Consider the following 253,190-nt stretch of genomic DNA (forward strand, 5'->3'; position numbering starts at 1 on the left):
AAAAAAAACACGTCATCATCATGACGTGTACCGTCACGCCTCTTTTGGAGCCGCGGCGCCGGCTTTCTGTGTGAATTACACTCTTTCACACTCTTTTTTGGATGTACTTTAAAAAAACAGTTTTCTAATGTAACATTAACTTGATATTGGTGTTAAAAAATGTTTTAATATGTAATCAATGTCTTATTATTAATTAGGATGGTATGCTATCAATCTGAAAGGTAAAACCATCGAATTTTACTCAATGGCCTTCGTGCCCTGTCATGTGGCCTTGGTGCCCCTAAAATGACGAAATTCCAACCCTGTCCGACACCCTATTGGTTCGTACGCGATCCATCGCCCCTGCACATGACACAAATCACGTCACACTCGAGCAAGGAGATAGCAGACGTGTACGAAGATGTCCGTGGCAGAGACTCAAGAGAACTCGAGCAAAATGTCACAGATGTTAATGCTCAGTAGTACACATATATGGTTCTTTAATGTATTTGCATTGTAGTAAAAAGAGTTCATTTACAATGGGCATATATGAGACTGAAACAGGTAGCCTAGTGCATCCCAAATTTTTTAACAGTAACATTTTAATATAACTGTGGCAGTGGGGTGTGGTTGAGGCGCCGGCTGCTGGAGGAGAGGGAGGAGTGGCTCAGCAGGTGCTCAGACAGCTGGACAGAATCAGGTAATCAATCACCAATATAAGCACGCTTGTAACCTGGTTCTGGTCTCTTGCAGTAGGCTGGGTCCTGGGAGAGGACCGAGCACCAGAGACGACAGGAGACGGCAGGCAGTCATTCCCCTCGGCCGCGTTACCCTCAGCCGCGACGGCTGTTCCTTTGTTTTATCTGTTTTTGTGTCTGCCGGCTGGTAAATAAAACTGTCACCATCTTCATCCCACGCTGTTGCCTCCTTCCTGCCCTTCCTGTGAGCACCGAGGCTCACAATAACATTATAGTCATTATGGCCTTTACAAAAATGTTATTTTGGGGAGGTGGGGTAGTGCACTATAGGCCCCTGTGGCGCGGCCTAAGCTTTTGTCCTTAATGGCATTTTTTTCCTTTACATTACTTTTACTTTTATACTTTAAGTAGTTTTGAAACCAGTACTTTTACACTTTTACTTGAGTAAAAAGCTGGAGTTGATACTTCAACTTCTACAGAAGTATTTTTAAACCCTAGTATCTATACTTCTACCTGAGTAATGAATGTGAATACTTTTGACACCTCTGCTAATCAGATGTTGAACCTAAATGTGGATCCCTCTGGCCTCACCTCTGTAAGGCTGGGGGGAACTGCAGAACTGAGTTGGTTCATCACAATAAACAACCCCTTTCACATAACACATAGTCATTTGATCCCTTTTAGTATAAAAATATTGATTGGTCAAACGTTCTACATTTGTGCCTGTGTGCAATCACTTGTGGCTGTCAGATGGGTACTGTACAAACACTAATTAGCTTTTAGCTAAATGTGACCTCACCTCAAACCCAGAGAGCATCACATGAGCTCCTCTGACTCTCTAGTGAGCATGATTTTATAACATTGTAGTGATGTCATAACAAAAAAAAAGTGATTGTAGACATGATTTTACTACTTTATTACGGACTGACATTTTATTGATGGACATTTGCACAAAAGGAACTTAACACAATATAAATCAAGCTATGCCATATATGCTACCTCTACATTGCAAGCATGTTGCAAAGAATTTGGAGCAGCCTTATGTGCTTTAATGCAACATGAAGAGTGGTGTGAGAGCAATTTTTTTTTTAATAAGTAACACTGGTCAGGTAGTATTGATTTAACTAAGCCCTCCAAGGTTTTGGATGTTCAAAATATGCATGTATGCCGCTACAAGACAGTAGGGGGCAGCAGAGGATAGCGTAGAGCAGCAAAGCGCTTGCCGTTGCGGGCCTGCCTTGATAACGTAGTTGTTGTAATCTTGTCAATCTGGCGAGACCGACCAGATGAACGGCAGCAAGATTCCTCTGCTTTATTATTTCTCCTGTTTTACAGGTAAGTAATGGGTACAAAATGCCTAAATAAGCATAGTGAGGTGTTATCACCTGTGGTTTTAAGCTGTGTTCAAGCTGTACTATATCATTTTTGTATTGACTTGTGTTACTCTGGCGCTGGGAAAAGCTTGTTGTGAGTAGAGAAGATAGCGGACACTATTTTCCTTTAGCAGAGACTACTGCTCCCTGGTCAATGTGGAGCTCCAGTTTACATGTTTACAGCTCCTGTGCACTTTGTTAGTTTTGTATTGCAAGCATTTTATGGGTATTCTGTTATAAAAATGTGTGCCATGTTGATCTGAGGTCAACGCCGAACCGCATTAGCGAGGCACCAATTTTAAAAGAACCTTTTTACCTTTTAACTGTGTGGGATCTTTTAACTGTGTGCTATCCTAAGAGTGGGAAGGGTCCTCCTGGACATTTCGGCACCAGAGCTGAAGCTAAATTATAACTCTCTGTGTGCTGACACTGTGGTCCGGGGTGACAGATCTCCTACACAGGCTGCAGGTATGATGGCGGTGTGCGAGTCCTGCCTCCCCACCCTCTCAAAACTGAGGGAGAGTGTCTCTGGCCTGCAGGCTGACCTCAAGGAGAGGGACAAGGTCCTTACGGATTTTTCCACCGTCGCCACGACCCAGGCGAAGCTTATCGCCCATCTAAAGGCATCCAGCGCTGGTGACCGGAGCCTGACGGCCACGAACAACACCACCCTGCCGTGGACCAGCTCTATCACCATCGGAACTACGGCACCAGTACCCACTGAGTCCTACTGGCACCGCCAGGGAGCCAAGCCCAAGACATCGGCACTCTCCACCTCCTGCCTTCGCCCCGCGGAGTCGCAGTGCTCCATCAGGGAGGATGGAGGATGGAGTAGTGGCTCCGGTTCCAGTGAGCTCAACTCCACTCAAGCCGAGGGAACCCTGGTCGGTGGTGAACAGGGGCCCTGGGGCTCGTCCATCTCCCCCTCCGCCGACTCCGGATCTACCACTGGATAACAGGTTTAACATTTTAAGCCTGCAGGATTTCCCTCCCGTGGGCGCTTGGTCCAGCTCGCCTCTGGGACATGTCCATCCAGCTGGTCATGGCTCTCACCAGTCCAGGAGCCCGAAGCAGTCTGACCCATCACCTCGGTCAGGTGAAACTGCAGCCGGACACCACCAACCTCAGGCTTGTTCTCGCCGCCGCCGCACCTCCGGGCACACCTCCGCGCACACCTCCACGCACACCTCCAGGCAGCCAGTGGAGCAGCACACCCCTTCCGTACTGGTTGTCGGGACCTCTATGGTCAGGCACGTGGCTGTACACGGCGGCCGGACCTTCTGCCACCCTGGAGCCCGCATCTCAGAGGTTGCATCCTCCGCCCTGCAGCTGAACGCGCAGCACCTCTCGGCCTCCACGCTGGTCCTGGACGCCGGCATCAACGACTTTCAAAATTAGCGGTCGGAGGTCCTCAAACAGGACTTCTCCTCCATGATTGACTGCCTGCTGGACACGGGGAAACGGCTAATCATCTCCTGTCCGCTTCCCCCACCGCGTTATGGTGACGTCACCAGCACCTTCGCCAGCTGCACATGTGGCTGAAGGGGTACTGCCTGATTAAAAAGTATCCCATTTGTGGACAATTTTATGGCTTTTTTAAACAGACCCCACCTTTTTAAACAGGACGGCCTGCAACCGAACCGGGAGGGATCGAGGCTTTTATCAATCAACATTGACCTGACTGTCCGGTCCTGCACCACAACCACCTCCTGACTCACTACACCTACACACAGACCCTCTGCACCTCACTCACGCTCACCTTCACCGCCCCTACCTACACCATCTAACTTCTGAAGTGGCTGCAAATTTAATCCAGATTTTACAGAGCCGAAATTTTACTAGCACCCTGTGATTTAATCACTGACAACTTTAACAATAAAATAAAGTCAACACTGGACTCAGTGGCTCCACTTTTAATTAAAACAATCAAAAAAAGACCTACACCCCCGTGGAGAACTGAGGAAATTAAAAAACTCAAAAGGGAATGCAGGAGTTGATGCAAGGTTTTCTCTCAAGTAAAGCCCACAACCTGCCTTTTAGATCCAATTCCCACACCGTTTTCTAAAACACTCTATGGATTCTTTGAGGAACAACTGTTATACATCAAATCATATCAAATCAAATTTTATTTGTATAGCCCAAATTCACAAATCACAGTTTGCCTCAGAGGGCTTTACAATCTGTACAGAGACGACACCCTCTGTCCTTCGACCCTCGATTCGAGTGAGGAAAAACTTGCCCGCCAAAAAAAAAGCCCTTTTAACAGGGAAAAAAAAAAATGCGGAAGAAACCTCAGGAAGAGCCACAGAGGAGGGATCCCTCTCCCAGGACGGACAGACGTGCAATAGATGTCGCATGTACAGAGCAGATGAACGAGATCACAATGTATACAATTATAATGGATGGTTGACAGGAATGAAAGTACATAAAGAGGTATTACAGCAATAATAATTAAATGCACATAATGGAAATGTGATTACAAGTAATAACAGTAGTAGTGGTTAACGGTAAGGATAGTATGTAGTAATGCATTACAATAATAGTAGTGGAACGTATGTAACAGAGATATGACTAATATTACTGACTGACGGAGTCGACTACCAACACTATGTACTACGGTAAGCGTGTTGCGTCATTGCGTCATTTCCTGTTGTTGTGTTACTGACTGATAGCTGTGCTGCTCCGGCTCGTCCGAGCAGATTATTGTTGTATTCCTTTCTGCAGCGACCGAGATCCCGCTTGTGATCGGGCACTTGCTGGTCCACTAAGGCATTCAACAATACTCTGTGTTTATAGCTTGGTCGCCGGGCTTGCTGCTGTTTGTAGCTCTCCTAGCTCTGCTGGTTAATCTATCGTGTCCTAGCTTAGCCACTATCAGCTAGCGATGGCTTCTCTCTCTCCCTCTCGCTCTCCTCTTTTCTCTTGCTCGGTGTGCCAGATGTTTAGTTACACCTCTGCCTCCCTTAGTGATACTGGTACATGTATTAAGTGTAGTTTATTTGTAGCGTTGGAGGCGAGGCTCAGTGAGTTGGAGGCTCGGCTCCGCAGCATGGAAACTCCGACTGTAACTGCTGCAGTTAGCCACTTAGCTAGTGCGGACCGAGCAACCGTAGCTTCAGCTAGCCGTCCCTCGGCAACTCCCGAGCAGCCGGGACAGCAGGGCGGCTGGGTGACTGAACGAAGGAAGCATAATACCAAGCCAAAGCCCACGTTACACCACCTGCCACTTCACATTTCAAACAAATTTTCCCCACTCAGCGACACACCCGCTGAGAAACAAACTCTGGTTATTGGCAGCTCCATAGTACGAAACGTGAAGTTAGCGGCACCAGCGACCATAGTGAAATGCATCCCAGGGGCCAGAGCGGGCGACATCGAATCAAATTTGAAACTGCTGGCTAAAGCTAAACGTAAATATAGTAAGATCATAATACATGTCGTCGGTAATGACTCCCGGCTACGCCAGTCGGAAGTCACTAAGATTAATGTTGAGTCGGTGTGTAACTATGCCAAAACAATGTCGGACTCCGTAGTTTTCTCTGGGCCCCTGCCAAACCTAACCAGTGATGACATGTTCAGCCGCATGTCATCATTCAACCGCTGGCTGTCAAGGTGGTGTCCAGCAAACGATGTGGGCTTTGTTGATAATTGGCAGACTTTCTGGGGAAAACCTGGTCTCATTAGGAGAGACGGCATCCATCCCACTTTGGACGGAGCGGCTCTCATCTCTAGAAATTTAACCCATTTCATTAGCCAACAACCAGCCTGACAACCCAGAGTTGAGACCAGGAGGCAGAGCTGCAGTCTTACACGCTTCTCTGAGCTTCCATTAGATCAGTTGCACACCCAAAACTTCATTGAGACTGTGTCTGCCCCCCGACCACCTAAATTAATTAAATTAATCAAATCGAAAGTCCACAGAAGAGGAGTTGTGCATGAAAATCTAATAAAAATTAACAGCAACTCTGCAATCTCAAAACAAGACAAGAGAATTAAATGTGGACTCCTTAATATCAGATCCCTGTCATCGAAAGCTGTACTAGTAAATGACTTAATTTCAGACTGTAATATTGATTTATTCTGTCTTACTGAAACTTGGCTGCATCCTGAAGAATATGTCAGCCTGAATGAATCCACTCCACCCAGTCACATTAATACTCACATTCCTCGAGGCTCCGGCCGAGGAGGTGGTGTTGCAGCTATTTATGACTTAAGTCTGTCAATCATTCCTAAACCTAAATTAAATTATAACTCATTTGAAAGCCTTGTTCTGAGTCTTTCACATCCAACGTGGAAAACTTTACAGCCAGTTCTATTTGTTGTAGTGTATCGAGCACCTGGTCCTTACTCAGAATTTTTATCTGAATTCTCTGAGTTTTTATCAAGTCTAGTCCTCAAATCAGATAAAGTAATTATTGTAGGTGATTTTAATATTCATGTGGATGTCATTAATGATAGCCTTAGTACTGCATTTATCTCATTATTAGACTCTATTGGCTTCTCTCAGTGTGTACATAAACCAACTCACTGTTTTGACCACACCCTTGATCTTGTTCTAGCTTATGGTATCGAGATTGAAAATCTAACAGTTTCTCCACAGAATCCTCTTTTATCAGACCATCACTTAATAACTTTTGAAGTTCTATTACTGGACTACACACCATTAGGCAAAAACTCCTTCACTAGATGTCTATCTGATAGTGCTGTAGCTAAATTTAAGGAAATTATACCGCTGGCACTAAATTCAATGCCATGTCTTAATATAATAGAGGACTCCTCCGCTAACCTCAGTTCCTCACAAATCGATCATCTTGTTGATAGCACTGCAGGCTCATTGCGAACAACACTGGACTCTATTGCCCCCCTGAAAAGGAAACCTATAAAACACAGGAGGTTAGCACCCTGGTATAACTCGGATACCCGCAAATTGAAGCAAACATCACGGAAATTTGAAAGGAAATGGCGTTCCACCAACTTGGAAGAATCCCGCTTAGCCTGGAAAGATGGCCTTAAAATATATAGGAAGGCCCTCCGCAATGCCAGAGCAAGCCATTACTCGTCATTAATAGAGGAAAATAAAAACACCAGGTTTCTTTTCAGCACTGTAGCCAGGCTGACAGAAAGTCACAGCTCTACTGAACCATGTATTCCTACAACGCTCAGTAGTAATGACTTCATGAGCTTCTTTAATGATAAAATTTTAACTATTAGAGACAAAATCCATCATCGCTTGCCCTCAACTGGCACTATTGTATCTTTAAACACAGGAACCTCAGAAACAGTTGTAAATTCTGACTTATATTTAGACTGCTTCTCTCCCATCGACCTCCACCAACTAACTTCGATGGTTTCTTCATCTAGACCAACAACTTGTCTCCTAGACCCCATCCCAACTAGGTTGCTGAAAGAAACTTTACCTTTAATTAGCACATCTCTACTAGAAATGATCAACCTGTCTCTATTAACAGGATACGTACCACAGTCCTTTAAACTAGCTGTAATTAGACCGCTTCTTAAAAAGCCTAATCTTGATTCAGAAGCTTTAGCCAACTATAGACCTATATCCAACCTCCCTTTCCTCTCCAAGATCCTTGAGAAAGCAGTCGCCAACCAGCTATGTGACTTTCTTCATAAAAATAGTTTATATGAGGATTTTCAATCAGGTTTTAGAGCACATCATAGCACAGAGACGGCACTGGTGAAAGCTACAAATGACCTCCTAATCGCTTCTGACAAAGGACTTGTCTCTGTCCTGGTCTTACTAGATCTTAGTGCTGCATTTGATACCACTGATCATCACATTCTACTACAGAGACTGGAACACTTAATTGGCATTAAAGGACCTGCATTAAACTGGTTTAAGTCCTATTTATCGGATCGATTTCAGTTTGTACATGTTAATGATGAGTCATCCCTGTATACCAAGGTTAGTCATGGTGTTCCTCAAGGCACCGTGCTTGGACCCATACTATTCACCTTATATATGCTCCCTCTAGGAAATATAATTTGGAAACACTCCATAAACTTTCATTGTTACGCAGATGATACCCAGTTATACCTATCAATAAAGCCAGATGGAACTAATCAGCTTACTAAACTCCATGCATGTCTCAAGGACATTAAGACCTGGATGACCTGCAATTTTCTGCGGTTAAATTCAGATAAAACCGAAGTTATAGTACTTGGTCCTAAACACCTTAGAGATGCATTATCTAATGATATAGCTAGTTTGGATGGCATTAACTTGGCCTCCAGCACCACCGTCAGGAATCTGGGAGTTATCTTTGATCAAGATATGTCCTTCAACTCCCACATAAAACAAATTTCAAGGTCTGCATTTTTTCATCTATGTAACATTGCAAAAATCAGGCCCATCCTGTCTCAAAAAGACGCAAAAAAGCTAGTCCATGCATTTGTTACTCCCAGGCTGCACTATTGTAATTCTCTACTATCAGGCTGCCCTAACAAGTCTCTAAAGAGTCTCCAGCTGGTCCAGAATGCTGCAGCACGTGTACTGACAGGAACTAAGAAAAGAGATCATATTACTCCTGTATTGGCCTCTCTGCACTGGCTCCCTGTAAAATCAAGAATAGAGTTTAAAATCCTTCTCCTCACTTACAAAGCTGTTAATGGTCAGGCGCCATCATATCTCCAGGAGCTCATACTACCCTATCACCCAACTAGAGCATTACGCTCCCAGAACGCAGGATTACTTGTAGTTCCTAAAGTCTCCAAAAGCAGAATGGGAGCCAGAGCCTTCAGTTATCAAGCCCCTCTTCTGTGGAACCATCTTCCTGTTTTGGTCCGGGAGGCGGACACCCTCTCTACGTTTAAGAGTAGACTTAAGACCTTCCTTTTCAATAGAGCTTATAGTTAGGGCTGGCCCAGGCCTGTCTTGGACCAGCTCTTAGTTATGCTGCTATAGGCCCAGTCCGGGGGACAAATGACACACTGAGCTTGTCTCTCCTCCTCTCCTCTCCATCTGTATACATTATGCCTGTATACATGCCCCATCTCTGCATGTCACTGACTTCACTTCTTCCTCGGAGTCCTTGTGCTTTCTAGTCCTACAGGCTCCCATGGATCCTGGCCGCGCCCGGGTCGTGGATCGTGGATGCGCCTACTGCCATGGCCCTGCCTGATCATGGATGCGCCTACTGCCATGGCCCTGCCTGATCGTGGATGCGCCTACTGCCATGGCCCTGCCTGACACCCACCACTACTGTTGCTAATGTTAGTCATATCTCTGTTACATACGTTCCACTACTATTATTGTAATGCATTACTACATACTATCCTTACCGTTAACCACTACTACTGTTATCACTAGTAATCACATTTCCATTATGTACATTTCATTATTATTGCTGTAATACCTCTTTATGTACTTTCATTCCTGTCAACCATCCATTATAATTGTATACATTGTGATCTCGTTGATCTGCTCTGTACATGCAACATCTATTGCACGTCTGTCCGTCCTGGGAGAGGGATCCCTCCTCTGTGGCTCTTCCTGAGGTTTCTTCTGCATTTTTTTTCCCTGTTAAAAGGGCTTTTTTTGGGGCAAGTTTTTCCTCACTCGAATCGAGGGTCGAAGGACAGAGGGTGTCGTCTCTGTACAGATTGTAAAGCCCTCTGAGGCAAACTGTGATTTGTGAATTTGGGCTATACAAATAAAATTTGATTTGATTTGAACTGGCACAGGGGGCGGCCCACCAAGCCAGGATATGACCACAGCGGAGGAGCTGGCTCCCCTTTTAAATAAAGGGAGGCCAGTGATGGAGGGGATCCAGGGAGGGACAGTCACCAACTCTGACCCAGCCACAGAAACTGTCCGCTTCATACAAGGTACATATTGCAGTACTACTGCACATGGAACACAATCAAACAAATAAATTACACTGTCTGACTTTGGATTTCCTTGCAGTGTCTTGGAACACGCTTACACTGTTGGAGCCACCAGAAGATGATCTGGTTAGTACATTGTATTGAAATCACAGGCTTGGTATGTCCTGTGAAATCTTAATTCAAGTTCTCTCAATACATGTATGTATATGGACGGGGGAAGGCACATCTGCAGCTGCAGAATGCACTTCTGCAGATGAGGAGACTGTCACTGGACTCCAGAAGGCTTGAGGTATGTCAATTTTATGGAAATATCCTGCTTATTTAGTCCATAAAGGATATGAAGTCAGTGATGTGGTGCTAATAGAAAATATATGTGTAACAGGACCCAGATGCTGCAATCTCCTAAGCAGCCTGGTAACATTGTGAGTATTGGCTAAAATAAGTCTACATTATGCACAAATCCTGCTGTGCTAATTGACATTTCCTTTACAGACTTCACAAACTGTCAGAAGACTATACGCAAAGCAACTGGAGAGACAGATAGAGCTGGCGGACATTAAAATTAAAAAATTAAAAAATTGAGATTAAATTCCGGACACTCAGGAAACTGGACCTGGAAATCCAGAAACTAGAAAGAGAAGTGAGTATTTCAGTGCACACAGTAACTATAACTGCAATACAGTGTTTTAATCTTTGTTGCTTTTGCTCTCTCTATTCCAGGATCCCAGCAACCAAGACAAATGAGGACTGCCAAATTAAAAAAAAATTCAACTGGAAAACATTGTGGTGTCCTTCCTTTTTCATGAATGTGAAGTTGCTCTTATCAAGAAGGCCAGCTCCATCCTGGGATGCCCTCTTGATCCAGTGCAGGTGGTGGGAGACAGCAGGATTATGGACAAGCTGTCATTGCTGCTGGTGAAGGAGTCCCACCCCCTGCAGGACACCATCACCGCACTGGTCAGCTCCTTCAGCGACAGACTGATACACCCAAAGTGTGTGAAGGAGAGGTATCACAGGTCCTTCCTTCCTGCTGCTGTCAGACTCTACAACCAGCACTGCTCCCAGTAGACCTTACTGTGCACTGTGCAATACAAAACTCTGCACATATCCACATACTTTCTGGTTTGCACTAATTGGACAATTTTTAATACCCATATTTATTATTTATCGTTTGTAAATAAAAATACCAAACTGTTTATACTTACACTGTCCATATTATAAATACTATGTCACATTGTAAATACCAAGTTCATATTGTAGATACTATGTATATACGAGTTAAATTCTATTTCTTATCTCTTATTATATTGTTTATTTTTTACTTTCTATTATTGTTTAAGTGTGATACTGTCCTTTGGCTGCTGTGACTAAGAAATTTCCCCATTTGCGGGACAAATAAAGGAATTCTGATTCTGATTCTGATTCTGAAGTAGAATTTAAAAGATAACCACCAATGCTAAACAAAATGCACACACGGCAAACAGTAACATTTGACAAGCAGTCTTCATTAGCATAGCAATATAACACTTGGCCTGAGTAATAATACTACCACTTGAATCAATATAAAAAGACTGTTGCAATTACAAACAGCCAACAGATTTAAATGAAATGAAAATATGTACTATTTTAATGCAGGATAATTCAAATGATGCAACATACTTAGAAAGACCATGGACATGCTGTAAAACACATTAATTCCTCACAGGATTGACGGTGGAAATACAGGTGAATAAGTAAGGGATAATGTATAGTTTGGAGGTTGTTATGGAGAAATAAACCCCGACAGGTTGTATGGAACCATGTAATAACTAGAATTATTACACAGCTCTATTGAATGCTGCTCTCTGATTGGTCCATCGCTGCGTTCTACGGTCTGTTATTTCTGTATAATGACCGTCGTCAAGTATAACAGACCGTTGCTAGGGACGGCGCTCTGATCCGCCCTGGCAACATATTAGCCTTTTAAAAATTGATTATTTACGTAATATTAGTTTCAATATATTTGGTGAAAATGAAACCTTGGAGTCATGGTTATTGTCTGACGAAATGATGGAGAAGAAGGCTGGAGAAAAAACAGAAAACTCAGAGGCACGGAAAGGAAAGGATTTTATGAGACACAAGATCCTGAATCACAAGGAAATAGATGACATAGAAGAGCAAAGGCATGAAATTAACACAAAACGGAGCACATCATGGGCCTTGACACTATTTAAGGACTGGCTAATTGAGAAGAAGATGACAACAGATTTGGATAAGTACGGGGCAGAAAACCTCAACCAGGTGCTGCGGTCATTTTATCCGTCAGTCCAAAACTCCAACGGAGAAACGTACTCCGTTGCCAGCTACATGGCAATCAGGGCTGGTATATGTCGACACTTCTCAAAGTTTGACATAATGAACAGCGCTACCTTCAAATCCAGTAATGGGGTATTTAAATCAGTTATTAAAAAACTCCGTAAAAACGGGAAGGACAGCAGTCACCATCATCCCCCGATCTCAGCGACAGATATGGAGCTTCTCAGGTCCTCAGCAGTGCTGTCTCCGCATACAGCTGTCGGGCTGGTCCAAAAAGTGTGGTTTGATGTCCAGTTGCATTTGGCAAGGCGAGGGAGAGAGGGCAATCGAGACTTGAAAAGAGACTCTTTTGTTTTGAGGCAGGATGATAAGGGCCATGAATATATTTCTCTCGCCCATAACGCTGAGACAAAAAACCATAAAGATCCAAATGATCCATGTAAAGAAAATTACAGAGGTTTCATCTTCGCTGAGCCTGACAACCCAAACTGCCCCGTTGCCAGTTTTAAAAAATATCTGTCTCTTTGCCCTCCTGACGCAAAAGCGTTTTATCTTCAGCCGACCAGCAGCTACTGAACAGGCAAGCAGTGTGGTTTTCCCGGGAACCGATGGGGCACAATTTCCTAGGCCAAATGATGAGCAAACTAAGCAAGACAGCTGGACTTTCAATGTGTTACACCAACCACAGCATAAGAAGTACCGCTGTCCAGCTCCTCTCTCACGCCGGCCTTGAAAGTCGTCAGATCATGTCTGTGACTGGACACAGGTGTGAGAGCAGCCTCAAGAGCTTCTGGACGCCGTCCACCACGGACCGGGAGAAATGGAGCAATATCCTGTCTTCCAATAAAAGCAATAGTAGGTTTAGCACATCACTCTGGTAAAGCGCTGGCATACGACTCGCTGTCAAATGACTTTTTTTTTTTTTTTGTTACAGGTATGTCAGCCTCGGAGCCACAGCCAAATGAGAGCTGCACGTTTAACATCCCAAGAGATGTCCCATTCACACTATCTAACTTTACCATCAACGGCAACGTCCAGTTCAATATAAATAATAAATAAAAACTTTACCGACCAATCCTTGTCGCTGATGAATCATGGGTGATTATTTATTACACGGCTCTATTGAATGCTGCTCTCAGGCCCAGAAAGTGAAAGTTAAAACTTCCATACAACCTGTCAGGGTTTATTTCTCCATAACAACCTCCGAACTATACATTATCCCTTACTTAATCTTAGCCTGGCTGTTAGCCTGGTCTGGAGCAGGCTAGCTGCAGAGAATAAATCACCATAGTAACTTGGCAGAGTTAAGTTTGACCTGCTTTCATGCAACCGACTTGAGGCTAAATTTAGCCAGGATAACCAACATATCCCGGCTTAATCCCTTATCTTGGTTTTGTGCAATACCCCTCTGGAAACAGCCAGCTTGGCTCTGTCCAAAGTTAAAAATAAACTTACCAGCATGTCCAAAGCTTATCAATTAACACATTAGATCCATTTCAGTTAAGCCATACACCATCAGAAATGTAAAAGCAATTATTGTCAATTTTTGGTTGTGTGGTATGGTTCTCCTGATCTCATGGGGAGTGTTTGTTGATAAGTTGCTCTTCTCTGTTGTCTTGACTAGGTTTATAAAGCCAACAGTGTCCATATAATCAGCAGCAAGGTAGAAATATAGGATGTTATTCGACTACAAAGGGCTCCATTTTTGCAAGTGCATTGTGTCCAGATGTGTGAACCTCTGTCCTGTATGTCTTTATGTGAATTTACATATCTGTACCTCCCATTGTCCCTCATCTTTCCTGCTGCTTCCTCCTCCTCCCTATCCTCCCTCCATCTCTCCCTGAGCTCCTGTCTTCGTCTAGACAGAGACAAGGAGAGGTCGTCCACCACAGGTGAGGATGAGGATGAGGAGGAGTCAGTGCAGTCCAGCCAGTCTGCAGCAGAGGATCGTGGGTATCCGTCCTGCAGTAAGGAGCCTGGAAACATGAACTTCCAGTAGGAGTCACCTTTGAAGAGATAGATGGAGCCTGGAGAAGAGGGAGAGAAGTTTTCACAACCAACAACTGCATGGGTTTTTTTTTTTTTAACGTTTTGCAGCTCTCCATAACAGATGTTAATGTATTCTGTTTAACAGTGACAAACAGCTTCAAAGTGCTTGTACATCCCACTTCCACCCTTTCTTAAATCTCCTGATTAATCTTCTATGCAACTATGTCATACATTTTGCCATGCGGTCTGGTACGTGCATTTACAAAAAGAAAGCACAAATTGCAACCATACACTACAATTTCTTTGTCATTCATATGTTCAATCCAGTAGTTGTTTCTGATTGGTCAGTTCTTAAACTCGATAATAATACTGTAAATTATCATTGCCATATTCATTTAAAACCTTGGTTATGCTTAAGGTCATTTACAGTTTTTGTGAAACTAGATTTAAGCAAAACTAAATTTAAACCTGCAATAACTGATTTTTTGGCCACTTGTGGAACAGAAACAAGTTGTGAACACAAACACTGACATAGCATCACCAAACTTGTTAGTAAGAAGTTGCATATTCTCCGACACGTTCTCACTCTAAACTCGTCAAATACAGCTTAGTCAGTGGCCTCGAGCTTCAAACTATGATGCTCTACCTACCCCTCTAGTGTCAGTTTTGCACGTAAAGGGCTCTGCGGTAAAGTTAGCAATAATACATAATACGCAATGTTCAATTAGACTTTCAAAATGAAGTTTGCATACAAACAGTTCGAGTTTGAATACACCTTCTGGTGCTACTTGGACACGTCATCAGTGAAGGACCCGGGATCATAGGGTGTTTCAGGTCTTTAATCTTCATACACCCTCGCCCGGGCGACCCAGCCAGGGGTGATCAGTCCCCGGCTTGTGTCCAAGTGGCGTGTTGCTCCACGGATCCCCCCTACGGATCCACAGCCACCTCGAGGCCCTCTCTGCGGCCTCAAGGATGTTCTTGATGGCTCTCTTCGATTGCAGTCCTTTCACTCCCAGGAGTTTGAGGGTTTGCGGAAGTGAGTAGCCAGCGAAGCCTCGGCACCCGACCTCGACTGGCTGGCAGTGGGTTTTCCAACCGTTGTACCGGCACTCTGCGCTGAGCTCTGCATACTTGGCCCTCTTCCGCTCGTTGGCCTCTTCAGTCCGGTCTTCCCAGGGGACAGTCAGTTCCAGGATGACCACTTGCTTGTTGGACTCTGATGTTAGTACCATGTCTGGGCGGAGAGCAGTGGTTGTGATGTTCTCTGGGAACTTGAGCTGTCTTCCGAGGTCGACTTGAAGCTGCCAATCACGAGCGGTAGAGAGGAGCCCCCCTGTAGAGCTAGGCTGGTGATGTTGTGCCTTTTGCCCCGCTCTAATGAAGGTGATTGACTGTTTGGGGGCTGCCTGGGTCTTGCTGTGCTGGATTGCTGTGCAGATGGAGTCCGCCAAAGCTCTTAGCACTTGGTCATGGCACCAGCGGTACCGCCCCTCCTCTAGCGCTTTCGAGCAACTGCTTAAAATGTGCTCCAGGGTGCCCCTCTTGTGACACAGCTTGCATTCGGGAGTGTCTATTAGGCCCCAGGTGTGCAGGTTGGCCGGGCTTGGGAGGACGTCATAAACTGATTGGACGAAAAACTTGATGCGAGATGGTTCTGCTTTCCAGAGCTCTGCCCAGGTGATATTGCGGGGATCTGCATGCTCCCACCTGGTCCATGCTCCTTGTTTGGACATGCTGACCATCTTGCTGTAGCGTTCTTCCTCCACCTCTGCTCGTATCTCGTCCTGGATCAGTTGGCGCTTTTCCTTTCCACAGGCTAGATTGTAACGTGGCTTGGGGAAGCAACCGAGACCTGCTCGTCCCATTGCCACAGAGCCCACCAGCGTTTTATGCCTCAGTCGCGCTTCGGCTTTGGTGACGGCCTCTTGCAGCTGCCACTTCCTCCCAGTCTTCACAAGGATTCCTGCTGACGTGACTTTGGCGCCTGTGGAGTCCCTGTACATCAACACCTCTCTGGAGCGGGTGACTTTAAACTCCTCTGTTAAGCCACTAAACATATTGTCATTAATTAATGTTGTCAAGCAGTCGCAGTTTGGTTTGGTTTAGGCTCCAAAACTACTTGATTAGGTTTAGCAAAAGATCACACTTTGGGTTAAAATAACTTAATTCAGTCTCGTAACTCATGTAACATAATTGTAAGTTAAGTCATTTATGTACATTAACTTACTTACGTAACATCATTTTAAAACAAATTTGTCTTTACTTTTGGTCACAAACAGGACGCAAACTCTTGTCTACGGTGGGAAAATTCTGTGTATGACCTATCCAACCACCTGACTCAGACTTTTCTAGCTCTTTATTCTACTGCACTGGAGGGGCATTTCAATAAGTGACAGGCAACTACAGTGTCAACCCTAGAAGCGTAAGGCCACTAATCAGGCTACTTTATTTGATGTATTGGGAGTGAAAACGGGCTAGCATTTACACTTCTAGAAATTACAGAACAAAATTATCATTCATTTGGAGTTTGGAGTGTGTGTGTGTGTGTGTGTGTGTGTGTGTGTGTGTGCGTGTATGTGTGTGACCTAATGAATTTAAAGCTATGGTCTACGATCTGAGTAAGATTTGAAAAAAGCACCCCCCCCAACAGCTCCTTAATCCCTCCCCTCCAAGCTCGTATCGCTCTCCCCTCGGGGCCTCCCGCGACACTCCCCCTCCCGCAACAAGCAACATGAGCAACAAGGGTTAGGGGTTAGGGTTAGGGTTAGGGTTACCCTTATGACAGATAAGACCACACAAATACACACATCGTAACACGTATATGATAATCCATCATATTGATTTAGCAAAGGCTTCATTGAAAACAAATGGACAAGACCGGGAGGAGGGTTAGCAAAACAGTTGAGTAGTGACCGGGCAAGAGGTTGTTATGGAGAAAAAAATCCGGACAGGATGAATAATACATTTTATTTCATAGGTGCCTTTCTGTCACTCAAGGACACCTTACAGTAAATAAGAGACAATGCACAGTACACAATAGAATAAAATAAGTTAAAAATAAAAATAAAATAAATAAATAAAAAAGAAAGCCACAAAAGTACACAAGAGTAAAAACAGTTAAAATGGACCGGAAATTCAGTTAAAGGGAAAAGGCAATCTTAAACAGGTGTGTTTTGAGTCGGGACTTGAAATGTGATAGTGTACTGATGTTCCTTATTTCAGGTGGCAGAGAGTTCCAGAGCCAGGGGAGCAGAGCGGCTGACTCTTAAAGGATAACTACCGTTTTTTATAACCTGGACCTTATTTCTAGCATAAAATACGATGCTTTATTAACCCAGATAACTTTGGTGTCATTTGGCGTCATTCAGATGAAATTAGATCCAGTGGAGCGCCGCGTATATCCATATAATGCGAGTGATCCGGGGTGAGTAGATGATCATATTTCATGCTAGAAATAAGGTCCAGGTTGTAAAAAATGCTAGTTATCCTTTAACCTGTGGGGAGGGGGAAACGGAGCAGTTATCAATGATGAAGGGGAAACTGTCGGTTTTGGAAAGTGTTGATTGTGTGCCAATGAGAAGAATCTCAGTTTTGTCAGAGTTGAGTTTTAGTAGATTTGAAGTGAACCAGAATTTTATTTCAGTTAAGCAGTCGGTAAGGGAGAAGGGAGGTTTGAAGTGGGCTTGCTGGCGAGGTAGAGCTGGGTGTCATCTGCGTAGCAGTGAAAAGTGATGTTATGTTTGCGTAAGATATTGCCAAGGGGAAGGAGATAAATGATAAAGAGGAGGGGCCCCAGGACAGAGCCCTGAGGCACACCTGAGGTGACAGGGGAAGGTTGGGATGTGAAGGTTTTTAGCTGGATGAACTGAGTGCGACAGGAGAGATATGATTTGAACCAGTTTAGAGGAGTATGAGTGATGCCGAGGGAGGATAGTCTCTTGAGGAGGTCGGTGTGACAGATGGTGTCAAAGGCTGCACTGAGGTCGGGGCGGATGAGAATGGAGAGTAAACCAGAATCAGCTGCCATGACGAGGTCGTTGGTTATTTTTATGGGTGCAGTTTCTGTGCTATGGAGAGGGCGGAAACCAGACTGGAACTGTTCGTACAGGTTGTTGTTGGATAAATGAGAATGGAGTTGAATTGCTATTGTTTTTTCAGGAATCTTGGAAATGAAGGGGAGATTAGAGATTGAACGTAGGTTATTGAAGTTTGTGGGATCTGCACCGGGTTTTTTCAAAATTGGGGTAATTGCAGCAGTCTTGAATGGTGTAGGCACAGTTCCAGTGGAGAGAGGGGAGTATCCAGGAGGATGGCAGAGATGAGAGGGACCAGGGAAGGGAGGCAGGCTTTGACCAGAACTGTGGGGAAAGGGCTCAGCTGACAGGTGGATTGCTTGGACTCGCGGATAAGATCTGACATTTCTGAGGTGGTGGGGAGCTGGAAGGAGGAGAAAGAGTGGGTAGGAGGAGGAAGTTCGGATACAACTTTGAGGGTGGTTTGTGAGCTGAGATGTTGGTGGATCATCTGGATTTTGTGACTGAGGAATGACATGATGGAGTTACAGAAAGCAGTTGAACAGAGGTGAGATGGTAGAGACTCAGGGGCTTGGGGCTTCTTGTACAGTGAGAACAGTGACTTGGTGTTACCTTTGTTGGAACAGATTATGCCAATGTAATAATTGGATTTGGTTTGGGTAATGCAGTTCTTGTAATGTAACATATGATTTTTGTAAATGTCTGTGAATATGAAGTCCAGTTTTCCTGTATAGCCACTCGAGTTGTCGTCCTTTGGCTTTCATGAGTCGAAGTTTGGGGGTAATCCAGGTAGCGGAAAGGGAGAAGGAGACAGATCTGTTTTTTAGCGGAGCAAGGGAGTTGAGTATGTGTTGGAGTCCAGTGTTATAGTGTGAAACCAGCTGTTCGAGGGTAACTGAGTTGTGAGTGGCCATGAGGGAGTCGATGCTGGAGGAGAGGGAATCTAAGTTAATGTCCTTAATATTGCGAAAAGAAATGAGACGGGGGAGCTTGGTTGTGGAGAGAGGGAGTTTTACATTAAATGAGAGGAGGAAATGGTCGGTTATGGGGAGTTCAACTGCAGTAAGATCAGAAGGGGAAACACCAGAGCAGCAGATTAAGTCCAGAATGTGACCCTTGGAGTGAGTGGGGGTATCGGTGTGCTGTTGAAATCCAAAACTGTCGAGGCAGGATGTAAAGTCTTTGGTAAGTGGGTTGTTGTTATTGTCTATGTGAATGTTAAAATCTCCCAGTACTATGTTGTTTGGTGAAAGCATGCTAGCGGTCATCAGGGGACATATCACGGAGGAGGTAAAGTCCGCTAAATTTGTTGCCATCCAAGCGGATGAGACCACCAACGTGTCAACACAGACGCAGCTGGTGCTTGTGTTGATATACATCGACTCAAACCATGCAGTGCAGGAGCCTTTCTTTGAGTTTCTGCCTGTTATGGATGCAACATCTGAGTCGATTGCTAGCGTGCTTCTGGACAGACTGAACAGAAGTCTGTTCATGGCTGCCTTCTGCAGCTGTTTTAAGAGATAGACTGATGATCCCAGGCCACACAACACAAACTGCCTCCAACGGGCATCTCTGTGAATTTGTTTACATCACGTGACATCGGTAATGACGTCGAGTCTTTGTCTTCATCATGGATCAAAGTAAAAGACCAAAGAATGCTGTTAGAGTAATGAGAGTGACAAAACATAAAACACAACTACAAAGATACAAAGGTTCCTGCCCTCACCATCACTGTCTGTAGTGATGCCACTGACTCCCTTGTTCAGCAGCTGAGTCCAGGTGTCTTCTAGTTTCTGTTCCTCAGCACCTCCGATGTCCCTCCATACGGGGCCCTCCTCTGGGTCCCAGACCAGGCCCAACCTCCCTGTTGCTGCCTCTTGCTCTTCCTCGTCATCTGCTCTGGCTAAGTTTACCCCCATCCTGAGGGCAGACAGGGGCTAGGGATAACCTTCTTGCAGGGACAGATCCCTGAATAGCCAGAACTGGGAACCTGCAGCAAGACACGACACGAGCTGATCTGTTTGCTGATTCCCTCCACTTTTGGTGAATGGCCAATGATATAACTGTGGAAGATGTGTTGAGTTGATGCAGATGGTTTGACATAAGTTAAACCTTTTTGTCTGTTTGGAGTCCATAAACTGTATGTCGTCTCTAACAAATCAAGTGAATGAATGATTAATAGATTCATTCACACTTTAAATGAGCGAGTTCCAGATGTATGGGATATGATCTAAAATAAGGTAACAGTCATACTATGTTTTACATTATTGGATATACCACTAATAAAGATGATTGCATGATCTGAATGTCTCTCCACCACAGCGTGAAGACGAGGTAGGTCAGGTGGCAGACCCCTCCACAACCTCCGGATAGAAGCCCCGCGACCTGATACCAAGCCGCCACTATTGACTCGCCACATCATCAGACCTGGAGGGATGAGAAACATGAGAGGAACATAAGAGGAAGATGGAAGTGATAATGCTATAAGTAGTTATTAATGTATATTTTCTAAGTTTACATTCTTAACAAGTCAGTTTCTGGTGTATTCAGACCTTTGAAGAAGAAAGTCTCTCCTCGGATCCGTGCTACGGCATCAAAACTTGTGTTACAGCGATCTATGGAAGGGCTGCAGGAAGAAAACACACAGGGAGACTTAGTTTGAAGAGCTTCACGCCTTCATTTGGTGGGGTTAATATCACAGATTACCTTTAACACCGAAGGACAACTACTACTACTACTACTACTACTACTAGGATAATTAAGACTATCTCATGCAGTGCTTTGTTAACTCACAAATTCATCAACAACATTTTTTCTCATAACAAAGATGAGACATCAACTACGGAAGCGTATTGCATTCACTTGAGTAATTTATTTTTTGGTCTGTTTTTCTGAGTAATTTTTTTTTGGTCTGTTTTTCTGAGTAATTTTTTTTTGGTTTGTTTCTTTTTTCTGTTTTTCTGACTAATTATTTTTCCTGTTTTTCAGAGTAATTTATTTTCTGTTTTTCATGGTAATTTTTTTCTGTTTTTTGTGGTAATTTTTTTCTGTTTTTCGGAGTAATTTTTTTCCCTGAATTATCGCGATACTTCGAACTCCCGCGAGAACCTCCAAACTGCCATATCTGTCCAACTGATCTGGAGTAATGTACTATGTACATTACTATGTACTATGTATATGTCTATACATTTCTAGCAGATCTGAATGGGCTTTCCTTCTGAACAACCGCAAAAGTCCTCATTCAGGGGGGGCGACCCCAATTCCGACGGACCGCCATTCCGACCAGGTTATGGTTAAGGTTAGGGTTTCAGGTTCGGAATGGCGATCTTTTTTCAAAAAAGGGCCGGCATTCCGAAACATGAAAGTGAACGTTCGGAATGGCGACTTGTCACCATCCTCAGGTGCCTGTATAAAGTTGACAAACTAATGGTAATACCATCTATATGATTTAAAGACAGGACTATCTCCCAGTGTCTAAAACCCAGACCAAAGTAAAACTTGATTCAATTAAACAAGTCGGTCATGTTTGTCTCCATTATCGAGCTTTCAATAAAGGAATGAATGCGTCTATTGTTTCAAATGCTCTCTAAACTCAGAAAAAAATTACTCTGAAAAACAGAAAAAAAATTACTCCGAAAAACAGACCAAAAAAAAAATTACTCTTAAAAACAGACCAAAAAAAAATTACTCAGAAAAACAGAATTACTCCGAAAAACAAACCAAAAAAAAAAATTACTCAAGTGAATGCAATACGCTTCCGTAATCAACAACATGAAACAGACTTAAATTCGTAATTTTTTTGAGGTAACATTTCAATAAGCCAAATAGTGTTAATGTTTTATAATGTTGTCACATTTTTACTTTAGCCAAATAAGTTACAAAAGGCAATGATGTAACCTTATGTATTAGTAGCATGATTATATCAAATTTGATGCCTCTTCACTCTGATCTCTCTGTCTATTGCTAATTATCTTGTGTGGCCTGCCCTCTTCCAGGTCACCAAGGAGGTTGTGTGGCTCAGGCACCACTTGGTGATGCCTCGGCCTGCTCAGTCGTCTCCTGGATCCACACAATTTACATATATTATAATTTGTATCAGATAATCTGTCAATGCAACTTGTAAACTGTGGTTTTGTTGTTCTTTTCTGTACACGTGACATCTATTGCATGTCCTGGGAGAGGGATCCCTCCTATGTGGCTCTTCCTGAGGTTTCTTCCATCTTCTTTTACCCCTGTTAAAAGTTGTTTTTTTTTCCATCAACAAGGAAAGTTTTTCTTCACTCGAAACGAGGGTCTAAGGACAGAGGATGTCATTCGCTGTACAGATTGTTAAGCCCATTGAGGCAATGTGATTGTGATTGTGGGGTATATAAATAAAAAATTATTTGATTAGATTATGTTGAGAGGAGACAGTCTGTTGTTGATGTCCACTGTCTTTACTATAGATGTCTGCTGTTAAGAGGCTGAAGGCTGAAAAATGAAGCCAATGGAGAAGTATCAAAAACCACAGTTCCAAATGTGAGTCAATCCCCATAAGAGCCCATATTTAAATGCCCTTTACGTCTTGTACAAAAGATGGTTTTGGTCTCCATAGCTAATTTCCCCCTTCATGACAACTGTATAGGTTATAAATAATTATGGGAGTGGCCGCTTTGAGTGACGGCTAGCTACAAGGTATCTGCTTAGCTTCAACTCAGCTTATTCCAGTCACTGATTTTGACCTCTGATCCGTGTTTGTAGTGTTAATGCCTTTTGGAGAATTTTTAATGCAAATATCAGACATATAATATTGGAGACTGTGTGGTTAATTAGACTAACAGACTGGACTGGAGGGACTAATGCTGGTGTTTTGCATTAACAAACACCCTGGTGAGCTCTGGAGGGGACAGCCATTGGCAGAGCCCAGAGCTTCTGCAGCAATAAACATCTGGAGTCAAGGACAGCATAGAGTTTGTTTTTTAAACTTTTTGAGATCAAAAAGTGGATTTATCTTCACTCTTGCTTCTCAATCTGTCTGCAGAAATGAGCCACAGAGGTACTGAAATCCACTGTAATGAATTGTAATTATTTCTTACTTGACAGCTGAATGGAGGGGAATATACTTTACTTTGTGAACATACAGAGAAGAAATGGGGAAGAAAGACACTGCAGGATAACAGTGAGAAAACAGAGACAATGGTGAGTGCTGCCTTTCGTCACAAAGCTCACATTAAACTGAACACACCCTCAGTGCCAGTTGTTGCTCGCTATCTTGCAACTAGTAAGGTATTCTGTCTGTTTAGAGCAAAAAAACCCACAGTCAAAATTCATTTTTCTTTATGTGTGGGCATTAACGCTTGATAGCAATAGCTAGCTTGATAGCTTGCAGCTAGGTGAGCTACATCTCCAACCACGCTCTGACTCTTTTCTCATTTCCAATTAGCAGAGTAAGGCGGAGTCAGGGAGAGAACAGCACAGCCTTCGAGAAGATAGAGGCCAATTTGACGAAGAGAATACAGTACCATGGTGGTTTTCTTGCCAGGTTTGGCACCCAGCAACCCAGGGCTGAGTCAGCAATGGTTGCTTACTGAGCTAACAACAACTAACTTCATTTAGCAGCAGTTGGGGCTTACTTTAGCAACAAAGCTGCCGGTATGTCAAATAGTAAACTACATAAATCACCTTGTTACTGTAACTGGCCTCGGTCATCATTCTCAGAGGTCGTGCATGGCCCAGGACCGGAGGTGTTCATTGAGAAGCTGCTGGTTATCACTTTTGACAGCAGTTCCAGAGCTGCTCATGGCAAGTAGAGGAAGTAGTGGGAAAACCAGCAAAGTTGTTTTCTCCATAAAACATGACCTAGTTTCACCTAAATCCTGAATAAAGTTATAAAGTTGTTTTTGTACAGTTATTTGGGATTTTTCGGTCACGAGCAATATGCTCCTCTGGCAACATTCTTCTTTTTATACATCCATGACAGCATCATAAAATAAAGAAAGTAATTAATATACGCCCCTGAGTGCAGGATGATTCATCAACATTTTTAATGAGTTTCCAGGAAGGAACTCTAAAATGCAATTGAAAACACCAACAAAATGGCTTGTGGACTTGAAAATTGATTCAAATTAAAATGAAGTATCTGCTTATGTAACATATCTTGTGAGTCATACCCATGACTATGATGGTGGCTGTTGTATTGTGAGAGTTCAGGTGTAATGTTCCTTTTATAATGACGTAACCTCCTGTAGAGCATTCTGGGAGATAGATAAATAAACATCGGAGTGAGCTGAAAGTGTCCGAGTCCGTCCGAGTGTGTCTGAGACTAATTATTAATCTAGAGTGACATAACATGGTGTCAGAAGTGCCCCACAGCGAGTAACACTAATAAACAAGACGAGCTACTCGACTGGAGAACTCACGGAGCGTCCATTCTCCAGCTAACTGTCAGCCGGTAAGAGGCTAGGCTAACAAGCTAATTACCATTGGCGCCAGTTAGAGCCTTTCTCGCTCAGCAAAATGGAGCAGTTCCAGGTAATCCCGCCACCAAAGTTTGATTTTACAAAGCCGGAAGAGTGGCCGAAGTGGATTCGCCGCTTTGAGAGGTACAGAATCGTCTCAGGGCTAGAACTGAAGGCAGATGAAAATCAAGTTAATACGCTGATTTACACGATGGGCGACGAGGCAGAGGATGTTCTGACTGCGCTGAATCTGTCGGAAGAGGAGGCGGGTGATTACGAGACGCTGAGAGACAGGCTGGATTCACATTTCGTAGTGAGAAGAAACGTGATTTTTGAACGAGCAAAGTTCAACCAAAGACAACAAGAGGTCGGAGAAACCGCAGACTGTTTCATCACAGCCTTGCATAGCTTAGCGGAGCGGAATAACAGCCAGTATCTGGTTGTAATAGATTACTTCTCAAGATACGTCGAAGTCGCCAAGCTGAGAATCACCACAGCAGCCGCAGTAATTGAACAGTTCAAATCAATATTTGCACGGCACGGCATACCAGCTGAAGTCAGGACGGATAATGGGCCTCAGTTTTCAGCGGCTGCGTTTCACCAGTTTGCCTCCGAGTGGGGTTTTGTTCATACTACCTCCAGCCCCAGATATCCTCAGAGCAATGGCGAAGCAGAACGAGCGGTGAGAACAGTGAAGAGCCTCTTGCAAAAGAGTAAAGACCCTTATCTGGCTCTCATGGCATATCGTGCTACGCCGCTAGGCAACGGACATAGCCCCTCAGAGCTAGTGATGGGAAGAAAACTCCGTACCACCGTGCCTGTCCTCCCCTCTTGCCTCAACCCAGGATGGACAGATGTCACACAACTGAGAGAGAGAGAACAAGAGGAGAGGGAGAAACAGTGGAGGAGGTTTAACACCAGACACGGAGCTCGTGACCAGGCCATACTGAACCCGGGAGACCGTATCTGGGTAAGAGACATAAAGGAGAAAGGGACAGTGACAGCGAGAGCAGGGACACCACGGTCTTACTTAATCGAGACCCCCAGAGGGACCCTCCGCCGCAACCGTGGTCATCTTATTACTTTACCAGAAGCTGGGGCCGAACCTGTGGACTCACCAAGCCCTGTCCCACCAGAGGACAGTGCACCAGCTCCTGTTCCAGCTCCACAAGCTTCTACACCTCCAAGAAGGCGGTATCCCACCAGAGAGAGACACCTCCCGAGTTACCTTAAAGACTTTGAACTGAAATAGATAGAAGGTGCTTGGGTGTCTGAGTGAACAGCACGGGGCAGAATAAATCCCCTCACTCAGCGGAAGGAATAGGTAGTCCACCCCACCTTCCTAGTTAGAGAAAAAAAAAAGAGAAAAGTTCAACTGAATATATGTTAAATGTTGAGTTAAATGTTTTGACAGAGCACAGACAGAGAAAGTGTTGTTTCTGTTTTATTTACTGTCTTTATTATTGTTATTGTTACAGGCTAAAATAATTTCTGAATAATTTCAAAGATTGAATGAACAAGATGTGATTTAACTAATGGTTACACAGATATGATTAATCCACAGAGTTCAACTGTGATGACGTTAATAATAACATTGGTAATGTACTTAGAAAGGGGGATGTATTGTGAGAGTTCAGGTGTAATGTTCCTTTTATAATGACGTAACCTCCTGTAGAGCATTCTGGGAGATAGATAAATAAACATCGGAGTGAGCTGAAAGTGTCCGAGTCCGTCCGAGTGTGTCTGAGACTAATTATTAATCTAGAGTGACATAACAGCTGTGGCCTCTGTGGTGTAACTGAGGCTCTGGGGCAGGCTGAGGAGCATCAGTGGCCAGCAGCTGGTTCCTTTTACCTAAATCAAAAAACAAATCAATTAAAACCCTAATGACAAACCAATAAGCAGCTAGATCCACTTGACATTAATAATAAAGCATTAATTATGCAGGCAGAAAAGATAAAGTACAAGTGTTTGAGGTAGTGGCTGTCCACTCAGTTCATAAAAATATGCATCCAAAGATCATCAAGCTCATAAGAGAGTGTGTAGACAATAATTCAAACACTTGTGGTTTATCTTTACTGACTACAGTTGTGATCATCATAAGCACATCCTCAATGAAGGATATCGATATCTTCATTCTTGGTATCTGGCTGTTTGTCACTGCAAAGAGACAAACTCTGAGCTAATTCTGCAGGCAACAAGACTGCTGAAAAGAAGGTATTTGATCATAAACCAGGGTATTGGACAACTTAAAAATGCAACCTCATATAGTGCTAGATAAAATGGATACCATTAAGGATCACTCAAGGTCCATCTAATAGTTACCAAGATTTTTTTGTCTGGACCAAAGTTGTGGCCCAACCGCATAATTACCCCTTGCACATCTCATTATTGCTGAAGTTATCACCTATGAATAAATTCATCAGCACTGGAGAAAAAAAGTGCAGGTTTTTGATTAAGAGAAGTAGACTTTGAAATGATTGCTGCCCACAGCCATGACCATCCAACCTGACCAGCCAGACTGCCCCAGGGACAAAGAGGAGGGATCCAGGATAAGTGTCATGCTAAAGGCTCATTTATGCTTGGATACACATACAGTTATGGGCAGAGCCTTCTGTGTTCATTTTGTCTGTATTTCTGCATGTTTTCTGAAAGCTTACAGATACAGATTAACGGAGTAGTACCTCCGGTAGTTGTGGGGGTGCAGTGTAGCACTGTAGCTAATAGTTCAAATGAGACATGACCACAGGCCTAGAGGAAAAAGTTTAATAATGGCAGAACTTTTTGAGGAGCGGTTATGTGAGTTGGTGAGAAGATTTAAACCTTCTTTATGATGTTACTTCACCTGGGCTCAGAGACAAACAGCTACTACCGAACAGCTGGGAGATGACTGGACAGGAATTAAGTGTGAGTTGAATGGGTGGCGAAGGAAAAGTGGATGTCCCTGTGAGACTGATTTGACTCTGAACGGCGCCCTCTGGTGGTTGTATTGCTTAACATCCATGCTAACATGAAGGATGCATGAAGTATGTGGGCAGTGTTAGTTAAATCCTTTGAAACAGATACATCTATTTTTGTGCGTAAAGGGAGTATAAATGAGCCTTAAGCCTGCTTGGATTTAAGGCTGGATCTGCACTTCATGTTTATGTATATGATTAACTGTATATCTGTTCTGTGCTTGTATAACATGAAGGAGTTACAAACTTTCAATCCTGTGTTGTATAATAAATTATCTTGAATCCTGAACTGTGAAACAGCAGCCTTAAAGCCAAGTGGGAGGATGTATTAAAAGCAAAAAAGCAGCTGCTTGATCCTCATGCTGATGCATTTTACCAGAAGTTTGTATTTCAATGCAGACAGCTGTCTGTCTCAGGAACTTTTCATGGGCTGGAGGAAGCATGCATGACATTATGGACAGGCAAAATGGATTAAGAATGGCTATTTTTAAATAACAATGCAGTCACACAATTCATCACAGAGAATTTCCTGATTTTGACCTTTTGATTCTTTACAATGCAAGGCTTTCACATGAACATCTGAGCATAATGTGTCAGATAATGACAACAAATGACACTTCTGTATTTCCTCTATAACACACCAGAGGTCATGCAACTGGTTCACAGTTGTTCTCATTCATTCATAAAAGCTTAAAGGATAACTACCGTTTTTTACAACCTGGACCTTATTTCTAGCAAAATATATGATCATTTACTCACCCAGATAACTTTGGTGTCATTTGGAGTCTTTCGGACGAAATTAGATCCAGTGTAGCGCCGGTATATCCATATAATGCGAGTGACGGGGCACCGAAACACAGCCTCTATATAACGCATTATCTTCCACGAAACTAGTTCATTTCACCAATATTTTGTCATGATACGCTAGTACTATTCCCCTCTGAGTCCGGGCTTGTCTGTTATCAACATCCGGGGTCAAACTAGCAGTAGCAGCTACAGGTAAACAAGCCGGCTGTCGCGGGTGCGAGCGCAGCTCAGAGATGGCATCTTCCAGGTCAGAGGTAGTAGGTCAACCTACAGACCCCGGATGTTGACAACAGACGAGCCCGGACTCAGAGGGGAATAGCACTAGCGTATCGTAACAAAATATTGGTGAAATGAACTAGCTTCGTGGCAGATAATGCAGAAAATAAAAAAATAAATAAAACACACAGTAACGACAGTAATGACAATACTGTTATTTTTAACATGAAGACAAACAATCACTAGTAGGTCCAGCATGCTAGTAGCAGAACAACATAGCAACTTTGCCTTATGGCAAACTGATCAGCGGGGGTTCCCAACACGTCATACACATGGACCATGGAGTGACTCCCACACCGCCGCAAAAAACTGTGGCGTTTCACCGCACCACCATCTGCTTGCTATGCGCGTGTAGCATATGCTACAGTTACAAAAAAGAGTCACTAGATGGCAGGTACCCTCTTTGACTTCTCTTCTTTTGTTTACAGTTAGTTTCCAATTGACTGGTGAACAAGTTATTGTTACATTTATATTGTTAATAAATTATTTAAATTTGACAATAAGACCTTAATCTTGGGAAATAAGAATTTAAAAAATTAAATGAGATATCATGGCATAAAACCAATGATCCTAGACTAGACTAGTCTAAAAATGGCATTGCCATTTGTACTAAAAGAAAAAAAACAACAAAAAAGATTGAGAATTGAAGCGAATCGTGACCTTAAAATCGAAAATCAAATCGAATTGAGGATTTGGAGAACTGTGACATCCCTATTCATAAGTGTCTAGAAACTGTATTTCAAATCGCTATTCTATTTGATGTTCTGACAATAAAATACCAGTCAAAAAGTTTGGACACACCTTCTCATTCAATGGTTCTTGAATTTTTTCTTACAAAAAGCACCATTAAAGGAAATTAAAATAGTCCTTATTAGGAAAATCATAATAATAATAATTACCCAAAAAGTGTGTTTTTCAACTTCAAAGCTATATTAACCAAGATCTGTGGCACAAAATTTTGTTATGCAGGACCAAATAACTTGATTGAACTATGTTAATACTACACAGAACCTAAAGCAAGCAACAACTTTTTAAATGAATGCATGTTGCCAAGTTTCCTTAGTATCTCCCTGTATCTGATGTTCAGGACAAATTTTAACCCGATCCAGTGAAAAATTAGTGATTAGTGAGGCTGAGAACATGCATACAAAGAATCACAAGAATGCTGAAAGGGCCAAACTTCAAAAATTTGTTTTGTTGATTTTTATTATTGTTTTTATATAATTGCTTTTATATGATTTATAATTTACAGCTTAGGTATAGCCAGACAAGAGTATAAATTCTGCAAAACGCTGGGTTATATTGAATGACTAAATGACTTTTTTTATCTTTTATGTTTAAGATGGGAAAGATTGTTAATGTTCCATAGAGGAAGCAGAGGCTGGGGACTCGGGCGTTGATCCATGCATCACCCAAGCTGAAGTCACTGAGGTAGTTCGGAAGCTGCCCAGTGGCAAAGCACCGGGGGTGGATGAGATCCACCCTGACTACCTCAAGTCTCTGGATGTTGTGGGGCTGTCTTGGCTGACACATCTCTGTAACATTGCATGACAGTCGGGGACAGTGCCTCTGGACTGGCAGACCGGGGTGGTGGTCCCTCTATTCAAAAAGGGGGACCAAAGGGTGTGTTCCAACTATCGGGGGATCACACTCCTCAGCCTCCCTGGTAAAGTCTATTCCAGGGTACTGGAGAGGAGAATTCGGCCGATAGTCGAACCTCGGATTCAGGAAGAACAATGCGGCTTTCGTCCTGGCCATGGAACACTTGACCAGCTCTATACCCTCCGCAGGGTGCTCGAGGGTTCATGGGAGTTTGCCCAACCAGTCCACATGTGTTTTGTGGACTTGGAGGAGGCATTCGACCGTGTCCCTCGTGGCATTCTGTGGGAGGTGCTTCCGGAGTACGGGGTCGGGGGCCCTCTGCTAAGGGCTGTACGACCGGAGCAGTCTGGTTCGCATTGCCGGCAGTAAGTCTGGCCTGTTTCCAGTGGATGTTGGACTCCGGCAGGGCTGCCCTTTGTCACTGGTTCTGTTCATTATTTTTATGGACAGAATTTCTAGGCGCAGTCATGGGCTGGAGGGATCTGGTTCGGGAGCCACAGGATTTCATCCCTGCTTTTTGCGGACGATGTTGTCTTGTTGGCTCCTTCTAGCCAGGACCTCCAGCATGTCCTGGGGCGGTTTGCAGCCGAGTGTGAAGCAGCTGGGATGAGAATCAGCACCTCCAAGTCCGAGGCCATGGTTCTCGACCGGAAAAAGGTGGCTTGCCCCCTCCGGGTTGGGGGAGAGTTCCTGCCTCAAGTGGAGGAGTTCAAGTATCTTGGGGTCTTGTTCACGAGTGAAGGAAGGATGGAGCGTGAGATTGACAGGCGGATCGGTGCGGCGGCCGCAGTAATGCGGTCATTGTATCGGTCTGTTGTGGTGAAGAGAGAGCTGAGCCATAAGGCGAAGCTCTCGATTTACCGGTCAATCTACGTTCCTACCCTCACCTATGGTCACGAACTTTGTGTCGTGACCGAAAGAATAAGATCCCGGATACAAGCGGCCGAAATGAGTTTCCTTCGCAGAAATGAGTTTCCTTCACCCTATCTCTCCCTTAGAGATAGGGTGAGGAGCTCTGCCACACGGGAGGAGCCCGAGGAAGACCCAGGACATGTTGGAGTGACTATGTCACCCGGCTGGCTTGGGAACGCCTTGGGATCCTCCAGGAGGAGCTGGAGGAAGCGGGGAGAGGGAAGTCTGGGCGTCCCTGCTCAGGCAGCTGCCCCCGCGACCCGGCCCCGGTTAAGCGGTAGAGAATGGATGGATGGATGAAGATTGTTAATGTTGATTTTTCTTTAAGTTGAATGTTAATGTTCAACTTTATTATTTACCCATATGACACAATCTCTGGTTTGAAAGCAGATGAACAAATAAATATGGCATTAATTCCGAAAGGGTACAATGGTGCTAGAGGAATTGTTAAGGACTAACCCTAACCCTCAGTGTCCACAAAGCAGGGTTTGGAGAAGGGAGGAGGGAATCGGGTCAAGGGAACAGGCAGTGGCATGTTTAGACGTAACTAGTGTGTGAACATCTTCAGAGGAGAGAGGGCTGAAGCAGGTAAGGCCATGAGAGGTGAGGGTTTGGGGAGATGCTTTCTGGATGGGCATAGGAGTAAATGAGGAGCTGATGTATTTTACTTTTTTTGGTAAAGTAAGTTGCAAAGTCATCAGCAGTGAGGGAGGAAGGAGGGGGAGGAGTAAGAGGGGTTAGGAGGGAGGAGAACATGGAGAATAATTTCCCGGAGTTGGAGGCAGAGGAGTTGATCTTTAACAGCAACTAGGTTGTTAGCTCTGAGGTTGTTGTTGTTTCCCGTAGTGATGGGGACTTTGAAAATGGTAACAAGCAGAAAGCAGAAGGAGAAGAGAATGCTTCCTGAAATAGTCAGCCAATAGCAGCCTCAAACCTACACTCTACATCTGGTGAGTCAGACTATTTGAAGATAAACTGTGCAGAAGTTTTCTTAACATGTTTCCACCTGGCTGTCTGAAGGTCCACTTCTCCTCTGCATCCAGATGAATCCCTCCGGCCCGGTCAGGGTCTGATGGGAAAAACGCATGGCCAACTGCACCACCTGCTCCATCAAAGGGATAGTCATCACCGTGGTAACCATGAAGGAAATCTACCTGTAGGTCAACTGCCTCTGGACTGCCCACCTAAAGACAAGGAATAATAGAAAAGAGGGGTTTGATGGTGATCTTCAGGGCACACAAAGTGTGTACAGCTATAGGTACTTGTGCTCAGATACTGACCTGAGTTTTTTACCAGCCCTCTCCCTTATGTCGTAAATGCAACATCAGGTAATTGTACCCACCTCATGGAACTCCAGTGGTGTTGGCTCTGCCCACAATTTTAAAGCATAGAAGATCAGGATGTGGATCGTTTCCCGGGACAGATGGGGAGAGGACAGGTATGAACGCAATCTAAAAATGTAACAGAATGTGTTTTTGTGTGTAAGAGAGAGACAAAGGGAATGATCATACCAAGTTAGAGATAACTTGAAGCACATAACTCTATTCACTATTTCAATTAAAAAATTGAAAATAAATAAATATGTTTGTTCCAGTTAACCAGATTAAAATCATTACAAAAAATTTATTTTATCAAACCTCCAGTTGATGTTCCTGCGTGTCCACATGGTTATTGTCCTTCTCCTTCTCTTCATGTTTCCCCCGTTCCCCCTCGCTAGCCAGTGATTTGGATGGTTCATCTTGATCAGGTAGGGAGCAGCGTGGACTGTTCATCAACGCCATTGTCTCCTCATCTGAACACACCAAAGCACAGAAGACCAGAGATGACTCAAGGAGTCACATATAGAATGGAAGATACAAGAAAGAGTAGCCTAAATTGTTGGGTCTCACAGAAAAGCATACAGCTTTTCACAGCTGCCATCTATAATCCTCACCAAAGACTCCAGTGTCTTTGAGGCCTGCAAACCTCTGCATTACCCTTACAGCTTTAGTGACAGCTGTCCAGGCCTGGAGCTGACCCATGGAGAGGTCTGAGGGTGGGAGGTAGCCATACTTCATCAACCAATCCTATGAACACAGAAGAGTAGATTGTCAATTTGAACTGGGTCTCGAAAAGCATTAGTTTCAGGATCATTGTATTAGACTGCACTAGTGTTAGCTATTTAGGTGTGCCCAATAAACTAGCTAGGAACTGTGTGTATATTCATACAGTAGGTTACAGTTTGACCACTAGTCAAACAAAGTTCTTCTATTTTTAATATAATACTTATTTTTTTTCTTAAAAATTATAATATCATCTTAACAGTATGAGTGAAAAGTTGAATGTTTGAAAAAAGCAATACAAAGTGCTGTATCGTAGGCAACTGGACTTGTTTCAGTTTCACCTCTCATCCAAGAGGCTTCTTCAGTTCTATCTAACTGGAGGGGAGTTGCAGGCTTTTAAACTCTGTGAGGGTGTGTCCTTACAGATGGTTTAGGGTTCTGATGACCCCCAGCTTGTGCTTCAGTGGGTGGTGAGAGTCGAACAGCAAGTATTGATCTGTGTGTATAGGTTTTCTGTACACCTCAATGTTGAGGCTTCTGTTTTCTTCAGTGTGACTGCACAGTCCATGAAGGACGGACTGTCCCCTCTGACATCTTCCCGTGTAAACTTGATATTATTGTCCACAGCATTTAGATGTTCAGTGAGGGCTTCCGCTTCCCTTGCTCCAGTTGCCTACAATACAGCACTTAGAATTACCATGACCTGGATGACTGAGAACCTTCATCAACCTGTTTTAGGCACAGCTGTTTCACTGAAAACAATACAACAATCACTCTTATCTCCAGGCACAACTTATATTTAACTGTGATGTTGTTCTTGTCTTTTTCGCCCAAAAATCTAAATTATGGGAATATTTCAACAGAGTTAATGCTGTCATCTCTGCCATCTTGCTACATTGAATTAGCTAGCAACGCATGTGCACTCACGCAGCTGTAGGTTTACCTTCAGCTGGCCATCAGCGTCTCTGCTAAGCAGCAGGAGACAAACAGAAACAGTGCAAATGCTTCAGGGATTTAATTTTATTTTTGTGACGACAAAATGAAAGGAAAAGACAGCAATTTTTCCAGTAACAGATTACTTTTATGAAAAACTAACAAAATAACGGATTACTTGAATGGCAGAACTAACCTGTAACATTACCTATTGCAACAAAAAAGTAATCTAAGTACTGAGTACTTTGTAACAAGTTACCCCCAACACTGGTAATCAAATGTATTTTATTTTTTGTCCTTGTGTGTCCACACTTCCCTGGGTTAACTGGTAGTCTGATGTACAACCAGAGAGAGGGAGGGAGCTCAGTGGCTTACTATGAATTTACTGTTTAATCAGACTACAAAATAGACAAGAGTTGGCTATCTAGCATGGTATTTCCTAACTGTATGTTCAGTGGCTAACTGGGCTTTGCTTGTGATTTTCTCAGAGTTGTTTAAAAAAAAACTCTGAACACTGAAAAAAAAACACTGAAAAAAGACAGACATGATGGAAAACTCGGAAGATTGTTATTGAAAAACACATCAAACTCCCCCAAAAATATCAAAATAGAATTAAATAATTTTTAATGTCTATGTTTTATTTTTCAATGCAATTATTTTCAGTGCCATATTTGTTTCAGTTCCAAAAAACTTGTTCATCTACAAATCTTTCAATGCAAATGTGTCCTTTGTTAGTTCTGGTATTGTTTTGATGACAAATTTCATTTTCATTCGATGCTAAAATTCACTGTCACTGTTCTTGCTCCATATAGGTCACTCTAACTGATGTATTTGAAAATGTGCATTCCTTGGCCCTCATAAATACTCATGCTGTTTATTTTACCACTAGTTCGGTACTCTCATCTTCAGTGGGTGACATTGATGAAGAGGAAGGTGTGGGGGTGACATCAGCAGTGCAGGGTGTTTGCATCCATCCATTGCTCAGGCACAGAAGAAGATTCCACATCTCCATCTTGGCTGCATGTTTGAAATATTCACAAAGGAAAAATCTTCAATGCCACTCGTAAATCCACTGGGGTCAGAGATGGTGCTTTCATCCATACAGAGAAAAATCCAACAACACTGACAGTTAAATATGTGGAAGCACATTGCAATTGCAGCTGCAATTGCTGAAAAAATACAGCAATGAAAATGACTAAGTTAAAGTGTAACTCTCGCCAAAATGCAACCTAGGCTTTTTTTGTGAATGTACCCGAGTCAAACCTTCGTGTAAAAGCATAATTACGACGAAATAGCCACTTTTAAGATTTACCATAGTTTCATTTTTGGGTCAAAATCATTTTCAATTGCGTGCTAGGGGCAGCTGTATGGTAGCATCAAAATCGCTTTTTTTAAAACACTAAGAAGACTCGACACAACATGAAACTTTGCTCGTAGTATCACCAGGGTCTCTACACATGAACACGAGCATTGAGAACATTGTTTGTGTACACAGAGTTTACTAAAAAGAAGGTTTTTGAACAAGTCACGCTAGCAGTCGCTTGCTCCGCTCGTCGCCGTCCTGCCAGTCGAGATGCGTCGATCCCCAAGTGCGGCGTAACATGGAGCTTTCTCCTCCATGTTATGCCGCACTCGGGGATCAACGCATCTCACAATTGAAAATAATTTTGACCCGAAAACGAAACTACAGTAAATCTTAAAAGTGGCTTTTTCGTCGTAATTATACTTTTACATGACGGTTTGACTCAGGTACATTCACAAAAAAAGCCTAGGTTGCATTTTGGCGAGAGTTACACTTTAAAGTTTGAAAATGTAGCATAAACTGAGGCTTATATTTTTAGTACAAGAACATGTTAAAATGGCATTATTTAACAATATGTTTTGCATTCCCTCACAATATTTTGCGCATTGCCTCACAATACCGCGCATTCCCTTGCAATATGTTTTACGTTAGTTTGCAATACCTTAACATTTTCCTCACAATTCTTTTTCCTTTCCCAAGCCTAGAATATAAGTTCTCCTTTTTATTATCCTCATGTTTCATGTCTTGTTTTTCCTGTTTTACTTCCTGTCACTCCTATATTGTCTCTCTCAGTTTCCCACTTCCTGCCCTCCTGTGATTCCTGCCTGTGTGATTACCAGCCCCATCTTAATGTGTAAAGTATTTATTGCAAGTCTGAAGTCGGAATTTCCGAGCCGGTATTCCTGACTAAAAGCGTCCCAGTTCATCTGCTCGGAAAATCATGGCCGCTCAGTGCAAACGGGTGTGTTACTGCAAAAGTCTGCAAACTTTGCAGGCAGCTACAGCAGCTGATTTAACATTTAAGGACACTTAACACTTAAAAAGACAGAAGGAGGCGGCTGCTAATGCATACTCTCAAAGACTCCTGCTGAGCACAGATCCACTGAATGAAAGTGAAAATGACAACTAAAAAGTAGTATTTACAGGTCGTTTTTTTCCGAGTTCTACGTGCAATGGAACGCATCACTATTGTCTGTGTTCCATTCCCTCTGTGACAGTTGTCTTGTTCCCCCATGACAGCATTCCAGCCCTTGACTTTGTGTGAGTTGTTTTTGTGAGTTTAGTGATATGATGATAGCCTCCCTTTCGACCAAGCCTCTGCTTATGCCACTGCCTGATCTGATTGACTTCCTGTGTACGGACCCTTGTATAATAAATGGACAGTGATTTTTCTCTTCTATGTTTGTGTCTGCACCTGTGGTTCAGTCTTGACATTTTTTTTTTGTGTCATCTTAGAGATTTTCCTCACCAGAAAATCAACAGATTTATGCCTATTCCTTTTTCTGATAAGTAGCCATGAAAATAATGACTGATCTATGTCAAGTGAAGGTGGAAGTATTGTTAGATTGTTATGGCACCACAGCACTTCATAGGGGGGTTTATGATTGAATGTTGAAAATGGCTAACTTTGACAAAAGCAGTGGTTTGTAGCCTGTCTTTTGCGCAACTGCTGGTGCCTTTTATATATGTATATATATATATATATATATGGTACTTTTGTATTAGTATGTCATCTGTCTGGTACCATGTAAAACTGTCGTCTGTATATACTGTATACTGTGTATTTACTTTTAACGTGACATTTAAAAAACAAAGGGACTTTGTGAGCAGTTATTTTACCCTAAGGCAGAATTGTCCTGTCATCATAGATGGGCTACAGAACAGGGGGCAATTGTAACAATTTTTGGTTTTGATGTCATAACTCAGAAACAATTTGAACTAGTTGGTCACAGCACTCTGGTGCTGTGCCACCCTTTAGAAGACTGTTAAATTAACCACTTTGTATCTGCCCAGTAAAGTGTTGTCAACTCTTTGGTCATCCACAGTGTGCTCTCACACCCGATATATTCATCCAGAACCTACAAAAGGAACAGGAAAACTGCTACGTACTACGGTAAGCGTGTTGCGTCATTTCCTGTTGTTGTGTTACTGATAGTGATAGCGTACCTGTGCTGCTCCGGCTCGTCCGAGCAGATTGTTGTTATTTTCCTTACTGCAGCGGCCGAATTCCCGCTTACAATTAAGCACGTACTAGTCCACTAAAGCATTCAACAGTACTCTGTGTTTATAGCTTAGTCGCTAAACTTACTGCTGTTTGTAGCTCTCTTAGCTCTGCTAGCTAATCTATCGTATCCTAGCTTAGCCGCTATCAGCTAGCGATGGCTTCTCTCTCTCCCTTTCGCTCTCCTCTTTTCTCTTGCTCGGTGTGCCAGATGTTTAGTTACACCTCTGCCTCCCTCAGTGATACTGGTACATGTACTAAGTGTAGTTTATTTGTAGTGTTGGAGGCAGGCTCAGTGAGTTGGAGGCTCGGCTCCGCAGCATGGAAACTCCGACTGTAACTGCTGCAGTTAGCCAGGCCCCCTTAGCTAGACCGAGCAACCGTAGCTTCAGTTAGCATAGCTTCAGTTAGCCGTCCCTCGGCAACTCCCGTGCAGCCGGGAGAGCAGGGCGGCTGGGTGACTAGTCGAAAGAAGCATAGTACCAAGGCAAAGCCCACGGTACACCATCTGCCGCTTCACGTTTCTAACAGATTTTCTCCACTCAGCGACACACCCGCTGAGAAACCAACTCTGGTTATTGGCAGCTCCATCGTACGAAACGTGAAGTTAGCGGCACCAGCGACCATAGTGAAATGCATCCCAGGGGCCAGAGCGGGCGACATCGAATCAAATTTGAAACTGCTGGCTAAAGCTAAACGTAAATATAGTAAGATCATAATACATGTCGGCGGTAATGACTCCCGGCTACGCCAGTCGGAAGTCACTAAGATTAATGTTGAGTCAGTGTGTACCTATGCCAAAACAATGTCGGACTCCGTAGTTTTCTCTGGGCCCCTGCCAAACCTAACCAGTGATGACATGTTTAGCCGCATGTCATCATTCAACCACTGGCTGTCGAGGTGGTGTCCAGCAAACGATGTGGGCTTTGTTGATAATTGGCGGACTTTCTGGGGAAAACCTGGTCTGATTAGGAGAGACGGATCGGCTCTCATCTCTAGAAATCTGACCCATTTTATTAGCCAACCACCAGCCTGACAACCCAGAGTTGAGACCAGGAGGCAGAGCTGCAGTCTTACACGCTTCTCTGAGCTTCCATTAGATCAGTTGCACACCCAAAACTTTATTGAGACTGTGTCTGCCCCCCGACCACCTAAATTAATCAAATCAAAAGTCAGCAGAAGAGGAGTTGTGCATGAAAATCTAATAAAAATTAACAGCAACTCTGCAATTTCAAAACAAGACAAGAGAATTAAATGTGGACTCCTAAATATCAGATCCCTGTCATCGAAAGCTGTACTAGTAAATGACTTAATTTCAGATTGTAATATTGATTTATTCTGTTTTACTGAAACCTGGCTGCATCCTGAAGAATATGTCAGCCTGAATGAATCCACTCCCCCTAGTCATATTAATACTCACATTCCTCGAGGCTCCGGCCGAGGAGGTGGTGTTGCAGCTATTTATGACTTAAGTCTGTCAATCAATCCTAAACCTAAATTAAATTATAACTCATTTGAAAGCCTTGTTCTTAGTCTTTCACATCCAACATGGATAACTTTACAGCCAGTTCTATTTGTTGTAGTGTATCGAGCACCTGGTCCTTACTCAGAATTTTTATCTGAATTCTCTGAGTTTTTATCAAGTCTAGTCCTCAAATCAGATAAAGTAATTATTGTAGGTGATTTTAATATTCATGTGGATGTCGTTAATGATAGCCTTAGTACTGCATTTATCTCATTATTAGACTCTATTGGCTTCTCTAGGTGTGTACATAAACCGACTCACTGTTTTGACCACACCCTTGACCTTGTTCTAGCTTATGGTATCGAGATTGAAAATCTAACAGTTTCTCCACAGAATCCTCTTTTATCAGACCATCACTTAATAACTTTTGAAGTTCTATTACTGGACTACACACCATTAGGCAAAAACTCCTTCACTAGATGTCTATCTGATAGTGCTGTAGCTAAATTTAAGGAAATTATACCGCTGGCACTTAATTCAATGCCATTCCAATTTTGGAAGAATCTCGCTTAGCCTGGAAAGATAGCCTTAAGATATATAGGAAGGCCCTCCGCAATGCCAGAGCAAGCTATTACTCGTCATTAATAGAGGAAAATAAAAACAACACCAGGTTTCTTTTCAGCACTGTAGCCAGGCTGACAGAAAGTCACAGCTCTACTGAACCATGTATTCCTACAACGCTCAGTAGTAATGACTTCATGACCTTCTTTAATGATAAAATTTTAACTATAAGAGACAAAATCAGTCATCGCTTGCCCTCAACTGGCACTATTGTATCATTCAACACAGGAACCTCAGAAACAGTTGCAAATTCTGACTTATATTTAGACTGCTTCTCTCCCATTGACCTCCACCAACTAACTTCGATGATTTCTTCATCTAGACCAACAACTTGTCTTATGCTGTCCTCACTACAGTGTAGGAACTGCAGCTATACAACTAGCTAAACTCTTCCATGCAAATGATGACTTGAGTCTTGAGTGAGCTTTAGTTGCTGTTTACTGTCTCTCTTCGACATCAATTTACACGGACAGAGTGAAAACTGTAACAAGATAAAATACAAAAATCACCATTTTACTCGCAACATGTGCTTTTCTTCAATGTAAATAGACCTAAATGAAATATTTTTTAAAACAAACACATCAGATGTCTTTTCATGTAAATAATATCTTTTAACATTAATTTATGCGTTCAATTATGAAATGATTTAGTCACGACATTGCCTCCGTGGTGTTTACAGTATAGATTACACAGGATGGACATATAAACACAGGTGTGCAGATTCAGCTGGCTCCCTCAAACCGCTAACAGGAAATAAACTATGAACCTCTAACTTCCAAAGCAAGATTAACCCATTTCAAAATAAAAGGTCTTTCAAAATAAAAGCACAATTAAGCGTATGCCTTAAAGGCAACACACTCCCCGCCTGGCCTCTGTGAGGTCATTAACCAACCACCCCATGAACTAAGTGGGTCTCTGAACATCAGTCTTTAGCAAGAAGCAAGACCACTTCTGAGACTGGTCTGAAAAAAGTCTTTGAATGCCCTTGATTTGTGATCTTCAATTCCACCTTTCTCACTCTTCCATCTCCTCCAGGGAAGGTCTTTGTGATCACAGCCATGGGCCAGTTGTTGCGGGCAGCTTGACTGTCTTTGAGAAGCACAATGTCTCCTTCTTTCAGGTTTTGGTGTGATTTGGTCCATTTCCTCCGGTGCTGCAAAGTTGGCAAGTACTCTCGACTCCAACGGGTCCAGAACTTGTTAGCAAAAGCCTGTACTTGTCTCCATTGCTTGGTGAGGAGGTCTTTGTCTGTAAAGTCTCCTGGTGGAGGTGGGACTCCAACTTTCTGGTTTAAAAGCATTGCTGGTGACAGAATGAATGGATCCTCAGGGTCATTTGAAACTGGGATTAATGGCCGTGCGTTAATAATAGCTGTTACTTCTGCCATTAGCGTGCACAAAACTTCATGGGTTAAGCGGGTGTGCTGTTCACGAAGCATTGAGTCTAGAATTCTTCTGGCCACTCCAATCAGACGTTCCCAAGAACCACCCATGTGCGAGGCATGTGGCGGGTTGAATTCCCAGGAGCACCCTTGTTGGTTTAGGTACCTCTGGACAGTGGTGTCTGGTTGGTTTTTGCTCATTCCAAGCTCCTTACATGCTCCTATGAAGTTTGTGCCGCAATCAGACATTAGCTGTTTGGCAGGTCCTCTTATGGCAAAGAAACGCCTCAAGGCATTGATGCAGCTTGAAGTGTCCATTGAATCAATGACCTCGATGTGCACAGCTCTGGAGCTCATGCAGCAGAACATTATAGCCCACCGCTTGCTCTCAGCTTGTCCTCCTCTTGTACGTCTAGTGGTGATGGACCAGGGTCCAAAGACGTCCAACCCCACGTATGTGAAAGGAGGGCAGGTTTGGAGGCGCTCTGGTGGCAAATCTGCCATGTGTTGTTCTTGCATTTTGCCCCTAAGTTTACGGCAAGTTACACATTTGTGTAAGACTGAGTTGATGAGCCTTTTCCCTCCCAAGAGCCATAGTCCCGCTGCTCTGATCGCTCCCTCTGTCAGGTGACGGCCTTGGTGTTTGACCTGAGAATGATGATGTCTGATGAGCAACAAGGAAACATGATCATCCTTTGGGAGGATTATTGGGTTCTTCTCTCCAGTCTCCAGATTAGCATTTTTCAGTCGGCCTCCAAGACAGATGATATTGTTCTGCAAAGTTGGACTGAGGCGACGAAGACAGCTGCTTAGAGGGACTGGCTTGTTTGTCCTCAAAGCTTCAAATTCCTTTGGGAATGCTCTCTTCTGAACAGCTGTGATGATGACTTCCTTCGCTTGAGCTAACTCTTCTGGAGTGCCAGGCAGATCACACTTATGCCATCCTTTACATGTGTCCATGCTGTTGGAGAGATTGTAGGACCTTGCAATGTGAATTAGGAGTGCTATAGCTCGAACCAGAGAATTGAAGCTGGAGAACCTTTGAAAGCGTTCTGTGTTGAGGCCTTTCTCTTGAAGTTTTGTAGCATAGCTCCTTACTAATGGGCGGACATCCACGTCCAGCTCTGGTTTGACTAGGTCAAAAGAATGAACTGGTTCTGGTCTGTTGGGAGAGTTGAGCAGGAAGTAGGGTCCTGCAAACCAGGTTGTCTGTGCCAGGCGTGAGGCAGGAACAGACCTCGATGCATGGTCAGCAGGATTATCCTCCGTGCACACATAGTGCCATTGTTCAGGCCTTGTGGTTTGGCGAATGCGCTGAACTCTATTATGAACATAAACATAGAAGCGTCCGGATTCGTTATGGATATAGCCCAGAACCACTTTGCTGTCAGTGTAGAACTTTGTGGCATCTATCTTCATGTCCAATTCGTCATGAATTAGGTCTGCCATTTCCACAGCTAGGACTGCTGCACAAAGTTCAAGCCTAGGAATAGTTGGTTCAGACTGAGGTGCAAGTCTGGACTTCCCCATGACGAATCCAACGTGAACTTCTCCATCTTCTTGTACAGCCTTCAGGTACGCCACAGCACCGATGGCTTTTGTAGACGCATCCGCGAACACACAGAGCTCTACATGCACTGCCTTAGCTAGAGAAGCTGCTGTGTATGTACGTGGTACATGAAGGTGTCTCAAGTCCTGAAGTGAGTCTTGCCAGGCCTCCCACTTACTGAGCTTATCTTCAGGTAGTGGTGTGTCCCAGTCAGACAGCTCAGCTGTGAGTTCCCGGAGGAGGGCCCTTCCTTGGATTGTGACTGGGGCCAGAAAACCCAAGGGTTCAAAAACACTGTTCACTGTGGAGAGGACACCACGACGAGTAAATGGCTTGATGTCATTTGCCATGGAGAAGGTGAACGTGTCACTTGTTATCTCCCACAGGAGACCCAGGCTGCGTTGAATAGGTGCAGCCCCTCCACTGAAGTCCACATCCTTCACAACTGCCACACAGTCTTCAGGTGGGAAAGCTTCCAAGACTTCTTGGCTATTAGAAGCGAACTTGTGAAGCCTGAGGTTCGATTCAGCAAGTGAAGCCTGTGTTCTCCGTAACAAGTCAATGGCTTCAGCATTAGTTGGCACAGAACGAAGACCATCGTCCACATAGAAGTGGCGCTCCACAAAGTTGACTGTGTCAGTTCCATGTTCTTGTGTACCCTCTCTGATAGCTCTTCTGAGTCCATAGATAGCTACAGCAGGGGAAGGGCTGTTGCCAAAAACATGAACCTTCATCCTGTAGTCTATGATTTCTTTTGTTACATCATTGTCCTTGTACCACAGGAATCTCAGGTAGTTCCGGTGGTCCTGTCGCACCAAGAAGCAGTGAAACATCTGCTGTATATCTGCCAGGATAGCAACCTTTTCCTTCCGGAACCGCATCAGAACTCCAAGAAGTGTATTATTGAGGTCGGGGCCAGTGAGTAGCACATCATTGAGAGAAACCCCAAGGTGTTTGGCACTTGAGTCGAACACCACTCGGATTTGGCCTGGTTTTTGTGGGTGGAACACCCCAAAGGTTGGCAGGTACCAGCATTCTTCACTCTCTCCTAATGACGGTGCTACCTCTGCATGATCGTTCTCAAATATTTTTCCCATGAAGGCCACATATTGCTGTTGCATCTCTGGTCTCTTATTTAGGCTAAGTTGGAGTGATGCAAAGCGTTTGACCGCTTGTTCCCGGTTGTTAGGCAAGTGCTGTCTTGGTTGCCTAAATGGGAGTGGGGCAACCCAACTATTAGACTCGTCTCTGTAGACTTCTTTGTCCATGAGTTCCAAAAAGATGTTGTCTTCAATTGAAGATGCCAGCTTGTTGTCTCGATCAGTGTGATTGAAAACAGTTTGTCCCAACAAGTCTTCTGCAGCTTTACTGGTCTCTAAGATCCCACCTCTTGTCCCTGTGCCATGGTTAATCTTTTCTTTGATGTACAAGAAGCTTGTGCAGGGTTGGAGGAGTGAGGGTCGGCCATTGTCAAGCGCAGTTGTTTTAAAGGTGTTGACCGTTGGCTTGTGTGTGCTCCCTAAGCAGACTTCTCCAACTAGCACCCATCCTAGGTCCAGGCGTTGTGCAAAAGGGGCATTGTGAGGCCCGTTGACTTGTTCCCTAACTTTGTGCACTCTTATTATATCTCTGCCAAGCAACAGGAGGATCTCAGCAGTAGGGTCCACCTCTGGAATGTGCTCAGCTACCTTGAGAAGATGAGGATGATGTCGAGCTGCATTTGGAGTTGGGATTTCGGACCGATTGTCAAGTATATCGTTGCACTCAATGAGCGGTGGGAGAGGGATTGTGGCCCTTCCATCGAGTGACTCTACCACAAGGTCTTCAGCTCTGCGCCCAGATGTTTCCACATTCCCAGAACACGTCTTCAGATAGTAGGGGTATGGTTTGCACTCTATGTTGAATAGCTCGAACAGACTGGACCTCGCTAGCGACCGATTGCTTTGGTCATCCAGGATGACGTAGGCCTTGATAGCTTTGTCTGTTTGACCTTTGGGATATACTTTCGCAAGGCAAATCTTGGAGCATGACCGGCCAACCTGTCCTGTCCCACAAACCTCGGTGCAGTTTGAGTTAACAACCGCTTTGATGCTGTTACTTTCTACTCCCTCCCCGCCGTTGTGTGGTGAAGTTGAGGAAGCCTTAACTTGAGGTGCAGGGCCAGGATGCATGGCAGAGTCATGATAGGTGCTATCACACTCCATACACTTAACTGCATTTGGACAGTCCTTAGCAAAGTGAGTAGTTGAACCACAACACTTAAAGCAGATTCCTCTTTCTTTGAGAAAGGTCTTTCTTTCCTCCTGATTCTTGGCTCTAAAGACTTTGCACCGTTTGAGAGGATGTGGCTTGCCATGTATTGGACAGCTTTTGTTTGGGTCACTGACACTGCACTTGAGCCTGTTGAGGCGACGTCCGTCTTGTGGACTGAAATGGGGTTCTTTGTGCCTTTAAAGAAGGCTTTTTCAAGCTTTGCAGGTGAGCCGCTAGCACTTGGAATAGCAAAGCTAGGGTCATTTCTCTTTCGTGCCTCATAGCATATGAACCTGCTGAAGAATTCAAATGGTGGAAATTGTCCTCCATTTTCTTCCTTGTGTTTCGAACCAGCTGAAATCCATTTTTCCTGAAGTCCATAGGGCAGTTTTGCAACTATGGGTTCAATGCCACGTGCAGTGTCCAGGTAGGAGAGAGCTGGGAGGTAGCCGTCCTCCTTGGCACACTGTACTTCCATTAGCAAGTCGGCTAGTTCCCGTAGCTTTGTGTGTTCCTTTCCTGAAACTCTTGGGAAATTGTCAAGCCGGTCAAAAAGAGACTTTTCGATTATTTCAGGTGCTGCATAACATTCCTGGAGGCGTTCCCAGGCCTTTTTGAGTGCTATGACTGGGTTTGTTATGTGCACTGACCGTATACGTTTGACGTGGTTGCTGGATTCTCTACCAAGCCATTTTGTCATTAAGTCCAACTCCTCAGTAGCTGTGAGGCTTAGCCCTTGTGTGACATTGGTGTATGATGACTGCCAAGCACGATAGTGTTCAGGCTTATCATCAAACTGATATAAACTTGAATTTATAAGGTCGCGCCGAGCCAAGTACTGCGCCAGTTGTTCAGTTGTGGGTGCACTTTGGGAAGCCGTTGGCATATACTGGGGGTAGAAGGGCTGTGCAGACTTGTTCAAGTTGGAGTGACGCATTTTTGAATCTCTCTCCTGGTCAGATTCTCCATACGGAGCCTGATTTTCCACTTTGATTGCTGCCGGGACGTAGACGTAGTCAAAATTGTCACTGGCTAATACAGGGTGGCTAGTGTTATTAGCATATGATGTTTCATATGGAAAAACAGGGGTCTGACATCCTGGATTAAAAGGATTGCGAGGGCTAAATAATGTCTCGTTTACTGGGGGTTGATTTGTTGACAGGTGTGCTTTAATGGCCACTTGAGCTGGGAAGTCAGTTGAAGGATGGCCTTTATGCGAGTGTGGGTCAAAGTGAGAAGTAATGTAATCACTCGTCTGCTCCATTTTATCTTCCTCTGATGGGCCTGCTTCATCCAATAGCAAACCATTTTCCATAGCATCTGCTGCTTCCCACACAGCTGCTTCAGCTTCTGCCGCTGCTGCCTCTCCACGTATAGCAAACACTTCTAGCTCAGCATCCCTCTTTGCTTTTTCCAGGTGGTATACGGCATCTCTATCAGCCTTTACTTTTTGGTATTCAGCTTCTCTGTCAGCTTTCTCTTTCTGTTGCTCGGCCTCCTTAGCCGCTCTCTCTATTTTAGCTTTAGCTTCCCGCTCAGCGAATGCAAGGCGCGCTTTAGCCGCCTCCACTTTAGCACGTGCACGTATTAATGAGCCAGTTGATGATGCGGATGACCTTGAACTTCTTCTACTAGCCACTGAAATCTTGTCACTTTGTTTTGCTTCCATCTTACCAGGATGTACAACACCAGCTTTTCACTGTCTTTTCACTGTGCTGTCCTCACTACAGTGTAGGAACTGCAGCTATACAACTAGCTAAACTCTTCCATGCAAATGATGACTTGAGTCTTGAGTGAGCTTTAGTTGCTGTTTACTGACTCTCTTCGACATCAATTTACACGGACAGAGTGAAAACTGTAACAAGATAAAATACAAAAATCACCATTTTACTCGCAACATGTGCTTTTCTTCAATGTAAATAGACCTAAATGAAATATTTTTTAAAACAAACACATCAGATGTCTTTTCATGTAAATAATATCTTTTGACATTAATTTATGCGTTCAATTATGAAATGATTTACTCACGACATTGCCTCCGTGGTGTTTACAGTATAGATTACACAGGATGGACATATAAACACAGGTGTGCAGATTCAGCTGGCTCCCTCAAACCGCTAACAGGAAATAAACTATGAACCTCTAACTTCCAAAGCAAGATTAACCCATTTCAAAATAAAAGGTCTTTCAAAATAAAAGCACAATTAAACGTATGCCTTAAAGGCAACACATGTCTCCTAGACCCCATCCCAACTAGGTTGCTGAAAGAAACTTTACCTTTAATTAGCTCATCTCTACTAGAAATGATCAACCTGTCTCTATTAACAGGATACGTACCACAGTCCTTTAAACTAGTTGTAATTAGACCGCTTCTTAAAAAGCCTAATCTTGATCCAGAAGCTTTAGCCAACTAAAGACCTATATCCAACCTCCCTTTCCTCTCCAAGATCCTTGAGAAAGCAGTCGCCAACCAGCTATGTGACTTTCTTCATAACAATAGTTTATATGAGGATTTTCAATCAGGTTTTAGAGCACATCATAGCACAGAGACGGCACTGGTGAAAGTTACAAATGACCTCCTAATCGCTTCTGACAAAGGACTTGTCTCTGTCCTGGTCTTGCTAGATCTTAGTGACGCATTTGATACCATTGATCATCACATTCTACTACAAAGACTGGAACACTTAATTGGCATTAAAGGACCCGCATTAAACTGGTTTAAGTCCTATTTATTGGATCGATTTCAGTTTGTACGTGTTAATGATGAGTCATCCCTGTATACCAAGGTTAGTCATGGTGTTCCTCAAGGCTCCGTGCTTAGACCCATACTATTCACCTTATATATGCTCCCTCTAGGAAATATAATTCGGAAACACTCCATAAACTTTCATTGTTACGCAGATGATACCCAGTTATACTTATCAATAAAGCCAGATGAAACTAATCAGCTAACTAAACTCCATGCATGTCTCAAGGACATTAAGACCTGGATGAGCTGCAATTTTCTGCTGTTAAATTCAGATAAAACCGGAGTTATAGTACTTGGTCCTAAACACCTTAGAGCTGCATTATCTAATGATATAGCTAGTTTGGATGGCATTAACTTGGCCTCCAGCACCACCGTCAGGAATCTGGGAGTTACCTTTGATCAAGATATGTCCTTCAACTCCCACATAAAACAAATTTCAAGGTCTGCATGTTTTCATCTACGTAACCATTGGAAAAATCAGGCCCATCCTGTCCCAAAAAGACGCAGAAAAGCTAGTCCATGCATTTGTTACTTCCAGGCTGGACTATTGTAATTCTCTATTATCAGGCTGCCCTAACAAGTCTCTAAAGAGTCTCCAGCTGGTCCAGAATGCTGCAGCACGTGTACTGACAGGAACTAAGAAAAGAGATCATATTACTCCTGTATTGGCCTCTCTGCACTGGCTCCCTGTAAAATCAAGAATAGAGTTTAAAATCCTTCTCCTCACCTACAAAGCTGTTAATGGTCAGGCACCATCATATCTCCAGGAGCTCATACTACCCTATTACCCAACTAGAGCATTACGCTCCCAGAACGCAGGATTACTTGTAGTTCCTAAAGTCTCCAAAAGCAGAATGGGAGCCAGAGCCTTCAGTTATCAAGCTCCTCTTCTGTGGAACCATCTTCCTGTTTTGGTCCGGGAGGCGGACACCCTCTCTACCTTTAAGAGTAGACTTAAGACCTTCCTTTTCAATAGAGCTTATAGTTAGGGCTGGCCCAGGCCTGTCTTGGACCAGCTCTTAGTTATGCTGCTATAGGCCCAGTCCGGGGGACAAATGACACACTGAGCTCCTCTCTCCTCCTCTCCTCTCCATCTGTATACATTATGCCTGTATACATGCCCCATCTCTGCATGTCACTGACTTCACTTCTTCCCCGGAGTCCTTGTGCTTTCTAGTCCTACAGGCTCTCATGGATCCTGGCCGCACCCGGGTCGTGGATCGTGGATGCGCCTACTGCCATGGCCCTGCCTGACACCCACCACTACTGTTGCTAATATTAGTCATATCTCAGTTACATACGTTTCACTACTATTATTGTAATGCATTACTACATACTATCCTTACCGTTAACCACTACTACTGTTATTACTAGTAGTCATATTTCCATTATGTGCATTTCATTATTATTGCTGTAATACCTCTTTATGTACTTTCATTCCTGTCAACCATCTATTATAATTGTATACATTGTGATCTCGTTGATCTGCTCTGTACATGCGACATCTATTGCACGTCTGTCCGTCCTGGGAGAGGGATCCCTCCTCTGTGGCTCTTCCTGAGGTTTCTTCTGCATTTTTTTCCCCTGTTAAAAGGGCTTTTTTGGGGGCAAGTTTTTCCTCACTCAAATCGAGGGTCGAAGGACAGAGGGTGTCGTCTCTGTACAGATTGTAAAGCCCTCTGAGGCAAACTGGGATTTGTGAATTTGGGCTATACAAATAAAATTTTATTTGATTTGATTTGATTTGAAATCACAGTAAACCACTAATCCACACTTTTCCACATATACAACCCCTTTCTTACAAATGCCTTCACCTTGCTCTGGCTTTCTATGCCTTAAATTATTCCTGGTCAGATGACTGAATTCTCCCATTGTAGAATCAGTAAACACACGGTGACACCCAGTGTCACAACAGAATCAATGAGTTAAAGCAGTAAGTGAATGAAGTTGATGGGAAACATCTATATTGTATTCCCACTGGGGACACAATGTTGTGGATGCAATCAGAAGATGGAGGGAAATTACCATAAAATAAAGAGGGGAGAGCACCACTGACTGCTGTACAGGACACTGGTGGATGTGAGTGTGTTTGTACGTGTCAGTCAGGAGATGCTTAATTTAATTAAGTTAGAGGGTATACCATTTCATTTTCATCAAGGATGAAAGGGTGGGATGAATGGAGGAGAACAGTGTTTAAGTAATGAGATTAAAGCAGCAGAGAGAATAGAGGGCAAAAGCCAAAGGGGGTTTGACTGTTAAAAACCAACAAACATTCCCCCTTAAACAAAGGTAATATTAACCTAATTTTAGGATGACATTTTTTATTTTTATTTTGTGAAAAACACAGATTTTTGTCATATACATCAATTAAGCCCAGGTTGTCTGGTTGGCCATGAGTTCGAACAAACTTTTTGGGAGCTTCCTCTGGATTTTCCTTTCTAAATGTCAGTGAAACAAAAAACCAAAAACAACTAATCTCAAATGGAGGTAATTTTGTTTATTTATTGTTTATCAGGATTTTTGAAAGTTAGTTAATGATCAGAATAAAGAATGAATGACAAATTGTAAACTCATCCATTTATCTTAAAAACTGACATTTTGTTTGTATTACTTAAAATATGTTAATGCTAAAGTTAACCAACTTAAAGCTGCATTAATAGCTTTTTTTGTGCACTTGGGTGCAGAAGAACAACCAGTTAACACACCATTAATGTATATGACACACCACTGGCATACCTTTGAGGAGAGGTTGATATGGCTAACATAGCATTTATATAACCAGAAGATGCAGAGCAACATTTATTTGCAGTTGTTTTTTACCACTTGACTAATGTAAATCCAATATTAACTTTTATTTAGCTTTGTTTTTGGTCTCCACCAACTTGAAAAAAGAAAAAGAAACAAAAAATCTGTTGAGCTGCTCAAGTTAACCGAAAAGTTTCCTATTAACACGATGAAGAAAAATATATAATATTGAACGTGTCAGTGGTCATCAGTGGTATCACTGGTTCAGTGACAATGTCTTTCATTGATTTCCACCAAAGCAGGCAATCTTGTGACTACAGCATTATTCAACTTTTTATGGTTAAATTTAGGTGCCGTCCTTTGGTTAAGTTTAGGGAAAGATCATGTTCAGTTTTACTACAGAAAAAGTCAGCAGTTGGTTGAGTTCTTTATTAACATTTAAATCAAATCATGATCTTTCCCCAAATCTAAACCAAAGTGCATTTGTTGCCTAAACCTAACCACAGACAGATATCTGGACAGGAACCCTGGACTATGGTGTCGCAGTCTTGCAACATGTACTATATATCCTCCTGTCCCATCCCTCCATCCTAGCTTCTGACCCCAGCATGGTAAATTTTATTCTCTCAAAGACCTTTACAGGCAGATTGCTGAATTTTGAGGTTTCGGGCAAGAAAAATAATTCAGAATTTCCCCAGCATGGTGAAATCTTGTTAGCTTGGCTAAATCGAAATAAATGTGAGCTTCATGAAGGTAACATTTACAAACATTTAATTTAACATTTACTGAATTCTAAAATGCTACCTTCCTTCTCCCCCAGAGACTAAATAGCTACATAGAAGCCAAGTCACTCTATCACTGCTTGCAGCTGTACAGTAACTCTAGTTATACTGGTCCAACATCTAACACTTACAAAATAATCGTGAAATGAAATGTCAAACCCCTCAACTCCAAATCTAGTCAAGCAGATGAACTGCATTAAAAAAGATGAGTTAGTTACACATTCAGTTCAAACAGAACAGAAAGATGAAGTGTTTTCATGCTTACCTTCTTCCTCCTCCTTTGCATCCGTCCCCTCTCTCACTTTATCTCTCACTATAGGAACAGATGGGTCCTTTCTCTTCTCTTGCGTCCCTCAAAATTCAGCTCCTAACCCCCACCCACTGCCACACTGCCATTACAAATTGAGGCTTGCATGTTTGCAGAAAGAGCGTCTTTGTGTCACTTTAGAAAATTTTGATTCCTGCATCAGTGTGTTCACTCACTGTCTGTCTCTTTTCATCTATCAGCTGCACATCTCGACCCATATTTAACATATATGAGGATAAATGCTTTTATTTCATATAATTCCTCTCTTCTTAAATTAAAACAAGAAGTCCTCAGCATGATACTCTCTGAATCTGGAATACTGCGTTTGACCTGCAGAGGATTAGTGAGTGTTACACATCAAAGATGGGTTTAGATTTTGTGAGTGCATCGTATTTGCATGTGTGCAATATCTGCATGTTCATGTGTATCTCTCAGGATGGCATTAGCATTTTACACACAATCCTCTCTTAATGCTGTTAAAAGGGCTTTTTTGGGGGCAAGTTTTTCCTCACTCAAATCGAGGGTCGAAGGACAGAGGGTGTCGTCTCTGTACAGATTGTAAAGCCCTCTGAGGCAAACTGGGATTTGTGAATTTGGGCTATACAAATAAAATTTTATTTGATTTGATTTGATTTGAAATCACAGTAAACCACTAATCCACACTTTTCCACATATACAACCCCTTTCTTACAAATGCCTTCACCTTGCTCTGGCTTTCTATGCCTTAAATTATTCCTGGTCAGATGACTGAATTCTCCCATTGTAGAATCAGTAAACACACGGTGACACCCAGTGTCACAACAGAATCAATGAGTTAAAGCAGTAAGTGAATGAAGTTGATGGGAAACATCTATATTGTATTCCCACTGGGGACACAATGTTGTGGATGCAATCAGAAGATGGAGGGAAATTACCATAAAATAAAGAGGGGAGAGCACCACTGACTGCTGTACAGGACACTGGTGGATGTGAGTGTGTTTGTACGTGTCAGTCAGGAGATGCTTAATTTAATTAAGTTAGAGGGTATACCATTTCATTTTCATCAAGGATGAAAGGGTGGGATGAATGGAGGAGAACAGTGTTTAAGTAATGAGATTAAAGCAGCAGAGAGAATAGAGGGCAAAAGCCAAAGGGGGTTTGACTGTTAAAAACCAACAAACATTCCCCCTTAAACAAAGGTAATATTAACCTAATTTTAGGATGACATTTTTTATTTTTATTTTGTGAAAAACACAGATTTTTGTCATATACATCAATTAAGCCCAGGTTGTCTGGTTGGCCATGAGTTCGAACAAACTTTTTGGGAGCTTCCTCTGGATTTTCCTTTCTAAATGTCAGTGAAACAAAAAACCAAAAACAACTAATCTCAAATGGAGGTAATTTTGTTTATTTATTGTTTATCAGGATTTTTGAAAGTTAGTTAATGATCAGAATAAAGAATGAATGACAAATTGTAAACTCATCCATTTATCTTAAAAACTGACATTTTGTTTGTATTACTTAAAATATGTTAATGCTAAAGTTAACCAACTTAAAGCTGCATTAATAGCTTTTTTTGTGCACTTGGGTGCAGAAGAACAACCAGTTAACACACCATTAATGTATATGACACACCACTGGCATACCTTTGAGGAGAGGTTGATATGGCTAACATAGCATTTATATAACCAGAAGATGCAGAGCAACATTTATTTGCAGTTGTTTTTTACCACTTGACTAATGTAAATCCAATATTAACTTTTATTTAGCTTTGTTTTTGGTCTCCACCAACTTGAAAAAAGAAAAAGAAACAAAAAATCTGTTGAGCTGCTCAAGTTAACCGAAAAGTTTCCTATTAACACGATGAAGAAAAATATATAATATTGAACGTGTCAGTGGTCATCAGTGGTATCACTGGTTCAGTGACAATGTCTTTCATTGATTTCCACCAAAGCAGGCAATCTTGTGACTACAGCATTATTCAACTTTTTATGGTTAAATTTAGGTGCCGTCCTTTGGTTAAGTTTAGGGAAAGATCATGTTCAGTTTTACTACAGAAAAAGTCAGCAGTTGGTTGAGTTCTTTATTAACATTTAAATCAAATCATGATCTTTCCCCAAATCTAAACCAAAGTGCATTTGTTGCCTAAACCTAACCACAGACAGATATCTGGACAGGAACCCTGGACTATGGTGTCGCAGTCTTGCAACATGTACTATATATCCTCCTGTCCCATCCCTCCATCCTAGCTTCTGACCCCAGCATGGTAAATTTTATTCTCTCAAAGACCTTTACAGGCAGATTGCTGAATTTTGAGGTTTCGGGCAAGAAAAATAATTCAGAATTTCCCCAGCATGGTGAAATCTTGTTAGCTTGGCTAAATCGAAATAAATGTGAGCTTCATGAAGGTAACATTTACAAACATTTAATTTAACATTTACTGAATTCTAAAATGCTACCTTCCTTCTCCCCCAGAGACTAAATAGCTACATAGAAGCCAAGTCACTCTATCACTGCTTGCAGCTGTACAGTAACTCTAGTTATACTGGTCCAACATCTAACACTTACAAAATAATCGTGAAATGAAATGTCAAACCCCTCAACTCCAAATCTAGTCAAGCAGATGAACTGCATTAAAAAAGATGAGTTAGTTACACATTCAGTTCAAACAGAACAGAAAGATGAAGTGTTTTCATGCTTACCTTCTTCCTCCTCCTTTGCATCCGTCCCCTCTCTCACTTTATCTCTCACTATAGGAACAGATGGGTCCTTTCTCTTCTCTTGCGTCCCTCAAAATTCAGCTCCTAACCCCCACCCACTGCCACACTGCCATTACAAATTGAGGCTTGCATGTTTGCAGAAAGAGCGTCTTTGTGTCACTTTAGAAAATTTTGATTCCTGCATCAGTGTGTTCACTCACTGTCTGTCTCTTTTCATCTATCAGCTGCACATCTCGACCCATATTTAACATATATGAGGATAAATGCTTTTATTTCATATAATTCCTCTCTTCTTAAATTAAAACAAGAAGTCCTCAGCATGATACTCTCTGAATCTGGAATACTGCGTTTGACCTGCAGAGGATTAGTGAGTGTTACACATCAAAGATGGGTTTAGATTTTGTGAGTGCATCGTATTTGCATGTGTGCAATATCTGCATGTTCATGTGTATCTCTCAGGATGGCATTAGCATTTTACACACAATCCTCTTAATGCAAGGATTAAAACTGAGAGTAAAATGAAGACGAACAGATTTGTGTTTCTTCTTTCTTTGTGTTTAAGCCATTGGACCAACTGTTTGAGGGTCAACACAGCCAGCATTTTGACCTCTTTCTTTAAGTGGATCTAATATCACTCTACTAAAATCCCTTGATAAAGTTAAAAAGCTAAATCAAAAAGTGGAACAGTGGAATTAATATGTTAGAAGGCTTGACAAGAGCATGAGATAGGTATATGTTGCACTAGCTCCTATTTTCCATATTGCTATAGACTAATTCATGGCAATATTAATATTCTTTTTTCTCTTGAATCCAGTTCCTATTAGTGGCTGAAACGTCCCAGTGGGATCATTATGTTCCATCTAATCAGCTCTTTGTCTGCTGAGGGACAATGGCTGTAAACAAGTGTAGGGCTGATGTGATGTTTTTGCAGGAAACTTGATTTCCTCTGATCTGATATAGTAGCAGAGGCAGATTGAGTCACTGACTGATGCTCTTCAAGAAGCCTTCTTTGAGCTGTTCACATTTCCAGCAACTGTTTTTCCTCATTGTAGATTGAGTTAATTCATTTGAGTGGAAGCACTGTGACCAATGGGTTTGTTCACAGAAGTGGTTATAAGCAGGAGCAAGTACAGTAGATGGTGTAACTGTGTGTTTCTAACAGATTGTTGTTGTGACACACACACACACACACACACACACACACACACACACACACACAGACATTTCCTGTAATTTTCTAAGCTGTCCTTTCAAATAAAAGCCAAAAATATAGTTTAAATATAATAATATAGTTAAATATAAAGAAAGAGTTAAAGAAAAAACACTTCAGTAAGACAAAGCCTGCAAGTCAACGTGTATTTTACCAATGTAGGTTTTCAAACTTTTAACGGAAATCTGCTTTACAAATGTTTTATGAGGAAGAAATAGTATTTAAGGTGTTTGTTAGACCTCAAAGACACACACAGTATGTTTTAGTCACATATATACTTAACTTTTGTTTGTTTACAAGAAACTCTTTAGGGTAGCATAGCAGCAGCAAGTGATGCTGCGGGAACTTTGCAGTACTGCGGTAAATGGAGATTAAATGTTTCCTCTGTCACTGTGACAACAGACTACTTCCTCGTGAATGCAGCTGCTGGGACAGGTCAAAGATCACTTGGGGTGATGAGTGCTGGGTTGGTGGCTTTGTTGGGGATCTTGGTAAATATATGAATGGCGCTGTGTGTTTGGGATTGTGCAGGGCTCATCTTGCTTTTTTCCATAGCAACAAAAATGCTCTTTTTGAACTGTATGATGTCTCTGTTAATTTCTACTCTGAAGTCCTGCATCTATGGGATCCTTCTGTGCATGTCTGCATTATCATTTGGCTGATAAATGGTTTAAAGGGCAAATATCCACTCAGATATTTTGAGGTTGGAGTTGCCAGTTGACCACATTTTGTTCCAGTACTAGATAATACTAGATTTTCAAGTATGCCAAGTATGTAGATTCATCCTTACTCCTGTTTATCAACCCGACTGCAGCAGCAATCCATGGAGAGGACCGCCTTTGTCAGATGTTTATAATGTTGACTGCTGATTGGTATCTGGGCAACAACACATTTTGAGCTATGATTTAACTGTGATATGTTGTTCCTGGTTGTGGGGGTTAAGGAAGGTGTCAGATGGGAATGACATCTGTTAGGTGACATTAGAGTAATTAGTCAGTTCTATGTGTGTTTTGGAGGGCAGTTGGAGGACAAGATAATAGAGTTTAACTGGTATGCCAAATGGTCAGGAGCCGGTTCAACTATATAGTTCCCCAAAAGGACAGAGGGACAGTCAGGTCATTTTTAGGGCACAAGTCCCAAAGAAGGACATCAGCAGAGTAGGTTATCTATAGAGGAGGTGACATTCCATAGGAGACTGGTCAACACCTCTTTTGCCTATTGGATAGAGAAACCCTAAAATCTACCAAAGTGACCAATTAGAAGAAGAGGTAGATGTGGGCGTAAGTACTTTAAAAAGGCCCGCGCAGAGAGAGAAGGTTAGGTGAGTACTTGTAGATTTCCTAGATCAGAGAGGATTTCTGGTAGAGCAGAGGGCAAAGCTTTAGGGAGAACTTTGCCAATATTGGGAACACCGGGTGTGGCCACACTGGTTCGGACGCAGGCTTGAAAGCTGTTTCAATAAAGATTGCTCTTTCCATTCTCACCCAGCCTCGCCTCTGCAGATTCATTTATCATCAAACTACACGCCGACATCTTTTGAGGAAGAAAGCCCAGAAACAACAGGAGCTTGAGGGGAAATGTACGTGAACGTAACGTTACAGAGAATGAGAGGGGGAAAGCTGGAGTGTCCCTCCGTGTGTGCTGTTGCTTGGCTGGCTGTTTGGGGCAGATAAACACTGCATGAGTAACACAAATAAACACAAATGTTCCAGGCGTCAAACTGGCTTCACAGTTCATGTATACACCTTTAACCACCATTGGTGACGAAAATCTGATGTGACTCAGGCACAAATGTTCAAGTCGAGGTAATGTTTTTAAGTGGTATTCATGTTAAGTTTAGTCTCGTTCGCAGACTTCCCTACCCGGAAGAAGTGACAGGCGACCACATCAAACACTTCGCTGCCTTGAGTAAACTTGTCGATTTCTCTGGGTTTGAATGTTGTTAGAAACATTTGGGAATTTGGGAAAATGTAGGTACGCAGCTCAACAAAATATATAGCAAAGGTCTACTAATTTTTAGACATTTTAATGCCAAATTCTAATTTGTATCTTTAAAACAGAGGAATCCAGAGAGGGCTTCTTTAAGAGGGGTAAACCGTGGCATGTTCAAAACTAGAGGGTAAAATACCAGTAGATAGAGAGCGGTGTATGATTGCTTAAATATTCAGACCAACCATCTGACATGTATCCCCCATGTGGGAATGCAGTCTGAATGGCTGGTGGATGATTTTAAAGTGTGTAGTGTCTGTGTGTTTCTTATACCTCCTGAGCTCTGAGTGACAGGACAGGATGGGACAGGACCAGATGCTTCCCTTAAAGTATATGTGGGAAGGTGATGACGTAAAGGTCTTATGTCTTGGATAATAACTCATTAGCCCTGTAGTGTGCGTCAGAGAGTAGCTAAAGGAAGAGGTCCACACTGAGAACTGACCAGTTCAGAGGTTCAGGTTTGATTTAATGCAAACATTTCCATCTAAGTATAGAGAAACTAGCAGGTCAACTTTAGATAACATCAATAGGGTCACACAAACATAATCCCTTGAGAAATATTCTACAGAGGTGTTATGCAGACCCATTCCTTCTCAACAGGATAGAGGGACCCTCAGTTCCCCAAATGTGAACAATTAGAGGAAATAGGTGGGTATGAGCGAACAGACTCTAAAAAGGACCCGCACACCAAAGAACGGGGGGTGAATTTGTTTGATCTCCTAAGACTGAGAGGAGTTCTGATAGAGCAGAGGGCAAATCATTTTGGGCATCACTTTGCAGAGATTTGAGAATACCAGCAAGTGGCCACACTCTGGTTCGGACGCTGGCTTGAGATCTGTTTCAATAAAGATTGCTCTATCTTCCACCCAGCCTGCCTCCGCAGAATTTCTTTATCAACATACTACACGCCGACACCTTTGGAGGACGACAGCCCATACACTTCAAGTGCAACAGTGTGTTCCACGTGATTTCACTGAAGTGTGAAAATGTTGATGTTGGGCAGGACTCGACAAAAGATGAGCAGTCATTTCACTTGAATTATTTGATGGAAATGTCTCCAAGAGTGTGATAGCTGATGATGAAGTATCTGTGGCTTCATTAGCATCGGGCTAACAGGATACTACACTGTTTAAAGTTGTTACTGACATTGGCTTTCCTTGACGTTGGTCTGATGAGGCTGACCTGGTGGTGGGTGATCTTGGGGTGGAGGAGAGGTTGGGGCTCCGGGTCCACAAAGACAGCAGTGTTAAACTGATTACTACTGTGGATGTCTAAGCTGCCAGGACAGTAATGATGTTCTCTGCTGTGGTCTTTTTTATATAAAAACTGGATTCCTAAAAATGGAATTTAGTCATAACCCCCCAAAAAGTACCATCTTAATAAAAGTTAGGCCAATTTTCGATGTTTTTATCATGGCTTTTTTTCTCACTTAGATTTAGTGGTATTCTTGACTGTATACTGTATAATGATAAATAGAGAACAGGACAGCACAAGGAAAAAGACTCCACAAATGGCCTCATATGCCACAGAAACATATTCAGCTACCTGGGACAGCACCATTAGCTAACTGGGACCCAGCCTGTAATGAATGTCATGAACCATGTCTGACAGAGTACTCCTCTCCTCTCCTGATGTCACTGTCAGCAGAGGTGGCTGGCCAGCAATGGAGGAAATACTGGAAAACATTATAGCGTGTGTACCTTGCAAGTGGAAAGCTACTGTTGTACCAACTCCCACAGACTTTCCATCAGACATAGTCTTGCTTCCACTAGCTGTGAATAAGTTGATACCACAGACACAAACACTACAGGGGAACACATTTTGTAACAAATTACTGTGTTACTCTATCACAGGATTTTATGGTATCCAGTGTTGGAAGAGAAATGTAGCCTACATTATTAGAGTAGGAAGGCTATACTATAAAAATTACTATGAAAAAAAATAGCCTACATCATTCAAAATGATGCTTAGATAAAAGGAAAAAGTATAAATTCAAGTATCAAAAGTATGCTAAATATTTCAAAATGGTCCTTTTCAGAATGCTAGATTGCTATCTGAGCTACAAAACTGCAAGAATCTCAAAAAAACATCTGAAGGAGGTTTTGGCCCGCCACACTTAAAATCTTACTGCTGGGGTACCCACTTAAACATTGTATCATGGTGGAAAAGGGGCCCAGCCAATGAATCAAGTGATTATCCTCAGTAATAAAACCCCTTTCTTCGTCCTTCTTAATAATCCGTTAATTACAGGAAAACTTCATTATAAAAATAGATTTCTCATTAAAAATACTCTCAAAATCCTTGTATTTGACAGAATTTGGTGCTCAATATTGGAGCACATTAAAAAAAGGGGTCAATAGGGGAATGGTGACGTGGCTGTGTAAGGCAAGGCAAGGCAAGGCAAGTTTATTTGTATAGCACAATTCAGACACAGGGCAACTCAAAGTGCTTTACAGGCGCATACAATTACAGTAAAACATTTAAGATACATTAAAACAAAACATTAAAACAAGTTGAGAAATAGACATTTAAACAAAACATTAAAACAAGTTAAGAAATAGACATTAAAACAAAACATTAAAACAAGTTAAGAAATAGGAAAGTAGGCTAAAATAGAACAAAAGTCACAGAGAAAAAATAAAAATCACAGTGCAGTTCAAAGACTTAAAATTGCTTCAGTGAAAGGCTGTGGCAAACAGAAAGGTCTTCAGCCTTGATTTAAAAGAGGTGAGAGTCGGAGCAGACCTGCAGTTTTCTGGGAGTTTGTTCCAGATGTGTGGCGCATAGTAACTGAACGCTGCTTCTCCATGTCTAGTTTTGACTCTAGGGACTGAAAGCAGACCTGAGCCTGATGACCTCAGAGGTCTGGATGGTTCATAACGTGGCAGCAGATCAGAAATGTATTTTGGCCCGAAACCATTCAGTGCTTTATAAACCAACAACAGGATTTTGAAATCTATTCTTTGACTGACAGGAAGCCAGTGTAAAGATCTGAGAACTGGAGTGATGTGATCTACTTTTTTGGTTCTTGTTAGGACTCGAGCAGCAGCGTTCTGAATCAGCTGCAGCTGTCTGATGGATTTTTTAGAGAGTCCTGTAAAGACACCGTTACAGTAGTCGAGTCTGCTGAAGATAAATGCATGGATAAGTTTTTCTAAATCCTGCTGAGACATAAGTCCTTTTATCCTGGATATATTTTTAAGATGATAGTAGGCCGACTTTGTAATTGACTTAATGTGGTTGCTGAAGTTCAGGTCTGAGTCCATTATTACACCGAGGTTTCTGGCTTGGTTTGCAGTTTTCAACATTATAGATTGAAGCTGAGCAGAGACTGTGAGTCGTTCTTCCTTGGCTCCAAAAACAATTATTTCAGTCTTATCTTTGTTTAACTGAAGAAAACTCTGACACATCCAATCATTGATTTGTTCAATGCATCTACTTAGCGTTTGTATGGGATTGTAGTCCCCTGGTGAGATGGTTATGTAAATTTGTGTGTCATCTGCATAACTATGGTAACATATTTTGTTGTTTTCCATTATCTGAGCTAGAGGAAGCATGTAAATGTTGAATAGTAGAGGCCCCAGAATGGAGCCCTGGGGTACTCCGCTTGTCATTTTCATCCTTTCAGATGTGTAATTACCAATAGACACAAAGTAGTCTCTATCATTTAGATAGGATTTAAACCAGTTTAGTGCTGTACCAGAGAGTCCCACCCAGTTTTCCAGTCGGTCCAGTAGTATGTTGTGGTCGACTGTGTCAAACGCAGCACTGAGATCCAGTAATACTAAGACTGAAATTTTGCCATTGTCTGTGTTTAAATGAATGTCATTGAGGACCTTGACTAGAGCAGTCTCAGTGCTATGATGTGGTCGAAATCCTGATTGGAAGACATCAAAACAGCCATTTACTATTAAGTAATTGTTCAGCTGTTGAAAAACAGCTTTTTCAATGATTTTACTTAAAATTGGGAGGTTCGATATGGGCCTGTAATTATTCATTACTGATGTGTCTAGATTGTTCTTCTTCAGGAGTGGTTTAATAACTGCAGTTTTCATGGCTTGGGGGAAGACGCCTGAAAGTAGAGACATGTTGACAATCTGTAGCAGATCTGGAGTCATGCAGTCTGAAACTTTTTTGAAGAACCCTGCTGGTAAAATATCAAGGCAGCATGAGGAAGATTTCAAATGTTGTATTATCTCTTGCAGGTTTTTGTCATTGATTTGGTCAAATTGTGTCATGGTGTTAGAGTTGGTTTTCGGTGGACACATGGATAACACGCCTCCTGTACTAGGTACGGTGGCACAGACCGCTTGTCTAATTTTCTGAATTTTGTCAGTGAAGAAGGATGCAAATTCATTACAGGCCCTGGTAGATAGATGTTCAGAGGCTACTGGCACAGGAGGGTTTGTTAGCCTGTCGACAGTAGCAAACAGGGCACGTGCATTATTATTGTTTTTGGGTTATAATGTCTGAAAAGAAGGACTGCCTTGACTTTTTCAGTTCTAAATTAAAAATGTAAAGTCTCTCTTTATAAATGTCAAAATGAACTTGGAGCTTAGTTTTGCGCCACCTGCGCTCTGCCTTTCGGCATTCCTTTTTTTCCATTTTGACAAGCGTGGCATTTCTCCAAGGAGATTTTTTCTTACCAGAGACCACCTTCACTTTAGTGGGTGCAATGGCATCAATAACATTTGTAACTTTAGAACTGAAGTGATCTACAAGGTCATTGACGGAGAACCTGGAGAGGGGAGGTGTGGAGGAGAAAGCCTCAATGAATATGTCACTGGTGTTTTCAGTGATGTAACGCTTTGAGACGACCTCAGTTTGAACATTTGTGTACACACATATATCACTCTCAAAGAGAACACAGTAATGATCAGAGAGAGCAACATCAGATACCAGAACCTTAGGAATGTTCAGACCCTTGGAGATAACCAAGTCTAGGATGTGGCCCCTGTTGTGTGTGGGCTGCATCACATGCTGAGTGAGTCCAAAGTTATCAAGGACACGACACAGTTCTTTAGTCCATCTGTCCTCAGGTTTGTCGACATGGATGTTAAAGTCACCAACAATTAACACACAATCAAAGTCAGTGCAGATAAGAGACAGTAACTCAACAAGGTCATCAAAAAAATCTGTACAGTATTTAGGTGGCCTGTAGATGTTTAGAAATATAGCCCGAGAAGATGAGTTTAACTGAAGAGCCACATATTCAAAAGAAGTAAAATTTCCATAAAACATTTGCTTGCATTTGAGTAACTCATTAAACAGAATACTAACACCTCCTCCTTTTTTATGCTTTCTAGTCTCACTTATGAAAGAGAAGTTTGGAGGGCTTGATTCAATGTGAACAGCTGCACTGTTGTCTTGGTCTAACCAGGTTTCAGTTAAAAACATAAAATTAAGATTGTGTTTGATGATAAAATCATGTATTAAAAAAGATTTTCCTGCCAGAGACCTGATGTTTAATAAAGCTAAATTAAAAGAGTCAAAACCAGCTGTGCAATCTTTTGTGACAGTTTGTGGCTGACGAGGAATGGGAGCTAAATTTAATAGATTGGCAGATTTATTAAGGCACTCCCTGTGTCTCAGCAAATTCACCATTTTTCTATTACCTGTAAACACAGGAATCGAGGAGACTACCTGAACTCCAAGGGGCCCCGGCTTTTCTGGGGGGAAGACATTAAAGATATCAACTTCGTAGCCTGGACCCGGAATGAATGTTAAATTTGACATTACACTCTTTCTTGGCAATTTAAACATTCTTTTTCTATTACCGATCATAACATGAACTGAAGAAGCTTCCAGTACACTGGGCCCCGACTTTCGCTGGGAATAGTCAGGAGTGACATCTTTAGAGCCTGGACCCATAAAACATCAGCAGTAAGAGACAGAAAGATCTAAGTGTGCTGAGCTCTTATCAGCTTGGGGAGGATGATGCCTGTGTGAAAGTGGTGGGGGTGGTGTGTGTCTTAGCTTCACCGAAGGCTGAGGGTGTTTCAGGGGAATGAGAGGAGAGAAAATTGCAGTAGGGCGGGGGGTAAACTGTGTCCCAGCGATGACCAGCTTGTTCATTTGGTCAGTGAACTCCATGAGGGGGGACGAAGGCGACAACATGCCCACAGTAGATGGTGAACTGGGTGGGGTTTGGGGTGGTGTAGACAGTTGAACCTCACAGAGAGAATCCTCTTCCTGTTTGTCCTGACGTCTCTCATGAGTGGAGCTCACTTCAGCTGGGGGTTGTGCTCGGTTTCCTTTGTGATTATCTCCTGTTTGTTTCGGCCTGTCTTGCCTCTTGTCCTTGGTGGAGGGAACAGATTGGTGACGCAGGCAGAAAGATATGTTGGACATAAACAGTTTGACTCCTGACCTATTTAGGAAGAGTCCATCTTGCTTAAAAAGATGTCTGCGGTCCCAAAAGAAATTGAAGTTGTCCAAAAAATACATAGAATGGACATTACATGCTTTGGAAAGCCATGTGTTCAGTGCCATCAATCTGCTGAATTTCTCAGCACCTCTTCTGACTGGTGGAAGGGGGCCACTGATTAAAACCTCAACATCCAGGGAGCTGACTGTGTTCAACAGATCAGTAAAATCTTGTTTGAGCATTTCAGACTGCTGCTTCACAATGTCATTCATCCCCGTATGCAAAATGATCTTTTTGACAGTTGGATTTGCTGCAACAATACCAGGGATTCTCGCTGTCATGTCAGGAACCATATCCTTTGGAAAACAGAGAACCTTCATGTTTTCACCGCACATGAATCTCACATCTTTAACAGTGGCATCTCCCACAATCAGAGTTTGGGGTCCAGTCGTTAGCTTTGCCTGCGGCCTGTTAGCTTCTGATTTACGTTCAGACCTTACCCTTCTCTGTGGCGATGAGTGGTACAGGTCATCAGATGGAGATGCGGAATCTCGGCGTAGTGGAGCAAATCTGTTTTGCAGTGCTCAGCGTGATGGAGTTGGAGTTGTTATTTCCGACACGGACAGACTGAGGTCTCTCCGTCAGAAAGTCCTGGATCCAGAGACATGTGGCGGTGTTCAGGCCGAGTAGGAGGAGTTTCTCCATTAGTCTCTGAGGGGGATGATGGTATTAAATGCTGAGCTGAAATCAATGTACAGGATTCTGGCTTAGGTGTCTTTCTGGTCCAGATGGGTGATGACTGAGTGCAAAGTGGTGGATATTGCATCCTCTGTGGAGCTGTTGGGACGATAAGCAAACTGGTGTGGGTCATGTGATGCAGGGAGGCTGGCTGTGATGTGTGGTTTGACAAGCCGCTCAAAACACTTCATCACAATTGGTGTCAGTGCGACAAGCGGTAGTCGTTCAGACAGGATACAATTGATTTCTTTGCTACTGGTATTATAGTGGATGTTTCGAGGCATCTGGGGACGATGGCCTGACTAAGATGTTGAAGATGTCAGTCAGGACATCTGCTAGCTCACCAGCGCAGGTTCTGAGTGCACATCCTGGGATGTTATCCGGGCCTCCCGCTTTCCGTGGGTTGACCCTAGTTAGGGCCCTGCATGTGTCTGCTGCGTTGATGGTAGAGAAGGACCAGCCCACCCTCTGGTTGTCGGGTTTGGTGCTTCAAAGCGTGCAAAGAAGTTGTTAAGCCTGTCTGGAAGAGAAGAGAGTTATATGGTTATATATTGCTGATAATATCTGAGCCATTAGTTTTGTATTTGTCTTACTGTATGTATATGTGCATTCACGGCAGTCATTCAAATGATGTACTGAGCATTTATACTGTTAAGAAAATACTTTAAATAATGTTTTTTTAAAAAGAAAATCTTGCCAAATGTAACAGGGTACTACTTGAAATCTAAAAAAATAATGCCCTTCATATTGTCATATTGTACACACACACACACACACACACACACACACAGAGATAGATAGATAGAGAGAGACAGAGAGAGAGAGAGAGAGAGAGAGAGAAAATACAAAATATAATATGTATACTTTCAACCTTATTATTATTTGGAAGGTTACAATACCAGTGTCTTATCAATATATCAATGTTTGATGTATTGACCCAAGTGCACCCCTTCAACTTGCTAGACACTGAATATGTGACTATGATACCAAGATCATTTCAAATAATGTCCTTGCTTTGTATTTTGAAAAACAATCAGTGGCGCCTCCAGAAATTTTTAATAGGGTGGCCATATGGGGCCACTGAAAATCTTGGGGTGGCACACCAAAACCAAAAGCCATAACTGAATGTCAGGAATTCTATTATGTTGTTTTAGTATAGGCTAGAGTTAAGGAAATAACCTCCTGATATACTTGATTTCTTATTCCATATTTAATCAGAGATCTCAGAAGGTGGATGCTATTTAAGGAATAATCAAGGCAATGTTTATCCTCAGTTACAATGTTACTATGAGGTAATGGGTCCCAGTCCCGAAAAGTGATGTCACTACACCAGAAACCGGTTTCTTTTTCATAGTGTTATCTATTTCACTGACATGAAATAGAACTACTCCACCAAGACCTTCCATGATGTATCAGAAATATAGCCTAACCTTAACATTAACTTGCAAAACAAATGTCCAACCCAACACCAGAACAAAATGTTTTGTAGGTGATTAAGACTTACTGAAAATGTGTGGACATAATTACATGAATGTCACGTTTATCTCTCTCATCAAACATGATAAGCTATGAAATACTCCCTTAACATCAATAATAATAATAATAATAATAATAATAATAACGATTTTTCATGCTGTGGCATTTAATACATAGTCACTTTGTGTTATTTCTGAAATTCAATGAGCATTTGAAAAATGCATTTTTACCAGTTACTAGTTCATGAAATACACAGCTCATGCCCTGGCCACAGGACAAGCGTCGTCCTCTCCTTCCACCAGCAGATGTCGCTATTGCACCCACATAAATATTACACCTGTTGGTCACTCGCAGACAGTTTATCAGCGTTTTCAAATGACCTGTCATGTGACCGTGTATCTATGGCATGCTATTGTGTTTTTGGCCTTTGGGGCAGGGCAGTCACGCCCGTAACTCTCCCTCACCTGAAGTGTAACATCACCTGCACTTTACCTGAACCGCTCACATGTACCTGCTGCCTGCTGGTGTGAAGGTATCTGCAACAAGCCTGTAGACAAAAACGGACGGACTGATAGTAATAAATGAAATGAGGATTTACTCTTTAAAATTTGGATGTCTGCTGGTGTTCGCGTGTTTTGCGTCGGTTACTTGGATTAAATCATTCCCCAGTGATGTAGGTAAGTTGAAAGTGTAACCTGCCCTTAGGTCTTAGAAAGTGTAACTTTATATGCTAAAACAAATGTAGGCTTAATTGACTGTCTGGTTCCTCGAAAACAAAACTAGTAACGTCCCAGGTGAAAAAGTATTACACTTAATTATATTAAAAATATATTTGTTGCATAACAAAGGTTATTACAAATATACTTTTACTTTTTGTGCTTAATGTGTAGTATATTTAATATATAATTTTAGAAAGTGTACTTTAAAATATATGTGATTAAGTTCATCTTCAATATACTAAAATTAAACATACTAATTATGCAATGATTAAAGCTGTACTTTATTTTACTTATTAGAAGTGTACTTTATTGTAAGTCTATTGTAAATTGTTCTAAAGTATAGTTTTAAAAAGTATACTTTATTTCAAAGCACTTATAGTAGTAGATTAGTATTCTTATTAAAAGTGTACTTATTTTTGTGTCATTTGTAATATACGGTTAATATACTTTATTAAAGTGCACTTAATTTGCACTTTTTTGGAAGTGAACTTAGGTACACTTATTAAAAGTGTACTTCACTGTAAGTCTATTTTAAATTGTTCTAAAATATACTTTTACAAAGTATACTGTATTTCAAAGCACTTATAGTAGTAGATTAGTATTCTTAGTAAAAGTGTACTTGTTTTTGTGTCATTTGTAATATACGGTTAATATACTTTATTAAAGTGCACTTAATTTGCACTTGTACTTTACTGTAAGTCTGTTTGAAATTGTTCTAAAGCATACTTTTACTAAGTACATTTTATTTCAAAGTACTTATAGTAGTATATTAGTACTCATAAGAAAAGCATACTGATTTCAAGTCTTTTGTAATATACATTTAGTATACTTTATTAAAGTGCACTTTAATTTCAATTCATTGGAAGTGAATTTAGGTACACTTATTTAAAAGTGCACTTTATTGTAAGTCTATTTTAAATTGTTCAAAAGTATACTTTTAAAAAAGCATACTTTATTTCAAAGTACTTACATTAGTCGAATAGTATTCATAAGATAAGTGTGCTTATTTGAGTCATTTGTGGTATACTGTTGTATGTATTTCATCAGTATTACATTGCAACAGATTTTTAGTCTACCTCATTTACAGTTCATTTATTTGCTCCACTGTAAAATACTCCTGCACACTGTTTATCACAGATACATGCCGTAATTTACATTGCAGTCAATACTGTAATTTTAAATCATTTTTTTGTAAAAAATACGTTCTGTCACTGTTAAGTTTCCTAACCTTGTTTTAATAACAGATATATGCCGTAATATATAAAAGCTAACATTGTACATTTTGCAATTATGTTTTGGATAAAAAAATATTTACAGTTTGTGGCCATAAATGTAGGTCACTCTCTTTTCCTAATGTTATCAAGTCATCACAGTTCCTCAGTCATCACACATTTCCATCTTCACATTTCATCAATCAAATCGCAAGAGTTGGCAGATTCAAAGGTCCGAATCGAGGCAAGTACTCTATTGCCGATATGCTATTTTACTCTTGGTGTTTTGAGATTCCCTTTGACACTTCAAAGACCAAAAGGTGCCTGTCTTGGTGGGAACTTGGGAAATGTCGAGGGAACACAGGCAGTTTGTGACAGTTTCAAGGTCTCCCTTGAACTCTGTCACTACTGTCCCATAAAAACAAAGACATGTAATGTACAGCTTCACAGGTTTACGATTCCTTGACCCAAACTAGTGGATCTAAAATCCAGTCCAACAAAGGTCAAATTAACATGGAACAGCCTCAACAGACAACAATTTGTAGGAAGTCGCAAAATGAAATGAGTTGTAATTAATATATGCATTTCACATTTAAGTACAGACCCTTTTTATATACAGTCTATAGTACAGACCCTGGAAAGAAAGGCGCCTAATTCAAATAGCAACGTTTGCATCTTTGCCGTCCAATCAGCGCATTGTGCTCAGCGTCGCCTCATTTAGCTCCAGGATTCACGGCGCTTCTTTCTGGTCATGTTGCTGTTGAATGACATTGACCCGCTAACGTCTCCGTCGCGATTCACAGTAAGTACATTCAATGTTTTTATTTTCTGATCGATACATTTTAAATTTCCATTCGTCACACCAGCTAATTTTATGATTTTGTTGGCGAGTCATGACGTGTTTCAGCAACTTCAGTCATTGTAGCTAGCCAGATAACCAACGTTAACGTTAGCTAACATCAGTATTACAGCTACTGTAACTGTAAGTTAACCTATTATTACTGCTCTAGGTAGCGGTAGCGTTACGCCTGTGTGTATGTGCTTCAGTAGTACAGTATAATATTATTAAGAGTGGTGTGGTTTCTTTAAGGGGTGGAGCCGTGCATGTGTGTGTAGAGTCTCTGTGTGTGTAGTGGAGCGAGCGGCAGGTGAAGTCGGAGCAGACATTAGCAGTGCAGAGGAAGAGGTTAGCCGTGCATGTACAGTTCAGTATGTGGCCAAATAAACGCACAAGCTTCTCCAGACCACGTAATGTCTCTCCTATTGTTTTACCAACTGCTGTCTGACAGCGAAGTGAAGTGAAGGGTGTTAGCCCTGAAGCTAACCGGCTCCAGCCCAGGAGGAAAACATACTCCCCTGCACTCTCCCACTACGGTCTGGGAGCTGAACAGGAAAGGTTAACACGTTTACCTGTTCACGTTCAGTGTTCATTTGTTTTGCTTAGTACACTTGTACAGTCTACTGATTTATCCGACTGTACATGTTAAGCGGTCGTCTAGCTGCTTAGTTTATGACTTTAATTTAAACTACTTCCAAGAAATAATGGACCTTATCAGCCAACCTGAAGCTTATGTATGAAAGCTGTTCATGTCTGCAGAGACAGTATAGGCATGTCATTACAGTATCTGAATGCAAAAACGACAAGATAACGTGACCTCTATTGATCCTACACCAGTAACTTGTGATAGCAGCTCAAGAGTCATAAGTAGAGGAAAAGATTGATTGATTGATTAATTGATTGATGAATAAAATCAAAATAAATAAATGTATACATGATATACACCTCTCACTGATAGATATGGCCATGGTTGGATAATTGCACAGGACAAGTGAGCACATGTTTGTAATATAAAGATAAAATGCTGTGTAGCATTAATAAAAAAATATAGCCTGTAAATATGGTAATTGCACAGAGACTGGAATTTCACAGGACCTACACACTTGTTCAGCACACTATGTTTATTCTGTGAGTCATAGTTGTTACCACTGTTATTATTTCCATGTTGTCTTCAGATGAGCACTAAACCAAAGAGCCACAAAGCAATGGGAGTAGGGGAGTGGATGGTGAGACTGAGGACATTCGCCAGCTCTGGGGTTTGGCCTGCTGGAGGAGGCAACAGACCAGCCCCGAGGCAGCGCAAATGGCATGATCTCTACCAGAAGGTAAAGTACAGCAAAATATCCACCTATTACTCATGACCATGTGTAACACTTACAGTGAGAGGTTAGTCTGAGGAATAGTATGACATCAATATCTAAAATCTAAGTTCTAGGTGGAGGATTAATAAGCAAAACACAAGTGCAATATTTAGACAATATCTGGATGCATTTATTAACCATAAAAAAAATAGACACTTCTCTCAATAAGTGCTTATTTACCTCTGTGTTATGCTTTGACAAAAATAGTAAAACAAAATACAGTGAACCAGGTTCAAGTGAAAATAAATGTACCTCTGTTTACCCAGAGCTCTCCAAGATCACAATAAAGAATAAAACAAAATACCTCAATTGTCCAAATGTAAATTACTGTACCCGGGCACTTGAGATAACTTAACTTAAATAAAATCACCTCCACTGTAAAGTGGGATCTTCCTCATAAAATAATTTTGCTTCTTCAAGTATAGTTTAGTCCAGTCAAAAGTTGTTTTTTTTAGTCACTTTGTCTCCTTTGAAGTTTGTCCAGTCTCAGTTCAGTTATGTAGGGGCCCCCTTTTCTTTTGTTTTGTCAAATCTTATCTGGAATCCAGTTGAAGCTGTAGTATCCTGATCCACGGAGTGGCTCCACTTGAAGCTGTAGTAGCGACCCGGACTGCTGCTCACCCGCTGAAACCACTGCGAGTCGCCGTCGTCTCCTCTCAGAAGTCAACCATAAAAAAACCAACCTGCATAGTGTACAGTTCAACCTTAGTTAAAGTCCATATTGATTCTTTAAACTATGCAGCATCAGTAGATCTTAGCATCTCGTTTTTGATATCTTTCATCTCACTTTTCCACACAGTCACAACACAAATAAACAACACACATAAACTTTTAAGAAAATAAAACTTAAAAGGCTTTTGTTCCTACTAGTAGTATCTCATACATTATTAAGGCAACAGTGATAAGCATTTTTTCCAAACACCTCACATTCCTCCGATTGTTTTTTTTTCCTCACTCACGTTTGTGAATTTAGCTCAAGCTAACAAAGTTAAGCTAGCACTGAAAACGTAACACACTCACCGGAGAATAGTCATCAAAACACATTAGCTAGTTGTCCTCCTTAATCTTCTGGCGACACAACATCATCCCGGGCAACTTTGACCTCTCCTCAACAACAATAACTTCAAACTTAATCAAAATATTAACCTTCCCTCCACGCTGTTCACAAAGAAGCTGCACTCGCACTCTCATCTTGTTTGCTTTTTTTTCCACTTCCTCCTTCTTCCTCATTTCTACGCTGGTTTTTAAGACCCTTCGGTGAGCACTATGCGCCACCTTGTGGATGTTCACGCGCTACTACATACAAAATCACAACACTTCAAATATCATATTATGTTAAATTTATGGGGGCTACACATGCATGTCACTAGATGAGAAATAATCATTCTGATGGTGCAGATTGTATTAATCTGCACCATGGACTGTACACTGAGTGTCTCACTCCAGCTGAATACAATTCTGATTGTTTCAGATTGAGAAATGCCCCATGCAGGCCCGTGGTCAGACCACCCTCTTTAGAGGGTTCATGGCCTCTAGCTGCGGATTTCACACTGTTAAGGTGAGCTTTAGAAAAATTACATCTCGCATGTATGTTTACATTGCTGTTATGCTGTTGCTGTTACAGCACATGTCATAATGCTGTTGTTTTAGCAGCCTACCACTCAGTCTCCTGCTGATGTCCAGCCTGTGGTCTCAGCCTCAGCCCTTGATGCAACTGATAATGCAGCCCAGCAGTCTTTCCTGCGCCCCCTCCAAGTTTAGCTATGGTGAATATTGTCGCGGTAATTAATGTCTTGTATGAATTGTTTGTATGCGTTTCATCATAAAATTGACTCATCATTATTGTTTCTCTTTCCAGTTCACTAAATTACGATTTGTTGTAGCACAGTCAGCCTCAGTAAAGCCGAATTTAGTGGCTAGAAGGAGTCCCAGCCCTTCTCCTTCTCCTCTGTCCCCTGTGAAGTCCCCAAACCCAACTTCATCCTCTGTGAGGACCCCGTCTACGGCCTCCTTGAGGACTGTAGCACCCTATAATGTAATAATTTCCTGAAAATGTAATAACGCCTGAAAATGTAATAAAATTTGCACTTAACTCACTTGAAAATGTAATAAAACCCAATAATGTAATAACTTCACCAATAATGTAATAAAATAATCTGACTGATATTGTAATAACATTTTTACCGATACTGTTATACCTTGTTATATTATTAGGAATTTATTACATTTTCAGGAGGTTTTTTTTTTTTCAAAACTGATAATGTAATACTTGACAGATAATGTAATATATATGTTCATTTTCAGTCCAGAGTTCTACATTTTGTGTTTTGAGAATCTAAGAATGTTATATATACTGGATTTGAAACAACAGAATGACTATTGCTTCCCTAGTGATTTCCAACAAATCACAACCACAAAACAACCACAAACCAACAAAACAACTTTCAGTATAACACTTCATTTGAAGAGGGTATACATAAGCATTCATACTGTAACACCTGCATACACATTACATGACACCTGACATAAACATAGGCCTACATATCCACTTGTAAATGGTTATTAAATCACTTTCAATGTCAAATGGACATCTTAGTCTATGTCTAGTGGCATAGTGGTCAGCTGACATACTGTCATACTGATAGTATATTATGACATTTACCTGTATAAATGAAGGTTAATAAAAATGTCAGCATCAAAATGACAAAACTTGATGACAACTGGCATCCTTTTTGGGGTTTATACAGGGTTTCTGAAGTTGTATGATGTTTCTATGATAGTACAATTCAAATTTGGTGAAAGTAATTGTCTAAAGGTATTACGTCCATTTAAATCCTGTTTTATTGAAGTGACGTCATTTCTGCAACGCCATCTGCTGGTAATGTCACTTACCAGCAGATGGGCTGCAGGCCCTCTAGTCGTGTTCTAGATCGTGTTCTAGATCGTGTTCTACCTTGCAGGCCCTGCAAGGTAGAACACGATCAAATCAAATCAAATCAAATCAAATTTTATTTGTATAGCCCAAATTCACAAATCACAGTTTGCCTCAGAGGGCTTTAAAATCTGTACAGAGACGACACCCTCTGTCCTTCGACCCTCGATTCGAGTGGGGAAAAACTTGCCCCAAAAAAAAGCCCTTTTAACAGGGAAAAAAAAATGCGGAAGAAACCTCAGGGAGAGCCACTGGGGAGGGATCCCTCTCCCAGGACGGACAGACGTGCAATAGATGTCGCATGTACAGAGCAGATCAACGAGATCACAATGTATACAATTATAATGGATGGTTGACAGGAATGAAAGTACATAAAGAGGTATTACAGCAATAATAATGAAATGCACATGAAAATGTGATTACTAGTGATAACAGTAGTAGTGATTAACGGTAAGGATAGTATGTAGTAATGCATTACAATAATAGTAGTGGAACGTATGTAACAGAGATATGACTAATATTAGCGACAGTAGTGGTGGGTGTCATGCAGGGCCATGGCAGTAGGCGCATCCATGATCAGGCAGGGCCATAGCAGTAGGCGCATCTACGATCCACGACCCGGGCGCGGCCAGGATCCATGGGAGCCTGTAGGACTAGAAAGCACAAGGACTCCGGGGAAGAAGTGAAGTCAGTGACATGCAGAGATGGGGCATGTATACAGGCATAATGTATACAGATGGAGAGGAGAGGAGGAGAGAGAAGCTCAGTGTGTCATTTGTCCCCCGGACTAGGCCTATAGCAGCATAACTAAGAGCTGGTCCAAGACAGGCCTGGGCCTGTCCTAACTATAAGCTCTATTGAAAAGGAAGGTCTTAAGTCTACTCTTAAAGGTAGAGAGGGTGTCCGCCTCCCGGACCAAAACAGGAAGATGGTTCCACAGAAGAGGAGCTTGATAACTGAAGGCTCTGGCTCCCATTCTGCTTTTGGAGACTTTAGGAACTACAAGTAATCCTGCGTTCTGGGAGCGTAATGCTCTAGTTGAGTAATAGGGTAGTATGAGCTCCTGGAGATATGATGGTGCCTGACCATTAACAGCTTTGTAGGTGAGGAGAAGGATTTTAAACTCTATTCTTGATTTTACAGGGAGCCAGTGCAGAGAGGCCAATACAGGAGTAATATGATCTCTTTCTTAGTTCCTGTCAGTACACGTGCTGCAGCATTCTGGACCAGCTGGAGACTCTTTAGAGACTTGTTAGGGCAGCCTGATAATAGAGAATTACAATAGTCCAGCCTGGAAGTAACAAATGCATGGACTAGCTTTTCTGCGTCTTTTTGGGACAGGATGGGCCTGATTTTTGCAATGTTACGTAGATGAAAAAATGCAGACCTTGAAATTTGTTTTATGTGGGAGTTGAAGGACAAATCTTGATCAAAGATAACTCCCAGATTCCTGACGGTGGTGCTGGAGGCCAAGTTAATGCCATCCAAACTAGCTATATCATTAGATAATGCATCTCTAAGGTGTTTAGGACCAAGTACTATAACTTCGGTTTTATCTGAATTTAACAGCAGAAAATTGCAGGTCATCCAGGTCTTAATGTCCTTGAGACATGCATGGAGTTTAGTAAGCTGATTAGTTTCATCTGGCTTTATTGATAGGTATAACTGGGTATCATCTGCGTAACAATGAAAGTTTATGGAGTGTTTCTGTTGCACTCTCAAGCAGACATGACTCCGTCTCACTGTTTGGCAACTTTATTTGTCCCGGTTCTATTCACTTTTTTTTACGAGGCATTCCCCGACGCAGCGAGGCATCAAGGTAAAACAACACATCAACCACTCTGCTGGGCGCCCGCTGATGACATCACATCACCTCTGACCTCAGTCCGAAAAATATAAAATATAAACAAAATGAAAATAGTTTAAATAGCTTCACTTTCTCAGTTCTTTCGCTCACTGGAATCTAGATTATAAAAATGTAAAGTATAAAAATGTAAATTAAATAATGAATGTTATATCTAGGTCTCAACACCCTCCCCCACTAACTAAGATGTTGCCAAACATTTTCTTAATCTCTTAACTATTGAACACTTTGTGAAAAGGTAAGTAAACAGGTATGTATGACACACGGCACATTTTTTAATTTACAGGATGATGAGGTTGTACTATCTTAATAATCCATTCTTTTTTTCTTTGCAAAAGTCTCTCATGGCCACAATACAGGATCCAATGCTCATAGTCCATGAGTATTGAAGGGTGCATAGTCCATAGAAGCATTGGCGGGCCCCCCAAATCTTCACAAATGGGACAAGGAAATTACCATCTACACCCAGAATTGTGTGTTAACACATTTCATAGCCATGTACCAAGTCTATTCTGTACACAATACTAATTCGTACTTTACAGGTGTACCACACTACTGTCTTGACTACAAAATACTAGAATGACAACCCCCCATTTTCTGTACTTATTATTAAAATAAATGTTCAGATACCCTGTTTTTCTTTTATATTCTGTAATGTGTGTCAATTACCACATTGGACTATAACTTATGTAACATATCAGAGATAAACTAACTTATTAAATTGTCTTGTGTGTGTGTGAATCTCTATTCATGACAAAAAGGATACATGGATGATGATCTGGTCGGCAGGTCATGGCTGGTCTCAGGGGGCTCTCTCACACCGACAGGGCAGGTTTTCAGCTGTTGAAAGGTTGGCTGGCCTAGCTGGTCATAGGTGTAGACACGCCTGGGCTGCCGAACTCTCTTAGGCCTTTCTCTCTGTGTTTCAGCATCGCTCTGCTCATCCTCGGATTCCACAGCTGGAGCGTCACTCTTTTCCTCCACGCCATGTCTGTCCTCCACATGTTCCTCTTCAGAGTGTTCCTCAGGTATAAACGCCACCTCAGGTCTGTCTCTGGGTGTGTCACTCCTGGGGCAGAACTCTTTTGCTTCTGCATTGAGGGGCAGGTCTGCATGTCTCACTGCTGTCCACAAGTGATACTCCTCTTCACTAGAACTGTCTGTATCAGTTGGGTAAGTGTTGTGCTTGCGTGTATGTTGTCTTCCTGTTCTCAGGGATCCAATTCACTTCTCCTGTCTCGTCTATGCCCAGGGCTTCCCCGATGCATTTGACGGTTTCCTGTTGACACTCCTCAGTACATTCTTGGATGACGTCCTCAATGGATTCTGGTCTGCGTGACAGGAAGTCTGCATCTCTATTTGCTGTTCCAGGTCTGTATTTCAATGTAAACCTATAATCCGCTAACTCTGCCACCCAGCGGTGTCCAGCTGCATTCAGTTTTGCTGACTTTGTGACATACGTCAGGGGATTATTGTCACTGTACACTGTAAAGTGGGGTGCATGGAAAAGATAGTCCCGAAACCGCTCTGTTATGGCCCATTTCAGCGCCAGGAATTCTAATTTGCCAGAGTGTAACTTGTAATTCCTCTCTGCTGCTGTTAAGGTTCTTGATCCATAGGCTATCACTCTGAGAACACCCTCTTGACGCTGATACAAGACTGCACCTAGACCATCTTCAGAGGCATCCACATGTAGCACAAAGGGTTTCTCTAGATCAGGGTACGCCATGACTGGTGGATTTGTCAACTGGTCCACAATTTTGTTTAGTATTTCTTTGTGGAGCGCTGTCCACTGCACTGGATGAGAAGGTGGCAACTGAGCAGATTTGCGGCTAAGCTCCTTTTTCTTTTGACTTTGCTTCACGTCAGACTTGGGCTTCGCTAAGAGTTCATAAAGGGGCTTGGCTGTCCTAGAAAAGTCTGGTATGTAAGATCTGTAATAACTAAGGAATCCCATTAGTTTTCTCACCTCTCGCACAGTAGTTGGTGTTTCATGCTTCAGTGCTTGAACCGCCTCTGCTTCTTTAGGATTCATCTTGTATCCTTCTGCAGAGATGACACGACCTACATAACAGACCTCACTTTTGAACAAGTCACATTTTTTTGGTCTCAGTTTTATGCCACACTCTTGCTGTCGTCTGAGCACCTGTCGCACATTTTGAATGTGTTGATTGAAGCTGGAGCTAAAAACCAATACATCATCCAAATATGGGACACATACCTCGTCTCTGAGGTCTCTCAGGCATCCCTCCATGTAGCGTTGGAAGCAGGCAGGGGCGTTGGTCAGCCCGAATGGGATCCTCACCCATTCATAAAGTCCCCATGGTGTTATGAATGCCGTGCAGGGTATGCTTTTCTCACTCATGAAGCCCTGATGGTATGCTTTTCCCTGGTCCAGCACCGTGAACCAGGAGTTGCCACCAAGATTGTCGAGAATCTCTTGAATCCTCGGGATGGGATGACGATCAGGCAGTGTTTTCCCATTCAGTAGCCTGTAGTCTATACACAGCCGCAGACTCCCATCTTTCTTCCTGACGCATACTACAGGTGAGGAGTATGAGGAGCAGGACTTCTGGATCCAGCCTCGGTTGAGTATGTGTATGTGTGTTTTTACTTCCTGATAGAGATGTTTAGGGATTGCATTGTATGTTCTTTGGACAGGCACATTGTCTTTTAGCTGTATCTCCATTTCCAAATCTTTAATGCACCCTGTATCCCAGTCATCCTTTGCGAAAACATCACATTCTTCCCTGAGCATTTGTTTTACCTGCGGTTGCTGGTCTTCTGACAGATGGCTCAGATCCACAGGCGGATCCCAGGGCTCACCTCGTGATTCTCCACTGAACTGCTGCCCAGGCGGGGCAGCACTGCTGTCTGGAGCTTGTGGTGTCTGTTCCTCAGCCGACTTTGTCTGCAATGGGTAGATGGCAACAACACTGTGCAACAGGCCAAGTGTGGTGCGACTGCAAAGCACAATATCATTATCAGTCATATTTTCCACAGTCACTTCAATTTTACCATTATCTTCTGAAGGAAGCTTAATCAATTGTTCTCTAATGGCTAGGCCGGATGGCCATGGTGCCTCAAGGTTTGGCTCGAACACTACATGTGATGCACTCACCACACTCTTGTTTAGCCGACCACACTGTACAACCATCACTTTGTTCCTTGGGATGGTCACTGGTTGTCTGCCTACTCTGGCTAAGTGGGGCTGGTTTTCAGGCTTTTGCTTCTTCAAAACAGATAAAACAGCTAGCTGGGATGGGTACCAGGACAGGTTTGTCACTCATTCCAGCTACAGCATCTTTGAATAAGGTGACTTCAATTTCCATCCATCCCTTATATGGAATATCAGTTCCATTCGCAGCCGAAAGCTCCAATGATCCATCTTCAAGTAGCTCAGTCACTGGTCTCACTTCAACGTCTGGTAGGTACTTTGTTTTCCAGTTGGTTCCCACAATTGATACCTGTGAACCAGTGTCCCACAGTATCGTGGTGTCAACTCCTCCTAAAGAAGCTCGAACTAGACATCTTTTTCCAACCAGCTTCGCCGTTTGCAGCTGTTTACCAGTGAGAGGTGCTCTTAGACTGAAAAGTTCTGCTCTGTCTGAGTTTTCAGTTGGACCTTGCAGGATTTCAATTTTGCTTGTGCTGGCTGTGATGTTTTTCATTCGGCATCCTGATGCCCAGTGTTCTGTGCTGCCGCACTTGTAACAGTGATCACATTTTCCGTCAGGGTTGGACTGTTGACATTTCCGACATTGTCTGCTGTTTACAGTCCTAGGTTGTGCGCTGTATTTTCGACTTGGCTCTTCTCTGACTCTCCCTTGTTGAACATGAGACTGAGGGACTTGTTGAAGGCTTGCGATGTGTGTGGTGAGGTTCTGAATAGCTTCACATATGGCTTTGTTACCTTGATCAACCTTTTCCATGAGTGTATCACGTTTGTTTGTTTCACCACTTTTATTCTTGTTTGGTTTTTGCACATGTTCAGTTTGTTCACTTTCTTCACCAATTGCTGCCACTCTGATCATTTTTGCTTTTGATGTGGTTGACAGCTTGTTCTTTCTTTCTATTTCCAGGCTGTATGCAGCTGTCATTTTCTCCAAAAGTAACTTTGGGATTTTGTAAGTCTGGTTTTATGTCCGTTCGAATAGTGTCATCATGAAGACCAGCCATTACTGTTTGAAGGAATTGATTTTGAATTAGTTCTGCACTGTACTTCAAACCAGACTTGACTCTATCTGAAGTGAGGACAATTTGTTGTCTCAGGTCCATGGCTCGCATCAAAAACTGTATAGGCGTCTCTTTGGGCTCCTGAACTGCACGTGTGAGGGAGTGATACAGCTCTGTAGCATCTTTTTCAATGTAGTGAGTCCGTAGAATTTGTCTGAGGGCTTGCAGTGTCAGATCTATTCTACTCTCCAAATAACTCTTCAGTTTTGTTCCTGGAGCTATTGCTTGAATAACAGCCTCGACAACTTCTCCCTCCTCATATCCTTTTTTTAGTGCCCTTTGAATCTGTCTCTCCAAACTTGAGTAGGTTAATTTGTCCTTTTGATTTGGTTCTCCAATTTGTCCAGTTATTTTTAACTCTCTCCTGTACAGTGGATGGACAAAAGACACATTTTGACTAGCTACAGCAGCTGTTGCATTCAGGTTTGAACCACTTTCCCTTTGTCCTTCTGTATTATTAGATGCCGTTTCATTTTTGTCCACATGGTGGTGCTCTTGTACTGCATTTTGAGGCAGGAGTTCGTCGCTATCCTCAAATTTTTCTTTTACTTCGTCAATTTTGTCATTTAGATCCAGCAAAACAGACATTCCTTCATCCTCCCGTGAGATAATATCTTCTCCTTCTATATACTGAAGAATAAGCCTTCTCAACTTGCGAGGTAAGTTTTTATCACGTTCCTCCACTGTAAGACCAAGTGCTGCACACACATCATTCAAATCCGGTGTTTTCAGTGTCAGTAACTTTTCTTCTATCTCTGCCACAATACCTTCCCACTCTGGCGACATCTGTTGCAGCTCCGACATGATAGACAATGTTTACCTTCACTGTCTGTGGCTTTAGATGTCTGCAGGCTTGGTTAGCAGCTAGCATTAGCTCTTTCAATGTCCGTGTTGGTTGCTCGTCATTCGTCTTGCTTCGCGCTGAAGAAAAACCTCCAACCGGGCGGAAACACCAAGTTTATGTTGCACTCTCAAGCAGACATGACTCCGTCTCACTGTTTGGCAACTTTATTTGTCCCGGTTCTATTCACTTTTTTTTACGAGGCATTCCCCGACGCAGTGAGGCATCAAGGTAAAACAACACATCAACCACTCTGCTGGGCGCCCGCTGATGACATCACATCACCTCTGACCTCAGTCCGAAAAATATAAAATATAAACAAAATGAAAATACAGTTTAAATAGCTTCACTTTCTCAGTTCTTTCGCTCACTGGAATCTAGATGATAAAAATGTAAAGTATAAAAATGTAAATTAAATAATGAATGTTATATCTAGGTCTCAACATTTCCGAATTATATTTCCTAGAGGGAGCATATATAAGGTGAATAGTATGGGTCCAAGCACGGAGCCTTGAGGAACACCATGACTAACCTTGGTATACAGGGATGACTCATCATTAACATGTACAAACTGAAATCGATCCGATAAATAGGACTTAAACCAGTTTAATGCGGGTCCTTTAATGCCAATTAAGTCTTCCAGTCTCTGTAGTAGAATGTGATGATCAATGGTATCAAATGCGTCACTAAGATCTAGCAAGACCAGGAAAGAGATAAGTCCTTTGTCAGAAGCGATTAGGAGGTCATTTGTAACTTTCACCAGTGCCGTCTCTGTGCTATGATGTGTTCTAAAACCTGATTGAAAATCCTCATATAAACTATTGTTATGAAGAAAGTTACATAGCTGGTTGGCGACTGCTTTCTCAAGGATCTTGGAGAGGAAAGGGAGGTTGGATATAGGTCTATAGTTGGCTCTCTGGTGACTGGCCAATAAAGACATATCTCCTTTTATGTGAACACTTGGTAAGTGAATATGCAACGTCTCAGCATCAATACCTTCAGATTTCTGTAGGATACCAGAAAAAGTTTGATAATGGTAGAATAGTGTACTGTAGGCTTTAGACTAGTTTTTATTGTCCATGTGGCTACATGCTAGTTCTTACTGATGCTAACTTCTTGACACTTTAGCCAAGGCTTGGCTACATCTCTAAATAGCTTAAGACAGGGGTTCCCCAGCATTTTTTCACTGTGGACCGTTCACGGGTGGGCAATTTTTTTTTCAAGTGAAAAAGTTGTTTTAGAAAGACTAACATACGTTTACCTCATTACATTACACATATAATATAAAAATGATTGCAGACGGTCACATGGTTTTCTGTTAACATTTTAAATTCAATAAATACATCTTTGTTACAACTAACCATAATATACTCTCTGTAATCTAATTTTTGCTGCCGTCACCTCGGAAAACTCCTCGCTTCACAAAGATAATATGTTTGTAATGGAAGCAGGTTTTCAGTGCTTTTGTGGCCATCTCAGGATAATCTGCTTTAACCCAGAACGCAGGCAGAGTTTAAGTTTTCTGCGAAGTGATGAAGCGGTGCAGAGCCGGTCGCCACATTTAATATACACAGCGGGCTTGGAGCATGTGAATCACCTGTTGCAATGAACCCGTTATTTAAACAGGACTGGTTTTTCTTTTAAAGTGACTATGAGGAGTTTCTGAAAGCGAAGTGTTTTCACACTACATTTCCCATGAGCCTCTGTGCACACGGTGAAATTCTTGGACCGACGCAAGATGGACTAAAGTGAAAAACATTTGCCAAGAATGTTTTCATTAATCAAGAATGAAAGTCGGAGGTTTGAAGACGAAGTAGGTCAGTAGTTCCGACCATAAACGGCGATCCGGCGGCGTTATTCCCATGACCCGCCGGGCACCATCTGGGAAACCAAAACTAGGAAATGCTAGGCGAGCTGACCACTAAATAATAATATCGAAATAACTATAAAGACAAAACAATATATTTATTGAAAATGGACTCAATGGTCTTCTGTCATCTCATTATTGAGTCTTTCCCGGCGACACTTGTTTTTTACTCTTTTACGCCTGTAGACTTGCCTGTCAATTGCGCAGTGCTGAGAAGAGGCACAGGCGGAAACAAACAATTATATATATTTTCATTCTTTTATTTGTATTTAATCTTTATTTATACAAGTAAATCTCATACAGTATACCAATATGACAGTATGTCAACTGGCCACTATGTCACTTGACATAGAGATGTCAATTTGACATTGAAATTGATTGAATAACCATTTATGAGTGGATTTGTAGGATTATGTTTATGTCGGGTGTCATGTAATGTTTATGCAGGTGTTATGAATGCTTATGTATACTCTCTTCAAATGAAGTGTTACTGAAAGTTGCTTTGGTTTTGGTTTGTGGTTGTTTTCATGAGGTAGTGATTTGTTGGAAATATGTGAAATGAAGAGGTACCTTTAGGAAAGAGTTACCTGGGGTCTCCAGTGCTACTCAGAAGCTTATATCTGAGCTGGAGTTCTGGGCTCCCAAGGAGGTAAGTCCTTCACCCACTCAGTAAGACCAGGATGCTGTTGCATGTCCCTGAGTATTTGCACATATGCATATGGCTGTATGGTACTCAAGGTCTGCAATTTAACCCAATAGTCATTCTGTTGTTTCAAATCCAGTATATATAACATTCTTAGATTCTCAAAACACAAAATGAAAAACTCTGGACTGAAAATGAACATATATATTACATTATCTGTCAAGTATTACATTATCAGTTTTGAAAAAAAAAAAAAAAAAACTCCTGAAAATGTAATAAATTCCCAATAATGTAATAAGGTATAACATTATCGGTAAAAATGTTATTACAATATCAGTCAGATTATTTTATTACATTATTGGTGAAGTTATTACATTATTGGGTTTTATTACATTTTCAATCGAGTTAAGTGCAAATTTAATTACATTTTCAGGCGTTATTACATTTTCAGGAAATTATTACGTTATAGGGTGCAAGGACCCCCAGCCCCGCTCCATCCTTTGTGAGGACCCCCTCCACGGCCTCTGTGAGGATTCCCAGCCCCGCTCCATCCTTTATGAGCCATCCTGCCTGCTGTTCAGGAGTTACTACTGTTTCAACATACACTACCCAGTGGAACTACGCTCAACACTGGAGTTCCTCCAAAGGTACAGTTTCTTTCTTGTTACATTATTAAATAACACAAGACATTTGATTTCACTTCTCAGTTGGATGCTGTCTGCATAAATAATGTTCATTTTCTAATTTTCTATGAATTATTACCAATTAATAACAAAAAATAATAAATAAAAGAAATAAACAAATAATAAATAAAAAATACAATCCTACACAACTATCAATTTAATTTTAAAGCCTTTTAAGTATATTTTTAACATACTGGTGGTCTAATAGTACTGCAAGTGTATTTCAAATCAGGTGGTGGGTGTACTTGCGCAGGTGTACTTTAGTACACTTAAAGTTTGTAAAAAGTTGTCCAATTGAACATACTATTTACACTTTAAGTGTACTAAAATAGTACTCAAGGAGTACTCAATGACTACTTGAGCACACTTAATTATATATAAAGGCGACAAAAGTATAGTATAGTATTTTTTCACATAATGTGAAATCAAGTATTAATTCCTGCTTCATTTTTCCACAGACGCTGAGGGAGAAATTACCAAATACGGAGAGAGTACATTGAGATCCGAGCCATGCTCCGAAGGAAGTGCAATAATGAGGGCTACGCCAAGGTTAATTCGTTTTTCCAGTAAATTTACTGCATTTTTTGTTTTATTTTGTCACAAACTGTTATGTTCGTGCAGCATTGTTTAATTGCCTGGATACCCCGGTTGAGAGGTTTTTGCGTTTTAATATAAATAAATTTGATTTTGTTTTTTCAATAATTTGAAGTGGATTTCTTTCATAGAACTGAGTAGCACTCTTTTAGTGTACTAGTGGTACCAGAAATTAAGTAGATCGAAGTGCATGTGGTGACATTAAGTATACTTCTGTACCACTAACACAGTGTACCATACAGTACTAATACCTGCAACACCTATTGCACTTCAAATACACTTCTAAACCATACATTACAGTATAATAATATTATACTTGAAGTACATACCTTTTTGATGCTTAAATTGTGATATTACTTCACTATAAATGCATTTTTATTAACATAATAGTGCACTTGAAAAGTAATATAAATAGTCAGAGAGTGCACTTGGTGTAAACTTGAAGTATTATATATGGTATAATAATATACTTTAAGTACATACCTTTTTGATGCTTAAATTGTGATATTACTTCACTATGAATGCATTTTTATTAACATAATAGCGCACTTGAAAAGTAATATAAATAGTCAGAGAGTGCACTTGATGTAAACTTGAAGTATTATAAAGGCATGCTAGAATAATGATAAGTGCATTAAAAATACAATCCTACACAACTATCAATTTAATTTTAAGGCCTTTTAAGTATATTTTGAACATAGTGGTGGTCTAATACAATTGTACTGCAAGTGTATTTCAAATCAGGTGACAGTGTACTTGCGCAGGTGTACTTTAGTACACTTAAAGTTTGTAAAACGTTGTTCCAAATGAACATACTATTTACACTTTAAGTGTAGTTAAGTAGTAATAAAGTAGTACTCAATGACTACTTGAGCACACTTAATTACACATAAAGGTGACGCAAAAAGCATACAGCATACTAAATGTGTACTTAGTACAGTCTGTAAAAGTATAATTCAAGTATAGTATTTTTTCACCTGGGGTTACATTGTTTAACCTGTTAGTACCATGCGACGTAGCTACAGCTTTTGGGATTCTTCAATATTGTATTTTGCTTTCTTGTCAAACTTAAATTATAAATTACCAAATACTTTTTAAGTCGGAATTTTTTTTTAAGTTTGGTCCTCTGAGCTAACTCAGCATTTTTGTGCTTCCTTGTATGTGTATTCTGAACCTCACCAATTGCTTATTTTTCACTGGATTGAGTTGATATTTCCAAGAGACCCTAAAGACTCTTGGCAACATGTATTCATTTAAATAGTTTTTGCAGAATGGTTACAGTAATCAAATTAATAACAGGAAGTCATTTTATTTACCAGAGTGAACTATCTAGCATTTAATTTCCTTTCAACCAAACTTTGATTCGGTGTGGTATTTATGTGGTTCTGGCACATCTAGAAGTTATTTGATCCTGCAACTTGCTAAATATAGCTTCGGAGCTGAAAAAAATCCCACTTTTTGGGTTATTTTGGCTGTAGATTTTACAAGAAGTGGGAGCCTGTCTGCTCTGAGCTCAGCCACCGACCATCTCTCTCCACTCACTCACTACAAACTTCCCTGTTCTTTAAAGAGCCCCGCCACACTTATAACAAGCATGCTGGATATCAAGAAAGTCCTAGATTCTACTGTAGTCCATTTCAATTTTAGCAACAGCTTAATTTCTTTAAGTTTAAGCACAAAATTAAGTTATTTGTCAAAATTATAAAACATTGTCAGGAAAGATGATAAAAATACCGAAACACACTGGAGTGGTACTTAAACGCCCAGGTGGAATTGTTGACAGGAGCACTGATTTGTGAAACTTATGCAGCAAAGAATTTTCTAACCATTTGGAGTACTACAAGCTTCAAATATCACCTCTTTTTTAAGTTTAGAATGTCCATTTATTGATTGATTGACTCATGTTGTGTTCACATCACACGAGGCACCATAATGTAGTGCTTCATGCAACAGCAATAGGGAGTTTTGGGTTAAATTTGGCTATCAATAGTAATTAATGATTATCAGGGATAATTATTAATTATGATTAATAAAAAGGTCTAATTTACATTAGATCACCTCAGGGCACCTGCCTTGAAGAAGGGAAAAAATAGCCAATTCACCAAATCAGTCTTAGAAAAAGGTGTTTGTAACTCTGATTAATCATTAACTTAATAACTACAACCAAAATTACCATAACAGCTAGTAATGGTTGAAGGATTTTGGAGTTCTTGACAGAGTAGATGTTGGCAACATTCACTCTTGTACAATATTAAATAGGGAGCATGAAGATTCAAAAGTCTTTTAAAAGTCAAAAGTCAGAGAGGAGACTGGGAACAGTGGGAAGAATATCTTCTGGGGAATAAACTACCTGTGACCTCACTGTCTGTTTCTGGAAGATGCAAAGTCATGTTCCTGTTATCTCTGTCTCTCAGTGTAGATGGAGGAATTAACTTAATTCCTAAGGACTTAGGGTCAGTTGGGAATTGTTCACATCTTCTGAGTGGAGAGGGAGTTTACCTTCCATCAAGGGAGGAGTGTGAATCGGAGTAACCAGAATCACATTGGCTGAACGACTGTGGTGGGGAAAATCGTTCTGACCTACGCCTTAACAATTCCTCTTTGTGTGAGCAAAGATCTAACTCTGCTGAGTGCAGGTCATCTAAATATCGAATGGCTTTCTTATTAGCGCTCTGAACTTCATGGAGAAGACTAGAATTATGCGCTCTTAGGAGTTCTAACTCCTGCTCTAGGGTTGTTTTGCTCTGAACAGCAAGGCTGGTTTGCCTGTGGAAGATCAGAAGCAAACATCTTAACAACTGGTCTTGGGATGCGGTCTGCGCATCACACCTGTCCCTAAGTAGGGACTCTATCTCTTCAATGCACTCACTGAGATTTAACCTGCTATTGACTTCAGGGCAGCCAGGTTTTACACTCTGTGCCAGGGAAGAAATAAATCGCTCTACACAGGGGCTTTCCATTGTTAAACAAGTTGTCCAGCAACACATGTGGTTGGCTATGGTGTTGCTTTGGCAGACACTCTGTAGTGTAGCTTGGGGGAAGTACACTAGCCTAACCAAACTGTGTTATGGCTTACACTATAGAGGGTAGCTTCCTGTGGAGGAGGGGTGGCTCTGGCACAATCTAGTGGCTCTGGGCACACAGATTGGGGCCAATAAAGATAAACACAGTTTACAAGCTAAACTTTGCTCACCAAACTTTCAACATGCACTTACTGGAATGCAGGGTAGTAACAGTCAGGTTATTGTCTCTTAAAGTTGAGTTGTGGTAGTAACAGCTAAGTACAAAACTTCTGTTTCACAGGGCTGGTAGCACGCTGTGGCTCTATCTCCGACTCTACTTCTTACTCAGGCTGAAATGCAAGGCAGTAACAGCCACATATAAACTTCTTTGTATCACAGGGCCGGTGGCACGCTGTGATTAACATGAGGAACACTTAAATTGTCATCAAATTCTGACAGCTTGACTACAATGCATTGAATAGGGGATATTCAAATGCTGAACTGAAATTCTTACAATTTCTACAGAGCACTTTCAACTTGAATCGATAGCAGCAATAGTAAATGGCTCAAAGTGGCAGTTAGTAACCTAAAAGATTTTGCTTAATCAAATGGGTTATAAATTTGATTGATAAATCAATTCTCACCACACTGCAATTGTTTGTAAGTACAAATCAACATCTACTCCTGTAGTAGACTAGTGGGGTTAAATGTAAAGACTTTTGGCTAAGGGGTTCAAGATGTGAGTTTCAAATTTTAGCACTGTCCAAATTATGCTGAAATTAATATTGCACATTTATGAATGATTGCCAACAGTTCACTGCCTCACATAGGGCACCATTAATGTTGTGCTCACATTAGACAAGGCACCATAATGTAGTGCTTCATGCAACAGTAATAGGGAGTTTTGGGTTAAATTTGGCTATCACTAGTAATTAATGATTATCAGGGATAATTAGGGCCCGAGCACGAATCTCGTGCGAGAACCTATTGTATCTGTAAGGATTATTTATTATTATTATTATTATTAGGGCCCGAGCACGAATCTCGTGCGAGGACCTATTGTATCTGTAAGGATTATTTATTATTATTATTATTTTATTTTATTTTTTTTTTTTTTGTCCTTCCCCAAGATCGCATATTTGGCGGCCTGAACATACCCCAAAACTCACCAAACTTGGAACATATGTCACATGTGGCTTATTTTTCAATGGATTGAGTTGAAATTTCCAAGAGACCCTAAAGAAACTTGGCAACATGTATTCATTTAAATAGTTTTTGCAGAATGGTCACAGTAATCAAATTAATAACAGGAAGTCATTTTGTTTACCAGAGTGAACTATCTAGCATTTAATTTCCTTTCAACCAAACTTTGATTCGGTGTAGTATTTATGTGGTTCTGGCACATCTAGAAGTTATTTGATCCTGCATCTTGCTAAATATAGCTTCGGAGCTGAAAAAAATCCCACTTTTAGGGTTATTTTGGCTGTAGATTTTACAAGAAGTGGGAGCCTGTCTGCTCTGAGCTCAGCCACCGACCATCGCTCTCCACTCACTCACTACAAACTTCCCTGTTCTTTAAAGAGCCCCGCCACACTTATAACAAGCATGCTGGATATCAAGAAAGTCCTAGATTCTACTGTAGTCCATTTCAATTTTAGCAACAGCTTTTTTCTTTAAGTTTAAGCACAAAATTAAGTTATTTGTCAAAATTATAAAACATTGTCAGGAAAGATGATAAAAATACCGAAACACACTGGAGTGGTACTTAAACGCCCAGGTGGAATTGTTGACAGGAGCACTGATTTGTGAAACTTATGCAGCAAAGAATTTTCTAACCATTTGGAGTACTACAAGCTTCAAATATCACCTCTTTTTTAAGTTTAGAATGTCCATTTATTGATTGATTGACTCATGTTGTGTTCCCATCACACGAGGCACCATAATGTAGTGCTTCATGCAACAGTAATAGGGAGTTTTGGGTTAAATTTGGCTATCAATAGTAATTAATGATTATCAGGGATAATTATTAATTATGATTAATAATAAGATCTAATTTACATTAGATCACCTCGGGGCACCTGCCTTGAAGAAGGGAAAAAATAGCCAATTCACCAAATCAGTCTTAGAAAAAGGTGTTTGTAACTCTGATTAATCATTAACTTAATAACTACAACCAAAATTACCATAACAGCTAGTAATGGTTGAAGGATTTTGGAGTTCTTGGCAGAGTAGAGGTTGGCAACATTCACTCTTGTGCAATATTAAATAGGGAGCATGAAGATTCAAAAGTCTTTTAAAAGTCAAAAGTCAGAGAGGAGACTGGGAACAGTGGGAAGAATATCTTCTGGGGAATAAACTACCTGTGACCTCACTGTCTGTTTCTGGAAGATGCAAAGTCATGTTCCTGTTATCTCTGTCTCTCAGTGTAGATGGAGGAATTAACTTAATTCCTAAGGACTTAGGGTCAGTTGGGAATTGTTCACATCTTCTGAGTGGAGAGGGAGTTTACCTTCCATCAAGGGAGGAGTGTGAATCGGAGTAACCAGAATCACATTGGCTGAACGACTGTGGTGGGGAAAATCGTTCTGACCTACGCCTTAACAATTCCTCTTTGTGTGAGCAAAGATCTAACTCTGCTGAGTGCAGGTCATCTAAATATCGAATGGCTTTCTTATTAGCGCTCTGAACTTCATGGAGAAGACTAGAATTATGCGCTCTTAGGAGTTCTAACTCCTGCTCTAGGGTTGTTTTGCTCTGAACAGCAAGGCTGGTTTGCCTGTGGAAGATCAGAAGCAAACATCTTAACAACTGGTCTTGGGATGCGGTCTGCGCATCACACCTGTCCCTAAGTAGGGACTCTATCTCTTCAATGCACTCACTGAGATTTAACCTGCTATTGACTTCAGGGCAGCCAGGTTTTACACTCTGTGCCAGGGAAGAAATAAATCGCTCTACACAGGGGCTTTCCATTGTTAAACAAGTTGTCCAGCAACACATGTGGTTGGCTATGGTGTTGCTTTGGCAGACACTCTGTAGTGTAGCTTGGGGGAAGTACACTAGCCTAACCAAACTGTGTTATGGCTTACACTATAGAGGGTAGCTTCCTGTGGAGGAGGGGTGGCTCTGGCACAATCTAGTGGCTCTGGGCACACAGATTGGGGCCAATAAAGATAAACACAGTTTACAAGCTAAACTTTGCTCACCAAACTTTCAACATGCACTTACTGGAATGCAGGGTAGTAACAGTCAGGTTATTGTCTCTTAAAGTTGAGTTGTGGTAGTAACAGCTAAGTACAAAACTTCTGTTTCACAGGGCTGGTAGCACGCTGTGGCTCTATCTCCGACTCTACTTCTTACTCAGGCTGAAATGCAAGGGAGTAACAGCCACATATAAACTTCTTTGTATCACAGGGCCGGTGGCACGCTGTGATTAACATGAGGAACACTTATTGTCATCGAATTCTGACAGCTTGACTACAATGCATTGAATAGGGGATATTCAAATGCTGAACTGAAATTCTTACAATTTCTACAGAGCACTTTCAACTTGAATCGATAGCAGCAATAGTAAATGGCTCAAAGTGGCAGTTAGTAACCTAAAAGATTTTGCTTAATCAAATGGGTTATAAATTTGATTGATAAATCAATTCTCACCACACTGCAATTGTTTGTAAGTACAAATCAACATCTACTCCTGTAGTAGACTAGTGGGGTTAAATGTAAAGACTTTTGGCTAAGGGGTTCAAGATGTGAGTTTCACATTTTAGCACTGTCCAAATTATGCTGAAATTAATATTGCACATTTATGAATGATTGCCAACAGTTCACTGCCTCACAAAGGGCACCATTAATGTTGTGCTCACATTACACGAGGCACCATAATGTAGTGCTTCATGCAACAGTAATAGGGAGTTTTGGGTTAAATTTGGCTATCACTAGTAATTAATGATTATCAGGGATAATTAGGGCCCGAGCACGAATCTCGTGCGAGAACCTATTGTATCTGTAAGGATTATTATTAGGGCCCGAGCAAGAATCTTGTGCGAGGACCTATTGTATCTGTAAGGATTATTTATTATTATTATTATTAGTATTACTAGGGCCCGAGCACGAATCTCGTGCGAGGACCTATTGTATCTGTAAGGATTATTTATTATTATTATTATTATTATTTATTTTTTTTTTTTTTTTTTTGTCCTTCCCCAAGATCGCATATTTGGCGGCCTGAACATACCCCAAAACTCACCATGTAGAGGTGGGTGCAATTCATCGATTTGGCGATGCATCGCGATGCTTCACGTGACGATTCTGCATCGATTAATTAACGTCGATGCTTTGCTAGGTCCGCGCATTTAGACAGAAGGCGTCAAATTGGCGGACCAAAACAGACCGCCAATTTGCCGCCCTTTGAGCCCTTAAGTTTAAGCACAAAATTAAGTTATTTGTCAAAATTATAAAACATTGTCAGGAAAGATGATAAAAATACCGAAACACACTGGAGTGGTACTTAAACGCCCAGGTGGAATTGTTGATTTTCAAACCATTTGGAGTACTACAAGCTTCAAATATAACCTCTTTTTTAAGTTTAGAATGTCCGTTTATTGATTGATTGACTCATGTTGTGTTCACATCACACGAGGCACCATAATGTAGTGCTTCATGCAACAGTAACAGGGAGTTTTGGGTTAAATTTGGCTATCAATAGTAATTAATGATTATCAGGGATAATTATTAATCATGATTAACAAGATCTAATTTACATTAGATCACCTCGGGGCACCTGCCTTGAAGAAGGGAAAAAATAGCCAATTCACCAAATCAGTCTCAGAAAAAGGTACTAAACTGTTTGTAACTCTGATTAATCATTAGTGCACTCACTTAGTGCACATGAACTCTTCACAGCAGTGCAGCTGATGCCTTATCCCCTACACACATGAAGCAGCCAGGAAGCCGGCTCGCTGTGTGTAGCGACACACAAGTGTGGCGATTTTCCGTTACGGTTGATGCAGTCTGAAAGGCACAGGTGAAAGCAAAGACGGCATATTGGGGGACAGAAATATCGTCTCTGATACGGGATTGCTGTGTGTAAGCGGCTAATATTACTACACAGACACAAACAAACCGTTAGCCTGTGGCTACATCTAGCCGCTAACGTCACCTCCCAGATAACAGGTTGGGCTTTTGGTCCCATATATAAAGGGACATATTTCTAACTATTCGGTTTCAGACTAAAGGACCGTGGAAAATGCGCAGTCTGTAACTATTCAGTGTTACACAGCAGTAGACTAAGTTACATGTTTGCAGCTAACGCTACTTTGCACGTTTGGTCACTCCGAGTCCTCGTGATCTCATATGATTTTCAAATCAAGCTCTAAACATGACCTGTAGTGTTTTCTTACCTGGTTACTAGGAAATGACCCATGTCAGCATCTGTTTTCAGTCCCAATTCAAGTTGAAGCTGCCTCCATGAGCCGAATGCGTATCCGATGTGTAGTCGGCTGCCAGCCCGGCTTTGGTCATAATTTCGTTTCGACTCACGACATGCCGCTGATAAAACCTTTGTTTTCTGCTTAGTATGACTTTTTAGTGGACTTTGTGTGGTGGTGGGTTGTTTGCGGGCCGTAGCAGAAACCATTACTACCCAATCACTAGTTTGGTCCACCGCGCTTGTCTTCTTCACGTATCCAAGTCGAAAGCCGTCGAGGATGCGCATTCAGCGTCATCTTACGTCCGCAGGACTGTGCGGGTAATTCGGACACCTAATTGCAGTACATTATGCAGCACACAGCCTGTTCAAGGCAATGGAGAGATACTTGGGTGGGCTCATTCTTTTTGGCTTTGAACGCTTCATCACCCATTAGCATTAAAAAACTTAAAATGCATGTTTATTTTTTCACAAATCCTGCCCCAAGTTCCTTTAATAACTACAACCAAAATGACCATAACAGATGGTAATGGTTGAGGATTTTGGAGTTCTTGACAGAGTAGAGGTTGGCAGCATTCACTCTTGTACAATATTAAATAGAGAGCATGAAGGTTCAAAAGTCTTTTATTTAACACAAAGATGAAAACACTCTAACATGTACTATATACAGGTGTGTGTGTGTGTGTGTGTGTGTATGAGACGTGATACCAGGTTAAAGAATATGGTTAGTTGGATGCAAAGATCCTGAGTCTGTGTGAAGCATAATTCAACTTGCGTCAAATTAACCGTGTAGCAAAGTGTTGTGCTCACATCACACGAGGCACCATAATGTAGTGCTTCATGCAACAGTAATAGGGAGTTTTGGGTTGAATTTGGCTATCAATAATAATTAATGATTATCAGGGACAATTATTAATTATGATTACTAATAAGATCCAATTTACATTAGATCACCTCGGGGCACCACCCTTGAAGAAGGGAAAATATAGCCAATTCACCAAATCAGTCTCAGAAAAGGTACTAAACTATTTGTAACTCTGATTAATAATTAACTTAATAACTAAAACCAATATTACCATAACAGCTAGTAATGGTTGAAGGATTTTGGAGCTCTTGACAGAGTAGAGGTTGGCAACATTCACTCTTGTACAATATTAAATAGACAACATGTGGGTTAAAAAGTCTTTTATTCAACACAAAGATGAAAACACACTAACTAACATGTACTATATACAGGTGTGTGTGTGTGTGTGTGTGTGTGTGTGTGTGTGTGTGTGAGTGTGTGTCTGGCAGAACAAAGAAACAATGGTGGTCACTGATATCACATGTGGGTGTGATATGCTCCAGGCTCAAGGAGTGTGTGTGTGTGTGTGTGTGTGTGTGTGTGTGACGGGATGCCAGGTTATAGAAGATGGTTAGTTGCATGCAAAGACCCTGAGTCTGTGTGAGCATTATTTGACTAACGTCTAATTAGCTGTCTAGGAGAGCAAACTACCAATAATCTGACCTGAGATCACAATAACACTCAAACAGTGGACACACATAAATTGAACACATATGCATTACATCAACCAGAGTTTAAAGTCCTGTGCTTAGCCGTGCTATGCTATGCTATCTAAGCCCAGTTCAACGTTACCAGTCTTTGAAGAAAAGGTGCTGGTGGTTGCAGCGTTGGGATTCCAGTGTTGAATGCTGCTCTTGCTGTGCAAGGGCTGATGAAAGTCGGTTCGCTCCTGTCCTTTGCAAGGATAGCAGCTCAGTGCTAACTTGCTTGGTGTTCCTCAGATCGTGATGTTAGCTGGCAAGCATTGCGTCGCAGCTGCTGGTGCTAACTGATCAGGAATACTGGCAGGACCTCGTGTCGCTGCAGTGGGGAGAAGTTCTTTGGGCCTGCTGCAAATGAAGCTTGCAGCTCTCCGCAGCTGTTGAAATCCACAATGAATGACTTCATCTGTGGGTCCCAACAAAAGCAAACTACCAATAACCTGGCCTGAGATCACAATAACACCAAAACAGTGAACAAACACATAGATTGAACAGATGTGCATTACATTAACCAGAGTTAAAAGTCCTGTGCTTAGCCGTGCTATGCTATGCTATCTAGGTCCAGTTCAACGTTACCAGTCTTTGAAGAAAAGGTGCTGGTGGTTCCTTGAGCCAAGCAGGAGAAGGTTGGGATTCCAATGTTGAACGATGCTGTTCTTGCTGTGCAAGATCTGACGAAAGACAGCAGATGGAGGAACCTGGTCACTCCTTTCCTAGTTAGCAGCTCAGTGCTAACTTGCTTGGTGTTTCTCAGATTGTGAAGTTAGCTGGCAAGCATTGCGTCGCAGCTGCTGGTGCTAACTGATCAGGAATACTGGCAGGACCTCGTGTCGCTGCAGTGAGGAGAAGTTCTTTGGGCCTGCTGCAAATGAAGCTTGCAGCTCTCCGCAGCTGTTAGGCCCAGAAGAAGAGATCTTGAGGGCAGGCAGCCCCGTGGGGGGGAGATGGAGAGGAGCCCTTGAGGATAAGAAGTTGGAGGAGAAGAGAGGCCTGAGGAGAAGAGAGAGAACAAGGAAGGCGCTGGAGTTTTGACTCTCTGATCAGAGGGGGGTCTGTCACCCTGACCAATAGTAGCTCAAAGCTGAATTTTGCACCTAGGTGTGAAGAATGGGGAATTCTGGGACACTGAGTTCAGTTCAGAGTCCATTTTGAAATCCACAATGAATGACTTCATCTGTGGGTCCCAACAAAAGCAAACTACCAACAACCTGGCCTGAGATCACAATAACACCAAAACAGTGAACAAACACATAGATTGAACAGATGTGCACTACATCAACCAGAGTTAAAAGTCCTGTGCTTAGCCGTGCTATGCTATGCTATCTAGGTCCAGTTCAATGTTACCAGTCTTTGAAGAAAAGGTGCTGGTGGTTCCTTGAGCCAAGCAGGAGAAGGTTGGGATTCCAATGTTGAATAATGCTGTTCTTGCTGTGCAAGATCTGACGAAAGACAGCAGATGGAGGAACCTGGTCACTCCTTTCCTAGTTAGCAGCTCAGTGCTAACTTGCTTGGTGTTTCTCAGATTGTGGAGTTAGCTGGCAAGCATTGCGTCGCAGCTGCTGGTGCTAACTGATCTGGAATACTAGCAGGACCTTGTGTCGCTGCAGTGAGGAGAAGTTCTTTGGGCCTGCTGGAAATGTAGCTGGCAGCTCTCAGCAGCTGTTAGGCCCAGAAGAATCAAGAAGAAGAGATCTTGAGGGCAGGCAGCCCCGTGGGGAGAGAGGTGGAGAAGCCCTTGGAGAAGAGAACTCGAGGAGAATAGAGAGAACATGGGAAGGAGCTGGAGTTTTGACTATCTTGTCAGAAGGGGGTCTGTCACCCTGACCAATAGTAGCTCAAAGCTGAATTTGCACCTAGGTGTAAAGACTGGGGAATTCTGGGAAACTGAGTTCAGTTCAGAGCCCATTTTGAAATCCACAGTGAACGACTTCATCTGTGGGTCCCAACACTCATCTAACAAAATCCAGTTGCACTGACATATTTTCAAACGCTTACTTCAAATACTGGTATGTGCGATTAATATCGATCACAAAACTTGCAATTAATTTGATACATTTTTCTTAAATGCTTTACAACTCAGGTTGTAACCTCTCATGACGGCATACAAAATCATCACAAATATGTGGCCTGCTTAATGTTTTTCTTGCAAAGGTATTTATACAGTCATTAAATAAGATAAAATAAAATAAATAAAAGACACTTGCAACTGCTGCGTTGGTCTTGAACAAGAAAATTAACTTTAAGCTTACTCTATCGTTGCATTACCCTCACAGTTAAGTTCCGCCTTTTTTGTACCATCAACATCAAGCTATTGATTAACAGTAAGAAAATCGATTTTTGTGAGTAGATTCTGAATCACGGGAGAATGTCGTTTATGTTAATAGATTTTTTTAGTTTTACATAGATGGATTCTTTTACTCCTCTTTCAAACCATCTGTCTTCTCTGGCCAAGATGTTTACATTGTTGTCCTCAAAGGACTGATTTTTCTCCCTCAGATGTAAGTGGACAGAAGGGACTTGACCAGAGGAGTCGGCCCTCCTGTGTTGTGCCATTCAACATCTTGGCCAGAGAAGACAGATGGTTTGAAAGAGGAATATTAGAATCCATCTACGTCAAACTGGAATAACCGTCTTTGAACAGAGGAGATGGCCTACGACATTACTTATCATCCACCTAGACAGTGACTATGCAGTCAGACCAGAGACAGGAAAGAGCCAGACTCTACAGCATGACAATACACAGAAAATCTGTGCCCCTCAAGGCCAAGCAAGGCCATAAAACTTGACTCATCCAGCTCAGAGTGTTTACTCTAGAGAGACTATGATGATCGACAGGTTGGACAAGCTGACGGGTGAATTACAGCTGTTAAAGAAGCGAATACTGGCAGCTTCACCGAGCTAAAAACCACTGACAACAGCTAACAGTGGGCCTTATCTTATAGTCATCATGACCAGATACTTCCCCTGCAAAGTCAGCCAGCCACCAATGCCGACCACAGATACCAGACCACACCAAGGCCAGCAACAACATCCTGTCAATATGAATCTCATTCACTCAAGCCCACAACCAGCCATATGTTGTTGCATGAGAACCTACCGGGTCCCTACACCTACCATTCCTGATCTTGTTAGGAAGGATTCTGGTGAGTTTGCACAACTGAAGGTTGCTCTTGACAATCTGCTCCTGTCAAAGTTTCAGATCTTGATGGACCATCTAAAACTAGATGAAGCCTGCCTGATAGCTAATGCATACTTTAACTCTGCAACCCCCCTACACTGACACTGTGGTATCTTTGTCAGAGAATTTTGGTCAGCCCCACTGGCGAAAATCACCAATGCCATGGATGCACCTGACATCAGACGTGGGGCACGGAGGCCTTTGAAAGGTTTGCATTGCAGATAAGTGCCCTGGTTGGTATGCTGATGACCATCGGTCAAGATGGAGGGGTGGAAATGGGATATGGTTCTCATGTGTCACGGCTCCTTAGTAAGCTGCCAGCTGAGATGAGGTCTGAGTTTCGGGGACACGTGCCACCAGCCAGGATTGGTGTGTAACCTCATAGACATCTCTGAGTAGCTGCAGTTGGAAACATGGTGTCAATATAGTGATAGCCAAGTCAGAAACCAAGGGCAGAGAGAGAGAGAGAGAGCTATACAGAAGCCAGAGCACTGGCAAGAGTCAAAGCTAGCTCCCTGTGCGACCACCATACTCCATGGCTCAGAGGATGTGTCAGCCAAGCAGTCCATTGACTCAGCTACTGGTAAGCCACCTGTGTAGAACAAGAAGAAAGGACCACCTAAAGCCTACTGTCCTTACTGTGAAATGGAGGATCATTACCGCAGCCACTTTCAAATGCTTTGATGAAATCCAGATCATAGACTGGATCAAGACAAATTTGCATTGTTGGCAATGTGGAAGATCACATCAAGCAACACCATGTACTCTGAAAAAATCCTACAGCATACGTCAAGGTAAACACCTTCAGTTATTGCATGAAGTCAACATGTGTAAAGGAGGGCACCTGCCTGGTTAGCTCAGCCACTGAAACCCTTCACCTAGATCGACCTTCTGACTCCCCCTCATTGTCCTCAAAGTCATCAGAGACCTCCTCAAGCATGGTGACAAGACTGTGACAGTACTCAAATACGCAGTATTAGATCTTGGCTCTGATCGCACTATGCTGCTCTCAGCAGCAGCTCAGCAACTTCGTCTAACTGAGACCCCAGAAGGCCTTTCCCTGAGAACCATCCGTCAGGACATCCAAACACTGCACGGTCCTGAGTTTCCTTCCAGGTCTTTCCCCTAATGCAGCCACAGACATCCTTCCAGATAGTCAAAGCCTTCACTGCCCAATGCTTTGGGCTAGCAGAACATAAATGGTCATACTTGAGCAGAGGTACAAGCACCTCAAAGACTTGCCTCTGCACCCCTTCAGCTGTGTTTCACCCTCTTTGCTAATTGGAGCTGACCACCCTTAACTTAAAAGCCCCACAGAGCCTGTGCGCTTAGGACCACCAGGAGGGCCAGCTGCCGTCCGGACATGACTAGGATGGATGCTGCAAAGACCAACAAGGACTCTTGAGTCACATTTAAAGCCTAACCAATGCCTCTTTACATCCCTCAGCCCCCTGTCAGTGGAATTGCAGAGGAATGTGGAGAATCATTGCCTATTTGCATCTTTTATCATGGCCAGATCACATGTAGCCCCAACAACCAGAGTTTCTCCTCCTACCTCCAGATAAGTGGCCATTGTTAAACACTACAGACCACCACAGGATGTCACAGAGCTAAAACGATTCACTATTTGTGGTTTGGCTATCACCTACTCCGGACCACCGCTCCCAGACAGCACACAGTTCCATACTTGGAGGAAATTGGTGGATGCCACAGCTAAGGAGCTTCATGGGCTGGCACAAAGGGTGGAGAAAGGGAGCTCAGGGATAATAATAGTTGTTGGATTGAGCCAGTAATGGAGTATTCCCTCCTCTGCCGCTTCACACCTCTCCTGTCCCTGCCTGAACATGTGTTCTTTGTCGTAGAAGTCCTGGTTCCGCAAAACCTCCTCCTCCTGGCGACTCAGCACTCCTGAATCCTGAGCTAGTGGTGTAAACAACTACACTCACCCCACTTAGCTGCATGGCGAACTGAGCTAACTAGCATCTATCAGTGGTTGGTGACATTCATGTTGCAACCGTCCCCTGATCCTGATATTTTAGTTCCAGCTCTATGTGACTAAGCAACTAATGAAAACTTGGTTGATTAGGTCTTTAACGGATTAGTTGACTTTTAGGGGCCAACTTTAGTTTTGACATCACAACCTGACAGCTTGTTTAAGGGTACAGTTTCTGGGACATGTGCATTCCTCTGTGGAATAAGCATTTTTAAAATTCCACTGTAATCATATAGCAACTTTTTCTCACTTTCTACAATATAGAACTATTAAGTTGAAGCCCTGGTGATAATTGAAATGTCTGCACTATGAATAGAGTGGCAGTTGACTTGCAGGCACTGAAATGTCAATTGCTATGCAAAGATGCCAAAATGTTGCTAAATCCAGCTCCTCAAATATGACTTTTTAACGCTTTTTGGAATCTGCATTGTTAGTTGAATAAAACAAGCAATTTAACTACTTTTAATAAAATCAAAGAAACTCTTTACTTTTCTGTGTTTATTTCAATGTCTCCAGGTTCCACAGTATTGCCAGAGCTGCAGACTCTGCACAAGCGTCTCTTAGTAGCTGAGGAGCTGGGAGGGCAGGTTAGGAGGGATCTCAGCAGCATCCTGGAACAGCTGAGGAACATCTCTAAAGCTGCCAACATCACGCATCCGACCAGTAACACCACCACCAACGCCACCTCCACAGGTCGTGTTTTAACCTAAAGTATAACGCCTTTCGCAGGCAAATTTGAAAAACTTCTGTTACATACCATATGATGCTAACTGTTCACCTACTCAGAACTCTTACATTATACCTCAATTTCTGATACTGTACATAGCACTAATGATGTGGCAATTACTATTAAATCGGTGTAATTGCATCACAGGCATGGCTGCATTACTCTGTTAGGGGGCAAAAGTTGTTGTTGGGCACTTATTCATCCCTTCCTACCACTACTACCATCACTTCACCCCATTCTCCCACTGTAGTACCTATTAGCTACAGTTTACCACCTGGCCACATATTTCAGTGTCTGTCAATTTGTACTTATTTTATTTATACACGTTTATTTGGTAATATTCACACATTCACATGAACACAATATAAACGTATGTAATACAGTTACTAATAATGATAATGCTTAACTTAGTTTGCACCTCTCATACAGTAAATTCAGTTAAAGTGCTTTCCAAAACAAAAAGAAAAAAGCAGACCATGTTTTAAAATATTAAGATAAAAAGTGGAAGTGAAATAATAAAGTTTCATAAATAGAATAAAAGAAGACATTTTAATAATAAATGTAGTACTATTTGTTATCATTACAATAACCACTTCCACCACTATCTTAATAATTGCATTTGTAATCCCATAAGACTGACTAGAAGTGTCAATAAAGCAAAAGGAATTGCAGTAGTTATAACAGATTCTAGCTAAATGCAATTTTTAAGCTGCTTAAAAGCTTTTGTTGTCATTCAGATTTAGTTGCAGAGAATTCTCAGTCCCAGGTCATTAACACATTTATAAAATGGGACTCATTAAATGTATCCTAAAACTAACTGCAAGGTGTAGAAACTTAACAAGGGCAGTGACGTGAGCTTTTTTTCTTTGTTCCAGTTAAAACTGGCAGCAGCAGCATTCTGTATTTGAACTGTAATCAATTTAATGACTTTTTGGGGTGAACAGTGAATAAAGCGTTGCACTTAAAGTATGTGCAAACTGCTCTGCCTCTCTTGGAGAAAGAGAAGGTCTGCATTGGAAATAAAATCTTTAAATGATGTTTGGCTGATTGCTTTAAAGTTAGATCCTTAAATAAGAACCAGAGGTTTTGGACCAAATACAAGGACCTCTGTTTTGTCTTGATTCAGCTGGAACAAATCATGGGGATTTCATAAATGTAGGTCAGAGATGCAGCTTTCAATTAAATAAATGGGAATCAACAGCTATAAAGAATTGACAGGCACCTTCATACCAGGACAGAGCCTTGAAGCACCCAAGATGGAATGCTTGTTCTTTGTGATGAGAACCTTTAAACTGATACAAAAATACAGGGATGTTGCAATACCAAAATCAGAATTGCTTCCATTACTACCTAAAATGCTTGATTGGTACCAATCCAATACCTTGTTGGTTACTTATTAGAAATGGGACCCTGCTACTTTTCAGTACCCCAGGACTCCTCCATAAGTTAAGATTAAGTTATAGTGCAGGCCCACCTTAGTGGTGCAAATTACCAAAAATCCATTGACATGCAAGGAACCTGAAGATTTGGGTTTTTCCGGTTTTCCCACTGAGTAATCTGGCCTTTCGTTCACAGGTACCATTTAGTGCTTTTGTGCTGTTGCACATTTTTGGGGCATTTTAAACCTTAACTACAGACAGTGGAGAGACAACAGGAAATTAAGGAGAGAAAGACGCATCAAAGGTCCCTGGCTGGATTTGAACTGAGGGCATTGCAGTTCATGGTCGATGCCTTAATCCCTAAATTATGGGGCACCATGTTCTTGCACCTTATAGATAGATTGTGAACTCTTGCATTTCCCTCTCCCCATTCCCTCCTATGGACAGAAACAATAAGGCAGCCAGGTGGTTCAGACCGACAGATGTTCCTCCTGGCCAACATTTACCTCTACATGCCCCACCTCAGACAACATCCTGGCAGTCTCCTACCTAATGTAGTCCTGGGAAAGGGCCGCCTTGGAGGTATGGAACACTTACACAGCACCCCTATAAAAACCCACACTCTTGCTATTATACCATTATATAAAACCCTTATGACTCTTTTTATGTCAGCTTCATTTGAAGGATTCAAGATTTAATTTCCAAACCAAGTTGTAGCTGTCTGAATATTTGTCATTAGAGGTACAAATAGCGCACAATTTCCTAAGAACACAGCAGTTTTGAACATGCCTCGCCCACACATCACCTCACACACTATCAGGAAGGAGTGGTCATCAAATCAGCAGATGCCAGTCTTATCTTTGCCAAATGAAAGCATGCAGAGCACTGTTAACTGCTCTGCTTTCTTTATCATTGTGTGTGTGTGTGTGTGTGTGTGTGTGTGTGTGTGTGTGTGTGTGTGTGTGTGTGTATGTGTGTGTGTGTGTGTGTCTTTCCACAGTGTCCATTGTGATTGGGATTCCTACAGTGAAGCGTGAGAAGCAGAGCTACCTGGTCAACACACTCAGCTCTCTGTTCTACAGCCTGACTGCCTCGCAATGGCAAGACCTCCTCGTAATTGTCTTCGTTGCTGAGGTTACACACATACACACACGCACTCACACACACACACATGCACTCAGACACGCACACACACACTCACATACACACAAACACATGCTGACCTTTAACTCTTGAACCACTAATATGTTTGTATACTAAATAAGAAGCTAGAGTAAGTGAGAAGTTAGCTTAGCTTGTGTGTTTAGTTGTTGTATAGATTAAAGCAGCGAGATATAACATGCTAATTAATGAGCTTAAGGTGACCGAAGCTAACCCCCAGCTGGCATTAGCTTCATATTTAGCATACAGACATAAGAGTGATCGTCTCATCTAACTCTGCAATAGAGCAAATATGCATTTTTCCTCAAATGTCTAGTCAGTGTTAGCAAATTGGTTTGATACTTTTCTGTATTCTTTAGGTGTCACCCAGTGTCATAAATATCTGCCAAAGTATTACACATGTAATTAAAGCTGGGGTTGGTTATTCTGTTCCAAGGCATTTTTTATTATATTTGCTTTAATCTCTTAATATCCAGACGGCAATCAAAATAATTTATGCTTTGGGAAGAACAGGAAAAAAATCCAGGGTCTGTGGCAGTGACAGGGCTGTAATAATTTCATCCAATTAATTTTAGCTGCCCGAAGATATTGTATGGACAGCCTACCTGTCTATCAACCTGTCCTTACCTGCCCACCCTATGCTGGCTACCCCACCAGTCAGTGCGCGTAACCGGTGTCTATTCAACGCACTGCTGGAGCTGTGGTGAAGTGAGCTCATTGTTTATAGACAAGAATGACAGAAAGTACAGCCACACTTCATTATCAGCTGCTTGCACTGCCAAATACAGCAAGAAAAGACAGACCGAACCTTGAGAAGGCTACAAACAAAAAGAAGATGGTTAGCTCAAGAGGTGAAATGATAGTCAACATTAGAGTGGCTGTTCAACGATGGCGACAACTAATGGAGTCGATGTCCTGAAAACTGATGCCATGGTACCTGTGTCTCTGTTGGACAGGTAATGAGCTGGCTTATTTTGGTTGGGGGAAATGTATAATTACTCTGCATTATGTAGTCAGCGTAGCTAACGTTAGCTCCTTATGTTGCTGTCGTATGTATTAGCCCATCATTAGCATCGCCAGCTTGTAGCTAATGTTAGCTAGCTAGCTATAATAGACTACTGCCGTTTGAAACATATTTACATGTAACGTTACCGTTTACATGCAGGCCAACGTTTACATGTACTGTGGATCTAATCCATATACTGTTCACACGCGTACTGCTACCCTGGGCTGTTTGGACACTAGCCACCCTTACGAAAAAGAAGTTTATTCAAGTGTGCTATTAGTATACTTCTTTTAAACTAAAAAATAAGAATGATAAGTATGCTTTCAGTTTACTTTTCATGTACTAATCAGAGATATACTTAACAAAATTATACTTAAGTATACTTGGCTTATACTGACAAGTATACAGAAAAGTCTAAGTATATTTGGCCTATACTTGTACTTAATCTTTTGATCGAGATATACTTAAGAAGTATTCTTGCCTTATATAGAGAGTTCAAGTATACTTGGCTTGTAGTTGTGCTTAGTCTTATGATAGAGTAGCCTATTGAATACTTTTGCGCACATATTGGCTTCTTTGAGGTAGTACTGGGGTGGAACAGCTTAGAGTAAATAGTACACAAGTGGAACTGAAACTGATCTTATATGTACACAGTGTTATGTAGGTTAGCACAAAGGTAGCAAGCAGGTAGACAGATCTACACTGTAAAAAATGTCAGTAGATTTTACGGTAAAAAACTGAAAACTACTACAGCTACTACAGTAAAACAATTCTCAAAAGGTTAAATAATATGTTTAGAACAGCGAAACACCGTAACTATATGTAACAGTCAAAACTGTAAATTTTGCACTGTTAAATACTCCTGCACTTTATAACAGAAAGATGCCGTATTTTACGTTACAGTCAATACTGTAATTTTTGCATTTTTTTGCATTCAAATAGCAACGTTTGCATCTTTGCTGTCCAATCAGCGCACTGCGCTCAGCTCCGCCTATTTTAGCTCCACGATTCACGGCGCTTCATTCTAGTCACGTTGCTGTTGAATGACATCGACCCGCTAACGTCTCCGTCACGAAGCGAAGCAAGCCCAAGCCTACTGCTGATTCACAGTAAGTACATTCAATGTTTTTATTTTCTGATCGAATGGTCATACATTTTATACTTCCATTCCAGGAAGAAAATTTGTTCTTTATTTTACTCAGGTTGGATTCAAAGATGGCGCCGGTTTGTCTGGCAGGCCGTCTAACGCTGGCAATTTTTGTGTTTGTTCTGTTATTGACGTCTGTCCCGAGGACCATTAACTCTCTGCTGGTATATAATCGCCAGGAGTTATTAAAAATCAAAACTTAAAAATCTGCAAACTTTCTGGCGAATTATGGCCGGGGTGAACAAAAAACTTTTACTCCGCCGCTCCGAGCGGATATCCCCGCACACCTGCTCCGGGCTGGAGCTCAATTTCCCCGGAGGCGTAGACGCAGAGGAATGCGTAGTGGCCGGCTAGTCAGGATTAAAGCCTGGCTAGCCTCCTCGTCCAGGACAGCTCGGTTTCCCTGGAGCTATTTACAGGAACATGGAGCCTGTCATCGGCAGTTTGTCTCCCGCCGCGCCCTCGTTCAGGTCAGCACCTGGCTGGTACCTGTTGTTGGCCCGCATGAGGAGCTTCATGCCGTGCGCCCTCGACTACCTCGCCTCCTCCGGCGCCCTGGTGGAGTGAGCCAGCGGAACCTCAAGCCGCTGAGCCGGACAGCTCACGCGGCCGATATTCCGGCGGCTTCGACTTCGACTAGATGTGCGCTGGTAAGCGCAAGATCGGTGATGAACAAGACTTTCATTCTCCAAGACTTTTTCACCTCACACGCTTTAGATGTACTTTTTTTGACTGAGACCTGGATAAATGTGGGTGAGTCAGCCGCCTTCATAGAGCTTCTGCCTCCTGATTGTACTTTTATTAATTCACCGAGGACATCTGGTCGTGGAGGAGGAACTGTTCTTAAAAACTGCCTCTATTGCAAGCCTTTACCGCTTATGTCGTTTTCCTCCTTTGAACTGAGCCTGTTTGAACTGGGTTGGCCGGACCCAGTACTATGTGCGTTTTGTTACCGGCCACCTAAATATAACAGAGACTTCATAAAAGACCTCTCTGAATTTTTGGCTGGTGTTATGACTAACTATGACAGGATTTTATGTGTTGGTGTTTTTAACGTGCATGTCTGCTGCCCTTCTAAGCCATTGGCTAAAGACTTTTTAGACTTGGCTGACGCTTTTAACCTTGTACAATATGTTTCTGGACCCACACATGAACATGGACACACGTTAGACCTTGTTTTATCACACAATTTGCCTATTTCAAATGTTCAGTTATGTGACGCAGTGTTCTCTGACCACATGCCTGTTTTATTTGATTTTAATTTGCCCTGTCATAATTTAAAACCGTGTGCTCCTATGCGCCACTGCCGCATGCTGAAACCCTCCACCGCTGCTCAGTTTTCTTCTGCATTTTTCGCTGAAAATCAGCTTGACACAAGACCCTCTGCCCTCCTTGACACTGAGCAACTAACTATAACCTTTCTTTCCACCTGTGCCAGCACTCTTGACACTGTCGCTCCTCTAAAAATTATGCGCCCCAGACCCAAATCGGTTACATGCTGCTATTTCGACATTGCCGCTATTTACACAGTGACCTCTAATTGTCGGAATAGCGGCATTAAAGTTATTTTTCAAGCGTCCCACTATTTCGACATTGTTTTTTGTCATTGTGGGAGACATGTCAGAATAGAGGCATGTCTAAATAGAGGGATGTCAGAATAGCGGGATGTCGGAATATCGGGCGGACCCCCCCAAATCTGACCCATGGCTGAATGTTACCACCCGTGCAGCAAGGTGCGAGTGCAGGAGAGCTGGGCGCAGGTGGAAAAAAGATAAGCTTCATGTGTCTTATGATATTCTTAAAGAAAGCTGGAGAAAATATCAAAAAACTGTCAAAGCAGAAAAAACTTATTGATAAGGTTGCAACCATCAGAACTCATATTTCACCCCCCTCTTTTGACCCTTCCATACCCGTCACTTGCTCAACTGTCTTAAATCGGTTTGAGCCTGTGTCGCTTTCAACTCTCACAAAAATTGTCACTCAACTTAAACCCTCCTCCTGTCCCACAGACATTGTTCCTCCTCACCTCTTTAAAGAGGTCTGGGAGACTATTGGACTTAATGTCCAAAAAATCATAAACAGCAGTCTTGCTTCAGGTGTGGTCCCAGCCTATTTTAAAGAAGCAGCTGTGGAACCCCTGTTAAAGAAACCAAATCTAGACACTTCAGTCCTTTCTAATTATAGACCCATCTCAAAGCTTCCATTTATCTCTAAAATCTTAGAGAAAACGGTACTTGTACAACTGCAGTCCTTTTTAGAAGTACATGGCATTCTTGAGATTTTTCAGTCTGGTTTTAAAGCTTACATAGCACTGAGTCTGCACTTTTAAAGGTTTTTAATGATCTTTTATTAACTACTGACTCCGGTGATTCTGCCATTCTTATGCTTTTAGACCTTACTGCGGCTTTTGACACAGTTGACCACACAATTCTCATTTCCCGTCTTGAGCACTGTGTGGGTATCAGGGATGCTGCCTTGGAGTGGTTCCGATCATATCTGTCTGAGAGATGCTTTTCAGTAAGGCTTGGTGACTCTGCATCGTCTTCTGCCCCCCTGTCTTGCGGAGTTCCCCAAGGCTCTATTCTTGGGCCCATCCTCTTTTCCTTATACATGCTCCCCCTCGGTTTAATTTTTAAAAAACATGGCATCTCCTACCATTTTTATGCGGACGACTCCCAAATATACCTGCCGCTGAAGAGAAACAATAAGAGCTCCATGATACCCTTACTAGAGTGCCTAAAAGATGTTAAGGCATGGATGGCTTTTAATTTTTTAAACTTAAATGAAGATAAAACTGAGGTCATGGTGTTTGGTCCCAGTCGAACATGTGGTGTCTCTTCTATAGACCTGGGCTCTCTACAGCCATATGTAAAACCCATAGTCACAAACCTTGGTGTAAAAATGGACAGTGATTTTAAACTTGATAAACAGATAAACTCAATAGTTAAAACCAGTTTTTATCATCTGAGGCTTTTATCTAAAATTAAATCTGTTCTGTATCTTTTAATGATTTTGAGTGCTTGCTTCATGCTTTAATCTCGACCCGTCTGGACTACTGTAATGCACTTTACACTGGCATTAACCAGGCCTCCCTCGCTCGCTTGCAGTTAGTCCAAAACGCGGCTGCTCGTCTTTTAACAGGAACTCGTAAGCATGACCACATTACCCCCATTCTCACCTCCCTCCACTGGCTCCCTGTCCATTTTAGAATACATTTTAAAATGTTATTGTTTGTTTTTAAGTCACTAAAGGATTTGGCACCCCAGTATATCACTGACCTTATACATGTCTATACCCCCCCCAAGAGCATTGAGATCTGCTGATCAGCTGCGTCTTGTTTTGGCAAAAAGCAGGCAAAAGACCAGGGGGGACCCGTGCTTTTTCAGTGGTAGCTCCTAAGCTATGGAATGAGCTACCCACCCATGTCAAAATGGCCCCCACCCTGGATACTTTTAAATCTCGCCTAAAAGCCACTTAAAGTACATTTAAAGGTATATTTCCAGTATACCTAAAAAGTAACCTAGTAGTATACTTTAAAGTGCAAAAATAATATATAAATAGTAAACTATAAGTATGATGTTAAGTTCACTTAAAGAAAACTTACAAGTATACTTGCAGTATAAAAACTATTACACTAGTAGTTTACTGACAGTGTACATAAAAGTGTACTTTCTTAAACTAAAAAGTGGACTAGAAGTATATAACTAGTAAACTAACAGTATACCTATAAGTTCACTTGCAGTATACTTCAAAGTATACTTTCATAAACTAAAAAGTGGAGTAGAAGTATATAACTAGTAAACTAACAGTATACCTACAAGTTCACTTGCAGTATACTTCAAAGTATACTTTCATAAACTAACAAGTGGACTAGAAGTATATAACTAGTAAACTAACAGTATACCTATAAGTTCACTTGTAGTATAGTTGCAGTACAAAATTATACTTAGATGTAAACTAGTTGTTTACTCAAAGTTTACTGCTCTTACACTTCAAGTATACTTGAAAGTATACTTTGATAAACTAAAAAGTGGGCCAATTTAGTCCCAAGAAGTATTGAAATAGTACACTTAAGTATACTATTATGGAGCTAGAACAGTCTCATAATGAATAAATGCACACAGAAATTAATAAATGCACAAAAAAGATTCACAAATGTATTTGGGGATTTGTATATACATGTGACTCAAAACACAAATACATTTTCAATGCACACACAAATATGTTTCATTTCATATGTAAGTAACAAATATTCACATATAAAAAATAAGATTCATAAACATATTTCCAATGCACACACAAATCAAAAAAAAAAATCACAAATACATGAATGTTAAAGTATTTGCAATCTTCATCAAATACGCATTTGGGGCTTGTTACATTCATATATGAACTGTTGGACCTGTATTTACAAAGTGCTTTTAATTTGTAAACCTCCCTGCATTTGTGTGTGAAAGTTTTGAGACTCCCCTGCCGTGACTCTGATCCACAAATGCGTTTTTTCTAAGAGGAGGTTGTCTGTAGCCAATCAGATGTCTCCCTCCTTTACAGCCAATCACGTGAGTGTCTCCCCCACGAGGGGTGATTATGACGTCATTAAAACGTGCACCACAGGCAGGCAGGTAGGCAGGCAGGCAGCCCGTACTGTTTTGGCGAGAGGCTGGAAGCTAGCAGGACGGCGGAGACGAAAGATGGCCTCTGGCAGTTCAAGTGTAAGTAAAAAGTACTAATTTCTTGTGAATCTTTTACATAAGTCATATTCCAGAATTATGAATGACTGTTTAGCATGAATCGTGACGCTAAATCAGGTCTGAAACCTGTTTTCAGTGACAGAAAGTAAATGCATTCAGCTGTATTTTTTTGTTTGGTTGTTTATCCAACCAAACAAAAAATACAGTGAGTGAGGAAAAATACAGTTTTTCCTCACTCGATTCGAGTGAGGAAAACTTGCCCCCCCCCCCAAAAAAAAGCCCTTTTAACAGGGAAAAAAAATGCGGAAGAAACCTCAGGAAGAGCCACAGAGGAGGGATCCCTCTCCCAGGACAGACAGACGTGCAATAGATGTCGCATGTACAGAGCAGATCAACGAGATCACAATGTATACAATTATAATAGATGGTTGACAGGAATGAAAGTACATAAAGAGGTATTACAGCAATAATAATGAAATGCACATAATGGAAACGTGACTACTAGTAGTAACAGTAGTAGTGGTTAACGGTAAGGATAGTATGTAGTAATGCATTACAATAATAGTAATGAAACGTATGTAGCAGAGATATGACTAATATTAGCAACAGCAGTGGTGGGTGTCAGGCAGGCTCATGGCAGTAGGCGCATCCACGATCCACGACCCGGGTGCGGCCAGGATCCATGAGAGCCTGTAGGACTAGAAAGCACAAGGACTCCGGGGAAGAAGTGAAGTCAGTGACATGCAGAGATGGGGCATGTATACAGGCATAATGTATACAGATGGAGAGGAGAGGAGAGGAGGAGAGAGAAGCTCAGTGTGTCATCTGTCCCCCGGACTGGGCCTATAGCAGCATAACTAAGAGCTGGTCCAAGAGCTTTTATTTGTTTTTTATTTGTCTTTTATTTGTGAGCTGATGTCATTAGATGGTATTTATGTGACGTTCATTCATATAGACTTTGAACTGGACATTTTACAAATGTGCTGATGTAGTCTATTTCTGTGTTCTATAGTTATGAGAGGGACGCTTTGGCTTCCACACCTTAGAAGAGTCACTTCACGACAGAACCATGCCCTGCTATTTCCACTATTTCTGCAGAGACTCTCTCTGACAGGTGAGTGTAACTTGATGCTGATAGCAACATGCATCAGACCACTGTTATTCATGTAATATGTATCTTGGATGGATACATTTCATATATACAGTACATGTTTGCTTCTTTCAGTACAAGTTGGTTTGCTTTATGTGCATGGATGTGCTCCTTAGCAGGGATACAATACTAAAAGGAATGGCATCATTTCATTAACTGCACCAGGAAAATGCTTCAAGTACTGGTTCTAACAGTCACATGTTGGCCTACCGTTTAAGACTCCTACATATGAGTAAGACTTTTTTTTTTAAGAAAATAGACTTTGCATTTCAATTCATGATCTGACTGTCAGCTGACCACAGCAGAATGTGGGAAACACACAATGCATTTTTTTCAGTCCTTTGTTGTCTTTGAGAGAATCAATAACATTTTTATGCCCCATAAACACATTCAGATATAACTTTATGTCCTGTAAACACATTTAGTTTTCCATCTTTATCCAGTTTTCTGTAACTATTGTAGTTTTTGCTGAGATGGTGGAACTCCTTTCTCTTAGGCCAGGTACTCCAAGGTGTAGAAAAAAGAAAGTCCAAAAGGTAGAGCTTGTACGCACTACTGTCAAAATGCACAGCAAAAATAATGAGAACTTGAAACTATGTAAATTGCTCTCAAAGTGACATTTTGCTAACCCCGCAAAAAAGTAGAATAGGTAAATTTGAAATGACTGTAAATGGCGCAATTCTGATGTAACAGTGGCTATTTCTAGTTGCTTTCAGGAATATTTGTCACTGCATAAAATGCATCCAAAGTTGTGGCGTTATAATTAAATTGAAAGTGCTTTCAAGGTCCTTGAAAAGCAGTATTTACTGTCAGATAATTAATTTTGCTATTCTCTCTACAGGACAATCACTGCCATAACAGTAGAGGATTAGGACAGCACCGACATCAACAGCCTCACCTGTTGGCCAACACTATCTGTGTTTATAATCAGTCAAGAAATCTCTGGATGTCCTTCCTGTATGTAGTGTTTATGTTAATTGTACTGTATATTGTCTAAACCATAAAATGTATACTATTTTTGTAGTGTTATTTATTTACATGTGTTCCAAATAATGCAATAAACAAGAGTCTTACCTAATTCAGTTGTTTTTATTAGTGCATCACGATGAGCAACATAATTAGGTATTTCACTAACAAGACCAAGCCACATTTTAACGTTAAGGTATTTTATTTAAATTGGTAGAAGATTTTGGCAGGATAGGAAAGGGGGGTCGGGGTTGTTGGATAAAGGAAGGGGGTTTCAAGGTTGTTGGATGAAGGAAAGGGGGTTCGAGGTTGTTGGATGAAGGAAAGGGGGTTTGAAGTTGTTGGATGAAGGAAAGGGGGTTCGAGGTTGGTGGATGAAAGAAAGGGGGTTCGAGGTTGGTGGATGAAGGAAAGGGGGTTCGAGCAGGGTTGCAGATTGGCTGGACTGTCTAGGAACCAGGGAGGTTGAGATTCGGAATGGGGGTATGTTTCGATGGGCGTACGTCTTGGTCGGTGTGGCTTCATCGTCCCATGAGGTTATCTGAGTGGATGAGGATGGCTTTTCTGGACCATTCGTGCCCCCAAAGAAGTTTAGTGATTATGACTGGATATAGTTTGAAGAGGGCAGAGTGGGGACAGTTCTGGGGGCCAAATGGAGGTGAAACCATCTGCTGCCGTAATAGCCTCCGAAACCTACTGAGGGTGCAGCATCCATGTACGGCTGGATGTCCTCTGGTTGGCTGGTGGTTCATTGTAAAAGAAAGAAATACCTGTTCCATGAAGACAGATAATCGCCCCACATTCTCGGCTCCATTTTGCAGGAGTCATCCAGGGTAACATAATCGTCAGGGGTCGACAATATAAATGGCCCGGTGGCCCGGACGTACTTTTAAAACCGTCAGGGCCACCAGAACGCTCCAAGCACTGGCCCGGTGGGGCCAGCATGGATTAAAGTTCTCCGTCACTACGACGGATTTCCGTCATTCAAACTTAACAGAGGCGACTTGTGAGATCAATGTAGATCGGAGGAGAACTGTTGGCTGATTTTTATTGACAGATTGTCACACTCTACAGCCAATGGTATCGATAACAGCGTGTGCGCGCCCGACCAATGACAGTGTAGTGACCCACACAGGGCGGGATCTCAACACGGAGCGGCACTAAAGTTTAGCTGCTTAGCTAGCAAGGACTCATCGCGCTGCTACGTTATCAATTGAGTTTAGTCAGCATGTGAGAAGTCGTCTGACACGGAGAGTCTCAAATCAAATCAAATCAAATTTTATTTGTATAGCCCGAATTCACAAATCACAGTTTGCCTCAGAGGGCTTTACAATCTGTACAGAGACGACACCCTCTGTCCTTCGACCCTCGATTCGAGTGAGGAAAAACTTGCCCCAAAAAAAGGCCCTTTTAACAGGGAAAAAAAATGCGGAAGAAACCTCAGGGAGAGCCACAGAGGAGGGATCCCTCTCCCAGGACGGACAGACGTGCAATAGATGTCGCATGTACAGAGCAGATCAACGAGATCACAATGTATTCAATTATAAGCGATGGTTGACAGGAGTGAAAGTACATAAAGATGTATTACAGCAATAATAATGAAATGCACATGGAAATGTGATTACTAGTGATAACAGTAGTAGTGATTAATGGTAAGGATGGTATGTAGTTACAATAATAGTAGTGGAACGTATGTAACAGAGATGTGACTAATATTAGCGGCAGTAGTGGTGGGTGTCAGGCAGGGCCATAGCAGTAGGCGCATCCACGATCAGGCAGGGCCATAGCAGTGGGCGCATCCACGATCACGCAGGGCCATAGCAGTGGGCGCATCCACGATCGGGCAGGGCCATAGCAGTGGGCGCATCCACGATCGGGCAGGGACCATAGCAGTGGGCGCATCCACGATCCACGACCCGGGCGCGGCCAGGATCCATGGGAGCCTGTAGGACTAGAAAGCACAAGGACTCAGGGGAAGAAGTAAGTCAGTGACATGCAGAGATGGGGCATGTCTAAGGCATAATGTATACAGATGGAGAGGAGAGGAGAGGGGAGGAGAGAGAAGCTCAGTGTGTCATTGTCCCCCGGACTAGGCCTATAGCAGCATAACTAAGAGCTGGTCCAAGACGGGCCTGGGCCTGTCCTGGCCCAGCCCTGACTATAAGCTCTATCGAAGAGGAAGGTCTTCAGTCTACTCTTAAAGGTAGAGAGGGTGTCCGCCTCCCGGACCAAAACAGGAAGATGGTTCCACAGAAGAGGAGCTTGATAGCTGAAGGCTCTGGCTCCCATTCTACTTTTGGAGACTTTAGGAACTACAAGTAATCCTGCGTTCTGGGAGTCTCCTGTTGTGTGCTACATGTGTGAAATAACAACTATATTCTGGACTTAGTCTGCAGTGTATCTGTGTAAACGGCTTCATTCAGCGTCTCTCCCTCCCCTCTGGCACCGTGAGTTACCATGGTTACAGGAACGCCCTGAAACTTTATAATGATGATCAATAATACGTTTTTGGTTAGTTTGACTGTACAGAATCATGAAGGTTGCCTGATTGTAGCTCAATGCTTAAATCTTGTATTTTAACATATAAGGCCAGTGGCAAATTTCCCTTATTGTCTACCCCTGATCGTGGAGGGATGGAATGGCAGAAGACGGGGATAGAAGGTGGGAGATGAAGGATCGGCCCTGGGGGATAATGTGGATGCCGTAATTGGGGTGTTTGAGCAGGGAGAGAAGCCGGCGATTGGTGCAGCGTTGGGCAAGGAGGTAGTTGGATATGAATAAGGAGGTACGTAGTAGCTTTTCAGTTGGCAGTTGAGGAGGTCTGCGGTTAAGGGAAAGCGTTTCGGTGCAAGCTGGGGTTGCCTTACGTTGGCAGTCGATCAGCATGGTGACGTGGGGATGAGAAATGGAGGGGGCTGGAGCTCCGGAGAGCAGTTCGATGAAGAAGTTGATGCTGCTGAGATATACTTGGATGGTGGAAGTTCTGATTTTGAGAACTGTTTGGGCGTATGTGATGAAGCTGGTTATTGTTAAAATGTCGATGGAGGGGAAAGGGAGGTTGTGAAGGGTATGGAATGACTTGAAACTGCACCGTCCAGTGTAGTAAGATGAAAGGGTCTTGGTTTAGTGTAAAGGTAATTTTATTTGAATTGATAGAAGGCTTGATGAGGGTAGGAGAGAGTGGTTGAGGTGGTTGGATGTAGGAGAGAGGGGTCGAGGTAGTTGGATGAGGGAGAGACGGGTCGAGGTAGGTGGATGAGGGGGAGAGGGGTCGAGGTAGGTTGATGTGGGAAAGGAGGGTCGAGGTAGATGGAAGAAAGAAACGGGTGGAGTACGTTGCACAAGACGGAAATGGGGGGTTCGAGTGCATTGAACGAGACTGAAAAGGGGGTTCGAGTGCATTGAACGGCGGGAAAGGGTGGTCGAGAATCTGAGTCTGGTGCTGAGGATTTGAATTTTGGGGATAAGAAGGGAGGAGCTTGTGCCCCTACAGAAGTGCAGCGAAGGCGACTGGATACGTTTGTAGAGGGCGAAGGAAGGGGAGAGTGCCGTAGTGGCTTCCGAAACTACTAAGAGCGCAGCATTGGTGCACGGCTGGGTGAGTTGGTCGTCGTAAAAGAAAAGAAAAATATGTCGTTCCGGAAAGAGAGGAAGTGACGCCATGTTCGTGCTCCATTTTATGGGAGTGATCACCTCGGGAGCACTACCCTTGAAGTAGGGAAAAGATAGCCAGTTAATAATTCAGCCAACAATTCAGTCTACAGTCCAAGGTACTAAACTGTCAGTTTATAACTCTGATAAACCTAATAATTACAACCAAAATGACCATAACAGCTAGGGGTGTCACGATAGCAAAAATTCAGTAGTCGGTGCCAATACCAGTAAAATTACACGATTCTCGATGCCAATTTCAATACCACGGTTAAAAGAAAGGATTTTCTAAGATTCCATGTACTTTAACTTGAACTTGAACTTCTTTATTAAAATATTTGAAAAATAACAAGACATACAAAACAGTGCGATAGAGTATACATATGAACTCTGCTACACTTATATCCAATCTCCTGGCCTCATTTGAATTTCTCTCTTATTTCCCTTGCTTCTCTAGAGCCTCGGTTATAGTTTGCCAAGTTGTCCTGGTCCTGGACGTCATCCCCTGGTTGAAACTGGGAAAGGAAAATTGACATTTCAGTTAATATAGTTAATTGACTAAAGAAAGCTGCACCTGCCTGCCCTGCCCATTGGTTCCAGACACACCTAATAGTAGATGCAGTCATTTGAAGTCACAGACAGGTGGTGGCAGGTAGTTCATTTTAAAACATTAACATAAAAATCAGGGCTGTCAAACGATTTTAAAAAAAAGCCAGGAATGGGACAGCAGCACAGCGCTTGTTTTCAATTGCAAATTTAACTCCAAATGTATTCAATTAGCAATTAGGAAGCAATGTTCAGTGTGGTCGCGATGAAATTGCAGCTCTGTCACTCACAATTCGTGTTAGGCTAATGTTAAAACTACAGCATAAGCTACGTAGTTCTACCCAGTTCAATGTTACCAGTCTTTGTAGAAAAAGGTCTCGGTGGTTCCTTAGCTGATGAGCCAAGCAGGAGAACGTTATCATCTCAATGTTGAACAGTGCTGTCCTTGCTGTGCAATGTCCTATGAAAGAAGGTGGTTGGAGGAAACTGGTCCTTTCTTTGTAGCAGCTCTGTGCTAATTTGCTTTGTGTCCCTCGGATTGTGGAGTTCTGTGGGCCTGCTGGAATAGCGGCTGGCAGCTATCAGCAGCTGTTGAGCCCAGGAGGATCCAGGAGAAGAGCTGGTGGCAAGGCCGCTCAGGGGGAAAAGAGGTGGAGGGGAGAACTGGGGGGCAGCCGAGTGGGGGCAGAGCTGGAGAAGAGAGAGAACAATGGACAGAGCTGGAGTTTTGAGTACCTGGTCAATGACCAATAGTAGCTCAAAACTGGGTCTCTGGGCAGTCTTTGCACCTAGGTGTGAAGACTGGAGAATTCTGGCGAAGTGAGTTCAGTTCAGAGTCCATTTTGAAATCCTCAATGAACGACTTCATCTGTGGATCCCAACATTTGGGACCTCACCACATGGCCCTAACAATAGAGAGGAATGCATGTAAAATCAAAAGCTTGACATGCGGCCTCCACGCACAAGCAAAGTCTGCAACAAAAAAAAGTGCACCCAACCTCAGCCCAGTAAGTCACACCTGGTTGTTACAATTCTCCACATCAAAACTCTCTTCTCCCATTGGCTGAAAGCATATCTAAACGTAACTCAGTTTCGGCACAATAGCCATAAAGTCAGGAGAGTTTAAGTACCGCTCCATGTTTCGTTCTTTTTGAAACAATGACAATAATCAAATAATGTTGCCCTCCTTTTAGAATTGTGTTTCCTGCAATGCGATCTACCGACCTTAATTTTCACCATTGGGTGCAGGGAAAACATGGGGAAAACATGGGAAACAGATTTCAACACACCACCAGATAAAAATATGTCAGATAAATGAGAATAACCCATAATTTAGCCACCTTGTTTTGTCAGTTCTGATTTCAATATTACATTTTAATATTTTACGGCAATTTCAAATGTAATTTAAAAATTTAACATCAAAAACGTTTTAATTATTGGGACTTCCGGCATGACCGTTTAGTAACAGAGCACCTGTACCAGCCTATACAATTTCCCTAATTTGGGAATTTTTGCTCATTTAAGTTGATATACATCGACATAATATTGAATGGGGATAAAAGCAAGGAAGGTGTATATGGGCTGTGGAACAAACGACAAATTGAGAAAGGAACAGGACAAGATGGCGGTCGCAGAGAAAACAAAACTTTTGACTCAATCTGTAAAGTTATGAGTGAAGTTGTGACACCGGGGCTGGCAAGGCCTCAGACAAAACTGAAAAAAGACCTCTCAGACTTTCAAACATTTTCAATTGGATATTAATAGACAAATGGACCAATTCACAACGGACAAAGACCAGAAAATACTAGATGAAACATGCCAGATAGAAAGAGCAGTAAAGCGCAGAGGTGAGATGGAGGAAAACATGGCTGATATGGGATGGGACATTGGAGTTAAGGATGCCCTCAATCAGCTGTTTCATGATCAACAGACATTACAGGAGAAAGTGCCTGATGTGGAGGACCACTCCAGGTGCAACAAAATAAGGATATACAGTATGGGGTACCCGAGGACGCCGAGGGTAACTCCATAGTGTACTTCATTAAAAACCTGATAAAGACAGAATTAGGAGATGATCTTGTCCTGGACAAGGACCTGGGGATTGAGCACGCCCACCATGCTCTGGCACCATACCACGTGCAAGCAAACCCACCACGCTCTATGGTGATCTGGTTCCCTACAGATGCACAGAACAAGGAAGGAAAATACACCTGTTAAGAAGATGCTGAGGGAGAATGGAATATGTTCCCAGATTCAGCTAACCAGATTACGTGTTTTCTTTCAAACGGGCACAGCCATGTAGAACAGCATGAGCAGCGGAGGATCAGCGCAGTTGGGGATTCATCGTGGGTGAAGTCACTCATGGAATCAAGAGTAATGGCATTCTGAAGGATGCTTCGGTTCTAACTAATTGGAGGGGAGTTGAAGGCTTCCCTCCAATTAGTACAGACACGTGTGAGCGCTGAGTTTCAGAGTCGTTAGGGCCTTCATGTGGGTTGCAAGGGCTAGGTGAGCCCAGGTGTGAATGGTTTTTAAGCTTGTCTGAAAGGGGGAACTAAGTACTGCATTGTAGGTGGGTGATAGGAAGTGTCCCACATCTACCATCTTGAACACGTTATCACTCACGAGATCATGATGGCCATCTTGCCCCTTTCTCTCTCTCTCTCTCTCTCTCTCTCTCTCTCTCTCTCTCTCTCTCTCTCTCCTATCATCTTCCACTCACTCACTCACACACACACACACACACACACACACACACACACACACACACAGACACAGTGTTTAGCTAAGTTGTTGTAGTAAGTTAATAGATATTTATTAATTGAAGTATTATTGATTATTGATCAGTTTTACTAATGATAAATAAACTCTATTATACTGTACAGATCAGTTTTCTGTGATTATATGTGCATGTGTGTTGTAGTAACAGCTGGTTGTGACGGTCAGTGCTCATAATAATTTCCTTCACTGTTCTTTTATTGTTTTTGTATGTACATTTTAAAGTGAATATCCTTTTTTGAGACTGTTTTCCCGTTTGCTTATTGATCACTGATTCCAGGGTGTTGCCCCATAATTTTTAATTTATATTAATATTTTTTATTATTATCTTTACTATTACAAATTATTAAATGCAAATAACTTAACTGGCCATTCCAGTGTACCCAACACATTTATTTGGCATGAAATACAGACTTCACATGATTAGGGTTACAGATATGTATTTGTTGGTCACAAATACCCCAAAGAACAAGGTGGGGGGAGGAGTACACCAGTGCAATAATTACATTGGTTTTTCTTTTGTGTGCTTAAAAAAGCTCTTTAATCTTTTACTTCAACTTGTGAAAAATGGGAACCAAAACAAAAGTGTTACTTTTATATTTTCTTGTTGAGTGTATTATGCACACTACAGTGGTGGCTGCTATAAAATGTTCCTCTGAGGGATATCATTGCTTCACAGCGCTTTACACACCATTATCCATAAATTGCATCTCATGAATCATAATCAACAAAGAAAGCCAAGACTAAATCAGCACCTTTTTTTATTCAGTTCCAGCAAAATAAACAATGCTTTAAGACCGTTCTGATTAGTTCCTGTTTTACACCAGTGTGTGTTTGTTTAAGATTTTGTTTGTGAGGCTCACATCCTATGGTGTTATTCACTCACACCAGAGGTGATTAGGTGAAATGATAGAAGGCTATACTCTCCTAGCAATTGAAACTGGTTATACAAGGTCTGGCCTGAGAGGCATAAACACAGTGAGGCTCTCTCAAACCATAAGACCCCCCATACTATGTTCATTGTTGCAAAGGCATGCAAGACCTCCAGTTTGGTTTTAACTAACCGCATCAGAAACCCCCTGTGGCACTGACTTCCTCCTTTTTCTCTCCCTGTCACTTTAGGCAGATTCAGACTATGTGGGCCACATAGCGGAGACCACCAAGAAGAAGTAAGTGATTCTAGCTGGCCTCCCATGGGGCAGTTTCACTATTATATCACTGTTTCCTTTGGTTTCATGTCTTATGTTAACTGATGTGACTGAGAGCAGTAAGCTTCTTGTGTCTATACGTTTACGTTTTTTTATGGAAAAAGTTTTCAAAGAGATTCAGGTAAGGTTCAGGTAAAAAAAAAAAAAAATCTCCATAGTTGAAAATGTTTTAGTTAAAAGCAGCAGGTTTGTACTAATGTAAGCATATACCAGGCTAATTGTCAGCCTGTATCACAAAGCAGGGGAGCAGTTGAGAAGGGGATGATGGATTCACCTTGTCTTCCCTGTTCACACTGTACTGGATTTCATTTGTAGACATATGTGGGACATTTTTTTTTTTGCTCAGAAGGTGTCACAACTTCATGATACTGTTTGTTTGTTTGTTTGTTTTTTTCCCGGGGGGTGGGTGGGTATGTCTACCGAATGTTGACCACGGTATTATCAAAAAAAATTATATATCAAAAATTCTGGCTACGGCCCTGCTTGCACGGCAGCCTCTGCCATCAGTGTATGAATGGGTGAATGTGACAAGCATTGTAAAGTGCTTTGAGCTGACCACTCATAGCGCTGGAAAAGAAATACAAGTCCATTTTACCATTTACTTGACCATTTTTACAAGTAAATATGCAGATGCAAATAACTCTCTTTATGACTCTGTTTAATGTGGACTTAAAATTAAGACAGTGGGAAATCCGTCCCTTTATCCAGATCCAAACCAAAAGTTATTGGGGTCTATTCTGAGACCCACTTAAGTTTTGTGGAAATCCATTAAGTAGTTTTTGTGTAATCCGTCATCAACTAATCCAACAGTCAGCAAATGGTCAGGTGAAACATAACCCCGTTGGCAGAGGTAAAAATTCAAGAAAGACGTTTCCATATCTTTCGCATCTCTTCTTCTGTTAGATAAATATAGGTTCAAAACAATTCTGAGCTTCTCGAGCGTCATTTGCATGTGAAAATCAAGTATTTAAACAGGTTTCTTCAAAAATAAAAAATATGCAGAAATTATTTAAAGCTGCCCTATTTTTATGTTATCAGTGACTATATGTAATGTGAAAGGTGTTGAACCCCAAGGGAATGCCCCTGAGCACAAATAGTACTTTGAGCTGCCTTTGTGTGTTGTATGAAAGGTGCTGTACAAATAAACTGTGTCACTGCACAATGGCCAAATTCAAACAGTTGCCCCTGGCTATGATATGGCCCACATTGTGCAGAATTTTTTTAGTGCATCTTTATATGTTTCAAAGCTTTGAATGCATGTGCAAATGTCATTTAATGCATGCAACAACATGCTAGACATTAGCAACAAAAGGTTCACTGAGCTCTTAGTGCTGCATTTTCTCATGCTACATAATGTCTTAATTACCTGACAGTTAAAGCAATGACATGTTCAGGCTCATTTGGAACAGTCAGTGCTTCAGGATGTCAGTTTTCTGTTTACTGCTGATACATCCAGAGAAATTGATATCCATTACCATATAAACAGTCATGTTTGGTGTTTAAAGGCTGTGGTATTTCATATGTAAGTTATTTTGACCTAAGAATAATCTGTCCCATTTGATTTAAACACTGAATTGTTGTGCATTCCCTTTGTATTCTATTGACGAAGTCTGCAGTTGACCAACTGATTCTTTGTAGTTTTCCTAAGGAGGTGCAGTCCGGCTTGTTGGAGGTTGTCTCTCCTTCAGAGTATTACTACCCTGACTTCAGCCGCCTCAAAGAGACCTTTGGAGACTCCAAGGACAGAGTCAAGTTAATCGACCATTTCTCTTGCTTTTTTTTTAAATGCTAGAATTGTTAATTGGGTTAATTTTGATATATCCAGCTTTATTCCCATTTATGACATATTTTTCTTATTGTTTTATATATGTAATGGTTGCTGCTGTAGTGAGATCATTGACATTTATTCTCATAATTTTCACTAAAGAAAAGAGGAAGTTTGTATATACAGTATCTATATTAATAAATAAGATTTTTTAAGAAAATTAGTATTGGTATGGGAATTCACTGGTGACTTTAGTGACTTAAAAAAAAAACCTGAACAAATGTATGTTTGTGTGTTTGTGACCTTAGATGGCGAACAAAGCAGAATCTGGACTTCAGTTTCCTAATGCTCTATGCTCAGGACAAAGGAACATATTATGTTCAGGTAGGGATCAAAGGTCACACTCCAGCTATTGATATGTTAGAGGTGGGCGGTATCCCAGTTTCATCCAGTAAGTACAGTTTTCCTTGTTAACGTTGACTTCGGTAACACAGACACGTGGAAGGTACAAACAAAGCATCCCATTGTTCTGTCTTCATCTACTCCCACCATCCAAGGCACTGAAGACTCAGTGGATTGACTTATTTGATGATGGAAATGTCCCCACAACAACTGGAAAACTCATATGGGCTATGTGTGCACAAACTATTTTACTTCATATTGCTTTCTTAACAAGGCCCAGTAATGTAAGGGTTAGGGTTAGCAGGATGCGCTTCAATGCTCAAACTCAAGGATGATGAGAATAAATGCGCTTGAGATGCCTAATAATTGAGTAAAAAGCAGCTGAAGTATGTTTTAGTGGAGTATGTCTCTCTTTTTTAATACTGTGATATAATATCATCACAAAAAAAATAAATTGTGGTGCATGATGCAATGTTTGTTTTTTTTTAGCACTGACATTGTGGGAGCTAGTGAAAAAAGCAAAAATAGCTATGATTTTTGTGTGTCCTCTTTTTGCATAATCACACAAATAAACACATTTTGTCACACAACATGTGTAAGCGCACCTCGTTCACTTTGTAATTTACACTATCATACCTACTGACATTTGCACGAGTCTCCCTATTTTTTTTATGCTGTGCTCCCGATTGGTCATTTCTCCCTGTGTAGGGTTACATAGTGTGGTGGCCTTTAACTTTAATGTTGGCAGGTATGCAAAAGATCTGGCTGCAACAGCTTGTGTCATCGTCATTTGTCTTGTCTGTTGTCCCTGCGTTTCAATCATCCAAGCAGGGAACTGCCTTGCAATTTTTGTAAATGTGAGATGTCGCTTCAGCAACTTCAGAACCAGAAACAAGGAAGCGAGTTTACATACATCTGTGCCCAACGTTTTGCACCGGGGGACTGCTATGGTCATAATGAAAAGTTGGGATGATTGGTCAAGATTGCATAGTTGCCCAGAATTCGCAGGGATTTGTTTGAAATTTTGTTAATTGTTGCGATTGCAACTGAAAGTGGAGCCTAGGTGAATATTTGTTGATGTTCAAAAGGGCCCGGTGGTCAACCCCCATAAATAAACCCTATGACAGGAAATTAAAATATGGATATATTTAAACATAACCAGTTATCTCCAAACATGGTTTCTAGGAGCCCCTGTTTTCACTTCATGAAAACATTTGCTTTTACAGTGTGCTAGATCCATAATTTGCTTGAAACAAACAGGCACAGCTGGGTAGTTACATGAACAGCAGTGCCCACCATGTTCAAACAGGCTCACAAAAAACAGCTGTAAACAGAACCTCAAAATTGTGCAGAAGAAAACACTGTTTGACAGATGATGAGCACTGAGCAGGGACGTGCACATGATTATAGAGGGGCAGGGGCTCAAAGTCAGAAAAGGGCACTAATTTTTTTTCAAGCCTTAATAACACAATATGTAGATTCATGTAAAATTAATAAACAAAGTACTTATAGAAAGCTAACTACTTAGCGGTGTATCCTGTGTAGCTGTGAGTGATATGCAATTGCCATTTCTTTTGTTTCAAGAAATTATGAGTTTATTTACATTATCATAATACTGAGGTTTGCAATTCAGACATGCAATTCAGCTGCAATTCTTAAAAGCAATAAAACTGGTTTATTAATCATTTATTTCATTATTATTATTATTATTATTATTATTATTATTATTATTATTTTATTAGCCTACACTAAACGCGGCAAAAGTTGCAGAAGAGATGGATGAATGAGACCTATATTAGCTAGACAATAAGCTAGACCAATTTCCGGACTTTCCGAAACCGAGACATGACGTCCAAACTGGTAGGCTAAGACTAATATGATATTTTTTCCAAGGTTGCACATTAACACAGCTTGCATAACAAAAAGAAAATCATGGGAGGGCAAGTGCAAACTAGAAATACAGGCATCACACACATCTAAAAATGTGACAAAACCAAGAAGTTACTACCGTGACTGCTACTGTGAATGTTAGCAGGAACAGCAATGTTTACAACAGCAAAGTCACAATAAACTCAATATCTAGAAGAAGTTTAAGATTTGTGGCAAGATAAACAGCCTACACAGACAGCTGACATATTAGATTATCCTAGACTCTCATTAACAAGCAGTTAGCTTAACAAGCACAAATGGGCGCTTTTCTGAAATATGACTCATATTTAAGCATGTTGAATAAGTGGAGGGTGACTTGTTAGCCCCCACAAGCAAGTTATGTTAATGGATTTATGACTCACAAAGGTTCAAGTCGCTCCACTGTCACGTCTCATCTATGTGCATGGTGGAGTTCTCGATGAGGCAGCGGCTTCTCTCTCTCTGTCTCTCTCTCTCTCTCGCCCCTCTGTGAGAGACGGAGCGGAGCTGCAGCGGACAGAGAAGCGGCTTTAGGCTCAACACACGCACAACATCGTATTACAAGGAAATGCGTACGGTAGATAAACGTGGCGTTTTTATACCGCTGTTTTTTTTTACATCCCTATGCACAACACACAAAAAGGGCACTTTTTAATACGAGGCAAAAAGGGCAGGGGCTCAAGCACCCCTTGGGCCCTATGTGTGCACGTGCCTGGCACTGAGCACTTAGTTCTTAGCACCAAAGACGGAGATAACATCAAAGAAATGAGGAAAGCAGTGTTGCAAGGGATTGCAAGGGTCATTCACTCAAACCAAATAGTGGCCACATCCTCAAATTAATTTTGTGTTGTGTGTTTTCCAGTTAGAGGATGATGTTATTGCAAAGGCGGGCTACTACAATGACATGAAGACCTTCACCACCCAGGAGGCCTCCAAGGAATGGCTATTCCTGGAGTTCTCCAAGCTTGGATGTATAGGTGTGTGTGTGTGTGTGTGTGTGTGTGTGTGTGTGTGTGTGTGTGTGTGTGTGTGTGTGTGTGTGCATGTGTCTGTGTGCGTGTGTGTTTATGAAGTATTGAAGGGGTGGATTAATCCTCATGTTGAGTCTTGTTTGATGTGTATGTATGTTTGCACGTGTGTAATCCTCCAGGCAAGATGTTTCGAACCCGTGACCTCCCCATGATTGTAGAGTTCTTCCTCATGTTCCACAGAGACAAACCCATCGACTGGCTGTTAGATCACATTCTGTGGGTAAAAGTTTGCAACCCAGAAAAAGACGCAGTAAGTCAATTGTACCTGAGATAAATAATTGTAGCTGGAATTGAATACTAAACTATACTCTGCATGAACAGTTTTGTTGAAGGCTTGATAACGTTTAATGTGAAATTTGCAGACCTGGGACAGATGGTACAACCTGGGACATAAAAGTGTTTTTTTCCACAAGTAAAGCATTATCTTCATGTATAACATGTGCCAAATTAACAAAAAATCCCAAATAGCTAAGATTTTTTTGTAGACAAACTCATAACTCCACAACTCACAAAATTGAGTGTTCTTTTAAAGGGAATCTGGGGCCCAGACTACTTCTGAATTTGGTCTGAGTGATCGGAACTCAAATGGGCTCAATGCGTCTTGGGGGCATTCACACCTGTACTAAAAGCTGCGTAGTGAAGTGTACATAATTGATACGAAAGTGTGTTGTCTTATCCAGAAAGACTGTAATAGACAGAAGGCATTGCTCAAGAAGAGGTACAAGCCCTCCCTCTTCCAGCATGTAGGCCTCCACTCCTCTCTGCCTGGGAAATTACAGTATCTGAAGGTGAGTGCACCTCTGTTCTCTGTGTCTCAAAAGTATGCTCAGACCTGTGCTACTGAACCATGATGAAAGAAGTCACGAGATTACAACCAATTTTAAGAACCCAAATTCAGGGGCTGTAAGACAACAACATACAGTACAGGACCAGTTGATGGCCTTCTGTGTGGAGAAAAAGGTTTGGAAATGTTTAATTTGGTAATGCTTTACTTTACACAGTGTCTTAACTTTTTTGAAATCAAGGTTGTATTAGACAGGTCGCATGCAATTTAAGATCAAGATCACAAACTGGGAACCCACTCACAGTGTTCGACAGCTTTGTTGGGACCAAAATGCTGGACCCCATAATGTAACTCATTGCATTTTAGAGTGAAGACCTGCATTAAGGTTAGGGTAGGCAGTGGTTAAGGTTAGGGTAGGTGTTAGGCTCCAGGAAATTAATGTAAGTCAGTAGCCCTTTTCAGACAGAGATTCCACAACAAAGTTTTTTTGTTGTTTTTTTTTAGCGTGTTTCCACCTGGAAGTCTAAAAATGTCTCTATGGATGCTGTTGTAATGTGTTGTGATTGAGGTCCTGACCCACCATGCATTGTGTAAAGCAACAAAGATACGTTTTTTTGGTCTAAATGAAATCACATAATCTCATCTCATGTCATTTTCATGTCCACTTTTCCTGTTCGGGTCGCGGGGTGTTGCCGCTTTATCCCCCCTTTTGGGGGGTTGCGGGGCTAATGGGGCCTAGTCCAGTTCTCAATGGGCAAGGCCAGGGTACACCCCTGGATGAGATGCCAGCTCATCGCAGGGCCCTCTGATGGCAGAGGCTGCTTGCAAGGTGCCAACTGCGCATCAGGAGCAATTTTGGGGTTCAGCATCTTGCTCAAGGATGCTTCAGCATGTAGCTCGGTTCCGCCCAGGGGAGCTGGGTCACCTGCTCTACCCACTGAGCTACAGCCGCCCCTTAAATCACATAATCATCATCAGTAATTAGCAGACCCTGTCTTGTTCTCGCTTCAGGAGTGGGATGCTGTTTTCCACAGGGAAGTTCACTGAAGACTTAGTAGGGAGAGCTGACTGGGTCCTGGTGACTTTCCCACCTTAATTTGGTGATTTTATTTTCTAGATAATTTGCCAAAGACAGTAACTACAATAACACAATAGTGGAAGGCAAAAAAAGACATGTGAGTTTAATGTCTGGCTTTCACTGCTGGGCACAGGCGCTGTTTTCCGGGCCAGTGTGACAAAGAGTCGGTGGGACAGACAGGGTGACAGCAACTTTTCCACATATGAATTTGACATTTTTTTCCTGATATAAGTTGCAAAAAGACACTAGCTGCTACTAGAGTACTGTTGGTCTGGTAATATTGCTTTGTGGGATGAAGTGTAGGACATTTCTCTTTGTTTGATGAGTGTGTGTGTGTGTGTGTGTGTGTGTGTGTGTGTGTGTGTGTGTGTGTGTGCGCACGCGTGCGTGTGTGCGCACACACCTCCAGGATAAGGACTTCGGGAAGCAGACTCTGTACCAGGCCCACACTAACCCAGCTGCAGAGCTGAGCAGCAGTCTAAAACATTACCAGCAGCACAGTCTGGAGAGGGCATACAAAGGAGAGGACTTCTTCTGGGCATTAACACCCACCAAAGATGACTACATCCTTTTCACCTTCCCACGACCAATCTACATGTCTGGGTCAGTATGAAACGTGTTTTTAAATGTTCCAAAGCATTGCTAAACTAATTTGCTAGACCTTAGTATGAAACAAGAATAGGGATCTGACAAAACCTTTTTCCAATATGGTTTCAACTTTAAGATATTCAGATACGTGATGAGGATGCAGATTGTATATTGTGCAAAGTTTTTATGGAGAAACTGGAAAATATCCAAGCATTTTTAAATTTTTTGTATTGCACCCATTTGAGTCAGTTTGTGTTGCCATGTGTTTCCTTTACTACCTGAACATGACTTCCTGTTACCAACTTCCTGTGTTTCTTAAAGGGACCACTACCTGTCATAGAAAACAACACATATAAAATATAAGCAACTAAACTACAGTAACAGAACACATGTTTATTCCTTCTGTAAAGTTGGGCATTTTGACATGGACTTTTATGGGGATTGACTCACTTTTAAAGCCAGCCTCAAGTGGCCATTCAAGGAACTGCAGTTTTCATACCTTGCGTTGGATCATTTTTCAGCCCCAGAGGTTACCGCTTGGTCTGAACACCAGCATGACATGAATTGACATGAAACACATATTTTTAGACTTAGTCTGACTTACACTTATAGAGGAAATCTTTTGAAGTATTATCTCTGATGCCCGTCATGAATAAACATCCATCAGTCTGCTTGGAAATCACAGAAAAAAGAAGCCTCAGAACTTGTCATGATCATTGACTTTTCTTCAGTAAGTAATCCAGTCATAGTTGTCTGTACATTCATGGGTACATTGTAAAATGGAACTGCTACTAGCTAATTTTACATACCTCATGGTGTCATTTTGTCTCAAAACGGAGTACAATTACCTGGATTTTACTTTCTGATGGCTTACTGTTTACACTGTGTTGATTTAAAAAAAGAAAAGAAAAATGAAGCATGGAGAGACCAACTTTAAAAAACAAGGACATTGACTGCAGACAGGATTTACATTACAGGAATACTGATCAGCGCAACTAATATTAAAGCTGCTACAAGGAACATTATTATAATTATTTTTTTGTTGACTTTGGCGTGCCCTGTGAAGGCCATGAAACAAAGTAAACTTTGTGCTACAGAGCAGCTTCCTTCTTTAGGCTGTGAGACTATTCAGTTCATCCTCAGCACTCCGCCATAAAAAAAATAATTTTACAATGATGATGGTTAACCATCTGCTTTTAAGTGTCAGGGCAGTAACTGTGTCAACATGGGAAACAATATATCAAGATTTCAGTTTAAATGAGCTCCATTGTGTATTATACACAGCCACTAAACACACACATAATAAGCTGTGCAGCTCTCTATGGCTCAGTGCTGAGTGAAAACAGGATGCTGTGAGGTGTGTATGTACTTGTTGAAGTGTTTGTGTGTGGAGTGTTTGCCCTGCTTCATCTCATTCTTCAGCCTGACATTTAAGAGCAGTGTTCTCACATCGAAGTGTCTGACTGCCATTAACACAACTGCTTACCTGCTTTCTGAAGAATAGTGGTGCCATTGAAATATTATGTACACAACATTCCAAAATATATAACAACCACAAAATAAGAGATTAGAAAAAGAAATTCCCATGTTCATACAGTTAATTCATTTAGCTCTTTTTTGACAGATGACTGATATAACCAGTGGTGAAAATGGCCACTTCCAAATGCACCCATATTTAAAGCTTACGGTAAATATCACCAGGCTAATGGCTACTTTTTCTAATTGCCATATTTGTATTGTTAACTCTGTAACACACCTGAGGTGGATGAGGAAGCGAGAGATGACCTTTCTAGGTCTGCAGTCTGTGCATTTCTGCGCCTGTATGTATGTGATGCACTCTCACTAGATGTTTGGAAAGATTGCTCCTGTTTCCGCCTGTATCTGCTACAGATTTTTGCATTTGTGGTAACCCCACCACCACCACTGGATATAATACAGTAGCAATTTAGCCTTTTCCTTTTGTTCTATGCATTTCCTGGTGCTCCTAGGTCATTCCTGTGTAACTTATCTTGTTGCATAGCAGATGATGAAGTTTTAGTTTGTTTTTAAACATCTTGAGAAAGATTTGCTGGTTATGTTATGTTCTTTGAAGGGGAAATATCTGGAGGGTCAAGGAATAAAGTTTAAAGTTGAAGTATTGCTTGTCATTGGCTGAAGTTCTTGTCCTTTGTCCACTGTTTGAAGGAAATTGGAAATTATGTTACACATCTTATATTAAAAAATGCAAGTTATGTATTTTAGCCCTGGTACACCCATATGCTATGTGTTGATCCCAACAGTACACTCCACTACAGCATTGCTTAACACAAGTGCTGTCTTCTTCATCATAGGTACCTGTTTCGCAGTGGTAATATTGAGACCAGTGGAGATAAATTCCACAACACATCAGTGGAAGTGCTGCCCAGCAATGTGAGTAACCTTTGTGTATGTGTGTGTATATATGTGTGTGTGTGTGTGTGTGTCTTTGGTTCCATTACTGCTGTCGGGTTCGGTCAGGTCTTGGTTTTCATCTCATGTGTTGATGCCTCAGGATGGAGTGGCAAGGTAACAGGAAACACCCACCACAACAAGCTATCTGCTATCACTGCACTGCCTCCCTCTGGCTCTGTGTGTGTGTTTGTGGGTCAATTGACACTTCTGTCACACTAAAGGGGAAAAGTAGTCATGCAGTGGGTAACCTTTGAGTAAGGTTAGACAGACATGGAATCGCTGTGGGGAAGATAAGGGGAAAACCCATTACACAAGATGAGTCCAGGTCCAGAGGCTTCACATTACAGAACAAACACCAACAGACCAGAGAGTGAAAAGGTTCTGACATGAAATGGTGACAAGAGCAAAATGGATGTTGTACGTTTATTAAAATGAATTCAATTAACTCAGGTTGAAAGATAAATATGAACAGCATCAGTGAGTATTTCGTACATCCAGTGCATTCCATATTTTTATGGCAGAGTCTAGATAATTTATTCACAGAACCGAACACACACACACACACACACAGAGAGAATTTACTTGTGGTGGTGGCTGGAGCGGTGTCAAACAATGGTGTATAAATAATTTACTTGTGGCAAACAAATAATTATTCAAATAAATACCTATCTGTTGATAAAAAATAACTATTATGAACTAAATAGTTATTTAAACATTTATACACATTTTTCCATTTTCAAAATAAATTAAAGAACAAAACACAGGCTTTAACTCTGCTTTATGATGAACGTGTAAAATTAAATATCTATTAAGAAATAACTATTTACACAATAAAATACATTTCACATTTTCAAAATAGATTCAAGACACTTAAACTCTGCTGTTCAGATTCTAAGTGCTGTATCATAGGCAACTAGACTTGTTTCAGTTTGTTGAAGATGTTTCACCTCTCATCCAAGAGGCTTCTTCAGTTCTAACTAACTGGAGGGGAGTTGCAGGCTTTTAAACTCTGTGTGGCCTTACAGAGTTGTTCAGGACATGTGTGAGCTCTGAGTTTCAGTCATTTGGACCACATGTGGGTCGTTGACTTAACCAGCCTCAATGACCAAGGTACGTTTTATCAGTCTGTTTTCTGGAAATAATTGACACAAGCAGAACCCATTAAACGCTTTTTCGTTTTTGGGCAAAAAACGAAAATCAAAAGTTTAGCTCGTTTTCTTGTTTTTTGGTTCTCACTTACAAAACAAATTTACCACTCAATATTTTGTTTCCGTTGGTGGGCGGGTCCTCTGACTGGCTAATGTGCTTCCTTGCCCTGTGCTCTTCAAAATAAAAGTTCTTCCGTTTGATAATGTCGACAAAAATATTACTGTATTATAGACACTAGCAGACACAGAGGTCCCCAACACCCACAGTCAAGACTGACCCGGCTTCAAATAAAAATAATAGTATTCATAATCATTTGAAAATGAGAACTTATGAAGTTTTGATGACTTCAGTGCAGTTGATGTTTAGCCACAAGGTGGCGCAGTTGTTACATGAAGAGTAGACCTCAGGCCTTTACTACGAAGGAGGCTCAACATCGCCAGGCTCTGTGTTCATAACCCGGCTCAACAAAACCTAAAGCCCCGGTCAGAGCTAACTGTATCACGACGGTGGTCATTGTCCGGCTCTGAGCTTTGTGCTCTGTGCGCGTTCACATCAAAGGAGCTGCGATCGCGGGCTGCTGAGAGCTGTGAGAGCTGAGGAATAGGAGTGATCACAACCAAATATGAAAAGAGATGAGGCTAGTTTTTAATTTCTGACAGCTGAACATTGTGCATCTTTTTTCTTGTTGAAAGATATTTTATATTGTTTTCATATTATTATTTACTGACGGTGATTACAGAATGCGAGTGTGTTATATTGAAAGCGAGGCTGGGTGTGCCTATGAATATAGGCTACAGTGAGTTTTTTAAGGTGCTGTACAAGCAAATCATATTGTCTACTCTGTACAATGACAAAGAGTGTACAGTAGCAGGCTACTGTACACTCTTTGCTCATGGCAGTTGTGACAGTCATTTTTGTTTACATGTCAGCAGGCAAGCTTCACTCATTCCAGGGATGTATTATGCTTTGTCCTATAGCCTACTTAATTGTATCACTTGGAACATGTTATGAAATGGATCTATAGTATAGAAATTTGCTCATAACAGGCCGGCTGGAATACAAAGCAAACTTACCTCACTCAAATGCACATTCATGGAAGTCTTGTATTGTCATCCCAGGACAAAACACAAACAATGCAGTAATGTAATAATATACATCTTTAAATGCACAATAACGAGTAATTCAGAGAGTTATTAAATGTTATAGCAGGCGCTATTTTCTCATCCATAGGCTACTCTAAGTACAGCAATGTCAGGGTTTCATACATGTAGGTTGGATCACTCTTCAGGAGGTGTCCTTACTCTACCAGTAGAGAATGCTTTCCTGAAATTAGTAAGTAAGTAGAGCATACTCTCCCTGGAAGTACAGACTAAAAATGGGTTAGGGGAAAATCCTAGAGGAAACACTGCATAAATTTTTGGAGAGGGGCGCCGAGCATGTGTCTTGTAAGTGTAAACAGTGAGTTACTTTTATCTGAGGAGCACACGTCATAATTGTGAAGGTTTTTTCAGTTGAGCTTGTTTTTTTCTTTTCTTTAATGTGTTTGGAAATTACTTTTAATGATGTTAACTAGATCTTATAAATGGCCTAAACACATCAAATTTGTATATACCCTATACCGTATGACTATAAGACTTGAAGAATCTCCTCTGTGCAACTATTCATGTAGTCAGTCAATGATCAAACTAGTAGCATGAATATGAATTACAGTCCAAGCGGGTTAGGCAAGGCAAGGCAATTTTATTTGTATAGCCTGTTTTTACAAAAAGTTTGTCTCAAAGGGCTTTACATAGCATGAGCATCCTCTTCCCTTAAACCCTCACATCCACTGAGGAAAAACTCCCAAGAAACCCTTTTAACAGGGGAAAAAATGGAGAAACATCAGGGTGAGCAACAGAGGAGGGATCCCTCACCAAGGACAGGCAGACGTGCAATAGATGTTGTATACGGACATGAAAACAGTTTATAACAGAGAATATGGAAAAACATGGAAATGGTTGACAGGAGCTGAAGAAGGCAGCTTCTGGTGGGCAGGAAAGGCAGGGAGAGCAGGCCAGCTTAATGGGAGTAGTGGGTGGCAGACTGGGTCGTGAACAGGGAGGGCAGGCTGGTTTAACAGCGGGGGGGAAGGGGGGCGATGCAGGCGACGGTTGGTGCAGAGGGATGGAGCTGTGGAGAATCTGTGGAAACAGAGAGAGTGCAAGACGCCAAGGCCAAACTACAATGTGCGAGAGGTGGGGGGGGGGGGGGGGGTCTCTCTACTTAAATGTAATTAGAGTGTCTGCCTCTCTGACCCATGGAGAGAGCTGGTTCCACAGTAGAGGAGCCCAGTAACTGAAGGCTCTACCTCCCAGTCTGTTTTTAGAGATGAGTAGAAGTAAAAGTACCTGTGTAAAAAACAACTTTGGTAAAAGTGAAAGTACTGATCCAAATATCTACTCAAGTAAAAGTAAAAAGTACAGGCTCTGACATGTACTCAAAAGTATTATTAAAAGTAAAAAGTATTTCTATTGCACAATTCACTGCAAAGCGGATAACCACACGATAATTTATCTGGAATCCATTTCATCAATGTTATTGTTTGAACAAACATTGTTCACTTAAGTTTACCTGCCGAACACAAGATGTATCCTAATGTACTTCACTATAGTCAATCATAGGCATTTGTATTGTACACTTCAGGTTTACACATCATACTTCTGAACATTAAATCTTGGACCGGGACTGGCCTCTAAACTGTGGTGTCACAAATCATGCTCGTAGGCCGAAATCTTAATAAACATTTTTAATAGCACATCAGGCAACAATTGTTTCTCACTGTGCAGGTGGTGTGTCATTGTGAGTGGCCAGGGACTACGTATGAAAATATTGCACACTGTGCAGTCAGTGAAGCTCAACTGAAAAACCCTTCACAATTATGACGTGTGCTCCTCAGATAAAAGTAACTCACTGTTTACACTTACAAGACACATAATCGACCCCCCTCTCCAAAATACAGACCCTTTCCAAAAAATTAGAATATCATGGAAAAGTTTATTTATTTCCATAATTCCATTCAAAAAGTTAAACTTTCATAGATTATAGATTCAGGGCCCACAATTTAAACGATTTCAAGTTTTTATTTGTTTATTTGTACATAAGTTGGGCTTCCAGCTCATAAAACCCACAAAAACAGGAATTCAAAAAATTAGAATACTGTGAAGAAATCACCATTTACTTCTCAGTTTTTGCAGAAAAAAAACAAAGAAATTAGGATCACATCAAATCAATCAAAATATGGTACTTTCAAAACGATATGTCAATCTTCAATACTTGGTTGGGAATCCCTTTGCCTTTATCACTGCCTTGATGCGCCGTGGCATTGAGGCAATCAGCCTGTGGCATTGCCTGGGAGTTATGGAAGCCCAGATTTCCTTGATGCTTGCTGTCAGCTCTTCTTTGTTTTTGGGTCTGGTGCCCCTCATTTTCCTCTTGATAATACCCCATAGATTCTCAATGGGGTTTAGGTCCGGCGAGTTGGCTGACTAGTCAAGCACTGTGATGGCATGGGCATCAAACCAGGTTTTGGTGCTTCTGGCGGTATGGGCAGGGGCCAGGTCCTGCTGGAAGATGAAATCTGCATCTCCATACAGATCCTCAGCAGAAGGAATCATGAAGTCCTCTAAAACATTCTGGTAGACTGTTGTGGTGACCTTGTGTTTAAGAAAGCAGAGTTTACCAACACCTGCACCGGACATTGCACCCCAAATCATGACTGACTGTGGATATTTCACACTGGACCTCAAGCAGCTTGGGTTCTGTTCCTAACCCGTCTTCCTCCAAACCCTTGGACCTTGAATCCCGAATGAAAGGCACACTTTACTTTCATCGGAAAAGAGGACCTTGGACCACTGGCCAACAGTCCAGTCCTTCTTCTCCTTGGCCCAGTTGAGACGCCTCCTACGTTGGCCCAGGCTCAGGAGTGGCTTGACCCGAGGAACCCGACAGTTGTAGCCCATCTCCCGGATGCATCTGAATGTGGTGGTTTTTGAAGCTGTGACTCCCGCCTCATTCCACTCTTTCTGGATCTCTGCCAGATTCTTGAATCTTCTCTGTTTGATAATCGGCTGAAGCCCACGGTCACCTCTTCTGCTGGTGCATCTTCTCCTGCCACATTTTGCCCTTCCACTAGACTTTCCATTGATATGCTTGGACACAGCACTCTGTGAACAGCCAGCCTCCTTAGCTATGAACTTTTGTGGCTTACCCATCCTATGGAGGGTATCAATGATGGTCTTCTGGCCAGTTGTCAAGTCTGCAGTCTTCCCCATATTGAACCGAACTGAGATAATTGAACCAAAGTGAAGCAATTTAATGACACCTGGGGAAACCTGTGCAGGTGCTTTGAGTTTAGTAGATGATTAGTGTGTGACACTCAGTTTAAAACATTCATGCCCTGCAAAATTTGGGCTGATTTCTTCACAGAATTCTAATTTTTTGAATTCCTGTTTTCGTGGGTTTTATGAGCTGGAAGCCCAAATTATGTACAAATAAACAAATAAAAACTTGAAATCGTTTAAATTGTGGGCCCTCAATCTATAATCTATGAAAGTTTAACTTTTTGAATGGAATTATGGAAATAAATAAACTTTTCCATGATATTCTAATTTTTTGGAAAGGTACTGTATATGCAGTGTTTCCTCTAGGATTTTCCCCTGACCCATTTTTAGTCTGTACTTCCAGGGAAAGTATGCTCTACTTACTCACTAATTTCAGGAAAGCATTCTCTAGTGGCAGAGTAAGGACACCTCCTGAAGAGTGATCCAACCTACATGTATGAAACCCTGACATTGCTGTACTTAGAGTAGCCTATGGATGAGAAAATAGCGCCTGCTATAACATTTAATAACTCTCTGAATGACTCGTTATTGTGCATTTAAAGATGTATATTATTACATTACTGCATTTTTTGTGTTTTGTCCTGGGATGACAATACAAGACTTCCATGAATGTGCATTTGAGTGAGGTAAGTTTGCTTTGTATTCCAGCCGGCCTGTTATGAGCATATTTCTATACTATAGATCCATTTCATAACATGTTCCAAGTGATACAATTAAGTAGGCTATAGGACAAAGCATAATACATCCCTGGAATGAGTGAAGCTTGCCTGCTGACATGTAAACAAAAATGACTGTCACAACTGCCATGAGCAAAGAGTGTACAGTAGCCTGCTACTGTGCACTCTTTGTCATTGTTCAGAGTAGACAATATGATTTGCTTGTACAGCACCTTAAAAAACTCACTGTAGCCTATATTCATAGGCACACCCAGCCTCGCTTTCAATATAACACACTCTCATTCTGTAATCACCGTCAGTAAATAATAATATGAAAACAATATAAAATATCTTTCAACAAGAAAAAAGATGCACAATGTTCAGCTGTCAGAAATTAAAAACTAGCCTCATCTCTTTTCATATTTGGTTGTGATCACTCCTATTCCTCAGCTCTCACAGCTCTCAGCAGCCCGCGATCGCAGCTCCTTTGATGTGAACGCGCACAGAGCACAAAGCTCAGAGCCGGACAATGACCACCGTCGTGATACAGTTAGCTCTGACCGGGGCTTTAGGTTTTGTTGAGCCGGGTTATGAACACAGAGCCTGGAGATGTTGAGCCTCCTTCGTAGTAAAGGCCTGAGATCTACTCTTCATGTAACAACTGCGCCACCTTGTGGCTAAACATCAACTGCACTGAAGTCATCATAACTTCATAAGTTCTCATTTTCAAATGATTATGAATACTATTATTTTTATTTGAAGCCGGGTCAGTCTTGACTGTGGGTGTTGGGGACCTCTGTGTCTGCTAGTGTCTACAAGAACATAGCCAGAGTCCGCCCGTTTCTCTCCCAGGCCAGTACGGAGGTGGCAATGCATGCCCTCATTTCCTGTTGCCTAGATTACTGTAATGCCCTGCTCTCTGGTCTTCCCAAAAAGAGTATTTATAATCTCCAATTATTACAAAACTCAGCAGCACGTGTGCTGATGAGGACCAGAGGGCGGGAGCACATTACACCGGTTTTACAGTCGCTGCATTGGCTCCCCGTCCGCTTCAGGATCGATTTTAAGGTTCTTTTACTGGTTTTTACATGTCTTAACGGCCTTGCGCCCTCATATTTATCTGACCTGCTTTTACCATATCAACCCTCGCGGACCCTGAGGTCCTCCAGCACCGGCCTTTTATCCTTACCAAAACCAAGAACGAAAACCCACGGTGAGGCGGCATTTAGCCACTATGGCCCCCACCTGTGGAACAGCCTGCCGGAGAACCTCAGGTGTGCAGAGACTGTTGATATTTTTAAGGGAAGGTTAAAGACACACCTTTTTAATCAGGCTTTTAACTAATATTTTAAATTCTTCTTACGTTCTTATGTGGTTTCATCTCATTTTACGTTGTTTCTTTTTTCTTGTTTTTTAATCTTAATATAAAATAATTTTATTTGTTGATTTATCCTTCGGTGCCATTTTATTTATTATCTTACATATTTTAATCTTTTGAACTGTTCACTCTTATATTCATCTCTTGTCAGGCTTTTTATTCTATCTTATGTTTTTAGTTTTTTAGGTTTAACTCCAGTGTTTTCCCCAGGGGGGTCCTCCGCACTGGGAGTGGTGCCTGGGCTGCTGCTGGGGGTGCTGTCCTGGGTTCCTTCGGCCCTGCCAGCTGTTGTCTGTCGGGGTCGGGGGGCCTGGGCACTGGTGCCCTCTGTGGCACAGCCTGTCACTCCTCCCAGTGCGGACGGCCCCGAAGGTAGCGTTTCCTCAATCCTCGGTGCCATGCCATGTCTCCCTATTGTCAGTAGTGAGAGTGTGCAGGTGCGTGTGTGTTTGTGTTTGTATGTGTGTGTGTGTGTGTGTGTGTGTGTGTGTGTGTATTATGGAGGGTGGGAGGGAGGGGCTTTCTTTAAAATTGTTTTGTCTTTTATGTGTAAAGCACTTTGTGCTGCACAGCGAAGTGTATGAAAAGTGCTATATAAATAAAGTTTTGATTGATTGATTTGATTGATATAATACAGTAATATTTTTGTCGACATTATCAAACGGAAGAACTTTTATTTTGAAGAGCACAGGGCAAGGAAGCACATTAGGCAGTCAGAGGACCCGCCCACCAACGGAAACAAAATATTGAGTGGTAAATTCGTTTTGTAAGTGAGAACCAAAAAAAAAGAAAACGAGCTGAACTTTTGATTTTCGTTTTTTGCCCAAAAACGAAAAAACGGCTCGTTTAATGGGTTCTGCTTATTTCCAGAAAACAGACTGATAAAACGTACCTTGGTCCTCCATGTGGATTGCTAGAGCTCAACGCTAGGGATCAAGTTTACATGTTAGTCAACTATAACTGACCACAAGATCAAATGTTAGACTGACCTTATGAACAGTTTCATCATTGAGAATATTACGCGGCAGTCAGCAAAACATTGAGCTAAGTGGTGATACCATAGATGTAGCCGATTGTAATTAATGTGGCATTAAGTAATCTATGTGTCTAAGTAGTTTGTGTTTTGAATGATTTCATTTACTTATGTTGCTACTTGAAGCCACATTGGAAACATCCATTCTAAGGAAAAGTTGCAGTGCAGGGAGAAATCAAACTCATGTAATAGGCTAGGCTATGAAAATGGAGCTAAGATAGCTTTTATTGCAGGTTACAAGGTAATAAGGTTACTTTATTTGTCATTTTACAAAACAAACTATTTTGTGAGGTGAATAGGAGTGTAGAATGATGAATTGAGGAGTCTCAGCCTGGGAAATGAAGCTGCTCTGTAGCCTGGTGGTACAACAGCAGATACTTCTGTGTCTTTTGCCAGATGGCAGCAGGGTGAACAGACTGTGGCTGGGGTGCGTGTTTTTTAGTATCCTTTGGGCTCTGTGCAGACATCTCACTTCACCTTGGCCTGAGACCCCGAATCGTCAAGGGACTTCTATCAGGGCACCATAGAGAGCCTGCTGACAGGCCGCTTCATCACCTTGTACAGCAGCTATACCAGCAAAGACAACAAGGCACTGAAGAGTGTGGTCCGAAATGCTGTGCAGCCTGCAGGAACTGTATGACTAGGGAAGTCCTTGAGGGTCTTCATCCCACTCACCCTCACAACAGTCTGCTCTCCCTGCCCTCAAGGAGGAGATACAGAATACTAAGATCACTCACCACCTGACTGAGGAGCAGCTTTTTTCCTCAGGCCATACAACTCCTCAATAAACATTAGACACACAGCACACACACCCCTCACATACACATCAGTGCACATTACACACAAGCCCTTTTCATACAGACTCCGCATTATCGGCGCAGCAAAGGCTCGCCATTTCTCCACCTTTCTTTGTTCACACTGAAACAAGCAGCTCCAGTGTAAAGCTGCACCAGTGTGTCAATTCATACAGCACGCTGATGCTACAGATCCAAAAGAGGCGTGACGTTACACATCATGATGCTGAGATCTGTGTGGTTATTTTCAATGTGTTTCCTCCGGTGTCCACCTGTAAATCTAAACATGTATGTAAACATGAGTGTTTATAATCATATGGATGCAGTTGTAATGTGTTGTGATTGAGATCTTGACCCACCATACATCGTGGAAAGTGTCAAAGTTACATTTTTCGCTCTAAATTATATAATTACATAATCGACATCAGTAAACAATAGACGGACCCTGTCTGACTCTCTCACTCGCGGGGAGGGATGCTGTTTTCTGGGGGAAAGTTCATTGAAGTCTCGGTCGGGAGGGCTGACAATCGCAGTGATTTTTTTCGATAAAAGTTGCCAGAGACAGTAACTACAACAACACAATAGTGGAAGCCGACAAAGACATGTGAGGTAAAGTTTTATGCTCTGAATCGGAATCATGCGCTGATTCTCCACATCACAATCTATGTGAAAGTTTCAGTCTGAAATGAGGACCACATGAAGAATTATCATCAGATTCCAAAGTTCCATTCAGCTTTTTGGAGCTTTTTTATCCTCTTTCAGCTCATTGTTTCGGTTTTATGGCCCACAAATGTACAGTTTTATACCCTCACCGCTCTCATCATCCTTGTTTCAGGCCAGCTCTGAGCCACGTTGTTATGGATAGGATGCACCGACCTCTTCAGCCTTTCCCCGGTCTATAGCAGACAGGCTGAATGAAGAGCAGCTCCGGAGGATGAGTGACCCCAACAGGAGCAACAGAAGACCAGGGGAGAGGCCGAAGAGGTCGGTGCATCTGATCCATAAAAATGTGGCTCAGAAGGAGTGTAAGAAAAAAAAGTACTGCGAGGGAATGCAAAACATATTATGAGGGAATGCATAAGTATTGCGAGGTAAGGCAAAAGTATTGAGAGTGAATGTGAAAGCATTGCGAGGTAACGCAAAAGTATTTCTTTAAAAAAATTCTTGCCATGACCCTTCAGGGGCTCTTTAGATATTGGACATACATTTATTAGGTGGAAAAAAAATACTACCTCAAATTAATACTTTGGCCTCTTCTCTACTATTTGGACATGTTCTCTCTAAATATCAGTTTGTGTTCAGAAAACATTATTGGTGCTTTCTGCAGAAAAACCCTCATACTGAGGTTGTAAGGCACAGCCTGCCTGATATCTGTTGTGTTTTCTTCCTTCAGATGTCAGCACAAGCCAAATTACTGACTGGTTCGTCTTCTGCCTACAAACAATCTGATAAGGGCTTCATCATTGTTGGTAAATATCACATAAATTCATAACTTTAATAATATAAAAGGATAACTACCGTTTTTTACAACCTGGACCTTATTTCTAGCAAAATATATGATCATTTACTCACCCAGATAACTTTGGTGTCATTTGGCGTCGTTCGGACGAAATAAGGTCCAGTGTAGCGCCGTGTATATCCATATAATGCGAGTGATCTGGGCACCGAAGTGCAGCCTCTATGAGCATTATCTGCCACGAAACTAGTTCATTTCACCAATATTTTGTTACGATATGCTAGTGCTATTCCCCTCTGAGTCCGGGCTCGTCTGTTATCAACATCCGGGGTCTGTAGGTTGACCTACTACCTCTGACCTGGAAGATGTCGTCTCTGAGCTGCGCGCGCACCCGCGACAGCCCGGCTTGTTTACCTGTAGCTGCTACTGCTAGTTTGACCCCGGATGTTGATAACAGACAAGCCCGGACTCAGAGGGGAATAGCGCTAGCATATCGTAACAAAATATTAGTGAAATTAACTAGTTTCGTGGCAGATAATGCGTTATATAGAGGCTGTGTTTCAGTGCCCCGTCACTCGCATTATATGGATATACCGGCGCTACACTGGATCTAATTTCATCCGAACGACTCCAAATGACACCAAAGTTATCTGGGTGAGTAAATGATCATATATTTTGCTAGAAATAAGGTCCAGGTTGTAAAAAACGGTAGTTATCCTTTAATAACAATAAGCCATTCCTGTGTGCCACAATTGCATGCTTGTCACCAAACATAAAGCACTGAAGCTCTAGTTCAGGAGAAACGGTGACATTTTAAATATTGATTCATCTAATTAGTGAAATGAGGAAGCACTATGGAGCACTGATAATATTCTTGTGTGTGTGGAAATGTGGGTGAGGCTTGAAACACATTCCACAAAGGTTGAAAGGAAATCACATTACACAACCTCAAAGTCTGACAAAGGTATGACAAAGCTGGTTGTCAAAGGAAACCAAATCTGCAGTGACAGTATGAATGATGAAATGAAACCTGCTCAACAACATGAGTAACACGTTATTGGAGTTCCATTGACAAGTTTAAAAAGGTGGTGCCATTATTTGTAGAACAGATATTTTGTGCTAATATTCAATACACTTCATAGTCCTTCTATAGCTCCACAGCACACATGAATGTCACCAATAACATGTTGACGCCACCCTTGATGGCTTTTAAGAATAGTAATAGCAGCTACTTTGCTCAGATGAGGGCTTGAAAATTGTTTCTCTTTTCTTTTCTACTTTATCGATGGTGATATGTCGTGGTTTCTTTCTTGTGACAAATGTACATATTGTAAGTCGCTTTAGACAAAAGCGTCTGCTAAATGCCCTAAATGTAAATGTAAATGTAAATGTAATAATTTAATTTAAAGTCATTAAGCCATAAGTGACCAATTAATTGTGAGTAAGAATAGTTTTTTTTAAATAAGATTTGAAATAACAGTTGATACCTGATAATAATAAATTGATAGCATTAGCATAACAAACATCCTACACAATCAGACCTTGGCGATTGTCTGATCCACTGATCTTTTAGTAACAGAATAGAAATTGCTAAAAAACTGAAAATTATCTTTTTGTGATATGCCAGAGGGGACTATTTCAATGTCAATTAATGTGGTGGTGACAGATTGGAATATTAAGGACAAAATTGTGCATTTGTGAAAAACTTGAACAGCATTATAATAGTATTAGATCATTGTCTGCACACAAAAAAACTCTTACTGTGTATGTGTGTGTTTCAGGTGCATTTGAGAATGGTCTAGCTGAGGATAAGATTGAAGAAGCATTGCAGCCGATCTCAGCAGTGCGCCTGGTGGTTCAGTCTGATGCTGATGTCTGGGCTCTACTGAGTGAGGTCTGACCTGAGAGCTTGTGTGTGTTCATGTGTGTATTTTCCTGCGTGTGAGCGTGGGTGTACTTAAACACACTGCTCAATCAAACAGCAGCACTGTGAAAAATCTAAATCCTAATACAGAAGCTTCTAAACATAAATAAAACATTAACTTGAAATTTGATCAAATGAAGAAGTGCATAGTCATTTTTACCTTGAAGCTTCTACACAGGCTGATAAAGCCTCTTCTCAAGCCATGTGCAGACTAGGCTTGATTGACACCCCTCACTCTGTTGCTGTTGTTCAGACGACTTCCACTTTCATTATTACCATTGGCTACACTTCATGTGGCAGTGAGCTGCATGGTGCAAAGAGGCAAGCCCTTGGACACCTGCTTTACATGGAGTGCAGGTGGTGCATGAGGACAGATGACACCGCATCTATATCAGATGATAATATGATCAGCTACTTGTTAAGTATGAGTTTCAAAGAGGTACAGGAATAAAGAGGGCAGCATGTGAAACTGCTTCAAAACTTCCACATTTTTGGAAATATGCTTATCTGATTTCTTCTGATGCGTGTTACGTAGAGAAAAAGGATGCTGATGTGGATTTTTTTTCAGCTGATACGAGTAACCTATAATTACCTGCTGCTCGTAGTATTAATATCCATAGGATAATATCACATTTTTTTATTTTAAAAGAAGTACCTAGCCTGTAGTTTCTGCATACCTGAGTGTAAGAAAGCTAAAGAAAGATGTTGTGAGCAGAGATGGATGATTTAATATTCCACAGCTCTAACACAGTTCCATACAGTTGCAAAATGCAATTGTGGCAATTGGCTCTACCCAGGTGCAGCAGTTTGACATGATTAGCGCAATCATGTGCCACTTCTTCTTTCCTACTGTACCAAGTTAGTAGATGCAGTGCTTGTAAACTCAGTGATGGTAATTTTAAGTTCACATTAACTAGTTAATCTTAATTATTTTATAATTTCACCAATACCGATAAATGGCTGATTACAAACAAATTTCCAATATCGGGCCAGTAATTTATCAGTCTTATATACATCGAGCATCCCTAGTAGAGAGCTGGATTCAGGATACTGATAGATTACGATAAAGACTGACTTACGATAAAGAGGCAGGAACAAACAGCTAGCCTGTTTCTGTTAAAATAAAAAGTTCAAAAATACACTGATAGCACCTCTACAGCTCATTAATTAACTTTATGTTGCACTGTATCCTCTTAAATTTGTTTTAACGTAAAAATAACAATTTGTTGTCACTGTTTCAATGATGATGATTTGTACTTTATTCCTCACTGTTTGAAGGATTAAACTATGTTAAATTTGTAATTTGTTTTAAAAGAAGCTGGTGTGCGATCATCTTTGTGATGAAAAAGAAGCCTTAGTAAAGCTACAGCTCAGTGTGGTTGATACATGAACTATAAGGCATAAACTGACTGGTCAGTTTTCACCTCCACTGTCACCTACAAATACATCCGCACTGTGTGTGTGTGTGTGTGGTCTTACAGCCGCTAAGGTTTGCTTAACACTCACTCTTGTTCTTTTTTGTCAGATACTCATTAAAGTTTGAGGAACACAGCGGACACCACATACACCTGCCATCAAGCCTTAAAATGCTTCACCTGAACAATCTGCTCCCCCTGCTGGACAAAGACTTTGATGAGAGGGACTGTTTTTTTTTGTTTGTTTTTTGGTTTTTTTTAAGGGGGCCTACACAGACTGTGGCTGCCATCTACTTTCATTTCCAGTTATTGAGTTATGACGTTTGGAAGAGATTTTACCTCTTGAATTGACCACATTGCTAGCTCAGCACATCCGTTTATAGACACTCATCAAAGAGATCATTGTTAAAACTGTAGAGCTTCTTCATGAGTAATTTATTACATTGTATTTTGTTGTAAAAACTAAAGAAAAAAATATCCAGTACTACCTTGTCTTTTGAGTATTATTGTCAGGGTTTTTTTTAACCTTCATTTGCATGAACTACAAAACTGCAAAACAGGTTCTCCAAATTACAAATTATAGTCATGTAATGTGTTCAGATTGGTTCCCTGTCGAGAAGATGTAAAGACAAAGTCAAAACATTTTCAACAGCAACCAGCCAGACTTTACTCCCAAAGCTAAAGAAACCCACAAAAAGATATTTAAAGGAGTGAATCAATCCCATGCATTGTTACGACAACAATTTGGAATTGAGACCAATAAATGTTTATTTTGTGATGATGTTAAAACTACTTATGTATTCTACCAATGTATCTAATCTGAAGCTTTATGGCTGAATATAAACACAGCACAAAAAGTAAGGAAATTTGTGTTTGGTAGATTATTTCTTTGTTGTAACCATGCTTCTTGGCAATATATCTTATACCGTTGGAAACCCTGTTTATTTCCCTTTTAAATGGTGCCACATTTGTAAGGAACATGCATTTGTGGGATGAGCAGCAGAGCTGAGTATGTGGGTTGCGCCCATGAAAAATTTGCCAAATCTTCTCTGCCAAACATCTAATTCTGCTATTGACTCTTGTTTGGTGTTGTTTGGTGGATTGGATGATTGAAGTCTGGAGAAACAAGACATATTGGCAATTTAACAATTTATTAATTTAACAAACAGGAGCCTCAGTAGCATGTGGAAGAATCATACACAGCCTGGTCACACACTGCTGTGGGATGGCATCCCATTCTTCAACCAGCATCTGTTGCAAGTCAGCCAACGTGGTTGTGTTGGTCACTCTGGCACGAAAAGCATGCCCAAGCTGATCCCACAAGTGTTCAATGGGGTTGAGGTCAGGACTGCTGGCAGGCCATTCCATCCTCTCCACTCCCAATTCTGGGGGTAGTCTCTGAGAAACCCCGCTCTGTGTGTGACCAGGCTGGTGACCAGCATGAGGAGGAGGTGCCAGGCTGTTGTGGCTGTATATGGTTCTTCCACACGCTACTGAGGCTACTTTTTGTGCTATGTTTACATGATTGTATCAACCCATGGATTTTTCAAGTTGAACTCTTCTCTCAGAAAGACATTGTTTATGGACTTGTTATTGACAGTACCAAAGTTGACTTCCTCGTCAACAACATCCTCATTCTTGAAAAATTTTACATACATAAATCCAAATATATGAAAGTGAAACCTGGCTTTAATAAACACTGCTTCAAAAGATCAGCAGTCACAGGCAAGGAGTACCTCGCCCGGTATGGGGGCACTGGGGCCCTCCCCTGGAGCCAGACCTGGGGGTGGAGCTCGCCGGTGAGCATCTGGTGGCTGGTTTTGTTATTGGACTTCTGTGCTAGTCATGGATTGGCCATAATGAACACCATGTGCGAGCATAGGGTGGCTCATAAGTGTACCTGGTACCAGGCCACCTTAGGCCAAAGGTCGATGATAGACTTTGTGGTCGTATCATCGGACCTGCGGCCGTATGTCTTCGACACTCGGGTGAAGAGAGGAGCGGAGTTGTCAACTGATCACCACCTGGTGGTAAGTTGGATCAGGTGGCGGGGAAGGCTGCCGGACAGACCTGGGAAACCCAAACGAGTAGTGACGGTGAACTGGGAATGTCTGGCGGAGGCCCCGGTCCGTCGGGTCTTCAACTCCAACATCCAGAAGAACTTTTCGCTCATCCCGGGGGAGACTGGGGACATGGAATCCGAATGGACCATGTTCAGAGCCTCCATTGTAGAGGCGGCCGCTAAGAGCTGTGGTCAGACGGTCATCGGTGCTAGTCGGGGTGGCAACCAAAGGACCCGCTGGTGGACACTAGGGGTGAAGGAAGCCGTCAAGCAGAAGAAGGAGGCCTTTCGGGCTTAGCTGGCCCAGGGGTCTCTTGAAACAGCAGACTGTTACTGGGAGGCCAGGAGGGCTGCAGCTTCAGTGGTCACCGAAGCAAAAACCTGGGTGTGGGAGGAGTTTGGTGAGGCTATGGAGAAGGACTTTCGGTCGGCCACAAGGAAGTTCTGGCAAACCATCCGGCGACTCAGAAAAGGGAAGCGGGCCTCAGCCCAGGCTGTTTTCAGTCGGGGAGGGGACCTGCTGAACTGGACTGGGGATATCATCAGGCGGTGGAAGGAGCACTTTGAGGACCTCCTGAACCTGGCTAACACGTCCTCTGAAACTGAGGCAGAGCCTGAAGACTCGGGGGAAGACTCGTCCATATCCCTGGCAGAGGTCACTTAGGTAGTCACGAAGCTCCCCAGTGGCAAGGCGCCAGGGGTGGATGAGATTCGCCCTGAGATACTGAAGGCTCTGGACATTGTTGGCCTGTCATGGCTGACACGTCTTTTCAGTGTCGCATGGAGGTCAGGGACATAACTCTGTAGTGGCAGACCGGGGTGGTGGTCCCCATTTTCAAAAAGGGGGACCGGAGGGTGTGTTCCAATTATCAGGGTATCACACTGCTCAGCCTCCCTGGGAAAGTTTATTCCAGGGTGCTAGAAAGGAGGGTCCGTCCGATCATCGAACCTCTGATTCAGGAGGAAAAATGCGGATTCCGCCCTGGCCGCGGAACAGTGGATCAGCTCTTTACCCTTGCAGGCTTGCTGGGGGGGTCATGGGAGTTTGCCCATCCAGTCTTCATGTGTTTTGTAGACTCGGAGATGGCCTACGACCGGGTCCCCCGGGGAGTACTGTGGGGGGTACTGAGGGAGTATAGGGTACCGGGGCCGTTGGTATGAGCTATCCAGTCCTTGTACGACCAAAGTGAGAGTTGTGTCCTTATATTCGGCACAAAGTCAAATTCGTTTTCAGTGGGTTTTGGACTTCGCCAGGGCTGCCCCTTGTCTCTGATCCTGTTTGTGATATTCATGGACAGGATCTCAAGGCGCAGCCGTGGTGAGGAGAGTGTCTGGTATGGGAACCTCAGAACCGCGTCTTTGCTTTTTGCGGATGACATGGTTCTGTTGGCTTCCTCAGCCCGTGACCTCCAGCAGGCATTGGGGCGGTTCGCAGCTGAGTGTGAAGCAGTCGGGATGAGGGTCAGCACCTCTAAGTCTGAGGCCATGGTTCTCTGCCAGAAAACGGTGGATTGCCCCCTCCGGTTGGGGAGTGAGCTCCTGACCCAAGCGAAGGAGTTTAAGCAGAGTGCGAATTATACAATGACAATTGGGGGGGGTCAACATTTTCTCCAGGGTGTAAAGGGAACCCAGTGCAGCGCAGGTGCATGCTTCAGTTAACGGAAGTCTTACAATCCTTACAGTATCTTGCTTGTTCAACTAAATGTCTGCAGTCTGTAGATGATGATAAACCAAATTTTACACCATTTTACAGTTCATGGGGCACATAATGTACCACACAAACAACTCTTGCAGTCAGCAGTCACCAACAAAGTATTGTAGATCCAAACTGCCAGCAAGTCAGACACACACACACACACACACACACACACACACACATACAATGCTGAACCAGAACCAAACACACTATTAACATGCCAAAGAGGAAGGCAAATGTGTTACCATACATGCTAGTCTGTCCTCCTGTCCTCTTTCTGCTTGCTTACTGTCCTCCTTCTGCCTGCTCACTCACAATATCTCCCTCTGTCTCCTTAATACAACAGCACATACATGTAAAATTCACCATTATTCATGCTATAATGCTCAGTATTAAGCCTACATAACAACCACAGAAATTACAGGCTGCATTATTAAGTCCTAAGTTTCAACTTACTCTTTTTTTGGTACCAAAATAGTGCCTGATATCTCCTCTTTTCCTCTTGCTCATGTTGGCTCTGTAAATGAAATCTAATCTGAGTTCAATAAAGTAGTCATACATTTGAACTAATACAACTACTACAATTAATCAGCTTTCAGTACACATGGATTTTAATTGTTCAACAACCCAAATAGATTAAACTCCTGCATACCTGAGTCAAAACTACTGCAAGGGGTTGCCTATTTTAAAAGCTAATATCAAAAAGGCAAAAGCCTATCTAAAACACCACTCAAAAGACTATTAAAATTAAACCAAATTAAATAATAGTTTAATATAATATGATGTGCTACGCTAATACACATATAAATACACAAATAACACTACAAACACGCAAACATCCGTACTATATTTCTCCTGTCAATTCAAATTAATGTTGTTTCCAAAAGGAGGCAACTGTCAAACCTGGAAACTCAGCACGCTTTAGGCATTGTTTACAACTTGACCGCAGTGCACACCTGCAGGTTACTACAGCTCCGCTAACCAGAGGGACATGCACAGGGCACAAAGCTAAAAGCATTTAATAACATGTAAGCTAACATTCATATAATGACATTTTACATTTAAATGGAAAGCCATAGACGCATGTTAGCATTTGTCTGTAGACACATGGCACAATATAATTCCGAAACTCTGAAAGTGAGCATGTTAAGTGTAATAAACTAGTTAGACAGCTACTTACATTCATCTACAGCACTCACTGAAACAGGGCAAAGTTGTTGTTTTTTTCGTGCACGCGCCGACTTGGATGTGAGCCAGTGACAGGCAGACAGACAATGAAATGGTATAGTCCGCTTTAGGGGTGTCTGACATTTTACTACAAGCATCTTCCTGGCATGAATACGGAATATACTGTGTAATTGTAATATTTATGATTATGGATAAGAAAGATAAATGTTTCAACCCCCCACCCAATCTGTTATTTGTACCTCTTTTCGGGGGGATGAAGTCGTAATTGGAGGGGTCAAACCCCCCCGTAATTCGCACTATGAGTTTAACTATATCGGGGTCTTGTTCACGAGTGATGGGAGAATGGAGCATGAGGTGGACAGATGGCTTGGTGCAGCGTCTGCAGTATTGTGGCCGTTGTACCGGGCTGTCGTGGTAAAGAGGGAGCTTTACCGGTCCATCTATGTTCCAACCCTCACCTATGGCCACGAGCTGTGGGTAGTGACCGAAAGAACAAGATCGCGGATACAAGCGACTGAAATGAGTTTCCTCCGTAGGGTGGCTGGGCTCAGCCTTAGGGATAGGGTGAGGAGCTCAGACATCTGGAGGGAGCTCGGAGTAGAGCCGCTGCTCCTTCGCGTCGAGAGGAGCCAGTTGAGGTGGTTCGGGCATCTGATCAGGATGCCTCCTGGGCCTCTCCCTATGGAGGTTTTCTGGGTACGTCCAACTAGGAGGAGACCCTGGGGCAGACCCAGAACCCGCTGGAGAGATTATATATCTCATCTGGCCTGGGAACGCCTTGGGATCCTCCCGGAGGAGCTGTTAAGTGTCGCTGTGGAGAAGGAGGTCTGGAGCTCCCTACTAAGCCTGCTGCCACCGCGACCCGACCCCGGACAAAGCGAAAGATAATGGATGGATAGATGGATGGATGGATGGATGCTTCAAAAACTTAATCGTCACAGTATAACACCAAGTCAGTTAAACTTCTTCTGTTCATTTAGGAAGCATAAGTGATTCAACCCCAAAAAGGGAATGGTTTTGCATGTGGTGGCCACAGACAATTGCTCTCTCCTTATCCTTCCCGACTGATTCTTCTCTAGTTTTGTGCTCTGCTAGTGTCCTTATCACTACTGGTTGCAAGAGGCGATACCTTCAGCCAAATCAGGTTGCACAGGTAGTCCAGCTCCTCCAGGATGACACATCCATATGTGTGGTCGCAAGAAGGTTTGCTGTGTCACCCAGCACAGTCTCAAGAGCATGGAGGAGATACCAGGAGACTGGCCGTTACATGTGGAGAGCTGGACAGGGCTGTTTAAGGGCATCAACCCAGAAGCAGGACCGGTATCAGCTCCTTTGTGTGGGGAGGAACACTAAGAGCACTGCCAGAGCTCTACAGCAGGTAATTACATCCAGCATGTTACTGGTGTGCGTGTTTCTCACCAAACTGTCAGAAACAGACTCCATGAGGGTGACATAAGGGCCCAACGTCCTCCAGTGGGACCTGTACTCACATCCCAGCACCATGCAGCTCGATTGGCATTTCGGAAGAGAAGACAAGAATTGGCAGGTCTGCCATTGGAGCCCCATTCTCTTCACAGATGAGAGCAGGTTCACACTGAGCACATGTGACAGGCGTCACATGAAAGCAGCACATGAAAGCAGCAGCAGCAGCAGCTCAATCAGCAGCTCGACCAGCAGCTCAATCTGTCTGAATCTTTGCAATCCTGAATATTTTCTTCCATCAAAGTTGAATTATTTGAGGATAAGTGTGGCCTACTCCTATATGTGTGGAATTTTGTGGTGAAAGTGAACTTTTTGGGAAAGATCCAGGAACAGCCAACACAAGGGCTAGCTGCAACAACCACAAGGCCCAGCTGCAGCTACCACCAGGGCCTGACAGCAGCCATCACCAGGCCAAACTGCAGCTACCACCAGGCCTGACAGCAGCCATCACCAGGCCGAACTGCAGCTACCACCAGGCCTGACAGCAGCCATCACCAGGCCCAACTGCAGTTACCACCAGGCCTGACAGCAGCCATTACCCAGCTTGACAGCAGCTACCACCAGGCTTGACAGCAGCTACCACCAGGCCTGACAGCAGCCATCACCAGGCCCAACTGCAGCTACCAACAGGACTGACAGCAGCCATCACCAGGCCCAGCTGCAGCTACCACCAGGCCTGACAGCAGCCATCACCCGGCGTGACAGCAGCCATCACCAGACCCAAATGCAGCTACCACCAGGCCTGACAGCAGCCATCACCAGGCCCAACTGCAGCTACCAACAGGACTGACAGCAGCCATCACCAGACCCAACTGCAGCTACCACCAGGCTTGACAGCCGCTACCAACAGGCCAAATCTATCTGAATATGGGTCCAAAGAAAAACCACATGGATCCAAAAGAGGAGAAATCAGATGAAGACCTTGTCTCACTTGCTCAGGTAAAGGAGCTGCTTCAGCAGCAGAAAGACATGTTTCTTGCACTTTTACAACAGCAACAGGACAATTTTAAGGGTTTTGCAAAAATCATTATTGATTCCACCGACTCTAGGCTGGATACAATCACTAGGGATGTCCAGGAGATTAAAGCTAGTATTCAATTTACACAGAGGTTGATGACATAAAAACTAACGATGCATCACAGTCTGCAAGGTGTGACTCCATGCAAATAGACATTATGAAGATCTGCGACAGCATGTTAGTTGTCACAGATAAAATGGAGCACCTAGAAAGACAATGAAAAAGGAACAGTCTGGTTTTTGATGGTATCAATGAGGAACCTGGGGAAACTTGGGACAACACAGAGCAAAAGGTGAGGGATATCCTTGTAGAAAAACTCAAGCTTCACAGGGACGTTGAAATTGAGCGTGCTTATCGCACTGGCAAACTGTTAACAAGGGGCAGAAGACCTAGACCCATTGTGGTTGAGTTCTCTAAGTTTAAGGACAGATCAAAGGTTCAGGAGAGAGCCAAAAACCTGAAGGGGTCCAAGATCTACATTAATGAGAACTACACTGATGCTGTGTGCATGAAAAGGAAAGAACTACTCCCTAAGTTGAGGGAGGCTCGGGCGAGAGGTGAAATTGCCTTTCTGAGGCACGACCAACTGGTAATTCACCCCCGTAGTAGTACCCCAAAGCCATCCAGAGACAATTGAAGATCCTAAAGGCATGAATTTCTCTCTGATGCCATGCCTTCTTTTAAATCAACAATGCTAAAACTACCAAAGAAGGGAGTGTTGTTTGCTCATCCTTCTGGTGCAGGACCATGCATGACTTCATGTGGCCAAGGTATGTAGGCAGTTCCTGGATGACGAAGGCATTGATGCCATTGACTGGCCCTCTCGTTCCCCTGACCTAAATCCAATTGAGCACCCGTGCAACGTTATGTAGCCGACGCTGCCAAGTACCACCACAGACTGTCCAGGAGCTCACTGATGCCTTGATCCAGGTCTGGGGAGGAGATCCCCGGGACACCATCCACCGACTCCTCAGGAGCATGCCCTGAAGTTGTTGGGAGTGCATACAGGCATACGGGGGCCATACATACTACTGAGTCACATTATGAGTTGCTAAAATTCATAAATAAAATTTGATGATTTTGGTTTCCACTGACCATTGTTACATCATTTCTCAACAAATTATACAATGTACAGCAGTAACGATTTTCAACTCGAATAATTTCATCATGAGTCTCTTTCTTATGTAAAAACCCTTAAAGTTTTGAAAAAAATAATGCAATTAAACTTGTTGGCATTATAGAGGAATATGACACAGAGCTTGGAAACACATGGAGAAGCCTTGAAGCACTGTCAGGATCGTGTTCTTTGACTTCTCCAGTGCTTTCAACACTGTCCAGCCATTCCGGCTAGCTGAGGGACAACTAAACAATAAACTGGAATGGTCAGACAACACTGGTGCCCTCTACAGGAAAGGACAGAGCAGGTCTCTCTCTCTGAAGAGGCTCAGGTTCCTCAATGTGTGCACTAGGCTGCTACAGATGTTCTGCCAGTGTGGCCACTGTCATCTTCATTGCTGTGGTGCACTAGGGAGGTGGCATCGGTAGCTGTGGCACAAACAAACTAAATAAGCTGGTCAGGAAGGCCATTTCTGGGGTGGGGATGGAGCCGGACAGTGTGGAGGTAGTGACTGAGAAGAGGATGAGAGGAAAGCTGAAAGCTATCAGACTGCCCAACACTACAGCACCCAGTCCATCCTCATACACTTAGACTCATATCATACACCAGTTACAGTATAGTATCTTATAATATCTTATCTAGGCTGGTGATATTCTATATTGTACGTATTGTAAACAAATCCTATGAAAAGACCAAAACCAACAATAAATGTATTCTATTAATGACTGTCTGTGTATCAAAAGCCTGATATGTCTTTATTATCTATGTCATAGACAGACAAATATACATTGTAGTTTATTTTGACTGAAACTACATGGTTGTGAGCAATTACTAAAGATTTACTTCTTCAGTTGGAACCAATGAGCTCGGAGCTGAGAGCGACAGACAGGGTAGTGGACTTTCTACAGTTGTCAGACACTTAAATTCAATCCTTTTTGAGACCTTTTCAAGCAAATTTAGCCAAGTTTAAGACTGAATTTTGGACGAATCATTATTATTCATACAATGCAGGGGTTTTCAGGTGTGTGTCCTCATTGGCACATCCCAGCCCCCTTTTGGGTGAAAACTAATTTAAGCATAAAATAAAAAAAACATACGTCTTTTTAGTTATTAGGATCTGAAAAACTATGGACAGACAGACAGATAGACAGATAGATAGATAGATAGATAGACAGACAGACAGACAGACAGACAGACAGACAGATAGATAGATAAGCTACAGTGGGCCTGTCTGTCTGTCTATGTCCCCAAGGATGGGGATGGAATTATTAGTCTATGAGTGCCTACCAGCAGGATGCTAGCTTGCAAAACCCCTGTTAAGTGTGTTAATGTTAGCGATGTAATTTATTTTCTGTAACATCATGTTGGACAGACTACCAAAACAGCAACTTAATGTGTCACAATGACATTTGTGACATGTCAGAAATACATATACACCTGATGATTCAATGGGATAGTTGCATATGTCAGGATATGACACCTATGGCCACTCTTCAGAGTTACTGATCCACTTTGATGGAGGCAGACTGAAAGGACACCCTATTTCTGTCATTTTTTTTTTTTTAACGATGCAGATTGTTGCTCTGCAACGATATGATACAATTACTTGCCTGACTGGCCATAGTATTTTGGATCCTAATACCTAAAAAAACATATGTTTTTCTCATTTTATGCTGTTAAATTAGTTTTCACCCAAAAGGGGGCAGGGATGTGACACAAGGGCCAAGTACCCAGATGGGTTGCACTGAGCTGTCACTCAAACATGTTGTTTCTGGGCTGTCTCCATCAAAGGTGTCGGTGTGTAGTCTGGTGATAAAGGAATCTGCGGAGGCAGCTGGTGGATTGGATAGAACATTCTTTATTGAAACAGATTTCAAGCCTGCGTCCGAAACCAGTGCGGCCGCACCCAGTGTTCCCAATTTCTGACAAAGTTCTGCCTAAAGCTTTGTCGTCTGCTCTAACCAGAAATCCCCTTTAATCAAGGAAATCTACAAGTGTCCACCTCTGCCTTTCTCTATCTGTGTGGGCCTTTTTAGATCCCTTCTGCCTACAACTATCTACTTTTTCACTTTGGTGGATTGAGGGTCCATCTATCCAATAGTAGTTGAATCTATAAGTTGCCTAACTCTGCTGATGTCACTTCTGGACTTTACGACCTAAAGCAGCTCTGCATCTCTCTCTCTGTCTCTATATGGAAATGTATACGTTAAGCCAGATCCAAACAATTGGGATGAGAGCCGAGCTCAGTTCAATACCTTTTGAGGGCCTCATCTTATAGCTAACATGTAACGCACACACATGCAGCTGCATTCCTCACACCTCACACAGATGAACACCCTATCACAGTTAACTCATAATACAGAATGTGCTGTTGTTCAGATACCTCAAACAACCATTAGCCAATGGGGACACACACCTGAAAACCCCACCCACACGAGAGGTTTGTGCCAGAATTGCAAACAAAAATTCAGGGAGCGCATAGGAGAAAGCTGGCAGCGTAACCACAAAGGTGCAAATGAGAGCAAGTCTGATCATCGTAAAAGATGCAGAGTCAACTATGAACAAAAGAACATGCTATCAAAGAAGTAAAAGAGCACTAATTTTTATGATTTTGCAAATCTGTTTTTTCTTTAGAGATTACTTTTTTGCTTCTGTGAAATTTGTTTTCTCTCAAATTCTTAGTTTTATTTGATATTGAATACGTTTTATTTGATTCTTATTGCCACTTTTGCTGATTGGAGTCTTGTGTTGTTTATTTAGTAAATTGTGCATCTGTGATGAAGTTGCTTTTCTATCTCTCAGGTTACAAAGCTTAATGAATTGATCTTCCGATGGTGTGGTCACTTTAGGTCTACCTGAGCCTGCTTTGGATACAACTGATCCAGTTTCTGTAAAGCATCCATGCACTGAGTTTTGCTATGATTTGATGATGAGAAAGCCCTATTTGCCTAGAATAACAACAAAAGAGCAACAATAATCACTCACTTGCTGATTCTCAAACTTTCAGATTTTTTTCCAGGTTTACAAATGAAAAGATAGGTAAATTAAATTAGATAAATTGTTTGTGGCAATTAAGACATCACACAAGTTCATATTTAAGGCCTAATATTTATAAAATGGAATTCAAGACATTTTAAGACTTACTAATGACCTGCAGACACATTGGGTAGGGAAGTCAGTAAGTATTGAGAGATTTACAGAGACTGTTGTTTTTTCTTTTTTTGTAGAATTGACTTTTTTGTTATAATATCAAATTCATTAATTTATCCATGCAACGACAACATTAGGGATATTGTTTCAAAATTAATGAATAAACTGATTAATAAGAGCATACAAACGTAGAACAAGCTCAGAGCTTAATATTTTTTGAATCTATGATCACTGTCAAAAGGTTGCTAAAATGGATGGGCCAGAGGGACGGAGCAGGGACACACTACTGTGCGCTCTGCTACGACTGGTTGTTACCTTACAGTCCATGTTTACATTAAATGTCAAGCGAATTTTAAGCAAACTTCCTTCCATAAACTGTGGAAATAAACAGAGGCTAGAGGTAAACAAACCAGGATATTGGAGGAAGGTCTTCAGGAATTACTTTATATCGGGCAGTTATAATTGTTCTTGCATGTCAGCTATTATTCGCCATGTTGCATGTTATCCGGATACGATGAAACAATGCACGCAGCAAAGGCAATAAGACAACAAGGACAGCGATGTGTAAAACAGCTGATCAGTCATGTGAGTTGAATGTTTGCTATGTCAGAGTTTATTTGGCAAATCTGTTTCCATCAAACTTTTTGCACATCGACTCTGATTCGCAGAAGACAAAAAAAAACCTTGAGCGAGCGTTTTTTTGCGAATTACAGGAAGTTTCTTCGAATTTTGCCATTTCCATAAAATTTGTAATGCGATATTCTTCAAAATGCGCGTAAAAATGTTTTATGGAAACTAGGCCCGACCGATATGGATTTTTTGGGGCCGATGCCGATACCGATTATTAGGGGGGGAAAAATCCGATAACCGATTAATCTGCTTTTTTTTTTTTTTTAATAAAGTTTAAAAATTTTATCAATTTAAGTAATATATCTACATATTTACTTATTTTTTTTTGAACAAATGGCTGGTTTTGAGCCTTTCAGACACTTCTACAAAGAATTAAAGGCAGAAAAATAATTTCAAATCCTTTTTATTGCTGAGTCAAGCAGCATATTAACATGACAACCATCCAACATTAGGCCTACAACAAGGCACCATTAGCTACTGCTCTTCACGCCGACAGGAAGACCGACTGATTATCTCAGTAATATACCACGGATTTATCATGAATCAAACTCGGACCAGAAAAGCGTTTTCAACTACTAGCTAGGGCTGCCCCCAAATAGTCGACCAAGCACTGGTCGACCAAAAAATCATTAGCAGAACAAAATTTCATTGGTCGATTGGTCGCAGAAAAAAAAGCCAAAAACATTTGGAGCCATGTCTTGTCAAATTTAAGTCAAAATCTATGTGACTGGCGGCTGGTCTGTGTATAAAAGGCTGGAGGGCTTTTAATTTGAAGGGCCAGACACAGGAGGTCGTGACACTCACTCACTGTCAGTGTTTTTTTTTTACACGGCAGGTCCCTTCGACATCGCGGTTAGACAGTTAACAATTAATAGCCAACCATGTCGGGAAAGACATCTAAAATATGGGCTCATTTTGAGAAGAAGAAGGATGACCCCCCCCCCCCCCCCCCCGAGTGCGGCGTAACATGAAGGAGAAAGCTCCATGTTACGCCGCACTCGGGGATCGAAGCAGGACTGGCAGGACTGCTACTGCTAGGCTACTGCTAACGTGAGTTGTTGATAAACCTTTTTAGCAAACTTTGTGTACACAAACGATGTTCTCAATGCTCGTGTTCATGTGTAGAGACCCTGGTGATGCTATGAGCAAAGTTTCATGTTGTGTCGAGTCTTCTTACGGTGCGTTCAGACCAAACGCGATGGACGCGATGAATGCCACAACTTTCCATACAAAGTCAATGTAAATGACGCGATGACACGCGATGGCGCGTCGGGCGACGCGTTTCGTGCGATACGAGCGACGCGATGACGCGTCCATCGCGGCCATCGCTTCATCGCGTCCATCGCTTGAAGTTGAAAAATTTGAACTTTTCAAGCGACATCGCGTGACGCTCTGCCGCGACATCCAATCAGCGTTGATATCTAAACCACGTCACCGACGTAGTGACGTCAGGCGCACATTTCAAAAAATGGAGGAAAAAGTTATTGTGGCCGTCTGTGGGTACGCGGAGCTGTACAACACCGCATCACACTTTTACCGGGACCGAAACAGAAAGGACAATGCCTGGAAAAAGGTCAGCGAGGAGGTACAGCTTCCTGGTAAGTTGTGAATATGTAGGTTGTTTACAGCTATCAGACGTGACCGTGGAGGTTGTTAGCAACGGTTAGCACTAGCATGAATTCACATTGCAACAGACTTGTCAGGCTACGTTACCTACCGGTATGTAGGGTTTGTTGATTTGTTTATCTTGTCTGTGAATTGATTGTAATGTTATGCATTGTTAGTGGAAGTTTGCCGGAGGAAATGGAAGAGCCTCCGGGATACGTACCTCAGGGAGAGGAAGAAGGAGATAGAGAAAAGGAGTGGGTCAGCAGCAGGGCAAGTCAGAAAGTGGAAGTACTCTGCGGTCCTGTCTTTCCTCGACCCCTTCATTACACCCCGGGAAACGAGTGGCAATATGGCTCGGGGGGTCGAGGAAGACGGGGCCGCAGAGGAAAGCATGTTGTTCGAGGGAGAAGACAGAGAAGATGAGGCAGCAGCAGCAGGGCCATCATCAGTCGAGGTTGAGCACAGAGGTTGGTTGACTAGTACATGACACACAACAATGTATATTCCCCCAATACACCCTGGAGGATTATAAAACACCTTGCATCATATTTAGAGTAGAAAATGTTATAAATTGGTGAGATACTTGAAAATTATATTGTGATTTTCACAGAGGTATGTATAGCAAAATGTTGAACACTGTCATAAACTGGAATGACCTAAATCATTCACATATATATTTTAAATTTAAAAAAAAGAATATATAGGAAGTTATGTATGTATATCACAACCACAGATCAGTCCTCAGATGAGCAGAGTGACAGTGCTCCTCCTCCTGCCACTCCCGACTCTGCTGCTGATGGCCCTCCTGCTGCTGCCAGAGGTCCTGCTGCTGGCCCCTCAGGAGAAGGCAGATCTGCCAACGGTATGTACATACCAGTCTACCATCCACTCCTCCCATTAAGCTGGCCTGCTCTCCCTGCCTTTCCTCCCACCACAAGCTGCCTTAGCTTAACCTTAACCTAACATAAGCAGAATCAAGTTTATACTTTTTGATTGCCTGACACTTTTGATTCCTATGTTTGTGTTTTAACAAGTAATGTTTTTCAATTTTCAGCTGGCTGGAGGTGCCGGAAGAGAGGCAGGGAGAAGGATGAGAGCAGGAGGATGAGGATAGAGGAGCTCCTCATCCATTCCCTCGAGAGGCAACAGGCAGCACCTCCACCTCCTCCTCCTCCACCAGCATGTGAGGATGCTCAGTTCCTCAACAGCCTGCTTCCTTCCCTGAAGAGGTTGCCACCCCAACAAAAAGAATATGTTAAATTTGAAATACACAGAATTATTTATGAAGCGGGCACATACATGCTCAATCTGGAACCTGTTGCTGATTAGCTTATTGGGTGACAACCTCTTCAGGAAAGGAACCAGAAAATGTCATGAGCTGAGGCGCGAGGTAACCTCCCTGGGTTTTCTGGGGGTTTTTTTCTTATTTTTTTTTGTTTGTTTTTGTTTACATATGGTGTGTATACATTTGACATGTTGTATAATAAAAAAATACTTACCTATCTTACCTTTTTGTTCTGTCCCACTTTTGCTAGTTGATAATGTACAGATGTCAATATAACATTCAAATCAGTTTAAAGGTTTTTTTAAATTATGAGAACATAGTTTATTAAAACAACAAAAATGGCACTTAAAATTATATTTTGATATTTCAGGACTTTTGCTCTGTTGGAATTGTAGGTGGCTCTTAAAAGAGCCGTTTTGGGGTGCTTGTGTACTAGATGTTATCTTGCCAGGGGACCTTTCCTTCGCTGGTGAAGTAGGAGGTGAAGGTCTCCCGCACCCTGATTGCCTCTCTTGCTGCATTGTTGGATGCAAGTCTTCCCAGTCCTGGCAGAGGCTCCACCTCACCTGGGACGCTCCCCACCACTGCAGCTGCTGGAGTTGTACATCGCAGGAAGTTGTGGAGAAGAAAGGTTGCCTTCACACACCTCTCTGCGACTTCTGGCTGGACCTCCACAGCACGCCGGTACAACCTCCACTGTGACGCCAGGATTCCAAAGGCGCACTCAACAACCATCCGTGCTCTGGACAAACGGTAATTGAAGACCCGACGTTCTCTGGGAAGAAGGCGCCCGGGGAAAGGCCTCATCATGTTTCTGCGCAGGGGAAAGGCCTCATCTGCAACAAAAACATGTGGCTGTGGTCCTCGGTCCTCAGCTCCTGGTAGGGGCCGGTCAGCAGGCAAATGGAGGGTGCCAGATCTCAGTGCTTGACCGAAGGCTGAGCTGGCCAGAATGCCGCCATCACTGCTCCTCCCATAGCCTCCGACATCAACAACCCGGAACCGGTACTCAGCATCTACAACCGCCAAGAGAACTATAGAGTGAGTTCCCTTATAGTTGTAGAACTGAGAGCCCGAGTTGTCTGGGGCCTTCAGCACCACATGCTTGCCATCAACTGCTCCGCAGCAGAGAGGGAAGTTCCACCGCTCCTCGAACCTCCCAGCAATGGACCTCCACTCATCTGTTGTTGGCACAGGCATGAAGTCATCCACCAGGCAGTCCCAAATAGCGCTGACCACTTCTTCCACTATGTTGGAGACAGTGGAGACTCCCACGCGGAAGCTGTCAGCAATGGTCCTGAAGCTGTCACCTGTAGCTAGATATCTGTAACACAAAAATAATGATATAATATTAACTTTTGTTTTCATACTTTTTGATTATCTATGTTGATCTTTTTCTATATATTTTTGTATTGGGGTTTGTTCATGTTCCAGAAAATTACAAAGTGCTTTGAAAACAGAATACTAAAATCAAACCATAAAAACCGGGGGGGAAATCAACAGTTTGTTTTAATCAGAAACACTTTAATTTCTTCTATGTATTTAGTTCATTTTCATAAAGAAATTAATTAAGAAACTAACCGGAGACAGATGGACAGGCGCTCCGCAGCTGGGATGGAGCGCCTGTAATTGGTGTCAATGCGGGAGATCCTCGCACCGACCCGGGCCAAGAGGTCCTCAAACTGGGCCACCGTCAGCCTAAAGTACCGCTGGAAACGGCCGTCATCCAGACGCAGCTCCTGGAGGAGGTGATGGTATTCACCCAGCTGTGAGCGTCTGCGGAGGATCTCATGAACCCAGACGCGGCGGCGTTTGGGTTTCGGATCCAAATACGTCCACGACAGATAAAGCGCAGCTATAGTAGTTAACTCAGCCATGGTTGACGAGAACAGCGGGAAGTGAAGGAAATAGCGGGAGGTGGATTGCGTCATTGCGCGATGAAGCGATGGTGAAAAATGTCACAAATGTGTCAAGCGACGCGATGCTCGCGTTACGGGCGATGGCATCGCGTCCATCGCGTTTGGTCTGAACGCACTGTTAGTGTTTTAAAAATAGCGATTTTGATGCTACAGAAAAGTTGCACCGCGCACCTCCATTGTGAGTGTTAGTAGCCTAGCTACCCGCCCATGGCAGCCCGAACGTTTGAAAACAGAGATAAATACATTTTATTATTGTTATATGGGCTAATATTAGACTATTCGTGTGTACTGGGGAAGCTAAATTATCCAGCTCACTGTGTTTTACTTATTGTGTAAATCTCTCTACAGGCGCATCCACTTTACTGCGGAGATATATTTATTTATTTATTTATTTATATACTGTATATATATATATATATATATATATATATATATAAGTATATATGCGTCGATAGTGGACTAATCGCTCTAAATGACGACCACTGGTCGACCAAGAAAATCCTTGGTCGGGGGCAGCCCTACTAGTCGCCTACTCGCCCCCTCCCTCCCTCCCTCCCTCCCTCCGCCGGTCGGTGCCTCCCCGTCTTAACTCACGTTGCTCATTTTGCTCCGGTCTTATCTGGAGACATGCAGCTGCCTCAGTGAGAGAAGTAGCTAGTCAATTACGTAATGTGTACTGTTATGTTTATTCTACCGTTACTGGCACGGCTAATATGTGTAGCAAGGCTAATAGCAGATGGCTAATTCTAACTTTAGCTTGCATATTACATAGTGCTGAAACGTTAACTCGGCTTGATCGAGACCGACACAGCGGGGAACATCGTGAAGTGGGTTGAATTGAAACTTGTTGACTTATTGTTTATTTCACAAACTTGTTAATTTACCGTTGAGGCGGACCACTCTCCTCCGTACGTCCCTGCCGCTGCCTGCTCCAGATCAGTCACTCTGCTGTTTTGTGAGGTGGTTAGTGGATAGTGGATGGAGTTTGTCATGAGGTCGGTGCGCCCTCTACAGGATAAATAACCTAATGTCTGGGGATCTTTTCAAATAGGGGAACATTTTCAAAGTAAAACCAAGTCTTATTCCCTGCATTTTATTTCTGAAAATATCGGCGACAATCGGCGAGTTTTGGCCGATTACCGATTAGTCTCCAACGGGCTATAATCGGCCGATTTAATTGGCTCGCGGATAAATCGGTCGGGCCCTAATGGAAACACTGCTAATGAGACTACTAGTCACAGCAGTGTTAGAGGGTTTGTGACAGAGGATTTCAACTGTGTCTGACTGTGCTAATCAAATATTTTCTGGTTGTGACTATGTTTTTTTGGCGGCTGGTTGTTATTACAAGCAGCCACCGGTGGTGCAGACACAGCAGATTGCCAGCTGTACTTTACCCAGAAAACTCTTTGTCCTCTTCAGCTAGCCGAGTGAGCTCGCAAGGCAGAGCAGACAGGCTGGGTATACACCCACCCACCCACGCATGGCGGACTGCCTCTCCACACTAGCTTGGATGCAGGAAACATAAGTTGGTTTAGGCAAGGCGGGTTTTGCCACCTGGCTGATCGTGGAGGAGCAGCCTGCCCTTCAGACACCCAGCCTGTCTGCTCTCTCTAGCCCTGAGACACTCCAGCAGGGAAGAGCTCCAGAGGAGGAGTGTAACCCAAGAAGAGCAGCAGCAGGTCAGTCAGGAGGGACTGCGACAGCCAAAAGGTTGACGACTGCATCCAAATGTCCGACTTTACCACACTTACGGACTTACGGACTTTGCGAGCACGTTCGCAAGAAGTCCGTGAGTCTTGAGGACTGTCCAAAACCACATTTATCCAGCAAGGGCTCTAAAGAGGACTTTCAACAGACTTCCAGAGATTCTGCTTGGAGAGCGAACTTCACAGGAATTCAGTGATTTAATTATCCACAATTCATTAGGATGTACATGGAGAACTCATAATGAATGTGTAAAACAATTACTTTATTGAATTCATTACTTGAATCATCTAGCAGAAATAATATTTAACCACATCATGGTACATAAATATATAAGTAAAGGTTATAGAGGAAAGCAAATTGATTTTATTTATGTAGTCTTTAGGGCTGTCTATCAGCCACACTGCCTACAGCCTACACAGTACTGTAGGTTACACCCAGTTTCCAAACATCTTATCACCTGAAGGATCTTTCTCAGGCAACTTCCAAATCAATGAACATATTCATATTAAGATGTTTTTTAGAAACTAGAGCCTACACATAAGCAGATGGACCACTGTCAAATCACTGAAACAATAACTCCACACAGTACAGTCCTCAGGTTGCATGTATCCGGCAAAGTTTTGATCTAACATAGAAACATACGGATGGGTTACAAATGAAAGGACAATTCAACAGAGTGTTTTATTAAATGAGAAGTTCACCCAAAAATGAAAATTCAGTTATTACCTACTCACCTATCTACTTTGTAGTCCACAGAACATTTCTGGAGATTTACAGCAAAACAGTGTTGCAGCATTCTCCTAAAGAACTGTAGTAGATGGGGACTGAAAAAAACAAAAAACATAAAATGACTACATACAGCTAGTCTGGTTAATCCAAATTTCCAGAAGACTTAGAGATCCCAAACTGATTTGAAAGCTGTTTTTGACCCCCTTTTGACCTACACTTGGAATTAACTTTATTATTCCTAGGAAATGTTGACCTTCTAACAAGGTGCGAAAACATAAAATGGCTCCATATAGCTCTTCAGGCACAATCCAAGTCTTCAAATGCCCTGAGATCCTAATTTGATTTGCTTGTGCACCCTCTTCAAATGTGCCCTAGCACTTTTAACTAAGCAGCTGTACTGAGGATTTCGTCTTAAAGGATAACTACCATTTTTTACAACCTGGACCTTATTTCTAGCAAAATATATGATCATTTACTCACCCAAATAACTTTGGTGTCATTTGGCGTCGTTCGGACGAAATTAGATCCAGTGTAGCGTCGCGTATATCCATATAATGCGAGTGATCCGGGCACCAAAGCGCAGCCTCTATGAGCATTATCTGCCACAAAACTAGTTCATTTCACCAATATTTTGTCATGATACGCTAGTGCTATTCCCCTCTGAGTCCGGGCTTGTCTGTTGTCAACATCCGGAGTCTGTAGGTTGACCTACTACCTCTGACCTGGAAGATGTCATCTCTGAGCTGCGCGCACCCGCGACAGCCAGCTTGTTTACCTGTAGCTGCTACTGCTAGTTTGACCCCGGATGGGGGTCCAGCCAACCCCGGACTCAGAGGGGAATAGCACGAGCGTATCGTGACAAAATATTGGTGAATTGAACTAGTTTCTGGCAGATAATACGTTATATAGAGGCTGTGTTTCGGTGCCCCGTCACTCGCATTATATGGATATACCGGCGCTACACTGGATCTTATTTCGTCTGAACGACTTCAAATGACACCAAAGTTATCTGGATGAGTAAATGATCATATATTTTGCTAGAAATAAGGTCCAGGTTGTAAAAAACGGTAGTTATCCTTTAAGACGAAATCCTCAGTACAGCTGCTTAGTTAAAAGTGCTAGGGCACATTTGAAGAGGGTGCACAAGCAATCAAATTAGGATCTCAGGGCATTTGAAGACTTGGATTGTGCCTGAAGAGCTATATGGAGCCATTTTATGTTTTCGCACCTTGTCAGAAGGTCAACATTTCCTAGGAATAATAAAGTTAATTCCAAGTGTAGGTCAGTGTTAAGTATGTTTTTGAGTGGTCTGTGAAACTCCACCCAAAAGGGTTTTATTGCTGAACAGTCCCAAAATATACGCCAGTGATTGGCGTCTTGAGAACCACACTGTTTCCAACACCCGGAATTCCCTCTAGAAAAATGTGCCTTTTGCCTTGGTGATATGAAGAAACGAATAAAACATTTACACCCAAATTCCCGAAATTGGTATTAGAATTAGTACATTTCCACTGGAGTCTACACATATAAAGCCAACGTTCACTTGAGATTGACAGATTACCCTCCCTCTCCAATTTTTCTCTCCCATGTATTCTGTGGTGTTGGATTTCTTATCCATTAGGCCTTTATGTTAAGAATTTAGGTGTTACTTTTGACTCTAGCCTCTCTTCTGATCAACACATAAAAGAAATTACCAAGATACCAAGAGAAGGAGGAAGGAAGCAGGAAGCAGGAGCAGCAAGTGTTCGCTGCTGCACAACAGACCTCCGTAAGCCTACTTTTTTACCCAGTTTTAAAACGTTTTAATCACTCTAAGCATTATGCCTCTGGCTAATGTTTGCTTTTAACGCTGCCTTCTACTGGGTGAAAGTTTTTTATTTATTTTTTTTTTTTTTTAGTCTGTGATGGCCTCAGGGTTGGCCCTGTTCTGTCCTCTGGTTGTGCATCTCCTTTGTTTCAGGAAGTGGATGGGTGGAGTTGAGTCGTCAGTGATGCAACGCACCTGAGCAGGCCGGGTTCAGGTGTCTATAAATCAGACCTGCAGAATCCTCTCTCTCTCGCTGGCCCTGACCTGCTGACTGACTCTATAATTTGTTTCTATATTGTGTTCTATATCCATACACCCACACAGACATTGCATACATACTGATTGACTGATGGACATAATTATATTGTTTATTTTGTTTATTTAATTAAAACTTTTTGTATGATTTACAGACTATGTGTGGTCTCCCACTTTTGTCACCTACAGTACTGTTGAGCCAGGTTGTGACAAAATGGGGGCTCGTCCAGTCCTGATTTTTCTTTGTCTGGTAAGTTTTTTTGATGTATTAGGTTTTTTTTGTAGTCTGCTCGAACTAGTACTGTTTGCGTCACTTCTGTCTCATGCTAATCTGCACTACTAAAGGTTTGGGGTTTGCCTTTTAAAGGAGAATAGAGTGAATTAGTATTAAGTTGTGCTATGGATGACTTGAGGTGGTAGTCTGGGTATTAAAGATGCTAAGTACTAGTTTTGGGAGGCCTCATAGTCTGGAGTTTTGGTTATTAGTTGTGATGGTGATCAGTTTGTCTGTGTATGCATAGGTTTGTTTAGGGTTCTTGTATGGTTAATTGCTTTGTTTTGGTCAGTTGTGCATATGTTTAGGGCTGTCTTGGGTAAGGCTGGAGACAGTTTTGGAAATTAAAGGCCATGGAGACAGTGTTGATTGTTTGTGGTGCACATGTTAGAATTTGAGCTTTGCCTGGTAGGATGAAGGAACGTTTCTCCTTTGGGATTCGTTTGTAAATCTTGATAGTGTTGCAGTGAAAACGGTTAGAGCAGTTGTCTCGGGGGCACATCCCTAGATTGAAGGGGGTCGCTGTTTTTGCAGTTGCCTTGCTTGTTCTAGTGGTTTTTAGTGCATAAATACCCACTGTAAGTAACTGCATGAAGACTAGGGTTGAGATTAATACGTTTCTGGGTAGGTAGTTAGTGGGAAGGCTCTAATTTTTACTGCACCTCAGGGATCAATATTGTTCTGTTATGGCTACTGTCACTGGCTTTATTCAGTCTCCATCAGATGAACTTTTGAATAGTTGTACAAAGGAGCAACTTTTGAAGCTCGTTGAGCATTATGACGTTGATATTGGAGAAAAACGGTTAAAAGAGGAAATTAAAGGGTCGTTGAGGGCTGCTTTAATGGAAAATGGTGTTTTGCCGACTTCTTTGCAGAGTCCAAGTGGCAGTGTTGGTGAGTTTGTGGGTTCTACTACAGCAGCTTTAACCTTTGAGCAGCAAAAAGAGCTGTTGCTGTTGCAGATGGAGAGGGATAAATTGGGCATAGAAAAGGAACGGCTAAGGCAGTCTCTGGAAAAGGGAAAACTGGAGTTGCAGCAGTACAGATTAGATCTAATTAAGGCAGGTAGACTATCAGGTGATGCTAGTGCAGAGTGGTCAGAAGAGTCTGTAGCAACAGGTTCACAAAGTTTGAAAATGTTTGACGTGGTGGGCAACTTGCGTTTAGTACCGAAGTTTGAGGAGAGAGACCCAGACACATTTTTTTCCCTTTTTGAACGTGTCGCCAATGTGAGAGGTTGGCCTGAGGCTGACCGTGTAGTTATGTTGCAGTCGGTATTGACAGGAAAGGCCCAAGAAGCGTATTCAGCGCTTGGTGACATTGACAGTCAGAATTATTCTACTGTTAAAGATGCAATTTTGAAAGCTTATGAGCTGGTACCAGAGGCCTATCGGCAGCGTTTCAGGTCTTGGAGGAAGTCTGATAAGCAGTCACATGTTGAGTTTGCAAGGGACTTGACTAAACATTTGAACAGGTGGTGTGCTGCATTGGAGGTTACTACTTTTAAAGATCTGTGTGATCTTATGATACAAGAGCAGTTTAAAGACTGTATTCCACCTGAAGTTGCCACTCATATTGCTGATCGGGGGGTACAAACTGCATCTGAAGCTGCTACGCTGGCAGATGAATATATACTGGCACATAAAGGAAAATTTGGAAAAAAATGCGTTTCGGATAATGCTACTGCTAAAGCTGTTGGTCGATCTGCAAAATTTTCTTGGTCTGAGTCTGCAAAAATGAATCATGGTCCACGTTTGGTTGATTTTGATCAAGAGTGTAATTATTGCCATGATAGGGGACATTGGAAAGCAGAGTGTCCTGTACTGAAAAGCAGGGTAAATCGCACTGGGTGGAAACATGTTAAACCAGCTGCTTTCAGTGCTCCAGTTAAGAAAGTTCCAGTGGTTTCTGAGGAGATGCTTGGTTCAGTTAAACCTGAAAATGAGAAATATTCTGGTTTTGAAGCTTTTGTGTCAGATGGGTTTGTATCTCTCACTGGTAGTGACAGTAAAGTGCCTGTGAAAATTCTCCGAGATACAGGAGCAAAGGATTCATTTATTCTGGCTTCTGTGCTGCCCTTTTCCCAGGACTCAGATACTGGTGATTGTGTGCTTGTACGAGGAATGGGTTTAACTGTCCTATGTGCTCCTTTGCACAAAGCTAGACTGTCTTGTGACCTTGTGGATGGTGATGTCCACATTGGGGTCGGGCCTGCTTTGCCTATGGATGGGGTAGAGGTGATTTTGGGGAATGATTTGGCTGGCAATCGTGTCTGGGCTGATGGCTCTCCACCTGTTAAGTCTACACCTTTGTTAATGGAACCAGATGACTGTAAACAAGAGTTCCCTGAGGTCTTCACAGCTTGTGCTGTGACACGTGCAATGACTAGTGATCAGTCAGATTCCACAGTTCAGAAGGAAGAGTGTGATTTGGAAATTGATTGGCATGTGGCTGGGTCTTTTTCTATCTCTCAGCAGGCGTTTATCAGTGAACAGTGAGCGGATACTACTTTGAGTGAGCTGTTTGACCAGGTGCAGCCTAGCATTCAAGCTAAAAATGCAGCCTGTGGTTATTTCCTGCAGAGTGAGGTATTGGTCCGCAAGTGGGTGCCCCAGGGTTTGGATTGTGTTGGTGAGTCGATTGTTCAAATAGTAGTTCCAACTAAGTATCGAAATGAAGTGTTGAAATGTTCTCATGACCAGACAGGGCATTTGGGAGTTAGGAAAACATACTGTCACATTTTGCGTTACTTCTTTTGGCCTCGTCTTAAGCGTGATGTGGCAGCTTACGTTAACCCTCTAGGCGCCAAAGTCGCATTATTGCGACGGGCAACATTGCTGAATAAAACAGCCCATATCTTTATATCTACTGCCTTGTGCTGTTAGTGCTTGCTACCACTAGATGGCCACTAGATTCAGCTTCAATCCTGACGTCATTTGTGGGTGTGTTTCTATGCAAATTATCTGAGAAAAAAAAGTTTGAAACCTGACACCGGCTGTCAGAGCGGGAGCGCTGAGCGGGAGAGTGGGAGAGGAGAGAGTAGCGGAGTAGAGGAAGGAGCGTGCTGGACAGATAGAGGTCTTTGCTGATCTTTGCACAGATCTTTGCTGATCGCGATTCAGAAGGGGACGATCTGCCCTCTGATGACGATCGCTCGTCAGAGACGAGTGACTCTGACGATGCTGTAGCTGCACACACTGTCACACAAGCAGCACACACTGATCACGGCGAGAGTTTTCTCCGCCGCGGTCGTGGGAGAAATCGGGGAAGGAGAGGACGTGGGGGCGGCAGAGGGGGTCATCAAAATAGGGCTGCAATTGATGATGATGGCTGGGAGTATTTGAGAAGTGAGGAGGTGTTCCATAAATGGATCAGGGACTTTGATGAGCCTGTGGGGTATCGTGGAGACAAGGATCTCACAGATGCTAGTGCATGTGATTTCCTGTCTCTGTTTTTGGATGAGGATTTCTGGAACCTCATCACAAATGAAACCAATAGATATGCTCACCAGTACCTTGAAACACACCAACTTCAGCCAAACTCCAGATTTCATGGCTGGTATGATGTCACCATCCCTGAAATGAAAGCCTTTATCGCACTTCATTTATGCATGGGGCTTGTTGAAAAACCCGAGATTGAGGACTACTGGGCAGGATTTTGGCCAAGTTACACACCTGGCTTTGGCAAAGTGATGACAAGGAACAGATTTGAGATCATCCTTTCTTTCCTCCACTTTGCAAATAATGATGAGCAAGTTGAGAGGGGTCAGCCAGGCTATGACAAATTATTCAAAGTGCGTCCAGTACTTGATATGGTCATCCCCCGTTTTTCAGCCATGTATGGTCCACTCAAGGAACTTTCCCTGGATGAAATGACCATCGCATTCAAGGGGAGGTCAACCTTGAAACTGTACAATCCCAAAAAAACAGATAAATATGGCTACAAGGCATTTGTACTGAGTGAAGCTAGCTCAGGCTATGTTTTACAGTGGTCCATGTACACAGGACACACAGCAGATGAGGATGATCATCATCTCGGTGCGACCCACTGTATTGTCCGTCAGCTGATGGCTCCATACATTGGAAAAGGGCATGAGGTGTATATGGATAGCTACTACACATCACCAGCCTTAGCTAACGAGTTAGCAGCTAACGGAACTGGACTGTGTGGGACAGTGAACTGCAACAGGCGAGGGATGCCACAGGGCCTGAAACCAGCTCAGTTGCCTACGAAAAGGGGAGATGAGCCTGTGTTCATGCGGCATGGCAAATTGCTGGCTTGTGCATGGCATGACACAAAGCGTCTCACCATGCTGACATCAGTTCATGGAAACACGTGTTCAGAAACGTATCCGTTCAAAAGCAAATGCGACGGGTTTTCGTGACATCAAAAAACCAGAGTGCGTTGACAGTTACAACTCCTTTATGGGGGGAGTTGATACAGCTGATCAGCGCATGAAAAGTACCTCAGCCGCATTATCAATGCGGTTCTTAGTATCAGTGTGGTCAATGCCCACATCATCTACAGTCAGTGTGGTCCTGGCCCACACAAACCACTGAAGGCCTTCATCCAGGACATTGTAACTTCTTTACTTGAGGGTTACTCCAAGAAAGAAGGCAAGAAGGGAGGAAGGCCTTCAGTGGAAGGGGGAGAAATGCCACAGCGGCTCACTGAACGTCACTGGCTCCGCAATGCTGATGATCGTCCAGATTGCGTAGTTTGCTCAGATCGCACCCGTCCTAAGGGGCGACGCCAGACACAGTTCAGGTGCAGTCAGTGTGGAGTAGGACTGTGTGCCGTGCCTTGCAACGAGAGATACCACACACTGAAAAACCCCAAACAATGCCATCTTGATAGATGTGTATAAGTTCAAGCCCCCCCCCTTGCCCCCCCAAAAAATCTATAAAGACCAAAAAACAAAAAAAAACTATAAAACTACTAAAAGCTATAAAAATAGAATTTTACCTGGTGATATACGAATTAGATTAGGGAATTCACTCATATCAGATTCCTCTTCATTTACTCTGAGGATGAGAGGGTCAAAAAAATCTTTGAAAAAATGAAATGGAAAAAAAATCTACTGTGTAAATATGTTCAGAATTCCGTTTTACTGAATTTTGCCTGGTTATATACCAATTAGATTAGTAAATTTACTCCAATCACACTCATGTTCCTTTATTTTGAGGATGAGATGACAATATACATTTTTTTTTCTGTGTAAATATGTTCAAAAATCGGTTTTACTGAAAGTTACACAATCCAATATGGCTGCCACCTGGTGACGTCACAATATGCAAATTAGATGAGTAAATTTACTCCCATCACAAACTTTAGGTCATTATGAATATTTTTCTCATTTACACTATGGATTTATCTCTCACCACTTCCAAGCTACAGCCTTTTGAAATCTTAAAATCCAAACGGAATATTTTCCTAAATAAACTCTGGCGCCTAGAGGTTTAAGACTTGCCATATCTGTCAAGTAACAGGTAAGCCAAATCAGTCTATTAAGCCGGCCCCACTATGTCCAATCCCTGCAGTGGACAACCCATTTGAACAATTAATCGTCGATTGTGTTGGGCCTTTGCCTAAATCAAAATCTGGGTCTGAGTATTTGTTGACTGTGATGTGCCAGGTCACGCGTTATCCAGCGGCCTATCCCTTGCGTACTATCACAGCTAAATCTGTAGTCAAGGCTTTTACTCAGTTTATTGCCATATTTGGAATACCAAAGATCATTCAGAGCGACCAAGGGTTGAACTTTTCGTCACATTTGTTTGCACAAGTTCTTAAGCAGCTTAACATCAAGCATAACCAAGCATCTGCTTATCATGCACAAAGCCAAGGTGCTTTAGAACGATTTCACCAAACTCTCAAGTCTTTGTTGCGAGCATTTTGTACAGAAATGGACAGGGACTGGGAGGAAGGTTTACCATGGTTGCTTTTGGCTGCCAGGGAGGTTTGTCAAGAGAGTACTGGGTTCAGCCCTAATGACCTAGTCTTTGGCCACATGGTACGTGGGCCTTTGGCAGTGCTTCGGAGTGAGTGGATTACAGATGATCCCCCTCCCAACCTGATAGACTACGTAAATGGTTTCCGACACAGGCTTTATATGGCTGGTCAATTGGCAAAACAAAAACTTGTAAAATCCCAGGCTAGGATGAAGCATTTCTATGACCGTCGTTCTGAGATTCGACAATTTAGTGAGGGTGACCAAGTACTAGCGTTGTTGCCGATTGTGGGGTCACCATTTCAGGCAAGGTTTGTGGGACCATATACTGTAGTGCGACAGTTGTCTGAACAAAACTATCTAATTGAGACTCCAAATCGCAGGAAAAGAAACCAGCTCTGCCACATAAACTTGTTGAAACCATATTATGCTCGTGCATCGTCTCAGGTTATGTCAGGCGCCTCAGATTCCTCTTCACCAGAAGTGTGTCCGGTTTTGACTGCTTGTACTGTGGAGCAATCAGCATTGTGTGGGGGGGGAAGATGTGGTGGCCCCTGATGATTCTATACTGCGCGGCCGTTTAAAGAATTCTGAGTCGCTTCAAAATCTGGATGTTTTGTTGGCTCATTTGACTGTTGAAAAGCGTACTGAGTTGGCTGAACTGATAAAAAGACACACCTTCAAAAACTAATGTTATTGAACATGACATTGACGTGGGTGATGTAAAACCAATTCGTCAGAGATTCTATCGAGTCTCTGAGGAGAAGCGACAAGTAATTGATAGTGAGGTTAAGTACATGCTTAATAACCACATTGCTGTACCCTCTGCTTCTAGTTGGGCTTCTCCTTGTTTGCTTGTTGAAAAATCGGATAAGTCACCACGATGTTGCACAGATTTTCGTAAAGTAAATGCTGTAACGAGGCCCGATTCCTACCCATTGCCTCGTGTCGAGGACTGTATTGACCAAGTTGGTGCAGCAAAGTATGTGAGCAAATTCGATCTATTAAAAGGGTACTGGCAGGTGCCATTGACCCCAAGAGCTCAGGAAATATCTGCTTTCATAACACCAACTGGCCTGTTTTCATATACGGTCATGGGTTTTGGCTTGCGGAATGCACCAGCTACATTTCAACGACTCATGAATATGATCGTTAATGGACTTGAGGGTTGCGCTGTATATTTAGATGATGTGGTGATATACAGTAATACCTGGGAGAATCATCTAAGTCTCATTCGTGCTTTGTTTGAACGTCTAGCAGATGCAAATTTGACCATAAACTTGGCAAAATGTGAGTTTGCAAAAGCTACTGTGACATATCTTGGAAAGGTTGTGGGTCAGGGTCATGTGCAGCCTGTCTATGCCAAAGTTGCAGCTATTGAGGAGTTTCCTGTCCCGACCACTAAAAAGGAACTAATGAGGTTTTTGGGTCTTGTTGGTTATTACCGCTGTTTTTGCCGGAATTTCTCGACTGTGGTGGTTTCTCTGACTGACTTGCTGAAGGCTAAAGCAAAATTCATTTGGTCTGACTCATGCCAGCAAGCTTTTTGTAATGTTAAAGCTTTGTTGTGTTCTGCTCCAGTTTTGGTAGCTCCCCGATTGGATCAGCCTTTCAAACTACAAGTGGATGCAAGCCATGTTGGAGCAGGTGCTGTACTCCTTCAAGTTGATGAACAAGGCATTGAACATCCAGTTAGCTTCTTTTCAAAGAAGTTCAACTCCTATCAACTGAATTATTCGGTGATAGAAAAAGAAGCACTGGCATTAATTTTGGCTTTGCAGCACTTCTATGTGTACCTCGACTCTGGAATATCGATCGTAGTATTCACCGACCATAACCCACTAACTTTTCTGAATTCTCTGCAGAATCCAAATCAGAGGCTCATGCGGTGGGCTCTGTTTCTGCAGCCGTACAATTTGGACATCCGGCATATTAAGGGCAAAGATAATGTTATGGCGGATGCCTTGTCCCGTGCACCTTTGTAACTCTCTAACTTGAATAATATTTCCTGTCTTCTGCTGCCTCTGTTTTCCTTCTTCTTAATTTGCTTCTAGGCGCCAAGGTTGCTGAAGTTGGAGATGCGGAGTCTGGAGATGGTGGGGAGTGTTAAAGTACGTAAAGGTGTGTTTGGGTCAGTCACCATCTTGAGCGCTGATGTCAAGGTTGCCCAGCATGGCGTGGATATGTTGATGTATTATGTTTGGGTTTCAGGGTAGGAACCCTGCTTTCACGGGGGGGAGTGTGATGGCCTCAGGGTTGGCCCTGTTCTGTCCTCTGGTTGTGCATCTCCTTTGTTTCAGGAAGTGGATGGGTGGAGTTGAGTCGTCAGTGATGCAACGCACCTGAGCAGGCCGGGCTCAGGTGTCTATAAACCAGACCTGCAGAATCCTCTCTCTCTCTCTGGCCCTGACCTGCTGACTGACTCTATAATTTGTTTCTATATTGTGTTCTATATCCATACACCCACACAGACATTGCATACATACTGATTGACTGATGGACATAATTATATTGTTTATTTTGTTTATTTAATTAAAACCTTTTGTATGATTTACAGACTATGCGTGGTCTCCCACTTTTGTCACCTACTGTTGAGCCAGGTTGTGACAAGTCAACGGACATTTGGATTTTAAGTTTTTAAGTGTTTTACGAAAGGCCCGGGGAGCCGCCATGTCGCAACTGGATGTTGCAGACTCACCTGGAGAGATGGAGCAAACTCTGAATAAGGCGAGCGCCTTATTCAAAAGATCGCCGACCTCCTCCACGACACTGAAAGGATGTCGAACGAGCTGCAGAGGAAGGATTACCTGCTGACCACCCTCAGGTCCCGTTTCCCGGCGTTGACCAGCTCGCTGGAGACCTCACGGGCCGGTGAGTTAGCACCACAAAACACCACCTCTGCACTCGGGCACACAGTTCTCTGGGAGCCGTCCTCCTCCGGTCGGCGGCCCGCCTGCTCCACTCCAAATAGGGGGACCCCCTGGACCGAAGTGGTCGTCCGCGGGCGTAAGAGGGCTTCGAGCGGGATTCATGGCAGGGCTCCTTCTCCCCCAAGCCTACAGCTCTCAAACAAGTACGCGGCTCTGTCCGTGAGCGAGAAGCCGGTGGGCCGGGACCCGCACCAGGAGACACCACCTGTTCCTGCGGCCACAGACATCATGCCCCCGTTGACGGACACCACAGCCTTCCCTCCACTCACGGCTAGCTGCCCTCCAGCAGGTAGATGTCCGACACGGGGCCGTCCCGGTCCTCATCCCAGCGCAAGCGGCTCGTCAGGGACGCGGTGCGCTGGCACTCCTCCCGTTCTCCCCACCGGGCGAGGGATCACACCGGGAACCCTGGTGTGGGTGGCAGGGTGGCTGAGCTGGCTTGCGCCCCTGAAGACCGAGCGGACGCTCCCACAACCCTGGTCATCGGGGACTCAATTGTGAGGCACGTCCGCATGAGGGGGGCGTTCACCATGTCGTTCCCCGGAGCCACCGTTTTGGACATAACGGGGAAAATACCCGACATCCTGAGCTCTCATCCACAGGCAAAAAGGATTATCATCCACGCAGGTGCAAATGACATCGCCAGGCAACAGTCCGAACTTTTAAAACGAGACTTCTCCCACCTTTTTAACAGCGTCTCACAGTCCCAGGTGGCTGTTTTTATCTCTGGCCCCACCCCCACCTGCGGCAGAGGGATAGGCAGCTTCAGCAGGCTGCTCAGCCTCAACACCTGGCTCTCCTCTGCCTGCAGCTCACACCATGTTGGCTTCGTCAATAACTTTGATGTGTTCTGGGAGAGGCGACATCTCTTTGGACCAGATGGGCTTCACCTGAACAGGACAGGTGCCCGCATGCTGTCCGCCAACCTGGCACACGGCGTACAGCATGCCCATCTCCCCAAACCCGCACCAGCTGCTCTGTCCACCACCGATTGATGTCCCCCAGGTCCTTGCTCCTATTCATTCAGTTCCACCTCTGACCATCATATACACAACACCGGACTTGGACCTCATATTCACACCAACATTTCACCCTTTCCCGTAAACATTACACTCCATCAGCACATCAGACACTGCCACACTACCCACTCTGTGAACTTTAACAACCTAAGAACGCTCACAGAAATATCCTGTCCAGTCAACAAGCCACCTGTCACCATCAGCATGGCACTTTTTAATGTTCGCTTCACTTTTTTAATGAATGATGTGATTTTAGATAATAAGTTAGACTGTCTTCTAACTGAGACATGGCTTGACACTGACGCACCTGCTGTTCTCACTGAGGCTTCCCCACCAAATTTAAATTTTTTTATTTTCTAATAGAGAGTGTAGAAGAGGAGGCGGGACGGCATCCATCATTAATAACTCCCTAACCTCACATCGAGTGTTTTTTAACAGTTTACCAAAGTTCGACTCCAAGAAAGGCCCCATTCTCAAATGGCAGCCGTCATGTCTAGAAAATGACCATTCCTCCTTTGTATTCCTCCTAGACCAGGAACACTGGTGCCTGATACATGTTTTGGTCATGTAATATTCTAATTATCATATTTGCATGATAGATAAGTGATTACAAGTTCAATTGTGTATTAAAGCAATTGGTTACAAGCGTATTTAGGCGGGGAAAAAAAAAAAAAAAAAAAAAATTAATTTCCCTTAAGTAATTGCATATTTCTCCTTTCTCATATCATTTTGCCTGGTTTTGGTGGTTTCTGTGGTTCATAACCATTCTTTTGATTCCAATGAAGAATAAATTCATTAGAACTGTGTGGTAATGTAAAATTAGTCAAAACAGGGCTGCCACGTGAAGGCTCAGTAGCGCTAACCCCTTTTATTTTTTTGTTTTATTTTTTTATATATTTTTTTATATTTTTTATAATGCGTTTTGGTTTTTTTGCTTTTCATATTTTTTTAATACTTTTCTTATTTATACATATCTTTTTCTATTTTCTTCAGTTGTTTCCTCGTATTCTGGTTTAATTTTTTTATACCTTTTTGCACTGTGACTTTCACTAGATTTACCATTAGTCGTGACACTCTTCCTCCCATAGAGGTTGATTATAGTACATTATATATTACAGGAGGCTTTCTAGGGCAGCAGTCGTCGTAACTGGCAGGAACCGGTTGTCCACCAGTTTCCATCCCCAATCCACTGTGTTCATGTCACCTTCCTTTTCAATCCACACCATGATCTGGAAGTAAACTCTTTGGCAGTGGTATTTGGTGGAGGACTCAGTTGGAGGCAGATGTTCTGGGGTAACAAATGGTTTGGCGGTAACAATTTTCTTGCTAAAAAGGTTGTAGCGCAAAGAGGCAAGTGAATCGATACTCTTTCCACTAAACAACACTGCCATTGCCTTGGTCCCATGGTCCTCTATGACCTTCCTTGCTTGATGTGGGAGCAGAAACACATTTGGACAGGACTGGATGGTTGATTCACCATTCACACGTTTCTGGAATGCTGTCTGTTATCCAGGACTTGTTTCATCTCACTGATGTTGCACACTTTAGTAGCTTTGGACTTGTCTGAACGAAAATAGAGGTATCTCTGCATCACATGCATCATGCTCAGTTGGTTGGATGGAAGGACAGTTTTGTTTTTGATTTCTTGCTTGAGAACTCAGTGACTGCCTGCCCTAGTTGGGGCTTGTTGGCTTTACGAAAGATTTCCTTGCCTTCAAACAGGGCTGCAGGAAATGAGCAGAGCTCATGGCTCATTACATCTTCCAGTGAAAACTGTCCAGTTTTCGACATGATCAGGAACCATTGGAACAGCAAAGCAGGATCAATGGTTCGGTCTTGGGCAACTTTGATGGTGGAGACATCTGCAAGGGTTTTTGCCCGGTCTTTCCATTTGAAGCATATTCCAAAAACGGGTTTTCCAATCATCTTTTCAATGATCTCATTGCCAACAGTCTCAAACTCATGCATATTCACCTCCTCTTTGGCAACAACACCAGTTACATGTCAAGTCTTTGTTTTAGCAAAAAAAGGGTATGTGTCCAAAAACACGTACTGAGCAGGAGTTACATGACATAGGCTAAATTGTTTACATCTCTGGTTCACCCCAAACAAAGATAAAACCTTACAGTAATCTCACAAAATCATGTATTCCATAAGTATGTAATCATGTCAGTGCAATTTAGACAAGTCCAATGGATTCATTGACCCAGAAAACATGGGGTTAGACACCAAGATTACTTGGCTATGTCAAATAATGAAGGCGTTAGGATATTTTAAGGGCTTCCTGCCCATCTTGGACGCCATCTTGAAAATTACACCTTTCTAGTGGTCAAACTTTGGTAAACTTTTACTATGTTATTACAGCTCTGGTCTACGATCTGAGAAAGGTTTGAAAAAAGCATCCCCCCCACACACCCCCCTCCCCTCTGTGCTCCTTAACCCCTCCCCTCCGAGCTTGTATCGCTCTCCCCTCGGAGTCCCGCGACACACCCCCTCCGGCTACAAGCTTTTTTTTTTTCTCTTCAACGAACTTTATACCTCCCGCAACAAGCACCAAGAGCAACAAGCCGGCAGAAACCAAATACAGCCCAGCTTTGAATGCGGAGTAACGATGTCGGATTCACAGATAAAGTTATTACAATGCACGTTGAAACTCACGTAAATCTTGTAAGTCATTACAATGTCCACAGCTAAGCTCCACAGCCAAGCTAGCGTAACGTCATTAGCATGCTACAGCTACGTTACCTTACAGCTACGTAATAAGTTACAACAGCTAAGTTAGCCACTTCTAAAAGTTATTGAGGGCCAAGAGACTAACAGATGCTGCCGTCAGCTTTAATCACAACGATCGCTTCCACATTGTGGCTGAAAAACAAACCTGTGTGAGTCTCAGAGCAACTGTGTGTGTCCCAGCTGTTGTCTGAGCAGCACCAGACAGCAGCTAGGGGACACACTCACACAGACCGCGACACAAACGTGTCCGTAAACCGTAATCTCTTGTTTATGACAGATAAGACACACAAATACACACATCGTAACGCGTTTATGATAATCCATCATATTGATTTAGCAAAGGCTTCGTTGAAAACAAACGGACAAGACCGGGAGGAGGGTTAGCAAAACAGTTGAGTAGTGACCGGGCGAGAGGTTGTTATGGAGAAATAAATCCGGACAAATAAGATAAAAATCCGGAAATAAATCCGAAACCCCTTCGCTTCGTGTTGGGATTTCATCCATCCCTTCATTCATCTTACTTGCTGCTTCATTTAGCTGCCACGAGCAAATAAATAGGCTGATTTGGTGTAAAAATGTTAGCAATGTTAGCTTGTTGTTAGCTTACAATGCTAGCATAGAGGCTAACGTCTCCGTCGAACAAGTAAACAAGTGTTGACAACACTGCAGAGACAGACACCGTCTAATAACACAGAGACAAACTAACGGCAGCTTTCACAGTCATCAGCAGCATCGGCATGAAAGTTATCTGTGTCACAACATCCACAATAAAGACGAAGGTTACCTGCTCAACAGAAACGTCGCTGTATCAGCACTGGGTCCATATCTTCACGGACCTTTCGCCACCGTTCAAACGATGACCCGATGTTTATCCGGTTTGAGCCCTCTTTGTTTCACATCTCCGGTTTGTGTTTTTTCAGTGACAGACTTTCTTTCTTTGACTCTTTGTCGGTGGGGCGAGCAGAGGCAGCTGAACAGCTCAGGGCAAAACAAACCTCTTGTCCGCTTGTAGTTTCAAATGCGGAAGTGGGTCGGGACCAGACGTGAGCAAGAGCAGGAGAGTGAGCAAGGATTGGATCGGAAAATGTATCCAATAGGAGCCATCCGGGCCGGATGGTTCCTATTGGTCAATTGCTTTTCAGTTTTACAGACACTAGAGAGAATGGATTTTTTTGGTTCCTTTTACTCTTCACATTGTGTGGGTGGTACTGTTGGGTCATAACCACCATCTAAATGATGTTAATAATAATAACAAATCTTTCAAATCGTAGACCATAGCTTTAAGGACACCTAATACTACAAAAAACAGCTAAGAAACCTTTTGTTAGAATTTTTTCAGGGTTAGGTGTTTTTTTTTCATATATGCAGCCGCATAATTATTTTTTGGGCAGTTTACACACTAAGACTGTTATGTGAAAGCCCCTCTAGATTACTTTCAATTGTTGATAAATGTGACAGAAATTTCACTTGCATGCAGTCCTGTAATTTCAGTAGAACCCTGTAACATGTTCTGTCTTAAGATATGCTCTGATATTTAGGACACATTTTAAATATGGGCCTATACCTATTTCGAGATGAGCCAACTTGTTTCAAGTAACAGCATAATCATACTCCACTAGTGTTAAGAAATTTCCACTTAAATCAGTGATTTATTTTCTTGTTCCTTGGCCTTTATTTTGTGTCAATGTGCTACCCCACCCCATCCCAACTAGGTTGCTGAAAGAAACTTTACCTTTAATTAGCACATCTCTACTAGAAATGATCAACCTGTCTCTATTAACAGGATACGTACCACAGTCCTTTAAACTAGCTGTAATTAGACCGCTCCTTAAAAAGCCTAATCTTGATCCAGAAGCTTTAGCCAACTATAGACCTATATCCAACCTCCCTTTCCTCTCCAAGATCCTTGAGAAAGCAGTCGCCAACCAGCTATGTGACTTTCTTCATAACAATAGTTTATATGAGGATTTTCAATCAGGTTTTAGAGCACATCATAGCACAGAGACGGCACTGGTGAAAGTTACAAATGACCTCCTAATCGCTTCTGACAAAGGACTTGTCTCTGTCCTGGTCTTACTAGATCTTAGTGCTGCATTTGATACCATTGATCATCACATTCTACTACAGAGACTGGAACACTTAATTGGCATTAAAGGACCCGCATTAAACTGGTTTAAGTCCTATTTATCTGATCGATTTCAGTTTGTACATGTTAATGATGAGTCATCCCTGTATACCAAGGTTAGTAATGTTGTTCCTCAAGGCTCCGTGCTTGGACCCATACTATTCACCTTATATATGCTCCCTCTAGGAAATATAATTCGGAAACACTCCATAAACTTTCATTGTTACACAGATGATACCCAGTTATGCCTATCAATAAAGCCAGATGAAACTAATCAGCTTACTTAACTCCATGCATGTCTCAAGGACATTAAGACCTGGATGACCTGCAATTTTCTGCTGTTAAATTCAGATAAAACCGAAATTATAGTACTTGGTCCTAAACACCTTAGAGATGCATTATCTAATGATATAGCTAGTTTGGATGCCATTAACTTGGCCTCCAGCACCACCGTCAGGAATCTGGGAGTTATCTTTGATCAAGATATGTCCTTCAACTCCCACATAAAACAAATTTCAAGGTCTGCATTTTTTCATCTACGTAACATTGCAAAAATCAGGCCCATCCTGTCTCAAAAAGACGCAGAAAAGAGGGTGTCGTCTCTGTACAGATTGTAAAGCCCTCTGAGGCAAACTGTGATTTGTGAATTTGGGCTATACAAATAAAATTTGATTTGATTTGATTTAAAATTAAGAATGCAAAAAAAATTAATTAGGAAATATTTACTAATATTCAGCGTATTTGACTTATAACTGTGCTGTAGGAAGACTGATTTAAGTAATTTGATCTAAAAAACAGCATTTTTTACTTATTTCAAACCTTTGAACATTTATCAGAACCTACTTCCTACTTCCACTACTGTATCTGCTTGGGTGCAGACACTTTTCTGCTTGCTCTCGCTTCTGCTTGCCTTTTTTCCACTATTATTCTTTTTTTTTTTTTTCTTCACTGAGATTACAGGCAGTGACTCCTGGATATTTATAAACCACTGGGAGCATAATTAATTGAAGATAAAGTATATTGCTGCCTCATTTCAACATTTTTTCCGAACTCTTCAGCAATTTCTCAATGAGGCCTAAGAAGTAGCACAAGCCTGTTAGCAGCTAAGGCTAAGTAGCATCAAAATGCCTCCCTTTACTGTGGACGACTCATAGAAGATCCTTCAGAAAATTGCCATGCTGGAAACCAAGGTCCACCAAATAGAAGTAAATGGGGAAGTTAATGGACTATGTGGGAATGAAACTACTCTTCCATGGAATCAGAACAGCAGACAAGAGTGTGCTAACACACGGCTAATTAGCCCCAACAACGATACAATGATAGAGGAGTACTGTGGACTGGATAATAAACCCAGGAATATGACCTGAAAAACACCAGACAATACAACTAACTCTAACTGATATGTGCTGGGTCCAGGCTATGAAGTTGATATTGTTAATGTCTTCCCCTTGGAAACAAAATATCAAGAACAGTGTCTATTCATTGCATAAGCCATTTCTCATATCTCTTGTGCATGCTCATTCTACTAAATCAATTAAAACAAAACAATAATTAAACTAAATGTATTTCCCTTTCTGTAGCATGGAGTCATCAGAGGAACCGGGCCCCTCAACATTGCAGGTGTACGACCCTCAGCCTGAAACATCAGAGTTCAGCCTGCCCGCTGCTGCTGCTGCTGCTGCTGCTGCTGCTCAAACACCATTCCTGCCTGCTGCACCTGCTGCTCCGACACCATCCCTGCAGGACAGAAGATTGGAGTTGACAATGGATGTCTTCAGACAGCAGAAAAAAGTTCTATGCCTACATGAGGAGTACTATCGACTCGGGAAATATTTAAACTACTAGGATACTCCAACATGCTGTTTACATTTTATTTCCATGCATAATTCTATATTGTTTGGGTTACCTGTTATAGTTTAGTTGCGGCCCTTGGCATGGCTGGAGGTAAGGCGTTAGGAGCCATGGTTTGCATGGGTAGCCACTGTCCCCTAACAAGTGCAATTATTCGGACATGTGTCCCATCGATTACACCCACAACACCGGGGAATCCTGCAATGTCCATAAATGCCCTTTTGTGAGCTTGTAAAGTGCGAGCATCCAGCGGAAATGAAACAAATTGTGTCACAATATGAGGTTGTGACAATGCTGTCAGTGTTTGGTTGATGACCCTGCTGATGGAGGGTTGTGACAGACCCAAGTCATCACTGCTGCATTGTTGCATTTTCCCTGTTGCCAAATACCTTAGTGTTGTGATGACTTTCATTTCGGGTGGTATTGCATTGTGGCGTTGGGTGGGAGAAGTAAGTGCATCTCTAATGAGATCAACCACAAACATGATTCCTGCACGATCCAATCTTTAGCGTTTCATTTATTCACTGTCAATCCAGTGTTTGGAGAATATCTCTCCTGCCTCTTCCGTCCGCCATTTTGTCCTCTGCTTAGGGAACTCCTAAGCTGCTTAAAAGTCCTCTTCCCTGCTCTTAACAGATCTCACCTTAGGAGCTCTCTTAAGAGCTAGGATTCTTTAGGAATAGCTTTTATCTTTACTAGGATCTCCTCTTCACTTTTAGGGGAAATTCTAAGAAAACATCATGATTCTAAGAATTTTCTTAGAATTTGGCCACTAGGAGCAACTCTTTGCACTAAGAATCTTTAGGAATATGGCCCCAGGTCTCTGGCAGGTAAATCTTTTTTAATACATGATTTTATCATCAAACTCCATCTTAATTTTATGTTTTTAACTGAAACCTGGTTAGACCAAGATAACAGTGCAGCTGTTCACATTGAGTCAAGCCCTCCAAACTTCTCTTTCACAAGTGAGACTAGAAAGCATAAAAAAGGAGGAGGTGTAAGTATTCTGTTTAATGAGTTACTCAAATGCAAGCAAATGTTTAATGGAAATTTTACATATTTTGAATATGTGGCTCTTCAGTTAAACTCATCTTCTTGGGCTATATTTCTAAACATCTACAGGTCACCTAAATACTGTACAGATTTTTTTGATGACCTAGTTGAGTTACTGTCTCTTATCTGCACTGACTTTGATTGTGTGTTAATTGTTGGTGACTTTAACATCCATTTCAACAAACCGGAGGACAGATGGACTAAAGAATTGTGTTGTGTCCTTGATAACTTTGGACTCACTCAGCATGTGATGCAGCCCACACACAACAGGGGCCACATCCTAGACTTGGTTATCTCCAAGGGTCTGAACATTTCTAAGGTTCTGGTATCTGATGTTGCTCTATGATCATTACTGTGTTTTCTTTGAGAGTGATATATCTGTGTACACAAATGTTCAAACTGAGGTCGTCTCAAAGTGCTACATCACTGAAAACACCAGTGACTTATTCATTGAGGCTTTCTCTTCCACACCTCCCCTCTCCAGGTTCTCTGTCAATGACCTTGTAGATCATTTCAGTTCTAAAGTTAGAAATGTTATTGATGCCATTGCACCCACTAAAGTGAAGGTGGTCTCTGGTAAGAAAAAATCTCCTTGGAGAAATGCCACGCTGGTCAAAATGGAAAAAACGGAATGCCAAAAAGCATTCGCAGGTGGCGAAAAACAAATCTCCAGGATCATTTTGACATTTATAAAGAGAGACTTTACATTTTTAATTTAGAACTGAAAAAGTCAAGGCAGTCCTTCTTTTCAGACATTATCACCAAAAACAATAATAATGCACGTGCCCTGTTTGCTACTGTCGACAGGCTAACAAACCCTTCTGTGCCAGTAGCCTCTGAACATCTATCTACCAGGGCCTGTAATGAATTTGCATCCTTCACTGACAAAATTCAGAAAATTAGACCAGCGGTCAGTGCCACCGTACCAGGTACAGGAGCTGTGTTATCCGGGTCCACCTAAAACCAACTCTAACACCATGACATAATTTGATCCACTCAATGACAAAAACCTGCAAGAAATAATATAACATTTGAAATCTTCCACCTGCTGCCTTGATAGTTTACCAGCAGGGTTCTTCAAAAAGGTTTCAGACTGCATGACTTCAGATCTGCTACAGATTGTCAACATGTCTCTTCTTTCAGGTGTCTTCCCCCAAGCCATGAAAACTGCAGTTATTAAACCACTCCTGAAGAAGAACAATCTAGACACATCAGTAATGAATAATTATAGGCCCATATTAAACCTCCCTATTTTAAGTAAAATCATTGAAAAAGCTGTTTTTCAACAGCTGAACAATTACTTAATAGTAAATGGCTGTTTTGATGTCTTCCAATCAGGATTTCAACCACATCACAGCACTGAGACCGCTCTAGTCAAGGTCATCAGTGACATTCATTTAAACACAGACAGTGGCAAAATTCCAGTCTTAGTGTGATGGCCACAGCTGTGGCCACACAACCATGAAACGGTGGTAACCTTCTGCACCCACACTATTTGTTTCTATATCTAAGTTAGCCGTATTTCGTTTATACATATTATACATTCAATTAAGTTGGTTTACATTAGTTTAACATTCAGTATTGAAATAAATCACACACAGGCTTTCAGTTTCATACAACACACTTTATTTGACAGTACATTAGTTTCTATTTGAAGCGCGCACATTTAGTTAGCTTTTGTACAGTCTTTGTTTCAGTATAGTTTTCTAATGCTTTGTTTTGTTCTCTTTGAGTTACCGCTGCTGCTGGTGCTGCTGCTGGGATCCGGGAACCAGGCAAAAGGGATCCGCCCCACAAGCTCAGCCATTTTATAGCAGGGATTGCTAATTGGGCTAACCCAAAGGGGCGGTACACCATGGGGGGGGGGATTTAGTGCGTTAGTTACCGTTTATGATTTGCTTTAGACAATTAGTAATTTCATTTGGTTTGGTTAGGTATGATTGTGTTTATTCTAATGAGTTCATTTTCCTGATTTGCTTTGTTTGTAAATTAGCTGTTGTCTTTTGTGTTCAGTGTTTATGTTAATCCCTCTTGTGTTAGTATGGGCTGATCACCCAGTATATAACTTACCCCTCTTGTGTTCAGTAGATGAAGTCTGTTTTGGTCTGTTTGTCTTCTGTTAGCCTGTTCAGTTGACTTTTTGTACAGTTCTGTTGATTTTACCTCTTTTATGGGCCCAGTCCTTTATTATTTTCGCTTGAGAAATTTTGTTTGCGCTATACTTTGGGTAAATAAAAACCCCTTTTTTGAAGTTACTACCTGTTGTCCTCATTGACGACTGACTCGGTCCCTCACACTTAGTTTTACTGGATCTCAGTGCTGCGTCGACCATATAACAGTCGACCACAACATACTACTGGACCGACTGGAAAACTGGGTGGGATTCTCTGGTGCAGCACTAAATTGGTTTAAATCCTATCTAAATGATAGAGACTACTTTGTGTCTATAGGTAATTACACATCTGAACAGATGAAAATGACAAGCGGAGTACCCCAGGGCTCTGTTCTGGGGCCTCTACTATTAAACATTTACATGCTCCCAGTTCAGATAATGGAAAACAACAAAATATATTACCATAGTTATGCAGATGACACACAAATGTACATAACCATATCACCAGGGGACTATAATCCCATACAAAAGTAGATGCATTGAACAAATCAATGATTGGATGTGTCAGAGTTTTCTTCAGTTAAACAAAGACTGAAATAATTGTTTTTGGAGCCAAGTTAGAACAACTAACAGTCTCTGCTCAGCTTCAATCTGTAATGTTGAAAACTGCAAACCAAGCCAGAAACCTCGGTGTAATCATGGACTCAGACCTGATTTTCAGCAGCCACATTAAGCACTGGCTGGTTTTGGGCCAAAATACATTTCTGATCTGCTGCCACGTTACGAACCATCCAGACCTCTGAGGTCATCAGGTACAGGTCTGCTTTTAGTCCCTAGAGTCAAAACTAAACATGGAGAAGCAGCGTTCAGTTATTATGCACCACATATCTGGAACAAACTCCCTGAAAACTGCAGGTCTGCTCCGACTCTCACCTCTTTTAGGCAGATAACAGGACAAATCACGTTACCATCCATAAATGTTTTTGCGTCCTGTGGGTCTTTGAATGACTTCTGTACACCGTTTACCTTGAATGACAGCACCACAGGAAAGTTCATCTGGAAACAGATGTTTCACTTAATAAGCTCGGCGCAGACGGGGTTGAAAGCTCTACGAGCAGACCGGACCAACGGAGGGATGTCAGGAGCGAAGCGGATAGACTGGCCGTCATGCTGGATGGTCCCTTTGCGTCTTGCTGCAGACATTATCATGGCGACATCTCTGGAACGATGGATCCTGACAATGACAGGGCGAGGGCAACCTTCCAAAGGCGGTCCAAGACTTCGATGTGCATGGTCAATAGAAATGGATTGGACTGGTAGCTCCAGCACCCTGAGAATGAATCCTTCAAAGAAACCAACTGGATCACTTCCTTCCATCGACTTCTTGATATTTAAGATTCTAATATTGTCTCGCCTGGAGCAACCCTTGAAATCTGTAGCTTTAGCTGTCAGTTCAGCATTTACTTTCTCCATTGCGGTCAGTTTCCTCTTCAGCGGAGTAACATCATCTTCCAAGGCGGACCACGGGACTCGTATTCGGTCTGACGTGCAGCGAGGGAGTCGGTAGACACTGCAATCTCGTCAATGCGCTTCACCATACTGTCAAATTTTTCCTCCAGTCTGGATTCGAATCTGGTGAAGACTTGCTGGAGCATTGTTTGCGTCCGTCTGGCTTCTTCGGATACGACGGTGGCAGTGTGTTTAAGCAGCGCTACAGGTGAAAGTTCAGGTGACATGCTTTGAGCGTAAGCAGCATGCTTGACACTAGCGTTAGCTTCACTTGAGTCAACAGGATCTTCTGCCATATCCCGAGGCTGGTCCAGTTTGTGCTGTTTTGCAGGCTTCGGCATTGTGAAGTGAAGTTAAGAAAACAATTTGACAGGTTTTTATGCTGGTTCAGCTGGCGAAGGACAAGTTAAATTGCTCCGAGCAGAGGAGAGACCACACCACGCAGCTTCACCCTACCACGCCAAACGGAAGTCTCGTGAACTAGTAATTTGAGGACCGAGGTACCTTTAGCCCTCAACGTAGCCTAAATTAAAGGGAGAAAATTGGTAATGCAATAATCATGTTGCCCAAATAGAGTCTGCAATAAAATGTTGATATAACAAATGTGTATGCTTGTGTGTTGCCTTCATTACCATGCATTGTTTTCACCAAAAAAAAAAAAAAGAATCAATCAAATTTGGTCAATGCTCACCTGCCCTCAGCACTCAGGCTTGAGTCGGGAGATCCTACCCAGCTTCATCCAGCAGGGGTACTCCTTACACCAAAAAAGAGTTTTTTTTGCCTCCCATCTTGCTTTTTAAAGGCCTCACAGGCCAGTCTGCAGGCCTAAAAAGAAACAGATAAAACATGTATTTAAATGTGGTGATACAATGTTTGTGTGGGTATTTAATCATTTTTATTATATAGGCCTTAAACTACACAGCTGCACCAATTAAAAAATTCAAAAACCCCTCTAACCTAACCTAGCCAAATGCCCGGGGCCTCTGTATCTTGCTGACCTACACTCCCCCCTCATAACAGGCTTATTTGATCGCATACTTCAGCATTACCTCTGACCCTAACTTCTACCTTTGATGCCTAAACCTTACCTTCATGCCTAATCCCCTTGAATGCAGGCCACAATAAAGGACCTAGAAAAAAGACAAAAAAACAGCAATAAATACTTATCTTAACTCCTTCAACAAAATACGGTAATGAGTAATATAGGTCCAGAGAGCTGTCGATAACGTGCATCGGCCCGTGCATTGCCTTTGCTACCTGCCCAGTCGTCGGAAGAAGCAGGAGGTGTCATCGAGAAAGATTCCAATTCCTAACCCTAACCCAACCTAATCTGGATGCTCAACCCTAAACCTAACCTCTACCTTGTATGCCTAAACCTAACCTAGATGTCTAAGCCTAACCTGGATGCTCAACCCTAAACCTAACCTCTACCTTGTATGCCTAAAACTAACCTAGATGTCTAACCCTAAACCTAACTTCTGACCCTAACCTCTACTTTGGGCCCTAACCTTCCTGTGTCTTAGAACCTCTTTTGTCCTTTTACTCGTTTTACTTTAAATTGTATCAATTTTTGTTACATATATAGGTTTCAGATTGTATTTTTTATTATGTTTTATTCTTTTACTGTTATTTTAAACAGGGATATTTTTAACCAGTTATAAATGGTTTTAATAAAAAGACTCCCAAAGTGTTTTTAACATTAATGGGTACCTTGTGCCAGAGCCCCTCGTAGCACTCCGTGCTGCGTTCTAACCCTAACCTAACCTCTACTTTGGATGCTTAAACTTAACATCGATGCCTAATCCCAACCTTTACCTGACCATAATGCCTGATTTTAGCGTCAACCTACCGGAGACCTAATCCGAAACCAACCTTGATGCCTAAAAACCAGTCCTAAAACATGGACCCTATTACTAAAACAACAACAACACCCTTTGTGGTTTTTTACAGAAACAGGATAATCCAACCAACAAAAATACTTGCCTGTAAAGGGACCAACAACTCAAATGTCAGAACACCTAACCCCAAATTAATACATAGAGAAGGGAAACTGCTCCATTCAGCTGTTTCGCAGCCTCCCGGGGGCTGAGTGGATGCAAGCCACAATCGATGTTAGACAAGGACTCAGAAAACAGACAAAGAACCAATATTAAATACTTACCTTAAACCCTACAACAGAATATGGGAGTGAGTTATATAGGACAAGAGTGCTGCGGATGGCGTGCGTCGTTCCGTGCATTGCCTTTGCCACCTGCCCAATTGTTGGATAAAGCAGGAGGTGTCATCGAGAAAGATTCCAATTCCTAACCCCTACCCTCTCCCTTTCCCTTACCCTCCCCTTTTCTAACTATTCTTCTCTAATTCTATCCTTAACCCTAGCCCCACCCACTAAATTAAAAAAAAGTATTTTTATAGCATAAATATAATAATTCTGATATACAAAAGCATTAATACAAAACTTCATATTGAAGTGGAAAGGAAAAAAGAACAAACTAAAGCTTAAGGGATAGAAACTTTAGGGGTATAAAAGGAGACGCTCAGGAGGAGCTCATTTCTGCTCCGACCGCAAAAGGAGAAGCATCTCTATACAGCCAGTCAAATCAGCCTGCTTTTATTTTTTATTTGTTTTTTGTGTGCCTTGGCTTGAAGAAGACCCGTACTGGGTCGGAACGTCACCTCTTGGCACACGCCCTTTTAATTTTCAATTTAATTTGGGGGACTGCCAGCCAAGGAGCTGCTGCTGATCCCTAACGAAGCCTTCCCCACATTGCAACATCTCAACACTTAATCAACATCACACTCACTTAATTGACTTTTTCAACATCGTACTCATATTCCACCTCAATAAACTATCATGTACATCTCATTGATGGTGTGGTCCTTGCTCGTGAACTGAGCATAAAAAGTGACAAGTACAAAAACAAAGTTATCTGTTTTTTGTATCACATTCATTAACAAATAATGAAATGGTTTATTTTCTGATTTTGGATTCTCAATTGAACATCAAATGAACAAATGCTAAATGGCCCCTATGGTAGCATCTCTTTGAGGTCGTACTTAGAAAACATCACTGCTTTGAAGTAAATGCCAATATTGGAACACTTTTATGCTCACAATACCAATATTTGGCAGGCATAATGTTAACCATATTCCCTGTCAGTTTAGTGTGTTAGCATACTAACATTTTGTAGTTATAAAAACAAAGTATGATTGAAGCTGATGTAATTAGTTTACTCATGATAAAATAAAGCATTGGACAGGTTTAAGTAGTCTTTTTATGTTTCAGAATGAAAAAACTACTGCACGTTAATTCCATCCATCAGATTTTTATTAGAAAAGACAGCAACAGTTATCATGTTGTCACATGAGTTGTCACTCCAGTAATATAATCACACACCCCTAAATAACAGAACACCCCCCACCCCCATTTTAATTTGGTTTGTTCATTCATACACAGAGCTGCTTGGATCACTATTAGACAGGCACCCAGCAACAATCCAGTTACACAAAGCAGTTTATGGCAGCAACTTAAATTCCTTTAATTGGGGAATTGGCTGGGCTTGTACTGAATCTCCACAGTCCTGTACAACTCTTCCTCCTGTTTGTAATGAGAGGTAAACTAAGGCCTCATCCTCTATTGTACAACTTGAACATCCACATTCACCCAACTTCTTTCTAGTTTCACAAGAAGTAGCGATACCTTCAGAAATATGCTTGCTACAAAAAAGGATGCAAAAACTAATAGACAGGGTGTCTCTCTCACACACACACACACACACACACACACACACACACACACACACACTCTATTTATATTCTGTCCTTCCTGCTATGACAGTGATGTCCCCTGGCTTTACAGGACGTGAGAAGAAACGGGTTCATAATTCCTCTCATTTGTACACATTCAAAGAATAAAACTAATGAAATGAAAACACCTCATTACTGCAGTTCTGTATTCCTTTTTAAATCTTTAGAGTGCATTCAGGACAACTGACAGGTGACAAGTTTCTGACATGAAAAGTCAAATATACTTAAATATTTTGTACAGTAACTTCCAACCTCCAAGTTGTTGAGTGCACTATTAAAACAAGATAGCTATAATTGATGGAGCACTGCACAGTATTATATTATGTAGACGGAGTAGGGCTGTCTGCTGTACCAAAGCTCGAACAGTGAGCAAGCTTCTGAACCCAGCTCAACTGGTACAAACAACTAAAACTGATGGAAGCATAAACACACATATTTTAGACAAAACGAAAAACTTTTACTACTATGGAAATTAACAGCTTTGTAAAAATAACAAGATACTGTTTTGAGACAATGAAATTACAGACAGACAGGATATCCTAGGACATGGTGGAGCATACATTGACATTTAACTTCTCTAGAGTATTTTACTGCCAAAACACAGTAGAATTATATGTTACTGAGAGAATGACTAAGATTCAGCTTGTAACTCAAGGCCGCCACCCTACCCACCCAGTCTACCCCCGAGCACCGCAGTCCTCTGTTGTCATGGAATCCACGTGACACCTAAGTGCAAAGGTCTACTGTTGGCCTTCTTTCTTCTCTCCTTCTGATGAGCCTGAGCTGCTGCTGCTGCTGTCCCGCTCTGCTGCCATCTGCAGGGAGGAAGAAGATGCTAGAGCTGAGTAACGTGCGCATGTCAGACTGAAGCTGGCAAAGCTGTATTTTACAGGTCCCTAATTGATTTAAATTAATTTTTCCAATCATTTCTGAAGATTCTGTTTGTTAGAGAAGAGAAGAATCTTTATTGTCAGTTATCTTTACATGGAACATGCAAACACACCCGAAATTAGTCCTCTGCATTTAACCCATTACTAGCTACACATGGTAAGTGCACACACTGCAGACTAGGAGCAGTGGGCTGCCGTGTCAGGCGCCCGGGGAGCACATGGGGGTTTCGGTGCCTTGCTCAAGGGCACCTCGTCAGTAACCCAGGAAGTGAACTGGCACCTCTTCAGCTACCAGTCCACTTCCATATTGAATATCAGGGGAGAGCGTGAACGCAGTCCCCCACTACCACAAATTATGCAGTCAAGATTGCCACATTTGGGGAATTCGCAGGGGTCAGCACAAACAGAGTGCAATGGCTGAGCCTCACCAAGGGTGAACCACCTTCTTGATCATGGTATCTCCCCTGCCAGGTAAGTATCTGGCAGGGGAAAGAACTATGTAATTTGGTGGTTTATTGCAAGTTTATTGCAAGTACTAAAATACAGTGTTCATTTAGGACATTTCTAATTAATCCATTACAGATAGATAATAGACCTGAAACAACTACGTATGAACCTAAGCATCTAGGAAATACGGTCTTACATTTTATACCAATGTGTGAAACAGATGCTAATAAGAATCTCACCATGACCCGAGTTACTCAAATCACATTACTTTTTACAGTAATATTCTAACACTGAACGTATGTTCCTACCTTCTTGTATGCCATTTCAAAGAGCTTGAGGGAGGCCTGCTGTAGGGTGGTGGCCGCCTGTTTGATGTTCTCTCCCGTTTCTGAGTCCTTGTTTGTCAGAAGATCCCTGACCTTTGAGATCTCCTCCTTCAGTTTGGTGCACTGTGAGTGGACATATCACAGAGGAAACATGAACATCTAAAGCTGAGTCATGTATAAAGACATAAGCAGCACAAACTGGAGGATTCCAATTGCATCATCAAATACAAATACAGCAGACAGTGTTGTTACATGTCATTGGCTATGCTGATGGGATTCATAACCTTACTGTAGGTATTTGGCTACCTCCCATACTTTCAGACTGCTACATAAAAAGGTTTCTTCTCATCTCAAGAATTAATTAATCTCATCCATTAAAGGAATAGTTCACTCTAAAAAAAAAATTCAGTCATTATCTACTCACCCTCATGCTGATGAGAAGTCCAGTGTAGTTTTTTATTCCTCAAAGTGCAGCTGGAGACCCGCGGGGGTACTCGCCGGCAGGACTAATCCATATAACAAGCATAAGTGGCGACCCAGAGGAAAAGATGAACGAGACTCGCGATAGATACACATACACCGGTATTTACTTCCTGCTATGAGCAACTGCGCGACACACAAACACAAGAGGGATCTGCTGCACTGGTGATTTGAAACTTTGACACTCACAGCAGGAAGTAAATACCGGTGTGTATCTATCGCGAGTCTCGTTCATCTTGTCCGGCGCAGCTTCCGTAGTGCAATCGGCTGTGAGGGAGACTCGCGTGAACGCGGAGCGTGCCTCCAGGCAGATATAGCATAGTGACTGTTTAGGCTAGAAAAATGTACTAAATGACGTTGTTTCGAGTAAACTCTGGATGTCGCCACTTCAGGACACTTGGATTGCAGCGGACGAGCAGTATGGAGGAAGTTTTTGTGTAGTTTTATGGACCTTTTCTTCTGGGTCGCCACTTATGCTCGTTATATGGATTATTGTTGCCGGAGAGTACCCCCGCGGGTCTCCAGCTGCACTTTGAAGAATAAGAAACTACACCGGACTTCTCATCAGCATGAGGGTGAGTCGATAATGACTGAATTTTGTTTTAGAGTGAACTATTCCTTTAAGCAAGGTTTAGTGCAACTGGAAATGTCAATGAATTGACTGACGGGGCACTTAAATTTAATGATTTAAAGCAGCAAAGTTTCAGCATAAACTTTGTCTGAGTAAACTGAAAACAAAGCTGTACCTCATCAGCAGGAAGCTGGTCCTTGAACTCCTCCATCTTCGATTCTGTGTCATGGATGATGCCCTCAGCCATGTTGACAGCTTCCACACGGTCCTGACAATGACATGAGGGTTAGAGGAGAACAAGAGTGTGGCTGTGTAATATACACACTCTAAACACACCATTTGTGAAAGATGGTAAAGATGTAGAAATGTTATAAAGCCACCTAAGACTGAATCACCTTCAAAAGCACAGAATCTTTAAGATGTTGACCCACTTCATGTTTCTTGTCCTTACCTTTCTCCTCCTGTCCTCCTCTGCGTACTTCTCAGCATTCTTGATCATATTTTCGATGTCGTCTTTACTGAGACCTCCTGATGACTGGATCACAACTGAGGAGAGAGCAGACAGATGAGACACTCATTATGCTAGCACTTGACACTTAAAAACTGCCTGGCCAAAAAAAGAAGTCACCACCTGGATTTAACAGAGCAAATGGGTGAGAGCCTTCCAGTGGATAATTACTGCAGTGATTAATATGTTTGAGCTGGCAACAAGTTATTAAATCCTAACTGATGAAGTGAGTAGCTTCTTATTTCTTAAACAACCATGTTGGGAGACATATCCTGTGGTCGTGGAAAAGTTGTTACTCTGTTTCAGAAGGGTCAAATTATTGGCCTGCATCAAGCAAAGAAAAGAACTAAGGACATTGCTGAAACTACTAAAATTGGGTTAAGAACCATCCAACACATTATTATAAACTGGAAGGCCAGTGGTGAACCATCATCTTCAAAGAAGAAATGTGGTTGGAAAAAAATCTTGAATGATCATGATCGGAGATCGCTTAAACGTTTGGTGAAATCAATTTGTACAAAATCAACAGTAGAACTCATGGCTATGTTTAGCAGTGAAAGTAAGAGCATTTCCACATTCACAGTGCGTAGAGAACTCAAGGGATTGGGACAAAACAGTTTTGTAGCCTTGAGGCTAATAAAGGAAAACAGGCTTCAATTTGCTAGGGAGCATAAAGTTTGGACTCTGGAGCAATGGAAAAAGGTCATGTGATCTGATGAGTCCAGATTTACACTGTTCCAGAGTGATGGGCGCATCAGGATAAGAAGAGAGCCTAGTGCCTACCGTACAAGCCTGTGGGGGCAGTGTTATGATCTGGGGTTGATTCAGTTGGTCAGGTCTAGGTTCAGTAACATTATGTGCCCAAAAAATTAGGTCAGCTGACTACCTGAATGAATGACCAGGTTTTTCCATCAATGGATTTTTTTCTTCCCTAATGGCACGGGCATATTCCAAGATGATAATGCCACGATTCATTGGGCTGAAATTGTGAAAGAGTGGTTCAGGGAGCATGAGACATCATTTTCACACATGGATTGGCCACCACGGAGTCCAGACCTTAACCCCATTGAGAATCTTTGGGATGTGCAGGAGAAGATGTTAGGCAGCGGCCTGATTCTCCCATCATCAATACAAGATCTTGGCGAAAAATTAATGGAACTACCGGATAGAAATAAATGTTGTGACATTGCATAAGCTTATCAAAACGATGTCATGGCAAATGCGTGCCATAATCAAAGCTAAAGGCGGTCCAACAAAAATTAGGGTGTGTGACTTCTTTTTGGCCGGGCAGTGTATCTGCTCACTTAAAGTAGTGATAATACAGGCAAAAGAAGGCAGAGAAAACATGGAGCTATATCCCCCAAACATTGCACCAAAGGTATTGTCATTAATAAAGCTTTAATAAAAAAAATTAAAAAAACCTTTTCTGGAACATTTTGTTGCCAAGCTTATTGACTCTGAACAGTTTCTCTACTATGTTACAGAGCAAGAATCAGTCCTTCGTGGTTATAAAAACATGCATAAACATTAGCATTCAGAATTAAAGAATCCTTACTGAAGGCTGAAATATCCAAAATGCTTAACCAAGTGATTTGATAAGAAATGATGTTCAGCAATTAAGTGAACCAGTGAATCATGCTCCCACTGAATGAATAAAACTCACTCTGCTGTTCTCGGCCTGTGCCCTTGTCCTTGGCGGAGACGTGGACAATGCCGTTAGCATCGATGTCAAAGGTGACCTCAATCTGAGGAACACCACGGGGGGCAGGGGGGATTCCCACCAGAGTGAACTGACCCAACACCTTGTTGTCTGATGCCATCTCCCTCTCTCCCTGGCACACCTTGATCTCCACCTGAGTCTGTCCATCAGCTGCTGTAGAGAACACCTGAAGGAGAGCAGTCAGGTACTTTAGGACACTCAGGCTGTTCACATTTGGTATCAACATCTGTCCTGAGTGATCCGATCACATGTGGACAGCTTTATGCCAGTCAGTTCACACCTGGCATTAACATGCATCTCGAGTGACCACTTGTGATCGGATCTTACTTCCCTGCTAAATGAAAACTGAGCGACTTTTTAAGGGAGTCTGGGGACTCTCTTTTCAAGCACCAGTGAAGTCTCCTAAATAAGTTACTGCTTACTGTATTTGACATGTGAACAGTCAATAAAATGTTGTTTTCTTTCATAAATTTAGTGTAAATGGTGAAATCTGATGAAACGGGTTGTTCAAACAGCTGCTAAATGTTGGGATGTAAGAGGCACAGTTTAGACACAAGCCGACAGGGTGGTACAGCGATGCTGCCACAAACAGACACTTTTGACAACAAACAACTTCATGTATTGCCTTTAATGCCTAACTTGCAAGAAGTAACAACTCTTAAAATCACAAGATTCTTTTAAGGGAGTTTGGTGATATTGCAGTTACTAATTCAATGTTGTTTGTGTGACCACAAACATCTGTTTCTTGTTTACCTTCAAGGTGAATGGTCATGGACATGTGTGTACACACTGCTAAAATTATGTGGTCACATACAGCCCAGACCACCTCTGAATGATGTCTGACTGATCGGATCTTAAATGCGCCCTCAATGTGTCTTGGGGGTGTTCACACCTTAACTTAGGAGGCTGTTGAGACCTGTTGCGCCCTGAGTGATCTGATCGCAACTGGACAGCTCTATTTACACTTGCATTTGACACCAGAGAGAGAGAACTCATATAAAGCTGCTGGTTAAAGTACCTGACTCTTCTTTGTGGGAATTGTGGTGTTCCTGTTGATGAGTTTGGTGAAGACTCCACCCAGTGTTTCAATACCCAGAGACAGCGGTGTCACATCTAACAGCAGCACATCAGTGACATCACCAGCCAAAACACCACCCTGGATGGCTGCTCCAATTGCAACGGCCTCATCAGGGTTGACAGACTTGCTAGGAGCACGGCCAAACAGGTCCTGAACCGTCTGTTGAACCTACAGAAACAAACACTGACTGTTATTACTTGTAAATCGTAAAAGTATAACTATTATCACACAACTGATGATGGTTTCCTGAAACTTTTTTGGTTTTGTTTTTTCCTCACAGCAATAATATTGTATTTTTTGTACAGCAATTATCTAATTAAAAGTTTACACAGTGCCAAACAGAAAGTAGAAGCTTTACAACAGAAACAATGAGACAAACGGGTAAATAGGAAAACGCACTTTACAGTAAAAGGGTCAACGGTGAACAATTTGTGCTTTCAATTAAATATGCAAGTAAAAATTGCTGCACATTTTTGTGGAAACCAAAGTACAATGTCTTGTGGCAAAAAATACAAGCATGTATGCAATGTATGTCTTTGATTACTGATTAACAGAGCTAAACACAAGCACTTTAAAACACAGTCTGTTCTGACAAGGTCTGCTCAAGGTCTTACAATGTTGTTTGAACCTTCCAAAAATATATAATCTACAATACTCGTTACGCCACTTTTTGGCAACAGAATTCACAATCTTCACTACAATGAATCTTCAGGCGGTTAACTTCAAGGTAAAATTAATGTGTAGTGACTGTTTATCACTGAAACAAAATCCTGTAACCTAGCTAGTACCTGCAGTTTTGTGAAGGTAACAAACATCAGCTGTGACAGCTTTATAATGAAGTACTGTAGTGCTACAGAGATGATCTCACCAACAAATCTGGCTCTCTAGATGAAACTAAACTGTTTGATACAGACCCTGAATGTCACAACATCAGGATTTTAATCGTCTTTTCAGTGAAAATTTAATTTATGATGCAAAAATGATCATGCCCACTAATTGTTAATCATAATGCAATTGTTGTATCCGTCAAAATAATCACTATGATTATTTTTACCATATCATGCAGCCTAAATTGGCAGAATAATGTCACCCCTTGCCAACTGAACTCCTGCAGTTATACATTAAAAACCAGTGTCTTGATCAGTGTCATCCTTGACATTTTGGTAGCTGCATGTGATTTACTGTTCCCCTTCTCATAATTCAAAACAAACTGAAGACACATTGTTAGGACTTGTAGATAGGGGGTACCTTGGGCATACGGGACATGCCTCCGACCAGGAGCACCTCTCCTATGTCTCCCTTGGACACCTCAGCGTCCTGCATGGCTTTCTGACAGGGGGCCACGGTGCGGCGGATCAAGTCAGCCACGATGCCTTCAAACTGAGCACGACTCAACTTCATGTTGAGATGTTTAGGCCCAGACGCATCCATGGTCAAGTAGGGAAGGTTGATGTCAGTCTGAAGAGAGGAAAAACATAATGTGAACATATTCGGTTTCAGCAGGTACAAAATATCCCACGCTGTCACCAATAACAGCCATAAATGCTTATTCAATAATAATTCAAACTTATATCATTCAAATGAGGTTAAAGTAATAAATAATATCACAACAGTTGAGATGTTTGAATGGCCCTATACTAGGCCTGCCTTGCAATCAGTATCAGGACAGTCCACTCTCACTGGGCCGAGTCCTGCAGCAGCTCAGCAGCAGCAGACTCTAAAACAGAACCTGCTGCAATGACGCACGAGACAGGACATTCCCTACCAGCACTGTAACACTGAGCCAGACGCAGACACTGTCTAGACAGCTGACTGAGAGCTGGATTCTGGGCTCAAGCCTTAAGGTAATCATATATAAGTGACAGTGAAGAATATACAGACTAAAAGGTTTTCTGTCATTCTGTTTGTTCTGAAGGAGCCGAGTTAAAAGGTATAGTTCCAATTTTTGTAGGGATGCATGATATGGATTTTTATTCAACCGATACTGATAACCGATAATTACCTGCATCTTGGGACCAATGAACGATAATTTTTTTGTTAACATTTCTGCATTTTAAAAAAGGTTCCAAAAGTTTAGTTTATGTTCACCTCAGGGTAAAAGGCTTAGATGTAGTGAGCAAAGGTGAATGATTCAAAACTCCGAAGCTCTAACCATCTAACTGACATCAACTGCCCACAAAAACGAACAGTTGTGACTCTACAAATGTTCATTTATCTTTTGTAGTAAAACACATTCAAAAACGCCAAACATACTTTGGCTTCGATAGAGCATTTTGCTCTTTTAAAATAAATGCTTTGACACAATCTGTTGAATGAGACCTGTCAATTGTATTAAATACTCCATTTAAAAAAATAGAGGCTTGAAGGTACGACAATCAATAAATTACTGTGCATCGCTACTATTTTCTATCTGAACTGGTCAGATGCAGGGTGAGGATGGTCTGTGTACCTGCAGCGAAGAGGACAGTTCACACTTGGCCTTCTCAGCAGCCTCTCGGACTCTCTGAAGAGCCATGTTGTCTTTGGTCAGATCCACACCAGACTGAAAAGACAAAACAGAACAGTCATGAAATCCTGCTCTTACAGACAGGTCCATAGGTCAGAGGTGTTTGTAAAGACGGACTTCAATCATTCACCTCTCTCTTGAACTCCTTCACAATGTGTCTCAGGAGATGCTGGTCAAAGTCCTCTCCTCCCAGGAAGGTGTCGCCGTTGGTGGACTTCACCTCAAACACTCCCTTCTGGATCTCCAGGACTGAGATATCAAATGTGCCTCCTCCCAGATCATACACAGCAATACTGGAAACACCATACCAAGAACAGTTAAGCACCTTCCCTATGCAGAACCACCTACTATGCTGTCTGTTTTAATGTTTCAGTGAGAACGGATCCTTCTGACTGTAGCAGTGGTGGTGCTCCTCCTTCTCTACTCACATTTTGTCCTGGGTCTTGTCCAGGCCGTAGGCCAGAGCAGCAGCTGTTGGCTCATTGATCACACGCAAGACGTTCAGACCAGCGATCTGACCGGCATCTTTGGTAGCCTGGAAGTCACAGAAATACATCAAATATTAGGGAATTATTCCATCTTGTGAAGAGGTCATTGCATGGATGAAATATAACTTGATAAAATCTAGAAAATGCTATATTGTCTCCTGCAAGGCACATTGTAGGGTTTGTGCAAAATTAAAACACCTTTATTTTACATGGCAGTACCTCTTAAAATGACCAACACGTCCGGCCAACATAGGTCTTTCATCAGGGTCATTGTCAGCAGTAGCTTACACACCTGAATGTATTGCTATAATGAATTTAGTGGGATGGTGATTTCCTGTCAATGAGCAAGCCCATCAGTCAAAAACAAGAAAGTGAGGCGAGGGAAGACATTAGGGAATGTTGTAAGCTGCTGGCCATTCATATGACCACACTAATTACCAAACCTTACAGGTATGATCGGAGGTAACTGCTTATTTCTCCAACACTCTAACAAACATCTATTGCAGGTACTCCCCTACACTTAGTGCTCTCCACACTAACACCAGAGACACAGAAGATAAATGTCTGAATAATGAGACACAAAATGTATTACCCAAAGATTACGATCTAGTTCAATCACACCGGTCTTTATCAATCTTAAAACAGATCATTTAAACGGGGAGAGGGGACTTAGGAGTGAAAAATTAAAATATCAACACATTCTATGTTAAAGCGAATGCCATAAAAATAAATGTCATATGTTCCGTCCTTTAAAACTCTACAATCAGAACTTTAATGCCAACTTTGAGTGCCTCTTCCTATTTTGAGGTCTACCAGGTAAAAAAGAGGTTAAGTGTTGAAAACTTAAATTACACTCTAAAAATGAAAATAATAGCGACAATAAAAAAAAAAAAAGGTGTATGCATCTTGTTGCATATCTCAATGGAAGTCAGTGTGGATGGATATATACACCACCACTCAAAAGTGTCAGGTCACATAAGCCCCTTTCACATATGAACTCTGGACAATAGGTAACATTTACTTGTTCACGCATACAGCACACAACAGGAGATTGTCCATGTCAGACATGTTCACACATGTTGGAAATACTCTGTATGGTTTAAGTGAGGGTTGGCACCTGGGTAGGAGGCTATGATAATGCGTCGATATCAATGCTACATGTATTTGGGCGTATCCGCGAAATAAAAGAAAGAGTGGAAAGTCATATATAGGCAAGCGGAGAAGAGTACAAAGCAGCTACACATTGTGCGCGAAGATGTCACAATAGAGAGAAAACAGATGCATTTTACATCACTGTCCAGCTGCAGCATGAAAAGCCATACGGAAGCATGAAAGATCAAGAAGGGAAATATTCAGGGCAAATGTTTTGCAGAATTTTGACGATGAGCAGTTTAAATGCTATGCTACATTTCAGTAAGTGTTAGAGCTGATTAAAACAGCACTGAGGACTAACACGCCAACTTGCTTGGAACTGGCAGGGCAAAGTCCAAGGCAAATAATGCAGATATTTGTGTTCACATACAGTCAGGTCCATAAATATTGGGACATCGACACAATTCTCTTCTTTTTGGCTCTATACACAACTACAATGGATTTGAAATTAAACGAAAAACTCAATTTTTCTGGGATTTGGGGTGTTATTTTGGGTCTATGGTGCTGCCACACGCATACAAACTTTGAAAAAAGACCATCTGTGCTTTTTTGAGTGAGATACAGATTTCTGACAGTGCCTTGCCTGCAGTTTCCAGATGAGCGGGTCAAATTTGGCTTTGGTCGTCAACGTTGACGACCGGTCATTTGAATAATCCCACCCACAGTGTCCACCCACCAGGTACAACACTACTGTCTCAGAGATCCGCCATTACGCTATCAAAAGCACCATGTCGAAGCGCAACAAGAAGTGCTCTGTTTTTGTTTGTAAAAATCAACATAAGTGCCTATACTCTGTCCCAGCTACAGAAGAGGCAGTGGTTGCGTTTCATTTTTAACGACAACGTGCCGGCTAGAGTTCTTGTGAGTCTGTTTGTGTGTGCTAACCACTTCACATCGGACTGCTTCAGTAACAAGGGTCAGTACAAAGCTGGCTTTGCCTCGACACTGACCCTCGTAAAAGGGTCAGTCCCAACCATACGGGACCCAGCAACTGCACCCGAGCCACAGGTAAGTGTCGCCATGTTTTGATAGTATTTACAGTTGCCTACGAGTATGGTGAAGTCAGCTTGAAACTGGCTAACTAGTTAGCTCCGCTTTGGTCCGCTATGCAACGGCGTTTGAAGCGAGTTTAATGTCAAAATTATATTACGAGGGAGCTTGGTGGTCACATTAAAAAGTCTGGAAACGTGCAGACTGGAGACAGAGACTATGCGAACAGTGTCCAAGAGTTTGGAGACTGTGTTGGAGACAAACACAGCTTTCGCTAGCTGTTTTTAGATGTTACCTGTTGCAGGTCAGTGGGGGATGGGAGCCGGGTGGTTGTGTTGGGGAGTCCTGCTGCAGCCGCAGAGTCTGTATTTTTCTGAGCCTCTCCTTCTGGGTCCGATTCTGGCTCAAACTGGTATGGTTGAACGACAGCATCTCGCAAGCCATAGTGATACATCCACCGTAAACATTAGCGCATGCTACCGCTAGCGTGAACGGCATCCTCTCCCTGAGAGGGGCGTGTAGTAGGACGGAGCTCATTAGCATTAAAGCTGCAGGCACAGAAACAGCCTGCTCTCAGCAGAGCTCAGTAGAGCAACTTTTAGACAGCTGATATTCAGGACCACGGATGGGTTTGGGGCAATACACTTCGAATACAGTGTTGTTGGACCTCTGACAGCTGTGTGGAATTGATGAAAAACAGTATAATATGGGACCTTTAATTTGAGGGTATTTGCATCCAAATCAGGTGAACGGTGTAGGAATTACAACAGTTTCTATATGCGCCTCCCACTTTTTAGGGGACCAAAAGTAATGGGACAATCGACTCAAAAGCTATGTCATGGACAGGTGTGGGCTATTCCCTCGTTATGTCATCATCAATTAAGCAGGTAAAAGGTCGAGGTTGATCCCAGGTGTGACATTTGCATTTAGAATCTGTTGCTGTTACCTCTCAATATGAGATCCAAGGAGCTGTCACTGTCAGAGAAGCAAGCCATCATTAGGCTGAAAAATCAAAACAAACCCATCAGAGAAATAGCAAAAACATGAGGTGTGGCCAAGTCAACTGTTTGGAACATTCTTAAAAAGAAAGAATGCACCAGTGAGCTCAGCAACGCCAAAAGACCTGGAAGACCACAGAAAACAACTGTGGTGGACAACAGAAGAATTCTTTCCCTGGTGAAGAAAAACCCCTTCACAACAGTTGGCCAAATCAACAACACTCTCCACGAGGTAGGTGTATGTGTTTCAAAGTCAACAATCAAAAGAAGACTTCACCAGAGTGAATACAGAGGGTTCACCACAAGATGTAAACCATTGGTGAGCCTCAAAAACAGGAAGACCAGATTAGAATTTGCCAAACAACACCTAAAAAAGCCTTTACAGTTCTGGAAGAACATCCTATGGACAGATGAGACCAAGGTCAACTTGTACCACAGTGATGGGAAGAGAAGAGTGTGGAGAAGGAAAGAAACTGCTAATGATCCAAAACATACCACCTCATTAGTGAAGCATGATGGTGGTAGTGTCATGGCGTGGGCATGTATGGCTGCCAATGGAACTGGTTCCCTTGTATTTATTTATGATGTAACTGCTGACAAAAGCAGCAGGATGAATTCTGAAGTGTTTCGAGCAATATTATCTGCTCATATTTAGCCAAATGCTTCAGAAATCATTGGACGGCGCTTCACAGTGCAGATGGACAATGACCCAAAGCATACTGCAAAAGCAACCAAAGAGTTTTTTAAGGCAAATAACTGGAATGTTATGCAATGGCCAAGTCAATCACCTGACCTGAATGCGATTGAGCATGCATTTCACTTGCTGAAGACAAAACTGGAGGGAAAATGCCCCAAGAACAAGCAGGAACTGAAGACCGTTGCAGTAGAGGCCTGGCAGAGCATCACCAGGGATGAACCCAGCGTCTGGTGATGTCTATGCCTTCCAGACTTCAGGCTGTAATTGACTGCAAAGGATTTGCAACCAAATATTAAACATTGAAAGTTTGATTTATGATTGTTTAGTTTGTCCCATTACTTTTGGTCCCTTAAAAAGTGGGACTCATATATAGAAACTGTTGTAATTCCTGCACCGTTCACCTGATTTGGATGTAAATACCCTCAAATTAAAGCTGAACGTCTGCAGTTAAAGCACATCTTCTTCGTTTCATTTCAAATCCATTGTAGTGGTGTATAGAGCCAAAGAGAAGAGAATTGTGTCGATGTCCCAATATTTAGGGACCTGACTGTATACAGCTCCTCGAGTTAAACTCTGGATAAATCCAGAGTTACAGTGCATGTGTAAAAGGGGCTTTAGAAATGTCCTTATTTTTGGAAGAAGAGCAAAATTACAATAACATTAAATTAATCCAAAATATAGTCCAGAAATGACTAATATGGTAAATGACTATTTTAACTGAAAAAGGCTAATTTTAAACAGAATATCGACATGGGTGTAAAGTAGAGGTGGGTGCAATTCATCGATGTGGCGATGCATCGCGATGCGTCACCTGACGATTCGGCATCGATTAATTAACGTCGATCCTTTGCTAGGTCCGCGCATTTAGACAGAAGGCGGCAAATTGGCGGTCTGTTTTGGTCCGCCAATTTGACGCCTCTGAGGGTACACTTACTGCCGCCTCCATTGCTATCTAAATCCGAGGCGTCAATGTGCCGGCAATTGCGGGACATGGGCGGAGATGTCGATAACGTGCACTGTTGTGTGACCCGCAGCCGGGAGTTTTAAAACCAGGAAACAGCTGATCACAGCAGTCAGTTCATCACTTCATCCGCGGATGTCAAGATGAGCAATTGGAAAGCCGCTGAGATCCAGGAGATGCTACCGTCTCCTCGGTCTCTGTAGCTGACAGCTAGCGGACACAACCAAACAGCTAGTAGCTGCTGACTGTCAGCTGTTGTGTAGCGGCAAGCTACGAATGGTCGCTACTTTCAAATTAAAAGCCCCCCGCTAAGAACCCAGTTCTAAAATCCAATGGGGTGCAAAGTAAAGCTCTTATTTTGAAGACAACTTTGTTGTCACTGATCACTGCCCAACTTCGTGCTTCACGCCACGTCACGTCACATGTTTACGCCTCATTAAATCCAGGGCTTGACTGTTTTCAGTGTTTTCCGCCAATAGAAGGGGCTCTCCTGCAAGTGGAGCTTTCCCTGGTCAAAGTTAAGTAGGTCAAAGTGCAAATGTTTACATAGTCATAAAATAAAATATTTTGTGTCTTTGAAAAATACAAGTCAAATGTTCAAAAAACCTTGTTATTTACTTTATGAGTGTAGTTTTAGAGGAACTGAGTTAATTGATTATTTACAAATATAGCCACAGATGAAGACAAAATCAATCTTGTATGGAAAAAAGCATTAAAAATTGCAATAATCGAAGAATCGTGGCCAATAATCAAATCGAAGCTCCCATAATTGAAATTGAAATCGAATCGAATCGTGAGGTCCCCTTGTTGGAACACCCCTAGTGTAAAGAGGATCATTTTCAGCAACCATCACTCCTGTGGTCCAATGGCACATTATGTTAGCCAATTCAGTTTATTGTGTTAAAAGGTTATTTGAGGGGCGCCCATTAGCTCAGTTGGTAGAGCGGGCGTCCCATGTGCAGAATCTGGCCAAGGCCCTTTGCTGCATGTCACCCCCCTCTTTTTCCTGTCATCTCTCTGAAGCTGTCCTATCAATAAAGCCATACAAAGGGCAAAAAAAAAAAAGGCTATTTGATCTCAATAGCTATAGACCAGTTGCTCTCACTCTCACACCTGATGAATACCCTGGAGCGGCTGGTCCTTGTCCATCTCTGCCCTCTGGTGGGTCCTTTTATGGACCCACTCCAGTTTAAGTCACAAATTTCCCCGTTTGCGGGACTAATAAAGGAATTTCTGATTCTGAATGTGCAATCATGTTAGCATAGCTAAAAACAGTTGTTCTGATTAAGTAAAATTGGTCGTCCTTAGGCAAATTGAGTATCCGGAGCTTCAGCATTTGTGGGTTTGATAGTAATCTCAAAATGGCCAGAAAAAATAACTTTCCTTTTAAACTCTTACATCTATTCTTGTTCGAAGAAATGAAGTCTATTTCATGAGAGAAACAACCAAGAAACTAAGATCTCATACTAGTTTTTCTAAAACCTTGGACCTCCACTGCTAAAATGTGACCACTCAGTGCTGATTTTTACGAGAGGAGAGAGGAGAAAGAGGTGAGCAGAGGAGTGGCTAGGGCAACATTTTATCTTACAGTGAGGCTCGCTAGGGACGCTTCATATAGCTACAGGTCAATCAATACACCTGTGATTAGAGCATATCAACGGAGAAGAGAGGATTGTCTTCTTATAACTTCAGAAACAAACTTTTTTGCACTGTCACACACTTGTCAGTAACGCTTAGAAATAGAGTGGACGCTTAACACTCATACCAATTCACACACGCATGGGTAAAGCATTAAGTATATAAACAAGAACTTTACGCTTATCTGAATATGTCAGCTTCACGTGAGCGTTGCACAGTAACGTTAAAGCATGTATGTCGTGGGAAAACAAGTAAACACCAATTTGTGAAATAAACAATATTTGGTTGATACATGTTGATATAAAGACAGTAAGTATTCCACATGAACCTACTGTTTTCGTCATCCTGGGCTGGCCTACTTTGCGCAAGGGGCACTGTGACACCACAGCTGTCAATCAAAAACAGTTGACAGATTCCCTCAGAGATATTAATGACTATTAATAATAATTATTCATTAAAGAGCTTCATAAATGTAAGTTATTTTATCACTGAAAATGTTAAATTCAAGTAAATTCACAATGTTTGAAAATACAACACTATGGTGATGCAAGTTTATTCTAGAGAAAAGGAGATTTAAGAATGAATAATTGAAGAATAGTTGACAGCTAGCCAGCAGTGTTTTCCGGTAGTGCAAACAATGTCCACGTTGGTGAAAGTAGTGGCCAGCTGGGGTGGGGGGGGGTATGGGGGGGCAGCGTGTCTATACACTAATACACGTATACACAAAGCTGTAGTCTTATTATTTCATTTCCTTTAAAGTAAAGATAAAACTTGGAACTGGAACTTAGCCTACTATAAACATTTTAAAAAAAACAAAAAAAAAAAACAATCAAATGTAATAAAGCAAATAAAAAAAAAAGTTTCTGCTGTTTTTTCTTTTCATTTTTCTTCAGCCCTTCATCTAAACATTTAGCCTACTGTAGCATAAAAATGAAAATACAATAAAAATGAAAATTAACATTTCTCAAAAAAGCATCTGTCCTTTTCACTGAACCGCTTTGACACTGCGTGTGCAGCACTGACACCCAGAGCGGGGCAGAGCGAGATTCTGCAGATTACTAGATGCCGAGTTGGGGAAAAATATGCGTGTTTAAAATAAACTGATCTCCAGAGATCTTCTCTCGAAAATAGACAGACCTGATTAAAATGGTAAAAACACGTTTCTCAGACAGACACAGGATATTAGGAGGGAAAGAACAGCCGTCAGATGGTCATGGTCAAATGCAATAAGTAAAGTACTGACACTTTTTGGCCCTGGCTGAATTCTCTGAAAGCTCGCGCAACACAAAACTTGAAGCTGCCTCTCTACTTCAGCAAATGCAAATGAAAAATCTGCATTTTAACTAGGCACATTCGACAAGTTGTTTGACATGAGTGATTATACCACTAAAGGCCTGCAATCTTCCACCATATCAATTAAAGATTGCATTGAACTAGATGCAGACTTAGATGAACTCCAGTAGATGAATACTTGATAAAAGTTCAAATACCAAATCCCAACAGAAAACCAATAAGAGTTTAGAGTTTCAAAGGTTCATCTTTTAAATATTCTGCTCCTGTATGATGCGGTACGATGATCAGGTTTGACTATATTGTAATAAACATCTTAAAGCTGTTCATTCTCAAACATAACACCTTGTCTGATTGTTTTAGTGCTCATGTGATACTTACAGAGGAATGATCAATCAGAGCAATCATACAAAGGAAGGATACACACTGGCCCACGAAGCTTAAAGGAATAGTTCACTCTAGAACGAAATTCACTCATTATCGACTCACCCTCATGCTGATGAGAAGTCCGGTGTAGTTTCTTAATCCTCAAAGTGCAGTACAGAACTCGCGATAGATACACACCGGTATTTACATCCAGCTGTGAGTTTCAAAGTTTCAAATCACTAGTGTAGGCAGATCCCTCTTGTGTTTGTGTGTTGCTCGGTCGCTCACAGCAGGATGTAACTACCGGTGTGTATCTATTGCGAGCCCTCATTGATCTTGTCTGGCGTGGCTTCCGTAATGCAAATGGCTGTGAGGGAGACTCACATAGTGACTGTTTAGGCTATAAAAATGTACTAAATGACGTTGTTTCGAGTAAACTCTGGATGTCGCCACTTCAGGACACTTGGATTGCAGCGGACGAGCAGTATGGAGGAATATTACAACTTTTTTTGTAGTTTTATGGATCTTTTCCTCTGGGTCGCCACTTATGCTCGTTATATGGATTATTCCTGCCGGAGAGTACTCCCGCGGGTCTCCAGCTGCAATTTGAGGAATAAGAAACTACACCGGACTTCTCATCAGCATGAGGGTAAGTCGATAATGACTGAATTTCATTCTAGAGTGAACTATTCCTTTAAGCATGTTATGTGTGTTTGTGTGTGTACCTGTCTCTGAGAGTCGTTGAAGTAAGCTGGAACAGTGACCACAGCGTTCTTCACTTTGGTTCCCAGGTAGTTCTCTGCCAGACAGAGACAAAATCATTAACAAAACTAATGCTCACATATGATGATGTAAATGTCAAACAAACACTAACACAACATTATTTATCCAGTGCAGTTGTAGTCATACCTGCAGTCTCCTTCATCTTCATCAGGACGAAGGCTCCAGCTTGGCTAGGTGAATACATTTTCCCATGAGCCTCCACCCAAGCATCCCCGTTAGATGCACGTACAATCTTGTAGGGGACGTTCTTCCTGTTAATGAAAAAAATTCCAGCCCAAAATTAATTTTTTTCATCAATTCAAAAACATTTATGCAGTGGGTTAGTTATCACGGTGTAGAAGTTTTCAGTAGTTTGTATCTACAATGAAATTTTAGAAAAAAGTGAAAATGAATCACCATTTCCAGGAATTAATTAGCATAAATTACTTTTGAATTGAGTATATGCAACAATGCAAAATGTTTTTAATAATAAGGCCCAAGATGCACTCACATGTCTTTCTGGACTTCAGGATCATCAAAGCGACGTCCAATCAGTCTCTTGGTGGCGTACAATGTATTCTGAGGGTTGGTGACAGCCTGGCGTTTAGCGGGCATGCCCACAAGACGTTCTCCTTCTGCTGTAAAGGCAATGACTGAAGGAGTCGTCCTGGCTCCCTCTGCATTCTCCAACACCTAAGACATAAGGATACATCCTTCAGCTGCTTCCAAATACTTCACCGCTCATCAACCCTAAAATGATGGACCAACTGTCTTGTTAACTCCAAAGTGGTCTGTTAAACCATGGTCCTTGTCCTTTGTCTGCGTAATAGTCTTACAGCTTTCAAAGCCGAATTAAAATAACTAACTAATTAAAATAACTCTAAAATGATTTCCTTGGAACTGAACAGAAAACTACTACATCTAGGTATGAATGTGTTTCAAAGACAAAGATCATGTGGTCCCACTGGTCCAAAGCAAATACGATGGGTGCCGTGATTCAGTTATACTGAATGTGATGTTTGGACATTGCATGAAGGAAAACAAAATGAACTGAAAGACACTTACAGAGGCAGCATCACTCTACAGTAGGTGCCACAGATTAAACATATCAGCTTGAGATGAAACCGTTTCAATCCCAGTGAAATGTTGTGGTTCTGCATATGAGCTTCCATGATAGTACAGTTTCAGGAGCAGACATAAAAAGAGGGTTACATAAGGAGAAACTGGAGAGTTTGACTCAATCTGTCTGAGCTCCTATACAGAGTCACTGGTTGTTGTCACAGTAAACACCAGTTGGAGAAGTGATCCTTTGACTGGCCAAAGACACACTGATAAAAATGTTTGCACTAAATTGAAGCTACCTAGATCTTTTAATGTGCGAGACAAAACACCAAGGCATCTACTAAAAAAAAATCTGCTTCACGCTCCTCTACCAACACTGTTATTGGTATTAGAAACCATTTTTCAGGTTCAACTTAAACTAGATAACACAGATACCTAGCTAGAAATTCTCCTTTGAAAAGGCTCGGCAATACAAACGATTCACATCTCAAAACACTTCTAAAACACATTTAAATACACACAAAAGGGGACCGTGCAGTATCCATTTTGTATTGTTCAGGGTGGTTATTGCAGAGGGAATGAAGCTGTGTCAGGAGTTGCTCTCTTCACAGAGCAGCGCCCCCCCCTTGGTCTTATATTTTGTTACACCATTAACAAATACATTTATTAACCAGACAAGAATGAGAAAAAACTCACAAGGCATCAAAGAACATGGGATGGAAGTAATCTGTGTCTAAGACCCAAGACATCAGTAATCAAGGAAAAACTAAACAGACTTCACACATTAAATACCACCATCTAAACTATGTATATTTTGGCTTTTTTTTTTTGACAAAACAACAGACTTATAGGCTGGCGGAAAAAGGTTTTACAAATTTCAAGCCTTAATCGAGAATTGATCTAAATGAGCTTTCAAGTTCTATCATCAAAAAACAGGATCGGTGATCGATGAAAGAAAGTCTGTCACTGAAAAGACACAAAACCGGAGATGTGAAACAAAGAAGGCTCAAACCGGAATAAACATCGGGTCATCGTTTGAACAGTGGCGAAAGGTCCGTGAAGATATGGACCCGGTGCTGATACAGCGGAGTTTCTGTTGAGCAGGTAATCTTCGTCTTTATTGTGGATGGTGTGACACAGATAACTTTCATGCCAATGCTGCTGATGACTGTGAAAGCTGCCGTTAGTTTGTTTCTGTGTTATTAGACTGTGTCGAGACAATTTCTGTCTCTGCAGTATTGTCAACACTTGTTTACTTGTTCGACGGAGACGTTAGCCTCTGTGCTAGCATTGTAAGCTAACAACAAGCTAACATTGCTATCATGTTTACACCAAATCAGCCTATTTATTTGCTCGTGGCAGCTAAATGAAGCAGCAAGTACGATGAATGAATGGATGAATGAAACGGAGGGATTTAGTATTTATTTTCGGATTTTTATTTTATTTGTCCGGATTTATTTCTCCATAACAACCTCTCGCCCGGTCACTACTCTACTGTTTTGCTAACCCTCCTCCCGGTCTTGTCCGTTTGTTTTCAACGAAGCCTTTGCTAAATCAATATGATGGATTATCATATACGTGTTACGATGTGTGTATTTGTGTCTCTTATCTGTCATAAACAAGAGATTACGGTTTACGGGCACGTTTGTGTCGCGGTCTGGTGCTACTCAGACAACAGCTGGGACACAGCTGGTCCGAGGCTAATGAAGGTTTATTTTTCAGCCACAATGTGGAAGCGATCGTTGTGATGAAAGCTGACGGCAGCATCTGTTAGTCTCTTGGCCCTCAATCACTTTTAGAAGTGGCTAACTTAGCTGTTGTAACTTATTACGTAGCTGTAACGTAACGTAGCTGTAACATGCTAATGCCGTTACGCTAGCTTGGCTGTGGAGCTTAGCTGTGGACATTGTAATGACTTACAAGATTTACATGAGTTTCAACATGCATTGTAATAACTTTACCTGTGAATCCGACATCGTTACTCCGCATTCAAAGCTGGGCTGTATTTGGTTTCTGCCGGTTTGTTGCTCTTGTTGCGGGAGGGGGTGTGTTGCGGGAGGCTCCGAGGGGAGAGCGATACGAGCTTGGAGGGGAGGGATTAAGGAGCACAGAGGGGTGTGTGTGTGTGTGTGTGTGTGTGTGTGTGTGTGGAGGGGGATGCTTTTTTCAAACCTTTCTCAGATCGTAGACCAGAGCTTTAAGTGTCCGTTCATCCTCACCTTGGCCTGTTTCCCCTCCATGACTGCCACACATGAGTTGGTTGTTCCCAGGTCAATTCCAATGACTGCTCCCCTGACAGCTTCTGACCTACAAGACACAACACATACACACGTATCATTATCGACATATCAAAAAAGTTTTACTAGAATGTCCTAAAAGTCAACAGAGGTGATTTTTATACTTTATATCTTTCTTATTTGAAATGCTGGTTTGTCAGCAGGATTACAGAAATGCCACTGAACAGAATAGACCCAATTAACTTTTGGTGTGGATCTGGATAAAAAGGGACAGATCCAGGAATTTTTTTCTCACTTTTTTTGTGATATGGCGTTTAACATTTTTGTTAATTTCTCAGGGAATAATGCATGGATCTTGATGAATTAAAAAAATTAAAACAAAACAGGGTTTTTTTTTTGGTGGCTGGCATTTATTAGTACAATTTGATGCAGTTCCCAATAAAAATCTGGATCTAATGAATTTAAATGTCCCAAATGCCAAATTGAGCACCACAAGTGGTTGCAATTCAGCACCAGCATGTTAGGCCAAAAAAAAAAAGAAACACAGTGTCGGCTACACCTCCCCTCTCCCTTCGCCCCCCACGCAAGGCGCGTGGTTCTGCCCTCTAAACCTCCACCGTTCTCAGCAGCAGCAGCAGGTAGAAGCATCCCCTCAACACATGAGATAACGGAATGAAAAGTTACCCTTTCGCGGACCATGTCAAGTGAGGATGTAAGTACATTTGGCAAGCAAGAGGATGTACAAATTGGCTATTACTTGCTTCAGTAACTAGTGGAGCTGTGAACAAGAGGCTTGTACCTGCAGGCGGAGAGTGAAGGAGTATATTCGAATGTGTGTGTGTTTGTGTGTTCTGACATCCCACTTTTGTGGACAAACACCGGAGTCAAGAACGCATTTGCATTAATATACAGGATATATGGAGATGCTGATTTCCTTTTCCAGCAGGACTAGTAACTGGTTTGCTGACCATGGCATTAATGGGCTTGATTGGCCAGCCAACTCACCTGTAGGGATGGGTTTTGTTAAGATTTTAACGGTACTACTACTGTTTCCGATACTGCTCATCGAACCGGAACTTTAAAAAGGTACTCTTATCGGTTCTTTTTGTTAAGTCTTTAAGTGAAAAAATTTAACAATTTAAGATGAGAATGAACAATTGCTTTATTTGTTGTACTATATAAACATTCTTGAATACTGAGCAAGCATTTTTCAAAAATGAACTATTATAGAGCATAATGAAAAAACTGTTTTTACGAACACATGTCTTAACAGCCATGTTCAACAATTCACTATTAGTGACTATAATTTTTTAACAAATGATTGCTCACAACATTAAAAAAATACAGTGGTAACACGGGATAGACATATGAGCATGCTGCAGACTGCAGCATGACTATAGTATATACATACATGCATACATGGATTAAGTCAGTCAGAATTAAATAGTCACTGTCCAGTTGAAAATTTAGCTATGCGTTCATGAATTATATCTGATATGTTGAAAGCATCATCCAAGCTGTTGATAAGAAAATAGCTAAATTAGTAGCCTAATTGCTGGATGTAATTATACTTGAGTACTTCTGAAGTACAATTTAGATGATGCTTTCATCACCTCAGACAGAATTCATGACTGCATCGCTAACATTTAGCTGACCAGTGGTTACTAACGGATATCAACCCATATCTGTATAATTTAATTAACTCTGTGTGGGCACCTGCTAGCATAACATAACTGAGGTAGATGGGAAAACAGGAAAAGAACTAAGAGTTAGGCTGTCAAACTGCATTTCTCCGTCTGTATGTGATGTACTTTTGCTAGATCTTTTGAAAGATTGCTCGTGTTGCTGCCCTTACATAAGAAAAAGACTTGTTGCACTTGTGGCAATGAGTATTGTCTGCAACGATTCTCATGAAGTAGAACCACACTTTTGAACGTTTGGTTCTCTCCGTCATTGCCACTCTAAGAAGGGTGTCTGTGTCTCTGGTGTGTGTGTGAGGTCACAAGTCAGTATTTATGAATGTGGAGGTCAAATGGTTCCAAAGGGAGGAGGCTCACATGCACTAATATGCACATGAAGCCAGACAGGCTATCAAATTATTATTGCAACAATCAAAAAGAATAGTATAGAATATTCTCCAGAATAACCTCAAAAGGTACTGCATGCTGAAAAAATATGCTGAAACCATAACATGGCATGTAACATTCTTTAATAATACTAACACAATGTAATGTCCAACTTTACACTACACAGGGCGGTATCTCAACACGGAGCGGCGCTAAAGTTTAGCTGCTTAGCTAGCAAGGACTCGTCGCGCTGCTACGTTATCAACTGAGTTTAGTCAGCACGTGAGAACTCGTCTGACACGGAGAGTCTCCTGTTGTGTGCTACATGTGTGAAACAACAACTATAGTCTGGACTTTGTCTGCAGTGTATCTGTGTAAACGGCTTCATTCAGCGTCTCTCCCTCCCCTCTGGCACCGTGAGTTACCATGGTTACAGGACCGCCCTGAAACTTTATAATGATGATCAATAAGAAGTTTTTGGTTAGTTTGACTGTACAGAGTCATGAATGTAGCCTGATTGTAGCTCAATGCTTAAATCTTGTATTATAACATATAGAACAAAGCCTCAGAGCTTCTTTGATTATTAACAGCATGTTAGTGATGACAGAAAGTGAGAACTCGCCATCAGACTGACAAGGCTGCAAAAGTTGCTGTTTGTATGATGTATTTTTCTGTTAAACTTTAAGAGGCTCACTTTAAACAATATTATTAATAAGAATGATGATGAGAAGAAGAAGTAGAAAAATAGTGTACTGAAAAGTTCTGTAGATGGTTGATTATTTGAAAGAGTAAAACTTGAGAGAAGCTTGGCAAAAATAAAGAAACAGTTTGATTTCATAGATTGAAAATTACATTGAAAAGACAAAAAACATTTTAAGTGCGAATAGAACAGCTGTTCAGATCATCCTCCTGAAAAACGCTCAAATATTTAAACTTGATGTCTGCCCCCCCCCCCAAACTCGTCAACCTAGGGGAAACACTGCACTTGTAAAGGTTAACTATACAATGTTAACTAGCCTGCAAGCTGTAGCCACCCATTTAGCTATCGCTATTAGGGACAGACCGATTATCGGCGCCTATATTCGGCATTGGCCTTTTTTTTTTTTTTTTTTTTTTTAAAATCAGACGGCCGATAAGAGATCAATTTAAAACTGGGTTATTTTGGCTCTGCTGCAGCGGCACCTCTCTGTCTGCTGTCACTACTCTGTCTCCAGCATTGTCCCACCCACAGCACCATCTGATTGGTTACACGCTCTGGTTATAGAGCCACGGCACGGGTAACAGCCAATCAGCAGTGAAAGCTGTGCATGCACAGTGCTCACACACATGGTGGAGAGGAGAAAAAGTTTTGCCGAATGGAGAAGGTCCAGAGAGCAGATATACGTTTCAAAAACATGGATGTATAAAGAGAACTGGATAAAGTGTCGGAGGCGGGGCCCCGTTCATTCCTATGGACGTTACTCAGTGGAGCATGATGCCAAAAGAGTTTGTTTTTCCGGGTGTCATGGCGGGCATAAAAATACCCCGATCTTCCGCATCAGTTCCGCATTGTCTTGCCCATAGAGCAGGCGCACTAGCGTTTCCTTTAAACCCGCCTCTTGGAACGTGCGTACCAGAGACTTAGCACTGTGGGCTAACTTGAATGGGGATCAAACAATTTAATCGTGCAGCTCTTCTAGACTTTAGAAATGTTATCGGACCGAATGGATCAAATTCTGCTTGTAAAACGAGTCATTTCGCAGGGGTTGTGACACTCAAAAAAAATTATCCGGTGATTTACAGACGTCTCTTTCACAATGTAAGTCTATGGGAAAAAGTCTTTTTAGGCCAGTGTGCATCACGTGACGGACCCGGAAGTTGTAATTCCACTGTTGTTCCACCATGTTAAACTGGATTCAAAGCCCAGCGCTGTTCCTGGGGGCTTGGTTTCGAAGGTAAGTTAAGGCAGCAGACTCAAAATTGTAATAAACATCCCAGTCCTCTATACTCAACAACTACTAGTAACATTACTGTGAGCCCATTAACGTTATATAAACATAACCGGCAGTTCTGCACGCTCGCAGTCCCTCCAGACCTGCTTGTTCATCACTTGAAACAAGGTTGCTGATAATATCGATATGGAAATAGTCCGTGATAGTAGAAGTCTGTGTGTGTGTGAGTGAGAGAGTAAAAACCTAATGAACTCAATTCAGTCCAGTTTTATTACAGGGAAGCACGTTGAGGTGAAGGCTGATTTGCTTTTAGCGCAACGATAGCCCACCGGTCCGCTTTCTCCTTCTCTGGCTATAGACGCTCAGCAGACTGTAGCGAAACTCTACAACTCACGACTACTAACGTTACTGTGAGGCCCAATACATTAGTGGCAGCTGTATGTTCCTATGATAAACACGGATTGATTTTGATTTTAGACTCACATTTCTGTGCAAATTTTCTCTGTTTTATTTAATTTATAAAACTTTTATTTATTTATTTAAATTTTCAGTTAACTTTATAAGAGATGGTGCTGACCCTGGGAACTTAAAACAAAGATAAGTGAAAGATTAACATTTCAGTTATATTGAAATTTTGGAAAACTTTACTGTAGAAAACTTTAGGGAGCTATTTATTTGTTTAAGTTTTCATTTAACTTTATAAGACATGCTGCTGAGCCTGGGAGCTCCCTGCACGTATTGTTAGAATTTTAAAACAAAAATGTCTATTGTCTAAGATAAAAAAAACCTTTAACATGTTGCAAATCTGATAAGCTGTTTAATAAACATATGCTTTAAGGCATTTAAACCAAGTTAAGTGTTGGAGTTTGTATTATTCAAAATTTTGACGCCAATATTTTCCCTTCAACTGCAAATGAATATTGGCTCCAAATATCGGTTATCGGCCTCCTTGACTACTAATAATCGGTATCGGCCCTGAAAAAACCATATCGGTCTATCTCTAATCGCTATTTAAAGTTTGTCTCATGTAGAGTTATGCAAGCGTCTCCATCACTAACTATACAGCATGGTCTGCCATTGGTGAGGGGGAGGAGGGCTCTCTGCATCAGCTGTGCGCTTGGCCAGGCAAGTGGTATAGTAGTAGACTAGACGTACTCAGTTCACATCCTTGATGGAGGTATGCACTCTACTCTACCTATGTGAATTATAGGCTGGAATCGGGTCGGGTACCCGCTCGGGTCGGGCAGCCCTCCCGGGTATCGGGTTGGGCTTTTAATGAATTAATTCGGGCTCGGGTCGGGTCGGGCTGCACGGCGGACTGTGATGAGATAAATATTGACGTTCAGGCACACTTCATGAAATGATGGATGGCTGTTTTTCAGTTGGTGAATTAAAGCGATGGACGGGCGGTAGCCTACCTCCTCCTCCACTACCGCTTCTCATTTCAAATAACGGAGAGGGAGGGAGAGAGAAGAGAGAGAGAGAGAGAGAGAGTGTGTGTGTGTGTGTGGACAGAGAGCTGGCTCGCGTCTCATCAGTAGAAGCTGCGCTGCAGCTGTTTGTCGTCATTGAAAATAACGTGAATTTTGCATAATAATATTTCGGGTATCGGGCCGGGCCGGGCCTGGTTTTAAATTAATTAATTTGGGCTCGGGTCGGGTCGGGTCTGAAAGTCTCAGGTTCGGGCCGGGCACGGTTTAATTCCCAGGCCCGATCCACCCTCTAATGTGAATTATATTCCAATGGTGGCTGCACAGGATTGTTTCCAAATCATGTGATCCAAACATTTCCATTAACTCCAGAGCATTAGAGCTGCACGATTCTGGAAAAAATGTGAATCACAATTTTTTTGCTTAGAATTGATATCACGATTCTCTGGCACGATTTTTTTCACAAAATGTTTCTTGCACTGATGAACTTTAACAAAACAAAAAAAAACATTGCTTTGGCTGAGGCATAGTAGTAGTTCTATCATTGGAAGAGAAATGATTTTTGCAAAAGTAAAAAAAAATAATTGAGACATGCGGCTGATAACAACTTCCCCTTATCATCATATGCACATCAAACAGTCTGATTTCCTTTACTTAGAGCATATGGCCCTGAACATAGCACTTCAGAATTGAACACTCAACTCTTGAATCTTTCATTGTATTCTCTACAAGGAAATTTTCTTAAAAATGGACTTAATACCTTATCAACTTATTAGCCGGGAGGAAAATAGGAGCATTTGTTTATGATGCAGCTCGACATATAAAATGCTTCAGAATCGCCGTGTGTAGAAATGACATCGCGTGTATGTGTGAATCGAGATCGCGATTTTTTTTAACGATTAATCGTGCAGCCCTACAGAGCATTAAGTCCTAAAGTCAACACTAGCTGAAAAAACAGATGTAATTACTTCCAAAATCCACAACATGCTGTTACCAAAGGATATATTCTGTCAAAAAAATGTTTGCTTTCCCGCATATACCTGTATTACCGGGGCGGTCTAGCAACGATCTATTCAAAGTTGGGATTTTGTTCGACGATTTTTTTTTTTTAGGTTGAAGACATCATAAAATATGCCAACATACAAAGCTTAATTTAAAAATCCCAGGAGGAGTTTCTGATGTCACAAAATGACATTTGGAACAGCCCTCCTAATAACCAAGTACCTATGTGAGTAACTCCAATCAAAAGTCCCAATTGGGATAGGAACTCAGATTTATCCCAGTATTTCTGCTGGTTTAAATATACTACTTCACGACTTTGCTGCGAGTCATCATTTTTCAACTGGATTTTTACAGGACACATTTTGTTGATACTCACACATAGTCCCTCCTTGACAGAGCCCTGAGAGCATCGCCACTCCAGCATGCCTGTGAATACATCACCCAATAGTTACACTCTTGTTATCAAATGTTGGATTTGAGCAAGAACCTAAAACATAAATAATAATAATAATACATGTCAGCTTCTTTTCTGTTTTACGTCAAAAGATACTAAAAATGTAGATAGCAGACAAACAGAAATTAGTCCATCAACGCATGCACGACAGTGTAACATCGTAGATTAGTGTTAAGATGCAGCAAAACAAATACTGTAGAAGACAAATAACATATGAATGTATGTATCTAACTCTAGAACATGTGAGAAATGTTGCAGCATGTTGGGAAAGGGGACACTTCACTGAAGGTCACCGAATCGATCATCCGCTGCAGTATTGTAACCAGTGAGGGTCTATCACTCCAATCGAGTGATTAAGATACCATTGAAGGCATAATTTAAACACAATGCAGTGCTAAGCAGTTTAACCAACTGCGTGAGAATGGAGACGTACTGTAAAATGTTGGCTGTTAGCTTAGCCCCAAGAGCCTAGTATCTCTCCAGCATTGTAAATGCAAATGCATCAATGAATACATAGTAGTTCATATTGTTTAGCGTAACACAACTTAATATTCGTGTTAACAATTCCAGGTTAACAACGCAGGCCGCTTCTTGATAGCTGTCTAAAAAGAACATCTTGGTAGTCAACATTAATTAAGCTGGCCTCAAGCTAACACTATTAGCATGCTAAGCTAGTCGGCTTCTTGTCAAATCTCACAACTAGATCTATTTTAGCGTAAGAGTGATTACTTACGTGCGTACGTTTTTTGTACTCACCTTCTTGATTAAAGAGGACACATTTTTCGTACAGCTCCTTGTCGGGAGAGTCCTTGAAACGCTTCTGGCGACACTCAACATTTTGACAACTGAGCTACCAGGCTAACTAAATTAAATAAATCGACGGCGGCGGCGTTTAATGCCGAAACAAACTCCCCGAACTGCTGAACAGCTATGAAGAGATTAAAGTTCTAAAGTCTCTGGGTGTCTTTAGAGTCGCAGACGGTGCGCCCCAGGTAAAGCTAGTGCTATGGTTCAGCAAAACCTCTCGTCTTTGGACCGCAACAGCAAAGGAACTGCGACGCGTCTTCTGGAATTATCCAACACATGTTGCACCATGCATCGCTGAAGGACCTCTAATCGGGTGACACATTTGCTGCCTGTGTGTTTTTTGATCAGTTAAGAAACTATTATTGAATTGTTCCTGAAATTGATATAGTATTTTATGGGTAATATGATACATATACGGTATTAAACATTTTCGATATCGGAACTGAACACATTTATGTTTCTTTTCGCTTTTTTGTGATCATGAACAGAATAGGACAGATACACGTAGTGGGCATGTGAAGGTCATGATGTAACGGGGGTACAAGGATGTTTCACGTCTGTTACGTCAGGGATGCTAAATGAATTTATCTGCTGTATCATGAAATACAATTCCCCCCCCCCCCATATGCGCTATGATAATCAATATCCATACATTTCTGATGAATATACTGTATATCTAAACAGAGTAAGGAGCAACCTTAAGTCAAACTTGGAGCAGTTCCTTTCATTATTCTCATTGGAATTCAGGTTTAAAACAATGACCTACAACATAGTGAGGTCAGGTGATAGGTCTTACTGGACAAATAAGGAGTTTGCCAACACGCACATTGTGTGGAAAAATACAATAATTCAAAGGAGGAAATGAAGAGTTCATTTGCAAAAACAGATAAAATCCATTCTTAATTGAAAAACAACAGCAGTTTGACTGATATGCCTTCGTGTGCAGTTAAAAAAAAACAAAAAACAAAACATGAATTAGGAAAATGTAAAAAATTTTACATATTTTATTGAAAAAACCTAGTGCCAGTTAGATTAATATTCCCAAGAGTGCACAAAAACAACAACAAAATCAGGGTTAAAAAAATAAATCAAAACGGAGGTATCTGGTTTTGCAAATGAACCCGTCAAATATCAAACAGGTGACTAGTAAGAAAGAACAAATGTTCGTGTTTTCTTTACAAAGTCTAAGGTATCTTCTGCTGAGGAGGAGGTCCTTTCTAAATCTAGGAATGTAACAAATATGTTCTTTATCTGTAGCAGTTATTTCTTAAGAATCAATTTGTCCATAAAATATTACAAAATAAGGATGAGAATAAGAACAATAAAGTACCCACAGTGTCTTGGAAACCAAGGTGAAGTCTTGTATTATCTGACCAACAATGCCCAAAGAATTCAATTAACTCAGATCAAACAAAGGAAAACGGCTAGTCATTGCAACTGAAAAGCTGGAACCAATATTTTGCAATAACACACAGTTAATTAATAAAGATTTTGAACCAATAATGTGAGTTTGATGTTGTCAACTAGATGGCAGCAGTTGATGTTGTTGAAGTTAGTGTATAACACTTGCAACCACAGCAACGCTCTGAGCATGGCACCTTGTAACTTAAAGCTTCTCAACCTCCATATCTGTATTGCAAAATTAGACCGAAGTTATTGTCTGTATCCAGTTAAAATCCTAAAAGTTCATTGGAGGGATTCATTTGATTCCAAGTGCACAAGCGCACCTCTTTAGCAATGAGGAATTACATGTATTTTTTTTTTTTTTTTTAAGCAACAAGGACAGAGAAACCAACAATGCAGTTTCTTCTTAAAGGGGATGGATGAAATAATTTATATTTCAGAATTTAGAAATAATCTGTTTATGAAGACTTTATTGATCGCTTTCATGTTATCAACCTATAAAGACAATGTGGAATTTATGAAAGAATATATATAAACTATACATAAAATATAGTTATATATAGTTAATAATTTGTTGTAGAGTTAATAATGTTTTATTGAACCGTTAACTCTGCTTTGCTTTCATTTTCTCACTATATTCTTGCTCATTATTCATGTTTTCGCTCACTGCAGTGGTTTGGCTTGAAGTTTATGAGGTCACTCTTCAATTGTACTGTCCTCAGTAACTTACATTTCAAGAGTGACTAAAAAATGCTGCACTCATTAGAATCAAAGAACTGCTTTGCTTGCAATGAGAACACATTATAAAGTGTCTCTTTCTTGTACCTTGTCTGCAAAAAGGCAAACATGATAAATGACATGGTGTGCACACTAAATAGATTACATCATGTTAACGTCATAATAAGAGATAAAAAAAAATAAACACATACTGCTCATACGGAAAAGTACTGACAGTGCATTTATCCCTCACTGGAAAAAGTCTGTTAGAGGACATAATATATTGTGCACATTTGATCTGGATTAGGCTGCTTCCTCTTCGGTGGTTTTAAGAGGTGGTTTGCATAAAAGATGTTGCATTAGCGCCTTCTTCGAGATTGAAAATAAACATGATCTTATCAACTCTTGATTACAAGAAAAAAGAAAAGAAAAGCAAAAGAAAGAGTATATTTTCCCCCATCTCTCATCTCATTCTTTGATATAGTAAACCTTCTCTTCTCAATCTAGGCTCTGAGAGGGCCTGAAAACCTTGTGATACCCAAGAGCTGTTTTGCAGCATCAACTATTTTTTTCTGTTCTTTCTGATTGTATTCCTGCCTCGGCAGCACGGTTAATCACCATGGCCAGAAAAGCTAGGAACGCAAAAACAGTACTCACCATGCTTCCCAACTGTTCCTACCTTTCCTTACTTATGTTGTGATTCTCTCCTCTCCTACCTGCTTCCTGGAAAGACCTATTCTTGGCTCTGATTCTCATTAATTCAGTCTATTTCTTTTTGGACAGTCTGTTCACCATGCTTTATTACTCTCCCCATACTGATTACACATAGCTTATTTATAACAGTTTCTGTTGCTACACATCTCATCTCCACATTTACCACATACTGTAAAACTATGCCTAAACACAAGTGAATGAACTGTGTCCACATTTTCAACAATGACTATTAAGGATGTAACGACAAATTTCCCAATATGCAATAAAAAAAAGCTGCTACACCGTTGTTGGACTGTGACAATAGCTACCAACATAACACATGGTTATTATTTTTTTACAAGTGGGAAAATTAGCTGGGAATTACTAGTGGTAACGTTAGTTTATTCAGGAAATGAAGCGAAATATATTGATTTGTGGCACACTTATTAAATAACTCGGGCTGTCAGGCGACAAAAAAATCAAATTAATTACAAGCTATGTGATAGATTAATCACGATTAATCGCACACGTTTGCTGTAAGCACTCAAAAACATTTCAATGCAATTATATTTTGTTAGATGAGTAAATCGATGAATCACATGATTGACATGAATGACATTCTAAACTTTAAAAGGAGGTGATATTTCAAGCTTGTAGTATTCTGATGGTATAAAAAAATCCTTAAATTAGACAAAACAGTGCTCCTGTAAACAGTTCCAGCTGGATCTGGTTTTCTGAAGGCCCACTCCAGTGTGTTTTGGTATTTTTATGATCTTTCCTGACAATGTTTTATAATTTTTGACCAATAACTTATTTTTGTGCTTAAAAATAATTTAAGCTGTCACTAAAATGGAATAGACTACAGTAGAATACTCTACGGAGAGCAAACGTTGTAACCTACCAAAGTGGCCTACGCTGTAATGAGCATTTATACATGTGCGTGTTTGCGGTTGTGAGCAGATTGCCAGCCGTACTTTCCCCTTTAGACATAGACTCCCTGATGGCAAAAATGGAAGAAAAGGCGACAACACAGTCAGCAGAACTTCGAAGCCAGACTACCCAGATTCGGACAGAATCTCGTAGTGCAGTGGAACAATTTAATAAAAGAACGGAGGCAACCGTGGGATGAGTGTTCGAGCTGGAAACAGCAGTTGGCGGCCACTCTGATTCAATCATCTGCCTGGAGTCTAATGTCAGCAGCATGGAAAAAGAACTGGCCAAGCTGAGAGACCGATGTAAAGATGTAGAGGAAAGATCACGGCACAGCAATATCCGCATCATGAGGGTGAAGGTGGGACGCGAGCATGGGAAACTTCCCTCTCAGTTTGTGGCTAACTTGCTCAAAGAGGCTCTTTGTCTCGAGAAGCTCCCAACCATAGACCAGGCGCAGTGCACGCTCCACAGCAAACCATTGAAAGACAACCTTCCACTGCGATCAATAATAGTGAAATGCCACTATTTCTATTTCTTATTATACGATCAAATAGAATAGATTTGAAACCAAAAAAGAGATTTGAGAGCAAAAGAGAGTAAGTGGCAATCAAATTTTTTTTTTTTGAGATTGAAACAGAGTAGGTTGCAATTGAAAAAAAAAAAAATGAGAGAGCATATTTCTTCAACTTCAATCAAAACTCAAAACCATTTTGCTTATAAATCAGTCCTCTTTGCTTTCAAGGTAAAAACCTTTGCTTGCAAGTCAGTCCTCTTTGGTTGCAAATTCTAAAGTTTTGCTTGCGAATTCAACTGCACTTGATGGGCGGGGCCTACGCTGGTGGATGAGAGAATAGTTTCTATTGGCGGGTTTGACCTGGCTCCAGCGCCAGCGCCAGCTACGCCTTCCGCATTACACCCACTTCCCCCTTGTGCTGTGCTGCTTGGAGGTAGAGTTTAGATTCTACCCAAGCCCGAGCCCGGACTTATTTCCCACCACTATCCTCGGGCCGGGCCGGGCCGGGCCCTTGATCAAGCATTTGTGTTTTGTTTTTTTTGATCATTACTTTATTCATTTGCGATCCATTCCGTTCTGAATAAATCAAATCAAATCAAATCAAATTTTATTTGTATAGCCCAAATTCACAAATCACAGTTTGCCTCAGAGGGCTTTACAATCTGTACAGAGACGACACCCTCTGTCCTTCGACCCTCGATTCGAGTGAGGAAAAACTTGCCCCAAAAAAGGCCCTTTTAACAGGGAAAAAATGCGGAAGAAACCTCAGGGAGAGCCACAGAGGAGGGATCCCTCTCCCAGGACGGACAGACGTGCAATAGATGTCGCATGTACAGAGCAGATCAACGAGATCACAATGTATTCAATTATAAGCGATGGTTGACAGGAGTGAAAGTACACAAAGATGTATTACAGCAATAATGATGAAATGCACATGGAAATGTGATTACTAGTGATAACAGTAGTAATGATCAATGGCAAGGATGGTATGTAGCAATGCAGTACGATAATAGTAGTGGAACGTATGTAACAGAGATGTGACTAATATTAGCGACAGTAGTGGTGGGTGTCAGGCAGGGTCATGGCAATAAACAAACAATGCAGTGTACATGCTTCGTCCTTGTTGCATTATTCATTAAGATAATTGTAAACAGACTTCTGTAGTTCAAACAACTCAGAGTTGTAGTTGAGAGCGCTAGTTATAACAGCCCACTGTAACGTGGGCTGCTGAAGGGGAAGGTGATGGTCCACTTTAGTGCGGTGCCTCTGGTTACTCACGAGACAGCAGGCAGCATGTGGGGGTTTCTACATGGCACTTTTATTCATAATACTAACCACACCATGCCAGGTCTCTGCGGCACTAGATGTTACAGGCATACGCAAACGATCCAGGCCGAGGTTCTTGCACCAACACTTTACTAAATAAAGACAAAATAAAATGGGGAGTCTTCTCTCTGTCTGCAGTATCCTGTCTCACGGGGAGCGGAAGTACACCTGCTCTTTATCGTACAGGTTACATTACCCACTAAACAAAAGGAGGCTACATTGAATAACTCTGACTGTTACGCTGTTAAAATTGTCGGGTTTAAATCGGGCTCGGGCTCATAATTACAGTTAATGTGTCGGGCCGGGCCGGGCTCGGACACAACGTACACGGGCTCGGGTAGGGTCGGGCTTGATTTTTTGGGCCTGATCTAAGCTCTACTTGGGGGTAAGTTGATAGCCTGTTGCTCTTGAAACGTTTCCCATAAGTAATGCATTGCGCTATATATCGTTGGCTACAGCCTGCCGTACATTCACAACAACAACAACAACAACAACAAGTAATGAATTATAATGCCCTGCTGCTGCAAGCACACTGATTAGCAGCATCATGGTTGTCTCTGCTAGTCACGGCCTGAGCAGAGTAGCCTAATGAGTGAGTGAATTACAGGGAGGCGTATACAACGTAGGGCTGTGATTTAAACATTTAGTGTTGCATGGTACTCGCGGTGCCAACACGTCACGGTTCCTACACAACAGTTCTAACGTGGATTACTAAACTACCTCAACTAACTCCTCCCGGCTCCGTTCTCACTACAGCTGGGGGGTGTTCCAGAAAGCAGGTTATGTGAAAACTCAGAGTTAGTTAACCCTGAGATGAGGGAAACTCTGGGTTTTCCGTTCCAGAAAGAGAGGTAACTGAAACTCTGGGTCAGTCACCATGGTAACAGACTCTGTGAACATAACCTGCTCGCTGGCAGGTTTACTTAAGAAACCCTGAGTTTCTGCCCCTCTCCTCCCACATGAAGAACGCTGTTTGACATGGATTGTCCGTTCATTCCGAATCCGATTGACATCGAAGCACAACTTATTCGTAACGCTTTACGTCGCTAGAGAATCTTCCGACCCAGATTGGATGTCCTGTCATTTCCAGAGGAATATCTGTTTGAACGTTACCGCTTTTCATCACACAGTATAATCTATCTTGAGAACATTCTCCGGCCACACATTACCAACCTCACACACCGCGGACGTGCACTCACATCACTGCAAATTGTATGCATAGCGCTACGTTTTTTTGCAAACGGTAGTTTTCTGTACAACATCGGGGATGCAGAGCACATCGGAAAGGCAACAGTGTGTAGAGCGGTGAGGAAAGTTACCCTCGCACTGAAACGCCTGTTACCAATCATGGTGGTGTTCCCCGGACACAAACCTGTCAGAAACATCAAAGAGGAATTTCACAGGATTGCAGGTGACTGATAATTTTTTTAAATTATGATATACATCCTGCTGCGACCTCAGAGTGGGGTCAGTAATCAGCTGTCATTTTGCAGGGCTTCCAAATGTGATAGGATGCATAGATGGGACACAAATTCCTATTGCTGTGCCTAGAGAAAACGAAGGGGACTATGTGAATAGAAAATCCTTTCACAGCATCAATGTCCAGGTATATGACCTACCATCTTAAAAAAATATATACATGAAAATGTATACAGTACAATACAACTAACTCATGTCATCCTCTGCACTGTGAAGATCATATGTGATGCAGCCTACATCATAACAAATGTAGATGCCAAGTGGCCCGGCTCTGTGCATGATTCCCGGATCTACCGGAGTGTAGTCTGAGCAACAGATTTGCATGTGGTAAGGAAGCTAAAGCTTTGTACAAATGTTCTTTGTCTCCCCTTTTAATGCACTCAAATGTGTCCTCTATAATTTCAGGAGAGTTTGATGGCTACCTACTGGGGGATCGAGGCTATCCATGCCAGCCCTCTCTGTTGACCCCTTACCCTGACCCTGAGCCGGGGCCCCAACAACGTTTTAATGTGGCCCACTGCAGGACTAGAGCCCGGGTTGAGATGACCATTGGCATACTCAAATCCCAGTTCCAGTGCCTGCGTAAGCTCAGGGTCACCCCAGAGAGGGCATGCGACATCATTGTGGCCTGTGTTGTTCTCCATAATATTGCAACTATTAGAGGAGAGCAACACCCTGCCCTACAAATAAATGACCTTGAGGATGACCACCCCATCCACCCTGCGGTTCACAAGAAGCCCTCTCAAAAAACTACCTTTTATCCACTCAAAAGCCACTATTTTACGCCTGACCTTTAAGATCTAGGTGGTTTTTAACTATACATTTTAACCGGATGAAGGATTTTAGCCATCGGGCATCTGGACACCAGAGTGAAGCGGAGTAACCGGCCTGTTTTTAGCCTACAAGCTAACTTACAAGCCAACGGAGACTAGCAGCTAACAACATCGCTACCTCAAGCTGCCTCCATCTCCATCTTCACCACCACAACCTGGGAAGTGACCAACCCTGCTTACCGAAGGCTGACCCACCTCAACAGGCCCAGTCTTGGGCCTGTGTCGGTAAGTCCCGTCTCACTGTTGGATCCCCTGTCTGCACCATAACTACTCTACTCCTCCGCTGTGGGCTCCCGTTGAGGAGCCCTAGCGAGTAAGTCTCGCCCCGTACCTTCTGCCTGCTGCCTGCTCACTCAAACAAGACAACTACTTCACCCTTGTTGCAATTCCTTTTACTGGCCACAATTTGTTCTTTCCCTCTTCAGCAACCACCACTGGCCCAAAAAAAGAAATGCCTCCACTCACCTCACCATCCGGATGTGACAGCTGCCACCGCCTGACCCAGAAAATCTCAGAGCTGGAAGGGAGAATATCCATCCTACACCAAATCAAGGACGATGAATGCCTCCTCGACTCCCTGGTCACCATAGGCCCCGCTGTCACCTCCTCAATTGCCGGTGAAATGGACTCGACTGTCCCCTGCCTGGATCTTTCTGCCGCCCAGCACCCACACCACTGGATCCAACTGGGAGCAAAGCCCAAAGCCCCTGCTAGCTCCACACCCAGCCAGAAGGAGCCATGGACTGCGGCCCGCAGAGGTAAACACGGTGGGAAGCTACTGTCCCGCCTCCATCCTCCGCAGGCCCTCCAGCTGACCAACGCATTCTCCATCCTGGAGGAGCAGGATTTCCCCCCACTCACCAGCTGTCGCTCCCCCCAGTCCTCTCCAATACGTGATGCCCCCTTGTCGCCGCCTCCACTCCTCATAGAGAGGCCCGAGCAATATGTCTCTCCTGCTGAGCACCGTCCCACACCTCGTCTCCCTCCCTTGCGACCGGGTTTCGTGCACCTCACCCCGCACCCCAAAATCAGGCCTCCGGTCCTGGTATCGGAACCAGTGAGGGCACACTCTCAACGGAGCGCCCCCTCTCCTCCTCCTGCTCGCACTCAGTCTCCATCCCCTCGTCCGCTTTTCTCCCCTACTTCACTGATAGTCGGGGACTCCATAATCAGAAATGTTCGTTTCTTCAATGCAGCCACTCACTGTCTCCCTGGTGCCACAGCCCCCGTCATCCTCGGAAAGCTCCAGGAGCTGATACCATCTCTCCCTTCCTCCATTGAGAGAATTATCGTTCACGTGGGAACAAACGACACGGCCCGCCATCATTCGGAACTGACCAAAGTTGATTTCATCCACCTTCTTAACTTTTTAAAACAATGTGACAGATCGGTCTTCATTTCCGGGCCCATTCCCACTCTGGGTCGTGGTGCCGGTCGTTTTAGCAGAATTCTCAGCCTAAACAACTGGCTCCAGTCGGCATGCAGGGCTAACGACGTAGGCTTTATCGACAACTTTAATCTGTTTTGGGAGCGATGTTCTTTCTTCAAAAGAGACGGTCTCCACCCAAATATCCTCGGCTCAAAAATGCTAGCCGCTAACATTCAGCACGCTGTACAATCTTCGCCATGTGACTGACTGTTTACACTCCACAAACACACCCCCAATCCCCCCTCCTCCCCTCCTTCTCCGTCCTCTCTAGCCCCATCTCAGGTCACCCGCTGCACAAGCTCCCCCTACTGCAAGGGAGGGCCCTCGACCTCAACATCATTGCCAATTCCTCTCCCTACTAAAAGAAAGAGAAACCCTGCTATGAAAAAGCACTACAATCACAAGCCCCTCAAAACTCAAACTCAATTCAAGCCTAGGGGTCTCATTGGAGGCCATATAAATCCAGTGATGAAAAGGTTCCGGTCCTCTAACCTCTTCCAAACATTAAACCACGCAAGATCAATATGGGACCCTAAATGTAAAACCAAGAGTTTACTTGGTGGTCACTTAAATGTCCGCAGTATTGTTCCCAAGCGAGAACAACTGGAACACCTACTGAGCAAGTCAAACATCGACTTTCTGGGACTCACAGAAACCTGGCTATCCTCCTCATCACCTGAAGCGGCTATAACAATGCCAGATTATCAAGCTTTTAGGAAAGATAGAGACCATGGAAAAGGTGGGGGGGTCCTACTGTATGTCAAAAGCACTCTTAAATGTTGTCAGATAGACTTACCTAGAGAAATCGATCTAGAATGTGTTGTGGTAGACATCTCCCTTTCTGCCAAAATGTCATTTTCTGTCATCTGCATGTACCGCAAACCCTCAGCTAACATAGGATTTTATGATCAGCTCAAGGCCTTACTTAAATCACTTAATCACAAAAAGGAAATAATTTTGATTGGCGATTTTAATGTAAATTGGGATAACAAGAAAGACAGGAAAAAATTCAAGATAATTACTGATTCCTTTAACTTAACACAATTAATTGATCAACCAACCAGGATAACAAACTACTCCAAAACTAGAATTGACCTGTTGTTCTCAAATAAACCGGAAAAAATCACTAAGACTCACAACCTTCTCACAGGACTATCTGATCATAATGTTTTTTTTCTCCCGTAAACTCAATAAAAAACGCCTTCTAAATTCTCACACATACCTGCCCCAGAAACCCCCATACCACAACTTCATCCCTAGGAACCAGCAGCAAAATGTCAACAAAGCCCTCAAGGAACTAGAATGGGACTATTTAATTGCCTGCAATGATATAAACCAGAGTGCTGACTCCTTCTCCCAAAAATCAAGGAGGTTCTGTCATCCTTCTATAGGACAGGGAGCTCTAGGACCAGGCGATCCAGCTCACTTCCCTGGTTTAATAGCGAGTGCCTTGCACTGTTAAAAGTTAGAGATCTCCTACTAAAAACCTCACTAAAAACTGGTCTAATCACTGACCGCCAAAATTTTACTTCAGCACGAAATAAAGTAACATTTGCACTACGAAAAGCTAAAGCAAACTTCTTTTTAAATATAATTGAAAATGCAAAAGGAAACTCAAACAAAGCATGGAAAGAGATCAATAACCTATCCGGCCATCAGACCGAACAGCACAGTAAAGGACTGGAACTAAACATCAAAAATCAATTAGTGAAAAATCCTGTCACCTTGGCTACAGAATTAAATTTTTTCTTTATTAATTCTGTCCAAGAAATATCAAATCTGTTCACTACTCCGGACAGTGCTTTTCATCCCGTCAATTACGATCAGCCTGTTTTTAACATAACTCAAATCTCTGAAAGTGAGGTAACGAAAATTACTCACTCACTTAACAAATCTAATGCCAAGGATGACTACGGATTTGACACAAATTTTTTAAAACTTAACATAGAGTCTCTGGTTCGCCCCATCACGCAGCTGATAAACCTGTCTATCGGGCATTCTGTTGTCCCGATTAACTGGAAGGTGAGCACGGTCAACCCAATCTTCAAATCTGGAAGTAAATCTGAAATCCACAATTACAGACCAATCAGCATTCTTTCCGTCATCTCCAAAATAATAGAAAAATGGGTGGCTAAACAGTTAATAGAACATCTTAATAACGGATACACAGCATTACATCCGATGCAGTTTGGTTTCCGGGCTCACCACTCCACAGAATCGGCCATAACCATGTTTATCGAAAAAACCAAGTGTCTCCTTGACAGGAACACCTGTGTGGGAGCTGTATTCCTAGACCTCAAAAGGGCATTTGACACTGTTAACCACCAGATACTGTTAACGAAACTGTCTAAATTCAACATCTCCACACAGGCCCTGAACTGGTTCAGATCTTATCTTGCAGACAGAGAGCAGTGTGTGGTGGTCAGCGGTGTCAAATCCCCTTACTTGGACTGTGCAGTCGGGGTTCCTCAGGGATCCATACTTGGACCTATCCTGTTCTCCATGTACATTAACGACTTCTTTGATGTATGTAAGGATGTCAACGCACAGCTGTATGCGGATGACGCGGTCATTTTCACCCCCGCTACAAACACAGTAGAGGCCGCTCAAATACTCACGACAGCAATGACTCATATCCACGCCTGGCTCAATGATTCATGTCTTTCCCTAAATGTTAAAAAAAGTGTCTGTATGATCTTTGCCAAAAGACCGCCAAATATTGTCAATTCTGGTGTCTTTCTGGGAGGGGAGGACTCATCCTGGACTCAACATTCTCCTTCAAGAAACACATCAAAAAAGTTTCCTACTCTGTCAAATTCAACCTGGCAAACTTCAGACAAATCAGGAACTCACTAACAACCAGTGCAGCTCTGATGTTTTTACACTGTATGATCCTTTCACACATCGATTACTGTTTAACAAGCTGGTCACTGGTTTCTACAACAGCACTCAAACCAATAGAATCTCTCTATAAAAAAGCCCTAAAGACGTTGGATAAAAAACCCTTCTCTTCCCACATATGCAAAACCCTTAAAAACCAGAATTTCCTAAGCTTCTATCATTTTAAAACTTTTAGATATGCCTGCTCAATATACAAGAGCCTTCATGGTCTTGCTCCACCACCACTGAATGACTTTATTAAGAGAAGGACTCAAGGAGGTATGAGCACCAGAGCCTGTGAGCGAGGAGACTGCAAGATACCCCACAAACTCACAACCTTTGGTAGGAACGTATTGTCTGTTATGGGGGGGGGGGGGATTTGGAACAGTCTTCCCCTCTTCATAAGAGAATGCCCCACATACCATGTTTTTAAAGGAAAACTAAAACAGTGGCTCAAATCAAATTAAACGTGCGACCACTAGTTGGACTTATGAACATTCCGTTCTGTTACATCCTATCTTTACATTGTTACATCCTGTCTCGGCCTCGATACCCTTCTGACTGCATAATATATTGTGAATATGTCTTGTCCTTTCTATCCGTATTTTATCTATTTATTTGTAATCCCCTATTTCCTGTATCTCTTGTATTTATTCACCAGGGACTACGGATGAAAATTAGCAGCCTTGCTACAATCCGGCACATTTACAACGGTATTTAATATCAATGTATATCAATGTGCATTGTCCCATTTCAAATAAAGAAGAAAGAAAGAAAGATAGATGTCCGGGATGGAAGGGCTGTAAGGGACCTAATTTGCAGGAATTTTGATTAAAACAGTCAAATAAAGACAAATTCACGTGACTTGGTTCTTCTTTATTCCCTATAAGTACAAAAGCAACAGTTAGGATTTGTAATATAGTTCCAACATATTCACCTATTTCACCAATGCACCCACCTCAACTGGCGTTCCAGTAATAGAATTTCAAGGTCCGTTTTTCTTATCTTTCGTTCCAGATAAGACCATTTCCTTTTCAGTTTTCTCAATAGTCCTCAAGAGGTGCACTTTATACAACTCCTTAACTGGTAACTGGGAAACATATGGACAACATTTAATTGCTAGAGTTCTACATACAGATTTAACATTGTATTGACCGAAAATCTCACTGTATCAAGCTGTGCTGTGGAAGTTGATGGACCCTCCTTGTGATGCCCAGCCATGTTCTGTTGAAGGACAAGAATGTGCTAGTTGTTTGTCCATTATCTATGCTCATCACTGCAGTGTAGGCTACATGTCAAACTATATTCCACTCGACAATGTAAAGGAATGTGAATGGGTAGACCACTGCCAGTAGCTATACATAATATTAAGACACACTTCAGTAGGCCTCTCTGGATCTCTCCCTGTGGCAGCAGACAGTGTTTCGTCATTATCATCGTCACCATCATCTTCCTCCTCCTGTGATGCAGGAAAAGAAACTGTTTCAGATTACTTTGAAATACCATCTCAGCAAGATCTGAGTATGGAATACTTACAGCTGCAGGGTGTTCAATTGTTTCAGTCGGAGGCTGAACTAGGTAGATGACACCATCCACAACTGTTGGGTAGGGGGTTATATATATATATATATATATACATATATATATATATATATATATATATATATATATATATATATATAAATAAATAAAAATATAAATGACACAAGTGTATACTTGCATTTGATGTAAGCACTTGTGTCCTGGTGGGTAACAGGCTCAGATGAGCTTCCCCCGGGGATGCCTTCAGCCACCGGTCGGCCATAGTTTTGGTTGAGGGCTCAGCCTCCGTCAGAGGTGGTGGAGGTGGCCCTCCACCCGTTTTTCGGACCTCTGCCTTCTTTCTGTTGGCTGAGCAGAACTCAAATGCTAATTTATTTATTTTAAGTTAGTTTTTTATTGAGTGTTCCTGTACACATCGTCACATTTTAAATGTAGCCTACTTATAAAATAAAAATGTGTAAACATTGTATCACGTTTTAATCTACTAAGTGGTGTATTAAGTGGGAGGACGTGTTAAAACAGAATTTGGTTAGGGGTTTACATTACTATTTGAAGTAGCCATTGAATTAATATTTACTTTAACAGCCTTAGTCAATTAAAAAATAATAATAATAATTAAAATCAAAGTGAGGTGCAATCGCCAAGCAAAACATGCCTTACCTTTTTGAATAATGTTTTTATATTTCAGTTTGCACCTAAATGGAAATCAGATTTTATTCCTATTTACATTCATAACTAGGCCTATATGCTACGATCTTACAGTTAAATGTTAAGTCAATGGAATAGTTCAAACTTACGCGTTGACTCGGGCAGCAATTTCCTCCCATGCCCTTTCTCTCTCCTTCGCCGCTGCAGCTGTATTTGATTTTCACCGAAATATGCACTCATATTCTACGTACACCTGCATTAATACCTCCAGCTCCATGGGAGTAAAATAACTTGATCGCTTTTTGTCTGATGTCATGGTGACGATCGTGGTATCAGGGCTCCATTGACGATGGCTTTTTATAGTGGTTGTGCACGCGCGTAACTCGAGGTGAACATACTCAGAGTTGATTGTACTAATTCAGATCAGCCGTTCTGGAACCGGATACTCAGAGTTTCTCATCTCAGAGTAAGTCAACTCAGAGTTCAGGGATAGACTCAGAGTTTGTTGAACCTCCTTTCTAGAATACCCCCCTGTTCTAATGTCAACAAACAGATCAGTGGTGCTGAAATGTGTGTTTCTCTTCTACAGCCTACACATTCTACATCTCGGAGGTCAAAAGCATCATTCAGTGTCATTTAAGTCGGACCGTCTGACGCAGCTGCTCCTGTATAGACCAGTAATGCTGGCTGGTTAGAAATATGTGCGTCAATTTGTTAAATTATTCGTGTGTTTGTTGACATTAGAACAGCTGTAGTGAGAACGGAGCCGGGAGCAGTAGCAGCAGCCCGCTACACAGTGGAAACTGGCACCGCGTTCAGCGGTAGTTTAGTAATCCACGGTAGTACTTGTGTAGGAACCGTGACGTGTTGGCTCCGCGAGTACCATGCAACACTAAATGTTTAAATCACAGCCCTACGTTGTATACGCCTCCCTGTAATTCACTCACTCATCAGGCTACTCTGCTCAGGCCGTGACTAGCAGAGACAACCATGATGCTGCTAATCAGTGTGCTTGCAGCAGCAGGGCATTATAATTCATTACTTGTTGTTGTTGTTGTTGTGAATGTACGGCAGGCTGTAGCCAACGATATATAGCGCAATTCATTACTTATGGGAAACGTTTCAAGAGCAACAAGCTATCAACTTACCTCCAAGCAGCACAGCACAAGGGAGAAGTGGGTGTAATGCGGAAGGCGTAGCTGGCGCTGGAGCCAGGTCAAACCAGCCAATAGAAACTCTTCTCTCATCCACTAGCGTAGGCCCCGCGCATCAAGTGCAGTTGAATTCGCAAGCAAAACTTTAGAATTTGCAACCAAAGAGGACTGACTTGCAAGCAAAGGTTTTTAACTTGAAAGCAAAGAGGACTGATTTATAAGCAAAATGGTTTTGAGATTTGATTGAAGTTGAAGAAATATGCTCTCTCATATTTCTTTTTTCAATTGCAACCTGTTCTGTTTCGATCTCAAAAAAAAAAAATTTGATTGCCACTTACTCTCTTTTGCTCTCAGATCTCTTTTTTGGTTTCAAATCTATTCTATTTGATTGAATAATAAAGGAACAAAATTCTCTCCATAGAGGTGCTGTTAAAGTAAATTCACCATGATGTAAAATTAACATAGACATACTTCTGTATTAATATTAATAACATTGGTAAGAAACCCAGTTTAAGCTCAACCCTAGCTTTTTTCCTCTGAAAAGATCTTGGGCAGATGGATTCTTATTGAGGGATTTTCCAATAATGACACTTTTGAGTCTGTGGATGATGCTGAGCACAACAGCAGACAACAACACCCTGCTGTTAGAGATGGCTAACCCACTGCCTAAACACAAATCCCAAAATACAACTCATTTGAACCAATCCCAACAGGATCAGATCCAATCCCAGCATCTGGTCAAATCCCTGCCACATATACCATTAGTGTAAGTAGTCTTTTTACTTTGTATTATCTGTTATTTTCTTCTGCCTCACAGTTAATCTAGTCATCTTGTATGGAGTGGAGCATGAAGCCCAAAAAGCTTGACTTCCCAGGTAAAAATACCCAAAGCTTTGTCTAACTTCTGATGTAATGTAGCTCCAAGCTAACTTGAGTAGAGATTAAATTATATAACCTTATGGCTCTTCAAGACTTTTCCAATTTAATTTGAAACGAATGGCTCAAATTATGGTAGTTAAACAAGCCATGTTGTGGGGGTTGTGACACCAAAAAAATGTGTCCACTGTTTTACAGCCACTGTAACAATGTAAGATTATGAGAAAAACTCTTTTTGGGTCCCCGTGCCTCATGTGACTTTGTAATTACACGGTTTGGCCACTATGAAAGGTGGCTTCAAAGCCTGGCGCTCTCCCTGAAGGCTTGGCCCAGAACAAATTTCCCACATTGTGGGACAATAAAGTTAAACTTGAATCTTGAATCTTGGTTAAAGTTCTCACTTCTGTTTAGTTTTCATTAACTGTGATTTGAATAAAGCAAACTTATTAAAATGAATAAACGATGATTCTAAAATAACACATCTTGTAGCATACCAACCACCTGACAAAGTATGACATTATATCCATGATGAATATTCATGAAAACATAATTTAAAACTGCTTTATCCAATCAAGACAGGGAACTCCACAAAGAGGCGGTGCTGTCAGCATGTGAATGCACAATGAGTGGATTGTCATGTTTGCTGTTGTCTGGTGATTACTGCTGCATATTTATGTGGTGACATAGAGAGGAGGGAGGGAATTGCTAACTGCAAAGTGGACGGTAAGTTAGTAAGTGACAAGCAGCTTTAATTATTGGTTGTTTATTTTGAAAACCACATTTAAATATACCCTTAATAAAAGTGACATTCCAATTTCATTTTTATAGTACTTTCTTTCTTTCATTCTTACTCAGATTGTTTAATGTGTGGGTCTGTTTAACAGCAAAAGACTTCCACCCAATCTATTTAAAGTCAAACTGGAATATACCAGATAATTAAGCGTGCACAGTGCTCTGCTATTGTTGTAAAAAAGACAAACAAACATACTTCTCATGAATCAAGTCCTACTAAAATGTGCAACTGTAACTTTAAACAAATACTCTGACAACAGTGCACTTTGTCAGAGATTGTCTGATAGAGGATATTCATAATATTGCTTGAGTTATTCAAATACGTTTCTCTATGTTTCTTCAGCTAGTCAACCATCCAACAAGCAAACATTAAGTACCTCCTCACAGAGTTGTTTGCAAGATTGTCACATCATAGTTTAGTTTATTCTTTCAGTGCTGAACAACACAGTTTTTCCCACTAAGTTCACTAAAGTTTATTTTTTTTATAATATAATTTTAGGAAAGGTCGAGGCCTCAGAACTACTAGCAACGTGACCCTAATCGATAACGAAGACTTAGAGGTTGGCCATAAGTTGTCTCATTGAGGGCACACTGTTAAAGACATGCAATCACACCTATTACTGTACATGTAAAAACTAAGGGTGATGAATAGTGACTGGTTCTTTTTATATCAGCAAATGGGGTCTAATTTTGATGAACAAAGTATTACTTTTACTTACTGACACACATTTTAGATTTACACATACTACGTGTGTCAAGAATGTTGTCCTCATTGTGAATCTTTGTGTTGTGTTGTCCAGTCAAAGCTGCCTCACTCAGCTTCAGGTTCCTGCAGACCTGCCCTGATTGTCTGTTCAAGCACATCTACACCAAAGAAAACAATTACCAAGCACTCTACTTACTTGGTAGGTATGATTAGATGATTAAAAAAAAAATAGTCACCACATAATGTACTCAGGTACATCAGATTCAGATTCACTATTTAGATTTATTTGCAAACACAAAATTAAGTCTATTTATAATCCTAACTGCCTGTGGGGAAAAGCTGTTCAGCATCCTGCTGGATCTGGAGCAGATGCTTCTGTACCTCTTCCCAGACAGCAGGAGTCAAAACAGGCCTCGGGAAGGGTGGTGAGGGTCCTTAATGATGGCTGTTGCTCTGCCAATGCAACATTGCTGCATACTCCATCAGGAAGGGGAGGGGGGCACCGATGATCTTGCTGGCTGTCTTCACAATCCTGTTTAGCTGTTGTTCGTAAGCCTTACAGCTCCCAAGCCAGGTGAGACTGTACGTCAGGATGCTTTCAGTGGTGCCTATGTAGACAGTGGTGAGGTGTGGAGTAAGGAGACCTGCCTTCCTGCCTGTCCGGAGGGGGTGAATCCGTTGCTGGGCTTTTTTGATGATTGCTGTAGTGTTAGTATTGGAGGTCAGGTTGTCAGCTAGGTGAACCCCCAGGAACTTGATGTTGCTGACCCTCTCCACGGCAGCACCATCAATGGTCAGTGGTGTGTGCAGTTGCTTACCAGCCCTCCTGAACTCAATTACCATCTCCTTCATCTTGTCCACATTTAGGGTGAGATTGTGGGATCTGCACCATGCTGTTAGCAGCTCCGCCTCCATCCATGGTACCCTATTCCATACTGACTCATCACTGTTACTGACGAGACCCACCACTGTTGTGTCATCAGCATACTTTATGACATGATTGGTGCTGCGTCTGGCAGGGCAGTCATGGGTGAGCTGAGCAGGCTGAACAATAGGGGGCCTTGTGGTGAGCCTGTGCTCACTTCGATGGTTCTTGATGTGTGGTTGCCAACCCTGACTGTCTGCTGCTGCTGTGTAAGAAAGTTGAGGACCCAGTTGCAGATGCCAGTGTCCACCTCTAGCTTTTCCATCAGCTGTTGTGGAATGATTGTATTGAGAGCTGATCTTAAGTTGATGAAGAGGATCCTGGTATAGGTGTTCTTCCTCTCCAGATGTGACAGAGTGAGGTGGAGTGTAATGGAGATTGTGATCGAGGTTTGCAGGAAGACAGGTCTTGATGTATTGCTTGACCAGCTGCTCACAGCAGGGATGCTTGTGATCAGTGATGGTGTGAAATCCCTGCCACAAATGGCGTAAGTCTTTGTCATTTCTGAAGTGGCTATTAAGTTAAGTTTTTCCTCACCAATGTGTATGCTGCAATGTCCCCAGATTAAAATGCAACATTCTGGGCTCTCAGCAGTGAACAGACTTCCCCAGTCAGCAAAGGTTTCTGATTGGCCTGCATCTTGATGGTTTTGACCCCCATCACATCATCAACGTATTTGTTGATGTAGCCGATAACAGGCTCTGTATTCCTATATGTTGTTGTCGCTGTCAAATGGTGTTGCCTCTTTAAAAATGGCCCACTGTGTTGTTTCAAAACAGTCCTGCAATCCTGGAATTGCTTCCTGTGACCACATTTTGATTTCTCTGACTATTGGCTTGTCCCGCTTCACCCTGGTCTATATGAGCTTAATAGCCAGGTGGTCTGAGTTGCCAATGTGGGGAAGGGAAACTGCTCTGTAAGGGTTTTTAATGTTTGTATACACCAGGTTTAACGTGCTCTTGCCTCTAGTTGAAATGTTTACATATTGGTAGAATTTAGGTAGAACAGACTTGAGACTTGCCTGGTTAAAATCTCAAGCTGCTATGAACAAGGCATTGGGGTTAGCTGTCTGCTACATGCTGATTTAGCTTTTGTTGTAGAGCTCAGCCATAGCCTCCATCACGTTAGCACTCGGTGGTACATAGACTGCCATTATAATGACGACGGGGTTACATGCTGCTATTCCGACATGCCGCTATTTAGACAGTGACCTCTAATTGTCGGAATAGTGGCATTAAAGTTATTTTTCAAGCATCCCACTATTTCAACATTGTTTTTTGTCATTGTCGGAGACATGTCGGAATAGCGGCATGTCTAAATAGAGACATGTCGGAATAGTGGGATGTCGGAATAGCGGGCGGACCCCGACGACGGCCAGCTCCTGTAGCACCACATTATGTAATAACGCCCCATTATGTAATAATGTAATAAATACAACACTTCATTATGTAATAACGCCGCATTTTGTAATAATCTGCCACATTTTGTAATAAAATTCTTGAACGCAGTATGTAATAAACTTTGCTGCAATATGTAATAAGTTCTTACATATTGCATCAGTAATTACAAAATGCAGGTGTTGCACTTTTTATCAAGAAAATGTAATAATTTGGTGCATTATGTAATTAACCACCAAAATGGATGTCTTAATTAGAAAAAAAACATTATACCATCAGAACGACATTGACTATAAGCATACCAGCATGAATCGTTAATATGAATTAATTTAAAAAACTAGTAGGATGTTTCATTGGTCAAATCTCAATCAAATATAACTGAATTCATAGATAATGTGTTTGAAAGCTCATAGAGACAAAAACTGCACTAAATGAGTGTTACTGGCACAAACATTATCGGTGCACTGAAATGTTGGAAGACATGCACACATGCAATCTGGATTATGTTATGCAAATATTATACGTGATAGAAAGCAGACAAAACACGAAAACAAATATGGAACAGAAAATGTAAAAAATTTTGCCCTTTATCTGTAGTTATAGGATATGTAAAACAAACCCTCACAATATATATAAGTTAAAAGTAGTCTACAGACAAGAGCTGACAACTTTTTCCTCAAAATTCTAGCAAAGAAAAAAGTAGCTCGTTCAATACATTTGAAATTGTTTACTGTAGTAGACTTATATAAGGAAGTACCAAAGGGTATTGCTGCCATTCCAGAAAAAAATAAATAAAAATCATAAAACATTATAATCGTTATAACATGATCAGCTGGAGGGACACCTAGGGCTCCACGGGCCCGATGTCACGCTGCGGCCTCCAATCAGACGCTCGGATCGGACAAACCTCCACAGTCAGCATGAAATGTCAATGACAGTATAAATATGTCAATGAAACTGAGACTATCTAGGTGGATTCATGGATTCACTTCCGCCCCCTCCACCCGAGACCAACTTATCACGTTATAACGTGAAACTGATATATATATATATATGTATATATATATATATATATATATATATATATATATATATATTTTTTTTTTTTTCTTTTTTTTTTTTTTTCTTTTTTTTTCTTTTTTCTGGTATGGTAGCAATACTCTTCCGTAAATGTGCATCTATGTACCGTAAAGATTCATAATGCCACACATTCGGCGGGTGTTAGCCTACTGTAATATAGAGCACTGGTAGAATGTATGCATGAGATACTGCCAGCCACAAGGGGGAGATACAAACATTTTGGCTTCAGTTTAGGGGAGCAATTTCGTCTTCTATAGCTTACACTTAATAAAAATATAAAATAAATAAACAAAAGGCAACATGATGAAAGTTATTAGAGCCCGACCGATATATTGGCTGGCTGATATTATCAGCCGATATTAGGCATTTTCCAAACTATCGGTATCGGCATTTATAATGGCCGATAAATGAATATTTAAAAAATAAAATAAAACAAAACACCCTTCAACCATGTTAGAGGACACTCTACAACGTCCCTGTTGGCAACACTCGTGTTTAGAACGCCACAAACCCGACAACCAGCTGATCCAGCCAGAGTCGGGCAGAGTGAACCAGTTATCCATGACTGAGATCATCGGTGAAGTGTGCTAATGGTAAGTTGGCAACTGTCATGAGAAATCATTGCTTGAATAACAATTAAAAGAACATCCTCATCAGTTCTCTTAACTCAAATAAGCATGACAAAATTTGTGACTACCATGCCCAGTTTTGCTGCTGTTACATGTAAGCCGAGAGTGAAACTGAATTAGCTAGTAATTTTGATGTCCCTCTGTTCTGTTGTGACAATTAAACAAACAAGTTTATTTTTAAACTGCATTATCATATTTCAGTGAGGACTCATAAATAACTACAAATAACTAATGTTACGGAAATCTGTTTATGTTTTGTTATGCGTTTCTGGATATACATATCGGCCGATTTATCGGAATATTGGATTTCTAAATCACCAAATATTTGTATCAGTATCGGCCTTAAAAATCCTTTAGCGGTCGGGCTCTAAAAGGTATGAACAAAGAACAGATTTCAGACTCAGAAAATGTCTTTTAGAATTTTGTGTTGATTGATTTGCAACTAATGTGAAATGCTAACAGATAAAAGAACAAACTTTTAAGTTAACGATCTGATTAGCAATGATAAGTTAAACTAGCAGATGCATGACGATTCATGCTGGTATGCCTAAAGTCAATGTCGTTCTGATGGTATAATGTTTTTTTCTAATTAAGACATCCATTTTGGTGGTTTATTACATAATGCACCAAATTATTACATTTTCTTGATAAAAAAAGTGCAACACCTGCATTTTGTAATTACTGATGCAATATGTAAGAACTTATTACATAATGCAGCAAAGTTTATTACATATTGCGTTCAAGAATTTTATTACAAAATGTGGCAGATTATTACAAAATGCGGCGTTATTACATAATGAAGTGAAAATTTATTACATTATTACATAATGGGGCATTATTACATAATGTGGTGCTACAGGCCCACACAGCATAGAAGTCTTGTTTAGCACGATTGGCCAGTGCTCCTTGTGACAAGAGACACTGTTTCGGATGTCCAACAGAAACTGCCAATCAGATACACACACTTTCTTTCCTCACACTTTCCTTTCACACCACTTGCTTCACTCTATAGCACAGCATAGTCGCTGGGAGAGGCCGCCACAAACATTGGTCGTGCCGCCATGATGGATCACTCTAGTTCCTTCACAGGCTGAAATCCTTTTAAATTTCGATGAGCTACCACCTCCTGGCATTTGGGCCTGCCAGCATGTCTTGTGGATCTTTTGATTGGTTCTTTTTCCAGCCAACATTTTGACTTGTCATAGTAGTAAAGGAAAGCTGTTTCTGATTACATCTGTGGTGGTTTAATGGTGAAAAGACCTATTAGTGACAGTTAATGAGAATGACGATGACTGCTACTAATCTCTGCAGGGATTACGACTCTAACAGCCTCTCATTTGGATACCTTCAGGAAACAAGCTGCATGCCTCCAGTTTTCCCAGCCAGCAAAGTTTCAATACGACACCAACAAAGGTAAGAAAGATGATTTAATGATGTATCACATCTACAGTGCCTATAAAAAGTATTCATCCCCTTGGATGTTTTCTGCTTTTATTGCTTTTATAAATGGAATCATGGTCAATATAAAAAAATGTACAAAACAGAAGAATTACAAAAAACAATGCTTTAAAATCAAAGTGAAAATGGATTTCTATAAAGTAATAACAATTAGTTAAAAATATATAATGTAAAATAAGTGATTGCACAAGTCAGTATTTAGTAGATGCACCTTTGGCTGCAATCATAGCACTGAGTCTGTTTGGATAGGTCTTAATCAGGCCAGCACATCTGGACACTACAATTTTACTCCATTCTTCTTTCTTGATGAATGTTCTCAGTCATCCAGGTCATTGTAATTTTTAAGTGCTATATTGTAGGCGACTGGACATGTTTAGTTTCTTGAAGACCTTTCACCTCTCATCAAAGAGGCTTCTTCAGTTCTCACTGACTGGAGGGGAGTTGCAGGCTTTAAACCCTGTGTGGTTGTGCCCTTTGGAGTTGTTAAGGTCACGTGTGAACTCTGAGTTTCAGAGTCATTAGGGCCACTTGTGGGTCGTTGACTTAACCGGCCTTCATGTGGTTTGCTAGGGCTAGGTGAGCCCAGGTGTGCAGTGCTGACCAACTTGGTGCCCTAGGCAAGATTTTAGCTAACGCCCCCTTGCATCGCAGTCAATTTCACAATCAATTTTCATGCACTCACTCAGAAACTGCATGCATGTATTCAAGATTTTATTTCTTTTAAGTCAAAAATATCACACCAAATAAAAACTGAAGAAAGAAACAAGTTATAAATTAAAAATACAAAAGCAGTAAAGTGCAGTGAAATTAATATATATATATATATATATATACACACATATAGCCTCTGAATGATATGGGAAAGCTAAGTATTAACAGTAATACACTTTAACTGCACTTTAACACTGATGTAAACTTTAACAAACATAAATTGTGACACAATAAACCAAAGGCTTACAACAACCCTATTACTTATAAAGGGGATGGAAAACTAATAGCATTTTAACTGACACACAAGCAGGAAAACACAGCCAGCAGGTTAAAAATAGCACCTGAACAGGCCTGACGTTAACTTTCAAAATGTCCCTGATGAATTTAAGGTGGAGTAACATTAACTTACGTCAACTCTAGCTATTTACTGATTATTAAACAATGATACTATCGTCTGAAGTAAGCCAGCAAGTTAACACTCTGCTCCAACAACGGTAACTACGATCATAAACTATTCATTTCATTCACTTCATCACATTGACGTTACTGTACCTCTTTCTTTTTCACGTTTTTCTTCCTCTTCTTTCCTTCTTTTCCTTCCCTAGGCGCCGGATGGTTTCAGTCTTTTGGACATTGTGGTTCCGCTACAGTATCAATTAATCTCTCTCTTGGTCTTGGGGTCACGGTCCGGTCAGATTCAGGCAGCTCACATCTCGACCACGCCCCCCACCCTCACAGAGGGCAGGTACAGTGCAATGAGCCAGCCAGGAACCCAGAAAAAAGGCCTCTCCATTATTTAGTAGGCTTTGCTATGAAGTTATATTGCTGTGGGCTTATATAATATTTCTAAATAATATTAGTAATAGCACTGGTTTTTCTCCCCCCGTTTGCGGCGCCCCCCGTGGATGACGGCGCCCTTAGCATTCGCCTAGGTTGCACGGGGATTGGGCGTGAACAGCCCTTTTCAAGTCCAGCCACAAATTCTCTGTTTGATTGAGGTCTGGGTGATCAAGGTCAATGTTACAGTACCAAACAACAGTAATGTGGTAACATGTGGTAATGTGTCTTTAGCAACTTATGTGAGGAAAAAAATACCACATTTAAAAGTGGAATAGCCTCTGTCATCCTGTCTACCCTACTGACTCTTCATCACATTTCTGCCCAAAAATTGCGTCTGTCCCTGGCAGCAGAGCCAGGGGGCTCCCGCAGTTGAATGGCAGTGATTATACGATGCGATTCAGAGCAAAAAACTTTAACTCACCATGTCTTTGTCGCCTTCTACTATTGTGTTGTTGTAGTTACTGTCTCCAGCAACTTGTATTGAAAAAAATGTGTTGGGGACCGAGACTTCAGTGAACTTTCCCCCAGAAAACAGGATCCCTCCCCACAAGCGAAAGCCAGACAGGGTCCTCTGTTTACTGATGTCGATTAATTATGTAATTTAGAGCGAAAAACTTCCCTTTGTCACTTTCCACGATGCATGGTGGGTAAGGATCTCAATCACAACACATTATAACTGCATTCATTAGCACTTTGAGATTACTTTATTAGCACTTTGAGATTACTTTATGAAAAGTGCTTTACAAATAAAATTTATTATTATTATCATATGATTATAAACAGCCAACGGGTACATGTTTAGATTCACAGGTGGACACTGCAGGAAAAAAGTTGAAAAAACCACACAGATGACAACATCCTGATGTGTACCGTCAAGCCTCTTTTGGATCCGCAGCGCCAGAGTGCTGTATGAATTGACACACTGGTGTGGCTTTTACGCCATAGCTGCTTGGTTCTGTGTGAATGTTACAGGTCTCAGACTGAGAACCCATAGACAGATGAGATTCCTGTAAAACAGGAGGAAGAATGAGACAGGCGACAGGTGCTTCTGTTTAGTGCAGCTTCGCTCAGCAGAATTTATTTGCCAATATGCAAAATATATCTTTCTTTTCTTACAATCTCTTTTGCTTTCAAATAAAAGACATTTTCCATTTACCATTAAAATGATATGTACTACTGCATTAATGAATTCTCAGTCAGTCCATTAACTGAACCATTTAGTTCACAACCACCTAACAGAAAACATTACTATGAAATGTAGCATTTCTACGTTCTCATATGTTCCCTTATTTAACCTCACTCCTTGTGCAAAATAAAGAAAACACACATAGCACATTGCTACTAATGACTGTCAGTTCTGTACAAATGCGTGAGCTGAAGGCTTGCAAAGTTCAACCTTTCAAAGTGCTTATAACTTTCAAGAATATATACATCAAACTGTAACACCAATAATATATTCATTTAGAACAAGCTATTATATCAAGAAAAATTGTATTTTAAACCAAAAGGAAATGTGCTGGAGCCAAAAACTAAAACATGCTTGGACCTTACTTTGATCTCAACGAAAAATTTACAGCAGCCGCCATCTTGGGTCAGCCGCGACACAAAGGAAAACAGCATTTTCTCTGCTTGTTCACAAACCATATAAATGTACTAATTTCCCCCTACAAAATCGATTAACAGTTAATTAAAATGTTAAACAACATATGTATATCGTTATACAAGTTTTAAAACATCACAAACCTGTAAAACAGGAGAAAGAATGAGACCGGTGACAGGTGCTTCTGTTTAGTGCAGCTTCGCTCAGCAGTATGAGGAAGCAACGAGAGTCAGCTAGAGTCAGAGTCTATGGGAGAGAAGCAAAGTGCCACACTGCCTCCTGCTGGCAACACTGAAATGCTGTATTATAAAGAAGCTTTGTACTCTCACCAGGAAGCAATAATTCACTATTATGGCTCATATTAGAATATTTCTCTCATGGAAATAACATTCCCACAATAAAAACATTAACAAAATTACATAAAATGTGACCATACATTTCGTGTGTGTCACATGAACAAACAAATGTGGAGAATTGGCAAGCCTTCGCTGCTGAGATAATGCGAAGTCTCTGCATGAAAAGGGCTATTAACATCGAGCTACAGCGAAAGTCACAGTTTATAGAATAGTAGCAGGACAAGACAAAAAAGGGAGGTTTCAGAGGGAGACATCAGATGTCCAAACGGACTTGAAAGTACCCACATACAACTGATAAGCAGCACAGAGTGCTATTGTGCACAAACACTTTCCCATACATCAGCGCGGTCACTGTTCAAAAGTAAGTCTAACAGTTCACACTTAAGGGTCGAATATACTACTCCTACTACGTAATACGTAATCCGACTCCATAACCACGGAGACCCCTCAAGCCTTCGCAGTTCTCCGTCGTGGTGCCGGATACGCAATGCAATTTCCCGCCCAATACAAGCGTCCTTGTATGTCTTTAAAGCTGGAGTTTGTAGAATATGTGAAAAACGCATGAGGATGGAAACAACTGCGCTCCCCCCTCCCCTCCCTGTTTCAACTCCGTAGCTCCACACTTTCACTTTCCACTCTCGTGGACGCGCGCTAGTGCTAGGAATATTCACGTCGGAGCTTTTCTGTCATACACTTGCCGTGGCCGAATTACAGGTAAGAAAGTACTTTACCTTTCTCATGTGAACAAATTGAACACATGAACAAACAAACATTACTTTTGCATCGTTTAGAGACCGACGACAATTACTTCTTGCTAACGTCTCAGCATGACATAGCCTACATGTCTGGCACTAATAAAGCTACGATATTTGTCATACTGATGTGATACTTATGTAGCATAATCTAATGACAACAGCAACACTTATATATCACGGGAAAGAGGTGTGAATGCTAAGAATAATAAAACATATAACGCTAAAGTAAACAATTACCCCCACATGCACGGGGGGAGCATACGTCAGTCCGACGGCCCAAAAGTCCGACCGCCCATCTCTCCGACTACTCATTAATCCGACTTTTATAGGCCCATTGGCCCGACTGCCCATTGCTCCGACCAAAATAATCTCTATATTCCGACCAGGGCTAAATCCGACCATCCAGAATTCCGACTTTGGACTGAACCGGCTCTGGGTCATGGCTCGAGGCGAAGGAGATTCACAGTCACAGTTTAAAGTAACCCCGGGTAGGCTGAGCTTGCTTTTATTCATAAAATAATCAGAGCACAAAAGTTACCTGGGGCATGCCCCCCCCCTGGTTCCGCGGTGTATGATCCGGGGTCACCTCTAGTGTTAACAAAAGTCAAAACTAACGGAACATAACTGTAGCCTACCCAGCACCCCTCAAAACAAACTCCAGTATATGGTTATTGTCCCCAGCACTTTTCTAAATAAACTGACGCCCCACTTGTGCAGCTGTCTTGTCTGTGGATTTCACTGAACAAAATGTCAAACAGATTTTTTTTTTTTTTTTTTTTTAACTTTAGTTTCTTTTGGATTTTTGTGCGTATTATGGAGCCGTTTTGGTCCGTGTTTGTAAGTCTTTTTTTTCCTGGATAAAATTTTCTAAAGTTGCAACATTTGGGGTCGGAGTGTGTGATTGAAATCCACCACGGTCTGCTTCCGTTCAAGGCATCTCCTCCTTCGGATACCGAGACTTTGTGTTTATTAATTAAGCTTTCACTGTTTGTATCACATCTGTGCACATGTCTTAAAAAATAAAAGGAACAGGAGCAGGACCCACGCGCTTTTGACTACACTGTGGCGCCGTCAAAATACAGGAGATTAAGTTGATATCTCAGTCTATCCTGCTTCTGGGCCGGATTAGTCGGTCTAATAAACTGTCGTAATTACTGGGAGTCGTAACACCGGGCATACTTAAGTCGGGGAAATGGGAGGTCGGACTAATAGACGAAAAAATATAGAAATGTATGGTCGGAGAAATGGGAAGTCGAAATTTTGGGTAGTCGGAGAAATAGAGAGTCAGACTAATGGACGCAAAAATTAAGAAATGTATGGTCGGAGAAATGGGAAGTCGGACAAATGGGAAGTCGGACAGACGCCATGCGCCCCATGCACAGACTATCAGAGACAACCACTTTATTCAGACACTTCTTTCTTTTCACCGCAACCTGAAAATAAATAATAACTGTCACATCCATATCTACACGACACAAGTCCTCCCCTATGTCGTGTATATATAACGCTACTGACAATACATTTGACGTTGACTTTGGCTCTGACTTGCTTGTAGCTGTCGAGAGCCTTTGACTACGGTTAGCATAAAGCTAATCAACTCTTTAGAATTTTTGTACCTTCTGATGTACAAACATTACTCATTACTCATCAACTGTGACCACAAACCGCCTGCTTTATTAAATTCACAGTAATTTCAACTACACAGCCAATTACTACCACACCTTTAGATTATCAGCTATGTAAAACTTGTATTGGAGGCTCACCTGTCCAGGAGAAGAACAGCAAGCTCAGTATCCAGCTTCAGCCCGATGCTATCGCTAAGCTCTCTCCACCTCAGATATGCTTGTCCAATGATTACACGCGATTTATTTCGTCTATTGTCACTCTCCCTCATGGACTCCCGTTTCTCTACATCGGTCTTCCTTTTTTTGGCTTGCTTAGCCGTGTATGCCTTTGTTGATAATGCCGGGATAGCAGCTATTCCTGCCGGGACGTCCGCCATTGCATCTTCACCACCGATGGAAGGTGAACGCGCATCGACTTTGGTTGAGCAACCAATAGGAACGCCCAAAACAGCTTGCTCTGTAAAATGAACTATCATTGGCTGAACACTGCCGTCACGGCACTGATTTTTTAAAGCCTGAATACAGAGCCAAGAGGAGACACAGATGTGCAGTGTTCTGTCATAACACTATGGATTTCAAAATGCTCAAAGGTTATTATTGATTTTTGACCAAATGACGCCAGAAATAACTTACACACTCCAGCTTTAAGGAGGTAACATAAAGGTTCTCGTATTTTCTAATTTATTCGGCTAGGCGTTCTTCGATCGGATTCATTCTCGTCTTGATTGCGAACCGGTCAAACTCTTTCGAAAGTAATTCCAGAAATGATGTTTTAAGAGGACCAATCACAGCCCTTGCCATCTCCATTTCCCCTCAATGGAGTGACGGACATTTAAAAAATATTTCATGCGCCCGGAGAGTATGGAGAGGGTCTCCGACAGGCTCTCCGGCGACGGAGAGGGCTCTCCGTGTCCGTGTACAGCACTTTCCGCAGTAGCATAAATTGGGCTTTAGGCCAGGTCGTAATTCACAGTGCTAAAACATGTAATAAAACATGAGTTCATAGGTCAATATGTGAAGTAAAACAGTGCAAGGTAGTCCAAGGTAACAATAATATGTGAGGTTAAATGCAAATGATACATTTTGTTACTAAACACGGTCACTCAGTTTGTGAGGAGATTTACACAAGTGCCATATTCCTTCCATTTCTTAATGATGGATTAAACTGAACCCTGGGGGATGGTCAGTGACTTGGAAATGTTTTTGTATCCATCCCCTGACTTGTTGAGTTGCTTGGAGTGTTCTTTGTCTTCATGGTGTAATTGTAGCCGGGCATACTGATTAACCAGTGGCTGGACCTTCAGACACAGGTGTCTTTATACTACAATTACTTGAGACACAGTCACTACACTAATGTTATCTTCATTTCATTAATTGTAAGGATACTAGCACCAATTGGCTGGACCTCTGTTGAATTAGGGCGGTCACTTCAAAGGGGTTGAATATTTAAACAATTACTTTGTAGATATCTGTTTTCACTTTGACATTAACAAGTTTTTTTGGTAAAATTTTGTATATTGTATATTAATAAGAGCAATGAAAGGGGAAAACAAATAAGGGGCTGAATACTTATATAGGCACTGTAGGTCTACCAACTTCCTCTTGGTGCCACACCCTAAACCCAAGAGGAAGTTGGTGATTTTGAATTTCTTTTTTATTTTTATGTGATTTACAAGCACTGTACTTTAACAAACTTAGAGGATAAATCGTATACATTTCTCATTGGATCAGTGCACTGTTAACACTGTTAACAGTCAGTGGCAGATTTTGAGGTTTTGAGGTTTAGCCATTAAAAAGAGAGTTATTGTTACTTCACAGGTTTGATATGTGCCCTGTCCTGAACACATCTAAATTCCAATATTCAGTCACAGCGCCAGCATCTGTCCATGGGAAATCACAGTTTTCTACACTTTGATAGACTTATTCCCTAATAGGTTGACCCAGATGCACTGGAAATTTGGTCTGATGCCATGTTGTCAAGTTTTCATTGAATACTGTTGCTGTGGCAACATATTATTCACCATGGAATGAGTGTGTATTGTCCAATCTTCTCCAAATTGACATGGTTGATAAGAGTCCCTGCCTTTAGACATTCACATGCCAATTCAGAGTTAAAGTCATTGCGCCACTTCCATGGATTTAATAATAGAACCTAGAAAGGAGAGTGCAGCTCAGCCTCTCTTCCAGTCTGGCATAGTGGTTGTAATGCGGCGAAAAATTCCCCTGCGGCCCACAAAGCATTTTGCCCATAGACCGCTATTATAAAAGAAACACCAAGTGCGCTCAACGAGCAATTCTCATTGGTTGCTGGTAACCGGAAGTAAGTCTTTGGAGGCAATCTTCATTTGACTAAGATTACATTTTCATGGTGTGGTCTACCCTTGATATGCTTGAACCTAGTATTAATCACGGAGTGTTCTCAAGCGCCACTTAGTGGCTTCACTCAGTGTCCAGAACATATGTAAATTCAGAGGCATGTTGAACGGTAGATGTTCAACGACAAGATTGTGGCATACCCATTTAAGATACCGTGTAAAAATGGCCCACAGCTCTCTAACTCATGTTGATAGAATAAAAGATTTACAAAACTCAATTTACTCATTTTTATTTGATTTCCATTTGCTGCTGCATTGACCTGATTTGACTGATTTTCATTGGGATTTAAATGAATGAATGAATGAATGAATAATTCAATGTCAATTATTACCTGTACTGTTTTGTCTGTTTGTCTTTACAGAGCTGTGTCCCTTTTAGAAGAGAAGAAGTCTTACTCTTCATAGCAGGAAAACATTAACAGAGCTCCAAATAAGGGCTGCAACTATGGTTTTTATTTTTGATGAATCTGTTGATTTCATTTTTTAAAATTAATTTAGTAATCATTACAGTGTAAGACTGTCACAACGGACTGCCGTTACGTCTGTGCGGACACCTTTTATTAGTGCTGCTTGGTTGAGTGGGAGGCACCAAGTGGGGAGTAGGTAGAGGGGAGTTTAATTGCTGGGTTAAAATGTAAATAAGTGTAAATTATTATGGGTATTTATTTGGTTGAGTTTCGGGGGTTTATATTTATTGTATTTATATTTGGTAGGGAAGTTTAGGTAAATATTTGTTTATTTAGGTGGGTGTGTAGAATGAAATGGTATGTGCCAACTAGTGAAAGAAGGTGCTGGGGTATTTAAGCGGGTCATTTGGAGGAGGATCAGGTTGGGTTAGGATGTGGTAAACATGATGTGCTGAACATAAAATAAAGAAAAGACCACGTGCGGAACATTGTCAGTCTGCCAGTCTACCGGTATTTACATCCAGCTGTGAGCGACCGAGCGACACACAAACACAAGAGGTATCTGCCTGCACTAGTGATTTGAAACTTTGAAACTCACAGCAGGATGTAAATACCGGTGTGTATCTATCGCGAGTTCTGTTGATCTTGTCTGGCGCGGCATTCCGTAGTGCAAACGGCTGTGAGGGAGACCTGCTCAGGCAAGTGGACAAAGACAATAAAAAGAAATGTGTCATTTATTTCGTCCAAAAAACAAAGGTATTCTTTTGTAATGTTTCTGCTTATTTAAATGAATAAAAAAAGTTTTAGAAGTAACTTTTTTCAGCAACACATTCCAGTCTGCCGTGATGGGGCCAAAGACCACAGATACAGAACACTAACACAGCTCTGCTGGTCCTGTCTGTTGTTTCACGGATCTCCTCGAGCAGTCATTGACTTTTACAAGTCAAACAAACCAAAAGAACCTATGATTTGATAGTTGGTTTCACCAGGCCTCTGAATATTAAAGAATAGTAATAATACCATCAGTAATAATATGGCACTTAGTAGAATGAATACCGCCGCCAAGGCTGATCTGTTCAGTAGTTTTTGTGTAATTAAAAAATGGAAGTCATTAATTTTACTTAAAAATGTATTACTGAGATAAAATCCAGCAGATTTTAGAAGTAAAACGTACTAAAATATCAAAAGTGAAAATATTAATTTTGTATAAGGGTACTTTGAATGTGAGGTAAAAACCTTTTATGTCCAGTTTTGTGGATTTTTCAGATCAGCTGAAGCAGGAAAGGAATGAAGGAAACAATGAAAGAAAGGAGCAATGTATATAAGGAATGACACAAATAGTGCCAAAGAAAAGAAGGGCAAAGGAATGTAGGAAAGAATGTTTGTGTGAATGCAGATTCAGAAATCAGATTATATCAAATGTTATATTGGTCACACACTCCCACACACCTAGGCTATGCCAAAACCACTGCTAGCACAGGAGCTTTGGACCGGGAAAAAGAGGGTTTTCAGGGCTTGCTGGTTAGCATGCTAACTTCAGTAGATATCCCTTCATCAGAATACATAGATGTCTTTTACATAACGTCAAAATTGTCATTTCTTTACATTTTGTTGATATGCTAGTTAATTTTGTGATTGTTTGGACTTATTTTCTTCACACATGAGCAGACACACAGAGGC

The 253,190-nt window shown here is 41.9% G+C and overlaps 4 protein-coding genes, 1 long non-coding RNA gene and 1 pseudogene across 13 annotated transcripts; 2 read left to right on the top strand and 4 right to left on the bottom strand.

Annotated features, from left to right (window-relative positions):
- Positions 1-10,624: 10,624 nt before the first annotated feature.
- Positions 10,625-37,951, bottom strand: LOC311257492 (matrix metalloproteinase-17-like; annotated as a pseudogene). The gene is made up of 13 exons (XR_014624886.1): positions 37,655-37,951; positions 35,069-35,202; positions 33,144-33,276; positions 32,848-33,002; positions 32,553-32,661; positions 32,156-32,394; positions 30,414-30,471; positions 30,188-30,295; positions 25,775-25,998; positions 20,772-20,845; positions 20,497-20,646; positions 19,946-20,209; positions 10,625-14,220 (listed from the first exon to the last, which is right to left on the bottom strand). The product of XR_014624886.1 is annotated as a matrix metalloproteinase-17-like (transcript).
- A 28,324-nt stretch (positions 37,952-66,275) lies between these two features.
- On the top strand, positions 66,276-143,942 carry LOC311257295 (alpha-1,3-mannosyl-glycoprotein 4-beta-N-acetylglucosaminyltransferase B). The gene is made up of 15 exons (XM_084352836.1): positions 66,276-66,717; positions 99,489-99,665; positions 101,526-101,660; positions 102,079-102,212; positions 119,297-119,343; positions 121,021-121,134; positions 121,456-121,531; positions 124,320-124,434; positions 124,608-124,738; positions 125,169-125,276; positions 126,760-126,953; positions 129,269-129,347; positions 140,151-140,226; positions 141,995-142,107; positions 143,663-143,942. The coding sequence occupies exons 1-15, from the start codon at positions 66,627-66,629 to the stop codon at positions 143,678-143,680; spliced, it is 1,608 nt and encodes a 535-aa protein (XP_084208962.1). The 5' UTR covers positions 66,276-66,626; the 3' UTR covers positions 143,681-143,942.
- On the bottom strand, positions 70,271-71,370 carry LOC311257395. The gene is made up of 2 exons (XR_014622619.1): positions 71,190-71,370; positions 70,271-70,852 (listed from the first exon to the last, which is right to left on the bottom strand). It is a non-coding gene; the product is annotated as an uncharacterized lncRNA (long non-coding RNA).
- Positions 143,943-156,835: 12,893 nt separating the features above from the next.
- Positions 156,836-185,395, top strand: LOC311257010 (uncharacterized protein). Of its 8 annotated transcripts, none has more exons than XR_014622559.1 (5): positions 156,836-156,945; positions 162,127-162,386; positions 164,831-164,911; positions 165,104-174,300; positions 181,817-185,395. XR_014622559.1 is itself a non-coding variant. In XM_084352445.1 (5 exons), exon 5 carries the CDS (start codon positions 174,653-174,655, stop codon positions 175,352-175,354), a length of 702 nt encoding a protein of 233 aa, XP_084208571.1. In that variant the 5' UTR covers positions 156,836-156,945; positions 162,127-162,386; positions 164,831-165,455; positions 173,484-173,540; positions 173,730-174,652; the 3' UTR covers positions 175,355-176,370. The 8 variants fall into 8 exon arrangements, 5 of the variants coding, with proteins under 5 accessions (XP_084208571.1, XP_084208573.1, XP_084208570.1 ...); XR_014622560.1 differs by having other exon boundaries at positions 165,395-174,300; XM_084352445.1 differs by lacking the exon at positions 181,817-185,395 and having other exon boundaries at positions 164,831-165,455; positions 173,484-173,540; positions 173,730-176,370.
- LOC311257493 (uncharacterized protein) lies at positions 159,221-160,719 on the bottom strand (the record flags this gene model as incomplete). Its single annotated transcript, XM_084353137.1, has 2 exons — positions 159,221-160,112; positions 160,370-160,719. The coding sequence occupies 2 exons, from the start codon at positions 160,717-160,719 to the stop codon at positions 159,221-159,223; spliced, it is 1,242 nt and encodes a 413-aa protein (XP_084209263.1).
- A 4,677-nt stretch (positions 185,396-190,072) lies between the features above and the next one.
- On the bottom strand, positions 190,073-219,694 carry hspa9 (heat shock protein 9). The gene is made up of 16 exons (XM_084353945.1): positions 219,376-219,694; positions 218,542-218,591; positions 211,719-211,806; positions 208,949-209,130; positions 208,585-208,709; positions 208,401-208,474; positions 199,524-199,630; positions 199,226-199,388; positions 199,039-199,131; positions 197,838-198,047; positions 196,530-196,757; positions 195,455-195,677; positions 193,735-193,829; positions 193,459-193,551; positions 192,215-192,355; positions 190,073-191,384 (listed from the first exon to the last, which is right to left on the bottom strand). Exons 1-16 carry the CDS (start codon positions 219,454-219,456, stop codon positions 191,310-191,312), a joined length of 2,028 nt encoding a protein of 675 aa, XP_084210071.1. The 5' UTR covers positions 219,457-219,694; the 3' UTR covers positions 190,073-191,309.
- Between the last annotated feature and the right edge of the window lie 33,496 nt (positions 219,695-253,190).

This window comes from Pagrus pagrus (assembly GCF_965226575.1).
Source record: "Pagrus pagrus genome assembly, chromosome: 5".
NCBI lineage: Eukaryota > Metazoa > Chordata > Actinopteri > Spariformes > Sparidae > Pagrus > Pagrus pagrus.

Excerpts from the sequence above, each read along its gene's own strand:
- hspa9 (XM_084353945.1), bottom strand. The coding sequence starts at position 219,456 with ATGTTGAGTGTCGCCAGAAGCGTTTCAAGGACTCTCCCGACAAGGAGC. Across the intron at positions 218,592-219,375 it reads TGTCCTCTTTAATCAAGAAG|GCATGCTGGAGTGGCGATGC; the intron begins GTGAGTACAAAA and ends ATGTATTCACAG. Across the intron at positions 208,475-208,584 it reads GAAGATGAAGGAGACTGCAG|AGAACTACCTGGGAACCAAA; the intron begins GTATGACTACAA and ends TCTGTCTGGCAG.
- LOC311257295 (XM_084352836.1), top strand. The coding sequence starts at position 66,627 with ATGAGGATTTACTCTTTAAAATTTGGATGTCTGCTGGTGTTCGCGTGT. Across the intron at positions 101,661-102,078 it reads GGGAAAGGGCCGCCTTGGAG|TGTCCATTGTGATTGGGATT; the intron begins GTATGGAACACT and ends GTCTTTCCACAG. Across the intron at positions 125,277-126,759 it reads GGAAATTACAGTATCTGAAG|GATAAGGACTTCGGGAAGCA; the intron begins GTGAGTGCACCT and ends ACACACCTCCAG.
- LOC311257010 (XM_084352444.1), top strand. The coding sequence starts at position 174,653 with ATGTCCGACACGGGGCCGTCCCGGTCCTCATCCCAGCGCAAGCGGCTC.